This window comes from Eumetopias jubatus, unplaced genomic scaffold, assembly GCF_037043125.1.
Source record: "Eumetopias jubatus isolate StellerSeaLion01/CBP00866 unplaced genomic scaffold, mEumJub1_p1.0 scaffold_9, whole genome shotgun sequence".
In the NCBI taxonomy this organism is placed as follows: Eukaryota; Metazoa; Chordata; class Mammalia; order Carnivora; family Otariidae; genus Eumetopias; species Eumetopias jubatus.
Genome location: NW_028274815.1, coordinates 77,333,888 through 77,622,245, shown reverse-complemented (window position 1 = coordinate 77,622,245; position 288,358 = coordinate 77,333,888). Strand labels below are relative to the sequence as shown.

Below are 288,358 nucleotides of genomic sequence, written 5' to 3'. Positions count from 1 at the left end.
TACCACTGGTCTGCTTTTTGTCACTGTAGATTAGTTTTGAGTCTTCTACAATTTCATATAAATGTACTCTTTTGTGTCTGGCTTCTTTTGCTCGACATAATGTTTTTGAGATTCATCTTATGCCCCTCTTTAAAAATAAAACAAAGCAAACTTGTGTTGGTGGTTTCTCCAAAGTGAGAAAGCCATTTCTATGACAAGAACAAGTTCTCTGAACCAGAAACAGATTTTCTTCATTAGTCTAAGTCCCTGCCTGATAATATTTTTCTCAGCAATGAGTTTAGAAGAGGAAATTTTACTTCTAATGTAGAATGAATCTTTATGTTATCTCTGCTAATTTTTTTTAATTTTTTTATAAAGATTTTATTTATTTATTTGACAGAGAGACAGCGAGAGGGGGAACACAAGCAGGGGGAGTGGGAGAGAGAGAAGCAGGTCTCCCGCCGAGCAAGGAGCCTGATGCAGGGCTCGATCCCAGGACCCTGGGATCATGACCCGAACCAAAAGCAGACGCTTAACGACTGAGTCACCCAGGCACCTCTCTACTAAATTTTTTAAAAAGATAATAAAAGGGTTAGGTTGGAGTTAAAGAAATGCTAAGACAAAAATATTTTAAATGAAAACACTCAAAGATGTCACATATTTAAATTTTCTAAGCCACATGACTAATTCCTTAGGAAAGTCAGAATATTTAATCTTAAGACATGTAGTAGACACTCAAGAAATTATTGAAAAATTGAATGAATTTGAAAGTACCTATTATACTCACAGAACAGACATTATCTCTCCAACCTTGCCCAAATTGCTATATGAAGCAGTCAGTGTGAAATCTGCCTTTAGTCATGGGCAAGTTTCGCTCACAAGATAGCAAGCAGTCATTTGGAAAGTGTGGAGTGACTTTTTAAAATAGCTAAACCAAATGGAACAAAATGTGGGTGTTTGCTAACAAAGAAGTGTGCTAAGTCAAAAGTAGGGTCTGAGAGCCATTATTGAAGCCAAACAGGAGACCCCAAATGGTTTACGCCACTTGAGCAAGAAGCTGAGAGCACAAGAATTAGCAGAGGAGGATTCCATGCAGAGCACATAGGCACCAGTCTTTGCCTTCCACCATAGAAAAATAAATTGTTCCATTAATACTTTCCAGGAAGGTTAGACGTTTCTCTGCACCATTCCCTGACAACACAACTCATCTCCAGAAGTTCCTAAGAGCACGCTCCAGGAAATCTGTTTCCATAACTAGCATATACACAAACAACACAAAGTGTCTACTTGGGCTTCCTTTTTCCTGCCATTCTAACTAATTATATCACTTTTCAAGTATTTCAATTTAGAAGCATACCCGGGAATCAACACACACTAATTTCTTTTCATTCTTGTTTCCTGCTTGTCCCAGATTCCATTAGGGATCATCTTCTTTTTCACAGTTTAACAATTGTCTTTGATTCACTTTATATCACCCAGATCCCACAGCCTCCTATCCCTTTTCCCATGATACCTTGGGGCTACCCACCCCACTGGCTCATCCCATGCCATCCCTAGGCAATCCCTGTTGGCAGCAGAGGAGAAATGTTTTATAACTACATGAGTTTATACATGTGCATTTACCCAAGGACCCCTTACCCCATCCAGGGCCTCCCCTGTCCCTCCCCAGATGTTATGGATTGAATTGTGTCCTCTCAAAAATATTTGTTGAAGTCTTAACCCCCAGCACTTCAGAATGTGACTTTATTTGGAAATGGTGTCATTGCTGATGTAATTAATTAAGATGAGGTCATACTGAAGTAGCATGGGCTCCTAATCCAATATGACTGGTATCCTTATAAGAAAACAGTCATGAGATACACACAGGCAAAATTCCATGTTATGATGAAGGCAGCCTTCAGGGCTATTCAGCTATAAGCCAAGGAACACTAAAAATTTCCAGCGAACTACCAGAAGGTAGGAAGATATAAGGAAGAACTGACCACTCTACAGGCTTAGAGAGAGTATGGTCTGCTGACACTTTCATTTTGGACGTCTAGCCTCTAGAACAGTGAGACAATAAATTTCTGTTCTCTTAAGCTATTCAGTCCGTGGTACTCTGTTAGGACAGCCCTAGGAAACTAACACAATGGAGAATCCTCATTTGCATTTGGCTATCATCTGCTCCAAGAAGCTAGTCAGGGTTAGAAGTCACTCCTCCAAAGCCCGATTTTATCATCTATTTAACTCCCTGGTAAAATAAAATGTCTTAAATATTCATACATTCATTCATTCATTCATTCATCCATCCATTCTGCTTTCCTGGTGTTTCTCCCAAGCAAATAATCAGGGATATGATAAGGTAGGGGAAAGAAAAAAAAAAACCTTAAATACTCTTCCTGTTTTTTGGATTTCAAAGCTTGGGTCCCTGGGGGTATGTGGAGGACTGAAGCATAAATACTATGTTTAGGAGAATTGAGGTTTGAAGAATAAGGCTCACTCCCATCCCTGCCAGGTTAGAAAATCCACCCCTCCACCCCTTGGTGTGGAGGAAGAAGGATGGAGAGGTGATGAGATGAGAGCAGAGGATTGGAGGGATTCAAAGAGAGAGTCTATAACTGGCTTACTAGAGGAGTCCTGGATAATAGTGGGGGCAAGGGTAAGCGGTAAAGGAGATCCTGAACAGTTAGAAGCAGTTCATAAGCATTTAATCCTTACAAATCCCCATGAGGTAAGTATTATTATTTTTTGTAAAGGAACAGAGGCTTAGAGAGCGTAGATAACTTGCATGAAGAGTGAGCCTGCTTCCTTCTAGTCCCAGCCTCCCACACTGAATCAGAACAGGTCTGTGGAACCAAGAGAATATGACAGAAATGCTGGCATATCACTTCCAAGTCTAGGTCATAAAAGATGTGTGGCTTCTGACTTTTCTCTCCTGGATTGCTTGCTCTTGGAGAAGTTAGCTGCCATGTCATGAGGACATCCAAGATGAAGAATCCCATAACAAGGAATTCCTGCCAATAGCCATGTGGATGTAATATCTTAGAGGTGAACCCTTCAGCCCCAGTCAAACCTTTAGATGACTGCAGCTCTAACTGAATCTTGACTGCAAGTATGTGAGAGATTCTGAGCCAGAAACACCCATTTAAGTCACTCCCAAATTCCCACTTCACTGAAAGTGTGGAATAAGAAATACTTACTGCTTTTAGTCACTTTGGAATTATTGGTTATGTAGTAATAGATAACTAACATAGCAGGATTCAAACAGAAAATTGTCTGGCCCTGAGCCATGCCATCAATCCCTTCATAGGCCCTTCTGTCTTCTATCCTTTCTCTAATCAACAATAAAAGGAAAATACATTAACAATTTGCATTAAAAATGCAAATGTCCTTAAATGCTCCTGCAGAAGTTTAAAGAAGAGAAAGGAAAGATTCTGATAGCCGCAGAAGGCAAGCATGGCAGGAATGGAAGCACAATTAGGGCATAAAAGCATTCAACCCACAAAGTCATTGACTGCAAACTCTGGGTCAGGAATGGGCTTGACCTTGATGAGATACAAAACACAAAAAGGCCCAGTGCCTGGCCTCAGCGAGCCTACAGACTAGCTTGAGGAGTCTGGTGTGACTAATGGTTAAGTAAGTAGAAGCTGGAGAGGCAGGAAAGGAGACTGAGGGAGGTACACCTGGGAGGAATATCCAGAAAATGTACATTCACCATTCCAATGGGATACCTTTGGTCCAAAAGTGTCAAGCTGTCAACCTTTTCAAGCAGTAGGGACTTGAACCTGGATACATGTGGACAGCACTCCAAGATGTGTCCAATGCTGGGGCACAATGGTACCCAAGTCACCTTAAAGTGCCCATATTCAAACAACACAGAGTAAATATCCTCTGAGCTCTTCTGCATGCAAGGCACTGTGCTTAGCATTGCAAGATCCACTCTCAAGGAGTCAAGAGTATAAGAGAAGCACTCAGAGAATTAAAATCCAAGAAAAATATTCAGTGTCCATGAAGTAGACGACATAACCCAAAGGCTAAATACTAGCTAGTAATGTTCAGTGGGCAGCTGGGGGATGGTGCCCAGGGCAGCAGTGATGGCCACAGGAATGAAAGGCTCTGGAAATTGGGAGCTTATTGACAGGTTTGTCAGTACAATAATATCAAGGGAATTTATACATATTTTCAGCCAGGAGCTAGAAAAAACAAGACATAGTTGGGGACAGAATCTGAAAGTTCCAGCAATAAAACAAGAAATATATAAGAACAAAGTTGAGAATCCCATTGAGCATGGAAATTTTGCTTAGACACAAGGAACCAGGGAAGCAGGAGTTTGAGGGCTGGTTTTAGAGACAATTTCCCAAAGGCAGAGGGATGAGTGAAGGTATCAGAGTAATAGCTCTTGCCTCCCTGGGGAGTAATACCTGGTCTGAAAAGATTTTGAAAAATGCAGTCCAAGAGGAAAGCAAGTTCATATCTGGTTGGAGAATCAGGAAAGGCCTGTTGGGGTTTTGAAGGATAAGCAGGATTTTTATCAGCAAAGTTGATTATCTAGGAAAAGAAGAATTACAAATTGAGGAATCATGAGTAAGGCATAGACATGGGAAAGTACAAGGCATGCCTGATACACCAGTCATTCGCAGTAGGGAAGGAGGGGAGAGAATGCCATCAAATAATAGAATTAAAGGTAACTATTTTCCTTCACAATTGGACTATTTGCTCTTGATTCGTAAATCCATTCTAACATTTCAACCTTTTCAAAAGTTGATGCTGCTCCATGGAAGGAACTCACCTTCCTCCTCAACCTGTTGGATTCTAACCATCATTCAGGTCTAGCTGAAATGACATAAACCATTTTTCCTTTTTTTTTTTTTTTGCTGTTTTATACCTTTATTTGACAATCAGCGATTAGTTCTCATCTACATTAACTGTCTGTAGATTTTTGAAAGTGGTGACAGGTACATAGGTAACCAGTGTGTAGAGCTTGTTTGGTGAATCTTCATCCTCATTACGTTTTCTGGACAACCGCACACGGATACGGTATGGAACACTCCTTATTCCTTTGGACCAGACAGCTTTGTTGAGCCTGGTGTCAATGCGCACATCTGGAGTTCCCATCTCCTTCATGGCAAATTTCTGGATCTCTTTGAGTGCCCAAGGGACACGCTTCTTGAAACCCACTCCATGGATGCACTTGTGAATGTTGATGGTGTATTCTCTGGTCACTACCTCGTTGATGGTAGAACAGCCCTTCTTCTCGCCACCCTTCTTCACGGGAGCCATTCTGCCGGGCCCTGGTTGAACCCATTTTTCCATATTTTTACATTTTTACCAGCTGTACCATTGTGATGGGGTTGTCATTGCCTGCAATATGCATGTTTAGCCATGTGTGACAGTTTCTGATGATTTGATTGTCATTTCAATTGAGTTATTTTCATTGGTAGCACCAGGCAAGATTGAATTTAAACTCGAATTCAGTTCTCTATCACCACTTAATATGACTCTTGAAAGATTATATGTGATGCAGAACTGAAACTAAAAATAATGTTGTATGCAAAAGACACCCTTGGGGTGAAACTTCTGGTTTTTAAAATACATTGTGAAGAGTTCAATTTCCCTCTTCTCTGAAGAGTCAAAAAGTAAGAAGGAAAATAAGAAACAGGAACAAAACTCTATCTTAAAAGAAATTAAGTGACACCTATAACCCTGAACCAAAATAGATGAGGAAGGGCTTCCAAATGCGGTGAAGGTCAAGTAGTTACATGGGAAGATAATGAGAGAGGATATCCACAGTTGGAAACATCAGTCAAATACAGGAAAGCCTAGTTCCTCAAAGTAAATGACACACCCTAAGGGACAAAACCAGCAATCTCTTTTTGGAACAATGGGCACAGTGTACAGGTTTGTAGCTGGAGATTCTGTAGAGTGGTTAAATCCAAAGTCTTGACAAACAAGAAAGATGGAACTGAATGATTAAACAGGCGTTGGGGGAAAAGAAGCAAAAATGTTTACAGAAACAAAGACTAAATAAAATAGATGAAGCACACAAGAAAAGAGACTTAGTTGAAAACACAGTAAGATAAAGGAAGAGAGAATTGAGAAAAGGAAGCAAATCAAATTAAAGTGACAAAAGAATTTTAAATGATTTAGACATCTCTCCAGTTATGATGCAGTCGTTTGTATCAGATCAACCTTCCTTATGAGAACAATTCCCTCACAGAAGAGGGAATTAAGAAACTGGAAAATAGGTGGGTTGGAAATATCCAAATTGAAATCCTGAAACAAAAAACAAAGGATAGCATATACAGAAAACAGCATTAGAGACATCTGGGACATGGTGAAAAAGTCTGATGTACGTAGAATTCAAGTCCCAGAAATAGAGAAGAGAGAGAATGGGACAGCAGAGAATCTGGCTTATAATTTTCTAACCATGATGGTAAACATCAAGTCACAGATTGAAGAATTTTCGCAGGATAAATACAAAGTAAACCACACCTAGGCACATCATCAAAGGCTGAAGACCAAAGGGAAAGGGAAGTCCTTGAAAGCATTTCTTAGTTAGAAAAGGAATAAAACACCTTACATTCAAAGATACAATAACACTTCTAGGATGACTTTCAACAGAAATTAGGGAAGCTCAAAGAAATTCATTTTTATCTTTCAAGTACTGAAACAATATAACTGCCAATCTAGAATTCTCTCTCCAGGGGAAATAGCATTCAAAAATGAAGATGAAATAAAGTCATTTTCAAATCAAAAATAAAAAACTATAATATCCAAAAAACTTAGAGTCTGTATTTACCAGGAGACTACCTAATTGAGAACTAAGAGAAGTTTTTCCGTCTACTTTTTACAAGCCAAATGGAAATTGATCTCAGCCGGAGGTGCAGGAAGGAATGAAGAAAACCAGAAAAGTAAAAATGGGGATAAATCTAAATCAATATTGGGCACCTGGGTGGTTCAGTTGGTTAAGCGACTGCCTTCGGCTCAGGTCATGATCCTGGAGTCCCTGGATCGAGTCCCCACATCGGGCTTCCCGCTCAGCAGGGAGTCTGCTTCTCCCTCTGAACCTCCTGCCTCTCATGCTCTCTGTCTCTCATTCTTTCTCTCTCAAATAAATAAATAAAATCTTAAAAAAAAATCTAAATCAATATTAAGTTGAAAAAACTTTTTTTTTCTTGAGGAGTTTAAAATATATGTTTAATTAAAATACATGACAACAATAATACAAAAGTTAAGTAGAAGGTAATAGAATGGAAGTGTCCTAAGGTCCTTGCACTGTCTGAGAAAGTGGTTAAAATATTAATTTAAGAGAGACTCGAAAAAGTCAAAGAAGTATGTTGCAATCTCTAAGGTAAACAAATAATAAAAGATGGTATAACTAAAAATAAAAGGCAGGGCATGGAATGATATAACAAAAACACAACCAAAAAAAAAAAAAAGGTTGTTAATCTTGGGAAGCCAAGAAAGGATAAATATAAACAAATGAAAATTTAGAAAAAATAAATAGTAATTCAGTTGATTTAAACCCAAGTACATCAGTAATTACATTAAATGTGAAGGGACTAGGGCGCCTGGGTGGCTCAGTCGGTTAAGCGACTGCCTTCGGCTCAGGTCATGATCCTGGAGTCCCGGGATCGAGTCCCGCATCGGGCTCCCTGCTCGGCGGGGAGTCTGCTTCTCCCTCTGACCCTCCCCCCTCTCATGTGCTCTCTCTCTCTCATTCCCTCTCTCAAATAAATAAATAAAATCTTTAAAAAAATGTGAAGGGACTAAATATTTTCATTAAAAGATAAAAAGACTGCCAGGTTTGATTAAAATGAATCAAATTCTATATTGCTTAAAAGAGACATTTTAAATCCAAGGACCCAGAAAGATTAAATTATAAGGATAGAAAAAATATGATACAAACAATAACCAAAAGCAAGCTGTGGTAGCTATCCCAATATCAGAAAAGTAGAGTTTAAGACAAGAAATATTACTACAGTTAAAGAAGAACATTTCATAATAGTAAAAGGATCAATTTAATAGGAAAATGTGATTATTCTAAAAAACCTAGAGGCCAAAGTAGAAATCACAATGGAAAATGTGAAATATTTATTTAAAATTTATTTTAATATATTTAAAACTAAAATTAAATGACAATGAAAATAAACAATGTGACACTCAGCTAAAACTGTGCTTAGAGGGAAATTTATAACTTTAAATCCATATATTATGAGAGAAAAAAAGGCTGAGAGTCAATTATGTAAGCATCCATTTTGTTAAATTAAATAAACAAGGAGGCCTTTAGATGGAGGTGCCTCTAATTCCTTAGCACCCTACTAAAGCAAACCAAAACCTTAAGCCTGGAACAGCCTCAAGGTTGAGAAATAAAAGCCTACAAACAACCAATCACAAACAGCCACTAGGTTTTTCCAAACAAGGCAAATGCTTAAGCTATAGCCAATCAAAATTTCCTCGCCTGGCTTCTGACTCTGTTCTATGAAAGTCTTCCCTAACTCCTGTCAGTGAAGCACTTCTAACCACTTCAAGTGTGGCACAGTCTTATCGCAATCAATTTTTACTCAAACTCTTTAAGATTTTCATATGCCCCAATGTATCTCTTAACAATTTCAAAAAATCTAGGAAAAGTTCATCAAAATAAAAGGGGCAGAAACAAGAAACTAATCAATATACTAAGAATAATTTACAATACAGGAAAAAAATTAAAAGCCTAAAATTAGTTTTTAGACTAATAAAATTAGTAATCTCCTATAAGGACTAATGAGAACAAAATAGAGAAAAAGCATAAAAACACAAACATAAAGATTTTGTAGATGTTAAAAAGATGAGAATATATTTTTTAAAAATAATGAGAATCTATTAAAAATAACTTTACAACAATAAACTTAAACATGTAGATGAAATGGGAAAATTCTTTGAAAAACACAATTTTTCAAAACACAACTGTTTCAAGAAAGAATGGAAAATATAAATACTTCTTTAACAAATATATTTATTAAATAAACTATATTTATTTAAGTATTTACATATTAAAGTGTATTAAATATAACTAATACTAACATATTGCTATTAATTATTGAATTGATATTAATTAATATTTAATTTATTAAATAAACTTGGATATGTAATTAAAACTCTTTTTACAAAAATTCTAAGCTCTGATGGCTTTAATGGGAAATTTCTCCAAGCACCAACACAAAAGCTTTTCCAGAGAAAAGACAAGAAGTTAAGAGGCCAGCATAAACTAGATCACAACACGACACTTCAATTAAAAAGTTTACTATAAAAGAATCCATCAGGACAAAATATGTATCTTCTAATTATTTGAAACACGCACATACACACAAAAACACACATAAAAAGTCAGACAAAGTAGTGAAAGATTTTTATAAAGCAATCAAAACAAGAAGCATAGCCTAAAATGATGGAATTGAGACTTAAGATATTCGGTGCATTAAAAAATATAGCACCTAGGTGGCTCAGTCAGTTGAGCGTCCGACTCTTGATTTTGGCTCAGGTAATGATCTCAGGGTGGTGAGATCAAGTCCCTTGTCAGGCTCCACACTGGGCATGGAGTCTCCTCTGCCCCTCCCCATGCCCCCGCTCATGTTTGCACGTGCTCTCTCTCTAAATATATGTCTCTTTCTATATATATATGTGTGTATGTATAGATATATAGATTTATATATATATATATAAATAGGCTCCCCTATTAACAGAAAAATAATATCAGATTACAAAAAAACCCATGGTTCTAATGTACAGAAATACACCCACATATAAGAGATACACTTAGAACAAAGTGCTCAGGAAGGTTAAAAATTAGGGGAAAAAATGTGCAAGGGCCACAGGCAAAGGTAAACAAACAAACAAACAAGCAAAAACAAAAGGATAACAATCTATAGGAGACAAGTTGAAAATTCAGGACAAAAAGCATTTACAAGGTAGAAAAATGTACTTCATGATAGCAAAATTGTGCAAATTTTCACAAACTGTTGTGAATATCTGTGCCTCAAATAATGTAATATAGTCAACCTTTCAAACCGACTCACTTAGCACAGTCTCAGTCAACTTCCAGCACAAAAAGCTAGAAAGCATGTGGCTTAAGTTTTTTTGTTTTTGTTTTTGTTTTTTAACTAGACTCATCAGTAGAAAACTAGAACACAAAAGTGAGCAGCATGAGGTGATCAAGCCTGTACAGGGATTGGAATAAACTGGGAATCAGTAGTGGAGGCTTTGGTTCTTCAGGGACAGTATGGTGGACATCTGTATGGTCCCGGGCATCTTACACAAGTGTGTAAGATGAGAAACAGACACACAGGGGAGAATGCCACATGGAGGTGGAGGCAGAGACTGAGGTGATGCATCTACAAGCCAAGAGCACCTACGACTGCTGGCAACCACTTTAGAAGCTGGAAGAGACAAGGAAATTTCCTTGCTAGAGGCTTCAGAGAGAGCATGAGTTCAGCCTTCTGGCCTCCAGATAATTGTGAGAGAATAAGTCTCCATTGTTATAAGCCACTGAATTTGTGATCATTTGTTATAATAAGTCTAGGAAATGATTGTAGTGACCCTCCAGTCTTTTGTCTATGCATACATTATTCTTCTATAGTGTGTGTATTTGGGGGGGGTAAAATTAGGGCATGTACACACTGTTTTTAGATCCAAAGCATCTTCCTATGTGACAAAGTAAATCCTATGGCAGCATACTTAACAGCCATGTAGTATGCCATTTTATGAATCCCACAGAATTTATTTAACCTTTTCCGCATGGCTGGACATTAGTATGCTCCTTAGTTTCCCCATAGGACATCCCTTTTTAAAGTTCATTTGGCTCTGTGTGAGAGGAAGTAGATGAATGTGTTTGGATCTCAGAAACTGGAGCCAGACTGGGTTCAAATCTCAACTCTACCTCATACTACCAGCTGCAAGTGAGTTATGTAAGCCCTTTCTGCTTGCATTTTTCCCATGTGAGATGGGAATGATGTCTACACGCTCCTCATAGGGTTGTTGTGAGGATCGCTTAGTTACATGGCAAGGCCTTAGAACAAACAGTGCTGGCAACACAGGACATGCTCACCAGTGCTCCTGCCCCTCCTCCGCCATAGTAAGGACCTCGCCTGCCTCCATGCAGAGCTTTCTATTGTGAAGATGAGTGAGAATGCCCCTTGGGGCAGAAAATGTGTTGTATATCTCCAATGCCCTTAAGTTCTCAGGAGACTTGAAAACCCAACCCCTCTCCTACTTCCTCTGAGCTGAGACTGGTGTCTGAAGGAGTGGGAATGACACTGTTCGGTGGAAACATCATCTGGGAAGGGCAGCAGGCAGGTAGCCAATATCTTCTCCAGCTCCTCCAAGAGTTGCATTCAAAGAATACAACACTCAGATTGTGCAGATTACAATTCAGCAAAAATGTATGCGGGGGGGGCCCACTACATGCTAGGCCCTGAGCTGGGTGCTTTCACAGTTCAGGGCCTGGCATATTTCGTCCTCACCCTAGTATCATCCTCACATAGCAAACAAATCCACCAAACTATACTAAGCTACAGAGGCTGAATGTTAGAGCCAGAGGGAGTAAACCAGTGGTTCTCAAATTTAACCCGCAGCGGAACCACCTGGAGAGTTGATTAGAGTTTCTGATCAAGTAGGTCTGGGCTGGGGTCCAAAAACGTGCATTTCTAACAAGTTCCCAGGTGATGCCGACGCTGCTGGCCCTGCAGAGCATACTTTGAGGACCACTGGAAGGAATGATTGTCCATCACGGGGAATCTAGACTGTCCCTGCCCTGCCAGGGATGTTGTGGCTGTCTTAAAGGGCAGGTGGTTTGTGTGCCTGCATATCTGTTTATGGATCTTCTTTCTATTTCTTCCCCCTTAGTCTGTCTCAGTCATATTTACAATTCAGTGTCCCTAAGAATTTTTGTATGGGCTTATAAAAAGGAAACCAAGAATGCGTGTTCGATGGCAGATTTAAGAGAATTTTTTAAAAGATTTTATTTATTTATTTGATAGAAAGAGAGAAAGAGAGCACAAGCAGGGGGAGTTGCAGGCAGAGGGAGAGGGAGAAGCAGACTCCTCGAAGAACAGGGAGCCTGACGGGGCTCAATCCCAGGACCCTGATATCATGACCTGAGCCGAAGCAGACGCTTAACTGACTGAGCCACCGAGGCGCCCCAGATTAAAGAGAATTTCAAGGGCCGTTTTGGTTCTACTTGATTTTCGCTCTCTGTGCTAATTATAGAACATAATCTGCTCATAGATTCTGATGCCACTACATAATAACATATAGGATGTAATGTGAGAAGGAAGATTTCATACACACACACAAACACACACACACACACACACACACACACTACTGAGGGGAGGGCATGGAGAGAAGGGATTTATGCAGGTGAAGGCATATACACTTATAGTACAGCTGAAGAATGAATAAGACATCAGGAGTTCTTGTTAGGGTGGACATTCTAGGCAGAGGAACAGCATGTGCAAAAACATAGAGGCAGAAAGGTCCAGGCTTGTTTAGGGATTGGTGGGGAAATGTGTCCTGCCACTCATGTTGATCTCTTTGGTGAGGGAACATTAGCTCATGATCCTAACAGAGGGATACACTGCTTACATTTTCCTTTTTGTTTCCAAGGCTAAAACCAGTTGGCATAGCTCTGATGGATTAGGAGGGCAATGGGCAAACACCAAGAGTTTCCCCAGGGGGCACTGGTTATGGGCTCCTTTAGACCAGCACTGTCCAGGAGAACTTTCTGTCATGATGGAAATGCTCTATAGCTGTGTTGTCCCATGTGGTAGTTGCTAGCCATATGTAGCTTATTAAGCACTTGAAATGAGACTAGTGGGACTGAGTTTTGCTTTTAATTAATTTAATTTTAGTTAACTTAAATTCAATTTTAAATTTCATAGACACACCTGGCCACATGTGATGGCAGCTCCAGGGGCAGGCCTTCAGGAGTCCTAAATGCTCATGTTCCACCTACGGCTATGGCAACTCCCGGAGGCAAAGTTCTGAATTAGGTGCTTGTAGAAACAAATGATGAAGTGATCCCTGTCCTCAAGAAGCCTACTGTCCAGAGAGAGAGACAGAATTAAACAGGCAACTGGAATTCCACAAGGTGAATAGAGCAGCAGAGGGAGACCAGGATTCTGAGGGGGACACATGGAGAACCCTATAATTCTGTCTGTTGCTCAGAGATGGTCTCTCAGAAGGGTGGAGGCTGGGCTGAGACTGGAGGATGAGCTGGACTTAGTAATGGGGGTTGGGGAAGGGCCAAGTGGAGGAGGCGACGCCCTGTGGTTGTCACGGCAACATGGAGTTAAATCACAGCCTGCCCCTGTGCTGCAATTTAACTAAGCCACCAAACTGTGGCAGGGAATTGCCATTCATTTCATTTATTTTTATACTTTATTTCATCCCAAAAAGAATTAAGGAAGATTGTAAGAACAAGTACACGACACAACAGGATAAAAATAGAAAGCCCTCAGGCTGAAGGGAAAGTAAGGACAACTAGGAAGGTGAGCCCAGAGGCCTGCTGGGTTGTCTCCACCCGCGGTGAGCCATCAGGTGCATTAGCTACACCCGCGGTGAGCCATCAGGTGTGTTAGCTACACCTGCGGTGAGCCATCAGGTGTGTTAGCTACATGGAGGAGCCCCTGCCTGCTGTGACATCTGGGCTCTGAGGCGCTTGGTATCCTAACAGCAGAGTACTGGGCGGGCTTCCCCAGGTAGCACCCGACCAAACAAATGCCAAAGATGGAGGCGATTTTGAGGAAGGCAGTACCACGGAGTCCTCCCAGCTCCATAAGTGCAGGAAACCTTGGACCTAACACCTATTACGGATTGAATTATTCCCCCCCCCAAAAAAAAGTTATGTTGAAGTCCTCACCTCCCGTACCTCAGAATGCGACCTTATTTGGAAATAGGGTCTTTGCAGATGTAATCAAGTTAACATGTGGTCAGTAAGGTGGCCCCAATCCAATATGACTGGTGTCCTTATAAAAAGGGGAAATTTGGACCCAGAGACAAACACAGAGGAAAGGGGATCATGTGAAGACAGAAGATTGAAGCAATGCACCTACAAGTCAAGGAACTAGATTGCCCACAAACCACCAGAAGCTTAGCAAGAGACAAGGAAGGATCCCTCCCCTACAGGTTCCAGAGGGAGCACGGTTCTGCCAACACCTTGATTTTGGACTTCCAGCTTCAAGAACTGTGAGACAATACATTTCTGTTGTTCTAAGCCACCCAGTTTGTGGTGCTTTGTTATGGCAGCCCTAGGATATGAGTACACACCCTGACTCAAAACATGCTACCTGAAAGGCTGTGGGAGTTAGAGCTAGCTTGGAGGTGTGTGAGACGAGCAACCTGTGTAGTCAAGGTGTAAGGTTCTCAGGGAAACTGTGAATCAAGAGTGCCTGGGTGGGAGGTTGAGTGCTCCAGTGACAATGATTGTCTGCAATTCTAGAAACGTGTACCATTAATTTAATGATTACTGTGCCACGGGAATGAAAGCCGACCACATACACACACACACACACACACACGCACGCACGCACACACACACACACAGTTCATACAGAATCTTAGAAAGACTTCCCACTCCTGATCAATGCATTACTTGTTCCTGTTTTTAGTCTTTCTTTTTTCTTTTTTTAATTCCTAATGTCTTTTATTAACCATTTTTCTTTTTTTTAAGATTTATTTATTTAGAGAGAGTGAGAATGAGAGAGAGAGAGTACATGAGAGCGGGGAGGGTTAGAGGGAGAAGCAGGCCCCTCGCCGAGCAGGGAGCCCGATGCGGGACTCGATCCTGGGACTCCAGGATCATGACCATTTTTCTACATAATCTACACCATTTTAAAATACAAATAGCCAAATATAACTAATGCACATTTCATCCCCTGTCAGCATTACAGTGTTACTTGTCACACCTGACAAAGAATTTAGACATGCCCCCTAAGTGACTAAAGTCACTGAAAATGAAAAATGATACAAAGGAATAATAAAAAATCTTTAAAAGTGGGGATAAGGTCAAATAGTTTGCCTTAATGAATAAATAGCAAAGCTTCAACATTCACTGTAATTTTTCATTTCTAAAATTTGATTTGATAGCAGCATCCCAGTATAAGTTGGACTTTGATTTTTTGAGTGCTTTCTGTGCCTCAATTTCCTTATCTGTAACATATCAATGATGATAATGACACTACCTCCTGAGTTGTTGAGGGTTTCACAGTAAACTTGAAGCCATGCCTAGCAGACAGTTAGTGCTCCAGGCTGTCAGATTTAAAGGTCTTCCAGGCCCAGACCTTGCCCTCAGGGAGCTTACAGTCAACTTTGGGATACCAGCATGTGAGGCAATACTGGATTTTCCTCTCCTCCCCAGCACCTCCCACTACCCCCTTCCTTGACCTGGGAGAAAGTCTTTTCTAGAAGGTTAAAAAAGACAGAAGCTGTGATAGCAAGTAAGTGTTAAAAATGGGCTAGCATCTTTCATGCTTTTCCTTAGCTTATTCTGACTATAGTGTGAAGGGTCTATCAGTGGAAATCCATAGAGCAGTAGGGGGAAGGCAGAGACCCACAGGCTAAAAGAAAGGCCAGATGTAGTGTGGCAGCCAGGAAGGAGAGGAGCACGAGAGGTGAGAAATGTTTTGGGGGCTACAGTTCCAAGTACCTGGTGACTGCTACAGGCAGGAACAGGATAAATGAATCTAAAGTGAGTCTCTATGAGCATTGCAATTGTAATGTCATCTGCTGAGGCAGAGAATCTAGGAGGAAGAGCAGATTTGAGGAGAAGGGTGATGAATTCAGTTTTATCATCATTGCATAGGGCTGCCTGTGACACAGTCCGTACTGGATGCTGAGTTATACATGAACCTCAGAGGCTACCTGGTCCAACTAACATGGGCATCTCCTCTACAGCATTCCTAACAGGTGACCACACTGGTGAATTGACATTCACCAATGATAATGCTCCAACTAGCTCCCAGGATAGCCCACCCCAGTCTGAAGAGCTCAAATGTTAAAATGTTCTTCCTTACTCTAAGACTATGAAATTCCACTAACTGGAAGTTCCAAATTAAGAAATAGGTCAAAACATGAACAAGATTTGTACACAAAGATGTATACTTGCAAATGTTTTTACTAGTGGTGACTGAAACAGCTTAAATGCCGAAAATTTGAAGTTTGTGGAATACACCTATTGAAAAATTTTAATCTATTTTTTAACCTTACCCAATAGAGCTACACACACACACACACACACACACACACACACACACACACACACACACACGAATGAATATAGAAATGGGGAAATCTGAATAAACTCTGCAGATTATACCAATGTCAATTTCCTGGCTTCTGGCTTCAATAATACTAGTTATGCAAGACGTTACCACTGGGTGAGACATGTAGGTTCATGTAACTCTACCACAATCAAGATACAGAATTGCTCCATCACCACAAAGATCACCCTCATGCTACCCTTTTATGATAACAAGCACCTTCATCTCCTTCTTTCTTTCTTAACCCCTGGCAACCACAAATCTGTTCTCTATCACTATTATTTTGTCAATTCAAGAATAATTGAATTAATGGAATCATATAATGTGTAGCCTTTTGAGGTTGGCTTTTTTCACTCAGCGTGTTGCCCTTGAGGACCATTCAGGTTTGTTACATTTATCAATAATTCATTCCTTCTAATAGCTGAGTAGTAGTATTCTGTCGTATGGATATACCACAGTTTGTTTAACCAGTTGAAGGACATCTGGGTTGATTCTAGTGTTATTACAAATAAAGCTGCTATGCACAGGTTTTTGTGTAAATATAAGTTTATTTCACTAGACTACATATTCAGAAGTGTAATTGCTGGGTATATAGTAGTTGCATGATTCATTTTATAAAAAAATTGCCAAATTGCTTTCCAGAATGATTGTACCATTTTAGATTCCTACCAGCAACGTATGAATATCCATTCATCTGGGAATCCTTAGCAGAATTTGATGTTGTCACTGTTTTTCATCTTAGCCATTCTGATAGGTAGGTGGTGGTGTCCCATTGTGGTTTTAATTTCCATTTCCGTAGTGGCTAATGACATGGTTAGTTGCCACTGTGTGTCTTTTTTGGTGAAATGTCTCTTCATTCTTTTGTCCATATTCTAGTTGGGTTTTTGTTTGTTTGTTTGCTTTGGTTGATTTTGTTTTGTTTTTCCTGGTGAGTTTTGAGAGGTTTTTTTAATATATTCTAGATGCAAAGCTTTTGTTAGATATGTGATTGGCAAATATTTCTCCCAGATTTTAATCCTCTTCTTATACTTACCCTGTTGAAGAGCAAAATGTTTAATTGTGATGAGGCCTAATGTATTCATTTTTCCTTTTATGGATCATATTTTTGGTGCTAAGCCTAAAAACTCTTCATCAGGATCAAGGGCCCAAAGATTTTCTCTTGTGTTTTATTTTATAAATTTTGTAGCTTTAAGTCTGTGATCCATTTGGAGTTAATTTTTTAAAAGGTTTTATTTATTTATTTGACAGAGAGAGAGAGCACAGAGCCCAATGTGGGGCTTGATCCCAGGGGCCTGGGATCGTGACCTGACCCGAAGGCAGATTCTTAACTGACTGAGCCACCCAGGCACCCCTGGAGTTAATGTTTTTATAAGGTACAAGTTTTAAATTAAGATTTATTTTTTGGCCCATGGTTGTCCAATTGCTCCAATACCATTTGTAGAAAAGATACTGAATTTCTCCACTAAATTTCTTTTACAATTTTATCAAAAAATCATTTGGGCATGTTTGTGTAGATCTCTTTCTAGATTGTCTATTTTATTCCATTAATCTATGTGTGTATCTTTCCATCAGTACCACATTGCCTTGAATAATATAGCTTCATAGTATGTTAAACTAACTGGTATTGAAGTTAAAACTTGAAGGAAAAAAATATAGGTATATAGTAAGCCCTAATATCAGGTAGAGAGATTTCTTCCACTTTACTCTTCTTTTTCAAAAATTGATTTATCTATTCTAATTCCTTTACATTTTCATACAAATTTAATCAGTTTGTCTTAGAAAAAACCCTGCTGTGATTTTGATAGGAATTATCTTAAATCTAAATCATTTGGGGAGAAGTGACATCTTTACTATGTTGAGGATGACAATCTATGAATAAGGTGTATCTCTCCACTTACTTGTTTTTTTGACCAGTATTTTGTAATTTTCAGCATGCAGATTCTGTACATGCTTATTTGATTTATACCTAATTATTTAATCTTCTTTGAAATGATTATAAATGGCAAATTTAAAAAAAAATTGGATTCCAACTGTTTTTGTTGGCATACAGAACTGTGACTGAATTTTGCGTGTATTGATGTTGCATCCTGTGATCTTGCTAAAATTACTTATTAGTTCCAGAAATTATTTTATGGATCCCTTTGGATTTTCTAAATAGATAATCATATCACCTGTAAATAGGGGCAGTTTTATTTCTTCTTTTACAATCTGTGCATATTTTAATTATTTTTTCTTTACTTATTGCACTGGCTAGACTACGAGTGTTCTGTAGAATAAAAGTGGTAAGAGCAGACATCTTTGCCTTTTTCCTAGTTAGTGAGGAAACATTCAGGCTTTCATCATTAAGTATGATGTTAGCGGTAGGTTTCTTGTAGATGCTCCTTATCAAGTTTAGGAATTTCCTGTCTTTTCCTAGTCTGCTGAGAGTTTTTAGCAAAAATGGCTTTTGGAACAACCAATGGAAAAAAAAACAGTCTCTTCAAAAAATGGTGTTGGGAAAATTGGACATCTATATGGAGAAGAATGAAACTGGACCACTTTCTTATACTATCCATAAAAATAAACTGCAAATGGAGGAGAGACCTAAATGTGAGACAGGAATCCATCAAAATCCTAGAGGAGAACACAGGCAGCAACCTCACTGACCTCAGCTGCAGCAACTTCTTGTTAGACATGTCTCCAGAAACAAGGGAAACGAAAGCAAAAATGAACTATTGGGACTTCATCAGGATAAAAAGCTCTTGCACTACAAAGGAAACAATGAATAAAACTAAAAGGCAACCTATGGAATGGGAGAAGATATTCACAAATGACATCAGATAAAGGACTAGCATCCAAAATCTATTAAGAACTTATCAAACTCAACACCCAAAAACCAAAATATCCAGTCAAGAAATGTGCAGAAGACATGAGCAGATATTTTTCCAAAGAAGCCATACAAATGGCTAACAGACACATGAAAAATGCTCAACATTGCTTGGCATCAGGGAAATCCTAATCAAAACCTCAATGAGATACCACCTCACACCAGTCAGAATGGCTAAAATTAACAAGTCAGGAAACGACAGATATTGGTGGGGATGCGGAGAAAGGGGAACCATCCTAAACTCTTGGTGGGACTGCAAGCTGGTGCAGCCACTCTGGAAAACAGTATGGAGTTTCTTTAAAAAGTTGAAAAAAAAAGGGTTGAAAATAGAGCTACCATATGATCCAGCAATTGCACTACTGGGTATTTATCACAAAGATGCAAACGTAGGGATCCGAAGGGGTACGTACACCCCGATGTTTATAGCAACAATGTCCACAATAGCCAAACTGTGGAAAGAGCCAAAATGTCCACTGACAGATGAATGGATAAAGAAGATGTGGTATATATATATACAATGGAATATTATGCAGCCATCAAAAGGAATGAAATCTTGCCATTTGCAATGACGTGGATGGAACTGGAGAGTGTTATGCTGAGTGAAATAAGTCAAGCAGAGAAAGACATGTATCATATGACCTCACTGATATGAGGAATTCTTAATCTCAGGAAACAAACTGAGGGATGCTGGAGTGGTGGGGGGCTGGGAGGGATGAGGTGGCTGGGTGATGGACATTGGGGAGGGTATGTGCTATGGTGAGCGCTGTGAATTGTGCAAGACTGTTGAATCACAGATCTGTACCTCTGAAACAAATAATACATTATATGTTAAAAAAAATAAAAAAGAAGAAGATAGCAGGAGGGGAAGAATGAACGGGGAGAAATCGGAGGGGGAGACAAACCATGAGAGATGATGGACTCTGAAAAACAAACTGAGGGTTCTAGAGGGGAGGGGGGTGGGAGGATGGGTTAGCCCGGTGATGGGTATTAAAGAGGGCACGTTCTGCATGAAAAAAAAAAAAACCAGAAATAAAAAAATAAAATTCTCATAAATTCAAAAATTTTATGTAACATATCTGGAGCATCAACTATCATGATGAAAATTAAGTTTTTCATATGTAGCTGAAATTCTTCTTTGATAGTTAAAAATTCAAAAATATCTATTCCAATACCTTGATTCTTTCAGTCCATAAACTGAATCTGTAAATTTGGAAGACTTTTGAGTAGAAAATAACCAAGAAATTAATTGGCGGTGCCTCTCATACTGTATGACTCACATAAAGTTAAAGAAAAGCATTTTGTGATTTTTCAAATTTTGAGTCAGTTGATATTTAATATTGCTATAAAGTTCTTAAATACCACGGGCAATTGTTTGGTGACAATGAATATCTTTCATTTTTTGTAAAAAAGTCCTTTTGATCTTCATAATTTTCTAACAAAATTTCCATAATTGAAATAATTGGGCTTTTGTTTTGTTTTGTTTCACAATTTTCCCATTCAAAGTGGTTTTCTTTTTTGTGCTAGAATCTAAGCCATTTTATAGCCATACAAAATTATAAACTCAGAACCTGTTAAATATTATTTAAAAATTTTTACTGGACATTTAATTCTTATGTCAGCAACTAACCTCATTGATCTTTTGTTACTGTTGAGAGAAAACTACTTTTAAATTCACTATGTATTTTCTGATAATGTCTCTTAATGATGACCAATTTATTATATCTAAAAATCATTTTATGAAACGAACACCTTTTCCATTTTGCTCTGCCTTGACAAATTGTAATTGTCAATCATAATAAAATATCTAACATAAAAAAATCTATTAAGAACTTATCAAACTCAACACCCAAAAACCAATATATCCAGTCAAGAAATGGGCAGAAGACACAAACAGACATTTCTCCAAAGAAGCCATTCAAATGGCCAACAGACACGAAAAATGCTCAACATTGCTTGGCATCAGGGAAATATAAATCAAAACCACAATGAGATACCACCTCACACCAATCAGAATGACTAAAATGAACAGGTCAGAAAACAAGAGGTGTTGGCCAAGGATGCAGAGAAAGGGGAACCCTCTTACACTGTTGGTGGGAATGCAAACTGGTGCAGCCACTCTGGTAAACAGTATGGAAGTTCCTCAAAAAGTTAAAAATAAAACTACCCTATGAGCCAGCAATTGCACTACTAGGTATTTATCCAAAGGATACAAACATAGTGATTCAAAAGGGTACATGCACCCCAATGTTTATAGCAGCAATGTCCACAATAGCCAAACTGTGGAAAGAGCCTAGATGTCCATCGACAGATGAATGGATAAAGAAGATGTGGATAAAGAAGATTATATATAGATACAGATATAGATAGATATAAAATGGAATATTAGGTATATGGAATATTACTCCTCATATATATATATATATATATATATATATATATATATATATATATGGAATATTACTCAGGCATCAAAAAGAATGAAATCTTGCCTTTTGCAATGACATGGATGGAACTAGAGGGTATTATGCTAAATGAAATGAGTCAGAGAAAGACAAATACCATATGATTTCACTCATATGTGGAATTTAAGAAACAAAACAGATGAACATAGGGGAAGGGAGGAAAAATAAAATAAAAACCCAGAGGGAGGCAAACCATAAGAAACTCAACTACAGGGAACAATCAGAGGGTTGCTGGAAGGACTATATGTTAACTAAATTTAAATTAAAAAATTTTAAAGAAAGAATGACTTTGGGTTTTTTTAATGCTTTTTATCCATCACTTGATATAATCATATAATTTTTCTGTTTGAGGCTGTTAGTGTATTTCATTTATTGACATTTCAGGTCTAAATGAGACTGGCATACCAAATGGAATAAATCCTACTTTATTGTATTGTATAATTTTTAAGTATATTACTAGATTTTATTTGACTAATATTTTACGAAGGATTCTTATAACTGAGTTCATGAGAGATATAGTCTACAGTTTTCTATTCTGGTACTGCTTTTTTTGGTTTTGATATTATGGTAAAACTGATTTTTTTTCTTTAAATTTTTTTATTGCTTTGTTAATCACCATACATTACATCATTAGTTTTTGATGTAGTGTTCCATGGTTCATTGTGCATAACACCCAGTGCTCCACGCAGAACGTGCCCTCTTTAATACCCATCACCAGGCTAACCCATCCCCCCACCCCCCTCCCCTCTAGAACCCTCAGTCTGTTTTTCAGAGTCCATCATCTCTCATGGTTTGTCTCCCCCTCCGATTTCCCCCCCTTCATTCTTCCCCTCCTGCTATCTTCTTCTTTTTTTTTCTTAACATATATTGCATTATTTGTTTCAGAGGTACAGATCTGTGATTCAACAGTCTTGCACAATTCACAGCACTCGCCATAGCACATACCCTCCCCAATGTCTATCACCCAGCCACCCCATCCCTCCCACCCCCCACCACTCCAGCAACCCTCAGTTTGTTTCCTGAGATTAAGAATTCCTCATATCAGTGAGGTCATATGATACATGTCTTTCTATGATTGACTTATTTTGCTCACCATAACACGCTCCAGTTCCAACCACGTCATTGCAAATGGCAAGATCTCATTCCTTTTGATGGTTGCATATTATTCCACTGTGTGTGTGTGTGTGTGTGTGTGTGTGTGTGTGTGTGTGTGTGTGTGTGTGTGTATATATGACCTCTTCTTTATCCATTCATCTGTCAGTGGACATTTTGGCTCTTTCCACAGTTTGGCTATTGTGGACATTGTTGCTATAAACATCGGGGTGCACGTACCCCTTCGGATCCCTACATTTGTATCTTTGGGGTAAATACCCAGTACTACAATTGCTGGATCGTATGGTAGCTCTATTTTCAACTTTTTGAGGAACCTCCATACTGTTTTCCAGAGTGGCTGCACCAGCTTGCATTCCCACCAACAGTGTAGGAGGGTTTCCCTTTCTCCACATCCCGGCCAACATCTATCATTTCCTGACTTGTGAATTTTAGCCATTCTGACTGGTGTGAGGTGGTATCTCATTGAGGTTTTGATTTGGATTTCCCTGATGCCGAGCGATGTTGAGCACTTTTTCATGTGTCTGTTGGCCATTTGGATGTCTTCTTTGGAAAAATGTCTGTTCGTGTCTTCTGCCCATTTCTTGATTGGATTATTTGTTCTTTGGGTGTTGAGTTTGATAAGCTCTTTATAGATTTTGGATACTAGGCCTTTATCTGATATATCATTTGCAACTATCTTCTCCCATTCTGTTGGCTGTCTTTTGGTTTTGTTGACTATTTCTTTTGCTATGCAAAAGCTTTTAATCTTGATGAAATCCCCATAGTTCATTTTTGCCCTTGCTTCCCTTGCCTTTGGTGATGTTTCTAGGAAGAAGTTGCTGTGGCTGAGGTCGAATAGGTTGCTGCCTGTGTTCTCCTTTAGGATTTTGATGGACTCCTATCTCACATTTAGGTCTTTCAACCAGTTTGAGTCTGTTTTTGTGTGCGGTGTAAGGAAACGGTCCAGTTTCATTCTTCTGCATGTGGTTGTCCAATTTTCCCAACACCATTTGTTGAAGAGACTGTCTTTTTTCCAATGGACATTCTTTCCTGCTTTGTCAAAGATTAGCTGGTCATAGAGTTGAGGGTCCATTTCTGGGCTCTCGATTCTGTTCCTATTGATCGATGTGTCTGTTTTTGTGCCAGTACCATACTCTCTTGAGGATGACAGCTTTGTAATAGAGCTTGAAGTCCAAAATTGTGATGCCGCCAGCTTTGCTTTTCTTTTTCAACATTACTCTGGCTATTCAGGGTCTTTTCTGGTTCGATACAACTTTTAGGATTATTTGTTTCATTTCTTTGAAAAAAGTGGATGGTATTTTGGTGGGGATTGCACTGAATGTGTAGATTGCTCTAGGTAGCATTGACATCTTCACAATATTTGTTCTTCCAATCCATGAGCATGGAACATTTTTCCATTTCTTTGTGTCTTCCTCCATTTCTTTCATGAGTATTTTATACTTTTCTCAGTACAGATCCTTTGCCTCTTTGGTTAGATTTATTCCTATGTATCTTATGGTTTTGGGTGCCATTGTAAATGGGATCGACTCCTTGATTTGTCTCTCTTCTGTCTTGTTGTTGGTGTATAGGAATGCCACTGATTTCTGTGCATTGATTTTATGTCCTGCCACTTGGCTGAATTCCTATATGAGTTCTAGCAGGTTTGGGGTGGAGTCTGTTGGGTTTTCCACAAAAAGTATCATATCATCTCCAAAGGGTGAGAGTTTGACTTCCTCTTTGCTGATTTGGATGCCTTTGATTTCTTTTTGTTGTCTGATTGCTGTGGCTAGGACTTCTAATACTATGTTGAATAGCAGTGGTGAGAGTGGACATCCCTACCACATTCCTGCCCTTAGGGGGAAAGTTCTCAGTTTTTCCCCATTGAGAATGATATTCGCTGTGGGTTTTTCAGAGATGGCTTTTATGATATTGAGGTATGTGCCCTCTAGCCTTATACTCTGAAGAGTTTTGATCAAGAAAGGATGCTGTACTTTGTCAAATGCTTTTTCTGCATCTATTGAGAGGATCATATGATTCTTGTTCTTTCTCTTGTTAATGTATTGTATCACGTTGATTGATTTGCGGATGTTGAACCAACCCTGCAGCCCAGGGATAAATCCCACTTGGTTGTGGTGAACAATCCTTTTAATATACTGTTGGATCCTATTGGCTAGTATTTTGGTGAGAATTTTTGCATCCATGTTCATCAAGGATATTGGTCTGTAATTCTCCTTTGTGATGGGGTCTTTGTTTGGTTTGGGGATCAAGGTAATGCTGGCCTCATAAAACGAGTTTGGAAGTTCTCCTTCCATTTCTATTTTTTGGAACAGTTTCAGAAGAATAGGTATTAATTCTTCTTTAAAAGTTTGGTAGGGTTCCCCTGGGAAGCCGTCTGGCCCTGGGCTTTTGTTTGTTGGGAGATTTTTGATGACTGCTTCAGTTTCCTTAGTGGTTATAGGTCTGTTCAGGTTTTCTATTTCTTCCTGGTTCAGTTTTGGTAGTTGATACATCTCTAGGAATGCATCCATTTCTTCCAGATTATCTGATATGCTGGCGTATCGGTGCTCATAATATGTTCTTATGATTCTTTGTATTTCTTTGGTGTTGGTTGTGATCTCTCCTCTTTCATTCATGATTTTGTTGATTTGGGTCATTTCTCTTTTTCTTTTTTTATAAGTCTGGCCAGGGGTTTATCAATCTTCTTAATTCTTTCAAAAACCAGCTCCTAGTTTTGTTGATCTGTTCTACTGTTCTTTTGGTTTCTATTTCATTGATTTCTGCTCTGATCTTTATTATTTCTCTTCTCCTGCTGGGTTTAGGCTTTATTTGCTGTTCTTTCTCCAGCTCCTTTAGGTGTAGGGTTAGATGTATTTGAGACCTTTCTTGTTTCTTGAGAAAGGCTTGTATTGCTACATACTTTCCTCTTAGGATCGCCTCTGCTGCATCCCAAAGATTTCGAACAGTTGTGTTTTCATTTTCATTTGTTACCATGAATTTTTTAAATTTTTTATTTCCTGGTTGACCCATTCATTCTTTAGTAGGATGCTCTTTAGCCTCCATGTATTTGAGTTCTTTCCAACTTTCCTCTTGTGCTTGAGTTCTAGTTTCAAAGCATTGTGGTCTGAAAATATGCAGGGAATAATCCCAATCTTTTGGTACAGTTGAGACCTGATTTGTGACCTAGGATGTGATCTATTCTGGAGAATGTTCCATGGGCACTAGAGAAGAATGTGTATTCCGTTGCTTTGGGATGGAATGTTCTGAATATGTCTGTGAAGTCCATTTGGTCCAGTGTGTCATTTAAAGTCTTTATTTCCTTGTTGGTCTTTTGCTTAGATGATCTGTCCATTTCAGTGAGGGGAGTGTTAAAGTCCCCCACTATTATTGTATTGTTGTCAACGTGTTTCTTTTCTTTGTTATTAATTGGCTCATATAATTGGCTGCTTCCATGTTAGGGGCATAGATATTTACAATTGTTAGATCTTCTTGGTGGATAGACCCTTTAAGTAGGATATAGTGTCCTTCCTCATCTCTTATTACAGTCTTTGTTTTAAAATCTAATTTGTCTGATAGAAAGATTGCCACCCCAGCTTTCTTTTGGTGTCCATTAGCATGGTAAACGGTTTTCCACCCCCTCACTTTCAATCTGGGAGTGTCTTTTGGTCTAAAATGAGTGTCTTGCAGACAGCATATCGATGGGTCTTGTTGTTTTTTTTATCCAATCTGATAGCCTGAGTCTTTTGATTGGGACATTTAGCCCATTTACATTCAGGGTAACTATTGAAAGATAAGAATTTAGTGCCATTGTATTGCCTGTAAGGTGATTGTTACTGTATATTGTCTGTGTTCCTTTCTGGTTTATGTTACTTTTAGACTCTTTGCTTAGAGGACCCCTTTCAATATTTCTTGGAGGGCTGGTTTCGTGTTTGCAAATTCCTTTAGTTTTTGTTTGTCCTGGAAGCTTTTTATCTCTCCTTCTATTTTCAATGACAGCCTAGCTGGATATAGTATTCTTGGCTGCATATTTTTCTCATTTAGTGCTCTGAAGATATCATGCCAGTCCTTTCTGGCCTGCCAGGCCTCTGTGGATAGGTCTCTTGCCAATCTAATGTTTCTACCATTTTAGGTTACAAATCTCTTCTCTGGAGCTGCTTTCAGGATTTTCTCTTTGTCTCTGAGACTCATAAGTTTTACTATTAGATGTCGGGGTTTTGACCTATTTTTACTGATTTTGAGGGGGGTTCTCTGTGCCTCCTGAATTTTGATGCCTGTTTCTTTCCCCAAATTAGGGAAGTTCTCTGCTATAATTTACTCCAATATACCTTCTGCCCCTCTCTCTCTTTCTTCTTCTTCTGGGATCCCAATTATTCTAATGTTGTTTCGTCTTATGGTATCACTTCTCTCTCGAATTCTGCCCTCGTGATCCAGTAGTTGTTTATCTCTCTTTTTCTCAGCTTCTTTATTTCCCATCATTTGGTCTTCTATATCACTAATTCTCTCTTCTGCCTCATTTATCCTAGCAGTTAGAGCCTCCCATTTTTTATTGCACCTCATTAATAGCCTTTTTGATTTCGACTTGGTTAGATTTTAGTTCTTTCTCCAGAAAGGGCTTCTCTAATATATTCAATACTTTTTTTTAAGCCCAGCTAGTATCTTCAAAATCGTCATTCTGAACTCTGGTTCTGACATCTTACTAATGTCCCTATTGATTAGGTGCCTGGCAGTCAGTACTGCCTCTTGTTCTTTTTTTTGAGGTGATTTTTTCCATCTTGTCATTTTGTCCAGAGAATAGATGAATGAGAGAATAAAATGCTAACAGAGTAACAACAACCCCAGAAAAATATACACTAAACAAATCAGAGGAGACCTGAAACCAGGGAAAAAGAAAGGGAAAGGAAGAAAAAAGGAAAAAAAAGAAAAAGAAAAAAAGATAAAGATAAAAACACAAAAACAAAAACAAACAAAGAAACAAAAAACAGAATATGATCAAATATGATCAGGCTGGTGCATAGATCAGTGCCACACACTAGATTTGAGGTGTATTTTTGTCTGTTAGAAGAAAGTGCCTCCCCCCAATTTTTTTTTAAAGATTTTATTTATTTGACAGAGAGAACACAAGTAGAGGGAGAGAGAGGGAGAAGCAGGCTCCCTGCTGAGCAAGGAGCCCGATGTGGGACTCGATCCCAGGACCCTGGGATCATGACCCGGGCCGAAGGCAGCCGCTTAACCGACTGAGCCACCCAGGTGTCCCGCCTCCCAAAATTTTAAAGAAAGAAAAACTTATATATGTACCAAAGTAAGGGTAAATACGATGAAGGGATAGAATATGATTGTAAAGATGAAAATTATAAAAGATTTTATAAAAGGAATTGATAAGAAGTTGGTTCAAAAGAGAAAGAGGATTAAAAAAAAAAAGGAGAGAATGTGATCAGGCAGGAGACAAGAACAAAGCCATACACTAGAGATTTAGGGTATATTTTGGTCTGTTAGAAGAAACTATCCCGGGCGCCTGGGTGGCTCAGATGGTTAAGCGTCTGCCTTCGGCTCAGGTCATGATCCCAGGGTCCTGGGATCGAGTCCCACATCGGGCTCCCTGCTCCTTGGGAGCCTGCTTCTCCCTCTGCTTCTCCCTCTCTCTCTCTCCCTCTCTCTCTCTCCTCCTCTGTCTCTCATGAATAAATAAAAAAAAATCTAAAAAAAAAAAGAAACTATCCCAAAATTTTAAATATATATATATATACCAAAAATAAGGTTAACTACTATGAAGGGATAGAATATGACTCTAAAAATGAAAAATAAAAAAGATTTTTTTAAAAAGGGATTGATAAGATGTTGGTTGAAAAAAGGGAAAAAGAAAAATTCAAAAAAAAAAAGAAAAAGAAAATTAAAAAAATTAACTTTGAAGAACTAAAGAATCAGGGGGGAAAAAGCCATGAATTCTATGTGCAGTATTCCCCTAGTGCTGTAGTTCTGCCGTTTTCATTGATCGGTAAACTTGGTCTTGGCTGGCCTTCTTGCTGATCTTCTGGGGGAGGGGCCTGTTGCCGTGGTTCCCAAATGTCTTTGCCGGAGGTGGAATTGCCCCGCCCTTGCTGGGTCCAGCCTAAATAATCTGCTCGGGTTTGCTCTCAGGAGCTTTTGTTCCCTGGAAGCTTTCCATTCAGCTTTGGAGGATGACAGTGAAAATGGCGGCCTCCCAATCTCTGCCCTGGAGGAGCCAAGAACTCGGGGCCCTGCTCCTCAGTGCGCCCCCAGAGAAAAGCAGTCACTCCTTTCTCCCCGGTCTCTGGCCACACTCCGTGCTCACCCGGCCTGTGACTGAGCGTTTCTGTCTCTGGCACCAGACCCCGTGTGGAGTCTCCAAACCCAGCAGTTCCCTGAGGTGCGCTCCCGCTCTGCTCCTGCCGGGGGAGGAAGGGGAGTCTCCCCAGATCTGTCGCTTGTTGGAAGAGCAGTGGCCCGACTGTGCCACGGATCATGGTTTATGGCAACCCCGAGTTGAGAGCCCCACCTCGGCTCCATCTCTGCAGCCGGCTTCCCCGCTCCGATACCTGGGAGCTCTGCCGCACTCAGGCACCCCCCGGTCTTTCTGTGACCCTGAGGGTCCTGAGACCACACTGCCCCAGCGAGGGTTCTACCCCCTGCTTAGCCACTGGAGCAACATCCCTCAGTGGAGCCGTCTTCTAAAAGTTATGATTTTGTGCTCCGTGGCTCTATCACTTGCCAGTAGCGGCTGACAGAGGCCACCCCCCACCCTAGCCATCTATCTTCCCGAATATTGCCTCAGATTCCCTTCTCCGCACGTCCTACCTTCCAGAAAGTGGTCGCTTTTCTGTTCGGAGAGTTGCTGCTGTTCTTTTCTTCGATCTCCTGTTGAGTTTGTAGGTGTTCAGAATGGTTTGATTCCTATCCGGCTGAATTCCTGGGACCAGATGACATTTAGTTCTCCTACTCCTCCGCCGTCTTGCTCCTCCTCCTATATCATGTTTTCTTTATTCATTCACCTGATAGTGTCTTTTGAGGCACAGAAATTTTTTATTTTGATTAAAGGCAATCTATTTGTTAATTCTTTGGTTGCTTGTACTTTTAGTGTCACAACTAAGAAACCATTCTTGAATCCAAGGTTGCAAAGATATACTTAAGTTTCCTTCTAAGAGTTTTATAGTTTTAGCCCTTAGATTTAGGTCTTTGATCCTTTTTTGAGTTAATTTTTGTAAATAGGATGAAGTAAGGGTCCAGTTTTATTCTTTTTTTTAAAAAAAAAGACTATTTGAGAGAGTGAGAGAGAGCATGTGAGTTGGGGAGAGGAAGAGGAGAGGACAGAGGAAGAAGGAGAAGCAGACACCCCACTGACCAGGGGGCCCGAAGTCAGGCTAGATCCCAGGACTCTGGGATCATGACCTGAACTGAAGACAGATGCTTAACTACCTGAGCCACCCAGGTGCCCCCAGTTTTATTGTTTTTGAATGTGATTATCTAGTTGTTCTGGCACCAATTATTGAAAAGACTCTTCTTTCCATCTTTGAATTGTCTTGGCACTTTTGTCAAAAATCAATTGACCATAGGTCTATGGGTTTATTTCTGAACACTCAATGTTATTTCATTGATCTACATGTTTATCCTTATGCCAATGCTACATTGTGTTGATTATTGTAGCTTTGTAGTAAATCTTTTTTTTTTTTAAAGATTTTATTTATTTATTTCAGAGAGAGAGAGAATGAGAGATAGAAAGCACGAGAGGGAAGAGGGTCAGAGGGAGAAGCAGACTCCCTGCTGAGCAGAGAGCCCGATGTGGGACTCGATCCCGGGACTCCAGGATCATGACCTGAGCCGAAGGCAGTCGCTTAACCAACTGAGCCACCCAGGCGCCCGCTTTGTAGTAAATCTTGAAAAAAGAAGTGTGAGTCCTCCAACTTCAACCTTCTTTTTCAAGATTTCATGTGAATTATATCTGTATATATTGTGTGCCTATCAACACAGGTTTGCTATTATTGCTTTATGCAATTATCTTTTTTTAATAATTTTTTAATGTTATGTAATTATCTTTTAATTCAAATACGAGAAAAGAAGTGTTAAGAACAAAAAGTATGTTTATATTTCCTTTAAATTTACCTATGTAGTAAACTTTATTGGTGTTCTTCATATCTTTAAATGGATCAAGTTACTGTCTAGTGTCCTCTCGTTTCTGTCTGAAGGACTTCTTTTAGTATTTCTTGTCAGGAAGGTTTGCAAGTGATGGATTTTATCAGTTTTTGTTTATGTGGGAGTGGTTTAGTTTCTCCTTCTTTTTTGAAAGACTTCACTGGATATAAGATTCCTGGTCAACAGTCTTTTTCTTTCAGGACTTTGAATGTTTCATCCTATTCATCCTATTACCTTCTGGCTCTATGGTTTCTGATCAGGAATCATCAGTTAATCTTATTGAAGATCTCATGTGTATGATGAGTTGCTTCTTTCTCGCTGCTTTCAAGATTCATTTTTTACGTTCAGCTATCAAGAGTTTGATCATGATGTTTCTAGGTGGAGATCTTTTGGACTTTATCCTACTTGAAATATATTGAGTTTCTTGGATGTATAAATGAATGTTTTTCATCAAATTTGGGAAGTTATGAGCCATGATTTCTTAAAATATCATTTCTGCACCTTTCTCTCTCTCTTTTGGGATGCCAAAAGACTCTAGGAGTCTCTGTTCATTTTCCTTCATTCTTTTTTCTTTCTATACTTTAAACTAGATAATTACATTTGACCTGTATTTAAGTTCACTGATTTTTTTCTTCTGCCTGCTCAAATTTGTTGAGCTCTTCTACTGAATTTTCATTTTAGTTATTGTAGTTTTCTGTTTGGTTCTTTTCATAGTTTCTATCTCTTTATTAATATTCTTTATTGGTGGGACATCACTGTCATGCTTTCCTTTAGTTGTTTGGACATGGTTTCCTTGAGTTCCTTTTGAACATATTTAAAGTAGCTGATTTAAAATCATTACCATCATGATTCTGGGTAGTTGATTTTCAAGGCTGCCACAGAGCTGGTAGTGTAGGGTGTGAGAAAAGGGCAAGTTAAAATATATCACTGATCATACTCTAATTCAGCTCTTTTTTTAATTGAATAAGCACTACCCCTGACTGCTAAAAGCCTTTAGTTTATTTCCAAAGTTCTGCAAAGCAATAATTCTGAAAAGTTTGCCATTTTTCTTATTGCTTTTATGGAGTTTTGCTGATCCTTACTCTTCCATTTTTGATGGAACTACTTAATTTCATTGATTTCTTGTCTTATTTTTATTCTTTCTCTTCTCAGCACTCCTTTAGATGCATCCCTCAAATATTGATATGCTATATTTTATTTTCATTCAGGTACATGTATCTTTTTTCCTTTGAGACTTCCTTTTTAGCCCATGGATAATTTAAAATTCTGTTGTTTTATATCCAAGTATTTAGAGATTTTCCTATTGACTTTCTGTTATTGATTCCACCCTTGATTCCCTTATATTCAAGGAACTCACTTTGTATAATTTCAAGTCTTTTAAATGTGTTGACGTTTGTTTTATGACCCAGGATATGTATGGTCTTTGTGAATGTTCTGTGGGGCACTTGAAAAGAATGTGTACTTTGCTGTTCTTGGTGTTCTGTAAACGTCAATTAGATCTTGTTGATTGGTGTTCAGATCTTCTTTATCTTTGATAATTTTCTGTCTAATAGTTCTATCAATTGCTAAGAATGAGGTGTTGACATCCCCAAGTATATTTGTGGATTTATACAGTCTCCTGTTAGTGACATTTAATTTTTAATTAAGTACTTTTTATTGTGGTAAGAATACTTAATATGAGAACTACCTTCTAACAGATTTTTATGTGTATAATGCTGTATTGTTATCTATAAGCATGCTGTATATCAGATCTCTAGGACTTATTCATCTTGCATAACTGAAATTTTGGAGCCATTGATTAGCAATTCCTCCTCTCCTCTCTCACCAGCCCCTGGAAACCACTATTCTATTCTTTGTTTCTATGAGTTGGACTATTTTAGATACTTCATATAAGTGGAATCATGTAGCATTTGTCCTTGTGTGACTAGCTTATTTCACTTAGCATAATGTCCTCAAGGTTTATCTATATTGTTGCATATTGCAGGATTTTCTTCTTTTTAAAGGCTGAATAATATTCCATTGTATGTATATACCACATTTTCTTTACTCATTCAAACATCAGTGAACATTTAGCCTGTTTTAACATCTTGACTATTGTGAATAGTGCTGTAATGAACATGAGAGTGCTAATATTGCTTCCAAATCCTGATTTCAATTCTTTTGGATACATACCCAGAAGTGGAATTGTTGGATCATATGTTAGTTCTATTTTTTATTTTTTGGGGAACCTCCATATTGTTTTCTATAGCAACTGCATCATTTTGTACCCACCAACAGTGTACCAGGTTTCCAATTTCTCCACATCCTTGCCAACACCTATAACTATCCTAACAGATGTGAGGTGACATCTCATTATGGTTTGATTTCCATTTCCCTCATGATTGTAATGTTGAGCATCTGTTTATATACCTGTTGATCATTTGTATGTCGTCTTTGTTTTACCACTTTAAGCAAAGAGCAGAAATCTTTCTTCATTTATCCACTTTAAAAATAAAATTCTTTGATATTTCCTCTACATAAGTGGATTAAATCAGATACTATTATGGTTTTTGCTTCAACTGTTGTATTTTAAGAAACATGTGAGGAAAGAAATAGTCTATTATATTTACACACACCCCCCTCCTTTTTTTTTAAACCCATTTTATCATTCTTTCCCTTCTATAGTTCCAAGCATTATTCTGTGATCTTTTCCTTAGAAAATTTCCCTTGGCCTTTCTTTAAGGTTAGATCTGCCAGCAAAAAAGTTGTCTTAGTTTCCCTTTGTTTGAAAATGTCTTTATTTCCCCCTCAATCTTTTTTTTTTAAGATTTTATTTATTTAATTGACAGAGAGAGACACAGCTAGAGGGGGACTACAAGCAGGGAGAGTGGGAGAGGGAGAAGCAGGCTTCCCGCAGAGCAGGGAGCCCGATGTAGGGCTCAACCCTGGACCCTGGGATCATGACCTGAGCCAAAGGCAGATGCTTAACAACTGAGCCACCCAGGCACCCCTTTCCCCCTCAGTCTTAAAGGAGAGTTTTTCCAGATATAGAATTCATGGTTAACAGTTCTTATTCTCAACACTTAAAAAAAATATTGTGCCACTTCCTTTTGGCCTCTTTGGTTCTTCATAAGAAATCTGCTGTCAGTCAAACTGTTTTTCCCATATAGGTAAAATGTCATTTCATTCTGGTTGCTTCAAGATTTTTTTTAATCTGTCCTTAGGTTTAACTATGATGTGTCTTGGTGTGAATTCCTTTGGGTTTATCCTGTTTGAGGTTCACTCAGATTTTTGTCTGTGTTGTTTTATATGTTTTGCCAAAATTGGGAAATTGTCAGTCATTATTGTTTCAAATATTTTTCATCTCCACTTTCTTTCACCTCTCCTTCTAGGACTCTAATAATATAAATGTTCAATCTTTTTCATCATAGTTCCACAGGTCCCTGAAATTCTGTTCTTTTTCTTTTCCATGTATTTTATTTCACTGTTCAGATTGTAGTTTCTATTGTTCTAGTCTCAATATCATTGATTCATTCCTCTGTCACATTTTTTTCTGTCATTTGAGTCCACTCTGAGTTTTTTTTGTGTGTTGGGGGGGAATATTGTATTTTTGGTTTTATAATTTGATTTCCCTTTGGTTCTTTTGAAAATATTTTTGACCTGTTTTCTAATACTTTCTATTTTTTTATGTGTTTCAAACATGTTTGTAATTTCTTGTTGAATTGTTTGTAGTGCTTGTTGAATGATGCTTTAAATTCCTCATCAGATACTTCCAACATCTGAGCCATCTCAGTGTTGACATCTATTGGTTGTCTCACTCAAATTGTGATTTTCTTGTTTGTTGGTATGATGAATGATTTTTAGCTGTATTCTGAACATTTTGATTATTATATCATGAGACTGAATTCTGTTTAATATTTTTTTAGCAGACCATCACCCATTTTGGCGTGCAGATGTGGTATACAAGTCGTGGTGTTTGTGGGCATTCAGCTCCCTTCTGGATCCCCACTGACACCATCCTGACAAAGGTTGAGCAGTTATTCATACAGCCTGTGACTGCAAATGAGTGGGGTGGAAGCTCAGCAACCTTGTTAGCACTGACTCACGCCATCCTATTGTCTCCAAGTTGGGTGTAAGCTCATATCCCTGGTAGTCCTAGATGACACATCCATCCCTAGGTGGGGATGTGAAGGACTGACTAGCCCTGCCACAAACTGCCTCCTTCAGTTTCATTGCTGTCAGGTGGGGATAGATGCTCTGTTATCCACTGGACCTTACTCAGTACCAAAGCAGGAAACTCAGAGCACTGGCTGCTTCTGCTGGGTGGCAGGTAGAAGATTAGCTCCCTCTTTGACCCTGCCAAAACCACTGGGTGGATAAATCAGAACTCCATTCCTGCTTCCTTGGGGCTACAAGAGGAAATGGAAGGTTAGCTCTGCATTGGCATGGCAGAAATCTTGGGTGGGGATATTTGTCCATTGATGTTTGGCTGGAGTAGGGCAGATATTATCAAAAAGGTTTTCTGTTCCTTTATGTATCTCTCTCTCTCTCTCTCTCTCTCTTTTTGTCCTTCATTAAGGGGGAATAGGATTTTCTTGGACCTTTTTTTTCCCCTTTGCTGTGCTTATTGGTGGTTCCAGATTGCATGCTTTTCCAACAGTCCATTCAAGATATATAGGAGGCAGAAAGGAAACCCAGGAAACTGATCACCATGTTGTTCCTCAAGTCCTTACATCCTTAAACAGTCTGCCTTCTTTCTTTCCACTTTTCAGAGTCTTCCTTTGCTTGCTTGTTGTTTTATATCCAGGGTTTTATTTATTTGTAAGGGGAAAATCCTGGGAAGCATATAGCTATTTTATTTTGGTAGGAACCAGAACTCTGAGATTACTTTTTGTGAAAATCTGTAATGACATGGGAAATGCTTAATGTTAAGTTAAAAAAGATAGATAGAATTTACATATATTACATAGTCTTGACCACATGGTGCATCTCAAAGCTGGATGGAAATATACCACATTGTCAACAATGATTATGACTGAGTTGGGAGATTAAGTATAATTTTAATTATCTTCATGTTAATACTTTACTTGTGTATTTCAATTTTTCTACAGGGTATATATACAGCTTTTACAATACAATATTTTTACATTATATACTGAGCTATAATCTCCCTTCCTCTTTCTTTTTTCTTTTGATCCTAGTTTTGCCTCCTGGAAATACACAGGATAAATAGAACCTCTTTCCTTGGAGACTCTGTAAAATTTAAAAAAAAATCCAAATTCATTTAGAATAGGTAAATATGAGCCTCTCCCTCATCTTCCTCTCAAGTCTTGGTCTTCAGTTTCTTCTTACCAATATTCTATTATTTATAGCTCCAAGAGCATTCTTCTTGAAAGATAAAATGGAAGCAAGTTAAGAATTGGGTCATAGCACTTGTTCATCTTCCCAGGTTAAGTTAACTGTCTGTCCTCTCTGCACTAGAGCAATCTGCTCATGGCTGTGAGGGCACTCACAACCTGGGTTGTCATTGTAGGTTCTGTTTCTATCCCAAACCAGAATGTGTTCTTTTTCTTTTCTTTCTTTTTTTTTTAATTTTAAGTAGGCTCCACACCCGATGTGGGGCTCAAACTCATGACCTGGAGATCAAGAGTCACATGTTCTATAGACTGAGCAAGCCAGCCGCCCCAGAATGAGTTATTTGAATGACTATCCTATTCTGCTCTGTACCAGCAACACTTGGCATAGTGTAGGCACATAAGTAGGTACTCTGTAAATATTGAATTGGATTGGTGAGTGGATGAATAAAGGGACATAAGGAGTAATTAACATTTGTTGGATAGATGGATGAATTAAATAACATCCTTAGTCAATGCCACACCATCTGATTCCCCCCAGTTTGATCACTTTCATGCTCCACGCCTTCACATTTTCCACAAGCCTCTCATGTACACAACTATGGTCTCACTGAGGTTTACCTTACAAATTCTGAACACCCTTTGAAATGTCATTTTTGTAAGTCCTACTTTTAATCTTTTGTCTACTATCAAAATAAACAATAGGGAGTGCGATTTTAGGAATAGATTTTTTAATAAGTTGGTTAGAATATTTCAGCCATTTTCCTGACTGATTAATTTGTCAAATGATTAATTTTTCCTACCCACCTAGAACAGCCTCATCACATTGAGGCATCTATTTATCCATCAAATTTCAATGAAGCAAGTGAGAAATAAAGAGACTTAGCTTGTAACACTCAGAACCATTGGCTGAGCAGTGGAAGACCTTAGCAACATCCCAGGAGGTGGTCAGGAGGTCAGGTTTAGACCTTTGATATTATCTCCAAATAAGGGTCTCTATACAGTCACAGAGATATTCCAAACAACATAATGATACCACATTGTATGTTCTTTCTTTAAAAGCATTGATTTGTTAAATGGAAGCATGTAAAATATACCACAATTTTTGGTGGCCCTGTTGTGGAATTTCATCCTTTTTTAACGTATCAGGAACTTATAAAAATCGAAGTACCTAAGGACTTTCTTGATCTTCAAGAAGTTGTGGGAATTGGAACCAATATTCTTTGAGCAGCTGATCGTGATGGCTTGGAATAATATGTCCACCACTATCATGGTTTGTTCTTCTGGAATAGTGAGCAAATAGAACAATCCCAGATGAGAATTCATTCCAAAGAAGGTGTAAAAAAATTGCATTTGCTTCTTTGGCCCTACTTCTGTTTCAGGAGATGCCCTTTGGCCTTACAAGAGCCCCAGTATATAGGGGGATCAACATATCTTGGCAGATTTTCATCAGTTAATCTCTTCTGGTAAGGGTCCATAGTTATTTGCTCATTTTATGTGAATACAAATACAAAAGGCTTTTTTCCTCTACAGACATATTTTCTCATACTCCAGAGCAAACCTATGCATAACAAACCTTCCATGTAATGAAGGCTATTTATGGCTCTGAATGCCATTGTTTCTGTTTAAGAAGGGGGGAAATAGTCTCTTCTGGAAGACACAGATGGTGTAATAGGATTGTCCCAGGGTGCTGCATTTTTTTTTCTTATTTTTATATGTTCTTCTCTTTGGACTTTTATTAAAATTAACCTGTTAGGAGATGACTGAACCCAGGAAACTGAACTTAGATATTTCCCCACTATGAGATATATAGCAACCTACGAGTACTTTCACACTGATGGCCTTTGTTTATGAGTCAATAAAATATTCAGATTTTTCCAATGTATTTGAAGTTTAGGGTGCCTTTTTAAATCTTTCCTTATCACTATGAACTGCCTCACAAAAATTACATTAAAATACATTTATTGTAATTTATATAATTCATTCAACTTCATTTATTGAGAGTTTACTAAGCGCCACCCACTGTTTTAGGTGCCTGGGATATAGCAATGAACAAAACAGACAAAGGTCCCTGTTCTTGTGGAGTTTACTTTAAGTGGGAAAGAAAAGTAAATGAAGAGATATAACATATGTCAGGCAGTGATAAATGCTATGAAGAAAATGAAGCACTGTAAGGCCCTAGAGAATAACAAGAGTAGAATCTTACATAGGACAGTCAGGGAAGACTTATCTTAGTATATAATATAAGGAGTGAGGGAGTGAGCCCTGTGGATGTTGGGAGGAAGAGCATTCTAGGAAAAGGAATCAGCAGATACAAAGGCTCTTTGACAGTAGCATGCCTGGCATGTTCAAGAGACATCATCAAGAGGGTTAGTATAGCTGAAGAGTCATGATGGAGGGGGAGGGTTGGAGGAGAAGAGGAAGAAGAGATATTCAGAGCTCAAAACAATGCCAGATTTCTAGGCCATAGGAGGGATTTTGAATTTCATTCTAAGTGTGTTGAGAAGCCAGTGGAAGGGTTTGAGTAGGGGGATGACATGAGCTGACTTACATCTTAAGAGGGTCACTTTGGTTGCCAAATAAAAATAGCCTGATGGGGCCAAGAAAGAAGCAGAGAGACCAGTTTTTGAGCTATTGCAATAGTGCAGGGGAAAGATGATGGTCATTGGATGTAAGATAGTATGTAGCAGTGGTGAAAAGTGATCAGATTCTGCATGTATTTTGAATATAGAACAACAGGATCTGCTGATGTAATGAATGTAGAATATGAGAAAAAGAACACAGTCTAGAATAACACCAGCACTAAGGATTTTGACCTGAGAAACTGAATGTGTGAAGTTACCATTTACTGAAATGGGGAATACTGGGGCAAGAGCAGGTATGGAAGAAAGTCTTTGAAAATTAAGACTTGCTTTAGACATTTAAAATTAAGAGGCCTATTGGACATCCAAATGGAGTTATAAAGCAAGCTGCTAGAATACATGAGTCCTTAATTACTAAAAATGGGACTAACAATAGGAATAAAATTGTATTAGTATTTTTCAAAGTAAATTTGGTAATTTGCCAGTCTTATGTGCTATTTAATATTATATTGGACTTCCATTTCTGACTATGGTAGGGTAAATGGTACCAGAGTAAACCTCACCCCCCATAAACAACTATGAAACTGGGCAAAATATATGGACAACAAGCAGCACAAGACTGTAATTCCTGAGAGTAAGGAAACTTATAAGGTGAATGTCTTTATTGCCCAAATAAAGCTTGGGGAAAGTTTTGGGGTTCTTTTGTTTGTTTTTTGTTTTTGGGGTTTTTTTGGGGTGGAGGTTTCTAACTGACCACAGCAGAGCACTGGAGTCTAAGCAGAACACTGGTCTATCTGAGCTGAGGAGGTAGAAATAATAGTTCAGGTCAGCTGAAATAACTGGAATCTGTGGTGTGGGACATAGCAGAGGAGGGAACTATAAAGAGAGGGGAACTTAGAAGCCCATATGGGGAACCCCCATGAATCCAATGATGAAGGATGAGCTATCAATGTGCCCGGAAAGACCTCTTGAAGCTTAGAAGACAGGAAGTGCTATAATGTTGAGAATAGAATACTAGAGTCTGAACAGTACTTGAGGACACTGGAGGATAGCCCTGCCAGAGTAGAGATCTTGTTTATACTTCATTAACATCCTGTCATCCAGCTGAGACACTGGAAATCCTGAACTTAGGAGTAAGAATGTACTCCAAACCTAGTAGTAACATCTACTTCAAACTCACCCTAATCAAGTTTAAAGCCAAGTCCCAAAAACGTTCACATGGGATAAGAAGAGATTGGAGGCTGAGTTCTGCCAAGTTAGAGTGGGTTGGGAAACATCTTAACTTTCCACATATTGGCATTAACCAGGTATAAACCTAAGACTTTATAAGTTCCTAGTAATAATCCATTAATTAATCAACCTGTTAAAACAAGAATTAGTACCCTTCAGAGAAAGAGAACAGAAACCAGAGTCTCTAAAATGTGCTCTCAAAATGTCTAGTAAATAATCAAAAATTGCTAGACATACAAAGAAACAAGATAATGTGATCCACAATAAAAAATTTTTTTAAAGATTTTATTTATTTATTTGAGAGAGAGAGTGAGAGAGAGAGCATGAGAGGGGAGAGGGTCAGAGGGAGAAGCAGACTCCCCGCCTAGCAGGGAGCCTGATGTGGGACTCGCTTCCGGGACTCCGGGATCATGACCTGAGTCGAAGGCAGTCGCTTAACCACCTGAGCCACCCAGGCACCCCACAATAAAAAATTTTTAAGGCAGTCTGTTGAAACCAAATCTAAGATGGACCAGGTTTTAGAACTAACAAAAAAGACTTTAAAGAAAATGTAAAACTTCTGTTCCAAGAATTAGAGAAAAATATGATCTTAGTGAGTGAACAGATAAAGAATCTCAACAGAAAAATGAAAACTATGTGAAATTAAAATTCTTGAAGAGAAAAGTAGAAATGTTATTTTGGGGCCAAAAAAAAAAAAGACTCAGTGGATTATTAAAATGGGAGATTTTTGTAAAAGAGTTTGACAGATTTGTTTATTGCAGTACTTCATAAAGACTTTAATATGCTTGTATGCATTATGAATATCCAAAAGAAATTATAGGATGCAATAGCTTCCAAACATATTTGACTGGTGAACTCATGTCACCTAGGAATATGGTCTGAAGAACATATTTGAAGATTACCCTTAGCTTTGTACTTCTATCTCCTCTAACTGTGCTCATTCCTTAAGCTGCCATGCACTCCCATGCTTCTATGCCCTTGAACACTACCTCCTTTGCTTTAAAACTATTCAAACACCCATATGCATATGATTAACTGTTCATCCTTTAAAAATTATTTTAAATATCCTCTTCTTAAGTCTTCCCAAACTCCCTCTCATAGAATTAGCCGCTCCATCTTCTGAGATTCCCTAGCACCTAGAAATATCCACTGAATTATCATTTGCCATATTGCATTATAATTATGTGTTTGCATGACTCTCCTTCTTGTGACCTGCTTATGGGGATTGTCACCTCCTTGAGGGCAGTGATCAATCTGACTCATCTTGATATCCTCAGCATACAATATAAGGCTAAGGATTGGCAGCATCATAAGTATTTGTTGAGTGAGCAGTGTCTTACTACATATTACAATCAGTGGAAAACAATGATCGAGATAATACATGCTCCAATTTCTAGTAGCATTAAGGCAAATGACTATAATCCTCTGAGGCATGGTATTTCCTGGTGATTAGAAACAGAAACTCTGGGGCAAGACTGCTAGGGTTTAAATCTATACTACTTGCTACCTGTATAACCTAGGGCAATTTAAATAACTTCCTTTAGCCTCAGAAACTTCATCTGGAAAATGGGGATACTAGCACCCTCTACCTCATAGGGTATGTGAGGATTAAATGAGAAAATTCATATAACATAGTTACCACAAAGTCCTACATATAAGAAGCACTCAGTGAGCAGTGGCTATTTATATTATTACATTTTTCTGCTTGTCATCTGCCTGCCAACACCTCCCGTCCTAAGCATCAGTCAGTTATCAGTGTTTTCCTCCCTAGCTTCCTTACCCACCCAACGCCCTGCCTTTTACTACCTCCCCCTACCAATGCCTATCTACCTACTTATACCAAAAGCACAGCATGAGCAGTCAGCACGTTCAGTGCATTTATCCTCACGTACACCTCCAGTGTTTTATGCTCAGGCCGAACTCAACCCTCAAGGCCAAAGTAGATCTGAGTCTGCCCATGAAGATTTACCAACTCTTATTCTTTTCCTTCCCTTCTGCAGCATTTGTCTGGTCCACATGATTTTGTCTTTGGCTGTGTACTCCCTTTGTTTCATATATGCAAGTGCTCTTTCCTCAGAAATTCTGTGGTCCTTCTGGGCAGGGACCTAAGCTTGTATTATTTCCTTCTGTGATGGCCTCCTTGACTCTAGCCCCAGGAAAGGGCCATCGTAGGATATTTGGAGTGCAGCAGGGCATGGAACCATCTCTATCAATGTCCTTTGGTGTTGCAATGATCATACAACAGAAGTCACACGCACAAGCTGCCTTTAGAGTCCAGGCAGCAGGTTTGTGTGTGAGACACTTAATGTTTTAAATAACTGATCATTATAACTCAGTGATGTAATGTGTTACCTAAAAAGGTTTGATGGCCTTGAGCTGCATGAGTGGAAGACAGGTTCGGGACAAGGGCAGGAGCTCCATGTTCTCTCAGCTGGTGAGATATATTATGTTCCATCCTTGCATGCTGAGGGATGGTAATGGCATTCCCAAGCACATATGAAGGAGGGAAGCAAGGACGTTTAGTAGTCTAGAAATGGCACCAGAGGGTAAAGAGCTGGAAGACTTGAAGATATTTAGTTGAAAAAACATATGGTTTAGTGTGAGGTCCTTTGACAAAGACTGTTAGACTTCTTTCAAATCCTCAAAATCAGGGGTGCCTGGGTGGCTCAGTCATTAAGCGTCTGCCTTCGGCTCAGGTCATGATCCCAGAGTCCTGGGATCGAGCCCCGCATCGGGCTCCCTGCTCCGTGAGAAGCCTGCTTCTCCCTCTCCCACTCCCCCTGCTTGTGTTCCCTCTCTCGCTGTGTCTCTCTCTGTCAAATAAATAAAATCTTTAAAAAATATATCCTTAAAATCTAACCTTGATAGTGACATAGCTATAACAACTTAGCAAGAGGCTTTTTATCTCATTACTTCTATTAAACCTGTAGACCAAGTGATTTGGAAAGATACTTTCTCCTTCATTTTCCCCATCCCAATCTTAATTATAGAAAAAGCAACCTACTCCTCAGAACATTCTCCTCAGATCAGGGCTTTAAAGTGACATAAACTATTTCATACAAAATGTGAGGTCTGGACATCAGTGAGAACAATACACTCTAAACTGACCACTCAAGGGCACCTGGGTGGCCCAGGTTGGGCGTCTGCCTTCGGCTCAGGTCATGATCCCAGGGTCCTGGGATCGAGCCCCTCATCGGGCTCCCTGCTCTGTGGGGAGCCTGCTTCTCCCTCTCCCACTCCCCCTGCTTGTGTTCCTGCTCTCGCTCTCTCTGTCAAATAAATAAATAAAATCTTTAAAATAAATAAATAAATAAACTGACCATTCGTTGTAGGAAGACAGCGAATATTATCTTGCAGTATTTGGATTATGTTACCACACAAGTGTTAGGTTACTACATATGTCCATAGAGAATCATAAGGAAAAGACTGAGCAGACACAACCAATGGTGGGATTTATACTCCAAAAACTAATGATGATAAAACAACCAGAGATTTAAAATATCCAAAAATATAAAAGAATGAATAAAACCCATGAGGCAGGAAAAAAAGGAAGCAAAAAAAATTGGAAATGGAATATATAGTCATTAAAATTTTAAATACTCAACAGACAAGTTAAACAGACTAGATGAGTAGAGAGAGAACTATTGGTTTGGAAGATGGGTCAGAGGAAATCACACCAAAGTACAGAGAGGAAAGGACAGAAATTATTAAAGTAAAATCAGTACAACGTGGAGAACGGCAGAACCTCATAGAAGTCTACTAGGAGTTCCAAAGGAGGTGAGAATTAGGAAAATGCAACCTATTTCAGAGATAATGGCAGAGAATTTACCAGAATTGAAGGAGGATGAGTGCTCAAATGGAAAAAGCACAGTGGATTATGAGCAGGATACAAATAAATCCACCTACAGTCACATCATAGTGAAAATGGGGGCATCGAACACAAAGGCAAAATATTAAGATTCTCTTCAGAAAAGGAACTGAAGTAAGTTATTGAGAAGCCACATCCTGCCTTGACTGGTGGTCTGGTGGTCTTCTTAAGCTTCCAGCCAGAAAAAGGAGCAAGAACTGAGAAATAGCCAATTATTCCCCAGGTAGAGGGTAGGAGATTTGAGAGAGGCACTAGGCTCAAAAGGTGAGAGTTTAATCAAAACCACTTTGTAGGGCCTTATTGTTAAGATTTATTGATAATATGGGCTTGGGCTTTCACCCATTAGTTGTGTTTTGGGAAGTGGTGGTGTCAGGAATCTTAAATTATTATAAGGTAAGAACTATGTCTTTTATGTTCACCCTGAGCCTAGGCACAAATTCAGCACTTTATAAATATTAATTGGATGAATGAAGGAACAGTATTATTTTGCAGAAACAGATAGTGGGATGTGGACCAATTAGACTAATAGGTGTTGAGGAGGTTAAGATGGCAAATTTGCACTGTTCTTTTGAGAAAATTGATGGTAAAGGAGTATAATAAAGTAAGTTCTTGGAAAGGGGCTACAGGGTCAAAGGAATTTTTATTTTTATACTCTCTGGAGAGTCACATCCATGATGTGGATGAGTCCTAGGTCATCAGGCCTTCTCTATCCATGTCCTGAAGGAATCCCAAATGTCAGGTCATGTTACGGTGGACCCATCTATGACAGAGTTGCTAAGTCTCTCAACCAACTTCTAGCCATGGTTGTGTCCACTGCCCACCACCCACCCCTGTTGTAAACTCAGCCCCACCTTGGGTAGGACTGCAAGACGTTTTCTTTTTAGACAACTGACTCTGGCAAAATGTAAATATGACCTCTGAGAACAGCTAACCTGAATACTTGAGGGTTGATTCCAGTAGGAACTAAGAATTTCTTCATCATTTTCGTTTACGGAATTATAAGGTCATGACAAAAGTTGAGTTTTGTGATGAGTTTTAAATATCACCACCCAGAAAAGCTTAGAGTCCCCGCCTACTGGAATATACTTGAGGAAACTGCTTCTTTCGTGTGTGTGAGGTTGGACAAACCTTTTTTCCAAACTTCCGTTTCTTCATCAGTAAAATAAATGAGGGAGCTGGATGACACTTTGGGCTTGCAATCAAGGATACGCTCATGTTCAGACCTCACCCTGACCCTCAAAATCGGGGTGTTCAAGGGTGGAACCCAGGCCTCCAGAGTGGATTTTGCCATACACTGCTGGTTACTGGCTTAGAGTCCTTGAATTCCTAACATTTGATACTAATACCCCCAGTTTTCTTAAAGTAAAACCTGTCAAATAATAGTGCTAAAATTTCCCTCATGAAATTTTGGTATTATGATTGCATTTAAATTGTTTTTTTAAGACACTTTATTCAGATGAATAATTCATTTATAATAAAAGAAACCCAAGTACTAATGCCTTATTAATCTATATAGCTGTAATATAATACCCATCGTTTAAATGAAACTAAGTACTTTATTTAGGAAGAATGCCTACTGAAATAAATGAGATGTTTTAATTAGGAAATGTTCTATAACATTCATGATGAGAAAGGGCACTGTAGAAGTCTCCGGGCAAAATTACCTCATTTTATTACCAACCTTTAGACTTGAGAATAAGAGAAAAATTCTTATGCACAGATGTGAACAAAGAACTAAAACTTACCAAGGAATTGAGAACAGAAATTACTGGCATGGCTAAAAAGGAGAATATGGCTGTAGGGAAATGACCTTCTTGTAACAGCCCAGGGGGTGAGTCAGAAGTAGCCAATGAAGGGGAAGTTCTGGTGAGATAGGCTCCAAACACGGATGGGTCTCCGTCCCTCCAGTCTACGCAGACAGGCAGCAGCATGGTCTCAGGCATCTGTGGATGATGTCAACCCCCTGCCCCACCACAGGGCAGAGGTGGGACAGGGCAGTGACTCCGCTGTTACTAAGCGCCTCCAACATGTCAACGTCAAGACTCAAAATAGGAATTGGATTCAGTTATAGAAAAATAAAGTTGCTTTCCTTGCACTTCCAAGTTTGTGGGCCGGGATCCATCCCTGCCACAGAGTTGCTATTCTCATGACCTTTGTTATTGTCCCTGCCTTCATTCTGCGAGCCCTTTCACCTCTGCCCTGTGGCTCAAGTGGAGGTCCCTGACATACCCCACATCCTTGGCTGCTCGAGTGACCATCTGTCTTTCCAATTCTCCAGGGATAGACTGTCCCCTCCCTCCCTCCATTAGCAGTGGGAGAACTCCCTCATTCTCTCCTGCATTTCATTCATTCATCCTAAAAATGTCATGTGTCAGAGACCACTTTAGGCAACAGAAATATAGCAGGGAACAGACAAGTTCCTTCCCTCCTGAAGATTGCATTCTGAAGGTGAGAGACAGACAGTAAACAAATAAATTTATCATGTGTCAAGTGGTGGCAAGTGGTCTGAAGATAAATATAGTAGGGTGAAGGAATGAAGAGAGACAGGAGGCAGATGCTATTTTAGAGGTGGTCAGGGAGGCCTCTCTGTAGAGCTGACATTTGAGCAGAGAGCTCTGTGAACCTATAAAAAATGCTTTGTACATATATAACCACAGATAATCAGCCAACTGGCACAGTAGAGGGACTGTTCCCTTGGCAGCATACCCAGAGCCGTGTCACAATCTAAGGCTGTATCAAGTGACTTTTTAAAAACAGGTAAATGCTACCTGGATGCACATCTTCACTGATGAAGGAGAAACTGACCAAAAATAAAAACTGGCAGCAGCAGAAATGGGCTTCCCTTCAAAACAATGTTCCTTTAAACATACATAAAATTACTTAGTGAAAGAGGAAGATTATGAAAAAAATGTAAATACCTAAAACCATCCAGTTGGCATTTCCAAATAGTGATTTCCCTTACCCTGTACTGGTTTGAAAATGTTGAGAGAAGGTTTAGAACTCCATGGTCTCAGTCATGTTCCAAGATTCCATAGGGAAACACAAGCTATAGCCAACAAAAGATCTCCTCTCAACTGCATGAAAGAGGTAAGATGGTGTGGCTGGACTCAGTGAGGCTTTGGAATCAGGGGGGGTGTTGGTTTGAACAGAAATTGAGACAGAGAAGTTAAGTAACTTGCCCAAGATCACACAGCCAGGAAGACATGAAGCCAGGATTAAAACCTGGGCAGATCTCAAGGGAATTCTGCTGAGGGGGAAAAAGTCAATCTCAAAAATGATCCCATTTGCATAACATTCTTGAAATAACAAAGTGATAGAGATAGAGAAACAGATTAATGGTAGCCAGAGCTTAGGGAGAAAGAGGACTGTAGTGATATAAGAGCAATAGGGAAGATCCTTGTGACAGTGGAACAGAATCTTGATTGGGATGGTAATTATACATATCCTCACTTGATAAAATTGGATGGAACTACACACACACACACACACACACACACACACACACACACACACGAATGCATTAAAATGGGTGAAGTCTCAAAAAACTCTGTGGATTGTCCCAATGTCAATTTCCAAATTTTTGACGGTATACTATACTTCTGCAAGATGTTACTATCGGGGGAAACTGAGTGAAGGGTACACAGGATTTCTCCTGTTTTTATCTCTTACATTTGTATGTGAATACAATTATTTCGAAGTTAAAAAGTAAACAAACAAAAAAATGCTGGCAATCTGAGTCCTGAGCCAAAGCCTTAACCACAATGCAGGACCAGTGATTACCATTTTATGTATCAAGGGATTCTTTAATTAAACAATATATTCTACAATATCTATCATTTTGAGATGTTTTGTTTACCTCTTTAACAGACAAGAAGAATAAATCAAATTCAAAGTAGTTTTAGAATATATTTATTAAATATTTTAATTAAATCCTTGCTTTCTCATGACAATAATCCACACAAACCATTCAAATTCAGTGTAGGGGGAAAAACAGATGCTAAAATATTTACAATCCTTCCACAAGTTCCCACTAAAATAAAAATTTCTATAGATAGAAATGTTATCAAGAGGCAAAAAAAGCTTTTTTTTTTTTAAAGATTTTATTTATTTATTTGACAGAGACACAGTGAGAGAGGGAACACAAGCAGGGGGAGTGGGAGAGGGAGAGGCAGGCTTCCCGCTGAGCAGGGAGCCTGATGTGGGGCTCGATCCCAGGACTCTGGGATCATGACCTGAGCCGAAGGCAGACGCTTAACGACTAAGCCACCCAGGTGCCCCAAGAGGCAGAAAAAAGCTTTGAAATAATTCTCAATGTCTAGCAGCATAGATTGAACTCCCTATGCTTGCTCTTGTTCTGTATTCCTGGAAGTTTGTAGGAAGAAAGGAAAACCTTTGCTCAGTATTCTGAGAGCTTCACTCCAAATCCATAGGAAATGTAGCTTCCCTTTTGTTCACCTTTAGCTGTTGGACTTATCTGAAATTAACATTATAGGCACTGCAGGGTACTGGATCACCTTTTTTGTTTTCACATTTATTGGTTAACAATCTACCCAAATAGTTATACTTAATTGTGGGGAAATGGATTTTTGAAAACTAGCTTTTAAAAAGCAGATTTGGGATAGCCCAAGATGAGGCTCTGCAGGGACCATGGGCATGGGGGCAGGGTGGGTCTGCTAGCTTGTGTCTGGAAACTGCAAACCTGGGTCTGAGAAGGAGGAAAGGAAATTCCCAGGAAAGCATCACAGCCCAAAGGAATCCGAGGGCGGGAAAAGGGTGAGCCTGACCTCAGAAATCACAGGAAGAGCTGAGCCCAGGTGAGGATCCCCTGTCTGCCGCTGAGCACGGCTGGCCTAGGGACATCACACCTGCGCTAGACTCCTCCCACTGTGTAGCCTGTGTCCTTAGAAGGGCTGCACAGTGCTCACCTGAAGACCTGCCTTTCCTTCACCTCCTCTGCCCGACTCTTCCCTCTTTCTATGATAGAAATGGTCTGTTTGAGAACAAATATAAAGGATTCTTTTTAGTACATCATTAGTTTCTGATATAATGTTCAATGATTCATTAGTTGCATATAACACACAGTGCTCATCACATCATGTGCCCTCCTTAATGCCCATCAAAAAAAAAAGGATATTTTAATGGTAACTTTAAAAAATCATGGATTTCCAAGCCCAAGATTTCATTATTATTTTTAATCAATGAAAAACATTTTACTCAAGCATTCTTACATGCCCTCAGAACCCTGGTGGCTGCAGGGTGTCAGTCCCAGGAGTTGGGCGCCAGGTGACAATGACAATCGCTTTGATGGTGGTAGTGTATCAAAGCACAGGAGAGGACAACTAGAGCAAAGATTTGAGTCACAGCTAAATTACCTTTGCTGCTTTTAGCATTTGTCTTTGATTCCAGATTCTTCCATGAAGTTATGATGAACCCAAGTCAGGGCATATGTCCATTATTTTACAGCCTCCGTCAATAAGTGCAAACACTATCACATTCCTACTTGTGCAACTTGGGGGAACTGGTGTAATATTTGGGAGTATCAGCCCAACTTGTAGTGATCCTTTTACTGCCCCTCTTACCAGGAGTGGAGAGCCCCCCAGTAGCCTTGAATATCTTGAAATATTACACCTGCCCCCAACCCCACCCACCTAAACACATCTAATGGGACCCACTTCTCCTTCCTGTGAACTGACAATTAGTCTGAAATTCTCGTTCTGTCTGTTTGTGTTTTGAACAGACACTGCAGCCTACATGTTTTATGCTATGGGAATGGAATGATAGAGAACACACATCTGCAGGGATAGGAATGAGACAGATGAGAGGTACATAGAGGGAAGTGTTCTCAGAGATGTTCTTTCTGAAACACTTTCTGAAACCTGCCCCTAGTCCTGTCCTTGGGAGTCTGGGAGACACTTTATTTTTTAGTAATAATGTCTACCTTTCTGGCTATCTGGCTTGTATCAGTTTATCTTACCTTTCATGGAAGTGTCCTAATGAATACCGATAGAGTCTACAAGGTCATCAACTGAGCTGATTGCTCAGCACTGTGTCTTCAGTGCCCACCGCAGTGCCTGGCATGTAGTAGGGGCTCAATAATAGACATTGAATTAATGCATGAACAAGACCCTGGGCAAGTATACCATATATGGGAGGAAACAGTGGGAAAGAAGTGTGCCAGAAGTGAGTTCCCTGCTCAGCGGTTATGATGGAGGGATGGTGGAGGTAGACAACAGAATGTCTTAGATGGGAAGCCTAATGTGTTGGGAACTAATTGACAGTTAAGGTATTCATCTGTTTTTCAGTGCCTATCCAAAATCTTTTAAATGCCCTCTCTATATTTTAATGATTTCCTAGAGTGTGAAGATACCTTCAGTTATAGAAGCCAGATCCTATCTTTCCTAGCCCGCCTTTCCACTTGGGTATGGATATTTGACTGGATTCCATAAATCAGATGAAATCAGTGTGAGAGATCATTTGAAAGCCAACTGCAAGAGAAAACAGACAAGGCTCAGGGCACCGGTGTGGCTGGTGCGGTGGAGACAGGCAGTGTGGTACTGGGGTCAGGTCTTCCCTACTGAGTTGGTTCTGTGAAGAGGTTGTCAACAATGTCCCTAAAATTTTAGCCCTTCTAAGGACAGTGCGATTTTTCTAATACCTCTTAACACGTTCTTCCAGTTTGAACTAATTAGAGTGGACACAGGATATAGAAGCTGAAGTCTTAGTCATGAGGAGCGAGCTGAACGTCATGTCTAATAGTTAAGACGAGCTCTAAAATGAAAGAGTGAGTGAAGCAGGAGGCCAGGAGAATGATCCCTCAACAACCAAATTTTGGACTAATTTGATTTTTCTCTATTATTTGTCTATTTTCTATTTTATTAATTCTCACTCCTATTTTTATTATTTCTTTCTTTCTGTTTAGATGAGCTTAATTTTTTGGTTTTGTAAGCAGAAATTTACATCCTTTATTTTAGACTTTCCTTTTTTTCTAGTGTAAGCATTACAGTTATCCTTTTCCCCCCATAAGCGATCCGTATGCTTCATCCCACACATTTTGTTATGTCAGGCCTTCTTTACCCTTGAGTCATAAATATGTTCTCATTTCTCCTGTGATTTCTTCTTTGACACGTGTGTTATTTAAACTGTTTAACATCCAGGGGCACCTGGGTAGCTCAGTTGGTTAAGTGTCTGCCTTCAGCTCAGGTCATGATGCCTACTTCTCCCTCTGCCTGCCACTCCCTCTGCTTGTGCTCTCTCTCTCTGCCAAACAAATAAATAAAATCTTTAAAATAAATAAATAAATAAATAAATAAATAAATAAATAAATAAATAAATAAATGTTTAATGTCCAAACGTGAGGATTTTCCTTTTCTTGGTATCTTTCTAATATTGATTTCTATTTTAATTCCATTGTGGTTAAAGAACATATTCAATGATTTGAGTCCTGGTAAACTTATCAAGGATTGTTTCCCAGCCCAGCAGATGGTGTATCTTAATGAGCTCACACACACTTGAAAAGATTGTGTGTTCTGCTCACAGGTGGAGTGTTCCATAAACACCAATTAGGTCAAATTGGTAGAAAGTGTTACATAAGTCCCCTCGGTCTTTATGATTTCTGTCTACCTTTTTTATTAAGTACTGACAGAGGATTATTAAAATCAGCATCGTAATTCTGGATTAGGCTAGTCCTCCTTTCATTTTCATCAGTCTTTTTAAGATTTCCTTTTTATTTTAAATTTTCATAATCCCTTGTATTAGTTACCTGTTGCTGTGTAACAAATTACCCCCAAACTAAGCAGCTTAAGACAACAAACATTTATTATCAGTAATCTGGGGATAGCTTACCTGGGTTCTTTTGGCTCAGTTTCTCACAAGTCTATAATCAAAGTGTCAGTCGGGCCTGTAGTCTTGGTCATCACAAGGCTCCCAGTTATTCTCCAAGCGCACTCATGTGGCTGATGGCCGGCCTCAGGTCCCTGCTGCTTGTGGGTTATAGCCTTGCCTAGTGGGCTTTTCCATATGGATATTCACAGCAGGACTGCTCTCTTCCCTCAGAGGGGTCAGAGAGATTTTTGTAACCTAATCTTAAAGTGAAATCACATCACTCTTGCCATATTCTATTCATTAGAAGTGTCATTAGATTCAGCCCACACTCCAGGTGGGGAGGGTGTGGTTTACAGAAAGCTGAGAATAACAATGTGGAGATAATTGGAGGCCATCTTAGAGCCTTCCCACCACACCCTCAAGACACTCAACAAAGAAAGGGAACTTAGTCCTACATATAGACATATTTAGTGATACTGGATTATTTCATGGCACCCATGCAAATGCTGAGCAACCAGTCCTCTGGAGAGTAGGACTCAAGGCAGTTCTAAGGACTCTGCAGCAAAAGTTTGTAGATGGTCATGCGTAAGCTCTGCCATTTTCATAACTCAGAATTCACCCTCAATATTCATATCTCTTAGTAAAAAATTTCTTTTTTTTAAAGATTTTATTTATTTATTTGAGAAAGAGAGAATGAGAGACAGAGAGCACGAGAGGGAAGAGGGTTAGAGGGAGAAGCAGACTCACTGCCGAGCGGGGAGCGCGATGTGGGACTCAATCCCGGAACTCCAGGATCGTGACCTGAACGGAAGGCAGCCGCTCAACCAACTGAGCCACCCAGGCGCCCTCTTAGTAAAAAATTTCAAGAGAATCTGATTGGACCAGCCCGGATAGGAGTCCATAGCCAATCAGCTTTGGGAGGGAAAGCAAGATCATGAAGAATAAATTCATGTGACAGAGATGCACAAACTGTGGGCAAGGGAGCAGTGCTGACAGAGAGAGAAGGTACTATGTGCCAGGTGTCAGCCTGATGATGCTTACAACCAGCACCTCTATTAGGAACAAGGAGGCAGTGCCTAGAGCTGAGAGTGCGCTGGCTCATGGGAGAAGAGCTTTGGCGAAGTCCAGGGGCCTTAGGAAACAGGGAGGAGCATTTATAGTAGCCCTGTCTGTTTGTGGCCCAGACTCATGTCCCACACATTTCTACATACCTCAGAGATGTCAGTGGTCTCTGGGCACTGTGTTAATGATCGAAGAAACCTTAGTGTCCTGTCTTTACTTGAAGAGTAATCTGAGGAGTTTAGCTCAGAGCTGGACTTGAGTCTTACATGTTGAACTGGACAAGCAACCATGGCCTCAGGAGGCTCTGAGCACTCAGCCTCTTCAGTAGGCACGAGTAGGTGGTTCTGAGGCCCTGCCAGATGCTGCAAGGTGTGGACATTCTCTGCTGCCACCTTGGGCCGAGTTTGGTTGTTTCAAATGTTTGGCAAGTGCACAAATACTTCGGATGAAGCTTGATGATTTGATCTTCCAGGCCAGGCCCCACTAGCACCAGTGATGGTCTAGGATCCCTTGTTAGCCATATCTAGAGAAGCTAGGTCTGGGGCTAAAATAGCTGAAGGCCTATTATTGCTTTTTTAAAACTTTTTATTTTGGAAAATTCCAAGCATACCTAAAAGTAGAAAGACTGGCATAATGAACCTCCATGTACTGGTCACCTGGCTTCAATAATAATCAACTCGTGGCTAACCTTCTTTCATCTGTAACCCTACCTTCCGCCCCCACTTATCTTGTAGAGTATTTTGAAGCAAATCCCATCGTATTGTTTCATTCTTAAATATTTCAGTATATATTTCTAAAAGATAAAGTCTCTTTTTAAAAAAAAGCCATAACCATGATCATACCAACGAACAATTCTTCATCAAAAATCCAGCCAGTATTCAAATATTCCCTGTTACTGCTTTTTTTTTAACATACAAACTCTAAAAATTAAAATTTGAATTCTCTCCAACTGCTTTTTGAAACATTCATATTTCATTGGTGACTACATCCAAATAAAAATATATTAAACCGAAGTTATATTGCAAGTTATATTACAAAGCTCTAGAGATCAAGACAGTATGATACTGGCATGAAAATAGATACACAGATCAATAGAACAGAAAAAAAAAAACCCAGAAACAAACCCACAACTATACAGTCAACTAATCTTCAATAAAGCATGAAAGAATATCCAATGGAAAAATACAGTTTCTTCAACAAATGGTTTTGGGAAAACTGGACAGCAACATGCAAAAGAATGAAACTGGACCACTTTCTTACACCACGCACAAAAATAAATTCAAAATGGATGAAAGACCTAAGTGGAGACAGGAAACTATTAAAACCCTAGAGGAGAACACAGGCAGTAACCTCTTTGACATCAGTTGTGGTATATTTTTTCTAGATACGTCTCCTGCAGCAGGGGAAACAAAAGCAAAAATAAACTATTGGGACTTAACCAAAATAAAAAGCTTCTGCACAGTGAAGGAAACAATCAACAAAACTAAAAGGCAACCTATGGAATGGGAGAAGATATTTGCTAATGACATATCTGATAAGGGGTTAGTATCCAAAATCTATAAAGAGCTTATAAATTCAACACACACAAAAACAAATAATCCAATTAAAAAAATCAGCGGAAGACATGAATAGACACTTTTCCAAAAGAGACAGAGATGTCCAATAAACACATGAAAAGGTGCTCAACATCACTCATCATCGGGGAAATACAAATCAAAACTACAATGAGATAACACTGCACACCTGTCAGAATGGCTGAAATCAGCAACACAAGAAACAACAGGTATTGGTGAGGATGTGGAGAAAGGGGAACCCTCGTGCACTGTTGGTGGGAATGCAAACTGGTGCAGCCACTCTGGAAAACAGTATGGAGGTTCCTCAAAAAGCTGAAAATTGAACTACCTTATGATTCAGCAATTGCACTACTAGGTATTTATCCAAAGAATACAAAAATACTAATTCGAAGGGATACACACACACACGCCAATGTTTATGGCAACATTATCTACAAGAGCCAAATTATGGAAAGAACCCAAATGTCCATCAACTGATGAAGGAATACAGAAGATATGGTATATATAACCATGAAATATTACTCAGCCATAAAAAGAATGAAATCTTGCCATTTGCAATGATGTGGATGGAGCTGGAGAATATAATGCTAAGCAAAATGTCAGAGGAAAACAAATGCCATATAATTTCACCCTTATGTGGAATTTAAGAAACAAAACAAACAATCCTGGGGAAAAAAGAGAGAGGCAAACCAAGAAACAGACTCTTAACTGTAGAGAACAAACTGATGGTTACTGGAGGAGAGGTATGTGGCAGAATGGGGGAAATAGGGGATGGATTAAGGGGGGGCACTTGTCACGATGAGCACCGGCTGGTGTATGGAGGTGTTGAGTCACTATATTGTACACCTGAAACTAATATTACCCTGTATATTAACTGGAATTTAAGTAAAAACTTAAAAACAAACAAAAATATATTAAACCAACCAACAAAGCATAAATGTTAGAAAGTTAAGGCTCGTCTGTACAACTTTATAACTCATGAGAAACTGAAACCAGTTTCCACCATCTTTTCGCAGGCTGCTGTTTCTTATTTTCCAAGGAGAAGTGAAAATAATTTAAAGCCTGTGGTAGTCATTAGGGCTATTAAATTGTCCTGCCCTCTCTCCTTACAGCCATAGGCAGGATTACACTTCCCGGTCCTTTGAAGTAAGGGGCAGCCATATGACTTGCTTGGACCAATGTGTTGTGAGTAGACGGGAGGAAAATCAATTCCATCGGGTCATTTAATTGCCATCATCAGACCCTCGAGAGCACTCTTCACTCTGCTACAGAGACCCACTTCACTCCATCAGCTGTGGTTCTGGGCGCACGTGTAGCGAAAGAGAGAAACAAGTCTGTTTTTTTTTAAGTCATTGAAATTTGGAGGTTGTTTGTTATCACAGCATAATCTGGCCTACCTTGGCTTGAGTAAAATGCTTAGGCTTGAGTTGGTAATTTCAGGGAAGTTCAAGCTCTGGCTAATAAGGGACAGCTTTCATAAATGGGGAGCCCTCCCGAGGAATCATTTGATTCACCTCTTGCATTATTACTGGATTGATCTGTGCTATCACTTATGTGGAGCAGTAGAGTTTTAATTCCTCAGCCTTTGGCATTATTATAAGATGAATACAAAAGTTATAAGAACACTCTGCTAAATAAAACACTGTAGACATATAAAATATTCAATTAAATGGACCTAGAGATGAAACACAGAATGAAATTCTGCCATTATCTTGGACAGGCCCCTTCACTTCTGGGCCTCAGTTTCCTTTTCTGGAATGCTAATCATTATTACGACAGGAACATTAGTGAGCACTTGCCAGGTGCAAGATAGCTCCAAGTTAGCTTGTTCAATCCTTACAACTAGCCTTCAGCAGTTATTTTTTGCCATTTTTTAGAACATGAAACGGTGGAAGCAGATTTAGAAAGGCTGAGTAATTTGCCAAACAATAGCTGGATGTGAAGGGGATACTTCCAAAGCCTTAACTAAATATTTACAGTCATTTCTTGTTCTAAAATCCTATGGATTTTTGGTGTGAGGCTATTCACAAGTGAAACCACATTGCTAAAAAGAAAACAATATTTTCTCCAACAGCAACAAAAATTCTCATATTTTCCATTGTCTGACAAAATGCATATTTTACAAAGATCAAGGAGTCTGCTATTAATATTCCCTGGCCTGTGTACTATGAAAAGCATTCAAAGCATCAAATCTCAATGATAGAATACAGATGTTAACCATAACGTAGACTAACTCCGAAACACAAATATTACTCTGGAGAACATGCACTATTTCTTTGATGACACTTTTCTTTTAAGAGTAATCCAGACTTGTTAATTTGTGGTCATAAAAACATTTTACCAGCCATGTTGCATGGTTTGAAAACACCAGACTTAAAATACAAAATTTAGGGGCACCTGGCCAACTCAGTCCGTTAGGTGCCCGACTCTTGAATTCAGGCTCAGGTCATGATCTCAGGGTGGTGGGATCGAGCCCCAAGTGGGGCTCTGCACTGCGCGTGGAACCTGCTTAAGATTCTTTCTCCCTCCCCCTCCTCTCTTTATCCCACCCCTCCTACCCCTCCTCGTGTGTGCACATGCATGCGCTCTCTTTTTCTCTCTCTCTCTCAAAAAAAAAAAAATTTATCTTGTGGTTAAGATACCAGAAAGTAACATAATGAAGTTTAGAGAAAGAATTCACTTTAGAGAAAACACTGCGCAAGCATGTACGTGTTTTAGCTGTGATAACTGCTCTCAGACTGCTATTATAGGCTGCACACGTAATGGCCAATTCTTAATTCCTCATTTGTGGCACTCACACCGGACTTGGCAGAGAAAATTGTGTCTTTCCTATAGCACATCTCAGCAGATGTCATTTTACTCGTATACATTATTAATGTCTTAATTCTGTTTTTCATCATTTCTGATCTCATCTGAGCATCTTGAATATGTTGGTCCTTGCCTTTACTGAATGTTCCTGGAAATTTTAGTTGCAAACAGTTAAATAATAGGGAGAGGTAGGAACAAAAAAATCCCTCAACACATTGTTCAGTGTCTTTTCTCCCCCTGAATGATTTTTTGAGGCTGCTAACTACCCCCAGACGGTGACACTTTAAGTGCAACTGATTGATGGTTGAAGTAGGTCTTTTTAGTAATGGTGTTTAGGACAGTTCAGAAACTCAGTGCAGCCTAAAATCCTATCCCAAAGTACTTACTGAGGACCAGAGAGGCCAATGGCAGGGGAGGTGGGAGGAAGAGGAAAAATACTGAGGCATCGTCTGTCCTCAAGAATATTAGCTCCTTCTTTTTACTGGACAGACCACCAAACCACATAAAACATTTCAAAAAGTCGTAAGATTAATGATAAGTCTTCTAGGAGAGAAAAAAGGTAGATATCAGAGCATGTTGTGGAGAATTTGAATGGCAGGCCGAAATTTTTGGTTTATTTCAAATTAGGATGTTTACCGCAAAAATATTTCCTACAAATGCTAGAAAGATTACTATAGGCTTATAAAATGTGTCAGTCAGCTTGAAAGAAACATATGAAACAAAACTGAAGTCAATTCTAGCATTGAAATCAAGATGCTTGTTAGCAGAGATGTATATGTGGTAGCGGTTATTGTCTTTGATGACGCCTTAGTTCACGTGAATTGGGAAACTGCAAAGGAATCGGGTCTTGAGGAACATACGGTAAAGAGCTTCAAATAGGATAGAGTCCACCTAGTGAGCTCAGCTCACCACCTCATAAACCACTATCCTCATCCTACAGCATAAACCTCTCTGTTTACTTGCCCTACCCTAGGCTGCTGCGATTTACATAGTAAGCGGAGCAGACTTAAACCTGGGGCTTTGTGAGTTGATTCTTTTTTAAAAGAACACCACCAAAAGAAACCTAACAAGGAACAAGACAGCAGACAAAATGAAGAGAGCACTCTGTATATTGAAGAAGACTCTTTTTTTTAAAGATTTTATTTATTTGGCAGAGAGAGACACAACAAGAGAGGAAACAGAAGCAGAGGGAGTGGGTGAAGGAGAAGCAGGCTTCCCGCTGAGCGGGGAGCCCAAAGCGGGGCTCGATCCCAGGACCCTGGGATCATGACCTGAGCCGAAGGCAGGTGCTTAACGACTGAGCCACGCAGGCGCCCCTGAAGAGGACTCTTAATATGCTATCTTTCTTCTTATTCACCTGATTGCTGTGGGCTTTATGCATATCTGAACTAGATGAAAGAGACATGCAACTGAAAACAAAGAAAAATCAGTTGAAGATGTTGAAAAGGCTGGGTACATAAAGGAATTGGCAGAACCCAGATTGCCTTCATAGTCTCTCTCCTCTTCTCTCCTTTGGTTCCCTCCCTCCTATTATAGTGTGTACATTTCTATCTTATCCACTGGATTTTAAGTGCCGTGGAGTGGAAGGAGTATGTCTTACTGCTCTTTATCTTTTAGTTCTAATCATTAATTAATTCATCCTTCCATCCACTCATTCATTCATTCATTCTCTAAGTGTTAGTAAGTGCTTAGTACATTCCTGAAGCTTGGGATACACCAGTGAACAAAACAGATGGGGGTGAGAGGTAATGGCGATACATAATGAATAAATATATGGTATTAGGGAAAGTGATAAGTTTTATGGGAAAAAGAGAAAAAGGAGCAAAGAGTAAGGAGGATTGGACTTGGGGGTGGGCATATTGAACTGCAGTATTAACAATGGTGATCAGAGTAGGCTTCACGGAGAAGGTGGTAACTGAGTCAAGCCTGAAAAGAAGTGAGAGGGTGAGCCAAGCAGAGAAGTGGAGAAGAAAGCATTTCAGACAGAAGGAAGAGCTAGGGCATAGACCCTGGAGCAGAAGCATCCGTGGTGTGTTTGAAGAACAGAACGGTGGCAACTGAGCTGAAACAGACTGAGCCTGGAAGTCAAGGATCACAGTACAGCCATGTGGGTCATCATCATAAGAGATTTGGCTTTTACCCTGAGATGAGAACCACTGCAGGAAGGATGAGATGTCTTATGTTTTAAATGGGTCATTCTGGCTGCTGTGTTGACAATAAGTGTGCAAATTTATGTCAAAACATCACGCAAAGAGCACCAGAACTAAAAGAACAAAAAATCAAAGCTGAGTCCATATACTTGTCAAGCAAGGAAATACACAAGTGAAAAAATTCACTGAGTAAATAATTGGGAAGTGGGAAAAGCCAGGGTTTTTTAAGTGTTAGAGAGAGGGAAAGGGGTTCGAGGTGGTTATGCTAATTAAAGACGGAAAACCAGGACTCTGGGTAGGAAAGAACAGCGTTGGATAAAACAAGGCTCTTTGTTCACTGGACAGGAACAAGTCTTCAGTCAGGTCTAATAAGGGTCTGGTCTAGGGGTCACTCGAAGTTCACAGTCCTTTATCAGCTTCAGTTGGCTTGAACCCGTTGAAGTATAACACAGCCTTCCGTTAGGCAGGTGCTGTGAGTGAAAACTTTTCACTGTAAAAGTAGCTGGAAACAGGGGAAACTGTTACGAAGTTCTTGCAGAATTCCTGGCAGAAGATGATGCGACTCATACCAGAGTGTGCCATGAAGGTGGTGAGAAATGGCTAGATTCTGGATATACACAGAGACGAGTAAAGAATAACTCTTAGGTTTATGGCCTATGCAACTGGATAGTCGGAGTTGCTCTGGAGATGGGAAAAGCTGTGGATAAAGCAAGCTGGGGGCGCTCAGTTCATGTGAGTTTCAGACATCTATGAGATGCTGGGGTGGGATCAGCAATAGACACAGCAAGGTCTGGCTAGTGACTTGAAGTTGGGACTTGAAAAAGCATAGCGTCCAACACCAGGAGACCACATGCAGTCAACTAGGGAGCCAGGGAGGTAGAGCCATGGGACTTCCAACAGTGTTTCCTCCTCTTGGTCCCCAATTTTAATTCAAATGTATTTTTACTAAATGCAAGTATTCTTGTAAGCCTCTTCAAATATTTTGCGAGTGAAGTGGGAGTATAAATCAATCAATGATCTTTGAAACTGTCACTGTGCCTAATATGGTGTTTTGAAAAAATAAGTACTCAATAGCTACCCCTGATAATCTCCTACTCTGTGCCAGGCATAGTCTATACATTTACAAACATATCTTGCTTCATCTTCCCAAATTTATTAGGTATCATTTTACATAAAAGGAAAGTGAGGCCAGAAAAGTTGAGCAATTTGCCTATCATCATATAGCTAGTAAAGGCAGGGCTGGGATTTAAGCCCAAATTCATCTGAGTTCCTTTTAACTCTGCTTCTAATAGAAGCTTACTAATCTGGCTAGAGAGCAAAGCAAGTAGAAGATGAGAAGTCCCAACAACCTATAGTTCCTGGCTTACATCAACAGTTTTCAAACTTGAGCATGTACTAGAATCACTCAGGTGGCTTGTTAAAACGGATCGCTGGATCTCAAGCTCCCAGGTCATGCAGACGCTGCTGCTCTAGCACTTTGAGAACCGCTGGTTTAGCAGGTTTTCCCTCATTTTGCCAGCTGAAGAGCCTGCCTCCACCTGCCAAATGCCCAGGTCTCTCTAATTCCCCAAAGGGGAGAAGGGAGGTCTGGAGCTAATCAAGAACTTCAGAAGGGTCCTCGGTGATCATTTCTTCTGTTTTAACTCCTAGTTCTCTCCTTCCCGAGGAACACAAGTGTTGGGGGAGAGGGGATAATGGGGTGATGGTGGCTCAACCCCGGCTGCTCAACAGTTTACCGAGCTGTCTAGTAAGTCCTTCTTCTTTTATTATTATTCTCCCAGCAGTCTCCTTTTCCTTTCTGGGAAACAGACTTCCATTATCACCCCTCTGGCTCCCAAAGTCCATTAGGTACAGGGAAGGTTCAGATACAGCAGGCTCTAAAAGCTTCTACAACCATTGGGGAGTGCCCATTAAGAACAAGATTAAAGCTTTATAAATACACAGTTAGGTGGAAGGCCTTGGAAGGAACTTATGCAGGAGAGGAGCCCTAAAACTTAAGCTTCACTAGCTTCATGGGAAATTGGCCTCTGATCAAACGTGTCTGTATATGTCTAAGCTCCAATTACAGACATATGCAAGTTATTTCCCATGTGGCTCTTGAGCCTCAGGCTAGTCAGGGGATGTAGTTGATTCCTGTGTAAGAGAACCTGAGCATTTCATAGTCAGAGAGACTTGTCTGCCCTGAACCTGGTGATGGGGGGAGGGTTGCCAACTCTTTGTGCTGCACATTGGAAAGTACTCTTTGACCCAGCTAAGGCACTCAGTTACTTTTCCTTGGGCTTGATTTCTTTAGCAAGTTAAAAGCCTTCTAGAAATCTCTTTCCTTACATACACAAATACAAAAAATCCAACTTGGAGATAATTATTCCTACATTACATGGAGAACAAAATCTGATTATTCAATTTTAACACTAATATTCAGGAAAAGACAATTGCTTTTCAAAATCATTAGGGTAAGGCTATTAAAAATATATTAATTTATAAATAAAAAACTTAAGTGCTTGCTTGACAAAGAAGACTACTGCATAGGGTAGCACTTTGAGTTTCTTTTGTAAGCCTTTCTGAAATCTTATTTTCCTTGGAAAGAGGCAGAAGAAGGCTTCCTGAAGGATACTAAAGAAGGCGTTTGATTTGGGCCTTGCAGGCACTAGCTGTATAAAACGTCTTAAGAATTTCCAAGACGGTCAAAGCCAGCATGGCCACTGGGCACTTTCTAAAGAACGATCGGCCCTCCCCGTCCAGGGTCACTGCTGCTTTATATACACAAAGGATTTTCCCGCAGCAAAGCAGGCACAATTCCAAGAGCAAGATGATTCCATTAAGCGCTTCTGGGTAGTGTGTCTTGAGGATATAACGATGAACGGAGTGGGTCCCAGTCCTCAAGGAAGCGCCAGGAACTGAATCAGGCCAGGAGTATTCTCAGGCGGCCCGAAAGGTGGAAGTGAGACGCGGAGGAGTCACTGGAATGGATTTTCCGCGCTGGGCCTCGAGGTCCGGACGCGCACCCAGTCCTCTGGATGGCTCTCGCATTGCAGTACCAGAGACGCAAGTGGTTAGTTCCCGCCTTGGAGCAGCGGGCGAACCACCCCTAGTGCCCCAATGTACCTCCCGGCCCCGCCCACTCCAAGGCGGCTGCGCGGCAAGGCCTCCTTGTCTCCACGTGATTGCCGTCACTGCCTCTGCGAAGCGTGAACCGCCATCATAAGTCCTGGCGGCTGGGCCCGGGCCTGCCTCCCTCCTCCTCCTTCGCGGGACAGCGGTGACAGGCTGGGGTTGTACTGCCCGCATCCTGTCCGGCCGGTGAAGCCGTGGGCCTCCGAGAGCGGGACAAGAAATTCGGACCCACAGACTCCGGGGCAGACAGACTGACCTGCTGGCCCACTAGGTGACGGTACGGCGGGGGCGGTGCCCAGGGCCGCGCCCCGCCCCTCGCAGGCCAGCGCCCAGAGCCCGCGGCCCGTGCCCGTTTCCAGTATGGCCGCCCGCCGTGCTTGACCCGTGGCCTCTCCGCTTCGACTCTTCGTAGGCGATGCCAAGGCCGAGGCCGTGACTGACACTCCTGCTCACACGCACGCACGGACCCGGACCCACGCCCGGAGCCCCAGCCCTGGGCCCGGAACCGCTCTCGCCCCCGGCGCCGCGTCCAAAGCCTGGACCACGGCTCCCGCGCCGCCGCTGCCGCCGCCTCGCCGAGAAGGGCCGCGCCGGACTTGGAGCGCGGCGGCCCCCGGCCGGCAGGGATGGGGAAGCGGGCTGGAGGAGGAGCAGCAGGAGCCGCCGCCGCCTCCACGTCCGCAGGGGCCGGTGTGGAGCCCGCGGCCAGCCGCGGCGGGGGCCCGCGGAGTGCGGCCGCCGGCCTACTGGGAGCGCTGCACCTGGTGATGACCCTCGTAGTGGCCGCGGCGCGGGCGGAGAAGGAAGGTGGGTGTCAGCCGGCCGGCATCTCCCAGGCCCGGCCCCGCGGCTGTCAGCGCGCCCTCGCGGAGGCGGCCGCCGGGCTGCGAGCGGGGAGGAAGGGCTGCGGCTCCGGGCTCGGAGGGCGGCCGAGCGCGCAGCTCCGTCCGGCGCAAAGTTGCTCGGTCGAGTCCCGTCCCGAGCCGGGAACTTGCAGTTCCAGTGCCAACTCGCGGCGTTGGCTGCACGGAGTTTTTCTTGTTCTCCGTGATTCCTTCCCCTTGTCTTTCCTCTTGACTGCTGTCACTGCCTTTTCAAAACTTCCTGAGTTCTCGTATCTTCTTGCCACTTGGCTCACTGTGTAGGAGGGGCATATTTTTAGACTTGATTGCTGTTAATACTAAAATTTTAGGACACTTTCCCCCCTTTGGTTGTGGTTTTGATAACGGCGTGCACATAGAAAATGTAGTAAAAATAGCAAGACTGGTGGAAAGGGTTCAAAACATAGCTTACAAAATTTTACTTTGAATTTGTTCAAACATTTCTTGAAGAGGAATCTTGTTTCTTCAGCTTCTCTCTCCTTTATCGCTTTGCAGTATTGGTTGTTTAGCTAGCAGTTCGGTATATATAATACAATTCTGTTTAATTCTCTGGTAAGCTATTGGAAGTCTGTTTACATTTTTAATTTATTTTAAGATTGGGTGTCATCTTTAATGTGGCAGAGTTTAAAAACAAATACTGTTTCTAGTTTGCAAACCTTTATTGTAATTTAGTTAAGAACTGACCCCTATTTAAAAAAAAATCATTAGTATCGAATGATACTAATGTAAAACTGGTACTTCTACAGGGTTAAAAATTATTTTGTAACCTAGAGGACCAAATCTGTAGTTGTGTCGGCGCTACCGGTTTTTGAGCCTAGGGAAATGAGTGGTCACAGAGCTTTCACAAAGAAATCACCAGAAGTGAATGGTTTTTAAAAAGCTAAGCAGAACTTGTTAGTTTAGCTTCCACTTTCCACTAAACTGCCACTACAAGAAAATAATGTTTTGCCACGGTAACTTTCCGGTTGGTGTTCTGCTTTATGATTTAAGTCACTTGTTATCGTTATTGAAGGCAATAGCTAAATGCAAACCAAATTAAAGTACAAATGTGTTTCTCTCTACTGTTCAAAACATTCCATTCTCTCATTTAACTCTGTAAGCAACCGTAGTCTGGATTAACATAGGTGGAAATTATTCAGAGAATTGCCATCTATTGAAAGAATTAATTGACAGAGGCAAGATTATTTCCAGAATAAAATATTGCTGCTTTAGGACTAGTCAGGACTGTTACTGTCATAGTTCATTGATTGGTTACAGCTCTGCAGTTAGATGATTGTTACTATTGTGTGTCCCTAGTGTCCAGTACGGTCTGGCATGTAGTTGATGTCCAATAAAGCTGAAACAGTACAATAATTTAATGGGCATGTCTCCTTTTGTTCCAGGTAGTTCTTGGCAGGTATTGTGTCCTTGCTTCTCTGTTCTTAACCTTATACAGCGCCAGGCACACAGTAGGGACTTAACATTTGTTTGAGCGAATGACTGTCTTCATGGGCCATTAGCACAGGGAAATAAAATAATGATTGAGTCTCATAAAACATTAAGGTTATATTATCCTTCTGCTGCTTCCCCCCCCCCCACAGCCATATATATGCTAATTTTCTGGGTATAGTTAACAAATCCCTTGTCTGAGAAATGTCAGCCTAAAATTATATTTGCTAATTTCCTATTTGTTTAGTTTATAAGTTTTAGTGAATATTTCTAATACCCATAAGTGTAAGGCTCAGCTGGGAGAATTTCTTGCCAGGGTGTAAAGTATGAAAAGATGTGGCTGAATCAGTCAGTGGTCCTGGCAGAATCAAACAGCTTTTGTGGCCCATGTTGTGTCCGTACGAACAGTTTGAATGTACAAACCAGCGAGTCAAGATATTTATGGTAATTATACTAATATAGAACATAAGCCTCTGCCCATCATCGATACAGTCTGGTTCTAATCAAGTATTCTGTGAAGGTTGCTCCAAAAATGGCCTGTGCTTTCAGCCTTCTTGCTGATAAAACTATAGTATTGTTTTTGTTTGAGTTAGTAGAAGAAATGAGATTGATTTTTACATGATGGTGATACCCTGAGTTTGGCATCTGATAGGTCACAAATACAGCATTTGCCCTAAAAATGTGCTGTTGAGTTTTTTCAGGAAGGCTGGGCAGATTTCTGAAGGTAGCTGAGTTCAGTTTGTCAATTTATACCCTGAGGATTTTTTTGTGTTTATTCTAGTAGAATAAACTGGTGATTTTTCAAAGTTAAAATTTTCCTGCAATATTAATGATGGTTCTCTGGGTATTTTGTATTTTGTATATTTTTCGTCAGTTGTAGCAGAATTTCACTAGAAAATCTTCACAACAGAATAAAACTCACTGTCTCTTGAAGAAAAACAGCAGAGATAGCTAAGTGCATTATCTAATGCAGTTTTTTATGTTTGGACTAGATGTTCATTTCCTTAAGTCAGAAGCATGAGCCATTCCTTGCCTTAACATCCTGGATGTTTTAACATTCCTGTATCTTAACATCCAATTTTACTGATCAGTGGGGGTGTATAATTATTTCAGAGAAAAGGGACCTTTCAGAATATTTTGGCTGTGCTCTACAGTTTGTAAGGATTTTGAAAGAGTTGGGAGAGGAAGAAGTTACTATGATTACTACAGATAACTCACTTATTCTGGATTGGTGTCAAAATTTTTCTTGAAGCTAAGATCTAGATATTAAGCATAGTGAAAATAGATATGTGTAGTAAAAATATAAAAATATGTATGAAAATATGTGTATGTATGTTAAACATATAATTTTTAGTAGTATTTTGATTTTTTTAAAAAGATATTTATTTGAGATAGAGAGGAGCAGGAGAGAGGCAAGCCGACTCCACTAAGCACCGAGCCCAATGCGGGACTTGATGACACGACCCTGAGATCAAGACCTAAGCCAAAACCCAGAGTCGGATGTCTAACCGACTGAGCCACCCAGGCGCCCCAGTAGTATTTTGATTTATTAATTTGCCCATTGTGGCCAGCAAATAGGAGCTTTTTAAAAGAGCATCTTATATCAGGTAATAAAGTTTCACTGTCAAATGGGTTTTTGGAAGGCATGGTTGTCTTTTAATTTATTATAAATAAAAAGCTACATTTTATGTATCTAGTAGATAATAAACTTGGATAAAATTCCAGGAATATGGTTGTTTTAGTCTGTGACAAATTTCAATGTCACATGTATTATTAATTGGCTATTAATGGTAAGGCAAAGTTTGATACTCTTTATTAGGACTTTTAAACTTGTTTGCTGGATACATTTTTTTTTCTTTTAAGATTTTTTTGTTTTTTATTTGACAGAGAGTACAAGCAGGGGGAGTGGCAGGCAGAGGGAGAGGGAGAAGCAGGCTCCCCCGATGTGGGGGTCGATCCCAGGACCTTGGGATCATGACCTGAGCTGAAGGCAGACGCTTAACCATCTGAGCCACCCAGGATACTTTAGTTTTGTGTAGAAATTTTTGTTTTTAAGTTTGTATTTGTGACAGACACAGGAGGAAGGTCCAAAAATGTTTTATCTACAAAGCATATGAACAAAATACTTAGTAATAAAGGCCACAAGAAAAGAGATTAAAATGTAATTAGGGGATTTGTCTTAGGATGGTCGGATTGATTAGGAGTGGTATTTTTTTTCTAATCAAATTATTTGTAATGTAAAAATATTTTTAGAAGTGATTTTCTTAAGAGTGAGTTTTAATCTTTTGTATGGTGGTAGAATGGCTACTCTTTAATTTGAGCCTAGTAAGTAGAACGTTACTTTGTTAAAGCTGCTTCACTAATGAACTTTTGTTGGCTTACTTTACTAAAAGCTGTTTGCTACTGCCAGAAGCTTTGGAATCCTGTAGTTGGAAAAAGTGTGTCCTCTCTTTCTCTTGTTAATGACTATTTTCCTTCTCTTTATAATCCTTTCAGTGGGTCCTCATAGACTCTTGCCAAAAAAGATCAGCTTTGAGAGTAGATGTAAAATCATCTAATTTGTTATCATCTGGAGTAGTAATAAGCCAAACTACTCTTGGGGAAAAATTAAATCATTGCTGAGTGCTTGATATTTTAGAAACTTTTTCATCTACACGTGGCTTGAGCTTTCTGACCGGCCTTGGCAGATGGAGAGGCCTTTTTTCTGGGGCTGAATTTTTCCTCACTATCTGTTTTAAGCAGCATCAGACACTGTTGATAGCTGCTTCTTGGAACTTTTCTCCTTTCATTTCCATGACTTTGTGCTTCTTGGTTATCATCCTGCCTTAGTCGTCAGTCACTGCTTTCTAGTCGCCCGTGGGATGTCTTCCTTCACATGTGTGTGCAGCCACCCACAGGCACTGCGCATGTCCAGGTCAGAATTATCTCACACCATCCTGGTTTCCCAGTTTTTATTAATGCTGTGATTATTCTCTGCCACATTGGTCTTGTTTTTGACCCCTTAGCAAGTGGTGTCAGTGTCTGTTCCCCATCTTGGTCAGCTCTCCCATGGCCTCCAGCCCAGAGGCATTGCGGTGGGCTCTCACCTCCGGACTTTCTCCATTTCTGTTTGCATTGTCTTTGTTACTCATTCTGACACATTTAGCAACTTAAAATTTTATGGGTGACATTTCTTCACCCAGATTGGAATTTTTGAACCTTGGTCAACAGCTGTGTATGTACATAGCAGGCATTCAGTTTTAAAAGAAGGTTTACCTAAAATGACCTTATCCTTCCCCCTTATACGGAGACTGGGCTGAGAGTCAAGAGTACAGGTGAAACTTGGACCTTGGTTGCTGGTGTCATTAGGAATTCTGCTATAATAAGACATAGGGTGACACCACTTTTTTCTTCTCTGCATGTTGCTTTTCCTTGTAACTGAGCGATATACACTTATGTAAACCACACTTTTGTAACTTTGGGATTTTAAGGTTTCAGATTCTGTTATACATCAATTTAGAGATCATAAAACAGGCACAGAGAAATTAAGTAGTATTCTGAAGGTAACAGAGTTGGTAGGTAGTTGAGCCATGTTCATCCCAAGCCGTCTGTTCCTAGAACCAGCTATATAATCCTGGATGAGTACTTAAGGTAGTAGATTTTGATATATACCAGTTGGAGAAAGAGCAGAACTGCCAGTTCCTGCAGAGGCAGTGTATTAAGTATTCCACTGAAGTGCCCTTTTTTTTTTAACCAGATGTAAACATCCATATCATCCATATCATTAACCATTAAAATGATCACAGGCCATTCTGGATCATGTACATTCTTAAAGGGAAACCAAGGAAACCTATGAATAGATAATCTAGGGAGCAGATACTGGGTAATGAAAGCTACTGACTCTGTTCTGAATGATTTAAGTACCTGATAGATTCTCAGGTCAAGATTAAGACTAAAATCTGTGAACATTCCTTAATTCTAGATTGATATGACAAGTTAGCCTAGACATGAGGAGTATTCTCAGAAACTAGCCCTGATTAAAAGGAACTGGAGATAATCCGAAGGCTGGTGGTGGCATCAGCTTTTGACAATGGGAAAATCTCTTCGAGACTTCCATTAGAGGTCCAGGAGCTCCCAAAGAAGTTCATTTCTAATACTTTGTTCATTCTTATGAAGGCATTTTTGTGTTAGGTGGTCATTAGTTTCATTCATAGCACTAGATCAGTTTTTCTTTCATTCCTGTGTGATTGCCTTAGAAAGATTTTTAGAAAGCCATAACTCTTTGTCTGATTCATTTTGTTACATAGAGCACTTAGAGCAAAGGTCTGAAAAATGCCTAAGTCTAAGAGGATCCTTGACATGTCTGTCACGATTAAGTGTCAAACCTGCTTTATTTGTTTGTTTCTATATAATTGTAAAAAAACACATAACATAAAATTTACCATCTTAACCATCTTAAGAGTACTGTCCAGTAGTATTAAGTGTATTCACATTGTTGTGGAACAGATCTCCAGAACTTTTTAATATTGTACAACTGAAACTCTATCCATGTCTTTTGAACAGCAACCCTCCATCTCTCTCCCCTGCTCCAGCCCCATCATTCTACTTTCTGTTTTTATGAATTTGAATATTTTAGATACCTCATATAAGTGGAATCATGCAGGGTCTTTTTGTCGCTGGCTTATTTCACTTAGCATAATGTCCTGAAGGTTCATCATATTGTAGCATGTGACAGGATTTCGTTCCTTTTTAAGGCTCAATAATATTCTGCTGTATTTATATACCATTTTTCCCCATTTCATTTATCCATTTACTAGGATTGCTTTGACTTCTTGGCTATTGTAAATAATTCTGCTATGGACATGGGTGTGCAAATGTCTCTTTGAGATCCTGCTTTTAATTCTTTTGGGATATATACCCACAAGTGGGATTACTGGGTCATATGGTAGTCCTATTTTTAATTTCTTAAGCAACTGCCATACTATTTTCCATAGTAGCTACACCATTTTACAATTCTACCAACAGTTCACAAACGTTCAGTTTCCCCACATTCTTGTTATCTTCTGTTACTTGTTATCTTCTGTTTTTGTTTGTTTGTTTATGGTGGCTATCCCAATGAATGTAACGTTATATCTCATTGTGGTTTTCATTTGCATTCTTGTAAGTGATATTGAGCATCTTTTTATAGGCTTGTTGGCCATTCATATATATATATTTTTTTTTTGAGAAGTATCTATTCAAGTCCTTTGACCACTTTTAAATTGGGTTATTTCTGTTGTTGAGTTGCAGGAGTTCTTTATATATACTGGTTATTAACTCCTCATCAGATGGATGATTTGCAGATACTTTTCTCCCATTCCATAGGTTGCCCTTTTACTCTTTTGATTGTAACCTTTGATACACAGAAGTTTTTAAGTCTGATGCAGTCCCATTTGTCTGTTTTTGCTTTTGTTGCCTGCACTTTTAATGTCCTTCCCGAGAAAACATTGTCAAATTCGATGTCATGAAGCTTTTCCCCTGTTTTCTCTAGGAATTTTAGTTTTAGATCTTTCATTTTATTCTTTAATCTGTTTACAGTTAATTTCTGTATGAGTGTCCACATTCATTCTTTTGCTTGTGAATACCCTGTTTTCCCAGCACCATTTGTTGAAGAGATGTCCTTTCCCCAGTGAGTGGTCTTGGAACCCTTGTATGATGATCAGATATATGAGAATTTATTTCTGGGCTCTCTGTTCCATTGGTCTGTTTGTCTCTTAATGCAGGTACCACACTTTCCGTTACTGTAGCTTTGTTACATGTTTCAAAATCAGGAAGTGTAAATCCTCAGAGTTTGTTTTGGCTGTTTGGGGTCCCTTGAAATCCCATATGGATTTTAGGATGTTTTTTCTGTTTATGCAAAAAATGCTCTTGTTGTTTGATAGGGATTGCATGGAATCTGTAAATTGCTTTGGGTAGTTTGGACATCTAAACAGTATTGTCTTCCAGTTCCTGAACATGGGATGTCATTCCATTTATTTGTGTTGTCTTTAATTTCTTTCAGCAGTGTTTTGTAGTTTTCAATGTGTACAAGCCTTTCTCCTCTTGGTTATTATATTTATTCTTAGGTATTTTATTTTTTATGCTACTATAAATCAAACCTGCATTTTTTAACAAATTATCTCAATTATTGTATGACTAAGTGTTGTGAACTTGTAGTGTTTGAGAAAAGAAACATGCTCTGTATTTGAAACAAAATATTCTACATGCTTAAAGTATTTCCTTAGATTGCTTACCTATAAACTGAAACATATTTTAAGTCTTCTTAAGTTCTAAGAAATTTGTGACTATTTTCTAAATCAGTTACGATTGCAAAATGTTATGATGGTATAACTTTGTTTCTTAGCTAATTCTCTTTTATATAGTTATAGTATTACATTTGGATCAAAACATGTGATAGTAAAAAACTGTCCCAGCAGTAAAGTTTGAGAAATAGCTCAAGAGGGCTCTACTGATACAAATTAATTAGCAGTTTGTATCATGGTATGGCAAGGGCCCTACCTGGATATTCTTTTTTTGGGAATGATTAAGTTGGAAGCAGAAGATTTTCTAGGGAATTATTTACAGTGGAAAGGTGTGTCTAGAACTTAAGCCTTGTCTCAAGGCTCTTTATAAATAAAGTTTGTCATTCCAAAAGTTATTTGGTAGAGCAGTGCATAAGAGAGGGCAGTGTGCTTTTCAGACTGGATCACTTTAAGAAATGCTTGGTGAATTGGTGACTTCATGTGAAGTATTGCTTCTTGATTTGCAAATAGGGAATGAAGTAGTGGTTAGCACTACCAGGAGTCAATTTCTCTTTTCAGATCTTTCACATGTAGGTGAATTATTTCATATTTAAAGGTTTATCTCACCATACTGGGGGCTTCTCTTGGGTTCTGTCTGGATGTGAAAAAAGGTTACTTGAGACTCATGTTGAAGAGAAGAAAATGCAAGAAAGAAGGAGGCTGGAGTTAGATTGAATTTTAATAGGATCTTAGAGATTCTTGTAAATAGAAAATTTCTGAATGTTGTCAGTTCCTTCCCAGCTGCATTTGGGTTTATTTGTGTTCGTATAGGAGCATGAGCTTTTGGAGGGTAAGGACTGGGTCATGTTCTTCCTGGACCGAGCATTTTAAGTGTTTGAACACCTTCAGTCCTGTCTCGGTAGGAGAAGCAGTGAACCATAACCAATTAAAGATGAACCAGAATGAAGAAAAGGTATTTTTGAAATGGTAGTACTTACACAAGTTTGATTTTTCACCATTTTGGGACTATAGTATGTTTGCAGCTATTGCCTCTAATTGGTAATGCCTATAATTACTTAATGACGATGGCTAATGTTTATCACGTAACTTTCTTTGTGCAAGCACTGTGTAATTGCTTTGCATACCTTATCTCATTTAATCCTCACATTAGCCCTATGTGGGGTTCCAGTCCTTCCTTAACTCTTCAGATCAGTTCTTGGTTACAGTTCCTCTGTGGCTGTCAGTACTCCTGGGGGGTGCTTGCTTGTGATAGTATAATACATGATTCTAATCTCCAGTAAAATGAGACAATATAACATATAATAAGTCCTCCTATGCATACAGTTTGGAGGTCAGTTTTGGAAAAACTTTTTTCACTTTCGCAAAAAATTCATGTTGATTGTAAAAATGAAACAAGTTATAAAATATGGATGAGTAAATGGAGAACAATTTCTATAATCAAGTACAAAGAACCAGGGCACCTGAGTGGCTCTGTTGGTTAAGTGTCCGACTCTTGGTTTCAGCTCAGGTCCTGATACCGCGGTTGTGGGATTGAGCCTTGCATCAGGCTCTGCGCTCAGTGCAGAGTCTGCTTCAGTTTCTCTCTCTCCCTCTCGCACACACTCTGGCTCTCTCTCTCAAATAGATAAATAAAAATAAAAAAAAAAAAACGAACATCAGTCATCAATTTTCTAGTCTCTGTTCCTTCTCTTGCTTTTTCTCCCCCTGCTCTCCATTTGAAAAATAGATATTTGCCACATGGCCTTTGAAAAAAACTATCAGTTCACATTTCAACAATATTTTATGAGGGTGCCTGCTTTCCCTCATTGGCTGTTACTCTTCTTTTAAGTCCTCACCAATCTGGCAAGAAGAGCTGTCACTTTGTTTTAATTGACTTTTTAAAAATTGCTACTGTTTCTTAACCACGGTTTCCTACCACTGAGTGATGAGACAGTCAGGTGTAAGAAGTACCTCAGGTTCAGAGAGGAGGGGTCAAGAGCTCTAGCTGGTATTCTGAGACTCATAACCTCGGGAGATTCTGAGTGATCCTAGGTAGTATTCTGCATATGGACCTAAGTCAAAATGTGTGTCCACGAAGAAAGAATTCCGGACACCACCATTCTGTATATGGCAAGGAATTGGAGGAGGAAGAACATATCTGAACTGCTTTGTGAGTTACCTCAGTCAGTGACATAACTCATGGCCTTGCCTAGGACTCTAAGAGGTAATATTGGGAAGTGGAAATAGTGACTCACAGTGTGGCTCTGGTCTCGGGTCATCTTCTGCTTTCTGGCTGTGTGACTTTGGTAAGTGTGATTGACCACTTTGTGTCGAAGTTTCATTATCCATGGGGTTAGGGATAATAACAGCATCTTTCTCATTGAGTTGTTGCAAAGATTTACTGAGGTGGTGGGTAAAAAGCTCTCAACACAGTGCCTGACACATTAAAAAAATTACTAGTAAGACCGAATACTGTTATACATTTGCTAGCCGTTTGTATTTCTTTTGTATTTTTTGTCAGTTTTTCTCTTGGGGTTTGGATTTTTCTTTTTGACTTAAGTGAACAATTAAGGATTTCATTTTTCCAAATTTCCATTTGCATTTCAATTTTCTACATTTCAATTTTCTTTTTATATCATTATTTTAAAATTTATTGGCCACGTCTGTCACTCTTTTCCTTTATGGGTTTCTGCCTTTGTTGTTATGTGTAAAAAGCCCTATGCATAAAATATATTCAATATTTTTTCTCTATGATTCTATTTGTAAATGAAAACCTTTAATTCATCAGTCTCTTGGTATCTGGTAGGAATCTATTTTTCTCAAATTTTTAGTTGCCTTAACACCACTTATTTATACACAATATGTCCTTTTCATGCAAATTCTATCATATACTTGGATGAGTTACTTGATTTTCTGTTTTTTCCCTAACTGATGTGTATTTTTGTTTTAAATTTAAGTATTCCATCTTTGTCTTATTTTTATTTTATTTTATTCATTTGTCCATTTTATTAGCTGGTTTGGCAGGTCATTCCTTCCCCCTAAATTGCTGTTCTTCCAAAAACATTTTCTTGTCTGTCTTGTTTTTATTCTCTACAAACCCTAAAATCATTTTGAAGAAAATATAAAATTTCTATTTGCTTTTTTAAAAAAAGATTTTATTTATTTGACAGAGAGAGAGCACAAGCAGTGGGAGGGGCTGCAGGAGAGGGAGAAGCGGACTCCCCACTGAGCAGGGAGCCTGATGCTGGGCTTGATCCCAGGACCCTGGGATTATTACCTGAGCCAAAGGCAGACGCTTAACTGACTGTGCCATCCAGCCACTCCTCTATTTGCTTTTTGATTAGGATTGCATTAAAATATTAGACAAATTTGGAACTTGTTGACATCTTTTTAAATATTTTCTATTTTCCTTTCACACACAAACACACACACATTAAATTGAACCATTTGAAATTGCCATTTTTGTAGGCCCCAAATGATTGAATAACAGCTTATTCATTAATATTAATATGTATGTTTACATGTATTGTCGCATTGGCTAGAGTATTAGAACACCATTAAATAAAAACAGTGAAAAAGCAGGCCTTATCTTTTTTCATCTTTATAGGGAAATACTTCTTCAGTGTCTCATTGTGAAGTATGATTGTGGCAGTTGGTTGAAATTAGATGTTTTTGATAATAGAAAATTTCTTACATTTTTAAGAGTCTTAGTCTTAAGAGTTATTAGGGATAGATGTTAATGCTGTATCAAATGAAATTTTCTTATGGTTTTTACTTTAAGCTGCTGATTTTGGCTGTTTGCATTACAGCAGCAATTATCTTAAAATCCTTCCCCTGAAATCTCACAGTGAATTAACCCACATCTGTGTTCCCTCTAGAAAACCTGTCCATGATGCCCATTGAACTTAGGCTGCTAACTGCTAACAGGCTACTCTCACATTCACACATTTGCTCCCTCTAGATGATGTGTGCATTTTATTTATTGTTTTATTTTTTCTCTTTCTTTCTTTGTTTCCTCCTTTTTACCAAACTCTTTTAAAAGCTTTTGAAATATTTCAGACATTGCCAAAAAGTTATCAATAGTAATAGCAACAACAGAAAGTAGTTTTAAGAATAACAAGAAATGTGCAGAATCTGAGGAAAACTTTAACACATTCTTGAAGCCAGAGAAGTAGATTTGAATATTGGAAAGACATTCCTTGCACTTGGATAGGAGAACTCAACATCATAAAGATGTCACTTCTCCCTATGTTAACATTAATTTGACACAGATGCAATTAAAAAATACCAACACAACTTTTTATAGAGTTAGAAAAGTTGATGTTAAAGTGTATATGGAAAAATATACATGTAGGAATGCTGGGAAAATGCTGAAAAAGAAAAGTTATGAGGTGTAAGTAGCACAAGCACTTAGTTAAAACATATGCTGTAAAGCCATTATATACTTGGAAAATGTAAGGTATTGGTATTACATAGACAAATAAGTGGAATAGAACAGAAATTCTGTAAGTAGATCCTAAGTCCATGTGGTTTATGCTACATACCTGCTTTCCTTCAGGGAGTCTGGAATGTATGAGGCAGAGAGTGCCTATATGGCCAGTCCCCCAATTAAAACCTTGCACCCTGTATTAATTTCCTATTGCTGCTGCAGCAGGTTACTACGATTTCAGTGTCCTAAAACTGCAAATTTATTTTCTTACAGTTCTGAAGGCAGAATTCTAAAATCAAGATGTTGGCAGGTGTGTGTTCCTTCTAGATGCATAAGTGGAGAATTTTTTTCCTCTCCTTTGTGGGCTTCTAGAGGCTGCCTGCATTCCTTGGCTCATGGCCCTTTCCTCATATCACTCTACTGTCTTGCTTCATTTATTCCAGCTTCTTTCTTTAATTGTCACATTGCCTTCTGATCCTCTGATCTGCTTCCCTCTTGTAAAGACCAATATGATTATACTGGACTCCTGTAGATAATCCAAGATGATCCTCCCATCACAAATCCTTAACATAATCATATCCACAAAATTCCATTTGCCATATAAAGTAACATTCACACATTCTGAGGATTGGGATGTGGACATCTTGAGGAGCCGTTATTTAGCCTGTCCAAAATATTGAGTCTGTACTTTAGTTTCCCTGGTAGATAAGACACCAAAAACACAGTGAAAGAAAAAATAAATTGGACGTCATCAAAGTGAAAAAATTTTGTGTTTCAAAGGACAATGTCAAGAAAGGGAATGGGTGAAGATGTTTGTAAATTACATACCTGATATGGAACATGTATTTAGAACATATAAAGAACTCTTACAACTCAGTAGAAAAAAACCAATTAAAAATGGACAAAGGATCTGAATGGGCATTTCTCCAAACAATACGCACATGAAAAGATGGCCAGTATCATTAGCCATCAGAGAAATACAAATCAAAACCAAAATGAGATACCATTTCACACCCACCAATACACTTGTAATAAAAATGACAGGTAGTAACAAGTATTGGTGAAGATGTAAAAAAATTAAAGTGTTGTACATTGCTATTGAGAATATATGATGGTGCAGTTTCATAAACAGGCTGGCAGTTCCTCAAAATGCCAAGTATAGAGTTACTGTATGTTACAGCAGTTGTCTTGGGTCTGTTCCCAAAAGAAATGAAAACATATGTGCACACAAAACTCATATAGGAATGTTCATAGAAGTATTTTTCATAATAGCCAAAAAGTAGGAATAACTTAAATGTCCCATCAACTCATGAATGGATAATAAAATGGAATATTGTTCAGCCATAAGAGAGAATAAAGTATGGATGCAGACTATAAATACAAATAAACCTTGAAAACTTGCTAAGTGAATGAAGCCAGTCACAAAAGACCATGTATGACCACAAAAAAAATGTCCAAAATAGGCAAATCCTTAGAGCCAGAAAGTATATCAGTAGAGACAGAAAGTTTAGGACTAGGGGAGGAAGGAATAGGGAATGCCGCTAAAAGGTTTGGGGTTTCTTTTTTGGGCAGATGAAAATGTTCTGGAATTAGTGGTGATGATTGAACAACTCTGTGAATACACTAAAAACTATGCATTGTGTATTTTAAATGGGAAATTCCATAGTATGTGAATTATATCTCAATAAAGCTGTTATTTTAAAAGTTTTTTTAAAATTGACAAATGTCCTTTTTGTCTAAGGAAAAAAAAACAAGCTACCACTTCTCGCTTATCTGACTGGCAAAAGTTTAAAAGCTTGATAATACCTTTGGTGAGCTTCTATGGACATTCATGGACAAGTTTTTGTATGCACATGTTTTTCTCTTACATAAATACCTGCCAGTGGAAAGTCTGGATCATATGGTGGTGTATGTTTAACTTAAATGGCTAATTTGTTTTCCAAAGTAGTTATTCCTCAGTGAATAATGATAATGAGCATCCTTTCATGTGCTTATTTGACATCCATATATCTTTTTTGGTAAAGTGGCTCTCGCAAATCTTTTGCCCATGTCTGTATTGCATTATTTGTTTTCTAATTGAGATTTGAGAACTCCTATATAGTCTGGCTCTAAGTCCTCTGGAGATACATGTTTGCAAAGACTTCCTCCAGTCTGTGGCTTGTATTTTCATTCTCTTAACAGATGTCTTTTGAAGAGAAGTTTTTAATTAAGTTCCAGTTTATCAAGTTATTCTTTAATAGATCATGTTCTTGATATTGCATCTAAATCTTTGCCTCATTTAAGGTATCATTTTCTCTTATGTTCTCTTCTAGAAGTTTTATAGTTTTTGGTTTTCCATTTAGATCTATGCTCCATTTTGAGTTATTTTTACATATGGAACAAAGTATGAATCCAAGTTCTTTTTTTTTTTTTTTGCATGTGCATATCCAGTTCTAGTGCCATTTCTTTGAAAGGGCTGTTCTTTTCTTATTGCATTGTCAGTGCACTTGTTGAAAGTCAGTTGCCTATGCATGTTTTGGTTTATATCAGGTCTCTTGTTCCAATAATCTATTTGTCTGTCTGGATGCCAGAACCACACTGTCTTGACTACTGTAGTTTTGTAATAATTACTGAAACAGTGTTAGTCCTCCAACTTTGTTCTTATTCAGAGTTGTCTTGCCTGTTCTAGGTCCTTCACATTTCCTTAAGAATTTGCAAGTCCTATTATCAATTTCTGTAACGAAGACTGCTGGGATATTAATGGGATTGTGTTAAATGTATAGATCAGTTGGGGAAGAATGGACATATTAATATTTGGTCTTTTGAAGAGGGACATTTTCTCTATTTAGGTCATTACGTTCTTTTAGTAATATTTTGTAGTTTTCACTATAAAAATCTTTTATATCTTTTGTCAGATTTATCTCCAGTATTTCATATATTTTTTAAAGATTTTATCTATTTGAGAGAGAGAGTGCGAGCAAGAGAGCACAAGCAGGGGGAGCAGCAGAGGGAGAGGGAGAAGCAGACTCCCCACTGAGCAGGGAGCCCGATGTTGGGCTCCATCTCAGGACGCTGAGATCATAACCTGAGCTGAAGGCAGATGCTTAACCTACTGAGCCACACAGGTGCCTCCCAGTATTTCATATTTTTGATACTATTCTAAATGGTATTTTTTTAAAATTCAGTTGTTGTTCATTGCTAATATATAGAAATGAATTGATATTTGTATATTGATCTTGTATTCTGTAATCTTCCTAAACTGACTTACTAGTTCTAATAGCTTTACTGTAAATTCCATTGTATTTTCTGTGTAGATAATTATGTTTGTAAATAAAGCCAGTTTTATTTCCCCTTTTCCAGTCTGGATGCATTTTATTTTTGTTGCCTGATTGTACTGGCTAGAACCTCTAGAACAGTGTTCAACAGGAATGGTTAAGAGTGAACATTCCTGTCTTGTTCATAATCTTAGGGGGAAAGCAGTGAGTCTTTCACATTAAATGTGATTTTAGCTATACATTTTTCATAGATACCCTTCCTCAGGTTGAGGAAGTTCTCTTTTACATCTGGTTTGTTGAGGGTTTTTGACAGGAATAGATGTTGAATTTATCAAATGGTTTTTCTGTGTCTGTTGAGGGTTTTTATTGTTGTTTTAGGTTGTTAATGTGGTAAGTTACCAACCTTGAGTTTCTTACTTGATTATGATGTATTATCCTTGTATTATTGGATTTTTTATTTTTGCTAAAATTTTGTTTAGAATTTTTATGTCTGTGGTCATGAGGGAGGGAGAGTGTTAAGTTTTCATATAATGTATTTGCTTTTGGTATTAGGGTAATACTGGCCTCATAGAATTAGTTGAGGGGTAGTTTTTCCTTTTTAATTTTTTAGAAGAGTCTATATAGAATTGGCATTATTTTTCCTGTAATGTGTCATAAGAATTAAGAATTAAAGCCATCTGGGCCTGGAATTTCTTTGTGGGGAGATTTTTAACTACAATGTCAATTTTTAAGATGCAAGACTATTCAAGTTATCTCTTTCTGAGTGAGCTTTGGTAATTAAAGTCTTTCAGAGAATTCGTTCATTTAAGTTGTCAGATTTATTGACAAGGTTGTTCATAATGTTCTAGTATCTTTTGAATATTTGTAAATGTGTAGAGGTGACACCTCTCTCACTCCTAATGTAATTTGTGTCTTCTTTTTTTTTTTTTTATCAATCTCTTCAAAGGTTTATCAATTTTAATATTCTGTTCAAAAACAGCTTTTGGTTGTTGTTTTTTTTCTTCTTCCATCTCTATTGATTTCCACTAAGATTTTTATTATTTCCTTTCTTCTGCTTACTTAGGGCTTAATTTGCTCTTCATTTTCTAGTTTCTTAAGGTGGGAACTGAGCTCTTTGATTTTGAGGCCCTTGGGGATTTACCAAGGATCTTTTTATTATTGAGTTATAGTTTAATGCCATTTGTCAGAGAGTGTACTTTGTATGATTTGACTCCTTTTGAATTTGAGATTTGTTTTATGGCCTAGACTATGGGCTTATCTTGGTAAGTGTTCTACATGCATTTGAGCAGAATGTGGATTCTGCTGCTGTTGGAGTTTTCTGTAAATATCAGTCAGATAGATTGGTCACTGGTGTTGTTCAAGTTTACCATTTCCTTGCTGACTTTCTGCCTACTTGTTCTAGCAAGTATTGAGAGAGGAGTAGTAATACCTCTGACCATATTGTGTATTTATCTATTTTTCCTTATGATTTAATCAGTTTTTGCTTCATGTATTTTGAGGCTCTGTTGTTAGGTGTATAATGTGTAGAATTGTTTTATTCTTTTGATTAATCACTTTATCATTGTAAAATGATCTCTTTATCCCTGATAATATTCTTTGCTCTGAAAGCTACTTTAGATTAATTAATTTAGCCACTCCAGCATTCTCTGGACTAGTGTAAGTATAGTATATATTTTTTCATCTATTTAATTTTAACCCAGTTGTGTCTTTTGTGTTTTTATATTTAAAATAAGATGCTTATAGAGTTGTCTGGCTTTTACCCAATATGATAATCTCTGCTTTTTAGTTGTCATCACTTATAATAGTTTACTTACATTTTTTTCTCTGCTCCTTTATGCTGCTGTTAGGTTTTTCATTTTGTATGTTTATGCCCCACAATACATCATTATGGTTTTTGTTTAAGTATTTACATTTAGTTTATATAGTTAACATTTAGTTACCGTTTCCAGTGATTTTCATTCCTTTTTTTAATGCTCATAATTCTATCTGAAGGATTTCCTTAAACATTTCTTGTAGTGTGTATGAATTCTTTCAGCTTTTATGTCTGAAAAATGTATTTATTTTGTCTTTGCTTTTAAAAGATATTTTTGCTGGGTATAGAATTATAGATTGACAAGTTTTTATTTTAGTACTTTAAAAATGTTATTTCCACTGTCTTCTCCCTTGTATTCTTTCCCGTGAGAAATTTGTTGTCATCTTTATCTTTGTTTCTCTCTATGTAACATATCTTTTTTCCCTTGATGCTTTTAAGATTTTTCTTTGCCCCTTGTTTTGAGCAATTTGATATTTCCTGGTATAGTTTTCTCATGTTTCTTGTATTTTAAGATTTATCGAGTTTCTTGGATCTGTGTATTTATAGCTTTCATTTGGTTTGGAAAATTTTCAGCTATTATTTTTTTAAATATTTTCCCTGTCCTCCTCTCCCCAACCTCAGTTTTGGGACTCTAGTTATCCATGTATTAGGTAGCTTGAAGTTGATTCCACAACTCAGTATACTATTCAGTTTTTGCATTTTTTTTCTGTGTATTATATTTTGGATAGGTTCTGTTGTGTATTTTTCATCTCACACATTGTGATTTTCATCTCCAGAAGTGTTAGTTCAGTCTTATTTCTATATATTTTTTTTTAATTTTATTTATTTGACAGAGAGAGACACAGTGAGAGAGGGAACTCGAGCAGGGGGAGTGGGAGAGGAAGAAGCAGGCTTCCAGCACGGAGCCCACGGTGGGGCTTGATCCCAGGACCCTGGGATCATGACCTGAGCAGAAGGCAGACGCTTAACGACTGAGCCACCCAGGCACCCCTTATTTATATCTTTTATTTCTCTACTTTTGGAATATATGGAACACATTTATAAAACCTTTTTTACTGTTAGCTAGTTCTAACTTTTGTGCCAATTCTAGGTTGGTTCCAACTGATTATTCTCCTGCTATTGGTTCATGTTTTCTTACCTCATTGCTTAGTAATCTGTAATTGAATGCCAGATGTTGTGAATTTTACTTTGTTGGGTGCTCTATTTTTGAATTCCTAGAGCTTTTGAATTTTTTTTTTTTAATATTTTTATTTATTTGACAGAGAGAGACACAGCGAGAGCGGGAACACAAGCAGGGGAGTGGGAGAGGGAGAAGCAGGCTTCCCGTGGAGCAGGGAGCCCGATGTGGGGCTCGATCTCAGGACCCTGGGATCATGACCTGAGCCAAAGGCAGACGCTTAACGACTGAGCCACCCAGGCGCCCCAAGCTTTTGAATTCTTGAGCTTTGTTCTAAGATGCAATTAAGTTACTTGAAACAGTGTGATCTTTTTTGGGGTCTTGTTTTTAAGATTTGCTAGGTGGATCTGGAGCAGTGCTAATTATTATCCACAGCTAAGGCAAGACCTGAGTATCCGAAATCTCATGAATTTGGGGTTTTTCCAGTTTGTCTGGTGGGAATAGGCACTGTAAGTGGCTCTGTGTGAGAACCAGGCACTGGTCCTTCTAATCCTTTTGGATGTTTTTTTTTCCATCCTTAGGTAGTTACTTCGTATGCGTGTGCTGATCAGGATTTTGCTGAGTCCTCAGTGGAGACCCTCTGTGATTCTCCAGGGTTCTCTGTGCAGTGCTTTTCTTTCTGGTACTCTGTCCTGTGGACTCTCACTACCTTGGTTTCCTTAGACTCTCAGCTCTGTTTCAACTACTAAGACAGTCCACCAGGCTCTATCACAGTTTCCCCTACCTGCACTGTGGCCTTACTCTCTCAAGGTAGTAAGTTGGGGCGATCATATGGCTCACCCTGTTTGTTTCCCATCTCTTAGGGTTTGTTGTTCTTCATTGACTGATATGTAAGGTCTGAAAACGGTCATTTATTTTGTCTGATTGGTTGGTTGTTTCCGGTGGGAAGGGTACATATGGTCCCTGTTATTCCATCATGCCCAGAAGCAGAGGTCCAGACATCTGTATTAGTTATTATTCTCCACTATAGCCAACATTGTTATTTTCAGGTGTTCCTGAACCTCTTGGTACAGAAAACATTTTTGTAATTATTATTAGATAGGATGGTGTATTAGTTTCCTGTTGCTGCTCTAATAAGTAACCATAAGCTTAGTGGCTTAAAACAATACGAGTTTATCTTACACTTGTAGATATCAGAAGTGGATCCCATGGGCTAAAATCACGGTGTTGGTAGAGCTGTGTCCTTTTTGGAGGCCCTTGGGGAAAATCTATTTGCTTGACTTTTTAAGCTTCCAGAGGCCACCCACATTCCTTGGCTTGTATTGTAGCCCCTTGCTCTGTCTTCAAAGCCAACAACATCTGGCTAAGTCTTTGTTTCTTTCTTTTTTTTTTTTGTTTTAATTTTAATTTTATTTTATCTTAATTCCAGTGCAGCTAACATACAGTGTTATGTTAGATTCAGGTGGTCAAGTGTTTCTTATGCTGCCATCTCTCTCGTCCTCCCTTTTCTGTTTTCTTATTCCACTTTTAAGGGTATTAGGCCTACCCGGATAATCCAGAGTAATCTTGTTATTTTAAAGTCAGCTGATTGCAACCTTAATTCCATCTGTAACCTTAAGGAAATCGCCTTTGCCTTATGACCTAACATATTCACAGGGACCTGAGATTAGGATGTCTGAAAATGGGAGAACGTTATTCTGCCTGCCACTGATAAATGGCTTTCAGCATCCTTCTCCTTTGCCTCATTTTTCTTTTTTGTTACAGTGAAGAAAAATGATATATTAAGGACTTTCTTCTCAACCTACACACATTAAAAATATTATTAGAAACAATGAAACTGTACCTCTATCCTTTTTAAAAAGTGCTGTATATAGTTTGTCTATCATACATAATATTTAGAGGTAGTTTAGTTTCAGATATAATTCAGATCTTAATTTTTATGGATTACTTCACAAGGTTGTAATTTGAGAATTTTTCAGACCATTGTATCTGGCAATCTATAGAAACTTCCCAAGTTGGTGAAGTTGAATTGTTGCCACAAATGTAATTTTTAAACCCATGTTAACCTACCTTGTATTCCAATATTTTCTTCTCTTAAAATCGTATAATACCCCACCCTCCTCCCGTCACAGTTAACTTCTTGTGCTCTGTTGTAGTTTATCACGCGGAGCAGCTGGGAAGTCCTTGTGTGTGTTCTTTTCCTATTAGGCCTTTAGCAGTGTCATCTCCCGCATGTCAACAGTTTCAGTGCTCTTTGACAAATGTCAGTGTTGCAGACCCATGCTTTTCTCCTTGACCTTTACCCAGGGTTCTGTGGGAAGGGTTATGTATACTTAATATTGACAGAGTAATTTATGTACAGCAGCTCAGAGTGATTAAGTGATAAAAGTGATTCACTTTTCCTTCCATAGCTGTCTTTTGTGTTATGGCTCCCATATGCCTTATAGATCTAAATAATTATCGATGAAATTCTAAAATAGCTGTTTAATACAATATTTCTTTATAGTATTTAAGCCAGAAGTCAAGGCTCAAAACAAATAATAGTGCTGAATGGTAAAGCACATTTTAATCATGATTTATTACCCCCCTCCCACATTAAAAACAAACTAGGCTTTTATATGGCCGAGCACAGTTGAAGGTCAATAGGGCCAGTTTTTAGACCACACAGTGAAGTCAGTAACATTTGTTTATGAAGCCTTCTGCTGCTGCTTTCTTATGTTTTGCTTTGCTGCCACTGGCATGCCCCCGAGGGGAAGTGAGTTAGATGTACCCAGCATGGCAGATGAATAAGAAGTTGGCCAAAGAACTCAGCACTTTGTCCTTGTTGTGGGAGAAGACTCAGGGTCGTCATCCTCCTCTGGCAACAGTTCTGGGGCCTGGACCCAGAGTGGCTGAGCACCACTTCCATTTGGCTGGTTTCTGACAGGGGTCTGGTGCCTGTAAATAGACAAGGTCAAGGCTTTGCAGATGGCTGACTTTTCTTCGCATACTGGTTTATCATTTACTAGCTGTATGTGTCCATTGGACAAATTATTTAATTCTGGACTTTTCTCAGCTATAAAATGGGCATACACATGCTTAATAGAGTTGTTAGGCACTTAACATAAGTACTCAAATGTTAGTTCTTGATATCTTTAGATAATACTTCCTACCTTAAAAAAAAAAATGTTTCTTTTTCTGTGCTGTTTGTTTTGGCCTGTGGCTCTATTTACATCTTCCTGCCCCTTTCACCTAGGAGAAGAAACTGTGCCTGGACTGGAGCTCTTTCTCTTGCCCTTAACACCCTCATGCTCCTTTCTAAGCAATTCCTTGGGGGGCATAGTAAGTCTGAGGACAAACCCCAGAGAGGTAGCCATTTCTTTAAGATTGTTACATTTTAGTTTAATCATATAGGCAAATTTTGCATTCCATTCCATGTTGATTTCAATAGAAGAAAAATTTTTCCTAAAAGGATACTCCTGGAAGATGTTTCATGTTTCCTACTTCTAGTTCAAAGCAGCACACTCCTGGAGACATTTCTTTACTGGCTACAGCAGCAATATTAAAGCAATTCTCAGTCAACAACAAGAATGGAATGGAATGTTGCCAGGGTCTTGGTTTGTGGAGGTACACTACTAACCTGGGGTCCCTACACTGGTCAGCATCAGACAAGTTGTTGTGAAAGTCACTGAGTAAAAACGTAGAGTAGATGATTCTGTATTACTTGCGGTTAACCAGGTTGTCCAGTGTTGTACTTCCGAAGTGAAAGCCCATGATGGATACCAGCTGCTTGTGGGAGAAGGTGTTTGGCTTTAGCTTTCAGCTTAGTGGTTCTCTTCCTCTAGATTCTTAGTGTATCAGTTTTTTCTTTTTTAAACTGGAGGAGGTTGTATATCATGATATATGGATAATCTTCACCAGATGGGTGTGTAGATAGGTTTCTCAATCTCTGCAGAATGAGTGCTCCAAGATCTTGGGATAACAGCCTTCCTTGAGCATCAGCACAGAAAGATACATTGGAAGGTAAACAGAGCAGGCCTAAAAGTGTCATTAACTAGATTCTGAAAAGGAAAAGTTTTCGAAACCTGAGGTAGGCATTGGGTGTTTGCAGACACAGTTAGGGGAGGAAAGAGGTAACGCTAGCAGAGAGAAGTTTGGAAAGGAGGTATTGGGGGTAGGCTGAAAGACCTAAGCAAGGGAGGTTGGCCTGGGACCTGGAAGAAATTGGTAATAAAACAGTGGTCTGTCTAAGCCTCCACCCCACCACCCAACCCCAATGTATCTTTAGGGGGCTTAAGATATGCACCACGTACAGGGTGATTTCTCTTCAGAACCTTTGTACAGTTGAAAATAAAAGTCTTATACACACTTGGTAGTTAATATCAACAAATTCTGCTTTAGTGAGTTAAGTCAACTACTTAGCATAACTTGTCATATTCCTTCTTGTTCTGGTGGGAAGGCTGTGCCTCCGAAAACTAGCTTGGGTGGTGAGTTGGAGAAGGGGTCCCCGTTATGATGGCAGCTAAGAAGCTTGCTATGGTCAGGTCTCTGTCTTTACCACACAGACAAGTAGAAGCTGTTGGAAGTCACTCTGGCTTTGTACAGTCTTCCCTGCGGGCATATGCCAACATTGCTTGGCATACCTTCTGAAGATTTATGTTTTTATCTGAACATCTTCCTTCTGAGGGTGGAACTGGTTCTTAGAGGCCTCATTATAGAGAGATAGGAGCCACTGTTATTTGCATTGTGCACGGTACACAGCAAGTGTTCAGAAAATCTTGACTCAGTTGAAAGTCTTCTGTTGAATTATATATACTTTGTGGGCTAGTTCCTAACCATCCCTATGTTTACGTCAGAATTTCATGCTGTTTTCTCAAAATGTTAATAATTAAAACATTAAAACACAGCATTGTTTTTTTGTTTGTTTTTTTGTTTTTTAACACAGACCCTCTGAGCCCTTATCTGGTAGTCACATCTCAGTTCTTATTAGGTCATCAGGCTAGGCTGAGTACTGGCAAATTAATTCATTAATTTTTATTTAGTGGGTGCTATATCCTAGCCTATGTCTGAAAGATAAAGACACAGTTCTGGCCCTATAAAAGCTTCCAGAACAGTGGGCTGAGCAGGCCTGCAGACAGACACTTGAGTTACATACAGCAGGTTCCAAGTGGTTGCCCAGGATAGGTCAGTTGCTATGGGCAGGAATAAGTGGGCTTGGGTTGTTGTGGGAGGCAGAAGACCTTACTTGGGAACCATGAGAAAAGACATTTCAGTGTGATCCAGTTTGCATGTTTCTTATCAGGACCCCTTATAAGCAAAAGATTTGGCTTTGAATAAAGCTTTTGGGGTCTATAAGTAAACAAACACACTGTGAACTAACCTTGCTTAGAATAGGTAACCCATTTTTGGGTCTTAGGCTTGACACTGTAGCTTTGTCATAATGTGTCTATGTCTCAGAGAGGGAGTTTGGGGTTTCCTTTTTCCTCTTCCCTTCCCGCACCTTAAAAAAATAAAAAATTGTTTAAGACTTCTCCTCAGGATATTTTACGTGGGAAGACAGCATGGTTTGATTTGATGAAAAGCTTTGAGGCTCTAGTACTTACTAGCTCTGTGACCTTGGACGAGTTACTTGCTCTGAGTCTTTTTCTTCTTAGATTAAATTTAAAAAATTTTATGAAGTGTTGAGTTTAAACTTTTGGTTTGAGGATGCTTAATAAATCTACTGTCACCGTCTCTCCTTCAGTATCAGCCCTCTTGAAAAATTCCCCATTGTAAGCTTCAGATTAGTGAGTATACAATTTTTAATTATAATTTGTTAATTATCTATTAAAATTCTTTATTTCCATGTGATCTTCATATTTTGATTTTTTATTCCCTTTCTTTCTGCCAGTTGGTCTGTACCCAGGGAATTTAAATAAATGGAACTCTCAAACGTTCCATTCTGTAGTCACATGTGAATAAGTTTACACACTGTGCTAAGTTAGTTACACTTCCTGTTCTCTATTACTTTGCCTTTCTCGTGCAACCAGTATTTACTGAGCACACTGCTGGGTTCTGGGAATATGTTTATGAGTAAGACTTAGTCATTAGCTTCCAAGAATTTCTTGCTAGAGAGGCAGGCATAAACAAATAATTACAATGTGGGGTTAAAGATATGTATCAAGGTTGTGTGCCCACAGGAAGGACTTAGGTTGATTGTATAAATAAAGTTAGGTTGGTCAGTTTATATAATGGAGAGAACAATACTAGTAAGGATGTTAGGTCTGGAGCCTCGTAACCCAGTTTTACAATGAGTCAAAACACTGCTTCATAGTTCCATTCGACTCACCCCTGCCACCCATCTAACACGTGTGCCTTTTTTTTTGTTTCATGTAGTGAGTGGGTGTGGCTGAAATTACACCTTTGAACACTCCTGGAAAACGTTTGGTCAGAGCAAGCTCGGGTCTTCCTGATAAATGATCAGTCTTGCATGGAGCTTGGCTTCCTATCTACCTCCCTGTGGAGACCAGATGTAAAGGTCACTTGGAATACCACTTCGATTGTGACCAGGAGGAGGTTATCTAGCCCTCATGCCTCAGCCTCCTCATATGTTTTAATGGGGATGGTAGGAGTACCTGCCTTCTAGGGTTGGTGTGAGGACTAAATGAGATCATCTGTAGGGCTTGGCATGTGGTAAGTGCTAGATTAGTGCTACCTCTTCTTGTCTTTATATATTCATACTGTGTTTCAATCTGGACTGCTTGTGTAATACCAGGCTAGCCAGATTGCAGTTATTTTCAACTGGACCAGGCTGACTCCTTGGTCTGAAGGTATTCCATGTATTCAGCTCAGCAAACATTTGTTGAAGGCCAAGTAGTATATCAGACTCGGGGTTGGTCATTGAGGCCTCAGAGCTGAATAAGAGGTGATTCCTGTCCTCAAGTAGTTTGTATTTTTTATTTGTATTGTACTCTGCTTTCTGGGAGTACTTTTAAGATCAGGACATTTAAATAGTTAGCTTTGAAAAGTGGAAAAAATAAGAAAATTTAAAAAGGGTTCTCTGAAAGTTGCCCTTCCTCGACCTTATTAAGTACCCCAGAAAGACTGCAGCTGAGTTGAATGCCAGACACTGCACAGGTTTAGCATCTGCTAAATTATGTTGCAGTGAGCAACCACTCTACTTACTCTACCAGGTTTGCATGTTTGGTGTATGCATTGCGTCAGCCTTAGTAATCAGATAGTTTAACATACGAGATATCCATGATAGAAACTTGTTTTATGACAAGGGAAAAAAAATATAGCTAGCCCTGTTAAATTAATGATGGCAATTTAAATGTAAAAATTTGCTAGTCTCGGGGTGCCTGGGTGGCTCAGTAGGTTAAGCAGCTGTCTCTTGATTTTGGCTCAGGTCATGATCTCAGGGTTCTGGGATCAAGCCCCACCTTGGGCTCCTCACTCAGCGGGGAGTCTGCTTATCCCTCTCCCTGCCCCTCCTCCTGCTTGCACAGGTGTGCACACTTGCTTGTGCATTCTCTCTCTAAAATAAATAAAATCTTTAAAAAAAATTTGCTAGTCTTGTAAAATTTTTCTTTAATTTATAATTTTGCTTCTGATTAATTTTTTTCTTTAGGTTCTGCTTATTCTATTACTTGATCATCCTTACATTACCGTTCTTTCTCTATTCATTTACATTTTTAGATCTAGTTGAAAAGAGCCACACCAGGAAACTTGGCCAGTGCCATCTTTTGCTACCTTTACGTGAATTTCAGAATTAGATCATTTCTCCATGGTGGACTAAAGAAAGGTAGAAGCTAGCTTTCAAAGTTAGCCTGTCTAGGGATAGAGCAGTTTACAAATCAAAATTCACTAGAGAATTTCTTTGTATTTTGTGAAGCAGTAATTTTCATTACACTAGGGAATTTTTAAATAATCTGTGCTGTTTGGGAGATCAGATGAGTTGGTACCCCGTCACAGGATTTGTCACACCATCCACATTCATTATTCATGGTTTCCATTTGGTGCATAGCTGAGTAGCGCATAAATAATCTTGATAGTAGGTGCTTAGTAAGTGGTGGTTATTATATGCCAGGTACTCTCTAGTACTGCCTGTTGTAACAGGAAATACATACGTATTTTATAGGTGAGGAGACTGGGATTAAAGATTATGTGGAGTCAGTGTTTTCCCAAATTTTCCTGAGAGTAGTTAACAGTATATTTTTAATCTTAACCATTTGATAGTGCCTCCCTATTTTAGAGATTAATATCTTCCTTCCCAGGATTTGTTGGGATTAAATAAGAATAGTGCATGCAGATTGTCTAGTTCAGTGCTCAGTAGGTACAAGGCATTCAGTAGATGTCGTTTTATTTTGATGTGTTTTTCTGTCTGGAAGTGAAGGTGTAGTATAAGGATAAAAGAACCTGATTGTAGTAGGATTGACTTAGTCAAGGACATTATATCTTTTTTTTTTTAAGATTTTATTTATTTATTTGACAGAGAGACACAGCGAGAGAGGGAACTCAAGCAGGGGAAGTGGGAGAGGGAGAAGCAGGCTTCCCGCGGAGCAGGAAGCCCAATGCGGGGCTCGAGCCCAGGACTCTGGGATCATGACCTGAGCCAAAGGCAGATTCTTAACGACTGAGCCACCCAGGTGCCCCAAGGACATTATATCTTAACCATGTATTTAACAAGCTCCATTCTTAGCTACCTGTGATTTTTGCTTTCCTCAGCAAGAATTGACTATTTTAAGGAAATTATGGAAAATATTAACTTCTTCCCTAACTATATTCTCCCACACTGTAATTGTTTACAGTAGGACTGAATTTACTCTAAAGGGGAGGTGTGTGACTTGCAAACCAGTTTCAGTAATAGAAAGTGACATGAGCATAATTGTGAAAGGTCAGAGGTCAGCCTTGACTAAACCGAGTAGAATGCCATAACAATCCTCCCAATTTCCTAAATGCCGGAGCAGTATTTTGGAACTTTTAGATGGTGGTCTCCTTTATTGTCTTTTGTCTAGGGACATAGGAGTTCTAATTGAAAGAGAGAGAGCTGTGTTTGCCTGAGCTGTGGTACAGTAATGTGTGTGTAGGGATTGCTACTGTCCTATTGGCAGAACATGCAGGAATGTGAAAGCTTGGTTTGCCAGTTTTCCTGGAGGTGGGCTACTTTTATGTACACCTGTGGGTCAGAAAACCAGATTGGGGAAAGTATTGTTTATATTTGAAAAGATAACATTCTTTCAAATATTAGTTCATTCCATATCCAGATATTTTGAACTTTTAACAAATTAACTACAATACATTTGCATAGATGTAAAACCTTTTTAAATACATAATGTACGGGGCGCCTGGGTGGCTCAGATGGTTAAGCATCTGTCTTCGGCTCAGGTCATGGTCCCGGGATCGAGCCCCACATCGGGCTCCTGGCTCAGCGGGGAGCCTGCTTCTCCTTCTCCCTCTGCCTCTTTCCCTGCTTATGCTCTCTCTCTCTCTGTATCTCAGATGAATAAATAAAATCTTAAAAAAAAATACATGATGTAGTACAAACATTATTTGGTGTTTAAAGTGGAAAATCAAATTGTTCTAGCAATCTTGAAGAAATGTTTTTAATCTGACTACTTCCTGAGACCTTAAAAAAAATTAGGCAACGTAACTCTTTTCCTCTCCCCTCACTACATAGGAGATAATAAGAGACAAAAACTAAAGTGACAGTTGTATGCCTTAGGGGTATTTAGAGTATATATGGCTATAGAGCCCTGTGTGCCTAAAACAGCCCTATAAGATAAGTGAACTTTATTGAACTTGTGCCAACCTTTTTTTCCCTGTTTTAACCCACTTTATTAAAGTAATTTGCATACAATAAAATTCACCAGTTTTAAGTACTTTGATTAGTTTCACAAACATACCCAGTTACGAAACCACCACCATTGTGATACAGGACACTTTCATGATCTCAGAACATTCCTTTGCGCCTCTGTGCAGTCAGTGCCTTCCTTTCATCCTGGCCCCAGGCAGCCACTGATCTGCTTCCTGTCACTATAGTTTTGCCTTTTATAGAATTCAAAATAAATGGAATCATAGCGGAATCGTACTGCAGTCATTCGCTTGACTTGTTTGACTTTGCATGGTGATTTTGAGATTTGTTCATGTTGCATGTACAGTCGTTCACTTCTTTTTAGTGCCTGGTAGTGATCCATTATATGGATGTACTACAACTTATTTATTCACCTGTTAACAGGCATTTTGGTTTTCACATTTTGGTCTAGTATGACTAAAGTTTTTATGAACATCCAAGTAAAAATCTTTTTTTTTTTTTTAACAAGTATTTTCCTTTCTTGTAAGTAAATACCTTAGGGGTGGGATTGTTGAGTGTTTGCCAAGGTTATTTTACCTTTGGAGGAAACCGCCAAACTGTCATCACCAGTAGTGCATGAGGTTTCCAGCTGTTCTTGCCATACATCCTTGCCCACTTGGTGGTGTCAGTCATTTTAGTAAGTGTGTGGTGGTATTTCATTATGGTTTTAATTAGCTTTTGCCTCAGAGCTAATGATACGATCATCTTTTCATGTGGTTCTAGGCTATTTATGGATCTCCTTGTATAAAGTTTCTGGTTAAATCTTTTGCCTCATTTTTATTGAGTTGTCTTATTAACTTTGATAAATTCTTTAATATTCTACGTGTGATTCTTTTATCAGATATACAGCTAATATTTTATTATTATTTCTTTTATTACTTATATCATGTATCTAATTTCTTCCTGAGGATATTATTTGCCTTTTCGTTTTTTAAGTTTTTTGAGAGCAGATATTTTAAGCTAAGTGAAGTCTAGTTTTTCACCTTTTTCATGAAAGGTTCTGTGCTCTTTGAGATCTGTAAAAGTTTTTGCCACAATTTTACCACAAAGCCACAAAGATTTACTGCTATGGGTTTCTCCAGAATATTATAGTTCTAGTTGTTCTATTTAGGTTTATAATCCATTATAATCCATTCTGATTTTTGTATCTGATATGAGGTAAGAGTAAATATTCATTATTTGCATATGGGTATTCAGCTGTTCACTACCATTTATGAAGAGCTTCCTTTCTCCTACTTAATAGGGGGAAATTAATTAATTTTTCTGAAATAATTTTTCTCACTATCAGTTAACCATATATGTATATGTCTGTTTTGGGTTTCTTAATTTTGTTCCATTGATTTAGTCATTTTGTTAGTACCACACGGCCTTGATTACTGAGACTTTTTAATAAGTCTTTTAAAAGAGGTAGTGTAAGTTCTCCAACTTTGTTATTTTAAAAAATTGCTTTAGCTGTTTTAGTTTATTTGCATTTCTATATATATTTCAGACTTAAGTTGTCAATTTCCTAAAAAAAGAAAAAAGGCTGTTGGGACTTTGAATCTTTGTGTCAGTTTGGAGAGAACTTACATCATAACCGTGTTCAATCTTCGGGCCTTGAACATGGTGCATCTCTGTTTATTTAGGTCTTTAATTTCGTTAAGTGGTATTTTTCAGTGTACAACTATTGAATGTATTTTGTTAAATTCCTGTTTTATGTATTTGAATGCTATTGTAATAGAATTGTATTTTTATTTTTCATTTGTTCATTGTTAGTGTATAGAGATGTAATTCATTTGTGTATGTTGACTTTGTATCCTATAGCCTTAATTAATTATTAATTCTAATAATTCTTTTCTTAGGGCAGATTCATATGTAGATTCATCTGCTTTGGGTAGATTCATACGTGATCATGTCTGTGAATAAGAACAGTTTTACAGCTTCCTTTCCAATCTGTATGCCTTTTTCTTTTCTTTTCCTTTTTTTTTATTTTAAGCAAGCTCCATGCTAGGTGTGGGCTTGAACTCATGACCCTGAAATCAAGACCTGAGCCAAGATCAAGAGTTGGATGTTTAGGGCGCCTGGGTGGCTCAGTTGGTTAAGCAACTGCCTTCGGCTCAGGTCACGATCCTGGAGTCCTGGGATCGAGTCCCGCATCGGGCTCCCTGCTCAGCGGGGAGTCTGCTTCTCCCTCTGACCCTCGCCCCTCTCATGCTCTCTCTATCTCATTCTCTCTCTCTCAAATAAATAAATAAAATCTTAAAAAAAAAAAGTTGGATGTTTAACTGACCAAGCCACCCAGTTGCCCCACATCTGTATTTTGTACTTTTTTGCTTCTTTTTCTTGCCTCAGTGCAATGGTTAAGACTTCCAGAACAGTTTTGAATAAAAGTGGCAGGAATGGGCATCCTTGCCTTGTTCTCAATTTTAGGGGGAAGGTGTTGTTCAGTCTTTCACCATTGTGTATGATAGCAGATTTTTCATAGGTGCTCATAATCAGGTTGGAGAGGTTCCTTTCTATTCTTAGTTCATTGATAGTTTCCATTACAATTTGGTGAATTTGTCAAATGTCTTTTCCTTATCTGTTGAGATGATTGTAGATAGGTCTTTTTTTAAGTATGTTATAATGTAACATTTTTTAAAAATGTTAAGCCAACATTTCATTCTTTGTATTATCCTCATTTGGTCATTATGTTACTTATTTTTTAAATATTGCTGGACTCAACTTGGGAAACAATTTTTAAGCATTTTTGTATCAGTGTTAATGGGGGATATTGGTTTTAGTTTTTTGAAATATTTTTTGTCTATTTCTGATGGCAGGTTAATGTTGACCTCATAAAATTAATTAGGACGTATTTCCCCTCTAATATGGAAATACTTATATAGAATTGGTTTTTTCTTTCTTTCTTTTTTCTTTCTTTTTTTTTTTTTTTTTTTGTAAAGCTGTTTCAGGAAACCATCTAACTCTCAGACAGGAAAACTACAAGGTGATCCTGGAACATTTTTGTGTGTGTGTGCCAGCAAGCAAAGATGTGCTCAAGGACTAATGGGAACACATCATAAGGACATAAGAGCTGACTTGAAGGGACTCTACTTGACCAAATTTGGGACATTTTGAGCATCAAAAAAGAATAACAACAATAATTATATTGGGAGAAAAATCCATGAGTCTATATTGATACTCAGAAATGAAAAGGGTGGAAGGAAATGAAAATGGCATTACCAAAAAATGTCATGTAGCAAATGTACAAGGAATGATTGAACTAGAAAATCACCATTTTACAACCACCAGGGTAGTAATTGATTCAAGCAAGAATCATCAGTGGGTGCTAAAATCATTGGTGAAAGGTTATTGGTTAGATAGATGCCTACTAGCTCAATGTTCTCCCTATGGATTACTTGTTTTATTACAAAAGGAGAACAGCGTCTTTCTGATGGAAGGATCTGGTGGATACTATATTAACCAAATGATCCAATGTAACATTACCAGTAATATCAAACGAATCAATATTATCTGCCTGATGATGAGATGTCATCTATATAATGTTCAATCTGAATCTAATCATGAGGTGGTAGTAAAGTAAATCAAGATTGCGGGATACTCTGTAAAACATTAGGTTTGGATTCTTTAAAAATATGTCATCAAAGACAAAAAATATTTAAAACTGTTCTGATTGGAAGGAGACTAAAGAAACATTATAGCCATTTGTAATGCATGATCTTGATAGGATTCTGAACTGCAAAAATATCAGACACTTGGGTGGACAATTGAGGTAAACTTAAATATGTACTACATATTTTTTTATTGTTGGATTAGCATGAAACTAGTTGTCTTGCTCTGCCATTCAGAAACCTGTCTCAAGACTTACTAGTGGCTTCCGATTGGCCAAATCTGGTGGCTTATTTTAGTGTTTGCTTTCCTTTCCTTCTATCCTCTTTGTATGATAGCATTTGACATTGTTGAACCTTCCTCTCTTGGCCTCCGTGATACATGCTCTGCTTTTCTGTTCCTCTTTCTCAGACACCTCTACTCAGTAACTCCATTGCTGCCTGAGAGAAGTTCTGCCCTGTATTGAACTATATAGTCTATACTTACCCTATATATGAGCTGTATAGATTAGGGTTCTCTACCATTTCTTCCTTGGTGACTTTTTAAAGCTTAGGAGCTTCAGTTTTCATCTCTTTCTGGAGTGTCTCCAGTTCTGACCTCTTTCCCCAAGCTCAAATACTGTCCTCGGATTGCCTGCATCAGCATTTTCACTTGCATATTCCATTGTCATCTCAAATCCTATAGTCTGAGGTTGAATTAAGCCTTTTCCTTTCTTCATACCCCTCTTCAAATCTGGTCATCCACCTAGGTTCAGTTGAAAAGGCCTTTAAATCACTAATCTTCAAAGCTTATGTGTGTCATTGTAAAATGCAAAGTCCCAGGCTCAGTCCCAGAGAACAGGATTCAGTGGGTTTAGAAGTAGACCCAGAATCTCCATTTTACTGAGCACCAAAGGATTTGATGCAGGGATCCAAGGACCCACCCTTTGAGAACTGCTGTTTTAATGATCAGTTTAAGGGTTAGTTATTGTACTGGTTCACCATGGATTCGTCTACTTTCAAGAAGCCAATGTTGAGACACCCCCTCCCTCTTAGTAAGGAATATCGTTGAGAGGCAGCCTGAGCTTGAATTTTGTTGAAAAACAGACCTGAGCTCTCATCCTGACCTTGCTGTTTATGTGCTGTGTGGCTTTGGGTAAGTTACTAGAAAAATGGGAAAAATAACACATAACTTCCAGGGCTTAGCATGGGGTGTGACTCAGCCTCTGCTTCCCTAGCCAGCTTTTTCTCTAATTCCTCCAGTGCTTCTTAAATTTCAGACCTAATAAATGTTATTTTCTGAGAGTACCATAATTTCTCATACCTCTGATTCCTTTGGCCTATTGTGCTTTTTGGAAGGAAAGCAAAGCTACCTGACTCTAGCTTGTGTTTCACATTTAATCACTTCTTGGAGGCGTCTGAAGACTTGTGCCTTAATTAGGTGATGGTGCACCGGGAGCCCCCAGTACTTGATTTACTTGTTTGTGTTTGTCCATCTTAGTCTGGGAGCTCCTTGAAGACAGGCAATATCTAGCTGTAGCCCCTAGCCTCTGTGTAGTATCTCCCTGTCAAAAGTTTTCTTGTTTGCTTTTTTAAAAATAAATCAGAGTACCTACTATGGCATTAACTAATTGTATCTTGGAGGCCTAATTATGAAATTTTCTTCCTTACTTGTTTGTCAACATACTTGACAGCTGTGACAACAGGTAGGAAACTTGCCAGCACATTTTCAAAATGTCCTTTTGGAATAGAAATTTTAGCACTTGAACACATTTTTCCCCTAATGTCTGAAGAGGTAACTTGTTTCTTTTTTTAAGTTTAGGTTTGTAATTGACCCACCCCACAATGAGATCATAAAGTAACCTTACCCCTTCCTATCCTGTGAGTTAGCTGGTACCTTCTGTTTATAGCCAGTGGTTAGTGCCAAAAATGGCATCCCTAGAGCTTTGAAGCAAACCGGGACAGACTAGAGGTAAATTAAGATTCGTGCCTCATTGCTAGAGGGGAAAAATATTTATAATGACAGTTTTATATTCATATAGTCATATGATATGAAAATATATGAATAAATTTTAAAAACAAGTAACAAAATTAGAATTCATAATATTGTTAAAATTTATATTTAAGTAAAACATTAAGTACCTGGGGATAGTAGGATTTTTGTTTATTTTTTGTTGGTTTGGAACCTACCAAATTGGTGTCTTCAACTTCATTTTTCTCTTTGTAAAACATCTCACATTTGTTTGGACTTATAATTTCATTTTTAAGTTAATGCGTTGAATAAATTTTTAAACTTAAAATTTATGTCAGAGGTGGGGAATAAGCTATTAAAGACTAAGAGTGAATAAAAATATTAAATAATGCATTTACAAAAATCATGTTAAAAAAATCTAGCTTCAACTTCTTACTGAAACAGGAAATATTCTTTAACTCTTTATTTCTAATTATAACACATTCTCATTTTGACATTTATCTGTTTTCCCCCCATTTACCCCCCAAGAAAATTTTCCTAACTTTAAGTCTTTTATTCTTTTACCATTTGTGGAGTATGACCTGTCATTTATAAGAATTCCTTGAAAGGAACTTGAATTTAATTTGCACCCAAAACTAATCAGAGTATAGGAGATCAGCACCACATGAGTTAAAAAAGGAATGCAATTTAAAAAAAAGAGAGAGAGTGTTACCTGTATAATCAAGTTATCTGATGGGACATTTTAACTGTTTTATAACTTTCACATTTCTGCTTAGCACAAGCAAAATAAATTGGTTCTAAGATATTATTCATTTCTTATAGGTGTCCCAATTGCCGTAGCACCGTTTGTTGAAAAGGCTGTCCTTCCTGTGAATTACTTCTGCATGCACCTTTGTGAGAATCATTAAGGATTTGTGTGGGTCTGTTTCTGGGTTCTGTGTGGTAGCCCATTGATCTGTGTGTATATCCCTCCAGTTCCACTCTGCCTTGAGTGCTTTTAGCTTTATAATAAGCCTTAATATTGGGTGGAGTAATTCCTTCCACTTTATTCTTATATCTCAAGATTATTTTAGCTACTTTCAGGAATGTGCCTTTCTGTGTATATTTTAGGATAAGGTTGTCTGTGTCTATAAAATACCTTGCTGAGATATTGGTAGGAATTGCATTAAATCTGTGTACTAATTTGGGAGAATTGACATTTACACTACATTGAAAACCAATCCATCAATACAGTATGTATGTTCATTTACTTAAGTCTTCTCTAAAAAAAAAGGGGGGGGGGGCGCCTGGGTGGCTCAGTCAGTGAAGCATTTGCCTTCGGCTCAGGTCATGATCCCAGGATCCTGGCATCGAGTCCCACATCGGGCTCCCTGCTCGGTGGGAAGTCGGCTTCTCCCTCTCCCCCCCTGCTCATGCTTTCTCTCTCACTATCTCTTTCTCTCAAATAAGCAAATAAAATCTTAAAAAAAAATTAAATAGATTTTAAAAATCAGCATTTTGTAATTTTCAGCATACAGATCCTATACATATTTTGTTAAGTGTATACCTAAATATTTTTTTGGATTGATTGTAAATGGTGTTTTGTTTTTAATTTTGGTTTCCACACGTTCATTGTTATATATAGAAATGTTATTGATTTTGGGGTGTTACATCTTACTCCTTTACTGAACTCACTTATTCTAGGAGTTTTGGTGTTTTTTATAGATGCCTTTGGATTTTCTACATAAACCATCATGCTCTCTGCAAATAGGTTTTTTTTCTTCCTTCTCCATGCATTTTATTTATTTTTCTTACTGCAGCAGCTGGAATTTCTAATACTATGGTGAATAAGAGTTGTGAAAGCAATAGCCTCACCTTTTTCCCTGTTTTAGGGGGAAATCATTCATTCACTCTTAATGACGATGTTAGCAGATGCTCTTTTATTGAGTGAAGGAAATTCCATTTTGTTCTTTGTTGAGAATTTGTGTCATGAATGTGTGTTGGATTTTGTCAAAAGCTTTTTCTGCATTTGTTTCGGTCATGCAGTTTTCTTATTTAACTGTCTATAGTAGATTCCATTGATTGATTTTCAAATATTTGAGCCTCTTTCATATGCTGAATAAATTCTAATCAGTCATGGTGTATAGTTCCTTTAATGCATTACTAGATTCAGTTTGCTAGTTTTTTGTTGAGGGTTTTTGTATCTAAGTTAATGAGGCATATTGGCCTGTAGTTCTAAAAAAATTTTTGTCATGTTTTTGTCTGGCTTTGGTATCAGGTAATAATTAGCTTCATAGAGTTGAGACGTATTCCCATCTTCTGTTTTCTGGAATAGTTTAAGTAAAATTGGTGCTGTTTTTTCTTTAAATGTTTGATAAAGATCTTGAATAAAGTCATTTGTGCCTAAGGATTTCTTTTTGGGGGAATCTTCCAAAATCAGTTTTTTAATGGCTATAAATGTATGCTGGCCATCTGTTTCTTCTTGGTTGAGCTTTGGTATTTTGTGGTTTTCAGGAATTGGTCAGTTTTTTTAAGTTGTCAAAATTATGAGGTTGTTCATTGTATTCTCTTATTAATCTTTCAATGGTTGTAGCAGTTATATAGTGCTATTCCTTGCTTCATTCCTGGTATTGGTGATTTCTGTCTTTTCTTTTTAGTGTGTTAGTCTTGTTGAAGGTTTGTCAATTTTGTTGATTTTTTTTTTTCAGAGAACCAACTTTTGGTGTTGTTTTTGTTTTCAGTTTCAGTGATTTTTGCTCTTATTTCCTTTCTTCTACTTGCTTTGGTTTTATTTTGCTCTTTTTCAAAAGAATCCTTTTATTGTTGTTGTTAATACAGTTATAATCACTTGTTTTTTTTTTTTTAAGATTTTTTTGTTCATTTGAGAGAAAGAGTGAGCGAGAGCATGAGGGAGGGTCAGAGGGAGAGGGAGAAGGAGAAGCAGACTTCCTGCCAAGCAGGGAGCCCAGTGCAGGGCTCAATCCCAGGACCCCAGGATCATGACCTGAGCTGAAGGCAGACACTTAACCAACTGAGGCATTCAGGCAACACTAACAGAATCCTTTTTAAAGGATTCCATCTTATTTTATTTATGCTGTTTTTGAGTGTACTGTTTTTGTATATTTTTCTTAGTAGTTCTGCTCATTATACTGCCATTTGTAACTTATCACAGCCTACTCATATCAGTGTTTTACCACTTTGACTGTAGTATTAAAACCTTGCCTTCATTTTTTTAAATTTTATTTTAAATAGGCTCATGCCCAGCGTGGGGCTTGAACTCATGACCCTGAGATCGAGTTGCACGCTGTACGACTGAGCCAGTGAGGCACCCCAAAACCTTGCTTTCATTAAGATTCCATTGCCCTCCTTACCTTTTAAAATATAATTTCTGCTGGCACCTGGGTCGCTCAGTTGGTAAGCATCTGACTCTTGATCTCCGCTCAAGTCTTGATCTCAGGGTCATGACTTCAAGCTCCATATTGGGCTCCATGCTGGGCCTGGAGCCTATTTCTAAATAAATAAATAAACAGGTAAATAGATAAATATAATATAATGCAATATAATGTAATATCTGAAGCATTTTCTCTCCATACATTGAACTCAACAGATGTCGTTATAATTTTGCCTTACCCATCAAGTATGATTTAAGAAACTCATGAGGAAGGATAGTCTATTATATTTATCCCTATTTTAAAAATCTCTTTCTTTATTCTTGTTTCCAAGTCTACTTTTATCATTTCCTTTCTTTTGGGGGGAGCTTTCCTTAGCCATCTTTAGGGATAGGCATGGTAATGACAAAGTTTTTAGGTTCTTTTCATCTGATAATATTTTAATTTTTCCTCCTTTCCTGAAGGATGGTTTGCTGGGTGTAGAATTCACAATTGACAGTTCTTATATTTCAGCACTTAAGAAATGTGCTACTTCCTTCAGGCCTTCATGGTTTCAGATGAGAAGTCCAGTGCCCTAGGAATTGCTGTTTTGCTGTAGGTAATATGTCATTTCTCTTAGGTTGCTTTTAAGACTTTTTATCTAGTTTTTGGCAGTTTACTTGTGACATGTCCTGGCATGAGCTTCTTTGGGTTTATCTTGCCTGGGATTTGTTTTGTAGGTTTATATCGTTCACTAAATTTAGGGAGTTTTTGATCTTACAGAATTTTATTTTTAATTTCTTAATCTTCAGTTAAGAACCTTCGGTTCTGTAATTGACTTTTTTTGTAACTTAGGTTTCTTTTTAAATTATTATTATTTAAATGCATTTAGCCAACATATAGCACATCTTTGGTTTCAGACGTAGTGTTCACTAATTCATCAGTTGGGTATAATACCCAGTGCTCATCACATCACGTGGCATCCTTAATGCCCATCACCCAGTTACCCCATCCCTCCACCCTATAACTTACGTTTCTTTTTTTCATTTTTCTCAAGGGAATTTGTAACTACTTATTGAAACAGTATTATGCATCTTTATTTATTTTTTTAATATTATGCAGCTTTAAAATCTTTGTCAGTTCCAACATTGGATTTATCTTGGCTTTGGCTTCAGTTGATTGTGTTTTCTCATTTACATTGTGTGGTCTTGTGTAATGAGTGATTTCCTATGGTATTTGAACATGTTGTCTTTTAGGAGACTGGGTCAATTTAAATCTTTATTTTAGCAAGCATTTACTTTTTTAGGTTTAGTGGGATGGCATAGGCTTACTTTTCCCTGTTCCTCGCCTCCAAATTAGATATCTTGGAAACAACTTAATAGACAAGCACTAAAAGATTCTGAAAGCTGGAAAGAAGGTGGACTGGCTAGGGACTTCAGGACTTGAAGGATGACACTATGGAGGATTCCCTGTATTTTCTTTTTATTTCCCATATCTCCCATACTGGAGGAGCCTAAAACTTGGAATTGCCAACAGACATAGACGAACAAAAAAACCTGCTGTCTCTGGCCAAAGGACCACGAAAGGCGGACCTAGCAGTGAGATACTTACCTAGTGGCATCGATGGGCCTGGTATGCCACAGCAGTAGCACCAGTAGTGAGAGAGTGGGGTGACCAAGAAAGAGAACAAGCCCCAGTAAATGCTGTCCACCCATGGGCCTGGCATTCCTCCACCCACTCATGTAATCATACCATGGGGCCGGAGGAAGGTATCCACTGGTATCCACCCCTTTGTGTGGCCTCCGAAGGTATCCACTGGGGAGCTCAGGCAGGGCTAGAAGAATGAAACAGATAAGCATAGCATTACAAAGAATTGTTACAAAAACAAATTGTCTTTGGAACTATAGACCACAAAAGTAGACCAGAATCTACGTGCCAAATTTAAACGAGACCATGTTTTTCTAACCATTTTAGATTAATTTCACATAATCAAAGGGAATTTTGCCATTTAAAATGCATCGGGTAGTGTTTAATGTGAGTCTCCACCATCACTTGAGTTGTTGGTTTATTTGGATGTCTTTGATTCCATTTTTTTAACTTTTTTTTTTTTAGATTTTATTTATTTATTAGAGAGCAAGAGCAGAGTGAGGGGCAGAGGGAGAAGTACACTCCCCACTGAGCGGGGAACCCAACAAGGGGCTTGATCCTGACACTCCAGGATCATGACCTGAGCCGAAGGCAGACTTAACCAACTGTTCCACCCAGGCGCCCCCTTTCGTTCCATTCTTATTCGTCAGTCATTTTAATTTTAAAATGGGTGACTCTGGTAAATCTTAAAACTATGTTTTCTAGGAAATGAGTTCCTCCTGGTTTGTTGGCTATGTCCAGCCTCACTGTACTTCCTCTACTGCAAATTTAGGCTGTTATGATGACATTAGTGTCTCATAAAAGTTAATTCCCCTTTTTGAATTTATTGGCTCAAATTTTAGTCATCTTAGGTTGCAGGTTTACAACTGAGTAAATTTTAATTCCATTGTGTAAAAGAGTAGTTTGGAATCTTGAGCTAATAAATTAGGATGTAGATGTATAAGTACTGGACTCTAGGAATCAGCAAACTGATGTCCTAGTACTGGCTCTGAACTCATTCGGCTTCTGTGTGATTTCTGAGGTACCCTTAATGTTTAAAAAAAAAAAATCAAAACAGTATTTCTCCTAGGTTGCTGAGATTTACTGCCTCCCCAGTCTGTTACCACCTGAGGGAGAATATCCTGTAAAGAGGCCCTTCCTTAATGGTCTTTACTGGAGTCTGGAGAGGAACCAAGAGGGATAGGTAGCTTATGCGGCTCAGAGCATACTGGAGAGAGGACTGGGGATACAAAGCCACAGAGACGTGTCTGAGATAAGTCACAGAGAGGGAAGGTAGCAATGGCTATGAAATATAGAACTGGTACTCTCAAATTTGACTAATATTTTTTTATTGAAGCATAACATACTCATTAAAGAATATACATCCTTAAGTATATGGCTTTTTACATTTTTATATATGTATATACTATATAATTGCCATCCAGATGAAAATGTAGAATATAAAGCTTTGCCAGTATTTTTCACTGGGAAATCCTTTTTCCCATTCACTGCTTTATTTTGTTTAAGATTTATTTATTTATTAGAGCACACGCACTCATGCAAGCTGGGGGAGGGGCAAAGGGGGAGAGGGAGAGAGAATCCCCAGGCAGACTTTGTGCTGAGCAGGAGCCCAATGCGGGGGACCCTGAGGCCATGACCTGAGCCAAAATCAAGTCAGCCACTTAACCAACTGAGCCACCCAGGTGCCCCACCCATTCACTGCTTTAATGAGTGGTTAAATACTGGTTTGATAGGCATTTGTCTGTCTGTCTCATTTGTGTTGAAATTTTGGATATTCTACAAGAAAGACTCTGTTTAGCTTAATGAGATTGATAGCCATTATCACCACATGACAGTTATGTATTTCTGAGAGGAAATATTTCAATATAATAGGCTAGCTGAGTTATGCAGGTGCAAGGAATAAGACAAGGAGAATGGTTGTACTTATGAAGAAAACCCTTCATATAGTTAACATGAGGTAGTGATTTGGAATCCTTCAAAAGCTATTGTATAAGAAGAACCAAAACAAACCATGTGTAAAATACAGAAAGGAATTGTGACTTTTTAAAACAAGGTTTGTTGCAGTATAATTGACGTATAATAAACCGTACACATTTAAAATGTGCAGTTTGAGTTTTGACCCATGGATATACAGGTGAAACTATCACCACACTAAAGATAATGAACATATGCACCCTCCTGAAGTTTCTTTGTGACCCTTTGTAATCTACTTCCCACCCCTTTAGACCCAAGCAACTTCCCCTTTGCTTTCTGTACCATTGATTAGTGTGCATATTCTAAAATTTTATATAAATAGACACATATAGTATGTACTCTTTAGCTGTCTGCCTTCTTTCACTCAGCATAATGATATTTTGGTTTTTTTTAAAGATTTTATTTATTTATTTGACAGAAAGATAGCGAGAGCGGGAACACAAGCAGGGGGAGTACGACAGGGAGAAGCAGGCTTCCTGCTGAGCAGGGAGCCCGAAGTGGGACTCGATCCCAGGACCCTGGGATCATGACCTGAGCCCAAGGCAGACACTTAATGGCTGAGCCACCCAGGCGCCCCGATATTTTGTTTTAATAGTTTGTTTCTTTTTAATGCTGAACAGTATTCCATTGTGTGGATATACCTCAGTTTGTTTAGTCATTCACTCATTGATGGGAATTTGGGTAATTTCCTCTTTTGAGCTATCCCAGATAAGGCTTCATAGGATACTCATTCACAGATCTTTGTATGCACATGTGTTTCATTTTCTTTTGAGTAAATATCTAGGAGTAGAAGAATGGGGCATAATGCAACTTTAAGAAACTGCTAACCTGGGTACCTGAGTGGCTCAGTTGGTTAAGTGTCTGCCTTCCGCTCAGGTCATGATCTCAGGGTCCTGGGATTGAGTCCTGCATTAGGTTCCCTGCTCAGTGGGGATTCTGCTTCTCCCTAATCTCCTTGCTCCTCCCTCCTGTTCATGCTGTCTCTCTTTCTGTTAAATAAATACATAAAATCTTGAAAGGAAGGAAGGAAGGAAGAAAAAGAAAAAGGAAGGAAGGAAGAGAAAGAAAGAGAGAGAGAGAGAGAAAGAAAGAGAAAGAAAGAAAGAAAGAGAAAGAAAGAAAAAGAAACTGCTAATCTGTTTTCCAAAGTGGTTGCATCATTTTATATTCCCATGAGCAGTGTGTTAGAATTCTAGTCCCTCCACATCCTTGCCAACACTTGGTATGTTAAGAATTTTTAATTTTAGTCATTTCAGTGGGTTATATATTGGTGTCCTCATTGTGTTTCTAATTTGTATTTCTTGATTGAGGATCTTGACCATCTTTTCATATGCTTCCCCCGCCATGGGCCATTCCTAGTATCTTTGCTTAGATGTTTGTTTAAATCTTCTGTGCGTTTTAAAAAATTGCACTGTTTTCTTATTATTTAGTTTCAAGATACTTATTTCTAGTCTGTGTCTTCTATTTTTACTTTTGTAACAGCATTTTTTTTTAAGATTTTATTTATTTATTTGACAGAGAGAGACACAGTGAGAGAGGGAACACAAGCACGGGGAGTGGGAGAGGGAGAAGCGGGGCAGGGAGCCTGATGGGGGGCTCAATCCCAGGACCCTGAGATCATTACCTGAGCTGAAGGCAGACGCTTAACTGAGCCACCCAGGCTCTCCTGTAACAAAATCTTTTGAAGAAGAAAAGTTTTTAAAACATTAAGTCAAATTTATCTTTTTATATGTATATATAGTTAGTTCATGATTTTTTTTTTTGTATCCTACTTAAGAATTCTTTGCCAAACCCAAGGTCACTAAAATTTTCTTTGTTGATCTCTAGTAGTTTTGGAGTTTTAGCTCTTACATTAAGTTCTGTCATTCATTTTTTTTTAAGTGTTGAGGTATTGAAGGTTTTTTTTTTCCCCTTTCCCATATGACTATCCAGTTGTACCACCATTGTTTAGAGAAATCAAATTGCCTTGATGCCTTTGTCAGAATCCATTGATCATCTATGTGGGGATCTATTTCTGGAATTTTCTGTTCTGTTCATTTATCTGCTGTCTTTGTATCAGTATTCTACTGAGTTGATTACTATGGCTTTAGGTCTTAAAATCAGGCGCTAAGTCCTCTGATGCTTATTTTCTTTTTCAAAGCTATCTTTACTTAAACTTTGGGTCATTTGCTTTTCCTTATATCTTTTTGAATCATTTTGTGAATTTCTACAAAAAGGTCTGCTAAGATTTTCATTAGGATTGCACTGAATATCTCGATCAATCTGGGGAGAATTGATGTCTTAACAATATTGAGTCTTTTGGGGCACCTGGGTGGCGCAGTCAGTTGAGCATCTGACTCTTGGTTTAGGCTCAGGTTTTGATACTGGGGTTGTGAGATTGAGCCCCGCATCAGGCTCTGCGCTCAAGGCAGAGTCAGCTTGGAATTCTCTCTCCTCCCTCTGTCCCTCTCCTGTGCTCTTTCTCTAAAATAAATAAATAAATCTTTAAAAAAATATTGAGTCTTTTGATTCACAAACATGGTACATTTTTCCACTTATTTAGGTGTTCTTTCATTCTCCTAGCCATGTTTTGTCAAATATATGCCTTAATATTTCATATATTTTGATGATATTGTAAGTGGTTTTAATTTTAGCTTCTAATTGTTTGTAGCTATTATTAGAAATATAGTTGTTTTTTGAATGTTGCCATTGTATCCTGCCACTTTGCTAATCTTATTCTGGTAGAATTTTTGTGGATTTCTGAGGATTTTCTACTTTGAAGATGATATCTGTATGTAAAGACAATTTCATTTTCTCTTTTCCACTCTACATACTTTTATTTCTTTTTCTTTTTCCATTGGCTAAACTTTCAGTATGTTGGATAGGAGTAGTGAGAGCTAACATCCTTACTTTGTTCTGATCTTGGAAAGTATTTTGTGTTTCACCATTGAGTATGTTGTTAGTTGTGACTTTGGTACGTAACTTTTATTAGTGTAAGAAAGTTCCTTTTGTTTCCTACATTGCCAAGATCTTTTTTTCATGGAAGGATGATGAATTATCATGTCTTTCCTGCATCTTTTGAGATGCCTGTTTGTTTTTTTAGTCTTATAGGTTGGATTACAGTAGTAGTAGTAGTAGTAGTAGTAGTAGTAGTTAGTAGTAGTAGTAGTAGTAGTGTAGTAGTAGTAGTAGTTAGTAGTAGTAGTAGTAGTAGTAGTAGTGTAGTAGTAGTAGTAGTAGTAGTAGTAGTAGTAGTATCTTGGATGTTAAGCCAACATGGCATTTCGGGGATAAATTGTACATAGTCATGATGTATTTATCCTTTTTGTATACTATTGGATTACATTTGCTGAAATTTTAGTAAGAATTTTTGCATTTACGATAATGAACGATATTGTCTGTAGTTTTCCATTAAAGTGTCTGTTTTTGGTATCAGTAATTCTGGCTTCATAAAATGAGTTAGAAAGTTTCTCCTTTACTATATTCTGGAGAGTTGGTGTTGAATTAGTATTTTTTTCTTAAATATTTGGGGAAATTCGTCAGTTAATCTATCTGGGCCTAGAGATTCCCTTGTGAGATTTTTAACTGCAGAATAATTCATTTAATACATCTAGGGCTATTCACGTTAACTATTTTTTCTTGACTGATCTTTGGCATTTTGAATTTTTGAAAGAATCTGTCTATCTCATAATCTGAGTTGTTAACTAAATTGACAAAATTATTAATGATATTCCCTTATTAGCCTTCATTGGTCTATAGAAGGTATAGTTGTGTCCAATCTGTCATTTCTTTTGTTTCTAATATGTGACTTTTTACTGACTAGTCTGGCTAGAGGTTTATCAATTTTATTCATCTTTTCAAACATTTTAAAAAGCTTTTGATTTCTTTGATTTTCCTTTATTTTCTGCTATTTCATTGATTTGTATTCTTTATTATTTTCTTCTAGTTTAGGCTTAATTTGCTGTTCATTTTCTAATTTCTTATATTGGTCATTTCTTTGGGCATGTGGGATAAAAACTATGTTGTTAAGATATGGATGATTACTTATCTAATAGTTAAAATGTGATGTTATGTATTGTGTATATATGGATGCATTGTAGATGTTATATACATATGCTATCTTATAATATGTGATTGCATATTGGAAAAACATACAAGATAAAATCCCTGCACAGTAGCTGAGTTGGCATATTATTTTAACAGACAGTTTTAAGATGGCTGTAATACCACTTGTAGTCACAGACACTTGAGCCGTTTATTATTGCCAAAGTTAATCTCTGCCAGCAGTAAATACTCCAAACACCTGTGTAACCACTATTTTCAACTGGACATTTAACCATAGCATGATATATGGCTTTTTAAAAGAGTGAATGTGTTTAAACATTCAAAATTCTATAAATCTTGCATAAATGATTTTCTCTTCTTATTTGGAATATTTTCAAACTTACAGAAAATTTCTAAGAATCAAAATAGAATAAAAAATACTTGCATACCTTTACCCAGATTCACCTATTGTTTAAATAACTGTCAAACTGTTTTTAAAAGTAGCTGCTCCATTTTTTTACTCCCACCAGCAGCTTACTGGTTTCCAATTTCTCCACATCTTCACCAGTGCTTATTATTGTATACCTTTTTGTTTATAGCCATCCTAGAATGTGTGAAGTGGTATCTTATTTCAGCTTTGATTTGTATTTCTCTGAGGACTGATCTTGAGTGTCTTTTCATGTGTTTATTGGCTATTATCTTTTTTTAATCTAATTTAATTTTTTTTAAAGATTTTATTTATTTATTTGATAGAGACACAGAGAGGGAACACAAGCAGGGGGAGTGGGAGAGGGAGAAGCAGGCTTCCTGCTGAGCAGGGAGCCCAGTGTGGGCCTCGATCCCAGGACCCTGGAATCATGACCTGAGCCGAAGGCAGACACCCAACTACTGAGCCACCCAGGTGCCCCCAAACTAAAGTCTTAAAAGAAAATTTTTTTTCTCTTTAAATTTTTTATTGTTATGTTAATCACCATACATTACATCATTAGTTTTTGATGTAGTGTTCCATGATTCATTGTTTGTGCATAATATCCAGTGCTCCACACAGAACGTGCCCTCTTTAATACCCATCACCAGGCTAACCCATCCCCCCACCCCCTCCCCTCTAGAACTCTGTTTTTCAGACTCCATCATCTCTCATGGTTCGTTTCCCCCTCTGATTTCCCCCGCTTCATTCTTCCCCTCCTGCTATCTTTTTTTTTCCTTAACATATATTGCATTATTTGTTTCAGAGGTACAGATCTGTGATTCAACAGTATTGCACAATTCACAGCGCTCACCATAGCACATACCCTCCCCAATGTCTATCACCCAGCCACCCCATCCCTCCCACCCCCCACCACTCCAGCAACCCTCAGTTTGTTTCCTGAAATTAAGAATTCCTCATATTAGTGAGGTCATGTGGGCTATTATCTTTTTTTGAAGAAATGTTTATTCACATTCCTTGTCCATTTTTTAGAGTTGGGATATTTGTCTTTTTTTAATTGAGTTGTGGGTGTTCTCTGTATGTAGTCTATGTACGTATCCTTAACAGATATATCATTTGCAAAAATATCCCATTCTGTGGGTTATCTTTTCACTTTCTTGATTGTGCCCTTTGAAGCACAAAGGTTTTTATTTTGATGAGGTCCAGTGTGTCTGTATTTGTCTTTGATTGCTTAGCTGTCTTAGATGAAAAATATTGCCTAATCCAAGGTTGTGAGATTTCACCTGTTATCTTCTAAGGGTTTTATAGCTCTTACACTCAGGTCTTCAATCCGTTTTGAGTTAATTTTTGCATGTAGTGTGAGGTAGAGCCCAGCTTCATTTTTTTGCATGTAGTTAGTCAGTTTTCCCAACATCATTTGTTGAAAAGACTGTCCTTTCCTTGTTTGAATTGTCTTGGCCCAATTTATGATCGATTGATCATAAATGTGATTGATCTTTCTGGACTCTCAGTTCTATTCCATTAATCTATACATTTATTTCTAGTACCACACTGTCTTGATTAGTGTAGCTTTGCAGTTAAGTTTTGTAATCAAGAAATGTGAGTCCTCCACTATGTTCTTTTTCAAAGATGGTTTTGGCTATTATGGGTCCCTTGCATTTTCTTAAGAATTTTAGGGTGAAAATATCAATTTAGAAAAAAGCAGTTGGGGGGAATATAGCAGTCTCAACATTATTAACTTTTACAGAATATGAACACCAAATGTCTTCTCATTTATTTAGATTATCTTCTGCATATGTTGCTGGATGTGGTTTGCTGCATTTTGTTGAAAACTCAATATCCATATTCATAAGGGATATTGGTCTGTAGTTTCTTTTCTTGTGATAACTTTATCTGATTTTGGTATCAGAGTATTAAGGCCCATAGAATAAGTTGGGAACTGTTTCCTTCTCTGTTATAATTTGGAGGAGTTTGTGAAATATTGGTGTTAATTCTTTAAACATTTGGCAAAATTCATCAATGAAACTATATGTCCCTAAGCTTTTCTTTGTAGGAAGATGTTTTGATTACTAATTCAACCTCTTGTTATAGGTCCATTCACATTTTCTGTTTATTCTTCAGTTAATTTCAGTAGTTTGTGTCTTTCTAGTTATTGTCCATTTCATCTGGGCTAAGTTGTTAGTGTGTAGTTGTTCCTAGTTATTCTCTTATACTCACTTCTCTGTAAGGTTCTTTTTTATTTCTGTTAGGTCATCAGTCATAGTCCCTATTTCATTCATGAATTTTTTTGTTGGTCAGCCTAAGCTAAAGATTTGTCAATTTTGTTGATGTTTTCAAAAGAACCATATTTTTGTTCCATTAATTTCTTTGTTCTCAATTTTATTTATTTTCACTCTAACTTGTACTATTTTCTTCTTTCTACTTGGGTTTGGTTTGCTCTTCTTTTTCTAGTTTCTTAAGATGGTAGGTTAGGCTATTTGAGATCTTTGTTTTATTTTAATATAGGCAAATAACAGCTATAACTTTTCTTCTAAGCACTGTTTTCCCTGCATTTCATCAGTTTTGGTATTTTGTGCCTTGGTTTTTATTTCAAAATATTTTCTGTTTTTCTTCTGATTTCTTATTTGACACATTGGTTATTTAGGATTTTTTTCTTCCAAGTATTTATTTAAATTCTAGCTAGTTAACATACAGCGCAACATTAGTTTCAGTTGTAGAATTTAGTGATTTATCATTTACATACAACACCCAGTGCTCATCACAAGTCCCCTCCTTAATACCCATCACCTATTTAACCCATCCGCCTGCCCACCTCCCTTCTGTTAATCATCACTTCATTCTCTATAGTTAATAATGTGTTTCTTGGTTTGCCTCCCTCTCTCTTTTTTCCTTTTTGTTCATTTGTTTCGTTTCTTATAGTCCCCATATGAGTGAAGTCATAGGGTATTTGTCTTTCTATTAATTATTTTGTTTAGCATAATACTCTCTATCTCCATCCATATTGTTGCAAATGGCAAGATTTCATTCTTTTTTATGGTCGAGTAATTCCAGTGTGTGTGTGTATCACATCTTCTTTATCCATTCATAGGATTGTTTTTTGATTTCCATGTACTTTCTGAGTTGCCTAAATTACACCGTGTTACTGATTTCTAATTTTATTTTATATTTTCTATTTGGTGAGACAACGTTTGCATATTTTCCTTTAGTTGTTTTTTTGTGTCTCTGTGTGTGTGTTTTTGCATGTGGTTTCCTTTATTTCTAACATACTTACAGTAGTTTGTGTAACATTTTTGCCTAGTAAGTCCTATGTCTGGACTTCCTCAGGGAGAGTTTCTATCCACTGTATTTTTTTTCCTGTGTATAGGCCACATTTTGCCCTTTTTTTTTTTTAATATTGCTTATAATGTTTTAGTAAAAACTAGGGAATTTCAATTACTATACTTTTTAGTTTGATTTTTCTTACAGATTCTTTTTCCTTATTAATATTAAAGTTCTTTAGCCATGGTTTCCTTTAATTCTTTGAACATTTTTAATACAGCTAACCTAAAGTGTTTAATAATTCCAACATCTACAACTTTGCTAAATTTGCTTATTATCTCTAGGAGGTGTTTTATTTGCTTGCTTTTGATTTGTTGGGATTTTTACATAGACATTTATGTAGCCTACAAATAGGGATAGTGTTATTTCTTTTCCATTGTATAGGTATTTCTTTTTCTTGCTTTGTTGTAGTGACTAGAACTTCTGGTACTATGTTAAGAATGGCAAGAGCCACATCCCTGAAGTTCCCAGTCTCCTTCTTTAACCATTAAGTAAGGTATTACCTGAAGGTTGAAGTAGTTCTATTTTTCTCCAATCTTGTTGAGAGTTTTTGTCATGAGTGGGTGTCGGGTTTTGTCAAATACACTTTCGGTTTCAGTTGATATGATCAAGTAATTTTTCTTCTTTAGCCTGTTGATAGTGGTGAATTACATTGATTGTTTTTAAATTTTAAGCCAGTCTTGTAGAACTTAAATCAATCTCATTGGTCATGATGTGTAATTTTTTATACATAGCTGGATTTAATTTGTTAATAGTTTGTTATACTTTTTTTTGTTTTGGTCCAAGTTAATGAGATGTAGTGTGTAGTTGTTTTTTTTTTTTTTTAATTGTCTGCAGGAATTTTTTGAAAAAAATTAGTAACGTCTATGTAACACAAAATTCACTATTATAAGTGTACACTAGAGTAGTATTAATTACATTCACTGTTGTGCCACCATTACCATTATCTATTCCAAAACTTTTTCATCATCCCAGACAGAGAGAGACTCAGTAACCATTAAGCAATAACTCCTACCATCCCTCTTACTTCAGCCCCTGGTAATCTCTGATGTACTTCCTATCTCAATGAATTTGCCTATATTAAATAATTCATTTAAGTGGAATCACAATATTAGTCCTTTTGTGTCTGATGTATTTCACTTAGCATAATGTTTTCAGGGTCCATCCGTGTTTGTAGCATGTGTGAGAACTTCATTTTTATTACTGAAGAACATTCCATTGTATTTATCTACCTTGTTTTGTTGGTCCATTCATCTGTTGATGGACACTTGGGTTGATTCTATTATGTTTGGATACTATTTAAATTTTTTATTTTATTAGGCAGTCAGCCTGTTTAGGTTTTTCACAGAGATCCCTTTGTGTTTGTGAGCTGTGGTTGCAGAACAGTTTTAATTTTCAGAGCCTTTATGTTGTTATTGTGATCTGCTTGTTTGTTTGTTTTTTTTAAGATTTTTTTATTTATTTAACACAGAGAGAGCGCGCACAAGTAAGCAGAGCGGCAGACAGAGGGAGAGGGAGAAGCAGGCTCTCCGCCGAGCAGGGAGCCCAATGCGGGGCTCGATCCCAGGATCCTGGGATCATGACCTGAGCCGAAGGCAGCCGCTTAACCGACAGCCACCCAGGCGCCCCTGATCTGCTTGTTTTTTATAGTGCCTCTGGTGCTCCCACTAATCTCTGCTTGTGCTGGGGAGGGGGAGCATAGTAGGATATACTTCAGTGTATTAGTGATTTTCTGTTGCTTATTTAGAGTAGTTGGTTCTCAGACATTCATTTTAAAACTTAAGTTTACTGATCTTTTTATATAAATTAAGTACTTCAGGATAAAATGAAAATTAATTATGGTATTTTATGATAAACTATAAATTTTGAAAATATATGTGCCTCACCTCTTTGGGTGTATGGTGTGTATCTGGCACATCTGAGTTGCATAAATCTATATTTTGAGTTGGAGTAAATAACACGGACACAGCCTATTTAGGGGTTTAGTAATACTGAGTGGTCTTGGTAAAATTAGAATTTGACATATATGAATTCCTTTGCACTTTTAGTGTGGGAAGAAGATAACTTAGGTGTATATTACATCTTTCAGATAAGAAAATTAATGAGGGGAGAAACAAGGTTTCAGTCAGTATCTTTACAGTTAGAAGGGACTCACACAAATCGAGTCTAGAATGTTTAAAAATTTTTGTTAGTGATCATTTGTTGAAATAAAATCCTGAGCAAGTATAACTATAAGAGATAATACATTAATGATGAGTTCTGAAATAATAATGCCATTATTTTAACAAATTTCTTTTTTTTAAAGATTTTTTATTTATTTGACAGAGACACAGTGAGAGAGAGAGCACAAGTAGGGGGAGGGAGAGAGGGAGAGTGGGAGAGGGAGAAGCAGGTTCCCCACTGAGCCCAGGGAGCCCTATGTTGGGCTCGATCCCAGGACCCTGGGACCGTGACCTGAGCCGAAGCAGACGCTTAACAAACTGAGCCACCCAGGCGCCCCTTAACCAATTTTTTGTCTGCCATTTTTCAGACTTTGAACTAGATGACAAGCAAACCAAGAACTAGTGATGAGTCAGAATAGGGCAGATGATAGAGGATGACAGAGAGCTGCCTGGAGCAGTCATGGAAAACCTGGCTGAGGGATGGTGTTCAGGGTGAGACTTGAAGGAGGAGAAGACACTAGCCAGGAGAAGAATATTCCAGGCAGGGTGGTTGTTCAACACAGGATTTGAGTGCCCTTCCAGGTCCTGCCTGTGTGGCCCTCTCTTTGCTTCCTGGTTATTTAAAAAAAAAAAAAAGTCACTTATTTAACTAGCCCAAACTCCTCCCCTATGGGTGAGGAGACCTTGAAGGCTAGAAAGTAGAAAATCGATGGTGACAGCCTAGGATCCCAATGCCTGGTACAGATACATATACACACACCCATATGACACGTATTTCTACTGCTTATTTACATTCATTGTTTTCATCAATTATTTTAGAAGATGTATGAAAACAGGCAGATTGTAATGTTCAGGAAAAGAAGAAAGATTTGCCTTTAAAGCGAAGCTATTTTTCTTGTCTCATTCATTACTAAATGAAATAGGGAAGTAAACAAACTCAATTTCTCAACTTCTGTTTTGAAAGTGAGTGATTAAAGACCGACACATGGAGATTTTTACACTGTATGGAAATGTCTTTGTCCCTCTCAGACATCATGGGGATGTGGGTGGATATGGGGACCTTAAAGTACATCTTCTGGAGCCCAGCTTCACAGAGTTAATGCCTACAAAATCATAAAAGCCAGAAATAGAAATCCCTTCCTTCTTTCCTCACTTGTTATTGGAACTATATGCCTAATTTTAGAAATTAGGTTGCTTCAAGGTGCCATTAAGTCTTAATGTCAAATTTACTTTGTAAGTAAATAGTGATGGGTTTAGAACCATAGATTCTGGGGTCCTTTGGCTGAAATTTATGTCTGTCTCTAGCCACTTTTCTTCCTGAGTGACCTCATGCATAACCTCACTGTGCCTACTTGTTTTTTAAAATGGAACTTATAATGTCTGTGTCATAGGATTAGCTTATTATCATTATTATTATTATTACTAATATACTGATGATAATTATTGGATGTTATTTCTATAACATCTGGTTGCTGTTTGAACTGGGGAACATTGGGACATTTGGGGTTCATTTAAAATAGAAAATTAGGGGGAAAACTTCTTGGGAGAGGAAGTAGCTGTAAGTTGTGGCTTTAAATCCAGAAATGGGGGAATTTGACTTGCTTTGGTTAGTTTTTGTATTTTACAGCCTAACACTGTTAACACATTAAATGATTAAGTACTTATCTAGTGTCAGTTGTATTTTTCTAGGCATAAAATTTGAAGTTCTTATAACTGGACATTTAAAGTGAAATATTCTTAACTTTTATTTAATGCCTGAGTTGAGTCCTATTCATTTCTGTATCTTTTAAGGGGAACTGATGATATATAACACAGTATTTTCCTTTTAGGACTTTATAAAACAGCAACTGTTAATAATTTTTTTCAAATAAGGTATTTCATGTTTTTTAAAAAGCTCCTAATTAAAAATACAATACAACCAAATTATGTAGTTGTCTTTATCTTTATATAATTAAGTTCTCAGTTAGCTAAAGATCTGATCTAGCTTGATGATGGGAAGTTAGGTGATAGTCATTGTATCATAACTAATAACAGCCTCCAAATAGATCATGTTTTTGGTACTTTCTTACTGCTGACTAGATGGAAAGCTTCGAACTAGGTGCTCCTACTTTTTATCTCTTCCATTGTGAGCATTTGGCTCTTCAGTTAATTCTTGTTAGTTCATTGTGTTCTTACATCAGTAAATCTGTCTTCAACAGGAGTATAACAGAAAGATACTTTCTGGATTATCTAAATTTCAGTTTATGTTAAAAGGTGGAGGAAGGGAGGGAAATGGGCTCAGTGAGCTAGGCAGAGGCTTTTACCTTCACAGTATGAATCTGAAACTAACTACAAGCTAGGACTAGATAACAAACCGGAAGGAGATCATTTGCATGAACAAATGCAAATATCAGCACTTACTTCTGAGCAAAAAAGGTGGGATTTCACTCAGGCAATCAGTATTTATGGAGTGTTCTCTACATTGAGAACTGCTGGGGAATGAGCAGTGTGGGGCGGATTGACACAGGACTTTCCCAAAATAAAATCGGAATGTGATTACTAGAAGAAGGAAAGAGTGATGCTTGGCAGTCAGGAAATACCATCCAGTTAGGTAACGTAATCCAATTAGCTGGTATCTTAACTTGCTGCTTGGCTTTCAGCTTTAGGTCAGACTGGAAAAGCCAGGTATGTGTGGATGAGGCAGTAAGCTGCTTCCCTGATGAATACTCAAAGACCAACAAAGAGGAGTCAATGAATGTTGTATTAAGCCAAATGAAATACCATTGTTTCGTGTTTTTTAAAAGCCAACTTTTTATTTTATTTTTTAAAGTTTATTTTTTTTTAGTAATCTCTACACCCATCCATGGTGCTCAAACTCACAACCCCAAGATAAGGGGTCACAATCCCTTCCGACTGAGCCAGCCAGGCGTTCCCCCCACATAAACTTTTTATTTTAAAACAGCTTTAGATTTATATGAACATTTTAAAGATAGCACAGAGTTCCCATCCTCCCCACCCTTTCCCCTATTATTAACACCTTACATTAATGTGGTACCTTTTTTTTTTGCAAGTAATGAACCAGTATTAATACATGATTATTAACTGAAGTCCATATTTTATTCAGATTTCCTTAGTTTTTACCTAATTTCCTTTTTCTTTTCTAGGATTGCACCCATTCCTGGCCCCCCCCCCCTCCCGCCAAGATAACACATTACATCTAGTAGTCCTGTCTGCTTAGGCTTCACTGGTCTGTGACAGTCTCTTAGACTTTACTACTTTTCGATGACCTTGATAGTTTTCAGGAGTACTCCTCAGATATTTTGTAGAATGTTTCTTGGTTGGGATTTGTCTGATGTTTTTCTCCTAATGAGACTGGGGTTATGTGATTTGGGGAGGAAGACCACAAAGATAAAATACCATTTTTATTATGTCATATGAAGGGTACACATGTCAGCATGACATTTCACTGAGGATGTTGACCTTGATCATCTGACTGAGGTAACATTTGTCAGATTTTTCCACTTTAAAATTACTCTTTTTCCCTCTCCTTTCCATACTGTTTTTGGAAGGAAGTCCCTATGTGCATCCCCTACTTATTAAAAGATGGGGAGTTATCCTCCATCTTCTAGATACATAAATTATTTAGAATTCTGCCTGGGAGTCTCTTATATTCTCCGCTGTTTATTTATTTATTCAGTTACTTATTTATATCAGTATGGACTCATGGTATTTATTTTATATTTTGGGTTGTAATCCAACACTGTTGTATTGCTCAAGTTGTTCTAGGTTTAACTCTTTCTGTTAATTCTTAGATCCCTCTGACAAATTCTCATCCATACAGGATTTTTTGGTTTTTTGGATGGTTAGCACTTGCTTACTTTCTGGCACCATTAGGTGCTCCAATTTCATGTTGTATATATCCTGCCTTGGTCCTAGATTGAGCCATTTTTCTGAGAAGCCCTGATTCCTTTTACTGGAGAATGGAATTAGAACCCAAGATCTGTGCTTTAGGTCTGCCCTATGCTACTGGGGTGTCATTATTCTAGGCCCTCTCAACTGACAGAGCAAGAAAATATATATGTGTATACTAACCCCTGCATATACACATATTTATGAATATTTCTAAATATAACCGTATCTATATTAAACTAAATATGAATTCATACTGATGTTGCCAACTCAGTTCATTACCACATGGATCATTATAGCTTCTTCCCCTTGCTTTTGTGTAAACTCTTACTTCAGGAGTGAAAGGTCTGACTTTTACCATCTGTGTATTTAATTGTGCGGTTCCGTTAAACATGTATAGTGACATCAGAATTGTTAACCCAAGCTCCCATGGGAAATAACTTCATCAATTAGGGCATAGTGCTTATGTACAGTTTATTTTTCTTTTAGTCATTTACCTTTAGTTTTACAGATTCCACTCACTTTCACATTATTTGTCAGCACCTCTCCACCCTGCCCGCCCTCCCCCCCGCTTCAGTAAGATGGTTTCATACATTTGCTATATAGTTAAATTATTTTGTCATCTTCTACATTTCATCCCAGGATCCGTTGGTTTCTCAAATGATTTTTTAAATTGCATACATTAGGTTCACTCTAAAGTTCCATGTTGATGAGTGCATAATGCTGGGTATCTACCATTCCAGTGTCACAGAATAGTTTGCTCTGAAAAATTTCCTTTGCTTCACTTACATCATCTTTCCTCTCCCCAAACTTCTAGCAACCACTTGTCTTTTTACCATCTCTGTAGTATAACCTTTTCCAGAATGTCATATACTTGGAATCAAACAGTATGTAGCTTTTTATTTTACTTTTTATCACTGAATAATATTCCATTGTGTGGATGTACTATAGTTTGTCTTTCTGCTCCTCTACTGAAGAATATCATCTTGTGTCCAGTTTGGAGTGATTATGAATAGAGTTGCCATACAGAATCGCTTGCAGATTTTTATATGGACATAAGTTTTCAAATCAGTTGGGTAAATACCCATGAGCACAGTTGCCAGATGATATGGTAAAAGTATGTGAGCTTTTTAAATATCTTGTCTTTGTGTTGTACACAGTTTCTTGGAATAGAATAATCATTTGCCATTTTCCTTGCCCCTTCTCCCTCCAAGTTTCTTTTGACTGTTGATTCCAGGTCCTACCATTGCTATAAAAAAGCAGATGATATAGAATTTTGGCTTATCATTTTTTTTGGTAATAGAATCCTCTAATGATCTTTTCCTTGTGCTTGTGATATTTTCAGTTGTCTTTCGGTGAAAGTAATCACCTACATCTAGTTGAATTTGACTGTTTTGCACTTTCTGGAAGTATAGCAGGAATATATTTTGCAGGTGGCTTACACAGCCTATAGGTTGTTACAGTTACTTTCTAATTGGGTTGTATTGTTTTATTTTAAAGCATTTCATAGTTGCTAAAAATCCTGCAGGATTGCATTTTCTTCTTTAACCATCACCCTCAAACAGTATGTTTTTTAAAATATGTAATTGTATTTATTAACTTTAAGGTAAAAGATACTTATTTAAATCAGATTTATGTTTCCGTAAAATGATAGTATGTTTTGTTTCCTTCACAGCATTTATTCAGTCGGAGAGCATAATAGAAGTACTACGTTTTGATGATGGAGGGTTACTACAGGTAATTTTATTTTAAGTTGAAAAATTATCTCAGTGTCAAACCTTGAATAATATTGGATTGTTATTTATCTTTTAAAAATGTAACTGGTTTCTATGAGATATATTTTATGAGCTTTATATGCAGACAATTTTGTAATAAAAACCTACTTAGCTATATGAATTATCTTTTAAGTTAAATATTATTGGGGGGTTGTGGGAGGTTTGGTGGAAAGAGTCAGATCAGGGACAGTGGAATTGGTGGTTAGCTCTGTGAGTATGGAGCCCCAGTGAGTGAAGCACTCAGTTCAGATGTCAGACCTCAGAATATTTATCTGGAAGAAGACTTCTCTAGAATATAAATTCTGTAGATATACATCTATATCATCTTTCCACTTGCCATTCTAAGCCACATCTTTAAATATATTATACATAAAATTGGAAGGTATAATCTGGTGTCCTGCCTTTCAGACCTAGCACAGATATCCCATGAAGCCTATTTTAGTCTTCCTAGCTAAAAATCAATTCTAGAATTTCAGAGCTGAAAGACAGAGTAAAGGCTTCTTAACCATCCCTCTGATTTTTATGACTGAGGTGTTTTCTGTGCTTGTTTAATACTACTTACCACTTTTGTAATTATAACATGTATTTTCAAGTACCATCTATTTGGTAGCGTGACTCAGAATTTTTACAAGGTTTAGTTTAAGAAAGGTGCCAAAGATCCCGTGACTTTGTGGTAATGGGGCTAGTATTAGAATTCTCATCTTCTCACTCCAGGTGTGATTGTTTGTCTTTCTCTTACATGGTGCTGCCTATGATGTATTTTACTTAATTATAATTAAGTACATGACTTAAATAGTTCTGAAAAAAATATTCCCCATAGCTTGTAATAATGGCAGGAAACTAAAAGTTAGATTAAGGCAATAGAGAAAAAGCAATTGTGCTAGAGACCTGAAATAAGATTTCTGTTTTCATTTTCATAAATTTAGATTTCAGACAATAAACCAAACAAAGAGAACAAGAAAAAAAGTGATGGGTTTTAACGTTCTTTTTCTCTGACAATAAAGCAAGTAACTGTTCTGAATATTAACTTTTTCCCTGCTTCCAAATTTTTAAATAAGCATATCATTCATACCTTTACATAAGAGATGTTGAGAAACACAGCAGGCAGTGTCTGCTGTGGTACTTGCAGACAAGTCTTTGTACAGCTTTTTATATTGAAAAACTGAATAAAAACTAAAGATATATAATCTCAAATTTTGTAAAGCCTCCTTTCCTAGAAAATGAGCTTAGTCTCTTTTTTTTAGTTCTTTAATCTGTTGCAAGGTGAGAACTTGGAGACCTGATAGGAATGACTAAATGTCTTCCTTTAGGTGGTTTGCAGGATCTGGATAACAGGCAAATCAGGACTGAATTTCTGGAAAATTCTCCTTTATTAACTGAAGAAGGATCCATGTCCTTTATGAACTAAACATCTAGGTTGCAAGTGATAATTCATTTTGAAAATTCTGGAGCTTGATTTGTGTGTTTGTCGGGGGAGGCTGTCAGTCCCTGTCTACGTGGACTTAGCTGTGAAAGGGCTTGTGGACTGGGATGTGACTTGCTCATCCTCTTTGAGTTTGCTGAAATGCTTGGACAAGAGCTTGGTTGAGACCTCGGTTAAGACCTCAGAGTTCTCTGGCAAAGGTAATTTTAGACAGGAACAATGTTGAGGGTTAGGTGGTACCAGTTGGTTACCTCAACCACAGTGAAACCTCACTAAGACCCCTATAGTATGTCTAATGTCAAGATGCTATATATAGTGTATTATTTATCCCCAAGTAGCATAATATAAGACCCTTTTGAATAGATACATGCAAAATTGTTGATTAATTGATTAGTCCATAAAAATTGCCAAAACTCATAAAAAATTTGCTAGAAACTTTGGATTTACCTTCCTTGTTTTTTAAAGATAAGGAAAGTGAGGCTCATAGAAATTAAATAATTTGCTCGATATTCAGTTACTAGAGCAGGAATCCAAGATTCAGTAGTAACCAGCCTTTCTGCTTTCAGAGCTCTTTCCACAGCACCACGCATGTGCAGTTCCTTCCAGTGCATTGCCTGGGTTACCACTAATAATAATAGGTTATGATTAGAAATCACAATAATCCTCTTAGCCCATGTTTTCTGTAGTTGGTGCTTTGGCTATTGCCATTCCTGTTTGGCAAGACTACTAAGATTTGGTATATAGAATATAGAAAGATGAAGTATTTCCTAAGAGGAACAGACACTGAGGATTCTGCTTCTCAACAGAAGACTCATCACCATAGGGGGTACAGGTCAAGAAGTATTTTAAACTTACCATTCCAGTCCTAACTGATGTGAGTGGTTGGCTCTTCTTGACCCATTCCTTTGATAGATTATGAGATTGAATAACAAAAGATATACTTAAAAGCCTTAATCTGTTCCCTAATCTAACTTTCTTATAAACAAATGAAAATAAAGCCCAAGGAAAAGGCTAGGTTTGTATTTTTCTTTTTCTTCCTTCCTTTCTTTCTCTTTTTCTTTTCTTTCTTTCTTTTTCTTTTCTTTTCTTTCTTCCTTCCTTCCTTCCTTCCTTCCTTCCTTTCTTTCTTTTTTTCTTTCTTTCTTTCTTTCTTTCTTTTTCTTTCTTTCTTTCTTTCTTTCTTTCTTTTCTTTCTTTTCTTTCTTTCTTTTCTTTCTTTCTTTTCTTTCTTTCTTTCTTTCTTTCTTTCTTTCTTTCTTTCTCTCTTTCTTTCTTTCTTTCTCTCTCTCTCTCTCTCTCTCTCTCTCTCTCTCTCTTTCTTTCTTTCTTTCTTTCTTTCTTTCTTTCTTTTCTCTCTCTCTCTCTCTCTTTCTTTCACTACTCTACCAGAACAATAAACAGAATTTTAAGATGTTGGAAGGCAAGCTCCATAATGTTCATGAGTTGAAAATACATGCAGAGTTTTGTTTTTTAAAGCTCATAACTATAGGACTACATAATTTTGTTTTCTCACTTTGGTCAAGAAAGAGGAATATTCTTTTCATTGTATGCTCGTTGGTCGTTCTCATAACCTATAGGCATCTGTTATCTCTACTCACTACCTGGCTTTCAGGTACCTAAGGCAGGGATAGCCAGAACTCGTATTTTTTAAGTACTTGCTGGAGTCTCAGCTAGTTCATTAATTGGCCCCAAATTTCAGTACTAATAAGGGGTACAAGAAGAATAAGAAGTAATTTTGATTCCAAAGCTCTTATACGTAATACTTTCCATTGCTCTGCTGCCTAAAGATTAAGTAACAAGGTTGCCTTAGAGGAAGGAGATAAATTCCTAATTGCTGCGCTTAGAAGACAGTTCAGGTCTAAGAGATCTCTTCATATACACATAATAGATAACAGGTTCCACTTCTGTTGTGCCCCAGTATTTCAGCTGCAGAACTGTTGTTAGTCAGCCAGAGTTGTTCATATTACAGAAATAACTCTTTTCCCACTCTTCTCAGGGGAAGGTTGGGGAAAAGATTGTAGAAAGTTTGTTTACTATTCTGTGTCATGTTGGTCGGGAAAGGACTATGGACGCCTTCCTTAACTAGACAGTTACTTGCAACACACCAAAACACTCAGTTGAATAAGTAAGGGAGCATATAGTTTGGTTGTCTAGTAGTTCTCTTGTTCTTGGATGAGCTTACATTTAAAAGATGCTATTTTTTAAAGATAGCCATAGTATAACTTAACAGGAGTTATAAGGAGGCTATTGGGGATAACTTGAGCTCCTAGACAAGTTTTTTTAGTTTCTGTAACTAAAAGGAGTTGGAGCCATTGGAAGCTCTGCATTCTAGAAGATGAATCCGGTTCATTCTAGACATAGGCAAGTATAAATGGTTCTAGCAGTCAGTTAGGGATCCTATATTCAGTGTTTTTCCAAGGAGTGTAAAGACATCTAAGAATTTAATTAATTTCTTTTTCTTTAATTAAGCTGTTTGTTGTGAGATATAATCCATATATACATGCATAAAATGTGGGGGGTTTTTGCGAAGCAAACACCTATAAATAACCACCACCCCAGTTAAAAACTAAAAACATGCCAACACTCTCATAAGTTCCCCCCTGAAGCTCTCTCTCAGTCACTGTCCCCAAGAGTTGGCCATAATCCTGAAGTGTATGATAATTTCTTTCCCTAGAAGTCTTACCATCTGAGCATGTGTCTCTAAACATTATAGTTTCATCTGTTTTTTTGAAGTTCATACCGTTTGTATTCTTTTTTTTTTTCCCCAGCTTTTTCTTAGGGTTAAGTTTCTAAGATTCTCTGTGCTGTTGAGTATGACTGTGGTTATTCATTTTCCTTGTTGAGTAGTATTGCATTATATGAATATGCCCCCAATTTATATATAATTTCTGCTGTTAATGGACATTTCACTTATTTCCAGTTTTGGCTGCTATAAATAAATGCTGTCTCTTGGTGAACATATGCATTTCTGGTAGAGTTGAGTGCAACTGCTGGGACATAGGTTATGAATCTTCTATTTTAATACGTAATGCCATATGGTTTTCCAAAGAGCTTGTTCCAGTTTACAGTTCCATCATCAGGAATTGCTCTGCAATACTTCATGTTTGTTTGTTTGTTTTAAAGCATTCTGAAGAGTGGGTAATGGTATCTTACTGTAGTTTCAATTTTCATTTCTCTGATTCCTAATAAGGTGGAGCAAATTTTCATGTTATTTGACCATTTGGATATCTTTTATGAAATCTCAGTTAAATCTTTTGCCCTATTTAACTGTTGGGTTGCATGTCTTTTTCCCTCTTGTTTGATAGGAGTTCTTTATAAATCTGGATACAGTTCTGGTTATATATATATTAGAAATATCTTCTACTTGGTGGATTACCCTTTCCACACATAATGGTGACTTTGATGAACAGAAATTCTTACTTTTAATTAATTTTAATTTTAATGTAGTTTAAGCTGTATTTTCCATTACAGTTTATATTTTTTGTGTACTGCTAAGGAAATATTTTCCTATCCAAGGTCATAAAAATGTTCTCCTTTATTATTGTCTAAAAACCAGAAATTTATTGTTTTGCCTTTCATAATTACGGCTGTAATTCTAGCTGAAATTGACTTTGTTATTGGTGTGATGTCATAGTTTTATTTCTCATTTATTCACATGTCCCAGTACCCTTTATTGACTATTCCCTTATATTTTCTTTCCCCAGTATTCTTCAGTGACACTTTATTCATAAGTCAGGGATCCATGTATGCATGAATCTATTTCTGGGCTCTGTTGCCTTTTTGGATCTATAAAAGTGGTAAATCATATGGCTCAACATAAAATATAGAAATGCAGTTGTTTTTTATATATTGACTGTTACTGTGCAAACTAGCTAAATTGCTTATTGATTCTAATAACTTATCTGTAGATGCTCTGGACTAGGTCCATAAACTATAATCTCAGGTTAATAACATTGTATTTCTAACTTTCCAATCCTTTTCGTTTTTAATTCTTTTTCTTGCTTCACTTTGCTGGCTACAGTCAGTATGATGTTGAATATAAGTAGTATTTTTAGTATCTTTGACCCTACTTTGATACCTCATCTCAGAGATAACACCTTCAGCATTTCACTGTTAAGTGTGTTGTTTACTATCGCTTTTCTCCACCCCCCGCCTCACAGATATTCTTTATCATATGTGTCAGTTGGGATTCTCAGCAAGATCTTGAGACAGAGTTAGAGGAGTACTAGGGATTTATTTGAGGGCTACTGCCTGTGAAAAATAAGGAGAAGGAAACAGGATTGGGCAGGGAGAGCCTCAGACAGTGATGCAGAATCTTGACCAACCCAGTGGAGAACTCTGGAGCAAAGACTGCTTTTTGGAAGCATCCCACATTGGACAGAAGTACCAGGCCCTGCCACACCTGCTGGGCCCATTCATTGGCTGGGAGTTGCTCAAAAAGAACTTAGCCTTCAGTCACTACAGTTAATCCCAGCATTACCGTAGTCTGGGGCTGATAGCTAGCAGCATTTTTTCATAGCTGGATGGCCAGTCCTTCCTTTTAGGGAGATTTGAACAGTATACAGTAAAACTATTGAAAATCAAAAGCAGATACATTCTAAAAGCAACCAGAGAAAAAAGAGAGAAGACTTTCAAAGAAGCTAGAATTGGCTAACAGCTGACTTATAAAAATAGGAGTCAAAAAATAATAAAATTTACTGAAAACTAATTAGAACTGTAATTCTGTACCCAGTGAAAATATCCTTCACATGTAAAGAAAAAATAAAGACATTTTCAAACAGAAAAGAATGTAGAGAAACTGTCACCAGAAGATTTGCACCAAAGAAAATAATGGAGGATAATATTCTTCAGGCTGAAGGTAAATGATCTCAGAAGCTCAAACATACAAAGGAAAAAGAGCATTAAAAATAAAAATATGTAGGGGCACCTGGGTGGCTCACTTCGTTAAGCATCCAACTCTTGATTGTGACTCAGGTCATGATCTTGGGGTCGGGGAATCCATGCCTGCATTGGGCTCCTCGCACTGAGCAGGGAGTCTCCTGGAGATTCTCTCTCTCTCCCTCTGCCCCTCCCCCAACATGTGTGCTTGTGCACATGCTCTTTCTCTCTAAAATAAATAAATCTTTTAAAAAATACATTAAAAAAAAGATATGTGGATAACTGAATATATACTGAGTATAGCAATAATAATAGTATCTTGTTGAATACAGCATGGCAGTATTCTGGTACTATTAATGCTAGGTCATAGGAAGCTTGGCAGCTTTTACCTGGGTCTCTGGGACCTCTAGAAATTGGGACATTTCTTTTGGGAACCCAGTTGATATGATGTGAGGATCCTAAGCCACATGGAGAGCCCCCATACAGTCCTACAGTCAGTGGTCCCAGCTGAGTGCCCACCTGCCAGCCATCATCACTTTCCTGCCACTGTGGGTGAGCAGCACCTTTAAACTTTCAGATGAATCAGCCATAACTCACATCTGACCGCAGCCATTTGAGAAACATCAAGTGAGATCTAACCAACTGAGTCCGGTCAGCCCAAAAGAACATGAAGGATAATAATAAAATGCTGTTTTAAGCTGTTAAACTTTGAAGTAATTTATTATGGACCACTAGATAGCCAGAATACTTAATATCATCTAATACCTGGTTGGTCTGTATCAGTTTTCTTGCACCATTTCAAAAATTCTTTTTCATATTTGTTTTTTTTAAATCAGAATCCAAGCAAGGTCTGTACATTGCATTTCATTGATATGTCTCTTAAGTCTTTTTTAACCCACCTCCCCATGCCATTTTTTGTTGTTGTTGAAGAAATTGGATCATTTGTCTATAGGATTTCCCACAACCTAGGCTGACCTAATATTGTTTTCTTGGTGTAATTTAATACACCTCTGTCTTGTGGATTTCTTATCACCTGTTAGCTAAATATAGAGTTTTGATCAGATTTAGATTAAATTTTCTTTTTTGGCAAGAATATTTCAAGGTAGTTTTTGTATAACAAAGAATATGGCTAGTCTCTATCTCTAGGGAGACTTCAAATCTTTGACTGTCCTTAGTAATAAAAGTGTCTTTGTTATGTATGAGTCCTTGTATCACACCTGAGTTAATGCCTAATAAGATGACTTAAGATGGGGCTGGTCACCAGAAAAACCAATAATGTGGGTTTAGACGTGCCTCCAAGAAGAAGAAGGAGGCTAGAAATTGAGTTCAATCACATAGGTGGCCACTGATTTAATAAATCATACCTTTGTAGTGAAACTCCAATAAAAATTCTGGACACTGAAGCTGTATAGAGCTTCCTGGTTAGTAAGCACACCTATGTGCCAGGAGAGTGATATGCCCTGATTCCATGGAGAGAGGGCTCAGAAGTTCTGTGTTTGAGGGACCTCTAAGACCTCACCCTGTGTGTTTCTTTAGAAGAAAACTAATTTGAATATAGTTTTAAGTTCTGAGCTTGAGGGGGAGGAATCATGGAAACCCCCCAGATTTGGAGTCAGTTGGTCAGAATGCACATGGCCTAGAATCCCTAACTTGTGGTTGGTGTATGAAGTAAGGACTGTCTTGTTAGGGACTGTGCCCTTTAATCTGTAGATTCTAATGCTGACTTGAGGTGGTTAGCATCAGAATTCTATTACAGTATACCAGTAGTGTTGTATATTTTTTGTTTGTTTTTCATCAGAAGACATGTCATTTCAGGTTGGTTGACTTAGATATTTAGGTCAAATATTTTCATATGTAGGGATTTAATGGTCCTGGAAATAAAGTATTGTAACATTACTCCAGTTGCTCTTCTCAGCTGGAAGTTGGCAGACTTTATGTAAAGGGCCAGGTATTAAATACTTCAGAGTTTCTGTGTGAAATGGTCTACGTCCCAACTACTCAAGTTCTGTCATTGTACTATGAAAGCAGCCATAGACATAAGGGATGGTCATAAAACTTATATTTACCAAAACTGGTGCCAGGCAGAGGATTCTGGGAAGATGGTGGAGTAGGAAACAGGGGGAATCTGTAGATAGCAGTGGTATTGGTAGAATCTGTCTAATTTCTTTTGAAGGCTTACAACTTCCAGGGGAAGGCTTGGGGTAAATTGAAGTAAATTTTATGCATTTCAGTTCTTAGTTCAGAAACAATTACCTACTCCCACCCTCCTGCCCTGTGGCAGGCAGCTGTGCACACATTCACTGAACAGCTTGTACACAGCTTGCAGGAGCCACGGTGGGCAAAAAAGGAGCTTATCCTCAAAATACTGGGAATCCATGCCCTGCTTGTTACTTCTGATCTCAAAGGTGTAGACAAAGAAGGTAGCTGTTGTTGCAACTCCACCCATTATGAAAAGTTCTCCACCTGAAGTAACTCAGAAAATTTAGAGGGCTAACAACATTTTCTCCCTCTTTTATTTTTCTCTTTTTACCCTTTTGAGAGCCAGACATTAATGAGTAGGACATTCAGAACAATTGCATATTTGGAGGAAATTAGAAAATTACTACAAATGTTCAGGGAAAGCCTCAGGCTCATAAAAGACCTGAGAGGTCCTTAAGTTTTGGGATAGATGGAGCCTACAATAATCAAAAAAGCAAAAACAATAGAAACAAACAAAAAATACATAAACCCTAGGAAAGGGGGAGAATCTGATGTCTAGAGTTACTACATTATTAGATTCACATGTCCAGTTTTCAGCAGAAAAAATAACAATGCATACAAAGAAATGTGAAAGTATGGCCCATTCATGGGGAGAAAAAAATCAACAGAGATAGAAACAATTAAAAAGAACCAAACAGGAATACTGAATTGAAAAAATTTATTTAGAGGGGTTCAAAAGCAGATTTTTTCAAGCAGAAGAAAGAATGAGCCAACATGAAGATGTGTTATTTGGAATTACCTAGGAAGAGGAGCAAAAGGAAAAAAGAATAAAAGAGTGAAGAAAGCCTACAGGAATTATGGGACTATATCAAATGAACCAATATATTATATATTTCATTTATGTATGGAGTGAGGGGTGTGGTGGTGGCTAGAAAGCTTATTTAAAGAAATAATGAGGGGCGCCTGGGTGGCTCAGTTGGTTAAGCGACTGCCTTCAGCTCAGGTCATGATCCTGGAGTCCCGGGATTGAGTCCCACATCGGGCGCCCTGCTCAGCAGGGGGTCTGCTTCTCCCTCTGACCCTCTTCCCTCTCATGCTCTCTGTCTCTCATTCTCTCTCTCTCTCTCAAATAAATAAAATTTAAAAAAAAAGAAATAATGACTGAAAAGTTCCCAAATCTTGGGAGGGAAATAGAGACCCAGATTCATAAAGTCCACAGGATCCCAAATAGGTTAAATTTAAAGAGATCTACACTGAAACACATTATAATCAAATCATCAAACGTCAAAGACAAAGTTTTGAAAGCATCAAGAGAAAAGTGACGTCACACCAGGGCTAAGATAGTCACCTGATTTCTTAGCAGAAACCTTTCAGGTCGAGAGAGAATGTGATGATGTGTTCAAAGTGCTGAAAGAAAAAAACTGACAAGAATACTATATCTGGCAAAGCTGTCCTTCAGAAATGAAGGAGAAATAAACATTTTCTCAGACAAACAAAAGCTGAAATTCATCACCATTAGACCTGCCTCAAAAAAAAAAAAAAACAAGGGAGTTATTCAAGCTAAAATGAAAAGATATCAGCAACATGAAAATGTATGAATGTATAAGCTTTCAACTCTAACAAATAAAATGCAAAAGTATGAAAAATAATTATAGCTGTAATAATTTGTTAATGGATACATAATATAAATGATGTAAATTGTGACATCAATTACATAAAATGGGGAAGAAGTAAAAGTGTAATTTTCATATGTGATTGAAGCTCAATTGTTATTAGCTTAAAATAAAATGTTATAAGGTGTTGTTTACACATCTCATGGTGGACACAAGTGAAAAACCTTGTGGCAGATACACCAAATAGAAAGATATCAAAGCATATACCACTACAAAAGAAAAATCATCAGATTACAAATGAGTGTCAAGAGAGGAAAAAGGAACAAAGGCACTACAGAACAATCAGAAGAATTGTTAACAAAATAGCAATAGTAAGTCCTCACTTATTAATAATTACTTTAAATGTAAATGGATTAAATTCTCCAATCAAGAGACACAGAGTGGCTGTGAATGGATCTTAAAAAAAAACAATATCCAACCATAATCCGCCTGTAGGAGACTCCCTTTAGCTTTAAAGACACACATATGCCAGAAGACTTGGTAATAGATGCTCCATGGAAACTAACTAGTAGAGGCAGGAGTGGCTGTTATATCAGACAAAATGGACTTTAAGTCAGAAACTGTCACAAGAGACAAAAGAAGGTGATTATATAAAAGAAAGAGACATTGCCATTTGCAAAAACATGGATTAACCTGGAGGACAAAACAAACAAACAAAAAAACAAACAAACAAAACCCAGACTCTTAAATACAGAGAAAAAAACTGGTGGTGGCCAGAGGTGAGGTGGGCGGGTGGGGATGGATGAAGTTAAGATTAAGATTACACTTTTCTTGATGAATCAATGTACTTCATCAAATGCTTTTTCTGTATCTCTCTCAAGAGATGCAGATGATCATATGGTTTTTATATTTCTGCAAATATTGGACGACTTTGCATCCCTGGAATAAATCCCACTTGATCATGATGAATGGTTTTTTTTTCATATATTGTTGGATTTGGTTTGCTAATATTTGGTTGAGGATTTTTGTATCTGTGTTCATCAGAGATACTGGTCTGTAGTTTTCCTTTTTGGTAGTGTCTTTATCTGGGTTTGGTATTGAGGTAATGCTGGCCTTGTAGAATGAATTTCGAAGCTTTCCTTCCTCCTATTTTTTTGGAATAATTTGAGAAGAATAGCTTTAACTCTTATTTGAATGTTTGGTAGAATTCACCTAGTGAATTCTCTGGTGAATTTTTCTAGTCCTGGACTTCTATTTGTTGGGAGTTTTTTGATTACTGATTCAATTTCATGGCTAGTAATCAGTCTGTTCAAATTTTCTCTTTCTTCCAGATTCAGTTTAGGGGGCTTATGTTTCTAGGAATGTATCCATTTATTCTAGGTTGTCCAATTTGTTAGCATATAATTTTTCATAATACTCTTATAATCCTTTATATTTCTGTAGTTTCAGTTGTTATTTCTCCTCCTTCATTTCTGAGTTTGAGTCTTCTCTCTCTCTCTCTCTCTCTTTTGATGAATCTTGGTAAAGTTTTATCACTTATGTTGATCTTTTCAAAGAACCAATCCCTGGTTTCATTGATTTGTTATATTGTTTTTTAGTCTCTGTTTCATTTATTTCTCCTCTAATCTTTGTTATTTCTTTCCTTCTGCTAGATTTGGGCTTTTTTTCTTCTTTTTCTAGCTTCTGTAGGTGTAAGGTTTTATTGCTTATTTGAGATTTTTCTTGCTTCTTGAGCTAGGCTTGTATGGCTATAATCTGCCCTTTTAAAAAACACTTTTTGCTACACTCCAAAGATTTTGGACCATTGTTTTCATTTTCATTTATCTCCGTGTATTTTTTTATTTCTCATTTGATTTCTTGGTTGACTCATTCATTGTTTAGTAGCGTGTTCTTTAGCCTCCATGTGTTTGTGTTCTTTGCACGTTTTTTTCTTGAGATTGATTTCTAGTTTCATACTGTTGTCGTCAGAAAAGATGCATGATATGATTTCAGTCTTTTTGAATTTATTTAGACTTGTTTTGTGGCCTAACATGATCTATCTGGGAGAATATTCCTTGTGCACTTAAAAAGAATGCGTATTCTGCTGTTTGGGGATGGAATGTTCTGAATATATCTGTTGGGTCCTCTGGCCCAATGTGTCATTTAAAGCCATTGTTCCTTTGTTGATTTTCTTTCTGGATGATTAATTCATTGAGTTAAGTGGAGCATTAAAGTCCCCTACTTTTACTGTAATACTATCAATTTCTTTTTTTTTTTTACGTCTGTTAAAAGTTGCTTTATATATTTAGGTGCTTTCATGTTTGGTGCATAAATATTTACAATTGTTATATTCACTTTGATTGTTTTATAATTATGCAGTGTCCTTTGTCTCTTGTTAGTCTTTCTTTTAAAAGTCCATTTTTCATGATAAAAGTGTGCTACCCTATCTTTAATTTCATTTTGCATGGTACATATTTTAACTTCTCTTTACTTTCAATCTGCTGTGTCTTTAGGTATGAAATGAGTTTCCTGTAGGCCACATATAGATGGGTCTTGCTTTATCATCCATTCCATCACCCTGTGTCTTTTGATTGGAGCATTTAGTGCATTCATATTCAAAATAATTATTGATAGATATGTACTTATTGCCATTTTGTTAACTTGTTTTATGGTTGTTTTTGTAGTTCTCTGTTCCTTTCTTCTCTTGCTCTTTTCCCTTGTTGTTTAATGGCTTTCTTTAGTGATATGCTTGGATTTCTTCCTTTTAATTTTTTGCGTATCCATTACAGGTTTTTGATTTGTGGTTTCTATTAGGTTAAGACACATGCTTTATGCAGATGGCAGTCAATATTAAGTTGATGGTCACTTAAGTTTGAATTGATTCTAGAAGCACTAAATTTTTACTCCTCCACATGCACATTCTATGTATATAATGCAATACTCTCCATCCTTTTATTTTGTGAATCCTTTGACTCATTTTTATGTATGCAGTTGATTTTACTGTTTTTGTGCTTTAATGTCTTCATTGTTTTTATAAGTGATGAATCTACTGCTTTTATTATATTTGCATTTACCTGTGAAATTTTTCTTTTCATAACTCTTACTCCCGATTATGGCCTTTTCTTTTCAAAGAATTACATTTTCTGTTTCTTGTCAGACTGGTTTAGTGGTGATGAACTCCTTTAACTTTTTTCTGAGGAAGCTCTTTCTCTCACCTTCTATTCTGAATGATAGCTTTGCTGGGTCGGGTATTTTCCATTGAAGGTTTTTTTCCCTTCGGCACTTTAAAAAATACTATGTCACTCTCTTACGGCCTGTAAAGTTTCTGCTGAAAAATCAGCTGACAGCCTTATGGGGCTCCCCTCTGAATGTAACTGTTTTTTCTTTCTGCTTTTAAAATTCTCTCTTTAGGGGTGCCTGGGTGGCTCAGTCATTAAGCATCTGCCTTCAGCTCAGGTCATGATCCCAGGGTCCTGGGATCGAGTCCCACATCGGGCTCCCTGCTCTGCGGGAAGCCTGCTTCTCCCTCTCCCACTCCCCCTGCTTGTGTTCCTACTCTCACTATCTCTCTCTCTGTCAAATAAATAAATAAAATCTTTTTAAAAAAAAGTAAAATTCTCTCTTTATCACTGCTTTTTGCCATTTTAATTATTATGTGTCTTGGTGTGGACCTCCTTGGGTTGATTTTGTTGGGGATTCTCTGTGCCTCCTAGATCTGCATATCTGTTTTCTTCCCCAGAGTCAGAAATTTTTCAGCTTATTATTTCTTCAGATAAATTTCTTGCCCCCTCTTCTCTTTCTTCTCCGCAGATCCCTGTAATGCAAATGTTATATGCTTAATGATGTTGCTGAGTTCCCCTAACCTATTCTCATTTCTTACTATTCTTTTTTCTTTTTGCTATTTCAGCTTGTTTGCTTTCCATTACTCTGTCTTCAGGCTCACTCATCTGTTCTTCTGCCTCCTTTAATATGCTATTGATTCTAGTGTATTTTTAATTTCACTTATTGAGTTCTTCATCTCTGATTGGTTCTTTTTTATATTTTCTATCTCTTTGTTGAAGGTCTCACTGAGATCCTCCACTCTTTTCTCAAATCCAGTAAGTATCTTCATGACCATTACTTTAAATTCTTTATTATGTACACTGCTTATCTCCATTTCATGTAGCTTTTTTGGTGTTTTTTGTTCTGTTCCTTCATTTGGGACATATTCCTGTGTCGTCATTTTGTCTCTTTGTTTATTTCTATGAATTAGGAAAAATCAGCCCTGTTCCTTGATTTTGAAAGTGGCCTTCAGAAGAAGAGTTCCTTTGGTGCCCTGTAGCACAACGACCCATGTTTACCAGAACCAGGCACTTCAAGGGGTATCTCCTGTGAAGGTTGCGTGTGCCCTGCTGTTGTGGCTGAGCTATGTTTGCTTTCAATCCAGTCAGCTGAAACTGCCCACTTTACCTGTTTGGGCCACAGTTTGGTCCCTGTGTTGTTAAGGAGCCAGTCTGGGGCCACCTTGCACTTGTATTTGGGTGGTATCTAGTGGTCAGACCAGATGCCTGCTCACAGCCCATTTCCCCAGCCTACAGTTACATGGAACTGCAGTGCTGTCTCATAGTGCCCCTTGGGAGGGTTTTGTTGGTGGACAGGGCTGGCAGTCAGACCAGGGGTCTACACCCAGTTCATCTGCTGGGGCTGCAGTCAAACTGGTGTGTATGGTTATCTTCCCCTTTTCCCAGAGCAGGGGTTACTTTGGAGTGGTACTGGTCCCTGCCAGGACTACTTGCTGGAAGTGACAGAGCAGGAGCCACTTTGAAGGGACTCTTAATAAGTAGGGCAGGTTGGATGGGGCAGATCTGCAGGAAAATGCTGATGTGTGATGCACAGTCTTAGTAAGTAAGGTGTTTTTACTGGCTCCCACAGGTGTCCAGCTATGTGGAAGGGTGGGGGATGGAAAGTTCTTTTGTTCTTAGAGAAGTCTCCTAAAGATCCCTGCTCTTCTAGCACATGTTCTGATTTTAGTAAATAAATCACTTTCACATATACCCCAGATGCTTTTCAAACTTCTGCTTCTATGAAGTATCTCCATGGGATTGTCTCGTTTTCTCTTTAAAAGCAGGGACTCGGTTTCCTAAGGCCTCTGGCTCTCCCAGAACTAAGCCCACTGATTTTTAAAGTACCCAGAGTCAAGCTCCACTGACTGTAAAACTTGCAAAGTTAAGCCCCACTGGTTTTCAAAGCCAAATGTTATGTGGTCTCATCTTCTTAGGGTAGGTCCCCATGTCTGAGATACCTGATGTGGAGTTTGCTCTTATCATTTCCACATGCTTGTTGTATCCTTCCTCTTGTGATTAGCCTCGTTGGCAGATTGATTCCCGACCACCTTTCTGCCCCTGCTACCCTTTTCAGTGTCGCCTCTTTACAATTAACTGTGACAAGTCTGTTCTTCCAGTCTTCACATTGTTTTCTTGGTTAGTTACACTGATGTAGCTGTTATCTAGGTGTGTCTGTGGGAAAGAGGTGAGGTTAGGATCCTCCTACTCTGCCATCTTCCCAGAAGTACTCAATAGTTTTTGTAAGATATATATCATACAGAGTATCATCTCCAACCACAAGAAGATGAAATTAGAAATCAGACACAGAAGGAAAACTGAAAAATTTGCAAATTTGTGGAAATTACACAAGGGAAATTAGAAACTATATAGAGAGATGAATGAAAATGAAAACAACATACCAAAAAACTGTGATACACCAAAAGCAGTGATAAGGAGGAAATTTATAGCTGTAAATGCTTATGTTAAAAAAAAAAAAAAATCTCAAATCAGTAACCTAACTTTACAACTTAAGGAACTATAAAAATAAGAACAAGCTAAACCCAAAGCTAGCAAAAGGAAAGAAGTAATAAAGATTAGAACAGACATAAGTGAACTAGAAAATAGGAAAAATAGAGAAAATAACTGAAACCAAAAATTGGTTCTTTGAAAATATCAACAACATTGACAAAGTCTTACCTACGTGGATTAAGAATGAAAGAAGGCCAGATTACTAAATTCAGAGATGAAAGTGGGGACATCGCTAGGGATCATACAGAAATAAAAAGGATTAGAGGAGAGTACTATGAACAGTTGTACACCAACAAATTGGATAGCCTCAAATGGACAAATTCTAAGAAACATAATACCTACCAAGATTAAATCATAAAGAAATAGAAATATCTGAAGAGACCTATATAACTGGTAAGATTCAATCAGTAATTCAAAATCTCCCAACAAAGAAAACCTGCACCTGATGGCTTCATTGGTGAATTCCACCAAACATTTGAAAAACTCCCAATACTTCCAAGCCTTTCCAAAAAATTTAAGAGGAAGGGAACATTTCCTAATTGATTTTATGATGCCAGCATTACTCTGATACCAAAGCCAATGATACAACAAGAAAGTAAAAGTACAGACAGTATCCCCTATGAACATAGATGCAAAGTCCTCAACAAAAGACTAGCAAACTGAATGTAGCAGCATATAAAAAGGATGATATACTGTGTCAAAGCATGGAAGCAATTCAGGGGTCCATTGACAGATATATGGATAAACAAAATAAAGTTTATACATAGAACACTTATCAACCTTAAAAAGGTAGGAAAGCCTGGCATACGGTATAACATGAATGAATCTTAAGGACATACACTAAGTGAAATAAGTCAGTTACAAAACGATAAATACTGTATGGTTCTACTTATATGAAGTACTTAGACTAGTCAAAATCGTAGAGACAAAATAGAATGGTGCTTGCCAGGCCTGGAAGGAGGAGGGAATGGAGAGTTGTTTAATGGGTACAGAGTTTCAAGTTTGCAAGATGAAAGATGTTCTAGAGATATGTGGTAGTGATGGTTGCACAACACTGCAAATGTATTTAATGCCACTGAACCGTACAATTAAAAATAGTTAAGATGGTAAGTTTTACATTATGTGTGTTTTACTATAGTAAAAAGGGAAAAACAAAAACAAAAATTTGGTGGCAGGCTGGACTTGGCTTATGGACTGTAGATTATCAACCACTGTTCAAAATTTTCTTGGGAATGGCCTTACTATTTTCTTAAGATAAAGGGAAAGGGAGCTGTGATTTTGACATGCACAGAATTATAAAAGTACTGTATATAAAGTGAGTACTTTTTACACTTTATATACACTTTAAAAAAGTGATTCTATTACAAAAGAAATATATGCTTGTAAAAAATATGGAAAATTTGGAAAAATAATAATTATAAGTAGTATTTACTGGATATTGCCAAGTTCCAGGCCCTCTTTTAAATTCTCAAATACATGAGATAGTTATTAATTATATGATCATTTTTTGGGGGAGATAATAAAAAATAGAGAGCTTAAGTAACTTAACCCAATAAGTGACTAGTAAGTGGTAAAGCTAGAACTCAAAATCAAGCTTTTGGACTCTAAAGCCTAAGTTCTGAACCAGTGTGCTCTAGAATGGGGACTTGGGAGTTATTCTTGTATCCCAATACCTAAATGTAATACAAGTTAATACTTTGATTTATTTCTTTTCCATGATTTTCTCTGCAGATATAGCTCTGATTCTCATTCTGCATAGTCAGTTTTACAATATAACAATTAATTTTATGCCCAGAGCAGCTATTTCTCCTCATGTCAAGTTAATTGCCTGTTTTTGGAGGGAGATATGTGGGACACTAGAAGGCCCTCATCAGAGGCTAACATCTGTACAACTCTTCACAGTTGACAGAAAGTCTCCTCACTTATTTCCCAAGGTTACCTGGCTAGTGTGAGCAGAGCTGGTGTTTGAACACAGGTTCTTTGGTTTTGGTTTTGTTTTTTACTTCAAATTCTGAGTCTTCTCAGAGGTATCTGCTCTCTGTCTCATGCCTTTTTGACTCTGTTTCTCTTCACATTAGCATTTCGTACCCTCTTATAAAAATAAATGATACCAAAAAAATTAAATAGCTGGCTCAAAACTAGTCTTAAAAACTAGGAACAAAGAACACCAAAAGATATTAAAATAGACAACTCTCATACCTTATACAAAAATTAGCTCATAAATGATTGTAGATAGACTTAAATATACAACTATACAAAAGATATATAAAACTATAAAACTTTTAGAAGAAAACATTGGAGGAAAGCTACCGGATACAGGCCTAGGCAGAGTTCTTGACACCAAAGACTTGATACCAGAAGTACAATCCATAAAGGAGAAATTTGTAAGTTAAAAGCTTGTTCTGCCAAAGACCATGTGAAGAAGATAAAAAGCCAGTATATAGACTAAGAGAAAATATTTGCAAACCATATATCTGACAAAGGACCTAGTTTTTAGAATTTATCAAGAACTCTCAAAACTCAGTAATAAAATCCAGTAAGGAATCAGCAAAGGACATGACCAGACAGTTCACTGAAAAGGATTACAGATGGCAAAAAGGACATTTGAAAACTGCTCAACCATATTATCCACCCAGAAAATACAAATTAAAACCCACAGACTCACAAATCTTTTCATTATAAGATTATTAATGTTGTAACCCTTATCTGTGTGCTTTTTCTCTTCCCTTTTTTGGGGTTAGGGGCGTTTACCCTGTCTGTTTTTGCCCATTGTTTGTCAACATTTCTGCATCATTTTGTATTAGGTATTTACAGTTTATAGCTGAGCTTTGGTTTTCTAACACAGTCCTTTGTCTTTTTTAAATAGATGAGTTTATCTCATTTAATCATACTCTATATATACTTATTCCATCTAATTTTTATCTTCTCTTTTGTTTTCTCTTGATTTAGGAGCTTAATTTTCAGATGTACATTTAAAATATGTTTAAACCTATATTTCTCAAATTACTTCAAAAACAAGATGGTGTCTATTGTGATCTTTCTGTTTCAATACTTAGGGTGTTTTGTTGGCATGTGCTGAGATTTTTATTCTTGTTTATTATGATTAAATGATTTTTCTATTTTGTGGCTTACACTTTAAAAACAACATTTACTTTCTGCTTTTCGGATCGTATTTCCACGGTTTGCCGTGACCATCTGCCTATCTTTCACAAGACTGCTTCCTCATTTGCAATTCTTCATGAGTAATCTTGTTGGCCAGATTGTCTTCATGAAGAATTTTTTCCCCCTAAGAAAGTGTACATGGGTGATAAACTTTCTGAGTTCCCTTTCTGTCAACTTCACATGAGAACCAGTCTTGCATGTTCTAGAATTCTTAGGTTACGTTCTTTATTGAAGTATGAGTGACACACAATGAACTGTACGTGTTTAAAGTGTACAGTTTAAAGAGTTTAAATATTTATACACTTGTGAAACCATCACTGCAATCAAGATAACATATCCATCACGCCCAAAAGTTTACTTGTGACCCTTGGTAATCAATCCCTCCACCCTCACTCTCCATTTCTAGGCAATTGTAATCACTGATCTGCTGTCACTATCAGTTGAAATTGTAAACCATTTTATATAAATGCATTCACACAGAATGTACTTTGGTGGAGAGGGGGATGTCTGACTCAGCATAATTATTTTGAGATTCATCTATATTGTATCATCAGTTTATTCTTTTTTCTGCTCAAATGTTATTTCTGCTCTTTTAAAAATAATATTATTGTAAAATGATAAATGTTAAAAGAAAAAAGAAAGGTTCCCAGGCTTTATTTTTTTTATTGCTGAGTAGTATTCTATTGTGTAGATACACCACAGTTCATTTATCCATTCACCTTTAACAGAAAATTGGGTTGTCCCAGTATTGACCTGCTATAAACATAAAGCTGCTATAACCATTCATGTGCACGTGCTTTTCTTGTGTTTCTCTTGGGCAAGTATCTAGGAGTGGAGTGGCATCATCATATGATAGGGGTATGTTTAACTTTGTAAAGAATTGCCAAGCTTTTTCTAGAGTGGTGGTTCTATTTTACGTTCCCACCAACAATGTATGTAGGTTCTAGTTGTTCCACATTCTCTCCAACTCTTGGTGTATTTTCAGTTTTGGACATTATAATAGGAGTATATATATCATTATAGTTTAAATTTGCTTTTCCTTAATAACACACTGAGCATCTTTTTTATGCTTAGCTGACACTTTTATAATTGCTTATTTTAAAAAATGGTGTGGTTTTTAAATTCATAGTCACAAGTTATATGTTCAGTATACAAGTCTTTCATCAAATATTTTATTTGCAAATAGTCTTCTCTCAGTATATGGTTTGCCTTTTCATTTTCATAACAATGTCTTTTGGTGAGCATATTTTAAAATTTTTTATGAAGTCCTGTCAGTTTTTTCTTTTACAGTTAGTGGCTTTTGTCCTATTCATGAAATCTCTGTTTCCAAGATTGTGAAGATAATCTCCTAAGTTTTCTTGTTGAAGCTGTATAATTTTAATTTTTATGCTTAAAACTATTATATGTATAAAAGTAATTTGAGTACATGGTGTGACATAAGGATAAAGGCTCATTTTTCCCTTACATAAGTTTGTCCTGTTGTTCTAGCACCATTTGCTGAAAAGATACAAGGTTCTCCATTGAACTGCATTGATGCCTTTATTGAAAATCAGATGACTGTATAAGTCCATTTTTGGACTTTCTCCAGTTCTCTTGATCTATTTGTCTATCTTTATGCCAGTACCACACTGTCTTCATTACTATGGCTTTTTAAAAATTGTAGTAAAATACATCTAGCATAAAAATTACAGTTTTAGCCATTTTAATTGTATATAGTTCAGTGACACTGAATACATTCCTATTTGTTTTTGCATCACTACCATCCAGCTCCAGAACTTCTTCATTATCCCAAACTGAAACTGTTCTGTACTTGTTAAACAACTCCTCATTCCCTTCCCCTTAACCCTTGACAACCACCATTCTTCATCCTATCTCTATTAGTTTGACTATTCTAAGTACTTCGTATAAATAGGATCATGTAGTATTTGTCCTTTTGTGACCAGTTTATTTCACTTAGTATAGACTTTGTTTCCGAGGTTCATCCATGTTGTAGCATATGTCAGAATTTTCTTCCTTTATTTAAGGCCGAATAATGCTCTTTTGTACATATAAACCACATTTTGTTTGTCCATTTATCCATTGGTAGACACCTGTATTACTTCCACACTGCTATGGACCATGCTGCTATGAACATGGATGTCCATGTATTTGAGTCCCTGCTTCCTGCTTTCAGTTCTTTTGGGTATATGCCCAGAAGTGGAATTGCTGGATCATGTGGTAATTCTATGTTTAATTCTTTGAGGAACCACCATACCATTTTCCACCACAGCACCACATTTTACATTCCCATTAACAGTGCACAAGAATAGCAATTTCTCCACAACCTTACCAGCGCTTGTTATTTTCTGGTTTTTTGATTGTAGCTATTCTGATGGGAATGAGGTGGTATCTCATTGTAGTTTTGCTTTGCATTTCCCTAATAATTAGTGATACTGAGCATCTTTTTCATGGGCCCATTGGCCATTTGAATATCTTCTTTGGAGAAATGCCTATCAAGGCGTTCACCCCCCCCCTTTTTTAAAGATTTATTTATTTATTTTAGAGAGAGAGCAAGCATGCAAGCAGGGGAAGGGCAGAGAGAGAGAGGGAGAGAGAGAATCTCTGGCAGACACCACACTGAGTGGTGTACAACGCGGGTCTTGATCTCAGGACACTGAGATCATGACCTGAGCCGAAACCAAGAGGCATTTAACCGACTAAGCTGCCCAGGCTGCCCCCCACCCATTTTTTAATCAGGTTTGTTTATTTGCTGTTTATCAATAGCAAGGTTGAATTATAGTGGTTCTTTATATATTTGTACATTAACCCTTTATCAGATATATAATTTGCAAAGATTTTCTCCCATAATGAAAAATTTGGGGAGCTCCTGGGAGGCTCAGTCGGTTACGCATCTGCCTTCAGCTCAGGTCATGATCTCAGGGTCCTGGGATTGAGCCCTGTGTCCAGGCTCCCTGCTCAGCGGGGAGCCTGCTTCTCCCTCTCCCTCTGCCCCTCTCCCCTGTTTGTGCATTCTCTCTCTCTTGCTCTCTCTCTCAAATAAATACTTTAAAAAATTTCCTCATAATGAAAAGTTAAACGTATTTTTAAGCACAGAAAATAAGAAGAGTTGAGAATAAATACCCATTTATCTACCACTGAGATAGATTAACATTTTGTCATATTTGCTTTATACACACACATACTTCCATACACATGCAAGTCATATTGCTAAAACATTTTAAAGAAAATTACAGACATCCTGACACTTCACCTTCACCCAAGCTTTCACTTTCAAACAATAAGGATTATTTTCCCACATTTGCCATATTTCTTCCATATACAGTCTCCAAAATACCATTGCAAAATAATATATACTAATGGGAAAAATAATGCCACAACTCTACTGCTTTTTCTAATTACCACATAGAAGCTAACCTTTTGGGATAAGTTCACTGATGGTATTCCTTAGAGTTTTGGCATTTTCTCACATATTATTAAGAACTTATCTTCCTCAATTGTAACCAGTTTCTTGCTTTCTGTCTTGTTCTCCTCTCATCCATCCTTTCTACACTGCCACCAGAATAGTGTCTTTAAAGTTAAATCAGACCATGTCTGTCTCTGTCGCTCTTACTCCTTCAGACCCCTTGTACTGCATTTAGAGTAGAGCACATTCCAAACTTGTTACCCGTGGCTTCTTACCAGGACATAACATAGTCTAGCCCCCGCCCAGCACTCCAACCTCATTTCTACTTTTCTTCCCCCATCCCTCTGACCTCCATCCAAATAGACCTGTTTCTTGAATATCCAGGCTCTTTCCTGAAGTTGGACCTGTGTGCATGTTGTTTTTTCCACCACCACACAGCCCTGTTTCCACACACAGCTTTTTTACACTTGATCACATTCCGCGTCGATGTGATCTCTTCAGACAGGCCTTCCCTCATGACATATTGAAGCACATCACCTATTTATTCTCTTTCACAGCACCTTTCCAACATTTTCATAGTTCTTTCATATTTATTTAGGTGTTTTTTTAAGATTTTATTTATTTGAGAGAGAGAGCGAGCACAGGGGGAGAGGGAAAGGGAGAAGCAGGCTCCCCGCGGAACAGGGAGCCCGATGCGGGGCTCAAGCCTAGGACCCTGGGATCATGACCTGAGCCGAAGGCAGATGCTTAACCGACTGAGCCACCCAGGCGCCCCTGTATTTCTTTAGTTTTAAAAGGCTGTCTCCCTCTTGCTCTGCCCCCACAACCTTGAGTTCCCTGGTGGCAGGAACTGTTACGCACCAGCACCTGCCACACAGTTGGTAAGCAGTGAGCGGTGAGAGGCACGAGTAGCCTCACCAGGTGATTGTAAAGAGGACTCTTCTCACAGGATGTATTGGTTTGACAGACTTTTAAAAATCAACCACATTACTTTGTATTCATGTGTGTTTAAAATTTAATCCCAAATTATTCTCTCATTTGAATTACATAATGTGACACATCATTTCCTATGATTTAAGGATTGGGTTTAACCTGAAAATCTAAGTGAGTATAAGATCAAAGTTGAAACTGCAGTATGTTTTGGATGTTCTGTATGTCTCTAGTAAAAGGTTTGTTCTCAGTATTTTCATTGTTTTCTTCCTTTCACAGACTGAGACAACACTTGGACTCAGTTCGTATCAACAGAAAAGGTAAGGAAGGAATATATATATATTTTTATAGCATATAAAATTTTATGTATTTATAAGATACCAACATAATTTCAGTTCCTTTTGGGGGATTCCAGCAATGCTGTCCTTCTCTTGCACCAACTTTTTTGGTGAAGAGGGAAAAGCAAGTTATAAATCACATTATATCATGTATTTCAAGTATGGAAAACCAGGTTGGATCTGAATTTGCATGTGATGTATTGTGTAGCCTTTCCCCCCATCATGTCCGGGGAGGATTAGCTTTGTAACTCCCCAGTAACTTCTCATCGTTATTGCTGCCTTTTATGGACTGACTATTCCTGCCCTCAGTTACTACAAGGTGTCTGCCTGCAGGCCCTGGGGGGAGGAATTCAGAGCAGTGAAACCCAATCTTGTGACTGAAAGAGACCCCTTTTGAACACAGCTTCTCTGTGATAACAAACAAGGGAGTTGTTTTACCCTCAGGTATTATGAAAATATGTACATGCGTGTGAATTTGAAGATGTCTTCCTCACATCCAAATTCTTTGGTCTTTTGGTAGCTTCTCACATCTAAAGGTAGACAATATAAAAGAAAGTTACTATCCTGATAACCTTTCCGTACCCAGTGAGGGTCTGCAGCTGGTATTTAAAGGAGAATGAGAGCTATGAATTAGATATCCTTGAATGTCCTCAGGCTATTGAAACGCAGATTGCATCAGCAAAGGACTTTATTTTGAGAGAGAGGTAGCGCATATTCAGATGAAGACAATTAAAACTTAATGTCTTAAAAAAGAACTTAAAACTTAATTCATAAATACAATAATGAAATTCCTTCAGTATTCACTGGTTTTGCTCTTTTCACTCTTTTCGGATCTGCAGTAACATGGCCCTACTTCCCCATTTTTCTGTCTGCCTAATTTTATATGCTCTGTTGAGACCTGCTTTACCCATGAACCCTACCCAAAAGACATACCCCCTGCCAACAGTAAGATGTAGACTTCTCTGCTTTTGTATTAGTAATACAAAATGCCAAATACATAATGCCACCCTTCCATCCCTCTACCCTTCCCAAATATTTTTGGGACTGGGGTGGATTATTTCCAGAACACAATACGTCTAGCCTGATGCCACCTTGGCTAGACCATCTGAGAACCCTAGAACTCTGACTCCTCTAGAGCTAAGCTAGTGGGAAGAAAAGCACACCTATTATCTTATGCTTCTTCCTTGTTGCTTTATTCCAGCAGTTAGGAAATCAGCTATGAAATTATATTGGCTACATTTATGAAGATGATGTTATTCATCCATGATCAAGATTTGGCTTTAAGTTATTTTCCTAGTATAATGAAGAATTTACATCAATACGTAATTATATTCTGATTTCATGTTCCACTTATCTGTGATCCACATCTGCCTAACAAACTACCCCAGCTTACTGGCATAAAGCAATCATATTATTATGCCGTCAGACTGTAAGCCTGGAGTTTAGACAGAGCACAGCAGAGACAGCTTGTCTCTGCTCCATGATGATCGAGGCCTCAGCTGGGGAGACTCCAGAGCTGGAGGCATGTTCACTCGCATGCTGATGTGCTTGTTACCTGGAACTTCAGCTGGGCTGTCACCTAGAATGCCTACATGTGGGCCCTTCTGTGTGGTCTTTTCACAGAGGCTTGTTTGGGCTGCCTCACAGCATGATAGCTGGATTTCTTTTTTTTTTTTTTTTTTTTTTAAAGATTTTATTTATTTATTTCCGAGAGAGAATGAGAGATAGAAAGCACAAGAGGGAAGAGGGTCAGAGAGAGAAGCAGACTCCCTGCTGAGCAGGGAGCCCGATGTGGGACTCGATCCCGGGACTCCAGGATCATGACCTGAGCCGAAGGCAGTCGCTTAACCAACTGAGCCACCCAGGCACCCGATAGCTGGATTTCAAGAGTGAACATCCCAAAGAGAACCAGTAGAAGCTGTATCACTTTTTTTGACCTTCCCTCTGAAGTTATGTAGCGTTACCTCTGTCAGCTGCTGCTGTTCAGCCAGTCACTTAGGTTGGTCTTGATTCAAGGCATGGGAGAGTGGGGGAAGATTTGGGGATGGGGAATAGGGTGAGGGGAATGACCCCTACCTACCTATGGCAGAGTGTTGCAGATATGTTTTAAAGCCATCACACTTCGCTTTTTTTTTTTTTTTTAATTTGACCAAGATCATGAATTCAGTAAACTACTGGGTTCAAATTGGTATGCATACCCTATGGGTATGAGACTGGATTAGGTACTAAACATATGTTTTAGCTCAGACTGCTGTCACAAAATACCACATAGACTGAGTGGCTTAAACAACATTTATTTTTCACAGTTTTGGAGGCCGGGAAGTCCAAGATCAAGGTGCCGGCAGATTGGTTCCCCAATGAAGGCTCAGTCCTTGGCTTACAGATGGCTGCTGTCTCCCTTTTATCCTCAGATGGCAAAGAGGGAGAGTGGAAACAAGCTCTCTGGTGTCATTTCTTTTAAAGGCACTAACACTATCATGAAGGCCTCATTCTTGTGACCTCCTCTAAACCGAATTACCTCTCAAAGCTTATCACATTGGGGGTTAGGGCATCAACATGTGATTTTGGGGGTAATACAGTTCATTCCATAACAATATACAGGTCTAAATTTAGATTTTGAGCCTCATATCAACTAAAAAAACCCAAAGGACTATATTTGTGAATTACCCTTAATAAGTCTTTTTAAAACATGTGTGACATGGAAAAAGCAAATACAGCCTCCATACTTACCAAGCACATGATCAGAACCTAGCTTGCACACATTTAGCTGGTTTTTTTTTAATATGTGCTGCACAAAGTAAACACTGCCAGAGCTCTCATTTGAGTAAGAATAACTTTAATGAAAATGCATATGTAAAATAAAATATGAATGAAAATATAAGTGTGCAGTTGTGTAACAACAAAAGTTGTAAATCAAATGTGTAGTTGTAGAACAACAAATTCTAATTTTTTTCAGTTTTAAAAACAAGCTGTTCTCTAAAAATGTCATCATTTGGGTTTGGGCTTCAAAATTTGACTAAGATCAAAGTTACATGATTACAGAGGATTCTAAGTACAGGAGACCCTGATAGGTGGTCTTATTGAGCCCCATGTTTGACACACAAGGAAGCTGAGACCCTTGGAACCAAGGAATATGCTCATGGTTAAAGTGGCAAAGTTTCAGTTAGAATTCATCATCTTCTGATTACCAGTCCTATGTTGTGTTCACTCTATTTGCATAGCAAGTATGCAGTTCTTCTGTATTCCCTGGATTTTCTTTTTTAGCCAGCATTCCATGAAGTTTCTGAAAGTATCTGCTCAGTGCTGGGACTGGGTGCATAGCCTCTGCCTTCAGGCATCTTGAAGGGCAATGAAGACATCCCTTCTAATGAGGTTGTAAAAGTGAGGTGTTAAAGTGTTAAAACACAACCTACTTTGTGGAAGAAAGCAGCACACTTGAAAAGGATGTTATAAAGGGTTGTAGGGATCAAGGTACATAAGACACAGGTATGCGCTTCACTTGCATCATCAAAACGATCCACAAGGCCCAAGTCATAGCTGAGGTGAAGGCTGGCTTCTGACTCCAGAGCCTGGTCTCCACCTCTGGAGCCTGCTGCCTCTACCAGTCTCTCTCCTTGGGGCGTGGCCACTGTCCACTGAGCATTAGATTGCTGGGAGGGACGCTTTGTCTTTTGAACTTCTCTAGTCATTTCTGCATCAGTTTCTCAGTTTGTGCTCCCAAGTTGTATAATCACATGCTGCCTGTCTCCTGGCTTTATTAGTAAGCCAATAGATTCAGCCCCATCTTTTCCTAAAATTCCTGAACATGATCTCTTGGGTCAAAACTCTCAGTCTGTAAGTGAAACTTAACCTACCCCAGGGAAATCTGTATCATGAAAAGTTCCACTAATAGAATGATTCTGTAGCTAGTGGATTGTATGGCAGTATAATGGTAGATGCTAGCCTCTGGCTACCATTTCTTTCTCTCCTGCCTTTTCCTCTCCCCCTTCCCCCTCACCACCTACCCTTATCATCTGCGTTAGTTTTGGGACAGGCTTGGCTCCAAGGGCTTTCAGGACAATCTGCAGGGGAGTGAACTGCTGCTTTCCTGACCTCAGAATTGTGGGAAGTAAAACCATGGAAAACACAATTTTCCAGGATACTCTTTTTTCCTATTCCTCTCCTTCGTTCTGGCTCACCCCTTCTGGTTTGTTTTAATATGGTTATCAATTACATGATAACATTTTGTTTAAAAATCATGTGTTGGCTCTATGGTAGAATGGTGGAGGATGTGCATATAGTGTTCCATCAGTGTTTTTATATTATTATATTATAATAAATACCAGTACTGATTTAATATTTTGTGACATGAGGTCATCTTTTATGGTTGACGTTTCCTAAGATTGTGGAGCCCTGTGGTGGAAGATTAGGAATCAAAAGTCCTGAGTTGAGTTCTCTGTTTACCATCTGTGGGGCCTTGAAAGCAACTACTTAACTGCTCAGAGTATGACTTTCATTTGCAAACTGGGGAAGATTATTTCTCTGCCTGATATGTATGATATAAGGTTATGCATTTATATAAGGTTGTGAAGATCAAATGAAAAGATTTATTTGGGCAACTCTAGTTTGCAAACTTTAAAATGTTATATGAATATAAGTTGTGGGTGTTTAATAATTTATTTGCTTAGTCATTCAGCAAACATTTGCTGGGATCTTCCTGTATGCCGGGCTTTGTTGTAAGAACTGGTGACTTAGTAATTGTATTTGTTATCTCTTATCATGTAATAAACTACCCCCAAACCTAGCAGCTTCAGACAGCAAGCATGTATCATCTTCCTGTTTCTGGGAGTGAGAAATTTGGGAGCACCTTAGTGAAGTAGTTGTGGCTCAGGATCCCTCCTGAGTTGACAGTTCAGGTATCAACCCACATCTGAAGGCCTGGGCCTGCTAGATCCTCTTCAGGATGGCTCACTCATATAACTCTTGGCAAAAAGCCTTAGTTTTTGATGGCTGTTGGCAAGAGGCCCTAGTCATTCACCATGTGGAACCATCCATAGGGCTGCTTTGAGTGTTGCCCCATCACGACAGCTGGTGACCCCAGACCAGGTGATGCAAGAGAAAGTAAGGAGGAAGCCACAGTGTCTTTTGTAATGGAGCCTTAGAGTCACACACCATCATTTCTGCCATATTCCATTCATAAAAAGTCACCCCCAAGGCTAGGGGAATTAAGCTCCATCTCTTGAAGAGAGGAGTATCAGAGAATCTGTGCACATATTTTAAAACTGCTACTGTGCTGGTTGGACAAGATAGTCTAAGACTCCTACCCTGGTGTGGAACATCTGTTCGAATGGGGAAAACAGACAGTAAGCCACTAAATAAATAAACTCAGCTAGAGAGTAGTCTGAAATAGACAGGACTCCATTGCTTCATTAGACTGGATGTTAAGGAAGGTTTTTCTGAAATGGTTTTTAAACTTAGCTGGTAAAAGTCTTAGGGAAGAGCATTTCAGACAGAGGAACAGCTAATGCAGAGCTCTTGGGTTGGAAACAAAACGCTACTGTTGTTATTGCTGTTATAAGAGCTGAAAAAGTGTATACAGCTAGGTGAGAAGGATATATGTGTGTATCTGTGTGTGTATATGCTTAATGTTCATAAGAAGAACCAGATACTTCTAGTTTTAAGTTTCTTGGTATCTCTGGGAAATAGGCCAAAAATATTCGGCTGGGAATTACTTTTCAAATTAAGGTGGTATTGGGATTCTTTAATTGACTGTATAATTTGCTTGTTATTAAGTACAACTATTTTGGTTGCCTTTAGTAGCCATAGCATCTAGAAGATTGTAGTTAGATCCAAAACTTGGTAATATTTTAATGGAAGATAAAATCTGCTAATATTTACAGTTTCAATAATTACCCTGTTTTAAATTTTGTGAAAAAGCTAAAGGAAATGTCCTTAAGCTGTTTTTTAAGATTTCATTTTGGTTTGTACTTTGATTTAGTTTCTAGCTCTGGAGATTTTAACTGCACATGAAGTGACAAATATGCAAAAAAAAAAAAAAAAAGTACTTTGCATAAATCTTGAAGACTGTATCAAGTTGATGATAAGAAGTCAACTTACCAGAAGTGAGCATAAGTAAAGATAGGACTAACTTTGCATTAAACCACAGAAGCAGATGTTGGTAAGCTCCTTTGAGTAGGCCAGTTTGCTTCACTTATTTTTTTAAAGCATCATGTTATTCTCACCTTAAATACAAGTGTGACAGAATTGAGATTTCTGAAATGATGTGAGGGGCTTGGGGACTTCTCCCGGTAAGAAGCATTTGGATGATTAAAATTAGCAAAGACAGAGTATCTGGAGATTGTTCAAAGGACTTAAAATGAATTGAGAAATATTTATTCAACAAAATGTATACCTGGTAAGAATAGTGTGGAAGGTCATAGCATTCAAAGCTAGAGACTGCACCCATCACCCCCATAGTTCTGCCTTTCATAATAAAAACTATTTTGGTGGGCTTGGCAGACAAGTGGGTGTTCCCATCTCCCCCAGCTCACTGGGATTGGACAGCTATTCCAGTTGGATGTGGCAGACAGAGAACATTGACAGATCTCATTTTCCATAGGCTCCATGCTGTAGAGGCTTATTTTGAGTGGCTGGTGGCAATCAGGTGATGTTTGTCTCCCCTCCTGCCACCCTTTCCAAGTATGGGCATCAGAATGGGCAGCTGGTGAAAAGAACAGTCCCCTTTTCCTACACAGCTCTGTGTCCTAGAGAGCTCTTTCAGTGTGCTCAGCAGCTGAGTGACAGGCCTCATATGCCCCAGCTTCCTAGGCAAAGCCTACTCTGGGTAGATTTGGCAGTCAGTGAACCTAGGGATAAGTCTAACCAAAGATGTGCAAGACCCGTACACTGAAATCTCCAAACATTACCAAGAGTAAGTAAAGAAAACCCAAATAAGCGGAGAGAGAATACTGTCTTCATGGATAAGAAGAATCAGTATTAAGGTGTCAGTTCTCTCCAAATTGATCTATATATTTCAATACAATCCAAATCAAAATCCCCACAGTCTTTTTTTTTTGGTAGAAATTGCCTACAATCTAGCTAATTCTGAAATTCATATGGAAATGAAAGTAACTTAAAATAGTAATAATGTAATAGAAATAATCTTTTTATCAAAGATTATTGAACATGTAGAGAACTGATAAATGGACCCATAACCAAGAAGAAAATAGAAACGTCTAGAAATGACAGATGGTGGAAGTAGCACACAGGGAATTTAGTACATCCATTATACATGTTCAGTGATTTACAGGAAAACATGAATATAACGAAGGAAAAATGGACGTTATAAAAAAACAAAATGGAAGCTCTAGAGCTGAAAAATACAGTTTCTGAAGTGAAAATTTCACTGAGTAGGATTAATAACAACATAGACATTACAAAAGAAAGAGTGAATTTGAAGACATAGTGATGGAAGTAACCCAAACTGAAGCACAGGAAGAAAAAAAATGGAAAAAGAATAAACAAACCCTTGGTGACTTTATGGTACAATGGCAAGCAATTTAACACAGGTGTAATTAAGTTCCGGGAATTGGGGGGCGGGGGAGGGCTGTTGAAGAACTTCAGTAAACCCAGTGCACAAGTAACACGAAGAAAACCACACCAAATCACATAATATTCCAGTTGCTGAAAACCAGTGAGAAATTGAAAAGCAGCCAGGAAGAAATAAATTACACGTAGGGATACAAAAGCTAAGAATGACTGCTGGCTCTTCATCAAAGACAGTGCAAACCCAAAATCAGCAAAATGGCATCTTTAAAATAGCAAAAGAAAAAACTGTCAACCCAGGATATTATATCCAGCAGAAATATCCTCCACAAATACACTTCCAGACAAAAGCTAAGAACGTGTGTCACTCTAAGAAATGCTAAGGCAGTTCCTTTAAATTCTGAAGGTATAACCATTACAGATGAAAACACGGCTCTAGACACAATAATGAAGATCATCAAAAAGGTGAAAATATGTGAATAAATATGAAAGACATGTTTTCTCATTAAAAAAATTTTTGAGATAATTGACTTTTAAAAACAAAAATAATTACAATGTTTTATGGAATTGGTAACTTGTATACATTACATGTATGATGATAGCACAAAGGACAAGAGGAGGGAAAACTGAGTTGTAAAGTTCTTACATATATGTAAAGTGGTATAATATTATTTGGAGTTAGGCTGTGATAAGATGAAACAAATACTGGAAGATATATTAAAATCATTTAAAAAGAAAAACCCAAAGAGATCTAACAGATAAAGCAGTCATGGATATAAAGTGGAATATGAAAAGAATACTTGATCTGAAGGAAGGCAGATAAAGAAGACAAAAGGAATAAAAAGCAGATGGAAAAAATAGAAAACAAATAGCAAGATGGTAGACTGAAATCAACTATATCAAAAATTAGAATAAATGTGAACAGTTTCAAAACAGTTGTCAGACTGTATTAAGAAAGAAAGATCCAAGCATATGCCGTCTATAAGAAATGTACTTTAGTTTTCAAATTACATTTACTTTTTTTACCTTTTGTTTTATAATAATTTTAGTTTAGAGAAAAAGTGCAAAAATAGTACAAAGAATTCCCATATACCTTTGACCTGTGTTCCTCCTTACTTACCATTTTGCATTTACTTTATCATTTATTATCTTCCTCTCTACCTCTTCTCTCCTTCCTTTTTCTTCCCTCCCTTCTATCTGTCCTTCTATATATACATATAATGTATATGTAATTATTTTTCTGAATTTTTTGAAAATCAGTTATAGTTGCTCCTTTACTCCTAAAAACTTCAGTGTATATTTCTCATAAAGAGGGACATAATTTTATAAAAGCAGAGAATATGTATCAAAATCAGTAAATTAACACTGACACACATAGTATCATTTAATCTATAAACTTTATTTTAATTTGTCAATTGTCCCGTCGTTGGGACAATTTTTATTTTTTTATTTTTATTTTTTAAAGATTTTGTTTATTTGACAGAAAAAAAGCACACACAAGCAGGGGTAGCAGCAGAGGGAGAGGGAGAAGCAGGCTTTCCAGTGAGCAGAGAGCCCAAGGTGGGGCTCAATCCCAGGACGCTGGGATCATGACCTGAACCAAAGGCAGTTGCTTAACCGACTGAGCTACCCAGGCACCCCTAAGGACAATTTTTATTTTAAAAAAGAAAAGAAATTTTGGTCCAAGCCTCAGGCTGGTATCAGTCATATTTAATTTTCATGCCTGTTTAGTCTCAACTTTAATGTGAAACAGTTGATTTGTCTTTTTTATGACCTTGACTTTTTTTTTTTTTTAAGTAGAGGCTATTGATTTTAAAAGGAGAGGCCAGCATCCTAGTTTGGGTTTTCTCATTGTTCATTTTAGATTATGCATTTTTGGTAGGAGTATCACTTAAATTTGTGTCCTGCTCAGTTCATCTGAGGCACAAGATGTCTATTTATTCCATTTTTCCTTTGTAATTCATAAATACCTTGCAAAGGAGTACCTTGAAACCATGTAAATATGCTGTTTGGCATCAAACTCACTAGTTACAGCAACCACTGGTGAGTCTGCCTGGAAATTACTGCTCTAGTGATTTTTTTTTTAATTCTTTTTTCCTGTTTTTTGTTTGTTGTTGACATTCTAATGCAAGGAAGCTGTAAGGTAAAAGTCGAAGTTCATTTTTATCTGTATAGATATCCAATTATTTCACCACCATTTGTTGCAAAAACTGTCTTTTTCCAATTGAATTTCCTTAGCACTGTCATTATAAATCAGTTGACCATATATGTTTGGGGCTATTCTGTATGATTTTCACATGTCCCTGTTCATTGAACACTTCCTTACTTTCTGAAACATCAAGATGTTCCAGGCTTATTTCATAATATTCCTGCCACAGCCCTGGAACATCCCACTCCTTCAGAGACTTGTGCTTCATTTTAGTGGAGGGTATTTACAAGCTAAGATCTGTATGCTGTGTGTACTCATTGCTGCTGGGGAATCGTTGCAACTGAGGTGTCATTGTCTCTAGACCTTGTTAGAGTTAGGAAGAATGTTTCTGTGCATACATTTCTGTATCTATGTATATTAAAAACCATGAGTTGTTACTGATAACTCCAGTTTTAATATAGCACCACAGTGGTGTTCTGCCCTTCCCCTTTTTGTTTCTGTATATTCTCTGGCAATGAGAAATCTGGCTCCAGTTATCCACAGAATATAGACTTGATTGCTCAATACTAGAATACAAATAAATTTGTTTAAGATTGGTTAACTCATACCACCATGAAAAACAAACCTACTAGTTGGAAGTGCAGTGTTTAGAATTTATTATTTTGTTCAGTTTGAATGTATATGTTCAAAATATTTTACTCAGAATTGACATGTGTTGTGTTCTTCACCTTTCTCTCCATCCTTCTCCACTCCATCCTTCCCCCACCCTCATCTGCATTGTGGTTATGTTCATTCCGAAGAAAGTTTGGCTCTTTGGTTTCTGGTTTTGGTTTTTTTTTTTCCAGTTGAGATTCTTTTTAACCTCTATTTTAAAGACTCACTCATTTTAAATATATGAAACAGTAGAATTCAAAAAATCAAATCTGTATAAAAGTGTCAAACGTGGATTTTTTTATACCTCTCTTCTGCAAAAGGAAGCATAGTATAGGCTTTTTTATTCATTTGATCAACTTAAAAATATGTCCTATAGAGACCTTTCTCATTATTTTTATGGATTACAACATAACCATATTATGTGGATGTGGATTACATATGAGCAATTGGTTTCTAGTATTTTGCAGTTGCAAACAGTGCTTCAAAGAATAGCCTTGTGTATATGTATTTTCATATTTTTGAAAGTTATCTGCAGAACAGATTCTTACAAATAGGATTTCTGAGTCAAAAGATAAGTGCATATGTAATTTGTATTGTTGAAAGTACATGGTTAGGGTAAATTCCTAGACATGGGAGTGGTGAGTCAAAAGGTAAATGCATATGTAGTTTTGTTAGTGTTGCCAAATTCTCTTTCAAGAGCTGTGCCAATTTGCATACCCCTCATCAGTGAATTAGAGTCACTGTTTTCCTACAGAATATGTTATACTTTTTAATTTTTGTCAATCTAATAGATCAGAAATTCTGTCATCATATAGTTTTAGTTTGTCTTTCTCTAGTTATGAGTGAGGTATATCTTTCTGCATATTTTATGCCATGTTTATATTTATCCTTTGATATTGTCTGTCTGTGCTTATTCTACATATTTTTCCATAGGACCTTTGATCTTTATTTCTTCCATTTTAAACCCTTTCTTATTAGAGGTAGTAGTCCTGAGTTGCCAATATTTTCTCCCTGTTGGTCAGGGAGATTTGATTTTAAAGAAATGTACTTTGAGTATAAAAAATTCAGGTAAGTTAAAAGTAAAAAGATGGGGTGGGGAATAACACTATCAGACCAATTAGACTTTAGGACAGGGAATATTATCAGAGGTAAAGAGAGACATTTTATCATTATAAAAGAGAGAATTCATCATGAAGATACAACAGTCCTAAGTCTTTGTAGATATTTATTAAACACTGCACCCAGCAATCACAGATTATGTTCTTTGACATAGCAGAATTAGAAATCATTAATAATTTGAGAAATTGAAATGGAAGCGTGTGACAGAATTCAACATCTCTTCATGATTTAAAACACTCAGCCGACTAGAAATAGAATTTCCTCAGTCTGATAAAGAGCATCTATGGAAAAAAAGCCAGCATGATACTTATGGTAAAAGATTGAATGCTTTCTTTCTACTGAGAGCAAGACAGGGATATCCACTTTCATCACTTCTACTCAATATTGTACTGGATGTGCTGGTCAGTACAAAAAATAGAAATAAGAGGCATCGTTTGGGAAGGAAGAATAGAAAGGTGTTTGTCTACAAATAACATGATTGTATAGAAGATCCTAAAGAAATACCCAAAAAAGCAATGAGAATAAGTGAATTTAGTAAGATTGAAAAGTATATAGTCAATTCTATTTCTGTATTATAGGTGCAAAAGTAGGGCACCTGGGTGGCTCAGTTGGTTAAGTGCCTTCAGCTCAGGTCATGATCTGGAGTCCTGGGATTGAGACCCACATCGGGCTCCCCGCTCAGCAGGGAATCTGCTTCTCCCTCTGCCCCTCACTCCACTCTCATACTTGCTCTCCCTCTCTCAAATAAATAAAAATCTTAAAAAAAAAAAGTGCAAAAGTAAAATGTTACAGAAAAATGCCATTTATAGTAGCCTCAAAAGATGTTACATACTTGAGGATAAATTTATGAAAAAAACTTTGAAATCCATACACTGAAAACTATAATTGACCCTTGAACCATGTGGGGGTTAGGGGCACCAACCCCCTGTGCATTTGAAAATCCACATACAATTTTGACTTTCTAAAAACTAGTGATAGCCTAATGTTGACCGGAAGCCTTACTGATAACATGAACAGTTAATTAACATATATGTTGTATGTTTTGTGTATTATGTGCTGTATTCTTACAATAAAGTAAGCTAGAAAAAATATTTTTCAGAAAACCTTAAGGAAGAGAAAATACATTTAAAGTAGTATACTGTAAAAAATCCACATATAAGTGGACCCATGCAGTTGAAACCCATGTTGTTTAAGGATCAACTATATATTGTTTCTCTTAAAGTTATTCCATAAATCCAGCATGCTTTCTTTTTCTCCTTCTGTTTTCTTTTTGCTCCTCTTGTTGGATAATTTCAAATGACCTTTCAGTTCATTGATTCTCTTTTGATTGGTCAGATCTTTTGTTGAAGCTCTGTATTGAATTCTTCAGTCTAGTCATTGTATATTCTTCACCTCTAGGATTTCTGTTTGGTTGTTGTTTTACAAACACCTGGTTGTTTTTGGTTGTTTTTATATATTAAATATAACTCATTTAAAAGGAGTCCTCTTTCTTTGTTGAACTTTTCATTTCATTCATGCATTTTTTAAAAATTTTGTTTAATTGTCTTTGTGTCCTTGCAGAGACAGTTCTTTAGTCAACTTAACTTGGGGTTCTTGATGAATCAGCTGATCGTGTCCATGGGCAAGTGGGGCTTACTATCCAGGTCTCTGTTTGGCCAAGGATGTTAATGGACCTCTGATGTCAGCAGGGTTGCCACTGGCTGAGAACAGTTGGGTAGACCTACCGACTTGGTTCCCTGTCCATGCACAGCTGGAACAGAGACTTCACAGTGCCTGCATTTTCTGCTTATGCTTCTAAGTTGGGCAGGACTGGGTGCTATACTCAGCAGTTAGGCGAGACTATGAATTTGCTTCCCTGCCCAGATGAGGCCAGAAAACAGGCTCCATAACCATTATGACTTGATGGCTGGGGACCTGAATCTAGCAAAGCTGCCCACGAAGCTCTTTTAAACAGGGCTACAGGTTGAGCTATGCAGCTTCCCAGTTGTTCTAGTTATGCTTACTGGTTGGGTGGGGCTGGAGGTTATATTCAATCCTAGGCAGGTCTTTTAATGTGCTTCCCAGCCCTGGTGAGGCTGTAGAACAGGCTTGGGGCTGGTACAGCTCATTGGGTGGGGACCCAAATCATGTGGCATGGTCCACTAAGATCCCTGGCCAGACAGGGCCATTAGCTTAACTTTGCAGATGGGCACAGCCACTGTCTAAGATCTCCACTTGGGTTTTGTTGCAAGGAGGAGGGTGGTCTGCCAAGTGCTGGTTGCTGTATATCCTGTCCTCCCCTGGATCCCAGCATGATCTCCAGTGGTCAAGTCCTCTTTCTTGTGACAAGACCTGAGTGGGCCTTCTGGGAAGCAACCCATTACACTGAGGGAGCTGGATGTCCACTTTGGTCTCTTTTCCTCTGGAGACACTGTAGGCCCAGGAGACCCTTTTACTGTGGCTCTGTGCCTGCCTTGGAGAGGTGATGTGATCAGAGTGTAGCCACTCCTCTTACCTTCCTGATGCACTGTCCTCTTCAGTCTCTGTGGTCCGGGAGGGTTCTTCACCCTCACCCCTGTGTTCTGGAATTTTCACAACAGTTTCTTGTCCGTGGATAGTTGCTAATTGATCTTCTTCTGAAGGGGACTGAAGTTAGCAACAACCTATATCACCATCTCAATGACATCACTCCCCAAAAGACACCATTTGTAATAGGAAAAGGAGGAACAGGGAGAAGATAGTCACAGTACATATATTTGATAAGGGACATGTATCTAGAATCTGTAAAGAACTCTTACAACTCAGTAAGACAAACATCCCAATATAAAAACTTTGAATAGACACTTTATGAAAGAAGATTTCTAGTTGGACTGTAAATAAATTAAATGATGTTCAACATTATTAGTCCTTAGAGAAATGCGAATTTAAGCTAATATGTATAATCTATATAATTTCTCTCAAGTCACTGTTTTTTTTTAGCTGTCTCTAATAAAAATCATATTAGAAACTATTTTAAACTATTGATGACTTTGAAAGTTTTGTTAAGGTACTTTTGTCCCCTCTTATTTCTGCTTGCAGTGCTTATTGTGGATCAAGATGGCAAAAGTATTTCTCAAATATGTGAAACACTGGGCTTCAGACTAGATGTAAGGAATCGCATTATGGTGGTAGGGCCCTGGAATCTGCTTTTCTACAAGCGTTTCTATAGCTGATTAAGGTGTAGGTAGACCACAAAGCATTCTTTGAGAAATACTGGGCCAAAGAGTACCTTTTGTTTGGGTAGTAGTTGCCTTTAGGAAAACATTTAAGATTTCCTAGTTTAAAAAAATTCCCAAAGCTCCACGAAGCCTTTATTTGCTTTATTGGGGAGCTGCCTGCTGAACTTTAACCTGACGGTCCACCAAGCACCATAGACCATGGCCCACAAGATTTCTTGTATCTTTCCAGTCGTTCCCTTGCTTGAAGTCAGGAAATAGTCTTTTTGCATCTCCTTATCCCCAAGTAAATAATAAGAATACAAATATTTGAGACTTTCAAACAAGTACAATCACTGGAAAGCATAAAATCATTCAATATACTATTATAATGTCTCAGATTCTGTTTCTTTGAAATTGGCAGAGTACCATTTTTCACATTACTTCTGCCCCAGTTTCTTTTTCAACATTAAAGATTTGCAAACTTTGTTTCTGTTATTAAAATGCTAAACAATGCCATCCCCTTTTAAAATAAGCATAGTAGCAAACAGCTGTGGATACATGATAGCTGTTATTGAATTTTTGTTGTTTTGTTTTTTAAATAAGTTTATACCTATGACAACTGGTGTTGTACCCACTGAAATACTGAACTGTTCCTTAGACATAAATCTGCTATTGTTTTGAAAATACACATTTATTTATGAGGGAATCATCTTTTATGCATTGGTCCTTCTGTCGTATTTTGTAAGAAATCTGTAAAGAACAATTGTTGGACACTGCGGGACACTGCTTCTGTGGAGCATTTTTTGGGAGGTCTTAGCCCAGACAAGGCATAAAAAATGAAAACAAGGTCTAGGGATTTAAAAGGAAGAAATACAATTGTTGTTACTTGCAGATGATTTATCTACAGAGGTAACCCAAAGTATTGATTATTTTGGCAGCACATATAGTGCTGGAAAAATCTAAAGGTATCTATAGACAAACTGTTAGAATTAACTTGCCAGGGATGCCTGAGTGGCTCAGTTGGTTAAGCGACTGCCTTCAGCTCAGGTCATGATCCTGGAGTCCCGGGATCGAGTCCCACATCGGGCTCCCTGCTCAACAGGGAGTCTGCTTCTCCCTCTGACCCTCCCCCCTCTCGTGTGCACTCTCTCTCTCTCTCTCTCATTCTCTCTCTCTCAAATAAATAAATCTTTTTTTTTAAAGATTTTATTTATTTATTCATGAGAGACAGAGAGAGAGAGAGAGAGAGAGAGAGAGAGAGAGAGGCAGAGGGAGAAGCAGGCTCCCAAGGAGCAGGGAGCCCGATGCGGGACTCAATCCCAGGGCCCTGGGATCATGACCTGAGCCGAAGGCAGACGCTTAACCATCTGAGCCACCCAGGTGCCCCTCAAATAAATAAATCTTTAAAAAAAAAAAAAAAAAGAATTGCCAAAGTGACTTGGGGTAGAAGATCAGTACACAAAAATCAGTAACTTTTTAATAGAAAGCAATACCCAGGTATATCCAGCTGCCTACTGGACACCGCATCTAGATAAGACATCTCAAATTTAAATGTTTAAAACAATAAATACACTTGAACATCTAACCCATCTATCCTTCCTCATCTCTAACCCACTCTTCCCATGTCATGACTCTGTATCCAATTTCTCAGGCCAAATTTTTAGAATTAAGTCATCCTTGATTTCTCTCCTTTCACATTCCAAAATCAGTCCATCAGCATGACCTGTTGCCTTTAGCTTCCACATATATTCAGAAAAGAGCCACTTCTCACCACCCTGCCTTGTAATCCCCCTAGACCACTGCACCATCCCCTCTTGTCTGGACTACTGCAGGACTCCCTGCTTCTACTTTGGCGCTCCTACAATCGGTTCTTGACACAGCATCCAGAATTAACCTTTTCAGATGTGTCAGATCATGTTACTCCCTTGTGGAAGACACTATAGAGGCTTTTTGTTACACTTAGAATAAAACCCAGATTCCTGCAAGGAGACTTGGCCTTTGTACTTCTCTGATCTCAGCCCCTCCCTTCCCCCTCCCTCCCGTCACTCTGGCCACTTCAGCCTTCTTGCTCCTCAGCATGCCAAGTAGATCTCCTTTCTCTCCCCAGATCTCCACCATTCAGGTCTCAGCTCAAACGACCTTCCTCAGAGAGACCTTCTCTGTTCCTACTGTATTTGGTTTGTCCTTATTTATCCCTTATTACCTACTATGTTCTATTTTTGTCTCCCCTATTGGGATGTTAGTGCAATGAGAGCAGGCTCTTTGCTTTGTTTCCATACCCCCAGCCACTAGACAGCCCCCCTTGCATCCGTTATATTTGTGCTGAATCAACACCATGTATATGGTTTGGTTTTGTTTTTTTTCTTACCTTGCCTGGCCACTTCAGACATTTCCATGTGCAACTTGGGGAATAGATTCTCAGTTCTGTGAGGGGGGGGAAAAAACTGTATCTTAATCTAATGCAGTCAGTGTAGTGTTTATATATATGAATTAATGACTTATACACATTTACTTCATGCATTATCCTTTTCCCCCTTGATTGCATTAAGATTTTATTGTTTGGGTTTCATACCCTTGAAACTAATGAGGTAATCAGCTTCTCTTATTTTAAAGGTGCCAGAGAGTGTCCTTGTTATATAATGCCTAAGAAGAGCAGAAATCAAGAGGGAGTAGATTCTGTACCTCTTGCTGAGTGGCTCCTGTCTTGGGGGAACTGTGCCACCTTTGTCCCAGTGTCTTTAGATTTATGCTTTATTAAGTAGAATCTTATATTTGCTGTTTTCCTCCTTGTTTGTGTTTTTCCTTTTTTCTGTTCAGCATATGTAGAGGGATTATCAAGCTAAAAACATCTTAAGATCCTATTACTTTTAGTGCTTCGATTCTACTACTCAGACTATTTAATCTTTAAATAGTCTAAGCTAGGGGCACCTGGGTGGCTCAGTCCTTAAGCATCTGCCTTTGGCTCAGGTCATGGTCGCAGGGTCCTGGGATCAAGCCCCACATTGGGCTCCCTGCTCAGCGGGAAGCCTGCTTCTCCCTCTCCCACTCCCCCTGCTTGTGTTCCCTCAGTCGCTGTCTCTCTCTGTCAAATAAATAAATTTTAAAAATCTTTAATAAATATATAGTCTAAGCTATTTAAAGAGCTGAGTTAAAGCTAAATTTCCTACATATTCTGAATGTCCTTGCCTGTTTCTAATGTATGTCCTGTATTTCCTGAATTAAATTACTATATCATTTGAAGCTGTGTTCTTCTGAATTGTGTTGATGGAAATAGTTTTACAGAATGGTTTTGCTCTAATGTCATTTCTTAAAATACAACAGAAAGATAAACATCTACTATTTAGAAACTTCAGTGGCTTACTGAATTTCTGACTTTCTCAGTACTTAAACAGATGACCTGAGGCATGTGGACAGCCCCCCACCCTCCCAGGGTATTTCTGTGTCACATCATTGTTAGGTCATGGCAACGACTAGGCTTGTTGTTGAGAAATTGGTTTTAGTGAGAAGTTCTAGTATCAAGTGGGATAGTGAGAAATAATACTCAAATAGATCAGTGTGTTCTAAACTCTCAGATGAAAAAGATATTTCAGTTCTTAAAAGTTTCTATCCCTGGGGCGCCTGGGTGGCTCAGTCGTTAAGCGTCTGCCTTTGGCTCAGGTCATGATCCCAGGGTCCTGGGATCCAGCCCCACATCGGGATCGCTGCTCGGCAGGAAGCCTGCTTCTCCCTCTCCCACTCCACCTGCTTGTGTTCCCTCTCCCTGTCTGTCTCTCTCTCTCTGTCAAATAAATAAATAAAATCTTAAAAAAAAAAAGTTTCTATCCCACAAAATTCATTTTTGTTTAGTTCCTTTGCCACTCTAGTTAAAATGTGATTGTGGTTTTTGTCTGTATACTGTATTGTCTGCCAAGTATGTATAGTTGTGTTGACTATTTATTGTTCATTGTGCATGTATCAAAAAAGAAAATCTAAGTGAGCATATAAAGATATATTGTTATCAACTATTTCAAAAAATTAATTTCAACATTGAGTCTATCTGAGCATTTTCTGTTTTCATATACCTTTGAATAGGAAAAATACTCTCCTTTTTTTTTTTAATTTTAAAAACACACATTTATTGATTTCCTCTATTAAGAAAAGTAATGCACATTCCCAATAGAAGATTAGGCTACACTTAAAGATACTTTGTTGTGACAAAACTCAAGTGTCTGACTTCAGTTTTGGGGTATATATTTTTTAAAGAATTGTTTCTTACACTCTTTTGTTTTTACTTACAGTATATCTCTGTACCGGGGTAATTGCAGACCTATACGATTTGAGCCACCAATGCTGGATTTCCATGAACAGTAAGTTTAAAATTTTCAGACCATAGTTTCCCATTAAACTATTATGTGTATTTTATGCATTTATTTGTCTTGCTTTTTACCTGTGTTATCTCTCTGAGAAAGTTACATTTTCAAGTACAGGAAAACAATGTTGAATGCAGTTTGAAAATGGGAAGTCCCCCTCTTGTGTGCGCTCTCTCTCTCTCTCTCTGGCAAATAAATAAATAAAATCTTTAAAACAAAAAAGAAAGAAAGAAAGAAAGAAAATGGGAAGCAAGTATCTCTTATGAGTCTAACATATAATATTAACTTTTGAAGTTTGAAAAATACCCACCTAATAAAGTCCCTGGTTCAAAGGATCCTATTCAGAAGCAGCATAAAACTTTTAGGTTACTTTTCTGATTAGTAATTCATTTCCACTTCTATTTAAAATTTTCCATGTGGATATAGAAAGATGTATCATTATTATTTGTTGGCATGTGCTTTTAAAGTATAGACTTCTATACATCACCAAATAAGTATTATTATCACTAATCCAAAAGAGCAAACAAAAGAAAATCCTGCAGAAAGACGTGGTTCAACCACAGATTGCTTCCTCAAACCATATTTCTGGCTTCCCTTCTACCTCTGAGCCTCAGGTTTTGCACATCTCAGATACACTGAGAAAAAGACAAGTCTACCTGTATTTGGTTCCAGTCTAATTCAGCAAGTAGATAAGGAAAAATTCTTAGTGCTAGAGCACGTAACTGCTAGAGCAATGCCACCCTGGTAAACTAGCAGGAAAAGAAAACAATTTAAAAGAGGAGTGGTAGAGAAACTGTATATAGATCTATTTGATTAAGTGAAAATTATAATTTTCTTTAATGTTGTCAGAGTTGTAATTAACCATTTTTTACTAGTAAACATATGAAGTTTAAATAATTTATTTACAATCTCAAACCTGGAATAATCAAATACACTAATTATATTTGTACAGAACCATGGTAGAGTAGCTAGCATAAAAAGCAAGATACCTGATAGCGACTCCCAACTTTTAAGACTATATTCCTACAGAGATCATGGATTTTAGGGGTAGCAGTGCAGAGAGAATTTTGTATGGTTCTTTGTGCACTTCTAGATGGAATCAGTATTTTGGAATAGTCATTATGTAAGTAAAAGTGACTTCTGGGTGTTAGATTTATAGACCATAATATTTGGATGGGAAACATATCACTATCATTTCTGTCTTACAAAAACGGTTTAGGGGGGCGCCTGGGTGGCTCAGTTGGTTAAGTGTCTGCCTTCGGCTCAGGTCGTGATCCCAGGGTATTGGGATTGAGCCCCACATCGAGCTCCCTGCTCAGTGGGGAGCCTGCTTCTCCCTCTCCCTCTGCCGCTCCCCCTGCCTGTGCACGTACTCTCTCTCTCTCTGACAAATAAATAAATAAAATCTTTAAAAAAAAAAAAAAAAAACGGTTTAGGTATACAATGTCAAGATTGCAAGGAACATAAAGTAGAGGCCTTAAGCCAGTCACAATAACATGTCGCCCACAGTCTCCTTCTCTCAAATGCAAGATATTTAATGAAACATGGCACATATTTTGATCTCCATAAAAGAGTTCATTGTTTTCTAACTACTAGTGAGTTTTCTGTCAGGACAGTAAAATTCTCTTAGAGTATGTTTGCTCACCCTAGAGGGGCCCAGAACAGAGACTAACAAACTCCATTCTGAGACTAGGGCATGAGCTGTATTTCTGGTGCTGCATGAGGGCCAGGAGAGGAGGTTGGCAAACAACACCAAAATCATTAGTCTCAAACACAGAGTATTCTTACTTGGAAAGCATAGCAGCAACCATTCGAGAGAGAGCTTGTCAAAAGTTACACCCAGCTGTTTTTTACTTCATAATTTGTTTTTTGAGAGAGTTGTACAAATTTTATGTATCACTTGAGATAAAGACATTTTCAGCTGTACAAAATGCCTGAATTGAAAGATTCTGGACTGGTGGTTTTAACGTATTTTTGATCATGGATCTCTTGAGGACTAGGTGAAAGCTGTGAAACTCTTCACCTCTCCAAATGCACACAAAGGCACGCAGCGTTGCACATACAGACAGCATTGTGCACACAGGTTAAAGGGTTCTCTAGACATCCCTCTCAAAGTCCATACTGGATTCTTGAGAGGTAGGGAAGAATTCCTGTTCTAGGCCGTAGGTTATTAAGTCACCACTACAGAACTTACTGGGATTCTGCTTATTACACTAGCAGTGCATGTCCACTATAGTAAACTTAGAAAATACTTCCCAGGAGAAATAAGAAAGTAAGAAATTACCAGTAGTCCAGCCACGCAGAAACATTAACATTGAGCTTTTATCCTTCAAGTCCTTCTTCTATGCATCTGTATTTATTTATTGAGTCACAAAAAACATGACTGTATTTTCTGAACATAAACTGTTGTATAACCTGCTTTCTAAACATAATACGTTGTGCATTTTTTTTTCTTTATTCCGTTGAATTATCTGTTACTTTCTTTCATGGTATTAAAGAACATCAAATTGTATGGATATATTTGTTCAATTCATTTCTTGTTTTATATTGTTTTAAACTTTTTGTTCTTATAATCAGTGCCGAAACTAATGATACAAACACAGCATGACTTTATCCTCAGGAGAGAGTCCTAAGAATGGAGTTGTGGGATGAAAGGATATGCAGAATTTAAAGGTTTTCAGTTAATATTTAGGCTAGAGAATAGTTTGGTGTCATGAACAAAGAGAACTGATAGGAACTGAAATACCATGAGAGAAACTGTGGAAGTTTATTGCAGGTGTGCAGATGGACATATGAACTCCAGTGCGAGCTGGGCTAGGTAATACAGTGAAGAAAATTATTTGAAGCATAGCATGAGCTCTTAGTTACAGCATGGGAAAGGTATATAGTAGGTATACTGAACTATTCCGTAAGCCAGCAGATTTACAAGCTGCTCTAAAATAGTGGAAACAAAAGAAAAAGAAAATGATCCTCCCATTTTAAACTTTTCTGCGTCCAGTCTGAGAGCACTGAATGGAGCTGGTTTTATCTCACAAAGGTAGAAGTAGGAGTTGGAGGCAAATGTGAGCACGTGTGTGTTAGGGTTCAATCAGTTAGATTTTGTATGTGTGTGAGTATGTGAGTCAGTGTATGTATATATATGTATATGTGTGTGGAGTTTTGTGTATTGGCTTATATAGTTGTGGGAGCTGGTTAAACAAGCCCAAAGTGTACAGGGGCAGGCAGTCAGGAAGGGAAGACCATGAGTAAGTGCTGAAGCTTGATGTCCACAGGCAGGCTCTCAGGGAAGAGCCTGAGGAAGCAAAGCAGTTGCAGATCCATCTGTTGTTTGGAGCCTCTTAGTTCAGGCAAAGGCTACGTTCTCTTTGAAAGGGCTTGCAACTGTTTAAGACAAGCCTACCTAATCTCTCTTTTAATTAATTTAAAGTCAGCTGATGAGGGACTTGAATTACATCTGCAGAATCCCTTCCCAGCAGCACCTACGTTGGTGTTTGAGTGAGTAACTGGAAGAAGTTACTGTATGCTACAAAACGGCGGCTGCCTCCCGTCCATGTTCCAGCTCTCAGGAGAGAGCATCCCACATAACCCACCCTAAGCAGAAATGTATGAGGGAGTTCTGGGGACTGTAGTTCAACCCAGTCAAGTCGGTAGACCACAGAGCCACCACATGGATGTAAACACAGAGGTTCCTAAATTTAGAACTTTGACCCTAGAAGATCGCAGGCAATGTGACTGGAAGAATTTGCCTAGCCATTTTAGAGCTACATTTCTTTTTATGAAAGTTGAAAGTAGAAATTCTGGTACAAAGGAAGAGACGTTGTGTGTTTGCACTGCAGAAGGTAAATTATTGGTGGGTTAGGAAGTAACCTATTGCCAAAGGAAATCAGAGAGGTTTTAGGATACATCCTCCTTCAAAGTTATTCTATGTTTGGCTTCCTTCCAGTCTCAGAAGCATAAAGCTTACTTGATTGGAATTTTTTCCTGCATTGACCACTTGTCTTTCCGCCTCTAAAAATCCTTGCTCTTTCTTAAATAAAGTATCATTATTTGGAAAAAAATCAGATTAGAATACCTTAGTACAGAGCGGCCCCTTTCGTGCCCATTAGTTACCTATTCAACATTCCCCCCTCACCTTTTTGTTAATACAGCCCCAGGTTTTTCAGTTATCCTGCCCTTAGGACAAGTGAGCCTGTCTCCAGCTCAGGAGTATTCCTGATTAATCTGAGTCAATTGTAATACTCCCATTCTTGTTTATGATCATTTCAGGGGTGGACGTGTGACCCAGTTCTACCCAGTAATATGAAGTCGGGTCTACTAAAGGATTTCTGGGAACAGGTTTTTTTTCCCCCACTCTAAAAAAGAGACTTACAAAAGAATTATCCCTCTTCCATGCTGGATATTGTCTGCATGCAATGCCTGGGGTACTATGGCAACCATCTTGCAATCCATCAGAGGTGCTAGGCTGAGGATAAAGCCAGCAAAATTTGTCTGAGAGTAGAAAAATGGAAAGAACTTGAGTCCTTGATAATAGTGTTAAACTGCAGAATTAATTGACCCTGGAACCGCCCTACTTTAGGTCTTTTTGTTGGGTGACCTTAATAATCTTGTCTTTCTTGGTCTCTTGTAGAGTACATGACACCACTGACTTCCTCCTCAGATCTTTCTTGGCCTCTACCCTTGTGAACCACTCTGTGTTTTCTTCCTGTGTCTTAAAGCCATTTTTTCTTGGCTTCTTTCAGGGTTCTGTTCCCTGTTTATCCCCTAACTGTAGCTGCTTCTCTTTCCTCAGCCTCTTTGAGCCAACTCCACACTCTCTTATGGGGTGCTCTCTTCCACGCCCTTGACATATGTCTGTGGTTTCCAAACCTGTGTCTCGCCCCTCTTCCCAAACACTACCATGTGTCTCCAGCAACACCTGAAACTCAGTGTGCCCTGCTCTTGCTTTTGTATTTCCAGTCTCCATGAATGGTATAAATCAGTCACCAAAGCCAAAAATCCTGATGTTTCCTGGATTCTTTCCTTTACCTCAGAGCACTCCATCCCTTCCCCCACCAAATCCATTACCAGAATTCTGTCAACTTTTCATGTCTGCTCTTCTCTAACCTTTATTTCTTATTCTTAGCCTTCTCCTCTTAATTCAGGCCTTCATCATTTTTTATCTAGACTTACCATATGCCTGCCATTTTCCAATTTATGATCAACACTGTCAACAGGGAAATCTTTTTACTATCCAAATCATGTCATTTACTGGACTCTTTCCCACAAAAAAAATCCTTTGATGGTTTCCAGATGTCTTTAGGATAGACGCTAAATTTCTCAACCTAAACTCTGTCCTTTACCTTTCTTATGTGCCTCCTCACCCTAGGCCACCCCTGTGGAGAACTACTTACCACTTCCTGAAGTAAGTGGTCTTTCTAAGTGCTAGGCATGTTGTACATACTTTGAGTCTCCCCTCCAAAAGAATTGTATGGATGCTTTCACATAATCAAAACAAAGGAGAAAGAGCAGGTAATGAATGTACTCCTAACCTAAATTCAATAATTAAGATTTTTGCCATATTCGTATTTTTGTCAATTTTAAATCATTTGAAAGCAGACGTAGTAACATTTTATTCCTATACTCTTTGGCACACATTTCCATATGTAAGGACTTTGTACATAACTACAGTACCACTATTCATATTGTAAGAAAATTAACAGTAATTACAGAGTGCCTTTATTCCCTCAGTTTTGGTCAATGCTTTAGTTTTTGGTTCTAAGTGATAGAAATCTGACTGAAACTAGAGGGAAAAATGGACATATATTGGAAGGAACACTGAACCAAGACTGATGACCTCACATGCACACACATGAAGAGGGTGCGGGAAGATTTATTATACTCACATAATAAAGCATTCTGGGGAGAGCAGGGTGGGCTCCCAAGCAAGTCTGAAAAATGGCCTGAGAGAGCGGAGAAAGGAGACCGGTTTGACTTTATTGTGGTTGGGGCTGAGGCTGGGGCGGACTCAAAGTTTGAACTTCTCACTGCATCTAAGAGTGAGAGTACAGGCTTTCTTATTGGCTTGCCCATCTGTGGAATATAAGGTGAGGGGACGTTATGGGGCTTGAAAACTCTCAGTAATCAAATACCAACAATGGAATCAAAGTCTTTATTACTCATTACACCTACTAACTTCTGTCAGCACGCTGGTTATTGCTCTGTTTAGATGTCTGCTTCCCTTCTAGACCTGGCTTTGAAGATAATTTATTTATCTTTGTATCTCTGGCACATATTTCACACGTAACACTTGCATACAGTACATTATCTTTAAATCCAACAAGATTTCCCGCTGATTTCTTTGTTTCAGTTAAATTAACTTTACATTCCCAAGTGTTTTTGCCAGACTGCATTGAACATTTGCTTTACCTTTTCTACTTGATCTGGCAGTGTACTGACTTAATGCCCATGCTATAAATGTTTCATTGACTTGATATGTATAGCAGTAATTTTAGGACTTGAGAAGAATATCCTTAACAGAACACTTTATAATACTTTTTTCCAAAAATTGTAAGTAGAGTTATGATTGCTTACTACCTTGACTCATGCACTGAAGTTTTGCCTTATGTTTTGTGTGAATTGTTTCTACACTGCTTGTGGTCTTTTTGCTAAACCAGAAGTCACTCATATTTTTAAAACACCCTTTGTGGTATCTGAAAAACTTTAAATTGGATAGAATTTACCACACTGAGTTGCATCTGGTGGTCATCCAGGGCTTCCAGGAGAGTTTCAGGCCCTTTAGCGAGGATGCAGCTCTAGGACGTACTCTGGCCGCCTTCCAGACCCCTCTGTACTGACAACTCTGACCATCCTTACTGCCCTCTAGAGCTTCTTTCACAGTAAATCAAGTTAACTTTCTTCAAAAATAGGCTTTCTTTGTTTTCTCCCATTACATTTAAATTTATTCTTTAATTCTATCTCTTTCCCCCTCTCTGTCCCTTCCTTGCTTTCTCTGTAACAATTAGTTGGAACAATCTGGGCATGACCACCTCCCCCCATCCCTCTGCATCCCTCTTAGTTATTTATGCCAATGCTGTTAAATATTTTTCTGTTTCCATAACAACTCCTTTTTTCAAACATTTATTGCAGACTGTGAAAGATGCTTTGGGTGGAAACTTGGTTTACTGAGTTCTTTGGTTTATGTAATTATTAAGTGCAGAAAATCTTGGTTTCAAATCTAAAGCTTAAAATGGAGACCTAATTAATGTCTTAAAAAATGGAAGTTATTAAATAGTCTGTTGCTAAAAACAAAAGTCTTTATTTTCAAGTTAAATTCAGTTCATGAAAGGTGTTTCTTCTAATCACTTTTTCATATTCCAATAAAAAATCAAGTAGATTCTCTCTTCTAAAGGGATGTTTGGTTCCTTTTTGCTTTTTCAGTTACTAACTGTTCCACCAGCAGTCCCCTCAGCCCCCAATCTGAAATGTGTATAAAAAGATGCTCGAATTTTGTGGTAATTGAGTGGTACAAAGTACTGCATATTGATTCGGCCCAGTTTCCTGCCAAAAGTTGTGTTTAGTAGAGTGCTGTGTCACTGTCATTCATAGGGTTTGTCTGAGGGTAGTTGCTCAGCCATTTCTTCAGCTGTTTCCTGGCATTGTGTTGTCTTTCTGTGGCATGGGAAACTGGCCACTGACCACAAAATTGCAGCTTACTTTCCAAGCTGGTGTCTAGTTCATAGCTGCTTCTTCCTAATTCTTTTGCACTTCAGACTCTTCCGGAGTATGGACAGTCAGTAGCTGTGCACAGACAGCACAGAGAACAGCCATATATTTGATTCTGCTTGGTTTATCTGTAAATAATTCACACTCCCCCCTTTGGCCCTCCTGTCTTTGGAGTAGCCGACAGTAGAAACCAACAGAACCAGCGCTGCAGGCATTTGAAAATCTTACCTGTCTAGCCACGCAGTCTCACATGCTGCTTAGGGCAAGCAGAATTCTAAGATGGTCCCCAAATTCCTGGCTTCCGAGATGCACACACATCTCCCAATCAAACACTAATGTAGATATTGCTGTAAAGGATTTTGGAAATGTTATTAAGGTCCCAAATCAGTTGACCTTTAAGATAGGGAGATAATCTGGGGCCCTGAGCTGATGTCATGAGCCCTCAACATTTGGCTATAGCAGTCATAGACAGAAATGCCGTATTTTCAAGCATGAGAAGTGTTGGATGCAAGGGAGTTTCTTGTGCCAGTTTTGGAAATGGAGAGGGCCATATGGCAAGAGACTGGGAGCAACCTAAATATCACCAATAACCTGCATGAGCCTAGAAGAGGACTTTGAGCTTGAGTGAGTGAGACCCCTGAGCACATCACTCGGTCACGCTGGGCCTGGACTTCGGACTTACAGACTTGTAAGATAATAAATGGGTATCACTTTCAGCCTCTGAGTTTCTGGTAATTTGTTATGTTGCAGAAAACTAATGCACTGCTTATTTATTTACAAGTAAGCATGCATTAGTACTTGGCCAAAGTTTTCCGTGGTTTAGTGTGACTTCTCTTTTAAGTCTCCCACTTTATCATGGATTCTGTTCACATCCCCAGAGAAACTGAGGAGCGGGAGGGTGAGGGGGGAAGCTGTTTATATGAGGTATGTTCAAGGAGGACTCCCTCTGCTTCCTGTGGTGTGGACTGCCCAGAGCTGCAGGAACCCTGCTCTGTCGGAGCCTGCCTAACTAGAGTAGCCTACTGACACCCTTCCTGAGATCTTTCCTCTCTTCCTCTTACTCCAAACCTCTTTGAACAACATAAGTAGATGACCTTTCTCCTCTGAGCAAAGGTTCATTTCTGTAGGGTGTGGCCAGGGCCTTTCCTCTCTGATCCCTCGAAAGAAGAGCAAGGCCAGCCTCAGCCTCATTGCACGCCAAGCATTCTGATCCACCCCCTGCTGCCGGGCCCCAAAGCCATCCGAGCTCTCTTCCTTACCCCATAGTCCTCTCCTGCAGCCGTCTTCTGTCCTGTCTTCTTGAGGGATCCCCCACACTACCTGTCCGTCTTATACTCTGTCTTCTTTATCATAACTGAGATTGATTACACTGAGGCCACAGGAGGGAAAACATTAAGTAAATCAAATTCATAGGGAGGTGAACGACTGGTTGCCACTTAGCCTACAGAACACTTGAATTGTGAAAGAGCATATTTATTGAAGAAAGCATGTTAGTGGGTAAACTTCCAGGATGTAAGGCCATTTTTATTTCTGTGTACTGTTGTTCTATTTATATGTCTATATGAAGCTTGAGGAAAAAGAATTTTATCTTCCATACTGTCTTTATACAGCTTCTCCCTGCAACATCATGCCCAAAATTTGAGGCCCCAGCTGGATCTGTACCTACTGCCCTACTTTCATGGTCCTGTGACCCCCCCCCCCCACCTGGGATTGACGAACCTGTTGGTTAAGGGGTCTAGCTCCTTTTACCAGAGGCAAAAGGAATTCCACTAAGCTTGAAGAGCTTGTGAGGGTACTCAGCTTCCTACTTCCTAACCCTAAATGTGTTGTTATAAGCCTCCCTGTGGATACCCTTCTCTGTCCCTGCCTCAGGACCAAGTCCTGGGTCCACTTTTGGGTTTTTTCCTCATGGTTGGACTATTAAGCCACAGAAATATTTTGGACTTCATGGTGGCTGGGCTGTAAGCCATGGAATGATTCTGAACCAGGTTTTTGCTTCCACATCCTTCCCGCTTGTGGCAAGAGGTGATAGCATCTGCATTGATGAGCTCTCAGAAGGGGAACAAGACTGGGTGTTCAGCCCTTGGAGGCACCAGAAAACATTAACCACAACAACAAAGCTTCATGTCATCATTATAAAGAAATCGTCAAGTGATGTGTAAAATAAACCACAGTGCAGACCATTATCAAAACCATTATAATGTGTTAAATGTTACAAAAGACAAGTGAATAATTCTTATTTACATAATTGGTGAACCTCACGCAGACAAACCTGACTTTTCTGTGTGATGTGGGAGAAGAGACTGTTATTCCATTCTAGAAATGACAAAATGTTTAAAATAATCCAAGATTAAACTGTAGATAAAGCTGCAGAAGAACTGAATAAAGTGGTAAATTAGATTTTGATGTTGATTTAGATGATACAGAATATGAAAATCAAGTGAAAAAATCTGACTATATTAAGTCAGTTTGAATACATGAAATTCTGACCAACTTCTGACTTTAAGGATTAAAAGAAAAAAAAAGACTATGAAGTCCCAGTGAGGAAGTTAGACAAAAACCTATAAGGAAACAGACTAAAATTTCTACTTGGACAATAAAATGACCTTTGAGTGTATTTTTTGTAATGTTTAACTATAATACTTCCCACCCCGAGTTCTGTAATACTCTGTTTCATGTAGCATTTGTTAAAGTACTTTTAAAATTGAATTCTTGAGGGATCATATTTAATATATGGGGCTCACTCTCTGACTAAATGTGATTGAGCATTATACAGTTACATAAGAATCAACTATAATGCATGGGTTTGGATTTATGGCAGGCTCGTCCCCCTGGGCCTCTCAGTGCTCTGAGCCAGAGCAAACTGTGGCCCCGAACCATTGCCTGGCCTCTGTGCCATAGGCTGCAGGCACTGAAGCAGGTCGCACAGTAAAAGGGGAAAAAAAAAAAAAAAAAGAAAACTATAAAAATAAGCCAGCATCATTATAAAGCTGGCTCAAATATAGGCCTTCAGCGAATACCTTTTGATTCACTGACCTCAAGTAAACAGTTCACATAGCAAAACCATCTTGACTGTTGAGGTCACTCTAAACAAACAAACAAAAAACCTTTAAATGCTTTATTCTAGTTTTATATGATGATGCTTAATGATTGTAGAGTAGTGTTACTTTCCAGAGTATTCTCATACTTTACCATAACACTGTCTTTACCTTTTTTCATGAAATATACAGACAGAAAAATGCATAAGATATATATGTAGTTTTACCTCTGCCACCCATATAGGTATTATTATATATTTTTAGTTTATGTGATTATATCTTAGTATACAAATATTGTGATATAGCTCATTCTGAGGTTTTTTTGGCTTTATTGAGATATAATTTACTTGTGACATTCTATAGGTTTAAGGTACACAACATGTTGATTTGATATACTTATATATTGCAGAATGATTACCACTGTAGGGTTAGCTAACACCATCACATCACATAATTACCACTTCTCTTTTGTGGTGAGAACATTTAAGGTTTTAGCAACTTTCAAGTATATAATACAGTATTAATAACTATAATTGCTATGCTGGACATTAAATCCCTGGAACTTACTCATCTTCTCACCAGGAGTTTGTACTCTTTGACCAACATCTCCCTCTTTCTGCACTCCTCGGCCCCTGGTAACCACCATTCTAAGTCTCTGTTTCTATGAGTTCAGCTTTTTTAGATTACACATATAAGTGATATAGAGTGTTTGTCTTTCCCTGTCTGACTTCATTTAGCATAATGCCCTCAAGGACAACCATGTTGTTGCAAGGGGCAGGATATCCTTTCTCATGGCTGAATAATATTCCTCTCTCTATATATACATACCATATCTTCTTTATCCATTTATCTGCTGACAGACACTTCAGTTATTTCTATATTTTGGCTATTGTGAATAATGCTGCAGTGAACATGGGGGTGCAGATATCTCTTCGAGATCCTATTTTCATTTCCTTTGGATATGGGAAGAAGTGAGATCGCTGGATCATATGGTAGTTCTATTTTTTAATTTTTGAGGAACCTCCATATTGTTTTCCTTAGTGGCTGCATAGTTCATTCTATTTCTTACCTTTTTAAAGGTCCATTTTTGTTAGATGTCCATCTGTTCTCTTACTTCTAACCATAATAGAGTATCCACATTTTACCCATAACTCTTTCTTCAGTGGCTATACATATTGCCTCTAGTAACCCCACCACCACAAACAGCCCTGCAGTGAAATCCTCTTACAGGTTCAGTATGGACTGTCATGAGCATTTTTTTGGAATGTAAGCCCAGGAGTGGAATGCATAGGTCATAGAGTGTGAGTGAGTACACTTCACTATCTAGGTATTGCCTGATTGCTTTTGTGAGTATCTGTACCACTTTATACTCCTAATAGCAGTGCATGTGTAGTTCCACATCCACATATTTGCACTAACCTTTAACATTAGCCAACCTTCTAATTTTGCTAGGTAAATAGGGATAATGTGATACTTCATTGTTAATTTTGTATTTCTCTGATTGCTATTAAGTTAGAGTATCCATCTCTTTATATTTTCCCAGTGGAAGCATGGTTAAGCTGATTCCTATCTTTTTTTGATATGTCCCATTCACCTTTGAACATTTCTTTGCTTTCTGATTCAATAAGACATTCTAGACTTTCTTCTCTTTTCCTTGTCCTAGACCTAGAATTAGCCAAAAGTACAAGAAGTCCTGGTTTCTTTTGTTGGGGAGTGACATTTCAAACCCATATCTGGGCATTATTGCTCTGGACGTCATTGCTTCTAGGCTTATGTGAACAGATCTATGGAAAAACATATGCATATATATATATTTTTTTTAAGATTTTATTTATTTATTTGACAGAGAGAGACACAGCGAGAGAGGGAACACAAGCAGGGGGAGTGGGAGAGGGAGAAGCAGGCTCCCCGCTGAGCAGGGAGCCCAGTGCAGGGCTCGATCCCAGGACCCTGGGATCATGACCTGAACTGAAGGCAGATGCTTAGCAACTAAGCTGCCCAGGCACCCCAAAACATATGCATATATATAAATGCATATATATTGAGGTACCTGGGTAGCTCAGTCGGTTAAGCATCTGACTCTTGATTTCAGCTCAGGTCATGATCTCAGGGTCGTGAGATCAAGCCCTCTCTCTAAAAAAAATTTAAAAAATAAATGCATGTATGTAAATCATGTCTCATACTGATAATTCTGATTCATGTTTTCCCAACTCAGATCTAGAGTCATAGAGTTCTTCCTCATTTTTCCCCATTTTGTACCTGCATTTCACTCCCCCCCCCCAATTAATTGGTAAAATATTATCTTTAAGTATGTAGTAAAATTTGCCAGTAGAGAGTACTCCTGGGCTGGAATTTTCTTTGTGGTAAGGTTTTAAATTATGAATTTAATTTCTTTAATAGTTTTTTGTTTTATTTTAAGTGTAGAGCCCAGTGTGGGGCTTGAACTTAAAACCCTGAGATCAAGACATGAGCTGATATCAAGAGTTGGACACTTAACTGACTGTGCTACCCAGGTGTCCCTTTAGTAGTTTTATTTTTTGTAATGCTTACATATATTTTTTTAATTTACCAGTTTTGGTAAGCTGTGTTTTTCTAGGAGTTTGGCAATTTCAGGATAATTTTCAAATTTACTAACCTAAAGTTGCTAATATCATTCTGTGATTGTTTTAATGTTTGTAGCATCTGTAGCTGTAACTCCTTTTATCATTGCTGATACTGATATTTTGTGCCATCTCTTTTTTCTTTCTCAGTTTTGTCAGGTAGTTATCAACTTACTAGTTTTTTACCCCCAAGACCTGTGAACTTCTGACTTCATAGATCATCTCTATTTTACATCTTTTACTCCGATTGATTTCCACTCTTATTTTAACATTTCTTTTTTTGTACTTTATTTAGATTTAATTTGCCGTTCTTTTTCTAATGACATGGATGCTTAACTCATTAACTTTTAGGCTTTTTTCTTTTCAAATATGTAGATTTAAATTCATGAATTTTTCTGTAAGCACAGAATGAACTGTATTATACAAGCTTTTAGTGAGTTCAGTTTTTCATTTTCATTCAGTTCCAGATAGTTCTTAATTTTTATTCAGATTTTGTCTTTGATCCATGGGTTACTTACACATGCATTGATCTATTTACATATTTATAGGGAATCGAGTTATCTTTTTGTTATTGATTTCTAGTTTAATTGGGCCAGGACTAGAAAATTATGCATATAAGGGGTGCCTGGGTGGCTCAGTTGTTAAGCATCTGCCTTCAGCTCGGGTCGGGGTCCTGGGATCGAGCCCCGCATCGGGCTCCCTGCTCAGCGGGAAGCCTGCTTCTCCCTCTCCCACTCCCCCTGCTTGTGTTCCCTCTCTTGCTGTGTCTCTCTCTGTCAAATAAATAAAAATCTTTAAAAAAAAAAAAAGAAAGAAAATTATGCATATAAAAGAGTTATAAACAAAGAAGAGATAGAATAGAAAATAACTAGCAAGATGGTACTTTAACCATATCAATAATTACATTAAATATAAATAGTTTAAACATACCAATTAAGAGACCAAGATTTTCAGATTATAAAAGGTAAGACTTCACTAACAATAGAAACCCAAAGTATAGGAAGCAAAACAGACAGTTGAAGGGAAAAACAGACAATTCAGCATTAATAGAGTCTTTAGTACTCCACTTTCAATAATGGATAGACTATCTAAGCAAGAGATAACAAAAGAAACAGAAGTCCTGAAAACAGTACAGAGCTCCTAGGCCCAGTAGACATCTATAGAACATTCCACTCAACAACAGAGTACTTACACTGTTTACACACACATAGAACATTCTCCAGGATACATCATAATGCAAGCCCCAGTAAGTTTTGAAGTCATACAAAGTATCTTTTCTGTTAACTTCATTCTCTAATTAAATAAACTGGAAAACAATACAGAAAAAAAAAATCTTGAGGTATTAAACAACATATTCTTTAATCACCAATGAATCAAAGAAGAAAATCAAGAGAGGAATTAGAAAATGCTTTCTGATGAGTGAAATGAAAATAAAACATACCAGAACTTATGGGATGCAGCAAAACTATTGCCCAGGAAGAAACTTACAGCTGTAAATGTCTTAATCAGCAAAGAAAACAAATCTCAAATCAGAAACCTAACCTTCCACCTTAAGAAACTAGAAAAAGAAAAATAAGGTAAAAAATAATTAGAAAGAAAGAAATAATGAAGACTAGAGTAAAAACAAATAAAATACAGATAAAAATAATAGAGAAAATTAATAGAAATTGATTCTTTGAAAAGAGCAACAAAATGGACAAACCCTTAGCTAGACTGACCAAGCAATAAAGAGAAAAGACTCTCAAATTACTAAAATCGGGAATGAAAGAGGTGACATTACTATCAACCTTATAGAAATTTAAAAAAGGATTATAAGGGAATACCATGAACAACTATATGCTAACAAATTCATTAACTTAATTGAAATGGACAAATTCCTGAAGACACAAATTACCAAAACTGACCTAAGAAGAAATAGAAAGTCTGAATAGACATAAAAAGTAAAGAGTTTGAATTAGTAATCAAAAAACTTCCCAGAATGAAAGCTCAGAAGCACAGAAAGCCTTATTGATTAATTCTACCAAAAATTCAAAGAAGAATTAATACCAATCCACTACGAACTCTTCCAAACAACAGAAGAGGGAACATTTCCCAACTCAGTATGTTAGGCCTGCATTACCATTTTACCAAAACCTCACAAAGACGCTACAAGAAAACTATAGACCAATACCCCTTTTGTTAAAATTCATCCACAAAATAATAAAAACCAAAATCAGCAACACATAAAAATGATTATATACCGGGGTGCCTGGGTGGCTCAGTCGGTTAAGCAACTGACTCTTGATCTCAGCTCAGGTCTTAATCCCAGGATCGTGAATTCAAGCTCACATCTGAAATTCAATTAATATAATATACACCATGTTAATCCAATAAAGGGGAGAAAAAACATCATGTCAGTAAACACATACACAAAAAGGATTTGAAAATACATCCTTTCAGGGTAATAATACTCAAAAAAAAATAAGACTAGAAAAGAATTTCCCTAGCCTGATAAAGAACACCTATGAAAGTCCCACAGCTAACATCATATTTAATGGTGAAAGACTGAAAGATTTCTCCCTACATCAAGAACCAGGGCAGTTATGCAAGAAAAAGAAGCAAAAGGCACCCAGATTGGAAAGGAAAAAGTAAAACCATCTCTATTTTTGGATGTTACACTCTTGTATATAGAAAATCGTAAGCAATCCACTTAAAAAAATTAGAATAAGTGAGTTCAGCAAGGTTACAGGATATAAGATCAATATGTAAAATAAATTATATTTCTATACACTAGCAATGAGCAATTAAAAATTAAGAAAACAGTTCCATTTATAATAACTCAAAAAGAGTACAATACTTAGATATAAATTTAACAAAAGTAATGTAAGACCTGTATACTATAAACAGCAAACCATTGTCAAAAGAAATTAAAGAATTAAATAAATGGAAGCCATTTCCTATTCATAGATCAGAATAAAGATGGCGATACTCCCTAAATTGATCTATGAATTCAGCACAATCCCCATCAAAATCCCAACTGACATTTTTGTAGAAATGGACAAGCTGACCTTAAAATTCACATGAAATAAGAGGGATCCAGAATAGCCATTCTTTTAAAAGGAGACCAATAGAGAACTTTCAGTGCCCAATATCAGAAACTTTACATAAGCTTTAGTCAAGACACTGTGACACTGCCATAAGGAAAGACATAAATAAATGGAAAAGGATTTAGATCCCAGAAATAGAACTTTACATTTATTGCCAGTTGATTTTGACACGGGTGCCAAAACAAAAGATAAAGAATAGTCTTTGCAACAAATGGCGCTGGGACAACTGGGTATCCACATATGAAAGAGTTAAGTTGGATCCCTGCCTCACACAAAATTAATTCAAAGTGTACCGTAGAGCTAAATATAAATATAATAAAGCTAAACTATAAAACCTTTAGAAGAAAATACTGGAATATATCTCTGTTATGCAGTGGTTTCTTAGATATGACTCCAGAAGCACCAGTGATAAAAGACAAAATGTACAAATTGAATTACATAAAAAATTAAAAACTTTTGTACTATAAATGATACCATCAGGAAAGTGAAAAGACTCCACACAATGGGAGAAAATACTTGCAAAAATCTCATAAGACAATTAATCCATATTGTATAAAGAACTCTTAAATTTTACTCTGTTAAGTACAGGGTTTCCTTATCTCTCCTTGTTGACACTTCATAAACCCTTTCAATTAAGAATTAGTTTATATTTGAGGTGCCTGGGTGGCACAGTCAGTTAAGCCTCCCACTCTTGGTTTCATCTCAGGTCACGATCTCAGGGTCATGAGATCAAGCCCTGGGTTGGGCTCCTCACTGAGTGCAGAGTCTGTTAAAGTTTCTCTCCCCTTCTCCCTCTGCTCCTTCCCTCCTCCCTACGTCCCTTCCCCCAACGTGTGTGCATGCACTCTCTCTCAAATAAGTAAATCTTTAAAGAAAAAGAATTAATTTGTCATTTTTTTAAAGTTTGGATTTTACCCATTAATTTTGTCCATAATCTTAAATATTCCTATAGTCCATCTTCAAATATTACCATTTCTAGTTATGCCCTACATATCTGCTTCTCTTTTGTTTCTTTTAGCTCTTTTAAAATATTCTATATATTTTTTTCTTGCTGAATTCTGAACTAAATTGTCAGTGTGATCTTCCAACCCACTAATAGATTTTTATCTACCTTTATACATTATATTTTTATACTAATATTTTCTTTTTCTATATGATTTCTTTGTTTTACTAATGTCTTGCCATATCTCCTAAATATATCCTATTGTGCTTATTTTTAGTTCTTGGTTCAACTTTTCCAACTTCAGGTGTGTATTATGCAGAACTTACCAAGTTAAATATACTATGACCACAACCAGCCCCAAAATCTTAGTGGGATGTAGACTGAAATCAGCACTCCTATCTGAGAAATGCCATTTCTTGGAACAATGTGCAAAGAGGAAAGAGTAAAAGATGATTTTTAAAACTTAATTTTATATGTCCCTTTTACTCACATTTCATTGGCCAAAGAAAATCTCATGGCCAAGCCTAATGTTAATGAAGAGAAGTATAATCCTCTCACAGGTTCTGTCAGCAGATTAGGAACACTACAGTTTACCACAACATGGTATGTTTTCTAATTGATTATACTCCTCACAGATCATGTTATTTTGATGTGTGAACTTAAGAGCTCCTGTCCTGTAATGCATATTGAGGTAAGGCAGAATACCAAGCCTTTTTGGTTCTTTTGTGAATTTAAGAGGGGAGATTATCCCCAAGGAAGAAAGATCCAGTTCCACACTCACAAATGTGTAAAAACTGGTAATTGTCCTATGTTGGCCACCACTCTATCTGATAGTGCTTAAGCAGAATCATCGGGATGGAGGTGTCTTCCTAAATTGCAATCAAATAGCTCTTGGTCTTTGGAGGACCAAAGAGAGGAGTTAGAGGTGGGTATGCTCCACGGTAGTTGATTATCAGATTTTTACCTTTCTAAGCCCCTCTGCTGTTCCAGTTTGACAGGGCAGGCTCTGATTGTCCCAAGGCAAGCAGGGAAGGAAATGGAGAAGAATAAAATTTTGAAGACTTCCTCTACCCTAGCCTCTGCTTGTCATCTTAGGCTATTCTTTGTCCCTCACTTTTCCCCGCCTTCCAGTTCAAGGCAACCTTCTGTTCCCCCAAGGGTTTCTTGCTGCTTTTTAGTTAATCCTTGGGATCAGTACCTTTCTCTAGCTTCTGCATTTTTCCAGCATTGTTGTTTGTGTATGTATGGGGGTGGGGTGTTCAAGGAGAGCAGGCATGAATAAAATAAAAATGTGGACCAGAATAGTTGCCTGAGGAGAGAACCTTGTGAAAGAAATTGTTTTTGAATTAGAAAATGAGGATTTGGATTGGCATAGAGGATAGGGAGGAAAATGCAGAACAAAGAGATTGGTAAAGGCATGGGGGGCTATGCCCATGAAACCAGCCTAGGCCAGGTTGGAAGGCTGTGAAAACATAGGGAGTTAGTTACTTGTTTAGGTTGAGTGATGTCAGGTTAAGGAGGACCTTAATTTCCACTAGGTAGGGGTGTGCAGGGGAGCAAGCTCACCCATGCACACTCTTACCAAGTGCCTGTGCTAGAAAACATGGAGACTACACGGTGCATATATAATGTAACCTTTGTCCGAAATGGTGCTGATAATCTTGTTGAGGAAGTAAGAGTGGTGCCAATTAAATGATTAGAGAGTATTAAGAAGAAATGTAATTTATATGCAGAATTCTCTGATGCTGTAGGAATCAGGAGGCCTGTACAACTAAGATTAGCTGTGTACATACTCAATGGACTACATAACTGAGATTTCACTTTTAAGACAAACTATAATGTGGATGCCAAGGAGAACATTAAAATACATCTGTGGGTATCAGACCACTGAGCGTGTGTTTTATGTTGTTACTTTGAGAGTAGACACTTTAGTATAATGGGTTAGAACATGGACTAAAGCCAGATGGTCTGGATTCTAATTTAGATTCCAAGTATGACTTTGGACAAGTTAAGTAACTTTTCTGTTCCTCAGTATCCTCATCTATAAAATGAGGACAATAATCACCCCTAACTCATAAGGCAGATCTGCTCACATAACTTTGCCACTCAGTTTTTCCTAAATTGAAGAGCATTTATCAGTGGAATTTGGGGAGAAGAGGACATGAAAATTTAAAAGAAATAAAAAGAATTAGTAGGAAAGCAGGGTGGTATTACAGAAAGCAGTGCAAGCATCTGACCATTTTGTTCCCTCCCTGCTTCCTCACTGGACTGTAAGCTTCCTCCAAGCAAAGACTTGCTTCATCATATCCCAGCCCCTGGCTCAGTGTGTAACATAAAATTGGCATTCACCATATATTTGTTGAATGCATTTTCATGTGTAATTTTAAATATAAACCAATTTATAATAGTCTTATATGTTTGGATATGTATTTGTCCAGTAGTTTAGATATTTAATTTTTTTAACAACTAGAAATGATCTTTGAAGTATTTGTGACAAGTTTTTTTTTGTTCTTTTTTTTTACAGGCCAGTTGGAATGCCAAAAATGGAAAAAGTTTACTTACATAATCCTAGTTCTGAAGAAACTATTACCTTAGTATCAATATCTGCTACAACATCACATTTTCATGCATCATTTTTTCAAAATAGGGTAAGTATTTCTACTATAAATGTTTCCCTTGAGTTTGAAATTGAAATGTCTAGATTTTTTTATGTATAATTTCATTTTGCTGTAATTGAAATCCAGTGTGAATGTTCCATATTTGTTCTGGGTTTCAGTTTGCCCCATTTCCTAAGAATTACCACTTCTACTCTTAAACACACATTTTTTTTCTCAACGTGGAACAACTTAATAATTCCACTTTGAACCTAGGCACTCTGAAAAATGTAGCAGTCAGATCGTAGTTGATTTTTTTTCCTTTTTAATAATAATTCCTCAGCACTGTGTTAGTTTTCTATTGTTCCATTATAAACTACTACAAACATGATGGCTTAAAATAACACCCACTTATTAGCACATAGTTTTTTTTATAAGTCGTAAGTCCAGTGGGCTCTTTGCTCGGAGTATCATAAGGCTGTAATTAAGATGTCATCTGGGCTGAGTCCTTGACTGGAGATTCAGGGAAAATCCACTTCCAACCTCATTCAAATTGTCTGCAGAATTCAGTTCCTTATGCTTATAGAATTGAGGTCTCCATTTCATTGCTGGCTCTTGGCCAGGGATCCATCTCAGTTCCCTAGGGCGCCCAGATTACTTGTCACCATCTTCAAGCCCACAGTAATGCGTCATATCTCCCTCATGCTTCAGGTCTCTTTGGCTTCCTCTTCTGCCACCAGTGGAGAAAATTCTGCCTTAATCATGTCATCAGGTCAGGACTACCTGGATAGTCTCCTTTTTGATGAACTGCGTCAACTAACTAATGACCTCAGTGACATTTGCAAAATCCCTTTTATTGTGTAATATAAATAACCACAGGTGTGGTATCTTCTCATAGTCACAATCTCAGAGATTAGGGCAGGAAATTTGGGGGTCTGATTTAGAGTTCTATCTACCACAAGTATCCTCTAAAATTTAACTTTATAATCATTTTTGTAGACAGTATGCAAACTTGTAATTAAAAAAAATTATCTGACCAAAAACTGGGGTCTTCAAAAATTTTGAATTTGAGACAATACATAGATTAAGCTTTAATACATAGACTGCTAAAATTAACTAATAAATGAGCTTCCAAGAAAGCTAAATAGCAAGTATCAGAGGGAGGTAAATGAGTGGAACTTAATTTCATCCTCCTGGAGTTTCCACTGGACTCCTTTGAAGAGATAGGACCAAATAAAAAGGATCTTTTTTTAAAGCAGCTAAAACTTTATAAATTATTGAGATTTTACATTCCTCCTTTCAAAAATCCTATTTCATCATATGCTGTCCTTAGCTAGCAATTTCTGGAGTAAAAAAGAAAATGACATAATTTTGGCTTTTTTAAATTTAAAAGTATTTTGGGGCGCCTGGGTGGCTCAGTCATTAAGCGTCTGCCTTCGGCTCAGGTCACGATCCCAGGGTCCTGGGATTGAGCCCCGCATCGGGCTCCCTGCTCAGCAGGAAGCCTGCTTCTCCCTCTCCCACTCCCCCTGCTTGTGTTCCTGCTCTCACTATCTCTCTCTCTGTCAAATAAATAAATAAAATCTTAAATAAATAAATAAATGATAAAAATTTAAAAGTATTTTATTAGCAAGGAACTGATGAGTTAGCATGTTACTTTCAGTAATAAAAATTTTATTTTTGTGGTACTCATGGAAAATGCCCCTTTTCTAAAATATTTCTTAAAATAAATTTTCCTGGAGTTATTTTTTGTTGTTACCTAAGGGATGTTTTCAGAGCTTTTATAAACATGCTGATATTCTCAAATAATAGAATGCCTGTGCTGGGGAGAGACTTACGTATTCATCTAGTCCAATACCCTCATTATACAAATGAAGAAAGAGCTCAACTCCAGAAGGGTTTGCCCCTGTCATGCAGTTAATGACAAGAGCCAGGTTGAGGGTCTAGGTGCTCTGTTGTCCTATCCAGTGATTTGTATCTTATTAAGCTATGGTGTGGGACATATATGTTACCACCTGCATATAGAGGTGCACTTATGTGTAAATGCAACCACCCAGCTCCCGCGAATGGCCAGTGTGCAGAGACATGTTGGGTTAAAGGGCAAAATAGTGAAGTGAGAATGGAAACAGTTTAAAAATAGTTCACAACTGCATTACAGATTTTATTTTTAACTCATTAATGTTCTTTGCTAATTCGAGCAATGTTTTGTTGTTTTTAAACGCCTAAGCTTCACCCTTGATAAAGGCCAGGGTTTTCACTTTTTTCATGTTTTTATCATAAGACTAGACCAAATACAGATGGTTAACAGGGACCATATAAATAATGTAAATGAGATAAGCAGGCCACATGGAATGAAGGTGACCTGGGGAGCATGTGGCCTCTCCAAAGGGATCAGCCCGCACTTGGCTCCAGCTGGTGGTTACCATGTGGGAATGTAAGCCCATACCCAGTTCTTCTTATGTTCCAAGAAGAATCAGAAATAGGAATTTTTATATGATATCTTCCAGTTTTTACACATTGAAAATAAATTCAGTTTTAGAAAGACAGATGGTGTAGACCAAACAAAACAAGCTAACGGCCACTAGCTTGACATTTCCAAACTAGACTCTCCCAGGACTTATTTCTACACATGAACTTTATGCAAAGAGAAGAGTTTTTCTGAAAATTCTTCAAAAGATAAACTAAATGTATATGTTAGTCAAAGGATAAGTTAAAAATCAATAAGTGTTTTCCATTGTCAGGAGGTAGAATTAAACAATAAAAATAATCTATACCTATCAAAATCTACAGTTGAGTCACCTAGATTTAGCTTCAAAAGAAGATAGCCACAGTCTGTGCTATCTTCTCTTACTTTCTTCTTCTTCTTGGTTTCCATCTTAATTTCCTGCAGTAAGGTGTGGACTCCAGCAGCTCAAGAAGTGGAGGGGACGAATGGAATGTACTCTTGGGGGAAGAAATAACCTTATTTCCCCTCCACTTCAATTTTATGCCTACATTAAGAGCCTTTGGTGAAAGATGAAAAGAGTCTTCTCGTGTCCAGGAGAGCAGACCCTTTCTGTAATTTTATTTTAACTCTTTGTCACCTTCAGAATTCCTGGTCAGATCTTATTTCCTTGAGAATAGAACATTTTCTGTAACACACTTAAGTTTTTGGTTATTTACCAATATCATCTCTATATTAACTAACCAGTAGGAAATAGAGAAAAGAGTAGTTGTTTTTTTAAATGACCAAGTTTTATATAACCATATAATAACCCACAGGCAAATAACCCCCTTAGTAAGGTCTTGTTTTAACCTGAAAATCAAGAATAAGGGTAATAAGGAATGTGGTTGTGTGACAATTTGTTTTTCTATATATGACTTCTGATAATTATCTGTTATTTGTAATTACCTGTTAATTAACTATAATTGTCTAGTTAATTATACTTACAATTTAAAATTCCATAAGATTGCAATTTAGACCTATTCATCTTTCATGACTGTATTTATGTATTACATACATAAAATATGTAATATATGTTTCATATCAAAGAATACAGATTTTTTAATACTCTATTATAATAGTCAAATTTTTATTATGGTAAGAATTATAAAAATGTAGTGCCTTACAGACACAGGTAGCAAACAAATTATTGTTTCCTTGATTATTTAGAACTTTTTGATTGATTAAATTTTCATATAATCTGAAGATTAACTAGGAAAACATTGTTTCAATCTGTGACTAAAATTAAAATGTTTTAGCCCACATATTTTACTATGCTTAATTAATATCTCTTCTCATGGGTTGAAGGTCATTAATGAAAATTAATGATTATTTTTAATTAGATGTAGAACCCTGGACATTATTTATTCTATTTCAGGTTAAACTCTGATATCCATGCATGTTAATGGGAATTGAACAAAATGTGATCTAGCAGTAGTATGGAAAATTATTATGTGGATAATAAAAAGAATGAACTGATCCATATCTGTTGATATATAATACTATGTTATATGTGTTAATATGTAAGAAAAGCACATTGTAGACTAGAATATGATGCTATTTTTATAAAAAGTAGAAAATATGGACATATTAATAAGAGCCAGAGTAAGGTACAGATAGGTTAACTGGGTAAGCTGAAAAGGATGAGAATGGGGGAAGATTTGTTGTATTAACTGTTTCTTCATACATCTTGGCCCTGTATCCCCAACTAAAACAAGCACTTAACTACTTTTGCAATTTAAAACATGTAAGAGGGGCGCCTGGGTGGCTCAGTCGTTAGGCGTCTGCCTTCAGCTCAGGTCATGGTCCCAGGGTCTTGGGATCGAGCCCCACATCAGGCACCCTGCTCGGCGGGAAGCCTGCTTCTCCCTCTCCCACTCCCCCTGCTTGTGTTCCCTCTCTCGCTGTGTTTCTGTCTAATAAATAAATAAAATCTTTAAAAAAAAAAAAGTAAAACATGTAAGAAAGTTTAAATTAGAAAATAGTTTACCATCTGTGTGGAAATAAGGAATTAATTAATTTCACTAATATTCTTAAACACCTACTACGTGCCAGGCACTATGGATTTATCCCTGAACAACAAAGATTCTTCACTTATACTTCCGGGGGGTTTGGGTGACAGCAGCAGCAGAGGGGAGGCAAGAGAAGTAAATAAATTTCATAAAATAGTAGATGATGAGCAGATGATTAGATGATGAGCAGAGAAAAAGAGTAGGATAAAGGGACTAGGAGTGCAGTGGGAGGTGTGGTCCAATTTTTTCTTTTTTAAAAAAATTGTGATGCAATTGACATTTAACATTTTGTAAGTTTGAGGTGTACAGTTGACATATAACAGTGTGTTGATTTGATACATTTATATATTGCAATATGATTACCACCATAGGGTTAGCTAACACCTCTGTCATGTCACATAATTATCATTTCTCTTTTCTGGTGGGAACTATTAAGATCTAGTTTCTTAGGAACTTTGAAGTTTATAGTATTATGTTGTTGTCTATGGTCACTATGCTCTGCATTAGATCTCTAGAACTTCTTTTTCTTCTGCATTTGTACCCTTCAACAACATATCACCAATTGCCCCATCATCCAGTCCCTGGCAACCACCATTCCGCTCTCTGTTTTTACAAGTTTGGCTTTTTTAGATTCCATATAAGTGACAGCAGAAAGTATTTGTCTTTTCCTGTTTGGCTTATCTCATTAAGTACAATGCCCTCAGGGTCCATCCATGTTGTTACAAATGGCAGGATCTCCTTTTTTTTCTTATGGCTGAATAATATTCCGCGGGGTTGTGTGTTTGTGTGTGTGTATACTATATCTTTTTTACCTATTCACCTGTTGATAGACACTTGGGTTGTTTCGATATCCTGGCTATTGTGAATAATGCTGCAGTGAACATGGGAGTGCATATATCTCAATAGCCTGTTTTCATTTCCTTTGGATAAGTACCCAGAAGTAGGATTACCAGATCATATGGTTGCTCGATTTTTAATTTTCTGAGGAACCTCCATACTGTTTTGAATCAGTTTACATTCCCACCAACAGTGTACCCTTATCTCCACATCTCATCAACACTTGTTTTCTCTTCTCTTCATAATGATAGCCATTCTAACAGTTATGAAGTGATATCTCATTGTGGTTTTGATTTACATTTCCCTCATGATTAGAATTGTTGAGCATCTTTTTGTATACCTGTTGGCTATGCCTTCTTTGGGAAAATATGTTTATTGATCTGCCCATTTTTAAATCAGATTTTTGGGTTTTTGTTATTAAGTTGTATGAGTTTCTTATGTATTTTAGATATTAACCCCATATCTGACATATGATTTGCAAATATCTTCTCCCATATTATAGGTTTTCTTTTTGTTTTGTTGATCTTCTATTTTGCCATGCAGAAGTTTTTTAGTTTGATATAGTCCCACTCATTGATTTTTGTTTTTGTTGCTTGTGCCTTTGGTGTCATACTCAAAAAATCATGGCCCATGCTAATATCAATGTTTTCTTCCGGAGGTTTATTGTATCCGGTCTTATGTTTAAGCCTTTAATCCATTTTTAATTAATTTTGGTGAGTGTTGGAAGATACAGATCCAATTTCATTTTTTCTGCACATAGTTACCCAGTTTTCCTAACACCATTTGTTGACCAGATTACCTTTTCCCATTGAGTGTTCTTGGCTTCCTTGTCAAATATTAGTTGACTGCATGTGCAGAGATTTATTTCTCGGCACTCTGTTCCATTGGTCTGTATGCCAGTACCATACTGTTTTAATTACTGCAGCTTCATAGTATAGTTTGAAAGCAGGAAATGTGACCCCTTAAGCTTTGTTGTTCTTTCTCATGATGGTGTTGGCTACTTGGAGTCTTTATGGTTCCATACAAATTTTAGGATTGTTTTATCTATTTCTGTAAAAAATGTCTTTGGGATATTGCTAGGGATTGCTTTGACTCTCTAGATGACTTTAGGTAGTATGGACATTTTAACAGGCAGTTATCAGTGTATTAATTCTTCAAATCAGTGAAAATGGGATATCTTCCCATTTGTGTCTTCTTCGATTTCTTTCATCAAGGTTTTGTAGTTTTCATAACAAAGGCAGATATTATGGGTTTGGTTCCGGACCACCACAGTAAAATGAGTATAACAATAAAGGGAATATCACAATGAAATGATTTTTTTTTTAGTTTTCCAGGGCACATAAAATTTATGTTTACACTGTATTGTATTCTGTTAAGCACGCAATATCATTATGTCTTTAAAAAAAGTGTATATACTTTAATTTTAAAATACTTTATTACTAAAAAATGCTAACCATTATCTGAGCTTTCAGTGAGTCATAATCACTAATCACATATCACCATAACAAATATAGTAATAAAGAAAGAGTTTGAAATATTGCAGGAATTACCAAAATGTGACACAGAGACACAAAGTGAGCAAATGCTATTGAAAAGAAATTACACTGATAGGGGCGCCTGGGTGGCTCAGTTGGTTAAGCGACTGCCTTCGGCTCAGGTCATGATCCTGGAGTTCTGGGATCGAGTCCCGCATCAGGCTCCCTGCTCAGCGGGGAGTCTGCTTCTCCCTCTGACCCTCCCCCCTCTCATGTACTCTCTCTCTCTCATTCTCATTCTCTCAAATAAATAAATAAATAAATCTTTAAGAAAAAAGAAATTACACTGATAGACTTGCTCAGCACAGGGTTGCCACACACCCTTCAATTTGTAAAAACAAAATAAAACAAAGTACAGTATCTGTGAAGTGCAATAAAGTGGAGCGCAGTAAAATGAGGTACACCTGTACATCTGTACATCGTTCACCTCCTTGGTTAAATTTATTCCCAAGTATTTTTTTATGCCTACTATGAACAGGATAGTTTTATTTATTTCTTTTTCAGATGTTTCATTGTTTATACCAACACAACTGATTTCTGTATGTTGATTTTATATCATGCAAATATACTGAACTTGTTCATTAATTCCAACAGTTTTTTGGTTGAATCTTTATTTAGGATTTTCTCTATATAAAATCAGATCATCTGCAAATATGACAATTTTACTTCTTCCTTTCTGATTCATATGCCTTTTATTTCTTTGTCTTGCCTAATTGGTCTAACTAGGCCATCCATTATTACTCTGATTAAATGTGGTGAGAGTGGGCGCCCTCATCTTTTTCCTGATCCTGGAGGAAAAGCTTTCGTTTTTGTTGTTGTTGTTGTTGTTGAGTATGATGTGAGCTATGGATTTTTCATATGTGGCCTTTATTATATAGAATTGTGTCCAATCTGTACCCAATCTGTTGAGGGTTTTTATCATGAAAATGTGTTGTATTTTGTCAGATGCTTTTCTACATTGAGATGATCATTTGATTTTTATCTTTCATTCTGTTAAATGTGTATCACATTTATTGATTTGCATTTTTGAACCATCCTTCCATCCCAAGAAGAAATCCTACTTGGTCATGGCATATAGAACTTTCAATGTCTGTTGAATTCAGTTTGCTAATATTTTTTGAGAATTTTTGCATCCATTCATAGATGGTATTGGTCTATAGTTTTTTTGTTTGTCCTTGTCTGGCTTTGGTATCAGGGTAATGCTGGCTTCATAAAACGAATTTTGATGTGTTCTGTCCCTTCGATTTTTTAGAAGAGTTTGAGAAAGATGGCATTAATTCTTCTTTAAATGTTTGGTAGAATTCATTAGTGAAACCAGCTTATCCTGGGGTTTTCTATGTTGGGAGGTTTTTGGTTAGTGATTCAATCTCCTTATTCACTGGTCTATTCAGATTTTCTATTTCTTCCTGATTCAGTCTTGGTAGGTTGTATGTTTCTGAGAATTTATCCATTTCTTCTAGGTTATCCAATGTGTTGGCATATAATTGTCCATACTAGTCTCTTATGATCTGTGTGTTTCTGTAGTATCATTTGTAATGTCTCCTTTTTCATTTCTGACTTTGAATATTGTCTTCTTTCATGGTTTGTATAGCTAAAGGTGCCAGTTTGTTTTATCTTTTTGAAACCAGCTCTTAGTTTCACTGTTTTTTTCCTTTTTGTTTTTCTGGTCTCTATTTTATTTATTTCTGCTCTGATTTTTATTTCTTCCCTTCTGCTAATTTTGGACTTGGGTTTTTTCTTCTATTTCTAGTTCCTTGAGGTGTAAAGTTAGGTTATTTATTTGAGATGTTTCTATTTTCTTAACATAACGCATTTATAACTATAAAGTCCCTCTTAGAACTGCTTTTGCAGCATAGCATAAGTTTTGGTATGTTGTGTCTCCATTTTCATTTGTTTCAGTATCTTTTTTGGTTTCCCTTTTGATTTTTTTTTTTTTTTGACTCCTTGGTTGTTCAGGGTTATGTTGTTTAATTTCCACACATTTGTAGATTTTCCAGCTTCCGTTTTGCTGATTTCTAGTTTCATACGTTGTGGTCTGAAAATGTTATGGTCTGAAAATATACTTGGTATTATTTCAGTCTTCTTTAATTTGCCATAAGACTTGTTCTGTGTACTGTCATAAGGTCTGCCTTGAAGAATGTTTTGTGTGCACTTGAGAAGAACATGTTATTTGCTGCTGTAGGATGGAATGATCTATAAATGTCTGTTAGGTCTATTTGGTCTAATATATGGTTCAAGTCCAACATTTCCTTATTGATGTTCTGTCTGAATGATCTATCCATTGGTGAAAGTGGCATATTGAAGTTCCCTGCTATTATTGTATTGTCGATTTCTCCTTTCAGATCTGTCAGTATTTGTTAATATATTTAGGTGCTCTGATGTTGGGTACATAAGTATTTACAATTGTTATAACCTCTTAATGCATTGACCCCTTTATTATTATATTATGATCTTCTTTGTCTCTTGTTACCATGTTTGGCTTTTAAAGTCTGTTTCATCTGATACAAGCATCTCCACCCCCCCCTCTCTTTTGGTTTCCACTTGCACTGAATGTCTTTTTCCATCCCTTCACTTTGAGCCAATGTGTGTCCTTAAAGTTGAAGTTTGCTTTCTGTAGCATACAGAGTTGAGTCTCATTTCTTTATCTAGTCCCTGTGTGCCTTTTGATTAGTGTATTCGATTCATTTACATTTAGAGTTATTCTTGATACATAAGGACTTACAATGTAGTCTTCTTAATGGCTTTCTGGTTGTTCTGCGTTTCCATTGATTCTTTTTCCCTCTTTTTCTGCCTGCCTTTATAGACTTGTGATTTTTTTTTTCCCCACTCTATTTCCCCCTTCTTTAACTTATGTGAATCTGGTTTTGCTTCTTGGTACCATGAAGCTTACATAAAACATGTTATAAAGCCATTCGTTTTAAGCTGATAGCAACTTCAGTTGTGCAAAAGCTTCACCTTTTACTCTTTCACTTTTATATGCTTGATGTCATTATTGACCTCTTTTTATATTGTGTGTTCATTAACAAATTATAGTAACTATAATTATTTTTTTAAAGATTTTATTTATTTGTCAGAGAGAGAGCATGAATAGGGGGAGCGGCAGGCAGAGGGAGAGGGAGAAGAAGGCTCCCCGCTGAGCAAGGAGCCCGACGTGGGACTCGATCCCGGGACAATGGGATCATGACCTAAGCTGAAGGCAGCCGCTTAACCGACTAAGCCACCCAGGCATCCCACTATAATTATTTTTAATAGTCTTCTTCTTTAGCCTTTCTAGTACAGTTAAGTGGTTAACACACCATCCTCTTACAGAATTAGGATTTTCTATGTCTGACTTGTATTTACCTTTACCCAGTGTGTTATATACTTTCATATGTTTTCGTATCACTATTAACATCTTTTCATTTCAGCTAGAAGAACTCCTTTCAACATTTCTTACAAAGCAAGTCTAGTGGTGATAAACGCCCTCAGAATTCACCAGTGAATTGTTAGTCCAAGAAAGTCACTATTTCTCCTTTGCATCTGAAGGATAACTTTGTTAGATAAGAGTATTCTTGGCTAGCAGTTTTTTCTTTCAATACTTCGAGTATGTCATCCCACTCTCTCCTGGCCTATAGGGTTTCTGCTGAGAAATCACTAATAGCCTAATGGAGTTCCTTTATAGATTACAATCTTTTTTTACCCGGGGTGCTTTTAGGATTCTCTCTTTGTCTTTGATTTTTGACATTTTCATTACACCATGTGTTAGAAAGGTCTTTTTGCATTAAGATAATAGGGTGATCTATTAGCTTCATGAACATGGATGTACAAGCCTCTCCCCAAGTTTGGGAAGTTCTCAACTATTATTTCTTTAAACTTTCTGCCCCCTTCTCCCTCTCTTCTCTGGAACTCCAATTGTTATATTTGTTCTTTGATGGACTCCCATAGATTCAGTAGGCTTTCTTCACTCTTTTTAATTCTTTTTCCTTTGTTCTGTTCTAATTGAATAACTCAGAATTTCTAGATCACTTATTCTGTCTTCTCTTTGCTTTACTCTGCCGTACATGCTCTCTATTGCATTTTTTTTCATTTCAATCATTGAAATCTTAAGCTCCAGAATTTTGGTGTGGTTCTTCTTTATTATTTCTTCTCTTTGTTAAATATCTCGTTTTGTTTGTGTATTGTTTCCTGATTTCATTGAATTGTCCTTCTGAGTTTTCTTGGACATCACTGAGTTTGTTCAAAAGAACTACTTTGAGGGATGCCTTGATGGCTCAGTTGGTTAAGTGTCTGCCTCCTGCTCAGGTCATGATCCCAGGGTTCTGGGATTGAGCCCCACACCAGGCTCTCTGCTGGGTGGGGAGCCTGCTTCTCCCTCTGCCTGCTGCTCCCCCTGCTTGTGCTCTCTCTCTCTCTCTCAAATAAATAAAGAAAATCTTAAAGGATTCAAAGTAGTTCCTTTTTTTTTTTTAACAGCTAGATTGCAAAAATCTGTGCTTTTGGTTGTTGGAGAATTACTGTTCTTTTGGTGATCATGTTTTTTTGATTTTTCATGTTTCTTGTAGTTTTGCTTTTCTGCTTTTGTGTTTGAAGTAGCAGGCCCCTTCCTGAATCTTTACTGGTTGTCTTCAGATGAGGTATACTATTTGTTGGTGCTATTATATTTGGATTTTCTCCACGTTTTAGATTTTCCAGAAGGTGGTGCTCAAGTTTGTGGTTTCTCCCTTGCCCACACATACTGCTGTTTTCCTGGTAACAGTCCATTTACTGGATTTGCTCTCACCACTGCACTTGGGAATGAGCACGAGGAGCCAACTGCAGAGTGAGAAGAGATGTGGGTTTAGCACTCAGGGCGTTGGGGTGTCTATAGACCCAGTGGGGGTATCCTCAGGCGAAGTATTCCCGGAGGTTCATGGGCAGACTTTCTGCTGAAGTCCTGAGCACAGTCACCAGCAACTGTGTATCTTTAATGCCCCTTGATATTCTTATCTGTCTCTTTCCTGCTGCTTTCCCTTCCCCAGTTTTGGGGGTCCTGCCTCAGTACTCTGGGTGCTGCTGAAAAGAAACAGGTTTCTCCTGCCATGCCTTGCACAACTGGAGTAGTCAGGTACTCACTCACTGCTCTCCTTTTCCCTTGTTGTAAAGGTCTCTACTGCTAGATAATTCATTCCCATGGATTGTTGCTTTGGTGGAGTAGGGGCAAGGGGAATGGCACTGGGGAAATGCCTCTTACAGTTTCCACTGTGACCAAACTTTTTTTTTGGTTGGGGGAGGGGGACTTCAGTGGCATAGTGGAATGTGTCCCCGGCAAGGCTAGACTTTTACAACGTCTGTCTCATATGGGCATCTGCCTAGGTCAGCACTCTCTGGGTTTGTTCCTCACCGTGGCAGGAGTGGTTTGGGGCAAGTGCACTGATTCTGCAGCCCATACTGAAGTCTGCCCACCTATTACCAGATGCACAGGTGGTCGAGACAACTCCCTGGTCCCCTGGCATATGGTACGAATCCCACAATTCCCACAACAGCACTTCTGTTTGTGGATGGATTTCAAATCCATAGCTTAAAAAGGGGGGCAAAAAGGAGGAACGTCTTATGCTGCCATCACTCCTCCAGTTTTAAATAGGAGAGTCAGGACAGGCTTCATTTAGAAGGTGACATTTGAACAGACTTGAAGGAGGTGAGAGAGAGTACTGAATGGAAGGAAGTGGGATATATGGAAGAAGAACATTCCAGACAGAGGGTCCAGGCAGCACAAAGGCTCTGATGTGAAAGCATGCCTGTGTGCAAAGACGACCGTGCAGCTAGACCAGAGGGACCAGGGTGAGAGAAGTGAAGGGGGATGGGAGGGGACAAACTGTGAAGGCCCTTACAAGCTGTGATGCAGACTTTGGCTTTTATCCTGATTGAAATTAGAAGCCTTCATGAATTTGAGCTGAGAAATGAAATGATAGCTTATGTTTTATAAGGATCACTGTTTATCAAAAAGAGACTGCAGGAGAGCAAGGAGAGAGTCAGGGACACCAGTTACATGAGCTATTGCAGTACCCCACAGTAAGAAGACAGTTACTCTGACAAGAGTGAGGAAATGAAGAAAGCTGTTGGATTTGGGATATATTTTGAAGACATAGCCAACAGGATTTCCTGATGTGAGACCAAGAGAAAGAGAAGAGTCAAGATTGACTCTAGTTTTTGTCCCAAACTACTAAGGGACAGAGTTGCCATCAACTAGGATGAAGAAGGCTGAGGGTAGAGCAGATTTTGCGAGTATGATCAGTAGTTCAGTTTTCGACATGTTAGATTTGAGATGTCTCTTAGACATCCAGGTACAAGTGCCAAGTGACAGTTGGTGTCTGAGTTTAAATTATAAGAGAAAAGACCAGATTCGAAATGGAAGTTTCAGAGTCATTGGTGAAGTCGTGGACCTGGATGAGCTTGCTGAGGGAGCCGGCCAGGAACTAAGCAATGGTACAAAGGTGAAATACTTAGCCACAGGTAATGTTAAGTTAAAGCTAACACACCTTGTTTGTTCTTCATTACTTTTTATACTGTTTTCTAATTTTTTATCACGCCAAATTCATCTAATTTAGAAAGTGTCCAGGAAAGGGGACAAAAGGATAAATCGTAGCAAATCTGATGAATTCTTATGGGAAGATTATGTTCCTGAGCCTGCTGTTCTGTTTTGTTACATCCTTAAGTGTCACTTGGAATTAGATTTTCCCTGTTATTAGAGGAAGGGGGGAGGGGAGGGGGAGGGGAAGAGGGGAAGGCTGAGGAGAAGGAGGGAAGTACTTGTTCTAGGAAATACTTGTTCTATCCCAGCGTCTTCTTAAAGTACGAAAATAATGGTGGAGTCAAGTCTTGACAGATACTGAGAACTATCAAAGAGAACTTGTACTCTCATTTCTAGACTTCCCTGCCCCCCCTCAGAGGTAAATGACATCATGAAGCAAAGCCTCATCTTCCATAGGAATTAAGCAGTGAGACTGGTCATGTTTATGGTTTCTTTAAGAATTAGGATCTCAGAGATCATCTAATAAAACTGGCTCATTTTCAATTTAGGAGAAATTGAAACTTACAGAGGTTAAATGACTTGCCAAAAATCAGTTTCTTAGTGACAGAACTAGAAACGCAGGTCTCCAATGCATCACCTACTTACTCAAGGCCAGATATCCAGTTCTGGTAGTAGCAAAAGGTTATATTAAGAATTAAATGTTCCGGGCACCTGGGTGGCTCAGTTGGTTGGGCGACTGCCTTCGGCTCAGGTCATGATGCTGGAGTCCCAGGATCGAGTCCCACATCGGGCTCCCTGCTCGGCAGGGAGTCTGCTTCTCCCTCTGACCCTCTTCCCTCTCGTGCTCTCTCTCTCTCATTCTCTCTCTCTCAAATAAATAAATAAAATCTTTAAAAAAAAAGAATTAAATGTTCCATGATCATTTTCCTTCCTCTTTGAATTTAGATGGACTTTTGAAAGATATTATTTAAATATATATGTTAAGTTCTCATAAATATTTTAAAGGAAACCAGTTTTTCTCTGGCTGGATAAATTTCCCTGTAGAGAACACAGGCCTTATGAATATCTTCATTGACGTTAGAACGGCTATCAAACAGGAATACCATACTCATTGATTCTAAAACAGTTTCAACATTGTTATGTCTCTGAACTTGGAACACATCTTATGGTGAAGGGCATGGTACTGTCACTGTTAGCTTGCGCTGAAGTTGCGTTTTCCCCAGAGTGACAGCACTAGTGATCTTAGCACTCCAAACAAAACGTTACATTTACTGCTTGAGGTTTTTGAGGGACCACCAGTACATAATCAGATTATAAACCTGCATGAGTCCTGAGTTGTAGTTGAAATTCTAGGAGTAAATTAGTTTTCCTCCCTCAATGCAGTGCCCAGAATGAGTCATACAGATTTCTTCACTGCCCCTTCCTATGAGGTTTTTGTTATCCTCGCTCCTTGCTTTAAAATATGGAAGTTTCTGATTAGCTCTGCATTTTTTAGTGTGGTTTTTTTCCCTTTTTTTTTTCTTGGTGTGTTATAAAATTAAGTGTCTGTATTACAAGCACAGGCATCTTGGATGGGAAAAATGACATTCTTTTCTCAGATAGCCTTGAGGGCTCCTCTCTGTGCCCCTAGGTGTCAGCATAATGAAGGTGGTAAGTAGGTGGCCAGCAATATGACCCCTTAGAGTTAAATTCACAACAGTGGGAAGTGTGGACAGACGGCATGTGCTCAGTGAAAATATCCATATTGTTTAATGATTTTTGTTGTCTTAAAGTAGATTTGAGTTTACTCTTCCCTACCAGTAGTTAAACCTAAACATTCAATTACTTGTCCTTGCTCCAGGAAACTGAAGACCCTTATAAAAACTGAGACCCTTACAAAAAAAGGTCCAGGCTAAAATACTGTCTTGAGTGAATGTGTGCGAATATATACATATATATATATATTTTTATTGTATACTTTCAGTAAAATTCACCCATTTTAATGTATAGTTCTGAGTTTTGACAAATTCATAGTCATGTCATTGATAACTCAGTCAACTCAAGCCTCTGAGTGTACCCTGTTCCAGAGGTTATATAAATGGAACCATGCAGTATATAGCTTTTTGAGTCTGACTTCTTTCATTTAGCATAATGCATTTCACGTTATCCATGTAGTTGGATGTATCTGTTCTTTGTATGACTTGATTGCTCAGTCATATTTCATTGGATGACAGTATTACAGTCTGTTTATCTATTCACCAGTTAAAGACATTTACATTCCTCCCAGTTTAGAGTTATTATAAATAAAACCACTATAAATGTTCACATATAGATTTTTGTGTGGACATAAATTTTCTTTTCCTCATTTCCCTTATATAAATACTTAGGAGTGGAATTGCTTGGTCTTATGCTAAGTATATATTTGATGGTGTCTCATAGTGACTGTACCTTTTGCATTCCCACCAGGAATGAATGTATGCTCCAGTTGTTCAGCATCTTTGTTAGTACTCAGTATTGTGAGGATGGGTTTTGTTTGCTTGTTTTTAATTATAGTCACTCAAATAGTTACAGTGTTCATTTTTATTTTAATTTATATTTATCACTGACTAACAATGGTGAACATCTTTTCAGTTGCTTATTTGCCATCCATATATTTTCTTCCGTGAAATGTCTGCTCAGTTCTTTCACCTGTTTTTTAATTGGGTTGTTTTCTTAACTGAGTTCTTTAGAGTTCTTTATATATTCTCGATATAAGTCCTTACCACATATGTGATTTGCACATTTTTTTCTCCCTTTCTCCCTGTCTGCAGCTTGTCTTTTCATTCTCTTTACAGAATGTTTCCAAGGACAAGTTTTTAATTTCCATGAAGTCCATTTTATCAAGGTTTTTTTTATGGGTCATACTTTTTGGACTTGTAGCTAAGAACTCTTTGCCCAAACCAAGGTCCCAAAATTTTTCTCCAATTTTTCTTCCAGAAGTTTAATAGTTTTAGATTTTACATTTAGGTCTGTGATCCATTTTGAGTTAATGTTTGTTTATGGTATGAGCTGTGACTCAAGCTGGTTTTGTATTGCATATGAATATACAGTTCCTACACCATTGGTTGAAAAGACTATCCTTTCTCATTGAAATCCCTCTGCATTTTTGTCAAAAATCAGTTGATCTTAAGTGTGGGTCTGTTTCTTGGACTCTCCATTATGTTCTAATATGTGTCTAATAGATAGACTTTAAAGTGTCTCCCCTTTCACCAATACCACACTTTCTTGTTTACTGTAGCTTTTTAATAATTCTTAGATATTGTGAGTCCTCCAGTTTTCTCTTTTTTCAAAATTGTTTTGCTTTTTTTTTTTTAAGATTTTTTTAAAAGATTTTATTTATTTGAGAAAGAGAGAGCATGAACAGCAGGGTGAGTGGGCAGAGGGAGAGGGAGAAGCAGGCTCCCCACCGAGCAGGGAACCCAGTACAGGGCTCAATCCCAGGACCTGGAGATCATGACCTGAGCCAAAGGCAGACACTTAACCAACTGAGTCACCCAGGGGCCCGAGTTTTGCTCTTTTTATTCCCTTTTCTTGCCATCTAAATTTTGGGATCAGCTTGTCAATTTCTTTTGTTTTAAATCTTGCTGAGATTTTTTTATTATGTTATTTTGAAGTACTCTTAAATGTATAAAAAAGTAAGTATAGATAGTCCTCTTGTATCCCTCACCCAGTTTTTCCTAGTGCTAACATCTTATATAATTATAGTACAATTATCATAACAAGGAAATTAATATTGGTACAGTATTACTAAAAAACTTATATGAGGGGCACCTGGGTGGTTCAGTGGTTAAACGTCTGCCTTCGACTCGGGTCATGAGCCCAGGGTCCTCAGATGGAGCCCCGCATCTGGCTCCTTGCTCAGCAGGGAGCGTGCTTCTCCCACTCCCTCTGCCCCTCCCTCCATTCGTCAGGCTCTCTCTCTCGCTCCATCACTCTTTCACCTCTCTCTCAGATAAATTATTAAAATCTTAAAAAAACTTATATGAATTTCATCAGTTTTCTTATCAGTAGTGTACTTTTTTTGCTGTAGGGTATTATCTCACGTTGCATACAGCTTTTTCTCCTTATACTGAAATTTTTATTGCAGTTGCATTGGATATATAAATCGGTTTGGGAAGAATTAACATCTTAACAATATTGAGTCTTCTGATCCATGAACACAGTATGTCTCCATTTTTTTTAAAGGCTTCTTTTGATTTCTTTTAACAATATTTTGTAGTTTTCATCTTACAGAATTTTCACATTAATAGATTTATACCTCAACATTTTTGTGTGTGTGATTGTGAATGATGCTTTTATAAAAATTAGAATTCTAGTGTTCGTGGCTAGTATATGGAAATACAAAAATGATCGTTATACATTGACCTTGATACCTGTGACTTGTTTAAACTCTTTTATTCTGGGAGGATTTTTGAAGATATTTTTGGAGTTCTTCATATAGACAGCTTTGTTGTTTGTGAATAAAGACAGATTGTTCTTACTTTCTAATGTGTATGCCTTTTGTTTCTTTTTCTTGCCTCATTGCGCTGACCAATACTTCCAGTATAATGGTGATCAGCTGCCATGAGAGGACATCCTTGCCTTGTTCCATATTTCATCAGGAAAGCATTCAGTCATTCACCATGAAATATGGTAGTTCTAGGGGTTTTTAGATGCTGTCTATCAGGTTGAGGAATTTCTCTTCTGACCAATTTACTGAGATTTCTAATCATGAGTGGATATTGAATTTTGTCAACTCGTTTTATGTACCTTTTGACATGACCATCTGACTTTTCTTCTTTAGTAAGTTGATAATATCAATTACATTGATTTGACTTTTGCATGTTGAACTAGAGTTGCATTGTCAAGGTAAAAACCACTTAGTCGTATGATGTATTACTACTTTTTATATATTGACTGGATTTAATTTGCCAATATTGTATGTTGATTGTATGTCTACATTTATGAGGCATATTGACTTGTAGTTTTCTTTTCTCATCAAGTCTTTGGCCTTGATATCAGGGTAATGCTGAACCAATAAAACAAGGTGGGGAATGTTCTTTCCTTTCCTGTATGTTGTAAAGTACGTAAGATAGATATTAATTCTTTCTTAAATAGATGGTAGAGAATTCTACCATTCTGCCAATGAAACCATCTGGGCTTGGGCTTTTCTTTGTGGGACGGTCTTAAACTACAAATTAAACTTCTTTAATGGGTGTAGGTCTGTCCTGATCATCTGTTTCATTTTGAATGAGCTTTGGCAGATTGTGTTTTTTAAAGAATGTGTCCATTTCTTGTAGTTATTAAATTTATGGTCATAGTTGTTTGTAATATTCTTTAATCATCCTTTTTATGTGTAAAAGGTATAAATTAATGTCCACATTTCAGTTTCTTATATTTTTGTCTTCCTTTTTAATCTTAGTTATTTTGTCTAAGGTTTTATGGATCTTTTTGAAGCATTATCTTTGGTTTTATTGACTTTTTGCTGTTTTCTGTTTTATTCCTTTCTGCTTTTGTCTGTTATTTTCTTCCTTTTGTATATTTTGGGTTTGATCTACTCTTTTTTTAGTTTCTCAGGGTAGAAACATAGATTATTGATTTGAAGCCCTTCTTCTCAAAATAAGCATGTAATACTGTACATTGTCCTCCAAGTGTTGCTTTAGCTGTAGCCAACAAATTTTGATATGTTGTGTTTTAATTTTCAGTTGATTCAGAATATTTTAATTTCCCTGTGACTGCTTTTTTGATCGGTGGGTTATTTAGAAGTGTGTTAATTTCAAGCTACTTAGAGATTTAGCAAGTATCTTTCTGTTACTGACTTTGGTTCAAGTGTTACCTCCATGTAGTGTCTGCAGCTTCCAGTGGTTGTATACTCTCCTTTTAGCCTGCTGTCAGCTTTTAGCAGAGTATAAAAATTTTAGCTGAATGAATTTTACCCTCTTATATGGTAGCCTCATCTTCCCATTCTCTGCCATGGGTGAGCCAATACATTCCATCTCTTTGGAGGTGCTTGTCTTTCCTTAAATTTTGGGCTACTTGTTACACAAACTCTGATAGGTTCAAGAAAAGTTATGATTTCATAGATTATTCTTTTGGTTGTTGATAAGCTACAATCTGGGGAGCGTTTTAGAGTTCGAGCCATAGAGGCAGAAAGAGAGAGATTGATGACTCTGCATTGTAGGGCTTCATTGCAGACAGAACTGCAGTCAAAGTCCCTTGAAGTCTGTGGAGTAGCCCAATTGTTTTGTTGTAATAAAGTTTTATTTCGCTAACTACAGTGACATTCTCAATCTGCACATAGTAACAGGAGTGAGTTTCTGCACATAACTGCCACCCCTGCCTTCTTTCCTCATTTAAGTTGTGGGCCCATACAGTGCCTTGTGTGAATGGGTGGCGGAGGTCAAGGGGTTGAGGCCTGGGGTTATTTCTTCTTTGGAATAGTGCGAGTTGCTGCTTAGTAGTAGAGTAGTACATCTATATAAGAAGCTCAGCTTTGGCTCAACTCCTGCCTGATTATGTGATGAGGCAGCAGCCTGCATATAATTAGACACTTCATGCCAGCCTAGTGATTGTTGAATGAACGGAATCTAAGGAAACCATCTGCTGTACAGGGTTTTAGGCTGGTAATTGACAAAGCTATATGACTGTAGACATCAATATGAAGATCTTTTTTATTATTTTCCATAGCAGAATAATTTAGCTAATTTAAAGCTTAAACCGTCATGGGGGAGAAGCTAGTTCATGGAAATAATTCTAAGATGATTGTTTTAGAGAACTTCAGCTATTTAATTGTGGTCAGCATAATCAGATTTTTTAATTATTAATTTAACTTTATTTATTGCTGTTCTTTTTCAGAAAATACTTCCAGGAGGAAATACATCATTTGATGTAGTTTTTCTTGCAAGAGTAGTGGGAAATGTAGAAAATACTTTATTTATTAACACATCCAATCATGGGGTATTTACTTACCAGGTAAGAACCAGGATTAAAACTTTCATTTATTTTATAAAATATAGTCCTCATCTCCGATGTATCATATGACAGCCTATCAAGAACTCTCTTTAAAAACTCAGGGATAATAAGAAGTGTAAGAGTTTGGACTTAGAGCATTTTTACTCACTGCTGTGTCTGTGACTATCCCTTGGCAAATCAAACCGAACAGTCTTTTAAAGCTACAGCTAAAGCATTAATGTAAGATTGGTTAGCAAAATAATAGTAAAAAATATTTTATACTAAATTTTTTTAAAATTTTACTTTGCACATTTATGAAGCATACGTGATAATAGTTTCAAGATTAAAACATACATGCCAGCTTTTCTTTAGTAAATGATTGTTTAAAATTTGTTCTTTTTATGTGTAATTATTGTTTAGGTTATTAAAGTTTGTTAATGTTTTATGAATCAAAATTTTTGTATATCAAGATTATTAAGAAGAATTGCTTATATGGCACTATACTACATACCTTACATGCATTTCTGCCTGTGTTATAGATACCATTATCCTTTTTTTTTTTTTTTTTTTTTTTAGATAAGGAAGGTGAAGTTTAGAAAGGTTAAATAATTGGTTCAAATTATGCTACTAGTAGGTTATTGAGCAGGGATTGAAACCAGTGTCTTTGTACCTACAAAGACCATCCTATTAACCACTGTGTTACGCTGCGCTTGGAACACGTTGGTTTAACTCCTTACTTAGCTAATGTCTTACTTGACAGTTTTTATGATTTTGTTTTCAACATTCTTCTCCAGGACCCAGAACATAACCATGTATCTTGAAAATTGGTGTCAGAGTAAACTGATTAGTCAGGCACTTGTGTTTATGTATGGTAAATAAGCCTTTAGTGGTTGTTTAGTAGGCAGCCTGCACAGATGAGTAACTTTGAAGTACTGTATAGATGACACTCATTTAACAAGCACCTGTTGAGTAAGTGAAGACCCTCATAAGAATATTAAGACCTTTGCTCCACAGAGGCACCCCCAATTGCCTAGGTGGTTGTGGCCAAGCTCGACTACTTGAGGGTAGTCCATTCTCAAGGAGAGCCTCAGTGACCAGCTGTCTTTCTTCACCTCTCCACATCTAGTCTTTCACAAAGTCCCCCTCCTAAATATATCCTGAGTCTGTCTACTTCTCTCTTCACTGCCACTGCTCTCTTCTAAGCCACTACTGCCTCTTGCTGGATGACACAGTAGCCTCCAACAGGCCCTCCGTACCTCCCTCCCCAGGCCCTACCATAGGCCATCATTCACTGTAGTCAGAGTGACCTTCTGTGAACATAAACCGCATCTAGTCAACTTGCCCTTGGAAATCCTAATGTTGTCCCATTGCTCTTAGAGCAAAATGTAAACTTCTGACTAAGGCCAGCAGGGCTCTGAGGTTCTGACTCCCATATAGCCCTCCTACCTCATCCCCTTTGACCCTGCTTCTTACCTTATTCCTGGTCTTCAAACAAGTCAGCCTCTTTCCTGCCTCATGCCCTTTGTATACTTCTCCTCGCCTGAATACACACTCATTACTGGATTTTTCTCATCTTGCTGGTGACATCAGCTCACATCACTTCCCCAGAGAAGATTGCCCTGACCATGCTCTCTAAAAGAGCATTCCCAGCCTCACCCTATTCAGTTATTCTATATTACATGACCTGTTTTTTACAACTTCTTTATTGTTCTCTAGTCTGTCCCTCATACTAGAATATAAGCTTTATGACAGCAGGCATATTACCTTTCTTATTCACTATTAAATCATTCACTATGTATGTATTTGTGCCTAGCACATCATAGGCACTTAATAAATATTTCTCATTTGAATGACTGGCTCACCCTGTTTACTCAGTCAACAAAGGGCCTTGCCTTCCCCTGTGGGTATGACCTGGAGCTGGGCTTGATATTTGAGAAATTGCTTGGGCCCTAGCCTTCCTTGGAGTAAGGAAATCTTTTGATTCCCTATTTTCTTCTTTTGTCTATTCTATGAGCTCATGAAGGACTGCTATAATTTTAATTTCCAATATATTGTAGAAATAATTCCGAATACGCATATATATGTAGTAAATCAAATAGGTAGCCAAATCAAGCACAGAAATTACATGTGTGATCTTTTTAAATGGTTAAGATTTTTCCATCTAAGTAGACTTGCTAGTTTTCCCTAGATCAATCAGTTATAACTATAAAAATGTTAGTTATGAAAGCAACTCAAAGTGCATTTTTTTCATCTTTGAAATAGGTATTTGGTGTTGGGATCCCAAACCCATATCGACTGAGGCCATTCCTTGGGGCCAGAGTCCCTGTGAACAGCAGTTTCTCACCTATTATAAATATACACAATCCTCACAGTGAGCCTTTACAGGTGAGTTTATGATGATGATTTTGAATGAGTTTCATTTTGGCGAAAATTAATGCTTAGCATGAAATCTCAGTTTGTTGGGGTTTTCAAGACTACTTAAAATAATGGGGTTTTATGGATGTATCAGAGTAGGGTATTGTCTTGGTGCGGCTTGCTGTGGGGGGGATTTTGGGTTACAGTAGTCCAGGTATTGAATTTTTGGAACCACTTCTAAAGCTGTGGTTTCTCTGGTATTAGAGTTGCATAGCTCTGCCTTTAACTTAAGAGTTTTCAGCCACACAAGGCCACTGCTTTTCTAGCATAACGTAAATTTTTTAAAACACAGTTCATACTTATTTTTTGGTAATAATAAGTTTTTGGTGATGGCAGCCTAGAAATTAAAGTCCAGGGGAGGGGTAATATAGAATCCTGGTTAAAAGCAGACTTTTTTTTTTTTTAAGTCCAGCTCCTGATCTTATTCAGTCTGTTAGTACTGACTGTTTTCAAGTTTGAAATCTCCTCACTAGTTCCTTGTCTCTTGCACAGTGGGAGTGGCTAATGTTGCTCCTTCATGTACTTCCTAAAATCCCCACCCTATATTCCCAGTGACTTCCAACTATGTGACATTTGCTACCACTGTAGCTTCTCATTGTGTCATCTGGTTGGAAGGAGATGTGGATACTTTCCGCAATAGTCCATAATATCCACACCCAGAGTTCTTTACCACCAGGCCTTAACAGTAGCTTGAACATGACCAGTGGAGGGAAAACACGACATGTTGTGGTAAACTGCAGAGCTTTCACCACCAAAATGGTTCTTGTCATCCCAGAACTCCCTGGTAGAAATGTTCATAAACAGAGAAAGTGAGGAAGAGTATAGTGAGATTTTTAGAGCATGAATTGTGAAATTACATGCTAAATTAGCAAGAAATGGGTTTCTCCCCGACAACTTGGCTAACATTTGGTGAGCATGGCTACTAATAAGAATATTCTACCCAAATTTTAATTATTTTTAGCTAGATCTCTTCATTACAAAAGAAGAAAATGCTTTTCTGTCCTGTTTTTACAAGTGAAAAATGTTTCCTCTTCATCATCAATTGAGCATTTATATCCTTTTGGCTAACTTTAGGTAATGGTGTATTTTCCCTGATCTGACTAATTCTTATGACAGATTATACAGAAATCTCATAAATTCCTGCTGCTTTCTTTCCTTGACTCTTTCCAGTCAACTGATTTTTGTTGTTGTTGTTAATCTAGGCTTTTTCCAATTATTACATTTTAATGAATATACACCACACTGGACTTTTTATCAGCATACAGGAGAGCAAATGGAAAAACCAAAGCTGCCCTCTTCGAACCAGTATAGATTATTTATCTGGGAGGCACTCTTAACCTGATGGTTCTATGTTATACTGTGTCATTAGTCTTATCCTTAATTTTAAGAAAGTACTGTAAATAAGTTGCATCGATTTGTTTATTATGTATAAAACACAACATGAGTATGTTTTCACTGAAAAAAAAATGTTAACAATTCAAACATGTGAAGCAAAAGTCCTCTTGAATTTCTACTTTTTAATCCAGTGCTATCCAATAGAACTTTCTTTGATGATGTATCTGTATCTGCTCAGTCCAGTACAGCAGCCACCAGCCACATGTGGCTAATGAGCAGTTGAATTTATGGCTAGGGTGGCTGAGAAACTGAACATTTCATTTTAATTATTTTAAATTTAAATAACCACGTATAGTTGATAACTGTTGTATTAGCACAGCTCTAGTCCCAAACCCCTCCTCATATATACTGTCCTGTCAGATCTTGGTGTGTCTTGTCTCCCTTTTCAGTGCATTTGCATGTTTACATGTGGACACACAAAAATAAATTCTTTATGCAAATTTTTTACATAAATTATATTCTCTATATATTTTTGGCTTTTTTTCTATACGTTGTTATATTAGAATAAATAACACTGGACTTAAAATCAGGAATATGTCGCGTTCCTAGTTTTAATGTGATCTTTCCTTTGTATTTTATAATGGAGTCTTTTTCTGTCCCTGTTTTCCTTATTTCTTTCCCTATAATCAGTAGTCTACCTTTTAATCTTCTGTTTCCACACATCGTTATGCTTATTTCCTTAATGCCTTGGAAGATTAAACAAAATCATATACGATGTCTTCTGGTTTTTCAGAAAAGGTTCTGTAGTTACTCCATCAGTTAAGGTGGTATCACTAGTAATACAGCTGGGACTATAGGGGAACACTAATAAATCAGAAGGCAGGTAATAATAGAGAAAACCTTAGCTCGTTAGTCTTTGCCACATGTGCTACTTTAACAACAACATACACCAAAAACCTTTAAGTTTATACTAAAGTATTGCTGTTTTTCTTGCTTTGTCTATTTTTTATGTACCCCTGAAGGACTTACGTGATAAAATAAGTAAAGGTCTTCCACCCATTCTTTTACTTCACCCCAAATTTGTATTTAATTAAGTATATTCTTGGGGTGCCTGGGTGGCTCAGTCAGTTAAGCAGCGGACTCTTGATTTCGGCTCAGGTCACAATCTCAGGGTCGTGGGACCAAGCCCCGCGGTGGGCTCAGCGTGAAGTCTGCTTGTCCCTCTCCCTCCAGTCCTTCCCCCACTCACGTGTGTGCGCTCTCTCTCTCTATCCCTAGCTCTGTCTCTAAAATAAATAAATAAAATCTTTTTTAAAAAATTATTAAAAATAAAAAATTTTTCTTTTTTTTTTTTAAGATTTTATTTATTTATTTTTTTTGAGAGAGAGAGAACAAGAGCAGGGAGGGTCAGAGGGAGAAGCAGACTAGCTGCCGAGCAGGGAGCCCCGATGCGGGACTCGATCCCGGGACTCCAGGATCATAACCTGAGCCGAAGGCAGTTGCTTAACCAACTGAGCCACCCAGGCGCCCTTCTTTCTTTTTAAGAGATAGGGTTACCTGCCCTTAAAGGAAAGTCTCCTGCCATATGACCCATTCTATCCCTAGGTATTTACCAAAGAGCAAAGAAAGCAGATGTTCACACAAAGACTTATACAAATGCAGTTTTCATAGTAGCTTTATCTGTAATGACCAAAAACTGGAAGCAACCCAAATGTCCATCACTAGGTGAATGGATCAAAAATTGTGACATAGCCATAAAATTAAAAAGAAATGAACTATTAATACATAAACAACGTGATGAATCTCAAAGTAATTACACTGAGTAAAAGCAACCAGGAAGAGTGCATACTGTATGATTCCATTTATATAAAGCTCTTTTTTTTTTAAAGACTTTATTTATTTGACAGAGTCAGAGCGAGAAAGGGAACACAATCAGGGGGAGTGGGAGAGGGAGAAGCAGGGTTCCTGCTGAGCAGGGAGCCCAATGCAGGGCTTGATCCCAGGACCCTGGGATCATGACCTGAGCCGAAGGCAGACGCTTAACGACTGAGCCACCCAGGCGCCCCATTTATATAAAGCTCTAGAAAATACAGACTAATCTTGAGTGGCCAGGCGCAGCTCATTGGTTGCCTCGGGGGTGTGAGGGGGTAGAGAGTGACAGATTGCAAAGGGCATGAAGAAAATTTAGAGATAATGGGTATATTTAATGTCTTAATTGCAGTGGTAGCTTCACGCCTGTATATGTATGTCAAGAATTTATCAAGTTGTGTACTTGAAATAGGGGTAGTTTATTGTACATCAGTTATATCTCAGCAAAATCATGAATGTAGGTACAAGCCACAGAGGTATTATTAACAGTTCTTGTGATTTTTGCCACCAAGAGAAACCAAATACTGTCATACTGCATTAAAAATGTTACATATATCCCAGAATGACACATTCTTCCCTATTTCACAGTTATAGTAGTTGTTAGATCTGCTGCTAAATCTTGTTATAAATGTGTGACTAAAGAAGCACTGTGTTACTATAAGAAGTACAAAAATTGTACTTCTATAAACTGTTTTTCCTTTGGAAAAAATAAAAGGTGTTCTATGGGTAGATTTTCTTTAATCCAGTGTCTGATATAATTACACTGTTTCTAAGTTTAATATTTGAAAATTACCTTGTTTTAGTTAAAAATAACCACCATTGGTCACACATATGAAGCACTGACTCCAGTGATAAGACACGATACTTTACTTTTATATCTGCACGTTTTTAAATTTTTCTAAGACACGTGGTTGTCAGACTTATTTCTGTTTAACAGCAAATCACTTGCATTGAGAATATGGTTTCGAACTTAACCATCACGTGCTCTTTGTCACAGGTTGTAGAAATGTACTCTAGTGGAGGAGATCTTCACCTAGAACTTCCAACGGGCCAACAAGGAGGCACCAGAAAACTGTGGGTGAGTGCTGGCATATTTTTCTCTCATGTGTGGTCACTTGGAACCAGTTATGTTCCTAAATACACCAGAAATTATACACCACATTTATCAGCTGTGTAAATGTGGGTGACTTTCCCTTAATTATATCTTAATTTTAAATTTACATCAGATATATATGAAAATTGGATGATACACGGAGAGAAAAGTATAAGTAGTGATTTTTGGAAAGAGCAGTGAACAAAATCGGTGGGAGATTTGACCCACTGTGTGGAAAGGAAAAGGTTTCAACTATTCTTTCACAAAATTATATTGGTAAAGTTGTCTCTGAATCTAATCATTTATAATGTGCTTTATACTAAGATTAAAAAAGAAAAAACAAACCCTGTGGGAAGGATCCATTATATGTTTGAGGTAGAGAAGTGACTTTCCAGACTTACTGTTGATAGAGATGACGTTTTCAGAGGGAACGTAGTCAAGCCCTCGTGACAGCTTAGAAAATTATAAATTCTTAGGTGATCTACATCCACCTTTAATATTGTTGAATATTTAACACCACTTTGTGTCAGTGCTTAGAGAACCACTTTTTCTTAGAGAATACTGGCAAATATTAGCCAGATCAGTGAATATGTAGCAACTACCTTATTTGTAAAGTTCCCTGCCATACGAGGGTTTTTCTCTAAATGTTATCTACCATGCCTTAATCAAAGAGGGGAAAGGCATAGTAAGTGTCCTTCTTGTACCAAGGGCACTCAGATCGCTCCTCATCCATAATTGAACAGACTTGACTGCTATGAATAAGTTCTGAATATCAAATTTATTTATTAATTGCTCTCTTAAACACACATAGCCTCTTGTTCTGTCTTCTGACCAGTCTCGGCCAAGGAAGGGACACAGAAGGGACATTTTTAGGATGTTGACTTGAGCAATTAGAAACAAATTTGTCAGGGATTTGGTTAACTCGTCAGATATAGGAACAGAATGGCAGGTAGAAATACGTAATGGATGGTTCATTTATATCCTTTCACAAAAAATATTTTATCTTGAAATTATGTTATTGTTTGAAAAACCTTTGCGAGAAATAGTATATAAAACAATGCTTCAGAGAATTAACTATAAGCTATTCAATTTGTATTTTAATTCTAGATAGAAAAACTAAGAATTTACTGTGAAATATAATTGGTATCTAATAAACATAAGAGAATTCAGATTTCTAATTAGTTAAGAACTATAACCAATGGTAGCAGAGATGGCATAATGTTTTAATACTCCCAGTGGCTACAAGGAAAGTTATTCTTATTCCTACATACGTGGAGTAAGAAAATAATCAGTTGGCCTTGACCTCACCCTCAGCCCATTTACAGTGTACATAAGAAAAGCCCAGAGACTAAGTCAGCTCCCTAGAGATGGGGAAGTGGATGGTGCATCTCTAGTGGACCCAGGAGGGTTCCAAACACTTCTTTCCTACTTTGAGCCTAAAAAGTTTAAAAGAATAGAAGTAAGTGAAGACCAGTAAATTCTGTATCACAGGGATCTCCTCAAATATGCCAAAAGGTGTGTGCAGAAAAATTCTGATGGTCCCAAGGAGGCCAGATTTTGTAAAACCAGGAAAGAATTACATCTCAAAAAAAAAAAAAATTTTTTTTCCCCCAGTGAATCTTCCTTCTAGTGTATATTTGAGTGTTCTCTCATTACAGGCCTGAAAATGTTTGCGATCTTACTTGCTAAGAGCCTTACAGAAAGCAGTTGGTGAACTGTAGATTTGCCTGGGAAGTTTTGTTGTGTTCGGTTTTAAATGAAAGGACAGACAGGTCTAAGCTCTCTAGGTTAAAGAGATTCCTATAGACTTCGGGAAAAGCATTTCCCTCCAATGGTGATATGGCTGTTTGTTAAGAGAATGTTAGGACTGAATTATATGCCCAAGCATCACGCTAAAGAGTAAATGACTTTATAGATTAATTCTGTCTTTTAATGATAACTTTGCAACTGACAGTTTGTTTTCAGATAATTTTATTTCTTTCATTTGCTCAATATTACATACCATGCTTCATCAATTCTAAGTTGCACTTTTTTTTACATTTAATGTTCTTCAGAATTGGAGTGTGTTACAATCTGTGGAATATATTTAAGTGGCAATGTATTTTTTTTCTTAGTAGATATATAAAATATTGCATCTTTCAGTCATTGTCATCTTATTCATTAAACTATGGTGGTTTTGCAACATGACAAAAGCTGTGCTACACTATGGTCTGTTAACTTGTCAGGAGATTCCTCCTTATGAAACCAAGGGAGTGATGAGAGCCAGCTTTTCATCCAGAGAAGCAGATAATCACACAGCCTTCATCAGAATAAAGACGAATGCTTCAGACAGCACAGAGTTTATCATTCTTCCTGTCGAGGTAGAAGTTACAACAGGTTAGTAGAAAATTGAAGGAGCTGCAAATGTATGTTTGTTTGGTTTTCAATACATCTTACTCTGGGCAAAGTAATATCTAATGGTTTACTTTTCTCTTTTCCAAGCCCCTGGAATTTATTCCTCAACCGAAATGTTAGATTTTGGTACACTACGAACACAAGGTAAAGAAAAGAGACAGTATTTTTCTAAGTCTTAAAAAAAAAACAAAAAAACTCTGTTCAGTGCTGAATGGCTGGCTCTACTTTAACTCCTTGGTAACTCAGCTTTGAAAGTTACCTTTTGGTAGGTTACATGATCTCGTAGAAACCTACTGTTGGGAACTCAGAGCCCTCACGAGTTCATACCCCATTCTTCTGAGGGACGCCATTGCTTTCCAGGTGGGAAAGCAAGGTCATGAGATAAGTGAAGTCTTCTAAACAGAAGACTGAGGAAGAAGGTATAGTTTCTGAGTTTTTGAATCTAGTTTGTCACATATTCAGTTATGCTGAATCTTTTTTTAATAGTAAAATAAAGGAAATAAAAAGCTTTATTTCTGGATTCTTAGTAATGGATTATTCTGTTATATTATTAATTTTATTAATATTTTATTATTATTAATATTATTAATTATTCAGTTATAATAACGTTAGACTTTGTCCCAGATGGTCAAAGAAAGTATTCGAATTCTAAAACTGAGATCACTCAAGTTAAAGGATTTATTAGGGAAAAAATAGAAATACTTATAATGTGGGATTTCTGTGGGCCATGTGTAATTAGAATTTGGTTGTTTAGGATTGAAGACCCCTTTTTGAAAATTAGATTTGGTTTTAATGTGATAATTTCACATTGCACATTATTAATTTGCTTCCCTCATGCTTTGCTGGAAAACGAAAGATTAGTAATGTCTAATTCAACTAAAAAATTATGTTTTGTTTTGTTTTTCTGGTTATTTAGGAGGGGGCAGTTCTTGTAATACACAGTATCCTTATGAGTAAGGTGACTGCTATCTATGAGTTAAGTAGAATCACATTCTTTTTATTAATGTGATTGTAGTTCTTTTTCACATTCTAGAATAGATTCAATCTGGTATCTAATAAGGTAAAAATTATAGTTTGCTGTAAAGCACACCTGTTAAAGAAATATTTCTTTTCTTCAATTTTAACAGATCTACCAAAAGTTTTAAACCTTCATTTACTAAATTCTGGAACAAAAGATGTACCAATAACAGTAAGTTTTTACCTCTTTTCTCCTAATTTATATATTCTTTGTTTTTAAACTTATGACAAACTTAAAAATAATTAAACCTCTAAAGGATTCTGTTTTATGGTGGCCTAGTGACACTTGGGTTCAAAGTGTGATGTGAGAAACCTATTCTGCCTCTAACCACTAGATTTTAAAGATTAGAAGGAAAGTACATGATCTTCCCCAAGCTAAGTCTGAACCAAAGTCCCTGAGGTTCTTCTTTAGGCAGAGTCATATAAGAGGCGTGTGGATTCTGGTAAATCCTAGGATGTGTGCCGTGTGCAAAGAAAAACGGGTTATAAGGATTCCATCAGGTTTAGTTGTTAGACATAAGGCATGGGTAAGTAAAAAGAGGGGGGAAAAAGGGTTCAGATGATTTGGGAAGAGAAATAATAATAAAGCACAGAGACATGGTAGGTAACATGAGAATGCTGTTAATATTTGTCCAAGGTACCCTTCTAACTGGCACCTACTACAGCATAGTAGATAGCAGACTACAAACCAGGGTCCTCTCTTCCCCTCACACATGCACATAGAACAAGTGACTTTAGGCCTTACAGTATAATTGGGGAGCCATTACACAATTTTATGGGTAAAAAAGAAAGATACCCAAATTTTGCTTTGGCCCACAACCTTACCTCCTGGTGAAGACCCCAAGATACATATATAGGGAATAATGGAAAAAGAAAGCAGTACATTTTTATTATAGCCTGTGCTAATGTCAGAAGCCTAAATTCAGAGAACTCTGATAAAATGAGATACATCAAATGGGCATGAGACTTAAGGGACCTTTGTCCATCCATGGCCAAACCCAGAATGTATAGCCAGCTGGTGGAGTAGACCAAAGAGAGGAGAGCTTACAAACCGTAAATGAGGGAGCGAGAGACGGCCATCCCAGGCAACCATATTTTTTTTTAAGATTTTATTTATTTATTTGACAGACACAGTGAGAGAGGGAACACAAGCAGGGGGAGTGGGAGAGGGAGAAGCAGGCTTCCCGTGGAGCAGGGAGCCCAATGCGGGGCTCAGTCCCAGGACCCTGGGATCATGACCTGAGCCGAAGGCAGATGCTTAACGACTGAGCCACCCAGGCGCCCCTGGGCAACCATATTTTAATGCACAGTAACTATGCTCACTGATCATAGTCCAGGCAGTGTCCTGCTGTCTGACCTAGTATTTCTTCCTGCTAAGTAGAAGAACTAGGGGAATGGGGTCTGGTAGAGAGCTTCCCCCACTCTACAGTGGGCTGAAACTGCCCCACTTGGAGTTCCTGCCTGTCCACTGTTTGGCAAGCTGAGAGAGACCTGTGAAGCAGTTGTCTGGGTCTGCTGTGATTCACACCTGTCCTCCTCGGGGGTCCTCAAGAGACCCTGCCACAGATGACAAGGAACAGCTTTTTTTGACCATTGAAACAAAACACAAAAGCCTGAGCAACAGCATTATATCTCATTTTTGTTATTTTTCTTCTTAAATAGCAACTTTAGTGCATATATTTTTATATGCTTGCTTTTAAAAATATATTCTTTTTTTTTGATTCAGTGACTTTCTTGATTTTTTTAATTCAATTTTTGGGTGAAAAGATTGTCATCAAAGTCCCTGTGGAATGAAACTATCAGCACATTCTCCAGTGATGACCTTTTACATAAGAAAATATTACAGGGGCACCTGGGTGGCTCAGTCCATTAAGCGTCTGCCTTCAGCTCAGGTCACGATCCCAGGGTTCTGGGATCGAGCCCCGCATCGGGGTCCCTGCTCAGCTGAGAGCCTGCTTCTCCCTCTCCCTCTGCTACTCCCCCTGCTTGTGCTCTCTCTCTCTCTCTCCCTGTCAAATAGATAAATAAAATCTTTAAAAAAAAAAGAAAGAAAATATTACAGTGAATGTTTCTGTTGTATGATTTCTTTGTCATTCCTATTTATAGCAAGAATTAAGTACATTTTCCTGAATACATAATGCTGATTGTTATATATTGAGGGGTTAGGGACTGGTTTTGTCTCTTTTAACTATACTGACATTTTCACAAGTCTATGGAAAAATGAGCAAAATAAGAACAGTAATGTTTATATGAACACCCTTCTGGACAAGGACTGTTCTGTAATGATATACTTTTTTCTTTGTTTGACGTTAAGATATCTGTTGTCCTATAAAGGTGGTAGATAGCTGTGGTGTTGTCGTTGTTTTCCAGTAGAATGAGTTGGGAAGTATTCTCTCCTCTTCTGTTTTTGGGAAGAGTTTGTGAAGGACTGGTGTTAAATTCCTCTTAAATGTTTGGTAGAATTCACCAATGAAGTCCTCTGGGCCTGGGCTTCTCTTTGTAGGAAGTTTTAAAATTCGGTCTCTTTAGGCTTATTCAGATTTTCTATTTCTTCTTGCCTCACTTTCAGTGGCTTATATCTTCCTAGAGATTTTGCCATTGTGTCTCAAGTTTCTAATTGGTTGGTGTACCAGTGTTCATAGTATTCCCTTATGATTCTTTTGTCCCTGTGAAGTAGGTAGTAACATCCCATTTTTCATTCTTGATTTTCGTAATTTAGTCTTCTCAATAGTATTTAAAAAGTAGTTTTGGTCAGTGTAGGAAAAGGTTTGTCACTTTTCTTGATCCTTTGAAAGAGGGCGCCTGGGTGGCTCAGTCAGTTAAGCGTCTGCCTTCGACTCAGGTCATGATCCTGAGGTCCTGGGATCAAGTCCTACATTGGGCTCCCTCCTTGGCAGAGAGTCTGCTGTGCATGCTCACGCTCTCTCTCTCTCTCTCTCAAATAAATAAAATCTTTAAAAGAACTAATTTTTGGTTTTGTTAATTTTCTCTATTTTTCTTTGCCATTAAAAACATCCTTTATCTGATGAATAAAGATGGTAGAGAGTAGGAGATCCCCTCTGTTCCCTTGCCACCATCATCCTCACATTTGCAAACTAAAAAATTAGAAAATCTAAATCTGTTAGATTTCCCTCCCCAACCATAAACACACACACACACATACTCTCTCTCTCTCTCTCTCTCTCTCTCTTTAGGTTTTACCAGTCAGTGAAATGCAAAGGCCTCGGTATCACTGCTCTGTGTCAACATTTTAAAATCTTTCTTTACCCAGAATTGTGATTCTTTTTGTTCAAAATTCTCTTGAGTTAGTTTATCCGAGTTTCCTCCATAATAGAGTATAATTCCTTCTGCTAGATTTGTTTAGATTGTTTTGGCTACAACCTAATTATCTTCTTTGAACTTTTTGATGCTGATTTCTCCTTTAGCCCGGTTGGCTACATAGAGCACATTTACTGTATCCGTGGTAGTATATGCACCGCTGCTCCCAGCCCTTTTTCTCTCTGGTAAGCTCAAGCGCTTTCTCCACTGGGAAAGCATCTCCTAGCACAGCTTTCTGGCAGCACATTTGGAGATCCCTCTTTTGCTGCAGAAGGCAGCTCTTCGCCTGTAGGGCAGACATTGGCTGTCATTGATGGATCACCTGGCTGTTGCCTCAGTTCGAGATGTCAGATCATTTTTACTATTGTGTGTTCTCCATGCTGTTTGTCCATGACTGGTTTCTTCCATCTGTGGGACGCCATTGCACAAGAGCAGGGTCGTTCTGAGAACTTTCATGTTGGGCAGACTTCACGCCTGCAGTCACCTCTCCAAATGTGATGGGAAAATGCCTTTACTTAGCCCAAGCAATCTTGTCTAACTTCTTACATACAATGAACGGGCCAAAACAGATATCTTTTTTGGGATGCCTGGGTGGCTCAGTCAGTTAAGCGTCTGCCTTCAGCTTAGGTCATGATCCTGGGATCCTGGGATCAAGTCCTGCATCCGGCTTCCTGCTCAGCAGGGAGTCTGCTTCTCCCTCTGCCCGCCGCTCCCCCTGCTTGTGTTCTCTCTCTCCCTGACAAATAAATAAATAAAATCTTTTTTTAATGTCTTTTTCAATAAACATTTTCTTTAAAAATGAAATTATCAATTAATTGTAAGAATATGAATGAAAAAATACCATAGTATTCAATTCAGTTATAACAGAGAAGGGAAGAGGCTAATGTTCCTCCTTTCTCTTAGGGAGTTTTAGGATACATTATAAGTCAACATTTTTGTTCTTACTATGGCTCAGGCACTATGCTAGGTTCTTTACGTGGATTACCTTATTTAATACAAAAGTCCTATAACATACACAGGTTCTAGTTTTCCAAAGAAGGAAAATGAATCAGAGCTTTTTTTTTAAAGCAACTTTTTCAACCATAAAATCTCAAAAGTTACTTGAAAGTATGTTAGTATATAATGACACCCATCAAGTATTTACAGATATATCACTTTAATTTCACATTCGGTATTTCTACTAAAAATCTATTGATTTATAATATCTGTCTGTATATCTGCATCGGTAGCTACCTGTGTAGTATTTTTTCGAATATCCAGAGCCTAAACTCTGCCAGTGTTTTGGTAGTTTTGTCTTACTTCCTCATTCATTCTTCCTTATTCACCCAGTAAATATTTAATGAGCATCAACTATATGCCAGCTTCTGTGCTAGGTACTGAGAACACAGCAGTAAATCAGACAACCAAGGTTTCCGCCCCTATTGAACTCACTTTTTAGCTGGGAGACTGATGACAAGTATACAACATAATTGTAAATCGAACCAAGTTCTAACAAAAAAAGAAACAGAATGGCATATAAGTGGGGGGAGGGAGGTGGTTTAGATAGGGTTGTCTCTGAGGAGCTGACATTTGAGGTAAAAACTAAAGAGTAAGAAGTTGGCACCCGTAAGAGAAGCTGGCAGACAAACGTCCCCATTAAAGGGAACAGCAAGTGCAAAAGCCTGAGGCAGGAACAGCTTTGGATGTCGTGGGAAACGGAAGGGTTGAATGTAAAAAGGTGAGGGCTGGAGAGTTAATTGTGGCTTTCTGGGCTTTGATTATTTTAAGTGCAACAGCAAATCACAGAATTTTAAGCAAGGGAGTGACATCTGATTTATGTGTTGTAAAGGTGGAGAATGCACTGCAAAGAGTTAGTAATTTGTTGCACTGGTCCACTTGAGATGATGTTAGCTTAGACTTCTTACTTATCAGCCAGGGGACAAGCCCATCTACCATGCAAACTGAGTTTCCAGAGAGCTTCCTAAGGTTTTTTCCTCTGTTTTTCTGCATAATATGCCAGACATAGAGACTGACACATTTTTAAGTGTCCTTACCTCTGGATGAACTCTGTCCATTTTGCAAATATATAACATCTTAGGATGAGCTAGGCATTACCAGAAGCTGGAGGGTTTTTTAATTCCCCTTCAAGGAATTCAGAGTCTCTTCATCTTTCTAGATATGGGACTCCTGAAGCAAATGTCTCAAAATAAAAATTTCTTACCTGCAAGTGGTCAAGATGCCCAGGTTCAAGCCTACCTGACATTGATTGTCTATAATGCAACTCTGAGAATATGATTTTCCTCAACACTTAAGAAACATTAGTGTGGTATAAATGATGGAATGAATTTGCTTGTGATATCTTAAGAGAAACATTTGCATAAAGTTTCCTTACTGATAATGAATAAGAAACACAGATATGTTTGTCAGTTGTACCACTGTCAACTTGATAAGAGCTTTAGTGAACTTGTGTACCTGTTGTTAAAAATACAATTGTTACATTCTGGAAGGTTATTTTCCTTACTTGCTCAAATGTATTTGTAAGTAGTTTTAGAGTGTCCTGGGCCTTTGAATCTCACTTGAGAGTTACTGAGCTTTAGTTGGGTATGAATATCGTGAGAAAAGGCTAGAATTGTATTTAGAACATGTGCAAGCTGCCTTTCCTGGGAATCTTGCCATATTTTTGCCACTTCTCAATTATCTTTAGTAAGCAACAGTTAGTGACTGATACTAAAACAGATTGTTAGTGTAAATATGCTTAATACAAGTTAATGATTATGTATTATTTTTCCTTTAAAGCCACCAGAATGAGTCAACTATTTAAGTGTTTTGTTTGTTTGGCTTCGTTTTTCTTTCCTTGGAAAATAGATTTTAACTGATTTAGGGTTGGGTTTTTTTAATGATAAGTGAATAATTCAGATCATTCGTATAAAACATAAGTCAATTGAATATTTGCTTACTATTGGTGTAATATATATATATAAGGGTAATAATACTGAATATAAAAATTTTCCTCTGGTAAGGAAAATCTTAATATGTTTCATGAAAGAAAAACATTTTTCATCAAGTATTCTAAGATCTTACTGCTTAAAGTGACTATATATTTTTAATTTTTTTTGATTAACAAAATGTTACTGATAAAATTTTTTTCATTTTTTTATTATGTTAGTCACCATACAGTACATCATTAGTTTTTTGATGTAGTGTTCCATGATTCATTGTTTGCATATAACACCCAGTGCTCCATGTAATACGTGTCCTCCTTAATACCCATCACCGGGCTAACCCATCCCCTCACCCCCTCCCCTCTGAAACCCTCAATTTGTTTCCTGTAGTCCATAGATCTTTTATTTAAATTCAATTTAATTAACATATATTGTAATTAGATTCAGAGGTGTATTTTTGGGTTCATCAGTTGCATACAACACCCATTGCTCATTACATCAGGTGCCCTCCTTAATGCCTGTCACCCAGTTACCCCATCCCCCCCACCATCCCTCCAGCAACCCTCAGTTTGTTTCCTATAGTTAAGAGTCTCTTATGGTTTGCCTCCTTTTCTGTTTTCACCTTACTTTATTTTTCCTTCCCTTCCCCTATGTTCATCTGTTTTGTTTCTTAAATTCCACATATGAGTGAAATCATATGGTGTCTTTCTCTGATTGATTTATTTCACTTAGCATAATACCCTGTAGTTCTATCCACATCCTTGCAAATGGCAAGATTTCATTGTTTTTGATGGCTGAGTAATACTCCATTGTATATACATACGACATCTTTATTCGTTCATCTGTCGATGGACATCTGGGCTCTTTCCATAGCCTGGCTATTGTGGACATTGCTGCTATAAACATTGGGGTGCGTGTGCCCCTTCGAATCACTGTGTTTGTATCCTTCAGGGTAAATACTAGTAGTGCAATTGCTGGGTCATAGGGTAGCTCTATTTTTAACTTTTTGAGGAACCTCCATACTGTTTTCCAGAGTGACTACACCAGTTTGCATTCCCACCAACAACTTACAGTGACTATATTTTAATAAATACCATTGCTTAGCTATTTCTGGTAAGGTATTGTGCAGGCTGATAACACTCAAAAAGTGTTGTGGTTGTTACTACTGAACTGCCACCAAACTGCCAAAGCATGTTTGAAAATGGTCAAGGTTTTGTTACAGCTCTGTCATGTTCAGTAGAGCATGTGGAAGTCCTCTGCAAACTACAGAGCTTTATCTGATCATCCCTCTAACAAATCTTGACCTCAGGATAAAAGTGGCTCATTTGGAAAAAAAACAAAAAACAAAATTAATAGAATCACAGAACTTTGTAGATAGATGGAATCTGAGAAAATACCTAATCTAATCCTAGTGTTTTACAAGCGGGAAAAATAAGGCCCAGAGTAGATAGGCAGCTTACTCAAACTGACACTTCTAGTGAAATAGTTAATATCTTTTGTTGCATAAGCCAATCACTATGGGACTGTCACATATACTCTGTACTGCTTTCCTTTCTTATGGAAGAAGTATTAGTGTAGTAGTATAATATATGAAACCTTTCCATTTTGTAGTTTATCTCACAGGTCAAACTGTTTTGTTTTATTCTTAAAAATAAGACACACATGCTCACACAACCTTCAAGGAAGGAAGAGATTTGTATTTTAAATGATTGCTACTAACAGCAAGCTTATTGGTGATAAATATATCAGTGTGAACAAATCCACTTGAAGCCCCAGTTAGAGATTCAAAAGCAAATGAGAAATTCAGAAGAAAGATAAAATACTGAGAAAGCCTGAGGCCAAGAGCTCAGGCTATTAAGATTTCCAGCTCAGAGAACTGCAGAACCACCCTTAGGGCCATCATTTCAGGCCCCATAAAGACGAACCAGCAGTGAGAAGAGAGATGCCCTGCCATCTGGTGTAAAAGCAGTATTTGTGATCATTATGTGTATAACCAGCTTTGTTCCCTATGATCGTGGACACAAGGCAAAAGGAGAAGTTTTTTGGTTTTTTTCTTTTTTCTTTTTTAATTTTTTTAATTAACATATAATATATTATTTGTTTCAAGGGTACAGGTCTGTGATTCATCAGTCTTACACAGTTCACAGCACTCACCATAGTACTTACCCTCCCCAATGTCCATCACCCAGCCACCCCATCCCTCTCACCCCCCTCCACTCCAGCAACCCTCAATTTGTTTTCTGAGATTAAGAGTCTCTTATGGTTTGCCTCCCTTTCTGTTTTCATCTTATTTTATTTTTGCTTCCCTTCCCCTGTGTTCATCTGTTTTGTTTCTTAAATTCCACATGAGTGAAATCATATGGTATTTGTCTTTCTCTGATTGATTTATTTCACTTAGCATAATACCCTCTAGTTCCATCCACGTCGTTGCAAATGGCAAGATTTCATTTTTTTGATGGCTGAGTAATATTCCATTGTGTATATATATACCACATCTTCTTTATCCATTCATCTGTTGATGGACATCTTGGCTCTTTCCATAGTTTGGCTATTGTGGACATTGCTGCTATAAACATTGGGGTGCATGTACCCCTTCGGATCCCTACATTTGTATCTTTGGGATAAATACCCAGTAGTGCAATTGTTGGGTCTTAGGGTAGCTCTATTTTCAACTTTTTGAGGAACCTCCATACTGTTTTCCAGAGTGGCTGCACCAGCTTGCATTCCCACCAACAGTGTAGGAGGGTTCCCCAAAAGGAGCAGTTTTTCTTCATACTCTTCTCAGGCACTTCTTGTGCCTTCATGCAACTGCCCTTCAGTTTAGTCAGATGCCACTTTTATGGATCAACTGAAAGGGTGGGTAGGGAGCCAGGGGGAAGAACTTGGTGATGTGCAAGGATCTGACTGCGCCCATGTTAGCAGGGGCACCTGGTGATTGTCACAGAAGAGAACTGTGTTCTTTCTATGGGAAGCATCAGGCTTTGACGACAAGTTTATAAAGCCCTTGAAAATTCAGCCAAAACCAAAATTCAGACCCAAGTAAGATTCTAATTGAATTCTAAAGGAAGATTATTGATCAAGATTTGTGTCCAGTACCATGACTTCACTGACACATGTTTAGGCAATAGGATGCCAAGTAAAGGGCCCAGACCCTGGACCAATTCAGGACACCTGGTTTCCAGCCCCACCTCTTGATGCCTAGCTATTGAAACATCACTCCATATTGGAAGGTTCTCTTCATCTGTAAAACAGGGAAGCAGGTTGGGATCTTTAAGGTTCCTTCCAATGAAAAATGCTTTGTGTCAGTAAGGATAATAAAAAAGTAACTGGTGCACCTGGGTTGTTCAGTCAGTTAAGTGTCTGCCTTCGGCTCAGATCATGATCCCGGGGTCCTGGGATCAAGCCCCACATCGGGCTCCCTGCTCAGCAGGGAATCTGTTTCTCCCTCTGCCCATTCCTGTTTGTGCTTGCTCTCTCGCTCTCTCTCAAATAAATAAATAAAATCTTTAAAAAAAAAAAGTAACTGCACCTTAAAATGTAAAATGCATTTTTCTAGCTTGCTCCAAAAGTGCAAGCTTTTATTGTGTTTGTTATTATAGGTTTAGTTGTTGAATAGAAAGATCTTATTTTTTAAATTTAAACTGTTCTGACCTCTGCAAGCTACACAGCTCTTCAGTCTGCCCCACTGCTCAGGCCCGCAGCTGGGAGCGCAGCCCTGCCCGGTGACAGCAGCATGCCTCACTTGCACAGCTGCGCCCTAGAGACATAGAGAAAGTACCACCAAAAGTGGGATCTGCAAAACTACTTTGACAGAGGGGTACCGGCTCCCAAATTCATGTTCATTCTTCATATAGTCAGGATATTACATTTGGTATTATGGAGTTCTGGAAGAGGGACCCTATCATAAATCTTCATGTCTCCTTCTCTCATATATTAATTGGGCACTTGTTTAGAAAATAAATACCTTTCTTTTCTGCTTTATGTATTCATACCTAGTGTACTAGTTTGTCTCTAGATTTTTACACTCACTTACCTATCATATACTTTTCCTCTGGCCATCATTTTATTTCATGAAGATATTCTGATGAAATTAATGTCAACTTGTGTCAGTTTGGCCTACTGTATTTAAAGGGAACATGTAAAGTTAAACTTTTCCAATTTTGATTCTGCTTCACTTTTCAGTACACTCTCCAGTATAATGTAACTGAACCATTGGACTAAAATAATGCTATATATATTTTTCTGTTTGCAGAGTGTTCGACCTACACCACAAAATGACGCTGTAACGGTACACTTTAAACCAATTACATTGAAAGCTTCAGAAAGTAAATACACCAAAGTTGCAAGTATTAGTTTTGATGGTAAGTATTCATCTTTTTCTAATGAAGTGATCTTGTTTTGACAAACCAGAAGGCATGTTATATTGACATCTTAATGTAGAAACACTGACCATTTTATAGTCAGATTTTATATTACTGCTTAGGTTGGTTTATCTTATAAACAATCACAAGCTCTTATTTGATTGCTTCATGAAAGAAAATGCAAGTTCATAAACTGAAATTAATATTAGCAAATACATTAGGATTGGAATTAAATTTTTGTAATCTGGGTTTTCACATATATACCTAGCAAGCTTTGCCTTAATTATGAAGTCATTATTTTTTGTAACTGAGTGATAATGTATTTGAATTTCAGAAGCATGTTTGAATTTGAGAATAGAAATATTCTCCATAACAGTTTCATATATTGACTTTTTAAACAAGGCAGTCAGTTCTGCCTAACCTAAAATAATAGCCTTTATGATAGCATTGTCAAATTAGAGAACTATTATTTCAGATATGTATATTATATATTTTGACATTTGAAATGTTAACCCAGACTTTAACATACTTTAAAAGCATGTTTTTATTCAGCTTTGTCCACTTTACTAGAACATTTATTGAGTTTGCTGTCACAAAATTTTTTTAAATAGTGATTTAATGGCTGCCTAATTGTACTTAATGAGAACTGACACTCAAATGGGACTTTTCTCGTAAGGGCTCTTGCAAGTAAGGAGCCCTAAAGCTTACACTTCGGCTTTATGATGAAGCCACCTCTGCTCATAGCCCAGATTTCACAGCTACACTCCTCATCAGAAGAGAGCGTTTGATCGCTGTGCCCTACTGAGTGTAGCAGAATACTGGAAGACTCTGCACTGTTTGTGAGAGCATCTGTGCTTACTCCTTGTACATGAAGAGCTCTGGGGAGGATCTGGAGCAGTGCACAGGCTGGGTGCCAAGCTTTAGTGTTCATCCTATGAGCTCAGAGAAAACTCCTGAAGAAATCAAGATTAAATCTGTGACATAACTTTCATAACGCAGCTATCAAGAAAGAGAATTGTAGAGGTTTTGATGCCCCAGTTATTTCCAAATCTGTGATAAACTGTCTTCTCTGTTGCTGGGATACCACAGTCATGTCTACCAGTATCCGCATCAGCAAGTGCATTCTCTTCTCTCACCGAGGAGAGCAGCCAGTAATAATCCCTGACCCTGAGAACTTTTCGGATCCACACTCCTGGGGGAGTGTGCCCCAGGAGCAGGTGTGCTATATAGTTATCCCAAGCTCTTCTTCTCCAGCTCCTGAACCGACAACCCAGTGAATGTTTCCCTTCGTGTGATAAATGAATGTCAGTAATGTTGGTTCTTCTGAGATCACAGACTCTAAAAAAAGTATTTCTTAAATTATGTAACATTAATAAAAGGAAAAGCATCTTTTAAAGTAAATGCTACATTTTTTCAAAGTGGTTTTTATTATCAGTGGAACATCCTTCCATCTTTCACCTCCCACCTCCCCTTCTACCACCCCAGTGCATAGTAGGAATATTGTACAGCCTCCTAAAATAATAATGGCTACACAGCAAGCAGAAAGAAATGAGGATTAATGGGAGTTTTAAAAATCTGAAATCACTGTCTGTACACAGCCATATACTAGATGTCATACCATTCTTTTATTTTTCTTTTTTTGTGCTAAAGTTGGATAACACACATTTGCAGAACTCACATAAGTTCTTCTCCTAACTAGAAGTGTTCCAGAAGTACCTTAAACAGGATAAACAGCTTCTTTATTCACTTTGAAATGAACATCTAATGGGTACCCAGAATGGATCCACCTGAATCTATTTCTGTAATTCCAGATGGAATTATTCATAACTGCTACAAAATTGAAAGATTTTACTTCCATCTCTGAGGACAATATGATGGCAGGGAGAGTCTTATACTAGGAGTTAGGGTTGGCTAATACACGAAGTCAGAGCTCACAACACCTGACACTTCTCGTACCATGCTATTTGACTGATACTTATAACAAGACTCTGGCATACAAGGAATGTTATTTCTTAATACAGCTGTAAGCCAGTGGTTCTCAGTGGGAGCCAGTTTTGCCTCCCAGGCCAGGGGACATTTGACAGTGGTCACAGACATTGTTGGTTGTCTCATCTGGGGGGCTGCTACTGCTGTCTGGCAGGTAGAGGCCTGGGATGCTGCTGAGCATCTTCCAGTGCACAGGACAGACAGCCCCTGCACTCCAGAAAGAACTGACCTGGCCTAAAATGTTAATAGTGCCCAGGGTGAGAAGTCCTGGTGGAAGGAAAGCCACAGCTTAGGACTCTAGGGAAGTAGCTCAAATACAGTGTTTTTCCTCCTAGATTGTGTTCACTTGCTAATTCCTTATCTGTTTAATCCTATTACAGGAAAATTAAAATAGTTTTCCCTTTTTCTGGATGAAAAATGTGATATTTAATGTAAAGTGTTGTAAAAGTCTCCTGTTTGCCAATCTGAAAGCTCAACTATGCTTTTAAAAGATTGTGTCAGTCTACATCAAGTCACTCTCATCCTTCTCTGTAGAAACTCTGGTAGCAAAAGGTGACAGAGAGAATTTTTTATGTTTCCTTTTAGCATCAAAGGCAAAAAAACCATCTCAGTTTTCTGGGAAAATAACTGTTAAAGCAAAGGAAAAGAGTTATTCTAAACTCGAAATACCATATCAAGCAGAAGTTTTAGATGGGTGAGTTCCTCTTTAAAATAAGCTTTATAACTTTTCACTAATCGGTAAATTCTCTTTTCCTACTAATTGACCTTAGCAGAAGTAGTAACCAAATTCACATAAGCTCCATGGAACTTTTGTTGAAAAGAATAACTTCTACTTTATTGTTTTTACTTTTTTAGAAGAAAAAGGTAAATGGGATGATATGATTTGGGCTTAAATGAAGTCTTAGTGATTCAGTAATACAATAGAAAAAGGAATCTATGATTTTTAAATAACATTTACATCATTGGAGCTATTTCCTTTCTGTAATTCGTTTTGTAACGTACAAATGGTTGTGGCTTGTTATTAAAGTATAATGTCACTTGAAACAAAATCATTTATCTTCCTTTATAAACTTGTAAACAGTGTTCTAGAATTACAACTTTTTATAAATGGGTAACAATTTATGTAGTTCATTTTTGGATTATACTTGAAACAATAATAGTTTAATATCCAACTTGGTAGGAACTCATTTTAACAAAGCTGGTTGCAATTAAATGATAAACATGATTTTTTTTAAGTAGCTTAAAACTTTCTGTTAATACGTTCTTGATTTTAATTGTTTGATTGCATATAATTCAATAGAGAATAATTCTTTATATTATATGTCGATATTTTGCAATCTAAGTTTTGTTTTAAATCATGTGCTCATGCTCTAAAATATTCATAGTTCTAATTCTCAAGTAACAGTCCTTAATGTTAAATGTAAAATTATTACAACAGAAGAACTTGGATTTTAAATTAATGCATAGAGATAAAAATGATTTATTTTGTTTATGTTTTTTCAAATAGTTATTTGGGATTTGATCACGCTGCCACATTATTTCACATCCGAGACAGTCCTGCTGACCCTGTAGAAAGGCCAATTTACCTGACTAACACTTTCAGCTTTGCAATCCTCATTCATGATGTGTTGCTACCAGAAGAAGCCAAAACAATGTTTAAAGTATGTCTGGGAACCCTCATACTTTTCATTTTACTGATCTGCCAACTAGATGATGCTGACCCATTGTTTTTTTTCTCTCCCCTCATTTCCTAGGTTCACAACTTCAGCAAACCAGTCTTAATTCTTCCAAATGAATCAGGATACATTTTTACACTGTTTTTTATGCCCTCCACATCATCCATGCACATAGATAACAATATTTTACTTATTACCAATGCTTCTAAATTTCATTTACCTGTGCGGGTATATACAGGCTTTTTAGATGTAAGTATGTTGTACCTTTAAAATTTAAGTTCCCAGCCATCTTTTGTGTGTTCAGGTATTATTAGGCAATCATTTTGTACATGAGCTCTTTAAGTTGCTCTAATCCCTCCCCTCAGTACTTTCAAGATAAATGGTTTTCATCCTTCCCAGTAGTCATCTCTTGTCGTGACACAGACGAATCCTTTTGTTACGGCTTGTGCTTAGGTCTTTTCCATGTTGTGCTTTCTCTTGGTTTTACTTTTAAACTGTTACAATCATGGGGAAACTGAAAACAAACTAAGTGGAGGAAAATAATAAGCAGGAAAAAAATAATACAAGGAGGGCAAAGAAGAAACTAAGGAGGTGGTGACCAAAACGAGGAAATACAGCGTAAAGAAAAGAACCAAATAATAAAGAAGAGAGTAAGGTGGTAAAGACACACAGTTGGAATAGCAGGAAAGAATAAAGGTTTTTCTAATATAGAAAATAAGCCAGGAGGAAAAAAAAATCCAAACTAAGCTCTCCTTAGGATAATCAGTGAAAGAACTTTAGATAAAAAATAAAACTGATGGGAGATATGAAAGATAAAATTAGAACATATAGAGATGTAGTTCTCCAAAAAGCCAACATCAATAAGAATTTCAGAGCTGGAGGGACTTTTCAATATTATCCCACTCCTTCTTCATTTGTTTTGCTTGAGTGATTATGTATTTTTGGCTGCTCTCATGAATACATAATGTTTACCGAGACCAAGGATTTTTTGCCTAATCCTCTGGGGTTTTACTTACCCTTCCCTAGTACTCTAACTTCCTGCTTCTTTTACGTGCCTTCAGAGGAGAAATAGTTATTCCGTAGAAACTATGAACGTGTTCATTTCTGATTACTGAAAATACTCGTACAGAATTCTTAATTATATTTTATATATGTGTATATATGTGTATACTGACATAAAATATAGAAACCTTAGTATGTCCATACAGCTACTTTCTCTTGATACCATGCTTTTATATAAGTGTGATTTAATGTTTAATCTAGTTCTTTTATATCTTTTCAGTACTTTGTATTACCCCCCAAAATAGAGGAACGTTTCATAGATTTTGGCATATTGAGTGCTACAGAAGCAAGCAATATTTTATTTGCAATTATAAACAGCAATCCAATTGAGGTAAAAAAAAATGTTTTTATTCTAAATCACGTTTAAGTGTTTTATGCTAGTGCTACAATAATCCCTTTCATATCTTTCTCTTTTTTTAAGTTGGCTATAAAAAGTTGGCATATCATAGGAGACGGTTTATCAATAGAACTCGTAGCTACTGAAAGAGGCAACAGAACTACAATAATTGCAAGCCTTCCAGAATTAGAAAAATCCTCTTTATCAGACCAGTCATCAGTAAGTAAACTTTCTTATTGTTTCCTTAAACTTAGTTGTATGTCTAAACCCCAAATAAAAGTCTATTCCTACGACACATACTTGAACTGATATTTTTATGAGATTCATATTAGCATCAGTTATTTAATATTAAAAGGTTCTTGTGGGCAATCTACTTCAACTCCCTCCTTTTATGATGAGGGCACTTGAAACCCAAAAGAGTTAAGTTCTACCTTGTCATTTAAGGTTCTGTAACAAAGAAAATTTAAATAATCTTTTTGTAACACAAGTGTCATTACAAGAGAAATTCCCATTGGCACTAAACTAACCCTATGTTCATTGAATTTACTTGGCAAAAGAAATTGCCCTGCGCATTGGTAGAAGGTGTTTTCAGTTATACAGAATATTTCTGACCAGTTTTCTCTAAGTGAGACAAATCTTGTTTGATCCCTTTGTAGATCTGCCCATATACTTTTACTCTGTCTTATAAATATGTACATTTGGTCATAAAAGAGCATGAAACAAGAGAAAACAGATATATCAGTCAAAGCCTTTACACTACTGGAAGTGGAACTTGGAGTTTATACCGCTTCAGAACAGAACTAGTAGAATTACCCTGTGTGAGAAGGGGCATAACATATCTCATCTGTAAGTTAAGGATAGAACTTCTTGTGGCAGTCTTACAAAAGAAGGAGAAAATGTCCTTATGCACAGAGATGGTTGACAGATACGCTTCCATGGACTGCCATAAGCTATAAAAATTTATTTAAATAGTTTGTGCCAGAAGAACCCTCCAGAATAACTATTTTGGAGGGCATTTTGGCAATATGTACCACTCCTGGAAATTCTTCCCATGGAAGTAATTTAAAGAGCTAAAAGCTCACTGGTAGAAAACTGTGCTGCCCAAGACAGTAAGAACTAATTAACATGTGGCTACTGAGCCCTTGAAATGTGGCTAGTCTCAGTTAAGATGTCTTGTGTCAGATACACACCAAATTTGAAGACTTAGTTTGGGATTGTAAGCTGTTAATAATAATAAAATATTGATAATGTTTTAATATTGATTACATGTTGAAATGTTACTAATTTGGATATATTAGGATAAATAAAAAGTATTAAAAATTTTTAAAAAGAACTAAGAGCTGTGAAAATGAAGATGTTTATAATAGTGTTATTAATAATTTCAAGTACCTGGAAACAGTCAAATACATAAAGTAAATCATGATTTTATGATTGAATATGAAGCAAATAAAAAATATGATTGTGTGTAGAAACTTGGAAGATGATTTATGAAAAAGTAGAAAACAGTACTAAATAAGGTATATTCTAATTGCAGCTATGTAGCATTCAAGCTACATCATCAGATATTTGTGAACGGTGGTAATTTATGGCTATTTATTTTAATAATTTATAATTTAAATTTGATTAAAAAATAAAGCCTCCTTTTAAAACAGTATATATCCTTGAGAAGTAATATTTGTCACTCCAGCTGAGGTTTTATTTTTAATAAAAATAGAATGCTGAAAAAGGGTAATAATTAAGCCTGCCATTAATGTATTCCTTTCAACAGTAAAGTTAGAGTAAAATCGTATGTATATGTACTCCCAGCTGTTTGAATTTTGCTGTTTCCTAGTAAGACATTATAAATCTAATAATTCTAGAAATCTGGATCATTTCCTAGCAATAAATAGCACATGTTAACATATACTAAATTTCAGAGGTCCATTTAATAGCATAAAGCCTGTTTGACAATTTAGGGTTTTAGAATTAGCTTTTATATAAAACTATAAATTTAAAAACAAGGGACAGAAAGATGAGATCATTGTTAACGAACTCTTAAAATAGGAAGTTGTAGTGAGGTGCCAACTTCAAAATAGCAACTCCACAAAATGATTTTTTTTAAGCTTATAACACTAAAACTTTCAACTGTTTTCCCAAAACCCAAAGCTATGAACTACATTATTGTCCTGTTCCTTATGAAACACACATTGCCAGCAATTCTGTGTTCTTCAGACCTGTGTTCTGATTTGGGCAGTCTATACAGTAGAATAGAAAGTCTTAGGATTGCACAAAACCAACACAGAAAATGCTTCTTTAAAAGGAGAAAGTATGTTTGGTGTATCAACATTTGTTATTTTAAGGTAACTATGAATTCTAGATAAAATATAACTAATTATTAAAGTGCATCTTCACAAAATGAATTACTTTTTTGGGGGAATTTCACAACTGAAAATTGCTGACAGAAGAAAAGTAGACAACCGTCACACACCACACACAGAAATCACTCAAAATGGATGAAAGACTTAAATTTAAGACCTGAACCCATACAGTCCCCTAGAAGAAGGTCCCTTGACATCAGTCTTGGTGATGATTTTTTTGGATCTGACTCCCTTTGCTCCAGCCCTCACCCTCTCTGTCGGTGCAGGTACATGCATGATATGTGAGGACCATACCCCTTTCCACCTTGGCAGATGGGAATCTGTTCCTGAGCCAGTTTTCTTGGTGGTCCATGGAATAAGTGTAGAATAAGCATCTAAGAATGGGCATTATTTTGAGATATTTGTACAAGATGGTATGGTAATTCAGTGTCAAACAGTATATATTAGAATTTGGAGGTAGGTCATCACAAATAGTGTTCTTTACCATTTTAGTTGCAGTAGGAAACTGCAACTAGCAAGGCTAATGAATGATGTCATTTCTATCACATACAGGTAATATTAGCTTCAGGCTATTTTGCAGTATTCAGAGTCAAACTTACTGCAAAAAAACTGGAAGGGATTCATGATGGAGCCATACAGATCACCACAGACTATGAGGTAAAGACTACGGGGATTCATGTCAATGAGGTTTTTCTAATAATTCAGTCTCTTTTTTGTTGTTTTTATGGAAACAACTAAGTTTACTGATAAAGTTATAGTTTACTTGTCTCATACCTTAAAAACTGAACTTTTGAGAATAGTTTACAAGATCTTGGTGTTCATCAGCTCCTAGTTTTCTCATAAAACCCAAAACCTCTTAACTAAAAACTTCAGAAAAATGGCTTTGACAGCAATCAGACAACAAAAAGAAATAAAAGGCATCTGAATTGGCAAAGAAGTCAAACTCTCACTCATTGCAGATGATATGATACTTTATGTGGAAAACCCAAAAGACTCCACCCCAAAACTGCTAGAACTCATATAGGAATTCAGTAAAGTGGCAGGATATAAAATCAAGCACAGAAATCATTTGCATTTATATACACCAACAAGACAAAAGAAAGAGAAATTAAAGAGTCGATTCCATTTACAATTGCACCCAAAACCATAAGATACCTAGGAATAAATCTAACCAAAGAGGCAAAAAATCTGTACTCAGAAAACTGTAAAATACTCATGAAAGAAATTGAGGAAGACACACAGAAATGGAAAAACGTTCCATGCTCATGGATTGGAAGAACAAATATTGTGAAGATGTCAGTGCTACCTAGAGCAGTCTACACATTCAAAGCAATCCCCATCAAAATACCATCCACTTTTTTCAAAGAAATGGAACAAATAATCCTAAAATTTATATGGAACCAGAAAAGACCCCGAATAGCCAGAGGAATGTTGAAAAAGAAATGCAAAGCTGGCGGCATCACAATTCCGGACTTCCAGCTCTATTACAAAGCTGTCATCAAGACAGTATGGTACTGGCACAAAAACAGACACATCGATCGGTGGAACAGAATATAGAGAACCCAGAAATGGACCCTCAGCTCTATGGTCAACTAATCTTCGACGAAGCAGGAAAGAATGTCCAATGGAAAAAAGACAGTCTCTTCAACAAATGGTGTTGGGAAAATTGGACAGCCACATGCAGAAGAATGAAACTGGACCATTTCCTTACACCACACACAAAAACAGACTCAAAATGGATGAAAGACCTAAATATGAGACAGGAATCCATCAAAATCCTTGAGGAGAACACAGGCAGCAACCTCTTTGACCTCAGCCACAGCAACATCTTCCTAGAAACATCGCCAAAGGCAAGGGAAGCAAGGGCGAAAATGAACTATTGGGTCTTCATCAAGATAAAAAGCTTTTCCACAGCAAAGGAAACAGTCAACAAAACCAAAAGACAGCCGACAGAATGGGAGAAGATACTTGCAAATGACATATCAGATAAAGGGCTAGTATCCAAAATCTATAAAGAACTTAACCAAACGTAACACCCAAAGAACAAATAATCCAGTCAAGAAATGGGCAGAAGACATAAACAGACATTTTTCCAAAGAAGACATCCAAATGGCCAACAGACACATGAAAAAGTGCTCAACGTCACTCGGCATCAGGGAAATCCAAATCAAAACCTCAGTGAGGGCGCCTGGGTGGCTCAGTTTGTTAAGCGACTGCCTTTGGCTCAGGTCATGATCCTGGATTCCCTGGATTGAGTCCCGCATTGGGCTCCCTGCTCGGCAGGGAGTCTGCTTCGCCCTCTGACCCTCCCCCCCTCTCATGTGCTCTCTCTCTCTCTCTCTCATTCTCTCTCTCTCAAATAAATAAATAAAATCTTTAAAAAAAAAAAAAACTCAATGAGATACCACCTCACACCAGTCAGAATGGCTAAAATTAACAAGTCAGGAAACGACAGATGTTGGCAAGGATATGGAGAAAGGGGAACCCTCTTACACTGTTGGTGGGAATGCAAGCTGGTGCAGCCACTCTGAAAGACAGTACGGAGGTTCCTCAAAAAGTTGAAAATAGAGCCACTGTACGACCCAGCAATTGCACTACTGGGTATTTATCCCAAAGATACAAATGTAGGGATCCAAAGGGGTACGTGCACCCCAACGTTTATAGCAGCAATGTCCACAATAGCCAAACTATGTAAAGAGCCAAGATGTCCATCAACAGATGAATGGATAAAGAAGATGTGGTATATAATACAATGGAATATTACTCAGCCATCAAAAAATGAAATCTTGCCATTTGCAGCGATGTGGATGGAACTAGAAGGTATTATGCTAAGCAAAATAAGTCAATCAGAGAAAGACATGTATCATATGATCTCACTGCTATGAGAAATTCTTAATCTCAGGAAACAAACTGAGGGTTGCTGGAGTGGTGGGGGGTTGGAGGGATGGGGTAGCTGGGTGATAGACATTGGGGAGGGTATGTAGTATGGTGAGTGCTGTGAATTGTGTAAGACTGATGAATCACAGACCTGTACCTCTGAAACAAATAATACATTATGTGTTAAAAAAAAAAAAAAAGATGATAGTAGGAAGGGGAAAATGAAGAGGGGGAATCGGAGGGGGAGACAAACCATGAGAGACTGTGGACTCTGAGAAACAAACTGAGGGTTCTAGAGGGGAGGGGGTTGGGGAGATGGTTTAGCCTGGTGATGAGTATTAAAGAGGGCATGTATTGAATGAAGCACTGGGTGTTATACATAAACAATGAATCATGGAACACTACATCAAACTAATGATGTATTGTATGGTGATTAACATAACAAATAAAATTTAAAAAAAAGAAAAATGGCTTTGGCACATTTATAATTACTCTGTTAGAAACCTGCTTACACATAGTTATAGCATTGCACAGATCCTGACTGAAATTCCTGAATGAGGTCACTGATTCTTCTGCAATCATTAATATACTCCTGTGTAATATTTCCAAAAAGGAAAATAAAATCAAGAAATCACATCTTAATTTGAGTTCTTATTATTGTATTTACATGAGTCATTCTAGGTCAAGGGCAGAGTGAAGATCATTGAGCTTTTGAAAGACTCTTTGTGGTGTTTAACATGTTGCATTCCATGAGATTTTTGAACGGATATATTTCTGCCACACTTAAGTGTTTTAATTTATTGTTTACAAGTTGCTTCCACTGGTCTCCTAACTGTTTTCAGCACATACAAGTCCCACATGAAAGAAAGCTAATTCAGAATAAAGAGAACTAGTCGTTTAATAATAATAATGTATGTAAATAATAAGTAATAATAATAGATTTGTTAGGAGTGTGTCAAATTAATTGCCTCCAGAAGTGAAAAATTCATGTTGATCACTCATGAGAAAAATAAGTACATTTCATAGCTAAGACAAATTTTTGTTAGTATGGATAAAAATGAGAATTAGAAAAAAATATCTTAAGTATCTCTGTGAGTTACATACAGAGTGAGTTGATATTCAACATCTATAATGTTCAACTCATTTTTAAATTAAGTTGATGTTAATTTATTGCTGCATACAAAAACTACAGAACTGTATAACTCTAGAAAATGCTAAGTGTCACATAGTTTTAGGAGTACAATTTGACTTTCTTTGCTAAATTAATAGTCTACAAAATAACCTATGTTATGAAAAATCTATTCTTCATTCCTTCCCCATTGTTTCGTCTTACCATGTTTTCAATGAATCACTGAAAAATACATAGAAATGTATTTTAGAACATTTTATGGAGTACATTGATTAAATTAAACAGTTTTCATGGGTAATTTTAATGTTTTTGAGTTAGTTATTGCTAATATAAGTCCCAAGATGACTTTTTTTACATCCTCAAAAATAATGCAGTAATGGTCAAAGATCAATCTCAGACTTAAACACTTATTTCTATGGTCTGCTTCTTCACTCCACAGATCCTAACAATTCCTGTGAAGGCTGTAATTGCAGTGGGTTCGCTGACTTGCTTCCCAAAACATATGGTTCTTCCACCTTCCTTTCCAGTAAGAGATTTAATTTATAGACTTTTTTTTATAATTTTTTTTCTTTGCCTTTACCTCTGTGTTCCTAGAATCCAACAGTAAAGTCAGTTATTCTTTATTCATAGCTTATTTTAAGGTAAGACATTGAACCAGGTTCCATAGGAGGTATAAAGAGGAATAAGAAATAGTCCCTTCTTTCAAAAAGTTTTCTATCTAGATTGGGAAATGAGCCAGTGATTCATAAATGAAAAGCAGGATGTAGAAATTGCCCTAAAAGGTGTAAAAATGAAGTGCCGTGAGTGAAATACACATGTAGTTGATGAAGGTGCATGTGAGCTGCCTTAGAATTTCTTTTGGCAAGATAGATAGGGATGGTAAGAACTTGCATCAGGTCCCTGGAATCAACCTGAAGGCACAGAGGCAGTAAAGTCTGAGATGGCTTTACATGGCAGTGAGTTGCCCAGTTTGACAATAGAGGGAAATTTTAAGAGAAGGTGAAATGACATGTTGGAGTGATAGCACGAAAAAAACAATTAATGCATTTAGTCCATGCAAATCTAAAGTTTTTAAACAGAGGCTTGACATCATTAGAGCTGAGCTTTAAACACTGTTTCTCTGGCAGAAGTAAATATAGGGTGCACAAGGAAGTGATAGTAGAGTGCCTGAGGCCAATTCAGGGACTCTGTTCATACTCCATATGAGTAGTGTCAAGAGGATGTTTGAGCTTAGGGCATTGGCAGAGGCAGTAAAGCCCTTTCATACCTCTAAGCCTTGGCTGTTAGTCTGTCTTGAATGCCCTTCTTCTTCCCCTACTGTCAGAGAACTATGCATCTTCCAAGATTCAATTCCATGTCATCTCCTCTCTGAAGATTTCTTGACTACACTAGATAGTTACTAAGTGTTACATGTGTGATCTTGGGATGATTTTAAATTACTCTCTTATAGCAGGACTCACATGTGCTTTAAATATGGACTTATGTGTTGGTCTTCCCAGTGAGACTGAGATCCTCTAGGAAAAGGATAAGGGATCTTTTATCCCCAAAGCAGGCAGTTAGTAGGTAATGAGTGGATGAAGGAGCAAAATAATGGAAAAGAGAGCTTAGGCAAGAGACATTTCAGATTTGAACTGTGCTTGAATATCCTGACAAGGACCTACTAATTGAAGCAGGTATGGGTAGGGTAGATAGAGTCAAAAATATGACTTAGAGTTTGAACCTAGAGAATAAAGAGAAGAGAAATGGGGAAACCAAGAGACCACCACAGCCTTTTGCAGGAAGGTGTTGTGGTCAGTTCAGGAGACTTGGGGGCAAATGTAGAAGTGTCCCTTACCCTGTGGAAGGAGATGTGGTGGGTTATGAGAAAACAGTACGTTGTAAAAATCTTAATATTATATACAATAAAACCTAAATTTAAAAGATCAATTTTGGGTTCATAGGTTCAGCATATTTGATTAATTAAATCTTTGTCTTGTCATTCCACTTTGCACTGACTATATGGAACTCAACTTCATTATTCAAAAAGACCTTGTTCCTTTCTTCAGCTGCCTTTTCAATCAATGATCTCCTTAAACACAGCATAAATCCTGGAAGGGAATAATTCAGTAGATGACACAGTGAAAGGCCCATTAATGGTAAATCAGAAAGCATCTGTATAAAAACAAGGTGTTGATTTTGAGCAGAGTAGGATCAACTTTTAGATATCCTCAGATGGCTTACATTACCAGATTATTTACTTAGAATCACAAATTAACTTGATGTTACTGCCTTAGTCAGGCTGTTACAACAAATTACCATAGACTAGGTGGCTTAAACAACAAGCATTTATTTCTCACAGTTCTGAATGCGGGGAAGCCCAAGATCAAAGCACCGAGCAGATCCGGTGCACCTGTCTATGGGTGTATCGGTGAGGGCATTCTCCCTTGTTTTGCAAATGGCTGTCTTCTCACTATATCCTCACATAACCAGAAGAGCAGGGAGGCAGGGCAAGCTCTTTTGTCTCTCCTTTTAAGGTCATTAATCCCATTCATTAGGATGAGATTATGACCTAATCACCTCCCAAAAGCCCCACCTCTAATACTATTACGATGAGGGTTAGAATTTCAACATATGAATGGGGGGGGGTTCACATTCATTCCGTAACAGTCACCAGATTCTGTAAAATCTCTTGTCCAGTGGAGTATACTAGCGCCAATTGAAGCATACAATACATCCAAATTAGCATTTCAGGTACTCGTAGTTTAATACTTGATATTTGAATACCATCGTAAAATGAACTTTTGTATCTGTTACCTCTTTTGACCCACCCATCCGGCCACGCGCGCGCACACACACGCACGCACATGCGCACACACACTCCTGAGAGACAAGGCATGGACTTGAGCAAAATGATTATTACCGGTGCATGCCATGAAGACACAGCTGGTTAGATGTCAGGCTTGGGCTATTTATTTATTTGACAGAGTGAGACACAGCGAGAGAGGGAACACAAGCAGGGGGAGTGGGAGAGGGAGAAGCAGGCTTCCCGCTGAGCAGGGAGCCCAATGCAGGGCTCGAACCCAGGACCCTGGGATCATGACCTGAGCCGAAGGCAGACGCTTAATGACTGTGGCACCCAGACACCCCAATGAGTGTTACTTTTAACCTCGCTCTCATTCAACTCTTTTTTCTGTGCACTCTCTTTAATTTCTGTGTCTTCTAATACCAGATATTAGCCCAGTGGGTATGGTCACTTTCGAGACTTCTTCGAATGACTGGGGATCAGATTATGAGATAAAATTCTGTACTCAAAAGAAAGTAAAGATTATAATATAATTCTTATTGTGGATTATTTAAATCATTTAATTTTTTACTTAAAATTTGATACCCTATCATAGGGAGAAGCATGCAGCTGATAAGAGCAATCATTGCTCATCTGGTGATTTAATCTGTCTCCTGTGTTAATAAGATATTTGATAACCTGTATTTTTAGAAGATGTTTAATTTCTTTTTGGCACAAATGATATTTTTCTTTTAAAAAGAAAATACTTCTAAGTAAAATAAATCTGTTGTGTTTTTTTTTGTCTTGTTTGGCTTTTGATTTTAGAACTAAATTATTTCATCGTGAATTTGGATACTTTGAGGGCAGTCTGGCCTTGGCATAAACAAACCTTGCTTAACAAACTGACATTGACCATTTCCTTTATTCAGAGCTATCTCTGTTTTTACCTTTGTTGGCGGCCTCATTATTTTAACATCAAATGTGAATGTTTTTCTTACTTTCTTATTTAATTTCATTTTCACAAGATTACAGAGATTTGTACTAATTTTTGTATAACAGGCCGTGAAAACGACAAATACACACACACACACACACACACACACAGAGATAAGTATAGATATATTTGAGAGGGCTCTGATTACAAAATTAGAGATTATCAAGTGATAAAAATTCTAAGTGTCTTTTGGGGTTTGGTTTCTGAAAAATATGTCAGCTCTAAATTGTGTGTTCTTAAGAAAATCCAGCCATATACTAATGAGTTTGTTTGTTTGTTTTCTTCAGGGGAAAATAGTTCATCAAAGCTTAAATATTATGAATTCCTTCTCACAGAAGGTAAAGATACAACAAATACGATCTTTGTCAGAAGATGTGCGATTTTACTACAAACGATTACGGGGCAATAAGGAAGACTTGGAGCCAGGAAAAAAGTCAAAGGTTTGAGAACGTTGTATTTGAGGATTCCCATCTGTTAGTATTGTGTTACTGTGACCTTCTGTGGATTTGGGATTCACGGTTCTCCTGTGCCTCTTTGTAGATTGCAAACATTTATTTTGATCCTGGACTGCAGTGTGGGGATCATTGCTATGTTGGCTTGCCTTTTCTATCCAAATGTAAGTTAACTTGCTGTTCTCTCTCATCCCCTTCACTCCACCCAAAATATTCTTTGATGAAAGGCTGCCACTTTTAAAGTCCATCTCTATCCCTTGGTACTATGGAAATCATCTGAGGGGAAATTGACAAGTGGTTATAGATTATAGGGCTGAGTTTGTCATAATATATGTTTCCTTGTTTTAGCTGAACCCAAAGTACAGCCTGGTGTAGCCATGCAGGAAGACACTTGGGATGCTGACTGGGATTTGCATCAAAGCCTATTCAAAGGATGGATGGGAATAAAGGAAAATTCAGGTCATAGGTGGGTGGTTTTACTTTAAGTATGTTTAGCTATCTTTACAAGTTTGAAATGTCTCTGTTGATATTACTTTCTAAATGTTACTCTTAAATTAGGTTCTTTTACTTCTCTATAGCTAAGAAAATAACGCCTCATCTTCAGGAAATTATTAATAAGGCATCTTGAATTGCCATTTTAATTGCATGTTGCTCAGAAATATATACACTACCATTTTTCTCTTTTCTCCCGTGCTCTAGATACTTCCTTAAAATCAAAGAACTATTTGAAGTTATCTTTATAGAGGATGCATACGCTGTGCACCTTAGATACAGCCATTTGCGTAAGAAAGTTTTTACCTACCACTGACCTCCGGTAAAGGCAAAGAAAACATTTCCTAGGTTTAAGTCTGCGATGGAGACCAAGTGTCCATTTGCTCATTGTGAAAAGAACTGCCTCCTCCCTTTCTAAGTGCTGAGCCCTTAGGGGGCACCCAGAGCCCAGTTCAACCATATGTCATTGGCAGGCAGAAAACATGCTAATGACAAATCACTACCACACCTGGATTCAAAAGCAGAAACACACTTCCTCAGCGCTGTAGAAGTACGATCTTTCTTATGCTCCAGAAGAGAATTTGATTAGAATATTGATAATAACTGAGAAAACTGATCTTCTTCACTTGACTAATTTGAATGTATTTATCAGTATCAAAATAATTTATACGACTATAAATTTTTCAAACCATTAGTGATTGAATCTGAGGGTTTCATTTATCTGAACTACTATCTCCTATCAAAAGTTTTCTTAAGGCAAAAGAGTTAAATTTCTACTTTAAAATGGTGAAATAAGTAGAGAGAGACCTCTAATGAACTCAGTAGTTCTTGATCCCCTACATTTCCATTACAGACCTTACCATGTATAGACAGTCTCCAAATGTTAACATTATGAATAGATAACTTGGAGCATTGCTGAGGAACCTCTTCACCTCCCACCCACTAAAACCTGTACCTTCCTTCTTGTGTGCCCACCACTCCACAGCCAAGATGGGCTTCCCGTCTGCCCCATAGCATCATGTCCCGGGTGCACAGTGACTGTGTCATTCTCCCTGCTCCTGCCTTTGTGTTATCTTGTCACTGTGCGTGTTACAGAGAACTTCTGTTTCTGCCTTATTAAACCTGTACTCTTACCAATATTAGAGTATCACAATTCAGTAGTAATGTGGGTTAAAGTAGGCTTCAGTGTTTGGGCCCAGGGACCTTAACCCTGTGTGTAATATTGTTTCCTTATGGAATATGTTCTTGAGCTCTAAACATCTGGCTTATGAATACTGGTAAGTAGGGAAATATTCAAATGAGATCCTGAATATTGCTGATAACTTTACATATATCTGCACAAAACCCTCATATATATTACCACTTCAGCTGACATCTTCATTGCATATCAAGATTTTCCTTCATTTTTTTTTTTTTTTTTACCTCGTGGGGAAAAAGACATATGCACTGCCTTCTCATAAGTTCTGCTGATGAATATTCATCAAGACCCTGTTGTTGGTGTCTAGGTCTTTGCACTAGCCTGCAAGATCCTTTAGGATCCCTTAACACCATATGTTACCTATATGTGCCTGCCTTGTCCTTCACATATTCAGTACAAAAACAACACAGATGATGAATGATAGAGACTTTGGCACCTCCTTGTGCCAAAACAGAGACATCTTTATACATGTCTATTAAAAGCATAATAAAATGTCAAAACAAATAAACCTGTACTTATTCAGGGCCAGAATAAAATTTCTCAAGTATACAAGCCTAATAGTATTTCTTCTGTTCAGAAAACTCAAATATTTCATTTTGATATAGTAACTAACAAATAATTTTTTTCTAGATTGAGCGCTTTATTTGAAGTAAATACAGACCTTCAAAAAAATATACTATCAAAAATCACTGCTGAGCTCTCCTGGCCTTCTATAATTAGCTCACCCCGGCACTTGAGATTTCCACTTACTAATACAAACTGCTCCTCAGTAAGTATTCAGAGTGACACTGATTTTTGGAAATTCATAATAGTGCTATAAAGTATCTACTCTTACTTTTAACTGTGGAAACCTTTCATTTACTGTTTTGTTAACTCTGTTTAAGGAAGAAGAGATTACTTTAGAAAATCCTGCAGATGTTCCTGTCTATATTCAATTTATTCCTCTGGCTTTATATTCGAATCCTTCAGTCTTTGTAGATAAGTTAATATCAAGGTAAGCACTGCTTTAAATAATCAAAATGTTCTATATTAGCATTGAATCCTTATTTTACACATTTAAAAACTTTATTGAAGCTTATACAGTAATAGATTGGGCTTAGAGAAATTCTAGATCCGTAATTAAAATTAAGAGGAGGTTCTGGGGGAAGATAGTGATAATGTGTTGAGTATCTAGAAGAGTTTTCAGTTTAAGACAAGAAAAAGTAATGTTGAACTCCTTTCTAAAAAAAAATTTAAAAAGTGAAAGATTATAAAGAGAAAGCAAGTGTAACCTTTTAAATATTTTAGTTTTAAAAAATGAACGAGGGGCGCCTGGGCGGCTCAGTCGTTAAGCATCTGCCTTCTGCTGAGGTCATGATCCCAGGGTTCTGGGATCGAGCCCCGCATCGGGCTCCCTGCTCCACGGGAAGCCTGCTTCTCCCTCTCCCACTCCCCCTGCTTATGTTCCCTCTCTTGCTGTGTCTCTCTGTCTGTCAAATAAATAAATAAAATCTTTAAAAAAATTTTTTTTAAATAAAAATAAAAAATGAACAAAATATTAACTATAAGTTGTGGCCTCTAATTTTTGGAAGGCTATTCATCTGATAATATTGACCTCAGAATCTGCCAAAAGGTAATTTGCAAATAAAGTACAAACTTGATAATTACTCTAATTACCCTTTAATTATGATGCTGTTTGTGAAGAAATATATGTACTTTTTTTTATTTTAGGTTTAACTTGAGTAAGGTGGCAAAGATTGATTTAAGAACACTAGAATTCCAAGTCTTTAGAAACAGTGTAAGTATGCAAGCTTCATACTATCCCAAAGAAATAACTCTGATATGATCAGTGCAAATGTGGAGGAAAACTACTGACTTATCCTTAAATTTGGCTGAAGGGCAAGTTACTGAAGAAGCCAGAGCAGTCCAATAATTATTTTAGAGGCAAAAAAACCCAGGAGGAATGGATGGGATTTAGATCAACATGAGGCACACTGGGTAGAAGGTTCCTGTTTGCAGGCATCACTCCTTGAGTCCATAAAGGTTTATAATAATAGCTACCAGAAACCCTGAGAATATATAAATGAGGTATATATTAACATAATTTATTTTTATTAAGCTTCAAAATATTGAGCTTGATCATTTAAATGTTTATTTTGAATACTTCCAAATAAAATTGTAAGCTCCGTTAATGCCAGACCCATAGTTGTTGAACAGATTAAACAAACTCATGGGAAGCCCTTCAAATGGTTTCTTGGTGTGTAGGAAGACTGTGGTGAATGCTGACTAGATAAGTCAGTCTGTGGCTAAGTAGTTCAGGAAAGAAGAGCAGTGGGAAGGTTTCCAGTATTTGGGAGCTGTATTGAAGAATGCTTCCCAGTATTGCATGAGCATCTAGTATGTGTCAGCATTATACCAGGTACATTCACATTTATAATTTCATGTAATCATTACAAGCAGCCAGGCTGAGCAATTACTAACGATCCCAAGAGGTAAGTATTTCTTTGTTCTGTTGCTGGGGAAAAACAAAGCTCAGGAAAAGGAAGGAACTTGCTCAAGTTCATACCTGTGATAACTGGCAGGGCCAAATTCAAGTCTAGTTCTCTCAGATCCCAGAACCCTCGCCCATACTGTCATGCCACATGGTCATTGCTGATTAGGAGTCCCTAATTAGCCTGTCAAACCAGATATTCTATAGTTCTTGAAATACTTGTGTTCCTTCCCATAGTTTTGTGTTTTAGTCTGTAAGGCATGTATTAGCTAAACCTTTGTAGAATAGTAGGTTTTTATACTGTCTGTAAGTCAATTTTGTATAAGAAAGTAATTTTCTGTATATCTTTTTTCTGCCAAATAATGGAACACCAGACTGAAATGTAGACAGTCATATATTCTAGTCTCATGCCCTTCTCTTGGAATCTTTTCATGGTCGGTTTTTTTCCATGCATAAAATGACAACCTAATAAGCTCAAAGTTTTCTAGATTCCAAATCATTAGAAAGCTCAATAACCAGAAATTCCTTTCGCTCTGCTTTTATAAGGGAGGAAATACACATAAGTAAATGAGCTAATATTTACCTTTTTTCTTATCAAATACAAGTTCTTTAGTGTTATTTACAAGGTATAAAACACTGAAGTGTTGTAGGCACTATGAGAAGTAGGAAGATGAATAAGAATACTCTAGATCTCAGAAATGTATTTTAAATATGAAATTCTAGGTCTTAGGGTAAAGTCAGGATAAATTCTATCACAGTTATCTATAGTGGTTATAAAACCTATGGTTTTCAAAGTATTTGGTCTCAGGACTCCTTTACAGTCTTAAAATTATTCATGACTCTGAAGAGGTTTTTTGTTCATGTGGGTTACATCTATCAGTATTTACCATATTAAAAATTAAAACTGAGAGATCTTTTCTGCAAAAGGTATATGAAAAGATGTTCAACATCATTAGTCATTAGGGAAATGCAAATTAAAACCACTATAAGATATCATCTCACACCTGTTAGAATGGCTATTATCAAAAAGACCGGATATAACAAATGCTGGTGTGGATGTGGAAAGCAGAGTAGGAATATAAGTTGGTACAACCACTGTGGAAAACAGCATGGAGGATCCTCAAAAAATTAAAAATAGAACTACCATATGAGCCAGCCATTCCACTTCTGGGAATATATCCAAAGGAAACAAAAACACTAACTCAAAAAGATATCCGCACCCCCATGCTCATTGCAGCATTATTTATAATAGCCAAGGTATGGAAAAAGTCTTTTAAGTGTCCATCAATGAGTGAATGGATAAAGAACTTGTAGTGAGAGTGTGTGTGTATGTGTATGTGTACACACACATACACAATGGAATGTTATTCAGCCAAAAAAAACAAGGAAATCCTACCATTTATGACAACATGGAGGACCTTGAAGGTATTATGCCAAGTAAAATAAGCAGAGAAAGGCAGTACTGTATCTCACTTATATCTGGAATCTAAAAAAGAAAAAAACCCAAACTCCTAGAAAAAGAGATTAGACTTGAAGTTACCAGAGGTAGAGGGGTGAGGGGAGAGGGAATTGGAGAGAAGTGGTCAAAAGGTATAAACTTCCAGGTACAGGACGAGTAAGTGCTAAGGATATGATGTACAGCATGTTGACTAGAGCACTGCTGTATGATAGTTGTTAAGAGAATAATACTAAGAGTTCTCATCACGAGAAAATTTTTTTCCTTTTATTCTTTTTTCATTCTTTTCTTTTCACTGTATCTGTATAAGAAGGTGGATGCTGGCTGAACCTGTTGTAGTAATCATTTTACAATATATGTAAATGAGACCATTGTGTCTTAAACTTATACAGTGATATATGTCAATTATTTCTCAGAACTGGGAAAAAACTGAGAGATCTTTAAAATATTGATTTAATTCATATAAAGTAATAATAATAAATTCATTCCATTTAACATCGATAACATAAAAATTTAAAATAACTGTATTTCCCCAAAAAGACTTTTTGCAAGAAGAGCAGATTGTTTTACATTTTTACAGATCTTTTTAATGGTTCTCAGACCTAATACACAGATAGATTCCCACTGCTTCTACATTTAGTTTCTCATGATTTATTTTTTTGGTTGAAGTATATGACAAATATCTGACCTGACCTGGCACAGATATATAGTTACAAAAAAAGAGTATCTTAATTGCCTTTTTAATTAATTCTAACAGCATGCATCATTCGGAAAATACTGGTTCACCAAGATATGCAGAACTTCCAAATGTTGACATGATTCACTCTACAAAATCCCCAAAAATCATATTCAGTTGTTTTTCCTTAATTGGACAGATGTACTTCATTTTTGTGAAAATGTCTACCAAATACCCAAGTCTGAACAACCACAGATTGACTGTCAGTCATTCATTCAACTATACATGGTTTTCCATGAGAAAAACAGCTATAATTCAGTTTGCATCTCAAATGGTAGCTTTTCAAGACAACATGGTGCTTCAGTAGGCAGCAGGAGTGCTTTATGCATACTTCCCATTTTATCAGACAATACTAAAAATGCACATGCCCAAGATTGAGATTTATTAAGATTAATATCGTTAACTGCTTAATCAGTAAGAATTTTTTTTTACAAGTACATGGCAGTGAAGAAGACAGTAGCTATAGGGAAGTTAGATACCACTGCCTTACTTTAAGCTGAAGGGTCAGTTGTTTTACCCGCCATTGATTTTGCTGACCACTGGTGCAAATGTCAACACAGTAGAAAGGGCAGATAGCATCTGTCAGTGTTATGAAGGTAACTTTGACATCATGGATATCCTGAAAAGATTTTGAGATCCCTGGGGGCCCCATTGGTCACTCTCTAAAGAGTCACTGCTACAGAATTACTGAGAATCAATTGAGGCCTTAATGATATCCCTGAGGCATCACAACATCCTCAAATATTTGCCAAGTCATCAGAGTTTAAATTGCTAGTGTTTATTGGGAATATATGTAGAGTATATAATGTGTCCATCAATTACTCAGAATAGTTTATCTTAAAGAGAACTTACTGACCAACCATTTTGGAGCAGTCAGGATATTCTATTATCCTAGTAGACATTTACAGAGAAGAATGTTAGATGCAGAAGAAAATGTTTTGCCTCAGAAGCATGAGTTAAAAAGTAGTGGCTTCATTAAGTCTATTGACTGTAAGTTATGTTTGTAGAATCATGCTAACACAGGTAGGTAGATTATATGTTTTAAACCTAACTATGGCAAGTGGAGCTGAAAGTCATGCAAACCTCACTCCCCTTCCACATGTTAGCAGAGCTGTGAAGAGCCCTGGAAATTTGTAGCCAAGTGTTGCCAGCCCTTCCCCCCAAAAAAGTTTAAACTTAATGTTGCTTAAAAATTAGAACAGTGTATTCTTAAGTGTGAACTATGATATTTTTAATAAAAAATGAATACTTAAATCTTATCTGTAACTGGCTGTCAAGAAGCCATCTTTTGGTTATTAAACTAAGCTCTTATTTATTATTTCAGTCATAAAGTGTTAAACAGTAATTATGTGCTGAGCTTTCAAAATAAAATTCAAAGGTAGATTGATACGAGTTGGAAATATTTTTACAAATAAAAAAAAATCTGAGACACATTGAAGACCCTGCAGCTGATACCCATCAGAGGGGGAAGGAGCAGGAAAACTGGCTGAAAGTGGGAACAGCAACCATAGGACTTCGGGGTGCTGAGTGCTGGTTGTACACCTGTTTGCTTTGTGCTAAAACATTGAGCTGTGCTTCTTAGCTTTGTGTCCTTTTTTATATGTGTATTACATTTCAAAATTTTTTAATGTTAAAAGTAAAAAGATTTCTATACAAAAACAAATGCTAGTACAAATAATGAGGACTTTGGTGATGTGGGGATCAAAGCCCTTTTGGGGACTTAATGCACAATGAGAAGGGTCATCACTGGTTGCCCACTTCTGTTTGCAAGGTAACCAGTATCTAAATCATGAGGGGTAAAATTGTTCACACATTTAATCAATTTAGGAAACTAGTACTGGACTGTGGGTGGGGTAAAGTATAAAACTTCTATCCAGAGAATATAGTAGTAACTTCTGTTGTTTACCCAATGATTCAAGGCTCATCCACTGCAGAGTTCAACAGGATTTACAGAAGGCCTCTCTCGACATTCAATTTTAAACCTAATTTTAAAACCTGGAGAAAAGAAATCTGTCAAAGTAAAGTTTACTCCAATTCACAACAGAACTGTTTCTTCGCTAATCATAATCAGGTAGGTTCTGTAATTTAAGTGTGCATTGATTTTTATTACTTTTTCAGAAGTCCTTACTTGATTTGTTTTAATATGTGTTTGTGTGTCTACTTTATTTAATAGGGTATTCACTTTGTCCAAAACACACACACAACATACCACACCTGATGAAAGTACCTCTGTGATTACGTTTATAACTTGAAAACCTGAATAGTGTTCTTACTATACCATATGTGACTCTTAAAAATGAAAAACTCTTGCTTCTCTCTGTGTAAAGATTTTTAAATTCTTAAAGTGTAAATGTTTCATCACTCTGAAGTTTAGTATATTCATTTCTACATGGTTTATTAAAAAAAGTAAAAAATATTGATCAATTATCTATAATTTATTTATGTGAATTTATAATTTATTATGCAAATTTAATGGAGGAAAATTCTGTATTTCTTGCATAGAAATAACCTCACTGTGGTGGATGCTGTGATGGTCCAAGGACAAGGAACAACTGAGAACTTAAGGGTGGCAGGCAAGCTTCCAGGTCCAGGGAGTTCCTTACGCTTTAAAATCACAGAAGCATTATTGAAAGATTGTACAGATAGTAAGTATTCCTAACAGTTTCAAGGGCACAACTTTCAGTATTCGCTTCCAAAAGTATAATTTCCCAAAAACAAACAGTATTTCTATACATGCACATGTATATATTAGTGATGAACACTTAAGATTTTTAATGAAATACCCTGACTTGCTTTCAGAGTTGTTTGATTTGGATCTTCAAAGATTTAAAGGTTCAATTTTCATTGCATGTCTTAGATGATTTACTCTGAGTATGAAAAATAAAGCATAATTCTGATATGAGGAATTCTTAATCTCAGGAAACAAACTGAGTGTTGCTGGAGTGGTGGAGGGTGGGAGGGATGGGGTGGCTGCGTGATAGACATTGGGGAGGGTATGTGCTATGGTGAGCGCTGTGAATTGTGCAAGACTGTTGAATCACAGATCTGTACCTCTGAAACAAATAATGCAACATGTTAAGAAAAAAGAAAAAGAAGAAGATAGCAGGAGGGGAAGAATGAAGGGGAGTAAGTGGAAGGGGGAGACGAACCATGAGAGACGATGGACTCTGAAAAACAAACTGAGGGTTCTAGAGGGGAGGAGGGTGGGGGGATGGGTTAGCCTGGTGATGGGTATTAAAGAGGGCACGTTCTGCGTGGAGCACTGGGTGTTATGCACAAACAATGCATCATGGAACACTACATCAAAAACTAATGATATAATGTATGGTGATTAACATAACAATAAAAATTTAAAAAATAAAAATAAAGCATAATTAGGGGTGCCTGGGTGGTTCAGTCAGTTAAGTGTCTGCCTTGAGCTCAGATCATGATTCCAGCATCCTGGGTTTGAGCCCCACGTCGGGCTCCCTGCTCAGTGAGGAGTCTGCTTCTCCCTCTCCCACTCCCCCTGCTTGTGTTCCCTCTCTCGCTATCTCTCTCTGTCAAATAAAATCTTTTAAAAAATAAAAATAAAAAAATAAAGCATAATTAAACTTTTGCTATCTAAAATGACACAACAATGTGGAGTACTTCCTGATGAAGTCTGGGTGCCAGCTAACCTCTTTGGCATGAGGAGGTGGCTCATAATGTTCGGCATATATTTATGGTGAATGTGATAATCCTTTGGACCTGCAGCACATGCCAGCAAGATTTATATTCACTCTTGATTTTCTTTCCTTTAGGTTTGAAACTAAGAGAACCAAATTTCACATTGAAAAGAACATTTAAAGTAGAGAATACAGGGCAACTTCAGATTCACATAGAAACCATTGAAGTCAGTGGGTACTCCTGTGAGGGATATGGCTTTAAAGTTGTTAATTGTCAAGAGTTTGCACTAAGCGCCAACGCCTCTAAAGACATAATCATACTGTAAGTATTTTCTTATGAGGTGTAATGAATCACTGGCTTCTCATCAACTTCAAATACTGCAGTTGTTCAAACTGTGCAAAGATATGTTTTCATATTCACAAAAAAGGTCTTTATCCACAGATATGCTCATATGATTTGTTTCCATTTAATCTTCAGTTATTTCTTCATATCTTTGTTTTCAAAATTATGAAACTTCCTATATATCCAAAGTGGACCAGATGATCTTAGAAACCGGTTTCAGAATTATTTCCAGGGTTGTGTTAAAGCATAAGGTTGTTGATAGGAAATTGATTATAAATTCAGTCTCAGTAACAGAGTGGTCCCTGCATCACACATGTGCAGTTTTTCCATGTTCTGCAGTGGAGGAATGTGTAATGTTTTGGTCAGAAGACAGTGTTAATGCCTGTATTGGGAATAGCTGTAGCCTATTTTAACAATTAATTGATAACTTGTTAGATTATAGGCTTTATGGGGCGCCTGGGTGGCTCAGTCGGTTAATCGGCTGCCTTCAGCTCAGGTCATGATCCCAGGGTGCTGGGATCGAGCCCCACGTCGGGCTCCTTGCTCGGTGGGGAGCCTGCTTCTCCCCTGCCTGCCGTTCCCCCTGCTTGTGCTTGCTCTCCCTCTCTCTGTCTCTCACTTTCGCTCTCTGCGTGTCAAATAAATAAATAAAATCTTAAAAAAAAAGATTATAGGCTTTATGTAATAAAATGTAACCTCTGTCCCCTTAATTAATAATTTCATGATCTTCAATGGACATTCAGTACGTAATGATAATACTCCCATAAGGCTTAGTGCTTGGTACCTAAAGGTACAGTAGAGAATAAAATACCTTTCTTCAAGGTGCCAGTCATCTGGTTGGAGAACGTACAGTTAACAAAAAATAAAAATAAAATAATGAGGGCAGAAAGCAGTACCACAGGAGATGAAGAGAAGATCACCAGGGCTACGTTTTTTGGGTGTGTGTGTGTGTGTGTGTGTGTGTGTGTGTGTGTGTGTCTGTGTGTGTGTCTGTGTGTGTGTGTGTGTGTGTGTGTCTGTGTGTGTGTGTGTGTGTGTGTGTCTGTGTGTCTGTGTGTTTAAGGCATTATTGGGAATATATCCTGAGAGAAAAGAGTGGATTCAGCTAAAGGAGAAAAGAAGAGGGAGGGAGAGAAGCTCAGAGAATGCTTCCTGAATTAATAATTATGCTGTTATTCTTTTTCATGCAATTTCTCTAGTTACCAACAGAATATAGTTGTATTTGTTATTAACCTCGTAGTAGGAAAATGCTTTCTCCATCTTCAAATGAGGACGTTGAATAGAAGTACCAAACTCTAAAATTCTGTTAGGTTTCAAAGGTGTGTGGCACTAGTATTATATGTAAACTACTGTGGTGTATTTTTAAAACGAGTTGAACTGCCACTATTCTGTTTCAGGTTTACTCCTGATTTCACAGCTTCTAGAGTTATTCGTGAACTGAAGTTTATAACAACCAGTGGCTCTGAATTTGTATTTGTATTGAATGCATCCCTTCCATACCATATGTTAGCAACCTGTGCGGAAGCCCTACCCAGACCCAACTGGGAGCTGGCTCTGTACATCATCATCTCAGGAATCATGAGGTACTTGTGTCTTCTTTTGAGGTTGGTATTCAGGCATCACTTGACACTGTTCCTCGCGTGCCCATGGTGTGCCAGTCACTGTTCTGAATGCTGGGAATCTATCAGCAAACAACAGACCTTTTTGCCTTGATCAAGCCTGCATCTACTAGTGGGAGCAGTCAGAACTGAACCCCGCTTCAGTGGCATATACAATAAGCAAAAGTCTTCTACCTTTAAAATTTCTTATGCAAATTAAGTACACGTTAATTTCTTAAAGGGACAAAACCACTCATCATTTGCCAGGTAACGTTACTTGATTTGGGCATAGGTAACTTACTCAACATTATATGATACTTTTTTTTTAAACAGACCTAAGCAACATGAAATGTGAGGAATATTTTTTGAATCCTCAGCAACCTTATCTTTTTTTCAGTATATGTATATGTTTGGAGAATATGATACACTTGCCTCTAAATTTACATGGTTACCCCACACATCCTTTAAGGGAAAAGAGTTGGTCTAGAGAGTTAAAACCACAAGGTAAACGCTTCTTCTTGGTAAGAGGAAAAGTATCCTCCAGGTGTCTATCCTGATACAAGTAATTATTTCCTCTATATAAGCCTCCATGTAAGTTGGCTTTCTATAAAAACGAGCGTGCAGGCTTCTATCCATAACACTTTGTTTTTGTCTAGTCGGGTAAAATTTGTCACAGGCATCCCTGTTTTTTATATCCTGTTGTGCTTTACCAAGAAACTCTGTCTTTAATATCAGATTTTGTTACTCTTACACTAACAAATGAATCCCAACTCTCCACCTTCTGTGCCCCTACAGTGCACTGTTTCTCTTGGTAATTGGAACAGCCTATTTAGAAGCTCAAGGAATTTGGGAGCCATTTCGAAGGCGACTGTCCTTTGAGGCCTCGAACCCACCCTTTGATGTGGGAAGACCATTTGATCTCAGGAGAATCGTTGGTATTTCATCTGAAGGAAAGTATGTTCACGTGCTGGAAATGAATTCTCTAGTATACGTAAATGTGGCTGGTGTAGTTAAAAGAAAAAATAAGTTTTTCTTTTCATCTTTGCTCAAGGGGAAGAAATCTTAATTCTAATTACTTCATAATTCTCTTGTGTATAGTTCTCTTCTCTGCTAGAACTCACAGCCGATCCCATGTTTTTATTGTGTTGGTGAGGGTTAAAATATTCTTAGTCAGATCACTGACTTGATTCCTAAATTTTCAGATAGAGTAGACTCTCTAAAATTGTGGAAAGTATCCCTATTTCTTGCTGGGTGTTTTTTTTTTTTTTTCTTAGAGTAGTTTATATTTCTCTTGTGGCTATCTTGATGAGACAAGAATTTTTTCATCTTAGATTTTGTAAGTTGCTACTTACTGATCTGCAGTTGGTCCTTTTTTCAGCTTGAACACACTCAGCTGTGACCCCGGGCACAGTAGGGGATTCTGTGGGGCAGGCGGCTCGTCGTCCCGACCCAGTGGAGGGAGTCACAAGCAGTGTGGCCCACCGGTCCACCCACACAGCGGTCACAGCAATAGAAACTCAGCTGACGTGGAAAACGTCAGAGCAAAAAACAGCTCCAGTACCTCTAGCAGGACTTCTGCGCAGTCTGCTAGCAAAGCGAGCCCCCTCGTCTTAGAGTCAAACGCAGTGGCCCAAGGTCATGCCGCGGGCAGAAAGTCCAGAGGAGCCAAGCAGAGCCAGCACAGCAGTCAGCACCATGCCCACAGCCCTCTGGAGCAGCACTCCGCGCCACCACCGCCGCCGCCGCCGCCGCCGGGGCCTCAGCACCAGGAACCGCAGCTCGGAAGGCTGTCACCCGCCCCGCTCTCGCACCCTTCCCACCCAGAACGGGCCGGCAGCACAAGGCACAGCTCGGAGGACTCCGACATCACCAGTCTCATAGAAGCCATGGACAAAGACTTCGACCACCCTGACTCCCCACCCCTGGAAGTGTTTACAGAGCAGCCGCCCTCACCGTTGTCAAAAAGCAAAGGTAATCCTCCGTTCTCACTGTCAGAAAAGCGTGATGTATGCGGGGGAAGGCGGGTGCATAATTAAGGAGCTGCGGTGATCGGAGCTGTGGTAGAAGCAGCTGATTTAGTAAGTGTTCTTCTGGCTCAAATTCACCTCCAGTTTGGACTTCAGCTTTTCCGTATCTGATGCAAATAGAGAGGTATCCATTTATCTAAAAAATATTTGAACTTCTTAGGTTATTTATCAAATTTAGAAATTTATTGGACATCTCTTTCCATTTTCAACTGTCTGTGATTATTGTGCTGTGATAGGTTGAGCTTTTTTTTTAATTGTTAAACTAATTTTTAATATAACGGTGAAATGGAGACCCATCCATTTTAACTCAAAAATAATATTTCCAGGGCGCCTGGGTGGCTCAGTCATTAAGCATCTGCCTTGGGCTCAGATCACAATCCCAGGGTCCTGGGATAGAGCCCCACGTCGGGCTCCCTGCTCAGCAGGAAAGTCTGCCTCTCCCTCTCCACCTGCCTCTCCCTCTGCTCATGCTCTCTCTCACTCTTTCAAATAAATAAAATCTTTAAAAAATAATATTTCCACAGAACCTGTACTTTAGAGCAGGGGCTGGCAAACTACGGCCAGAGAGCCAAATCACCACATGTTTTCATAAATAAAGTTTTATTGGAACATAGCCATGCTCGTTCATTTCCATATTGTCTATGGCTGCTTTCATGCTATAACAACAAAGTTGAATAGCTGCAAGAGACCATAATGGCCACAAACCTGAAAATATTTACTATCTATGTCTTTACAGAAAAAGTTTGCTGATCCCTGCTTAGGAGTTCTGTATGCTGGATTAGCTACCTATTTCTCAGTAACAAATTATCCCAAAACTTCGTCACTTAAAATGCCCACACTTACTATCTCAGAGTTGCTGTGGGTCAGGCATCTGGGTGCAGCTTAGCTGGGTTCTCTGGCTCGCAAGACTGCAGTCAAGGTGTTGCCTGGGGCTGAAGTCATTTTAAGGTTCAACTGGAGGAGGATCTGCTTCCAAGCTCGCTCAGGTGGTTGATGGCAGGATTCAGTTTTTCATAGATTGTTGGACTGAGGATCTCAGTTCCTTGCTGGCTATGGCCACCAGCCTCATGGGTCCTCTCCATAGGGCACTTTAAAGCAGTTGGCTTCACCGGAGCAAGGAAGCTTAGAGGCAAGAGAGAGAACAAGCTAGCAGGACAGAAGTCACAGTCCCTTAACGACCTAATCTTGGAAGTGACATCACATCACTTTTGTAGTGTTCTGCTCATCAGAAATGTGGTCTGGCCCATACTCCAGGAAAGAGAATTCCACAGAGCATAAACACCAGGAGGGAGGGTGGGTGCATTGGGATTGATCTTAGACACGACATACCACACATACACAGAGGTAGGCTATTTGGTAACTTCCAAAATCAAAATATAAAAACCAGTAAACAGCCTGTAGCTCTATTTCAATTTAATCCCTTTACAGCCTAAACTTTTTGCATCTTCCTCTCTCTCCCGTAGCAGTCCTGCCAGTACACATTATTCCAAGCCTGTTTCAGGACCTCCCTCCCTGGTGTACCAGGGAGGTTTTTTGCCTTTCGTTTACACAGGGAACAGGGAAGTTGGCCGTCCTGAGAGACCAGAAGAAACCCAATGTTCCCAGAGTCCAGGAGTTTTCTATTAGAGAATTTCCTAGTCCCTGATATGAAAACTAGTTACATAGAGTCCTCTTAGAATTACACGCATTTGGATTTGAAAAATAGTAAAATGTCTTGAATATTATTTAACTTTTTCCAGAGAAATGTACTCATTATTAATAGAGCTTACTTATTTTAGGGTAATTTTCATAGTAATATTAAATGAATCCTTAAAGTTCTTTTTATTAGATCAAGTTGCATAATGAGTTTTTCCCATATTGAGGGCATGAATAAAAGAAATGTATATTATCATTTCTTACCAGAAAGAATTCGGCAGTCAAAACTGAATACCTCACTGCCTATGCCTAAGATAGTCCGCTAACATCAGTGTGATAGGTCCGTTTTTATTTTCAGGGTCATTTATCTGGAACATAAATATTAAAATTTTACAAATGATTTTAATTATCACAGCAGTTCTAGCGTCGACCTACTGAAAGATATTTAATGACGGGGTATGGGTACCACCACATCATTAGTGACTCTTGAGCCCATGAGGACACAGGGATCCCAGGCATCACATGAGTGGCCGTTCTACTTGTTATAAGGATAACTGCTGCTGTTTGGAAAGAAGGAAGGAAACAAAATCTTTAATTTTTTTTTTTTTAGCAAGTATTTTTATTGAAGTGTAACGTACATATGGAAAACTGCCTCTTAGGTGAACTTTAAAAGGTGGGCATTGATCTCCAGGTTGCAAAGTAGTGATGTGTCATAAAACCATAGGCTTTTAGCTGGGCAGAACCTTTATAAGCTCTCTAAAGCTTACCCCAGGCTCCTGCAGGTAGTCATGTTCGTGTTAAATATGAACCTTCTGTTTTCAGACGCACCCTGTTCCCCCTGCCCCTACCCAGTATCTCAGACAAAAAGTCTACCTTATAATGAGGCTATGAAATTCCTGGCACTTGGAGACTGCTCAGAGTGACTTCTCTTCAAATAAATATGATCTCCCGAGATCTCGCCTAGATTGTAGGCCATTGAGCCATTTCCCTAGTCATTCCTCCTGTCACTGCTCCTCGTGGAAGGTGGCACCCAGAAATGCCCTCTGTTCACAGCTGGCCTGAGCAGGGCCTCGTACAGCTGGGCAGTTATTAGACTCTGTACTTGTTTGGTTCCCTCCCCTGCAATACAGACTCCTAGGGACTGGACAGAGACCATTGCCGGATTGAGGGTTAAAACCCAAGGAAGCTCTGAACCTGGTGCAGTCACTCGTCAGTATCTGCATTAACTGAAGACATGGTGGAATCTGCAGCCACGCTCATTTCTGGCTTTGGTAGCGTGAGGGGCAGCTTTATCTAGGGTAGGGAGATGCAGAGTGGCACACGATCATGAGGCGAGGCTCAGCCCCTTCCTAACTGTGTGACTGTGTGAAATTTACTTCTCTGATCCCCCATTTGTTCTCTTTAAAGTGGAGAAGATAGCTACTACCTACACTGTGGGATGTAGGTCCTGCTAGGACCCGCGCCATCTTCAGCCTGCTGAGTTGAAGGGAGCTGTGGAACACCCTGGCACTAATGTCTGCCTAGAACATAGTCTTAAGGGTGAGAAATGGGACAAACGGGGCTGAAGACAGAATCGTGAGAGCAGGGCCAGCAGACAGTGTGATGGAAAGCAGGTAGAAGACGTGGTCACTGTGTCCCAGCAAGGCCAGAAGAAGCAGAGGTAGAACAGAGCTGCACAGAGCCTGGCAGCTAGGACATTACTTGACCTTGGCCAGATAGTTGCTGTGAAGTGATAGGACTAGAAACCTGGTTACGGTGGTGTGAGTACTTTTCACATCAGACTGTTAATAGTGGCCACTTCTCAGGGTATGCGTTTGGGGGCAAATAAGTGAAAGGGGGCATTTACTATTTACTCTGTAGTTTCCATGCTCTAACTTTCAATAAAAAAAAAAAAAGAAGGTGGGAGATGAATATATTTTTTTATAGATTTTAGTTATTTATCTGAGAGAGAGAGAACGAGCAGTGGGGGGGGGCAGAGGGAGTGAGAGAGAAGCAGACTCACTGCTGAGCAAGAAGCCCAATGTGGGGCTCAATCCCAAGACCCAGAGATCATGATCTGGGCCGAAGGCAGACACTTAAATCAACTCAGTCACCCAGGTGCCCCGGGATGAATATATTGTGTGGTAGTATTTTTAATGAAAAAAAATGGGGAGCATGGTGTTTGGAAATATCTATGAGTGAAGGACAAAAAGCCAGTAGAGCTGAGCACGATGATGTTGGTCAACACCAACGTTCCAGGCCTGACTGCACATGCCTCGTGCACCCTGGTGATTGGCATTGCTGTGACCCTGTGTCTCCAGTTAGAAGCCCAGTCTAGAGAAAGGTTGCAGCAGGCAGATATGGGAGGCCATGCCCAGGCCTGATTCTAAGCCCTCAGCTTGTAACTACGCTGTCCTGCCGCCTCTAAAAAGAAGCAAATGCCCAAGGAGGTGGGTGGGGTGGGACCCAATTCAGGAGAGTATAAAAGATAGGACACTCATTCCACAGGTATATGGATGCAGATGAATGGGTAGAGCCGAAGAGGGGTACAGGGAGTCCAAGGAGCTTCTGTTGGAGGCAAAGTCAAAGCTGCTGGGACTGAGGGGAGAAGTGGGAGGGTAGAAACAGGAAACAGTTTGCAGTAGTCTGGTTCCACTGAGCTCACATTCCTGTGGACTGGGAGTGCGTGGGACGTGAGAGCTGGATGTGCAGAGCGGCCCCTCAGGTAGCATGGGGACCCCGCTGAGGGTCGCAGTGGCACTCTGCACACTTTCGCACTCTTTCTCCATGCTCCACTGCAGCCCAAGGGTGAGGAGTGCAAGCTGGGGAGTCGCATTACAGCACTGTTGGACTTCTGCAGGGCGGGGGTGGCAAAAAGACCGAGGCTGAGAATGCCACATTTTGCTGGCAGGACAGAGATGCATATGCCAGACGGTGCAGAACTTGCAGGATAGAGAAGGACCTCAGGCCAGAAGGAGCCCCACAAACAGGGAGAACATGGACAGTCAAGGGGTGGGAGATCCCACACATCCAGCTGCAGGGATGGTGGAAGCAAGGGAAGCACAGGAGACCGTGGCCTGCAAGCGCAACCTGAGACTGTAGGGCTTCAGAGGAAAGGCGGTTCTGGGCGGTGACAGGTTCTTAGGTGCAGCCTTGGAAATAGGGTGTGAAAGTAAAGCCCAGTAGCAACAGTGAGGCCACAGAGCTATAGGTCTGCAGTCCCTTACACAACCCTCTGGAAGCCTCACGTGTTTGGGAATTCAGATTCTGGAAAGGCATACAGTGCATGTACCATATGAGTCATAAGACTAACTTCAGCTTAAGTTGTACCACCAAGAGTTTAGGGATCAAGTTTTGTTTCTAAATGAGGGAGAAAAACTAGGAGAGCTTTTTGGGTTTCAGAGGTCCTGATGAGAGATGACTGACCTGACCCATACAAGACCTGGAGCCCAGGTGATAGGAGGTTGAGGGTCAGAGGAAGTCCATGAGGCTGGTGTCAGGCTCCTCAGGGAGGACTGGGAGACCTGCAGGGTACAGTGGTGAGGCCAGGCAGTGTGTAGGAACGTAGTGCGTATGCAGTTGTCACAGACGTAGAGGGTTCTGGGTGCATGGATCTGATCTGCCTTCCGGGCTATCTGCAAGGAAACAGACTAGATTCAGAGCTAACATTATAAAATCTACCCTAAACTCGCCTCCCTCCAAAAGCAGGGCATCTGCCAAGTATTGGTGAAGCCTGAGGCTTGGTTGATAAGCTTTCCACTCCCTCCTCCACTACTATATATTGTCCCACAGGCAAAGGTAACCAGTCCTTGGAGTAAATCTAACCTGATTTGCCCAATGGGGCAGAGAAGTGGACCTGAGTGAGCTGAGAGAAGGGCTAGTATCAGCGCAAGGGGAGCAGCATTGGTAGTATTTGCTACCCAAAGTTGTGGCCCCCGGACCAGCAATAGTTACATCACCTGGGGGCCTTTGGAAATGTAGAATCGTGGACCCCAACCCAGAATGCTGAATCAGACTCTGCATTCAACAAGGTCCACAGGTGATTGGGATAACCTGTGTGAACCCACTAGTGAATGTAACCAGGGAATGTCTTTGGGAGGTGGGCACCAGTCCCTCTAGTGGTTTTTGGGCAGACAAGGATTTGCCCTTAAAGGGAGTGGACAGAAATGCCTAGATAGGACAGAAGCTATCCTCTCCCAGTATTAAATTGTAGTTGTGTGCTTTTGAATATCGGTGATACTTGGTTTCTAGAATAAACAAATCCAAAATTAATTGAGTGTAATAATTTTATGAAACCCCTACATAATTGAATTCTGTGTACTATAAAGTTTTGGTGGTGCAGCTTTTTTTCCTGGTCCTGGGTACCTTATACTGGTTCTGGTTAGTACCACAGATGGTATATACAACCTTATTTATAAAGGTACCAGAAAAGCTACAACAAAAAGAGTTTGGATGTTCTTACAAACTCATTATTAATTCCTTCCCTGGCTTGGAAGTAGAATTATCTCACTTAATAAAGGACTTCTTTTCTAACTTGCATTGAGCTAAACAAGTCATCTTCGCAATCTAAGCACAGAACTTAATCAGAAAGAATAATATGATTGCTGTGAAATTTTGAAAATAGTATTTGCTTTAGGTTAAAGAACTCCTGAAGAGTTTTTTCCATATGCATTTTTTGATATGTTTTCATTTAACATGCTCATATAAAGTTATTAGGTGGGGAAGTAAATTTGCATGACCAGTACTGACCTAAGTAAATTGGCCCCATTTAGACCATTTCAGCAGCCAAAACAGGAGGAGGAAGACAAATTCCTGCCAGAATTCGTGCTTCTCTAGAGAGTCTAGTCAGGTGTTTCAGCTGATGTGACATGGCCTACCTTGGGCCCACTGCAGCCAGGGACTGCACATATTCAGAGAAACCACTTGCTGCTAATGGAAACTTTCCTGAAGCAGTTGTTTTGGATAGAAGTTAATGCAGTGACTTAAAAGTGGGAGAGAGACAGCCAAAGCAGCTTGCCCAGACAAGTTGATTACAAATTCATTTATTCACTCCTTAGCGAAGACAAAAAGTAAATGAGTAGGATGTGTTCTTTAAATTTATAATTCATACTTTGCCTCCTTAAAATAATTGATGGTGGTTTAAATTATTAAAGCCTGTGTAAAACAGTGAATAAAAGACAAAAGAATTTTTGATGTTTTCTCTGTTCTTAATTATGGTGCTCTCTCATCAGAAACCTAGAAAAAACTGAGTTGTTACCATTAAGTGTTGAATTGAGCAGCATAGTTCCTGGCAGCGAGGGCCAAAGTAAAACATTGTTCTCTAGTTCTTGTGCAGGAAGAGGAAGCCTGAGAGTGCATCTGAAAAAAAATGGACTTTGCTGGCATTGAATTCCACCTTCAATCTGAGGACACTGATTAATTGAATGGGCATTTTGTCTTTATTGGAGAGAATATGGGAATGTTCTTCATATAGATGTACGCTCAGCCTCACCCATGTGCACAGCGCCCATGGTGACTACAGTATGTATATAGTGCTCATAGTTGGATTATTTGATGAGGCTTAGAACTTTACTGTTGACTAAAGATGCTAGATCTGTAAAATGTGGATGGTACTCTGTCACAAATATTTAGCAGCCTGCCTTATGTTCCTGTACACACAGGTCAGCCCCAAGGTCCCCTGCGGACAGAGACAAATGGCTTTTGCCAATAAAGAGTTTTGTATCCACACAATTATTAGAAAAAATACACTTAATTGGGTTCTGAAGCAATGAAGAAACTGTTTCATTCTAACCACTTTTATGAGCAGGCATAGCAACCACCAACTGGACGTAATTTAGTCAACAGTACAATATCACAACCAGGACTCAGGCCTTCCTCATCTGACTGTGCGTGGCTTTATCGCCCTCCGCAGATAACTGCGTTTTCTTACGGCTTGTGGCAGTCCTACACTGAGCAAGTCTGTGGCGGCCTTTTTCCTGTAGCATTGGCTCACTTCATGTCTCTGTGTCCCATTTTGGCAGTCCTCACAATATTGAACTTTTTCATTATTATTAAAGTTGTTTGGTGATCTGTGATCAGTGATTACAACTCACTAAAAGCTCAGATGATGGTTAGCATTTTTTAGTAATAATTAAGGTATGGACATTGAGGGGTTTTTTTTAGATATAATGCTGTTGCACACTTAATAGGTGACAGTATACTGTAAAGATAACTTTCATATGCACTAGGAAACCACACAATTAATTTGACTCACTTTATTGTGGTGGTTTGGAACCAAACCTGCAATATCTCCGAGTTATACCTGTATGTTACTGATCTAGTCAAGATACAGAACGTTTACATCACCGTAATGATCCTAGTGTGTCCTTTTCTAGCCACACCCACTTCCCTCCCACTCCTCTCCCTTCCTTAACCCCTGGCAACCATTAATCTCCGTTCCTATGTCATTTCAAGAATGTGCTATAAATGGAATCAACAGTTTGCTATGAAGACCGACTTTGGATTCAAACCTTAATAATGTTACTCGTGAAAGAGTGAGATATGGGATAAGCTTCCAGACTTGGGGCGGCAAGGTCACACTGTAGGAGTATTTCAGGGTTTACAAAGGCACCAAACCAACTTGTACAGCTTGGCAGACACTGGCTGAGCACTTCCTATGTGCTGGGCACAATGCAAGGCGCTGAGGATGGAGAGATCAGTCAGGCTGATCACTGCCCTTCAGGTGCTTAAACCTTCTGAGGAATAGCACCGTGGGGGTAAGTGCTGCCCACCGTAGGTCAGGTAGCATCCTCAATCAAGAGTCTGCTTGGTGATGGCGGGAGTAGGCAGACAGAGGGTGAGTAGCCTCAGGGATAGTTCATCCAGATGAGTAGCCTCAGGGGTAGTTCATCCAGATGGTGGTGTGAAGCCTGAGGAACCTGCCACTCATGTTGGGTATATCCCTTAGCCACTGCTGGAAACACTCAGTTTTTCTCAGCTGCTTCTCCCTTCAGTTTGTACTCTTTATTTAGATGGGTTAGTTTTTATATAGATTATGCACCAGTTAAGGCATGCTTCCCTTAAGACAGGGTCTTAATCTGTATAAAAACTAACTTATCTTTGAGAGGGCAGTGCTTCCCTCTGACTTCTGATTCCCACTTCCCAGTCCCCTCCTAGCAAAACATTTTAGACTGCCTTTCCCTAAAACCCAGTCTTACCACTGGAAAGCAGTCCCTGAGGAATAGAAGAGGTCCTGGGGAACAAGCTTACCTGAGAAGTCACCACACCAAGTGGCAAGAGGAAGGCAGAGTCCACCCCCATACGTGCAGCCTTGCAGGGCACCTAGACCTGTCATCAGGCTGATCCAGTCCGAATTATTCTTAGTCCTTTGATGAAAGCATGCTGTTTCCCCTCCCACCAACATTTGAAATTGGAAACAGAAGCAGTCAAAGAAACCATCCAGGACAGTGAGGTAGCTGCTGGCCTGGGCCGTTGGATTGATAATGCGGTGATTGTGCTGATACCATGACTAATGATTCTCAGCCTAGTTATGGGGTAGAATCACTTGAGGAGCTTCTTAAAAATTTACCCACACCAGGTCCCACACAGAACTGCTTAATCAGATTCTCAGAGTGGAGCCCAAACAAAGTGGTATTTGTTAAAAAGCTCCCTAGGTTAGTCTAGAGTACAGCAGATTAAGAATGAATGTTACAGGGACGCCTGGGTGGCTCAGTCGGTTGAGTGTCTGCCTTCGGCTCAGGTCATGATCCCAGGGTCCTGGGATCGAGTCCTGCATCGGGCTCCTTCCTCGGCGGGGAGCCTGCTTCTCCCTCTCCCTCTGCTGCTCCCCCTGCTTGTGCTCTCTCTCTCTGACAAATAAATAAATAAAAATCTTAAAAAAGATGGGGATTTGGAGATAAAAAGCATCTTTTATGAAGTAAGCTTTTTTTTACCCAAATTTTTAACTTTAACTATTGGTTTATTAAGTGTTTTTCTCCTTTGTGTATCCATATCTTCAAAATTTGAGCCAGTTTAAAAAAAAAAATCACTTCTAGTGCTTTCCTATTTAATTAAGCAGGGTTTGGGTTATTGTAAATACAGGTTATTTATACAAATAGTGCCTCTCACCCAGTGAACATAAGCATGCCAGAATTGTATAACTGCAGGTGAGAAATTCATTGCATGGGGAATTGATCTCAGGCACGTGGGAGAGTTTGAAGTACTCTCAGCATGAGCTGTTGAACTCAGAATCTGAGAAATCTGGGGGCTCATGGGGCCAGAGCCAGACAGGCTCCTTCCCGTTTGCCATGGCAGAAAGGAGCTCCAGGCAGTCAGGGTGGATTAGAAGCTGTTATAATTAAACCACTGGCCAATCTGCTAAAACAGAGGCTTCTCAGTTTTTGAGACTTAATGTCCCAGTTGTGGTTTCAGGTTTATTACCTCCTGGAATCAGTGTGAAAGAAAATGACATTCCTAAAATCCAGTCAGAGTTTTACCTGTTCTTTTTCTAGATCAGGCCCAGCAAAGGTTTTCTGTAAAGGGCCAGACAGTAAATAGGTGAGGTGTGGTCTGTCTCTGTCATATATTCTTCTTTGTTTCTTTTTTTCGATCACTAAAAAATGAAAAACTCATTCTCCCCTCACAAGCCAAACAAAACAGGCCACAGGGCAGATTTCATCCAGGGGCCACGGTTTGCCAACCCCTGTTTAGACGCCGAAGTTTGAGTTTCTGGCAATAATTAACAGTGGCCAGGAAACGTTAGGATTTAAATAACTTGTTTAAGCTCCCATTATCAAAAGGATGTATTTTTAAATGGCATATAGAGAATGGCCTCGGTTGCGGCTTATGTGGCTTCTTCAGCTTTACCCTGCTTGCCCGCCCAGGTGATTGCACAGGTGCTGGAATCCGGGGATTTCTCCGCTGTTGCCTAATGCAGCTAGAATGGAAGCTCGGTGAGGACAAGGGTTATGTCGTTGGTGCTACTGCTGAATTCCCAGCACATGGAATGCTGCCTGGGAAGTAGTGGTTTCTCATTTGTCTTGGGAGCATCCACATGTTTTAAAATAGTAGGCTTTCTAGAGCTCTGTCTCACTCTGTCCATATAGAACATTCCGTGGGGTTTATGTGCCGGCCACTGCTCTGAGGGCTTTATGCAGTTCCTTATTACAACCCTATGAGGTGTTGTCTCTCCTAGCTTACAGATGGGAGGCCAAGAGCGTGCATCTGGTTAGGGAGAGCCAAGATTTGGACTCAGCCACCATGGCTCTGCCCCCAGGCCACTGAGTGGTGATGTATGAGGGCTTCTCATCCTGTGTCACCTTCAGGCTTCCATCTCCAAACAGATTTAAAAGGATGTCTGGTTTTCTCTTCTGTGATTTTTCAAAGCTACATCATCCTCGGGGGTATCAAAACGTATTCTAAGACAGATGTAGATTTGTCAAAACTACTAAGTTTGCCAAAAATCATTGAACTGTACACTTAAAATGGGTTTATCTTACTGTACATAAATTATGCCTCAACAAAATTGATTTTTACACATATTCTCATCAAAAAGTCAAACATGTGGCTGGGTGATGGACACTGGGGAGGGTACAGTTGGTGGTGAGCACTGTGTATTGTGTAAGACTGATGAATCACAGACCTGTACCCCTGAAACAAATACTACCTTATATGTTAATAATAAAAGAAAGTCAAACATGATTTGGAAAGTTTTAATTAGAGAAGAAATAAAGTAGAGAAAGAAACGTTCACTAATGAGAAAGAGCCCAGCCTCTTGGAGAAAAGTTATAATGGCTGTGTTTTCTGAGCTATTTAAAACAGCAAGAAGTTACTTTACTTTGATTTCCATCCCCAGGGAAAGGAAAACCTCTTCAGCGCAAAGTGAAACCACCTAAGAAGCAAGAAGAAAAGGAGAAGAAGGGAAAGGGAAAGCCACAGGAAGATGATCTGAAAGACTCTCTGGCTGATGACGACAGCTCCTCCACCACCACAGAGACCTCCAACCCTGACACAGAGCCTCTCCTCAAGGAGGTATGACAGGCTCCCATAGACGGGAGAAGGAGGTGCCCCCCGCAGCGCTCAAGACACTGTCTCCTAGATCAGGCTTAATTATCTTTTACGTAGGCGTGTGCTCTGGGGAGTCCTTGCCCGTGTGCACAGGCATGCCCGAACAGTCAGCCCCCAGGATGGAGGGCTTCATTTCCCCCAGGCAACACCACCGGCAAGCATGTTGGTAAAGTACAGTAGTTAGAAATTGGAAACACGGCTTGAAACTTAGGGATTCTCTGGAATAGTAACTACTCTGGCTCATGAAATTTGTTTCAAATTTTAAGTCTTAAAAGAGGATGAGAAGGACCTAGACCGTTTTCGTTATATGGGACTTTTCCTGTCTTGTCGCTCCTGGTACACCAGCCTTCAGTAGCTGCTCACTCCTCCCACAGTTCGGGCCGTGACTGTCCTGGAGGGGAAGGGGGCCCAGGGAAAGACGCCGCACGTCAGTAGTCACCCAGAACTGGGGACCCAGCTCAGCACACATTACATCCAGAAAGCCGCCTCGCTTCTCAAAATCTTTTCTCCGCTCTCAGGGTAGTCACCAGTGTCAGATAATATTGCAGAATGCCTGGTACTTAGTGGCATTAGGTAAATGGTAGGTAAAGTTACCGTTGTGAGCAGGTCTGAGAGTGTGAGTTACAAGTGCTGTGCAGAAAAGTGAGGGCATAGTTCTATTTTGGCGTTTTTATTTTTAGATAACTGTATTCCAAATTTAATATGATCCTAATATAGCCTTTAATAATATAGGCCCGAATTTCTTTTTCAGTTCTAATCTAGTGACCTAAGGAACCATTTCTTAAAGATATCTAACAGCATCATCTGCATGTGTTAATTTTTTAATGAAATTTACATGTGACTTATTTTTCTTGTCAGCTCCCTTCCCCATCATGTCCTTCACATTTGGTGGGGTGCTCTGTATGCCCTCAGTACAGTGCATAGTACTGGACTTCTGTACTGTATTATATCCTTTCTAACAGATTCCTTCAGAGAAGCAGAATGCCATCTTCGGTTTTGAGTGGAATCCCAGCAGTTTCGATGATACGAATAAGCATTTGGAAAGCATTTTCAGGGCAGGCTTTCTTCACATTTCCTCACTTCTTTTCCTGCCCTTCCGGCTTTTCTCCGAACGCTTCTCTCCAGCTGACCCCATCTGCCACCATTCTCTGTGCACCCCCTGGCATCATTCTCCCCTCTCCGTTCACTTCCTCCTGCTCCTTCCATCTCCTTCCCCACCATTTGTTTCTTACAGACACAGCACAGACTCCGTGTGGCCTCCATGCCCACTCTCCTCCCTTCTGATCAGTGTTTAGTTGTCCTCCTCAGTGCTCCTGCATATAGTTTGTGTGCTTTTGTTTCTTGGTGACTGATCTGTTTGCCAGTTGTGTGTGTTTTCTTCCTAACTAGATAACAGACTCGACAGGTCACTATCCCATAGATGGCTTTTCCAACCTTCTTCTACCCATTCATTCAAAAAGGAAGGCTCGAGTGGAATACTACACGGCCATTAAAAAGGGATGAGCTCCTGCTATTTGTGATAGCATGGATGGAGGAGGTTATACCAGGTGAAAAAAGTCAAACTGAGAAAGACAAATACCACCTGCTTTCACACATGTGTGGAATCTAAAACAAAACAAACAAAAAGCAGAATCAGACCCACAAATACAGAGAACAAACTGGTGGTGGCCAGAGGGGAGGTGGGTAGGGGGAATGGGCAAAATGGGTGAAGGGGAGTGAGAGATTCAGGCTTCCAGTTGTGAACTGAGTAAGTCCCAGGGATGAAGGGCACAGCATAGGGAATGTAGGCCATGAAACCACAGTAGCATTGTATGGGGACCAACGGGAGCTACACTTGGATGAGTGCAGCATAACATGTAGAGGTGTCTAATCACTGTACTGTACACTTGAACCTTAACATAACATTTGTGTCGGCTGTACTCAAAATCTTTTTTAAGGCAACTTAAAATGAAAAAAAATTCGGTACTGAGCACCTGAGTGCCAGACCTTGTGCTTGGGAAACAACAGAGGATAAAAAGACCATCTTCTTGTCCTCAAAGAGCTCATGGTATACAAAGTCCTTGATGAGTCAAGTGTCCTAGAACTACTTCCTGAATAACTCAGTCTTAAAAGGTGTGTGGGCAAGAGGGTGGGTTAGCCCTTTCTCTGGTTATTTATTCCTGACAAATAGATTGACCTGATGTGACCTATTAAAACCCAAGTTGCCTTATGGAACACTACATCAAAAACTAATGATGTATGGTGATTAACATAATAAAAAAATTAAAAAAAAAAAAACCCAAGTTGCCTTAATGTCCATAAATAGTGAAGCTGGGTAGGTCTCATTTACCTTGTGCCAGTAACTCCTCCCATAGCCACAGCTGTGCCGTTCTGCCGAGCATGTCCTTCCCCCGTCCGTGCCCCTGATTAGCCTCAGTGCATCCTTGCACATGGTGCTGCTCCAACCATGTGTGATGAAGAACCAGGGTGTTTTTTCTTTCCAGTCTGTCGTACAGGTGGTCCTACCGCACATAAGTAGTACACACCCATTCCACATGCAACTCCCCAGCGAGTTCAGTAAGACCTGAACAGATCTATGCCCTGTTTGAGAGACAGGGGCACTGGTCTCATGCTTGGATGCCCCAACAGTGTGGACTTACTATAAACATGCCTAAGTGCGGCTTCTGTACTTAACCTGGTCAGGGACCAGGAACCAGAGTGGGCAGACCAGTGACATAGCACAGCTCTCAGGTGCAGCTTAGGTGTGACCTCAGTGCAGGCTCCACACTCAAGCCAGGTAAGACAATCCTTCTCTGGTCAGAGCCCGTGAACAGTTCTCCACCAGGGTACAAGTTCATCCCCAGCCATCGTATGCGTCTGCCTCCTGCTAGACTTCACATGAGTCCTCGGGGAAAGGGCTGGGGCCCCGTGGGCCCCCATTGCCTAGCACCAAGTGGGTGACCAGTAAGTGTCAGTTGAGTGAGTGAATGAATAACGAAGCCCCTCTCGTTGACAGTGAATGGATAGCATTAAACCCACCGTAACACTTTCATAGTCACAGTGTCACTCGGGAACACTTCGTGAACAGGTGTGAACACTTTACTGCTGCCTGCACTGCTTTCTTGCCCTGGATTTTACCTGTACTTAGGATTAGCAACATTGCCAGAAGTATAGGACTTTATATTGTACTCCAAGCTGACTTTTCTTGTAAAAATGAGCAAGGTTTTCTCACCCGGTGCTTAAAAATGAGAAGCTGCCAATTTGGTGCTGCTGCTGCCACCACCCACCCCAGGCAGGCCATCAGGATAAATAAAATAAAATAACATTCTTTATAATTCAGGCTCACCCAAACATAATTATAAATCAAAGGCTAAAAAATTGACAGAACTACAGTAAAGATAGAAAGGAGTTTATTTTTCAACATAACGTGTTGTATCTGCTACGTCTTTGGTTTTGTGTCTCTGCCTTCATCTAGGACTGTATCACTCATTTTTATGAATCCTTTCAGCAATTAAGTATACATTTTTTTACAGGATACAGAAAAGCAAAAGGGAAAACAAGCCATGCCTGAAAAACATGAAAATGAAATGTCTCAAGTGAAGCAAAAAAGCAAAAAACTCTTAAAGAAAGAAATCCCAACAGATGTGAAACCCAGGTAAGAAAAATAAATGTATGCAGAGAAATCAGGTATCCATAAGAAATGACTGGTGAAATGAGGTCATGTTTTTGTGGTGAGTTGGTTACTATGGGATTTCTGCAGCAAAAGCCATGACTGCATTGTGTTCCTCTTGGGTCTTTTCTAATGCCTAGTGTTGACTGGGGACCACATGCTGCTGTCAGACATGGAAAAGGCAGAGTTAATGACTTGTTATGAAAATTTAGGATGAAATTTTAGGTTGGTAATTTGTTCCCAGGCAGAGAGCCATTTCAGTTCTATACAAAGGTGACCTTGATGGTTTAACCACAGGTAGGAGCATAACTTTTCTCAAAAAGAGCTCCGAATCTGTTCACTAACCCAGAGCTGCAATTGGGTTCTAGACTTCTGTGCCATAAAACTTGAAAAAATTTATTCTTACCTGAAAAATGCACAGGGCAGAGGCACCTGGGTGGCTCAGTCAGTCAAGTGTCCGACTCTTGGTGTCGGCTCAGGTCATGATCTCAGGGTCCTGGGATCAAGCCGGGAGTCGGGCTCTGCGCTCAGCAGGAAGTCTGCTGGAGATTCTGTCCCTCCCTCTCCCTATGCCCCTCCCCTTCTTCCTTTTTCTCTCTCTCATTAAAAAAAAAAAAAAAAAAAAAGGCAGATATCCTCTATCAACAAGAATTAACTAGGAAATAACTCCATTCCAGTCACCATGGAACAGGATTCTGGTAGGCCCCACAGGGAAGGCTTGCCGTAGAATGTTTCCTCAAGTAAATGAAGGAGTTGAACTGTTAGGTCATTAACTAAGGTTACTTTCATTAAACCTTAGATCTACCAAATAAGCTTATTTTAGTTTTAACATTGTCTATGCCCTTCATAGTTGATCGTATAAAATGGCCATCAGCATGTAAGCTGATATTTACCTTCTTGTGTGATAAGTGAACATTGACCTAGGAAGTTGAAGGAATTGGGTGTAAATTACTAAAGGAAAGCATTGTTTTTAGAATTGGCCTTACATTTTTGGAAGGTCAATTTTACTCTGATTCTGGGACTAATACGTGAGCTTTCCAGAAACACCAGTAAACTGGAGTCTTTCCCTAGACGGCTTAACTCAGGCACAGGCAGTGTCTTCCATAGGACCAACAGCTCCTGAGAAATTAGGTGTTAACTGTAGTGAAATGAAACCTCGTCCCTGAATTTATGAACTAATACAGCATATGGCAGTCATTAATTACTAATGGAATATTTATACCTAAAATTCACTCTTGTGTGCAAATTGTTACTGGATCCAATCCCACAGTTTGTTGAGAACAATCTGACCCAGCTAGAATCAATGTCAAGTGGAGTAATGGTTGATACACTTGGATCTCTCCTGAGAGAAATCAACCTAAGGCACTAATTAGTGCTAACAACATTCTGGCACCCCAGGACTGGAATAATACTCTAGTGATTAGGGATTATTCTTCTAGGTCTTTTTCAGGCTTAGGTGATTAATCAGATATTCTTAAGTAAATGGGGCTAAAAAATACAAATTATGAAAAAACATAGTTTTCATGGAGATCTTGTGAGAATAGACAATCATGCTGTAATTCTTATCACACATTTAAATACCAACCTTCTAAAAATTATCGTAACAAAACCATTCCGTAGGTGACTTTTGCCAAATCTGCATGATTAGCCTTGATGCCTGAGCTGTCAGACATAATTTTTTAAAATAGATAGTACATGTTAATTCTTACCTTCATCTCTTTTCCACTGACTTCTGTTATATTCCAAATTTTTATGAAATAAATTGACCATTAGCAGAATTACTATAGCAAAACCATTCCACAGGGGCCTTTTACCCATTCTGCACTGTGTATTAGCCTCGATGCCTGAGCTCAGAGACAAACTATTTTTTATACAAATACTACATGTTCATTTTTACCCTCATCCCTTTTCCTCTTCTACAGTATTGACTTTTTTTATAAAATAAGTTGACCATTAGCAGATTTGATTTTGAACATTTTATAAAAGATTTCCTTGAATGCCACCAACTGTATGGATTTCGAGTTCTCTGGTTAACAGAAAGCTACAAGAGCCCGTTCCCTGCTGGCTCTCTGTCAAGGGACAGTTACAAGGATAACCTGTGTCCTTTGCTACATAGTTAAGAGAAAAAACCGTTACCAGCAAGACGGTTTAAGTAGTGTCCTCTGAGTTGTCTTTTAAAATTGTCTTTTGTAACTGGAGAAATCCATATGCAACCTTACTCTTCTGCTCTCCTTAATCTAATCTCTTTAAACTCACCAATCTTGGGCGCCTGGGTGGCTCAGTCCGTTAAGCGACTGCCTTCGGCTCAGGTCATGATCCTGGAGTCCCTGGATCGAGTCCCGCATCAGGCTCCCCGCTCAGCGGGGAGTCTGCTTCTCCCTCTGACCCTCCCCCCTCTCACGTGCTCTCTCGCTCTCATTGTCTCTCTCTCTCAAATAAATAAAAATCTTAAAAAAAAAATTGTTAAAAAAACTCAACAATCTTGTTTTGTGTTTTCCCAAACTCAGTTGGATGAAAGTATTAAAAGAGTCAGAATTCATTAGTACATCACTCAAATATGGAGTTAAACAAAGACTTTTTTGTTTTTGTTTTCACAAGGAGTAGACCATATATTCTCCCTTTTATTTAAATTCAGTTAATTAACATATAATGTATTATTAGTTTCAGAGGTAGAGTTCAGTGATTCATCAGTCTCATGTAATACCCAGTGCCCTCCTTAATGTCCATCACCCAGTTACCCCATTCCCCCTACCAGCAACCCTCAGTTTGTTTACTAAGAGTCTCTTACAGTTTGTCTCCCTCTCTGATTTTGTCTTGTTTTATTTTTCCCTCTCTTCCCCTATGATCCTGTTTTGTTTCTTAAATTCCATGTATGAGGGAGATCATACAAAGACTGGCTTTTTTAATAACCAGAAACGTGACCTCTCTGAAAAGAGCCACTCCCTGTCTACACTGAGTTATGACAGTCTGTCACTCAGGTAAAATCACTGCCAGTCCTAATATTAGTGGTACCCAAAACTCCTGTCACCCTAGAAATGCTGTGGGTTACTCTGTGGTTCTACAATCTGAAGGGTATAGATACACTCTTAAAAAGAGATACCACTAATAAGGCATATATGTATTATCATCATCTTTTGAAAGCTTTATGTGATTGGGAATAAATGTCTGTTCCATATATTAGTAAGCCAAAACACTGATATTCTAAGATTAATAAAATCTGTGGGCTTCGTTCACATTTGCTTTGTCAAAAATTAGTCTTTAAATATTGTCAATATTATTGGGATGTTATGTTATCTCTAGGCTACAAGACCCAATCCTTAAATGCTGAGGAACCTGTTTTCTTATAAATAGGTGTTGATAAAGCCAGAGCACTGTCTCAGTCATGGTCTCTGCCTGTGCAGCCACATCCTACCATACTCCCACAAGTTCGTTTCAAAAAATCATTTCCTGGGAGTGTGGAGCATAGTGTTGCAATGGCAGAGACCTGGTCAGTCCATCTGGCCAGCTTCGACACCATAGAAGTTGTCTGCTTATTTATCAACACTTTACATGACTACATGACTTAAATGTAATAATCTAAAATGGGGGGGGAAAGAAGTCCTCATAGAATAATTGTACTCTCTACTACTCTGCTCTAACAGCACACTCAGCTCAGGGCCGTGGGCACCACATTTCACACCCTGGCTTCCAGACCTGTGAGCACTGGGAAAGCCCTCACCTTGGCTTCAGCTCTCTGCCTTCCCCATTCCCCAGACAGGGGCATAGACTGTGTATTACATGAGCAAAAATAAAGCCTGGCATCTGAACCACCAGATCGGAAAAACCAAAGGTTTTTCCCTTCTAGAAAGAATCATTTAAATTAAATAGGCTCTTACCTATTTTATTCAGAAGCCTTTAAAAAAGGTTTCTTGATAAAGATCATCTAGCTTAATTTTGGAAAGTATGAATCAGCAAAAATAAAATAGTTGTCTGACACCTTTCTTCTTAAAAAACCAACTGATTTTACGGTGGCACAGAGTTATGCTTTGTATAAATAGCCCCCACCCCCCATACTTATAAATGACTTAAAAATAACTGCACACCCACCTCCAGAGGGCTAGGTGTCTGTTTCATGGGAGCCTTTGTTGTCGTTGTTTTTTAAATAGAGTTGTTTTTTTTTTTAAGATTTTATTTATTTATTTGACAGAGAGAGACACAGCAAGAGAGGGAACACAAGCGGGGGGAGTGGGAGAGGGAGAAGCAGGCTTCCTGCTGAGCAGAGAGCCTGATGCAGGGCTTGATCCCAGGATCCTGGGATCATGACCTGAGCCGAAGGCAGATGCTTAACGACTGAGCCACCCAGGCGCACCTTAAATGGAGTTTTTAAATAACACTGTCAATCAGAAATAGAAGGACATGGAAGATTTATAAAACTGTAGCATTAATACTCTTGCCCGTATACAGTGAATTCTTTCATGTTGGTTTGTTAACCTGCCAAAAATTCTACTTATTTGGGTTAACAGCGCCCTTTGGGTTTTTGGTTAGCTCTTTTACTAATTCTGAATATAATATCTATTTATTATAGAAAATATGTGAAATAGAGAAACAAAAGAAAAGAAAATGACCTTTAACCAACTACCATATAAATATTTGTAAATAGCCTATTTTAAAATGTGTTTATTTAGGGGCGCCTAGGTGGCTCAGTTGTTAAGCGTCTGCCTTCGGCTCAGGTTGTGATCCTAGGGTCCTGGGATCGAGCCCCATGTCAGGCTCCCTGCTCCGCAGGAGGCCTGCTTCTCCCTCTCCTGCTTCCCCTGCTTGTGTTCCCTCTCTCGCTGTGTCTCTCTCTGTCAAATAAATAAATCTTTAAAAAAAATAAATAAAATAAAATGTGTTTATTTATATCATTAATAATATTTACGTATTAGTCTATCATCTAGAAGGTTTGAACCATTCTGACCTTTGAGATCTGGTGTGAATTAGTACAGTGCGCTGTCCCTGTCCCAGAACCTAGCAGAAATTGGCTGCCTTCTAGGAGTGAGAAGTTGGAGTAGCAACAGAAGGAAGATGATGTGGTGCATAAAAAATAACCTGAAGGATAGGCTCGGGGAGGCCAGAGTGGTGTGTTGGAGACACACCCGTTTTAGAACATCTATGTCAGCCAGTAAACTTTGTCAGATTTTTAATGAAAAGCAAGCTGTCTGCTCAGCCTTGAACCGACAGCTTTCTGGCCATCACCAGGAGAATGGTGGAGATCACTGATGATTTTTGGAAGAATTCTCGCAAGGGGCCACCAGTTTCTCTCAGCTATGTCTCAGCCTTCACCGGAAAATGCCCTTCTTGGACCGTGTTAGCTTAGCTCCTGTCAGAGGCCTTCCCAAGCCTACGACTTGATCTTGGTGGCCATTACAGAAGCAAATTTGTAAAGAATGTCCTTATGGCCCAGATAGTTACACTGCTTCACACTGCTACCTTCTGTCGGTCATGTGTCCATTTCTCTTAGAAATTGCTTCTCTCCCAGCAAATTTTAATGTTTTCTTCATCAGGCTGTGGAAACTTAAAAGAGCCCAGCATGCCTCCCATTTTGCCTTGGACAGGAAGTTCAGAGCTAATTAGTTCTTCTTATACATGTTTATTATGTTAAGCTTACCTCTAAATCTATTAGAACACATATACACTCTAAATAAATAAAAATAATACTTAAATTTTTGCCCAGGGTTAACCTTGAGTTTAAGAATAAAGAAGAAGATTCATATCACCCTACTCACCCTAGAGCTTAGGCAAATCGCTCAGTCCTGCTGCCCTGCAGTGGGCCAGTGGATTTTTAAAAGCAACCCAGGAACTTAGCCCTGGTTCATTTCATGGTTTCTGTGAGACAAATGTGCAGACCCTTGGACATTTTAAGTCTGAGGCCTTTCAGAATCTCCACATTAAGAATCCCGCTAGTAGTCCAGATGCTGGAAGAGACTCATTCACAAGCAAAATGACTGCATTTAGCAGCCCCCAAAGCAGCATGTTTGTGCTAAAGGCTTTATACATACCATGTGAGGTAGGTGTTCCCACCCATTCCATAGTATCAAATAATGGACCTCAGTTCATTGTCAGCACTCAGAATAGCAAAGCATAAATCTGCAAGTGCTGAGTGTCTCCTGAACAGTCTTGGAAACATTTGGAAAGCAGTCAGTGTTAAGTTAGGACCATGACTACATAATGTCTGAGGAAGCCGGATTAGAAAAACATAAGCAGTGGAAATTATAGTATGATCAGTGACTTCTACTCTCTGCTCCAAACAAAGGCATAAATTTGAATTTTCCATCCATGATTGTCTTTCAGTTCTTTAGAGCTCCCTTATACCCCCCCATTGGAAAGTAAACAACGCAGAAATCTCCCAACCAAGATTCCTCTTCCAACTGCATTGACAAGTGGATCCAAATCACGAAATTCCCAGAAAACAAAAGGTATTTTCATTTCACCATATGGATATTTTCATGATTCATTGTATTAGTAATTATTAGTTGTGAGTTACCAGTAATCAATTAGTAGTTATCAGTCCTATAAAAGGCTACAGTGGTGTTCTCATCCTCAGTAGAAGGTTCATTGAAACAGACCTGAAAGGGCGCCTGGGTGGCTCAGTTGGTTAAGCGACTGCCTTCGGCTCAGGTCATGATCCTGGAGTCCTGGGATCGAGTCCCGCATCGGGCTCCCTGCTCAGTGGGAGCCTGCTTCTCCCTCTAACCCTCCCCCATCTCATGTACTCTCTCTCTCATTCTCACTCTCTCAAAATAAATGGATAAATCTTAAAAAAAAAAAAAAAAAACAGACCTGAAAGAAAGGAATTATCCTCCATTAATGATTTTTTTTTCCTGATTTTTGTGCAGGTACAAATAAGTTAGTGGATAACAGGCCACCTGCCCTAGCAAAATTCCTCCCAAATAGTCAAGAACTAGGCAACACCAGTAGCTCAGAAGGTGAAAAAGACTCTCCACCACCAGAGTGGGATTCCGTGCCAGTTCACAAACCCGGCAGCTGTAAGTATGGGAATTTAGAAACCATGGTGCCCCACTCTGGGCAGGAAAACCACGGGGCATATTGCTTTGAAAGGAGGCCTGGCATCTGTGGTCTGCTGGAGCCCACTTGTACCAGCCAGCCAAAGCCCATTGTTCAATAGTCTGCCATTGGTGAAAGTTGTTTGTTTGGCCCATGGGGGGAGTGTTTACACCAGAGAAACCAGTAGACAGTTCACATGAGGGCTCTTTTCCCAGAGCTGGTAGACCACACCACTTCCCAGTGTACAAAATGGGGGGAAGATCTGTCTGGAGTGGTGAATCATCCAAAGAAATACTTCTTTATGAAATCATTAACTCAGCCATTTTTTAGCTGACTAGTTCTCCATACATTTACAGTGTAATAATCATTTTTGTAAAAATTCAGTCTTCCTTCAATTTGACCCACATCTTTTACATAAACAGCCTGTGTGAAGGTTTCATTATTTTATTCACTAGTTTCTTTACCTTGTTTGTCAGACTTGGCCTACAGTAAATCATGACAGTAGCACAGGCTACTAAAATAAGATAGAGGTCCTCGCCAGAGATACTTAGGACCCAAAATAGAAGACAACAGAGACAAGCCAAGGGAGCGGCCTAATTATAGGGGTTGGGGGTCAAGAGAGGACCAGTGGAGCACTGATTCATCTACGGTGTTAGAGTGAACTCACACTTAAGACACTTTGTGCCAAAGGGAAAATCACAGTTGAACAAACGATCGTTTGGGGTAAAGGGGAATTTAAATGACGAGTGGGTGATTGAAGCCCTCAGTAAGGTGAAAGAGGAAAAGAACTTGGAAATCCAGGTGCGGTGTACATAAAGCATGGCACCTTTTACATTTTCACTGGAAAAAGACGCTTTCTGTGTTAAAACCTGTAGCCCCTTATTTGCCGTGAGACTTTTCTGGCCCTTTTTAATGCTATGTTTTGCCTGTGATAAAATACAAACCTAAATCCCTGGTCATTCAAGAGATCATGAATGAATCTCTCAGTAGTCCCGGTGTCCAGGCTGGATGTTTTTTGTTCCTTAGATTCCCCTCTCAGCTTTCAGCTGGACGCTGGTCCTTGGCTTCTTGGTGATCTGGGCCGTTCTGTATTAAACAACCATCACCCCCACCACAGAGTGAGGTTTTCAGCTTTGGGGAGACAGGGTTCCCAGGGAGCCAGTTTCATAGGGTTGTCTGCGGCCCAGTAAAGTCAGCATAAGCTCTGCTGCTGTGAGTAACAACACGTGGTACAGGAAAGAGGGGACATCAGCCGGACACAGCCTTCAAGACCAGATAGCTGGCTGTGACAGTGTCACCACCGAGTGGCCCCTGAGGAACATGCTGGCATCACTCCTTTGGGATGGAGGAGAAAAAGACCGGATCCAACCCCATGTGAGTTTGGCGCCACAGCTCACGAGGGGAGGAATGTGAGAAATGCCAGGCAAATGGTCTGGAGTAGAAAATGTTTGGAAAGCAGAATGCTGCGGGCCTCTGTTTCCTCCCCAGGCCCATCCAAGAAGGCCAGCCAATGTCTCCGGGAGCCCAGTGCCTTAGGGCAGCGCTCCCTATCATACAGCTAGATGGCTTTGCCACTGGGAAAAGTGTGTACTCGCTCCGAGGCCCACATCTGCATAATTATTTTGTGCTTTTCCAGCCAAGGAGTATCTTACCCTGGTCCCACATCCTGTAACCTCTCTGCTCTCTCCACCAGCCTTACTAGAAAGTTCTACAGGGCTCCACTATATGCACAAAATTGCTACATGAAACCATTAAGAATCAGTCTAATACACTTCCTCTACCCTTGCTTTCTTTTCTCCCTTCTCCACCCTTCACTGATAATTGATCTGGCTGAGACCTCTAGCCTCCAAACCCTCTGTTAGCAGTGCTTCACTTTCTAGGCTTCCCAGCGGGCTAAAGCATCTCTCACTCAGGGCTATGCGAGCCTGCTCCTCGCTGGGAATCCATGTGGAGAGATCACTCTGCCCCCAGGCAGCACCCCTTATAGCATGGTGCCCTGTGCCCTTAGGAGATGCTGAGAAAATTCTCTTGGAATAATGTCATGACTTTAAAAGACAACAAATCCAAGGGGTTATTGAAAGGCAAATAGAAAAGTTCTCTAGTTACACATGCCCTATGCTATTCTTGGTCACCTCCTACCCCCCCCATCTTCTCTTTTTACTTCAGGCATTAGTCCATAAGGTCTTTTTCTGACTTTTCTTGACTTCCCGTGTTGCATTCCAACATTTACTAAGTGTTTCTGCAGCTACTGGGCCCAGTGAAACACATCCCACTAAAGGAGAGCCACAGAGGGATGCAGCGCATGCTCCCCCAGGACAGGCACCCGGGCGAGCAAGCACCACAAGGCCGAGTACGGCCTGTCCCACCATGGACAGTTCCCAGCTCACTTCTTGGGAGCAGGGGGGAGAGTCAGAGAAGGTGTCATACAAGGGGTGGCTAGGGAAGGGTCGGGACAGTTGTACAAATAATGGCCCTACCATGTAGAGGTGATATCAGACACACTGCTGTAGGGGCTTCCGAGGCAGGCCAAAAGGTGGAGAGCTTGGAGATGGGCCCTGAACATGGGCATCGAGTCAGCAGACTACAGAGCATATAAGAAAGGGATTAGCCACATACTCAAGGGTGAGAGCTGGTGGAGCGGAGACAAGGACAGGGGATAAGGGGCCAGCACCCCTGAGGAACATCAGAATCCTGGGGTAGGTGCAAAGTGGCCCTGGAGATGGGGAATGAATGGCTAGCTTGGGCTTCGAGAAGAAGGGGGCTTAGCATGTCAGTGCCGTATCTGCTGCCTTGACACAGCCAAGGAACATGCAGCTTCTGGGGGCTTGGCGAGAACCACAGGGGTGGGGGAGAGAGAAGTGGAACCACCGTGGTGAGCAGGCTTCAGTTCTTTCTGGAGGTGAGATGAAACAGACACAAAGTGGGAGTAGAGCAGGCTGTCCTCGCTGTAGACAGGGCTTACATGGGGCAGGAGGGGCCATCAGGCGGGGATGTGCTAAGGTGGAAGGACTGTGTTGGGCAGGGATGGGAAAGGAGGATGACAAGACGGGGCACTTGTGCCAGGATAACTGTGGGTAGGTGCCCAACCTCATGCCTCGGGAGCCCCTGGAGACTGAGCTTGCGGAGGCCAGAGCCCCTTCCTTACACCTCTTTGTACCGCAGTGGCTGGCACAGGATAGCACCCCGCTGGTGGATGCGCCAGATGATGCCGTTTTCTGAAAGAAGTTATGTGTGTTTCCTCTTAGTGCAGAATAAATATTTCACAACAAGTTTTTTCTGTTTTAAATTTTTCAAACAGCTGTGTACACATTATCCTGAAGGGCAGCAGGACTCTTGTAGGAGCTCGTATCCTTGTGGAGTGGGGCGGCAGCGCCCCAGGCGTGCCCGCGGAGTGCAGGGCAGGGTCAAGCTTAGGTCTCAGGATGGTTCCACGCGCCGCCCCACACCTGCTGCAGGTGTGAGCCTGGGTGGAAGTACAGGGACTCTTTCCCATCCCAAACACTGATTTTCCCTGCCCGTCCCTGAAGGGTGAGGTGGGAGAAACTGCCCAGGAGGGTGCAGCAGAGCACCGAGGAGAGAGGAGTCATTCTATCAGAACATCAAAAGTAATGTCAAGAGTAAAAATCAAGGGGCACCTGGGTGGCTCAGTTGGTTAAGTGACTGCCTTCGGCTCAGGTCATGATCCTGGAGTCCCGGGATCGAGTCCCACATCGGGCTCCCTGCTCGGTGGGGAGTCTGCTTCTCCCTCTGACCCTCCCCCCTCTCGTGCTCTCTCTCTCTCATTCTCGCTCTCTCAAATAAAATCTTTAAAAACAAAAAGTAAAAATCAAAACACTACCTTAATGAGACCTTTTATTTTTCATTTTCAGCTACCGATAGTCTTTATAAACTTTCTCTGCAAACCCTCAACGCAGACATTTTCTTAAAACAACGCCAGACCTCACCGACGCCTGCCTCTCCGTCCCCCCCCGCTGCACCTTGCCCGTTCTCGACCCGGGGCAGCTACAGCAGCGCCGTCAACAGCTCCAGCAGGTGGGTCCCTGGCCGCCCTCCACTCCTCAGATAACTAAGTCCTGTAGGTGCTTGCACCCTTCGAGTGCAGACGCTCAGTGGCCACGGCCTGCTGTCCTGTCCCAGACCTCTCCTGTCTCTTCTCGACAAGCCTCTGCCCTCTCCCGGGGTCGGTGCCCCCATGTTGGTGCCCAGCCTCAGCTGTGCATCATTTAACTTAGTAGAATTACGTTCCAATTCAAGAGGCAGTAAACATCCTAAGTATTACATGAAGATCTACAGCCGCCCTGGGTGTTGAGGAAGCAGCTTTACAGGACGTGTATTTTGACCTTATGGCGGCGGCGGAGCTGAGCAGTTACAAGGGGAAGGCTCTGGCCCCCACCGGGCCGCCGAGAGGTGCTGCAGGAAGTGCCGTGCGCGGAGGTGGCGGCCTCCCGACAGGCAGGCGGGACCCCCTCGACGGCGCTCCTCCCTGGAGGCCCGGAGCCCCGCCGTGTTCGGCTTAGTGTAACAGGAACCCCAGTGTGAGTGAGGAGCCCAGAACGAGTTCTTGGCGTGTGCCAGCATGCCGTCAGCACCGCACGCCCTCCCCGGCAAGCCCGCCTCAGTGCTGTCACCACCCCTACTTTGCACATGGGGAACCACCCAGCCTGAACCTACAGCTGACCCGCCTGGTTGGTCTCTCCTGCCAAAGAGCCAGGGGGCAAGCTGCCCTGCTTGGGGCCCTTGCCGAACCAGGCCCCTTACCAGGTCCTGTTGGGGGCTGGAGACTGGAACCCTGCCGCATAGCATTGCCCACCAGTGAGCCCTTGTTCTCCTCCTTGGCCCACGACCCGGTGGCTCCCTATCTAGTATTCTTTAAAATGGGATTGCAGCCTTTCCACCCCTAAATGCTCATCCCTGCCCTGATCTCTTCCCTGGGGGCCTTCTGTCTTCACACCTTTCCCCGAAGTCCCTTATGTCCCATCGGACAGCACAGTCTTAGGTCTGGGAGCATTTTATGTGAGGCCAGGCCATGCTCTGGGGGCTGCCCTGGACTATTTCCAGGTCCCCGTCGAAACCTGGGCCCAGCCACAGTGAGGGCACTGCATGAGCTCAGTCCTGGGGCAGCCACACCGCCCAAGGCAAGTGCCCCCAGCGGGCCTCCACCCTGGACTAATGAGGAATGGCCCCTCTCTTTGCTTCTTCCTTCAAGTGACCCTAAAAGCAAGCAGCCAAATGGAAGCAAACACAAATTGACAAAAGCAGCCTCACTCCCTGGCAGGAACGGCAACCCCACTTTTGCTGCAGTCACCGCCGGGTACGACAAGAGTCCAGGTGAGTGGCTTGGTGTCCCGCCTGTCACACCTGGGCTTCGGGCACGGTGGAATTGCCTTTGATTGATTCAGAGTCCATTGTTACAGGCGGGAATGGCTTTGCTAAAGTTTCTTCAAACAAAACAGATTTTTCCAGCAGCCTTGGCATTTCACACACTCCTGTCGACAGCGATGGCTCAGACAGGTACGGTAGACCATTCTTAATCAAAAGAAAAAGTCAAGGTTAGCTTCTTCCGTCTATACCTGTGTTCCCCCGAGATTCCAAGTAGGCCATCACCGCAATCAGGCACCTCTAGGAGCTCTTGTCTGTTGGGTGGAAGCAGAAAGCCCGGTTGCTGTGCTTCCCCTGGTGACCCCCCCCGACAGAGGGGCAGGTGTGTGTTCATCCTTCGTCCCTGTCGCGGTCTGTCATACGAAAGGATGTGAGCTGATAGCGATAGGAGAAGGAAACTGGAGTTCGTACTAGACAGTGTGTAGTAAATTACTGGAGATGCCACTCTCCTGACCCAGAGCAACCCCCCTGGTCACCGTGACCTGCTCCGATTGCCTTGGTTCATTTTCCCAGATAAATAACAGTAAAGACTGTCGGTACAGCCCCAGTTTTACCTACCTTGTACTAAAGGGGAGGAGTCCTAGATTTGAAATTTTTTAAATAAATCTTCCATTACCAAAAAGCAACCATAAGGGGAAAAAAAATACCTGTTCTCTCTGCAGAACACTTGCTTTGAACCAGGCTCACAGCTTCCGGGAGCCTAGGAGCTCAGAACCTCTCTGTGCCTGAATCCTTTGTGGCGTAGAGAAGCCTTTGTCTTTCATATCTGAGTGCCCCCAGGTGAAGCAGCGCCCGCTGTGTCTGAAGCCGTGTGTAACAGGCCCGTTCCCACTAACCATTATACATCTCTGTGTTGCGTTTTCCTCCTGTAACATCCAGCTCGGGTTTGTGGAGTCCCGCCAGCAACCCCAGCAGCCCTGACTTCACACCCCTCAATTCGTTCTCGGCCTTTGGAAATTCTTTTAACCTAACTGGTGGTGAGTGTTTAACACTAGACCTGTAACTAATAAGCCTGTGGACAAAGAAGAAAGGAAGATGCGGTCTAGTTTTATGTGTGGAGAAATACACTGAACTAGGAAAGCCTGTCATTTTTTTTTTTTAAGATTTATTTGAGAGAGAGTGAGAGAGTGAGCCAGCACAAGTGGTGGGGGCAGAGGGAGAAGCAGGCTCCCCACCGAGCAGGGAGCCCGTTGGGGGGCTCAATCCCGGGACCCCAAGATCACGACCTGAGCCGAAGGCAGATGCCCAACCGACTGAGTCACCCAGGCGCCCCAAGCCTGTCATTTAGGAGGCATCTCTAAGAGGTGTTTCTTTGTGTAGTTAGGTACCAACAGAAGATACGCAGGCTGACTTGAGGGCAACAGGGCTCCCCCAGATAGATGCTCGGGAGCCCGGGCCTACCCAGCCCCTGGGAGGGCGGCCCACAAAGCGGGAGGCTCCGCAAAAAGCTCACAAAAGGGTCTCCTGTTCTGCCCCCCCCCACCACCAACCAGCCCAAAGGTCTGGTGGAGCCAGCTCAGTGCCCTGAGTGCCAATCGGTTTGTGTTCCCCAGCATTTATTTAGAACTTTGAGAAAGGATTGTGTGTCTGAAAGATGACTGCTGGCCATGCTGGGCTCCTTACTTGGTGTCCAAAACTAGAGGCAGCAATGTGAGCTTTGCCTCAGTGGCGGTCATGTTAGCGATGGGACGTTTGCACTTGATGTCGTCCCATGATGGGTGCGGGGAAAGAGCTCAGATCGTGGGCCGTGTGCCCCGTTCTCCCCAGGGTGTGGTGGGAGCTGGCAGAGCAGGTGGGGGGAACATGTGCCTCTGAGTGAAGGCCCCGTCTTACCCTAGGTGAGTGAGCATGCCACAATAATACAGACTTGACTTCCTCCTTATTTGCAGAAGTTTTCAGCAAACTCGGGTTATCTCGGTCATGCAATCAAGCCTCCCAGAGAGGCTGGAACGAGTTTAGTAGTGGCCCTTCCTACCTTTGGGACTCTCCAGCAACGGATCCCAGCCCTTCCTGGCCAGCCAGTTCCGGTTCCCCGACCCACACGGCCACAGTGAGTACTCGGGGCTTGGCCTCACCTGCTCCCTCATCATTGCTGCTCTTACTGTCACTGTTACTCATGCGGCACTGATGCCCTTGTAAGAGGCCAGCTAGCAGCAGGGAAGGGGCAGGTTAGTTCTTCTACGGCCTCCATGGCTGTGTCTTCATATTCTGCCAGAGTGACCCATCCATAGTCTTCAGCGATAGGAAGCGCAAGTGAGCACCTGTGGGGTGGGTCTCCGGGTTGAGCACAGTCGATCCAGCCTCTTCCCAGGCTGTAAATCAGCCTGCCGGGGCAGCTGAGGGCCAGACTGTGGCAGGGCGTGGCTGTAGCCCCGCGGGCCCCCAGGAGCAGGCGGCTGGAAAGTTGCAATGGTTTTGCTTCTGGGGGGCACCTCTGTCTTAGCTTGAGCTTTTCCAGTATACAGTTGTTGGTTTTTCGGCTAAATTTTTCTGTCAAGATCATGCTCCAAAAAAGTATTCTTACCAAGAGAATTACTGGTTTCAGCTTTCACAAAATTATGACAGAAAACTGCCCCACTAGGACTCCTCCGTTCTCCGGAAAACCAGACAAGCAGGGTTGGAGGTAGATATTTTACCTTCCTAGATTTCAGGGCTTGTCTTTACTTGTAAGTCATTCTGGCTTCAGTTTTAAAGAATGGTTAAGACGCTGTTGAAACAGGGGTCAGTAGATATTTTAGGCTTCGCAGGCCATCCTGCCTCTGTGCATCTGGTCACCTGTGCCCCCCTCCGCCAGCGGGTACCGCTGTGTCCCAGCCGGCCTCTCACTTCAGAAACAGACGGGGCTGGGGGCAGCCCACTGACTGTAGTTTGCCAACCCTTCTTTAAACTAGCAGCCCCGGCTGCTCAGACTCTGAGATGGCTATATGTATGAAATATTTGTTTCAAAATAAGGTGAAAGAAGCTGTGGCCCAGCCCCGATTTTTAGCATAAGCTTCACCAGTGTACCCGCTGCGTGCCTGTCAGTCCTGATGCTCCATGCTGCGTGTTTTCTGTCTTGTCAGTCGATCCTTGGCAACACCAGCGGCCTGTGGTCCACCACTCCATTCAGCAACTCGATCTGGTCCAGCAGCTTGAACGGTACCCTGCCCTTCACCACTCCAGCCAGCACGCTGCCAAGCATTGGCCTCATGGGCGCCGAAAACTCTGCTCCTCACGCTCCCTCCACCTCCAGCCCAGCCGACGACTTGGGGCAGACGTACAACCCATGGCGGATATGGAGCCCCACAATCGGAAGAAGAAGCTCTGACCCTTGGTCTAACTCACACTTCCCTCATGAGAATTGAAATTAGGCGACGACGACACCACCACCAGGTGGGGGCCCCTCGTCTAGACCATGATCTGCCAGTTTGTGAGACATCTTCCTAAGGCTCTTACTGCGGTGGCTTCCCACTGCCCACCCTCCTCGTCTTTGCAAAACAGACAGACTCAAGCAGGGCAGGCTTGTACCACTCGCTTCTTTCAGATCTTTCTTGCAATTATGATAATATGAGATTTGCTGTTGTGCTTTTAGGGAAAAGTCTGGACTCAGCCACAAACTCTAATAAGACCTGTACATCTGAAAACCTTAACTGCTATCAAGTTTCCACCACCTGTCTTCTTCCATCCTTTATTTATCTGTATGAACACAAATTTGACATTTACAGCTAAGGAAATAATTTGAGTTGATTCAGAAGTCCTGGCATGTGACAATTTTATTAAATTACCAAGTTTGGTTTTTAATAATTTCACATTATGCACCAAAATCTAATTTTAAAAATGTATGAGGACTTTGTGCTGAAAAATACAGAGTATTTTTTTAAAATAAGGCTGTCTTGGTTTAAAAGCAGATTACAGAAATGTAAGTCAACTTTAAGAACAGTGAATGAATGTAAAAACATTCGGTTGAGACCATATGCATTTTCTGTGCTGTTTGTACTTGAGGTATGTACCATTTGTATACCTGAATTTATTTTAAAGATAAACTGAAATGCACATAGCCAAGTCTTGGGATACAAGATTGAATGTGTATTTCTTAAAAATACAACTTTGTGTTGTACTTTGAAATAAATGATGCTTTTTTCAAAAGCCTTGAATTGCTGTGTGTCTCTTCTTTACAGCAAGATGAATTTATTTGGACTCTCTCACCCCAAAGTATACCATTCTGTCACTGCCTTATTCTGTGCAGTTTGAGTTATTGTGGCTGGAATCCCCTGTGGTCTAATTAAATTCCATGTCTTTCCATGGTGGTCACAGAAGGTCCTTAAGAGAAAATAATTGACACATCTAAAATTTATTCTTCCTTTTAAATAGAAGCATGTTGACCCTTTTCCAATGTTAAAATTCCCACAAATCCTCCAAATGGTACGTGTAGAAACAACACTTATCAGGCAAGTTGGGTATGCCGCGGTGCGTCAGCCTAGTTTACTCTTTCACGCAATCTTGCCTGCTCCAACTGCTTCTCTCACCCGCTTATTTCCAGTCTGTTTTAAAGCCAGCCTTTGAACACAGCCTTGCTGGGTAACCCGGAGACACTAAACACAAACTTTCTGTTTGAGGTCAGTTACATCATGAAGAAATCCAACCATCCCCGAGGTCAGAGTGGTTTCGGTGAAACGTACAAAATGAATTTGAGTCCGACCTCTTCTCTGTGTTACACTAAGTCTCAGTGGAACCAGCCACATCGCTTTTCCAACCTGTGGTTTGTCCCAGATTCCTGTACAATCTGAGCCCTGCTGCTCTGGGCCCATGGCAGACGTGGCCCTCGTATAGTCTCACTAGCGGGAGCACCTGTGTGCACTTGCAAAACTGGGACACATTTAAGGCTGGAGATTTTCCGCCAAAGCAAATAAGGTGTTACAAAGCAATGAAAACAGGTGAGCTTCATATTAACCCTCTGGTTCCAAACTTCACCTCAATAAAGGTATCTCATTAAGGGCTCCTGAACGTCTTCCTAAGAATCACCTGACACTCCCAAATGCCGCCGCCTTTTAAGTTCTAGTTTCACCCCATGCGGCTCTCATCCCAGGACTGAGAAACACCATTCACATGAAATGAAAAAAATACAAGACCTTCTGCTGTTACTTTGTTACTTCCAAATAACTCTCCCAGTAGGTGTTTGCCTGGCAACATACCCACCTAACCTGAACTTTTTTTTTTTTTTAAAGATTTTATTTATTTGAGAGAGAGAATGAGAGGGAAGAGGGTCAGAGGGAGAAGCAGACTCCCCGCTGAGCAGGGAGCCCAATGTGGGACTCGATCCCGGGACTCCAGGATCATGACCTGAGCCGAAGGCAGTCGCTTAACCAACTGAGCCACCCAGGCGCCCTAACCTGAACTTTTTTTTTTTTTTTAAGATTTTATTTACTTGACAGAGACACAGCGAGAGAGGGAACACAAGCAGGGGGAGTGGGAGAGGGAGAAGCAGGCTTCCCGCTGAGCAGGGAGCCCGATGTGGGGCTCGATCCCAGGACCCTGAGATCATGACCTGAGCCGAAGGCGGTCGCTTAACCAACTGAGCCACCCAGGCGCCCCTGAACTCTTGACAGGATTCAGTCTAACGGTTTAAGTAAAAGCTCGGGACGCCTGGGTGGCTCAGTCAGTTAAGCATCTGCCTTCGGCTCAGGTCACAATCCCAGGGTCCTGGGATCGAGCCCCTCATTGGGCTCCTGGCTCAGCAGGGAGTCTGCTTCCCCCTCTACCTGCCACTTCCCCTGCTCCTTCTCTCCCTCATTCTCTCTAATAAATAAATAAAAATCTTTAAAAAATAAAGTAAATGCTCTGGGGCATCTGGATGGCTCAGTCATCCGTGAGAAGTCAGCTTGGGTTCTCTTCCTCTCCCTCTGCCCCTCCCCCTGCTCATGCTTGCTCACTCCCTCTCTCTCTCAAAATAATAAATCTTCAAAAAAATAAAATATAAATGGACTAAATGCTCCAATCAAAAGACATAGGGTAGCAGAATGGATAAAAAAACAAGACCCATCGATGTGCTGCTTGTAAGAGACTCATTTTAGACACAAAGACACCTCCAGATTGAAAGTGGGGTGGGTGGAGAACCATTTACCATGCTAATGGACATCAAAGGAAAGCTGGAGTAGCAATCCTTATAACAGACAAACTAGATTCTAAACCAAAGACTGTAGTAAGGGATGAGGAGGGACACTATATCATAATAAAAGGGTCTATCCAACAAGATCTAACAACTCTAAGTATTTATGCCCCTAACATGGGAGCAGCCAAATATATAAACCAATTAATAACAAAATTAAACACATTGACAATAATAAAATAATAAGAGACTTTAATGCCACACTCACAGCAATGGACATACCATCTAAGCAGAAGATCAACAAGGAAACAAGGGTTTTAAATGACACACTGAATCAGATGGACTACACAGATATATTCAGAGCATTTCATCTTAAAACAACAGAATACACATTCTTCTCGAGTGCACATGGAACATTCTCCAGAATAGATCACATACCAGGTCACAAATCAGGTCTCAACCAGTGTAAAAAAAAAAAAGATTGATATTATTCCATGCATATTTTCAGACCACAATGCTTTAAAACTGGAAGTCAACTAAAGAAAAAATTTGGAAGGAACACAAATAACACGGACTTTAAAGAGCGTCCTACTAAAGAATGAACGGGTCAACCAGGAAATTAAAGAGGAATTTTAAAAATACATGGAAGCAAATGAAAATGAAGACAATTCGGAACCTTTGGGATGCAGCAAGGGCAGTCCTAAGAGGGAAGTATACAGCCATACAGGCCTTTCTTGAGAAACAAGAAAAGTGTCAAATACACAACTTAACCCTACACCTAAAGGAGCTGGAGGAAGAACAGCAAACAAAGCCTATAAATCAATGACACAGAAATCAAAGGAATGGTAGGACAGAGAAACAAAACTAGGAGCTGGTTTCTTTGAGGGTTTTCTGTTTGTTTTTTTAAAGATTTTATTTACTTATTTGAGAAAGACAGAGTGAGAAGAGAGAGCACAAGCAGGGGGAGTGGCAGGCAGAGGGAGAAGCAGACCCTGCTGAGCAGGGAGCCCAAGATTCAGGGCTCGATCCCAGGACTCTCGTAAGTAACCTGAGCCCAAGGCAGACGCTTAACTGACTGAGCCGCCCAGGTGCCCCAGGAGCTGGTTCTTTGAAAGAATAAGAACGATAAGCCCCTAGTCAGACTCATCAAAAAGAAAAGAGAACCCAAATAAATAAAATCATGAATGAAAGAGGAGAGATCACAACCAACACTGAAGAAATACAAAGAATTATAAGAGAATATTATAGGCAATTATAATGCCAACAAATTAGGCAATCTGGAAGAAATGGATGCATTCCTAGAAACATATAAACTACCAAAACTGAAACAGGAAGAAATAGACAACCTGAATGGACCCATAATCTGCAAAGAAATTGAATCAGTAATCAAAAATCTCCCAACAAGCAAGAGTCCAGGTCCAGATTGCCTCCCAGCAAAATTCTACCAAACATTTAAAGAAGAATGAATACCTAGTTTTCTGAAACTGTTTCAAGAAACAGAAATGGAAGGAAAACTTCCAAGCTCATTCTGTGAGGGCAGCATCACCTTGATCCCAAAACCAGACAAAGGCTCCACCAAAAAGGAGAATTACAACCAATATCCCTGATGAAAAAGGATGCAAAAATTCTCACCAAGATCCTAGCCAATAGGATCCAACAGGACATTAAATGGATTATTCACGGGGGCACCTCGGTGGCCCAGTTGGTTAAGCGTCTGCCTTCAGCTCAGTTCATGATCCTGGAGTCCTGGGATGGAGCCCCGTGTTGGGCTCCCTGCTCAGCGGGGAGTCTGCTTCTTCCTGTGCCTCTCCCCCCTGGCTTG

General features: G+C 38.7%; 2 protein-coding genes and 1 non-coding gene across 4 annotated transcripts; 2 read left to right on the top strand and 1 right to left on the bottom strand.

Moving 5' to 3' along the window:
* Positions 1-4,863: 4,863 nt before the first annotated feature.
* LOC114209843 (large ribosomal subunit protein eL31-like) lies at positions 4,864-12,333 on the bottom strand. 2 transcript variants are annotated; one of them, XM_028104064.2, is made up of 2 exons: positions 12,320-12,333; positions 4,864-5,239 (listed from the first exon to the last, which is right to left on the bottom strand). In XM_028104064.2, exons 1-2 carry the CDS (start codon positions 12,331-12,333, stop codon positions 4,864-4,866), a joined length of 390 nt encoding a protein of 129 aa, XP_027959865.1. The 2 variants fall into 2 exon arrangements, with proteins under 2 accessions (XP_027959865.1, XP_027959866.1); XM_028104065.2 differs by lacking the exon at positions 12,320-12,333 and having other exon boundaries at positions 4,864-5,244.
* A 50,356-nt stretch (positions 12,334-62,689) lies between these two features.
* Positions 62,690-284,576, top strand: TMEM131 (transmembrane protein 131). The gene is made up of 41 exons (XM_028103920.2): positions 62,690-63,164; positions 119,329-119,390; positions 143,126-143,166; positions 162,084-162,152; positions 182,048-182,171; positions 202,323-202,439; positions 204,681-204,803; positions 209,035-209,115; positions 211,356-211,506; positions 211,612-211,668; positions 212,652-212,713; positions 223,033-223,141; positions 225,713-225,821; positions 226,635-226,788; positions 226,882-227,052; positions 228,086-228,196; positions 228,287-228,421; positions 231,112-231,216; positions 235,005-235,091; positions 238,608-238,760; positions 238,861-238,936; positions 239,121-239,238; positions 241,093-241,231; positions 241,347-241,456; positions 242,173-242,239; positions 247,044-247,195; positions 247,627-247,769; positions 248,907-249,093; positions 250,512-250,697; positions 251,508-251,666; positions 252,091-252,683; positions 264,186-264,361; positions 267,910-268,031; positions 274,359-274,483; positions 274,904-275,053; positions 278,942-279,104; positions 280,279-280,400; positions 280,487-280,583; positions 281,331-281,428; positions 282,341-282,501; positions 283,514-284,576. Exons 1-41 carry the CDS (start codon positions 62,984-62,986, stop codon positions 283,793-283,795), a joined length of 5,628 nt encoding a protein of 1,875 aa, XP_027959721.1. The 5' UTR covers positions 62,690-62,983; the 3' UTR covers positions 283,796-284,576.
* LOC114209872 (small nucleolar RNA SNORA42/SNORA80 family) lies at positions 172,655-172,787 on the top strand. The gene has a single exon (XR_003609441.1). It is a non-coding gene; the product is annotated as a small nucleolar RNA SNORA42/SNORA80 family (small nucleolar RNA).
* Positions 284,577-288,358: the final 3,782 nt, after the last annotated feature.

Coding starts and splice junctions, on each gene's coding strand:
- TMEM131 (XM_028103920.2), top strand. CDS start 62,984: ATGGGGAAGCGGGCTGGAGGAGGAGCAGCAGGAGCCGCCGCCGCCTCC. Junction 162,153..182,047: donor ATGCTGGATTTCCATGAACA/GTAAGTTTAAAA, acceptor TTTTTTTTACAG/GCCAGTTGGAATGCCAAAAA. Junction 228,197..228,286: donor TAAACAGCAATCCAATTGAG/GTAAAAAAAAAT, acceptor TCTTTTTTTAAG/TTGGCTATAAAAAGTTGGCA.